The sequence below is a fragment of the Coturnix japonica genome, chromosome 13 (assembly GCF_054131305.1).
Source record: "Coturnix japonica strain WE chromosome 13, WE-NBRP24, whole genome shotgun sequence".
Lineage (NCBI taxonomy): Eukaryota > Metazoa > Chordata > Aves > Galliformes > Phasianidae > Coturnix > Coturnix japonica.
The window spans coordinates 5,842,718-6,131,075 of NC_140675.1; the positions used below are offsets into that span (position 1 = coordinate 5,842,718).

At 46.8% G+C, this 288,358-nt stretch overlaps 1 protein-coding gene across 1 annotated transcript; it reads right to left on the reverse strand.

Annotated features, from left to right (window-relative positions):
* Positions 1-145,795: 145,795 nt before the first annotated feature.
* On the reverse strand, positions 145,796-149,320 carry LOC146758658 (uncharacterized). Its single transcript, XM_085514606.1, has 2 exons — positions 146,520-149,320; positions 145,796-146,287 (listed from the first exon to the last, which is right to left on the reverse strand). The coding sequence occupies exon 1, from the start codon at positions 149,015-149,017 to the stop codon at positions 148,097-148,099; it is 921 nt and encodes a 306-aa protein (XP_085370732.1). The 5' UTR covers positions 149,018-149,320; the 3' UTR covers positions 145,796-146,287; positions 146,520-148,096.
* Positions 149,321-288,358: the final 139,038 nt, after the last annotated feature.

Genomic DNA, 288,358 nt, shown 5'->3' on the forward strand with positions numbered 1-288,358 from the left:
AGTACTGCTTGTTCTGCAGATGAGCAGCTGCCTCCTCATCTCTTCAGCTACAGTAGTTTTTCTCAGGGCAGTTAGATGCAGTCATGCTCCTCTGGATTTGGTGTGTTAAATCCATGCTGCATGGCAGCACTCAGTGCAATACAAAGGTGTTCTGTGTGCCATAGCATTTCTCCAGGGGCTGCCAAAGGTAGAAGCACAACACAGCACCATCCTTCTGACAGTAATGTCTGTGAGTGTTAGACATGTGAGCACTGCATCATCCCCAGCGTGTCAGTGCTTTTCCACACCAACCTGACTCTCACACTCTGCACTGAATGTAACTCTGCTCTTGTGGAGACAAATGCTTTCTGTCACATCCTCCATCCCTGCAACCATTTGCCGGTAGGCAGCTCTTGCAGAAGAATCAAGCAGCAGAACCTTGTGCTCACCCTACAGCATGCAAATGCTATGAAAGCAGAAATAACCTGGCATGCTCTGGGTCTGCAAGGCTGCACAGATGGGAGAGGTAGATTGTGTTTTTGCAGTGGAAGTTTCCAGTATTTTCAGTACATAGTGTAGGCCCTAACTGAATGTATAACCCTCTTGTAAAACAGCTGTATAAGTAGTTTTTCCACCAAGAAAGTTGCTGAACAGAATTAAGTTCAGACTGGGGGCATTCTGACATGGGGAGAATTGAGACAAGCACAAGATAAATACAGGGTGGGTAGAGCCCAGCACAGGACAGAATGAATGTACTGACTTTTGGAAACATTGCCCTTCTCTGTCCGCAGAAAAGTACAAGGCAGACCTAAAAACAAGAGGTTGGTAATTGACCTTCTATGGAAATGAATCCTAGCCACAGTCTCGAGGAGTCTGTGAGCCTGAGATGCTCAACCAATGAGAGCCATGAGAGCATCACCTGCAGTGGGTTTAGGGCACAGAACAGAATTGATTTCACTGACTGGTGTGCAGTTTCTCCCTTGCCAATAGGGGATGTGCGCGCAGTATTGCAATAATGAATAAGCACTGCTGCTATCGCTGCCATCTTTGCCTAACTAGAAATCTTTGACTTTGAGAGTTTCTCACACAAGGGGAGAGGGTAAGAAAGTAAAGAGGCACAGAAAACTAAGGGAAACTGCTCTTCTTTATCTTATCTATAAAAATTGATACGATGCTGTTGTGCATTTTTTTTAATTTTATTTTTAATTTTTTGCTAATGTCAGTTAGATTGTTTTAAAATATCCACACACCAAAATCTGACTACCAAGCAAATGTAATGAAAATGAAATGAAGGTGAGTTAGTGGAAAGCACAAGGCCATATTATATTAGGCTCCAGCAAATTTACAGGCAGTCACTGCACGAAGAGGTAGATCTGAGTTGCACATTATATGATTCCCACAAAGATTAAGGAAATCTGAAGCTTTCAATATATTTTTTTAATTCTTTTTTCATTTCATTTTTAAACACCTGACCCAGACCCCAACCCTCACAGGAGCTGTAAAGATAACAGCATTAACCAGCAATGTGACTCTAATCCTAACCCTTACCCTGATTCTAAAATCGTCCCTAACTCCAAATGTAACAACAAAAATGATGCTAGAAGTTTGTAGCAAAAGGAACCTTAACCCTGATCATAATCCAAAAAAAAAATAATTATGGTAACAATAATCTTTACCTTAAGAGTAATATTAATCAGAGCCCAGATGATGCCTGCATCCAATCAGAAGCATGCTTTGCATTATTTAAGAGTTGTATTTTTTCCAATGAACTCTCTCTATTATCACGTTTATAAAGTAACAGAGTCTGTTCTTTTTCTCCTGACACTGTGCCTTACTCCTGACATCCCCTGGAAATGACCCAGATAGGGCACCATCAAAGTAATGCTAATAGTAATGTCAATCCTAAGGGTATCTCTAGCCTCAGTGTTAATGGGACGCTAACAACAATCCCAACAGCCTTAAACATTCTGGTGGTGTGAAAGAGGTGCTGCCTTGCACATGCTGGGCAGTCCCATTGCCTGTTAAATGCAGGCGGCAGCGTAGAAACATGATGCCCGTGGTCAGAATGCCCTGTGGCAGATCCTGGCACCGGAGAACTGACCGGAGAACCATGAGAGAACTGACAACAAATCACGCGACATCAGAACCGACCCAGTGGTTATTTACAAGCCTTGGGAGACCCAAACAGGATCTCAGAGTGGTGAATGTAGGTACAGAAGTTGTTACTACTCTGTTTTCTTCTAAAAGAAGTGTTTTTTTTTCATCTCAGAAGTTGGGGGGGGGGGGGGGGGGGGGGGGGGGGCGGGAAAGGGATATCAATTTAATTACTCATTAATTTATTGACAAACATTCACGTTTGCTACGTTTGGAGAAGTTTTTATTTGTTTGCTGTGGTTTGATTTTTTTTTTTCTTTTTTTTTTCCCCCTTCCCTCCTCTTCCATCTTTGTGTTCTTCCCCTATAATCAAAAGAACGGATCCCCAGGGTCTGTCCCACAGACGTTCTTTCCGTGGTCTCTGCTGCCACCTGCTGGCCAATAAGCGGAACTGCCACTGTTGGGCGTTTGGTGCCGCAGGAAGCACAATGCAGATCTGAGTTCTGACCGGTCTACGCAGCAAATCCGCCAATCTTTATTGCGATAAGCCCTCCAGACAAGAGCATAAAGTCTTTGCCTGAGGGCAGGGTTAGTAGTAATGGATGTCAGTTTTGAAATTTCCAGTCCATTCACCATAGCACTTTCTGCCTCCATGTCCCATAACCAGAGCAGCTATGCTGGCATGCTCTCTTGGTTTCTGTCTAAACCACTGTACTATATCCATCACTTCAGCTGCTGTATTATGGGCAGCAGGGTTTGGGGGGTGGACACTGGTCAGGGCACTCCCACCAGCCTATCCTGCATTTTTTTTTTTTTTTTTTTTCATTTTTGGGTTACAATCAGTCAGATCTCAAATAGATCTAGTCCAAATGGAACCTCAAAATCTGACCTTTTAGTGCCTTCATTTACAGAGTCCATTTTATACAGATTCCCTTGTACAGGGTCCCCATGGTCTTCCAGAGAGATGTTCCTGATCTTCCATAGGAGAATGATTGAATTAGGTTTTTTCCCCATCAAAACTGCCACCTGTCTTTCCAGTTTTTCAACACTATCATTCAATAGCTGATTTGCATCAGCCTGAGCCTCTTCAGTTATGTTCAGACAGTTCAAGGCCATTAAAAGTGGCCATGCCACCATGAACACAGCTAACTGTCATTCTCAAGTTGTAAGTATGTCTTTGCTAAGACCATGGAAATACTCAGTCAGGTGGGCCAGGGACTCATGGACCCTCCCTCCGTCCCACACAGGGCCCCATTTTTCAGTGACAGAAGCAGTGCTGCATTTTGAGGATCCTAGGAATCCCAGGACATGCCCTGACAAAAGGTCATTCAAAGGGGTAGTCTTTCCCCATCCAAACAACTCCATGATATTCACAGAATCACAGAATTGTAGGGGTTGGAAGGGACCTCCAGAGACCACTGAGTCCAGTCCCCCTGCCAAAGCAGGTTCCCTACACCACAAAAGAGGTACGAAGAGGTAGATCTGAGTTGCACATTATATGATTCCCACAAAGATTAAGGAAATCTGAAGCTTTCAATATATTTTTTTAATTCTTTTTTCATTTCATTTTTTAAACACCTGACCCAGACCCCAACCCTCACAGGAGCTGTAAAGATAACAGCATTAACCTGCAATGTAACTCTAATCCTAACCCTTACCCTGATTCTACAGGGGACTGTCTGAAACGGACATCAATTCAATTACTCATTTATTTATTGACAGACATTCAAGTTTGCTACGTTTGGAGAAGTTTTTATTTGTTTGCTGTGGTTTGGTTTTTTTTTTTTTTCTTTTTTTTTTCCCCCTTCCCTCCTCTTCCATCTTTGTGTTCTTCCCCTATAATCAAAAGAGAACGGATCCCCAGGGTCTGTCCCGCAGACGTTCTTTCCGTGGTCTCTGCTGCCACCTGCTGGCCAATACACGGAACTGCCACTGTTGGGCGTTTGGTGCCACAGGAAGCACAACGCAGATCTGAGTTCTGACCGGTCTACACAGCAAATCCGCCAATCTTTATTGTGATAAGCCCTCCACATGGCATTGCGCATGCACTCGAACACGCAACAGGCATAGATTTCTCTTAACTCCTTGAGGAGCAGGCAAGCAGAACAACTGAGCGCACCACTGCTTGTGATTGGGCCACCCCCATCATAGAGATGTGTGTTAGATCTTTTACCCACCCCTGGACTGACCTTGTTGTTTAACGATAACCTCTGAAATCTGAGCTACTGGTTCTACCACCTGTAGTGTAGAATAGGTAGCCAATAAATGCTTTTCAACTGTGATGTATCTTTATTCTGCTCCATGCCAAACCTGTGGCCAAAACCTCATAGGGGTTCACAAAGAACTCTGGCTCTGCCAGAGCCCCCATCCAGACCCTTCTTGAGTTACATTCACATCTAGTTTGGCTGAAAAGGTTGGACTATAAATACTCAGTGCTTGGGCCTGTTTAACAGATATTTTTTCCTGATTATGCTGTCCATCGATCTTTTTAAACTGAACTCCTGCTCTAATCTGGTCTTTAAACATTTGTTGTCTCAAGACCCTAATGGGTCCAGACTGGATTACCTTAGGGGCTGGACGCCTAAGTCATGGCAGCAGATGGTTCTCTGCCTTTCTCAGACCTTTCCACCACCATTCAGAGCCTGCATCTGGCCGTAGGCACTCTTGTCTCCCCATCAATTGGGCAGCCTGTTGTATTACAGCACCTGAGGGCCACTGGGGGGTTCAGTATGGATAACATAGACCCATACTGATGTAAAGGTGATGGCTGTAGGATGAGATCCCTCGTTCCTGATGAAAAATTTATTGACTGGGCTCTCAAAATCATCTTCATAGATTGCCTCTTTCATGCCTAATTCTCTAATATAATTTTGTTAGTCCTCCATAGAGGACCACAGGCTGATATTTAATGGTATGTCATTCTTATTTGGCCATGTTATATGACACACAGCCATAAATCATTCACTGATCAAATGGCTATCCTCATTATGTTGGACAGAGCATACAGTCTTTGCCTGAGGGCAGGGTGAGTAGTAATGGATGTCAGTTTTGAAATTTCCAGTCCATTCATCACAGCGCTTTCTGCCTCCATGTCCCATAACCAGAGCAGCTATGCTGGCATGCTCTCTTGGTTTCTGTCTAAACCACTGTACTATATCCATCACTTCAGCTGCTGTATTATGGGCAGCAGGGTTTGGGGGGTTGGATACTGGTCAGGGCACTCCCACCAGCCTATCCTGCATTTTTTTTTTTTTTTTTTTTCATTTTTGGGTTACAATCAGTCAGATCTCAAATAGATCTAGTCCAAATGGAACCTCAAAATCTGACCTTTTAGTGCCTTCATTTACAGAGTCCATTTTATACAGATTCCCTTGTACAGGGTCCCCATGGTCTTCCAGAGAGATGTTCCTGATCTTCCATAGGAGAATGATTGAATTAGGTTTTTTCCCCATCAAAACTGCCACCTGTCTTTCCAGTTTTTCAACACTATCATTCAATAGCTGATTTGCATCAGCCTGAGCCTCTTCAGTTATGTTCAGACAGTTCAAGGCCATTAAAAGTGGCCATGCCACCATGAACACAGCTAACTGTCATTCTCAAGTTGTAAGTATGTCTTTGCTAAGACCATGGAAATACTCAGTCAGGTGGGCCAGGGACTCATGGACCCTCCCTCCGTCCCACACAGGGCCCCATTTTTCAGTGACAGAAGCAGTGCTGCATTTTGAGGATCCTAGGAATCCCAGGACATGCCCTGACAAAAGGTCATTCAAAGGGGTAGTCTTTCCCCATCCAAACAACTCCATGATATTCACAGAATCACAGAATTGTAGGGGTTGGAAGGGACCTCCAGAGACCACTGAGTCCAGCCCCCTGCCAAAGCAGGTTCCCTACACCACGTTGCACAGCTCAGCATCCAGGCAGGTCTTGAATATCTCCAGAGAAGGAGATTCCACAACCACCCTAGGCAGCCTGTTCCAGTGCTCTGTCACTCTCACCGTAAAGAAGTTATTGCACACATTAGTGCAGAACTTCCTATGGTGCAGTTTCTGTCTGTTTCCCCTTGTCCCGTCTCCACACACTGCTGAAAAGAGTCTGGCCTCAACACTTTGCCCCCCACACCTCAAATATTTATAGAACCTGGATCCTGTCCCCTCTCAGCCTTCTTTTCTCAAGGCTAAACAGACCCAGTTCCCTCAGTCTCTCCTCATTGGGGAGATGCTCCAGGCCCTTCACCATCTTAGTGGCCCTCTGCTGGACTCTTTCTAAGAGATCCCTGTCTTTTTTTTACTGGGGAGCCCAGAACTGGACACAATATTCCAGATGAGGCCTCACCAGGGCACAGTAGAGGGGGAGGATCACCTCCTTCGACCTGCTGGACACGCTCTTTTTAATGCACCCCAGGATGCCATTGGCTTTTTTGGCTACAAGGGCACACTGCTGGCTCATGGTTAATCTGTCGTCCACCAGGACGCCCAGGTCCCTCTCAGCAGAGCTCCTCCCCAGCAGCTCTTCCCCCAGCCTGTACCGGTGCATGCAATTATTTCTCCCTAGGTGCAAGACTCTACACTTGCTTTTGTTAAACCTCATCCGGTTTCTTACTGCCCGGCTCTCCAGCCTGTCCAGGTCTCGCTGAATGGCAGCACAGCCTTCAGGTGTGTCAGCCAATCCTCCCAACTTCGTGTCATCAGCAAACTTGCTGAGGGTGGTCATTGATGAAGATGTTGAACAAGACCGGACTGAGCACAGACCCCTGGGGGATGCCGCTCGTTACAGGCCCTCAGCCAGACACTGCACCGCCAACGACAACACTCTGCACTCTGCCAGTCAGCCAATTCTCGACCCACTTCACTGTCCAATCACCTATCCCATACTTCCTCAGCTTTGTTATAAGGATGTCATGGGAGACTGTATCAGTTATAGAGGTTATAGAGTTCAATTCCTGTAGTCAATTTGGCGGCCCAGGTGGGACCAGCTCTGTTCGCTGCAGGACCAGCTGAGAGGGAGACACTTTTGGCGCACCCTGAGATTTCTCTGAAGGACTCCCTTCCTCACCTGATCACTGCAGGGACAGACAAGGACCACCCATAGGTGGACCAGGTATGTGTATGGTAAGTGGAGCCCATATGTCTTGAGGAGACATCCTACACAGTTTACAGCCATACGTGCTGCTCCCAGGGAGGTGAGCTCATGGCTTTGGTTGCCAGCTGAGGTAGGAAGACTCCTTGGGTGAGTTCCTATGAAAGGGAACTGTATGTCATATGAATGGAAACAAGAACAAGTACTCTCTCCCAGGTGGGTGACAATAGGAGGGACCTAGGTTGGTCTCTCCTACGGGTATGGGATATAGTGGATAGCCTGTCAAATGGTAGCCTGGGTTCTCCAAGTTGTAATCCCGGGGGTTATAGGTTGTATGTTCAATATTATCATCTGCTTTAAGTGTTTGGTACCGTGTGTCAAGCCGACTCTGGGAAAAACATTAACGTTTGCAACTGGTCGAACAGAGTATGAGTGTTATTAAGATTCCAGCTAGAAAACGTTGTCAGCATTGTGTAGTATGAATAAACCATGGTTTTTGATCTAAATGTCAGAGTGAGTGTGGTGTGAGTGAGACACAGAACAGCTGCAGGGTGAGTGCCGAGTCCCGATCCATGTTTCCTTCCTCCTGTGAGGGAAATGGCCAGACACGGACAAAGTGAAAGACTGTGTTGTGTGTCCACTCATAAGTACTTTCTGCTTGTATGTAAGAAGACAGGAGTTTGTACTCTGTAGATTAGTAAGATTGTCCTGAGGAGAGGTGTACATTCCACCCGACCAATGAGTGTCAACCCATTTATGTAATACTATGTACTGCTTGCGAGGAAGTGTGTGAGGGAGGTGGTTCAATCAGTGCTGGTTCTGTGGCACAGTGTTTATAACTGAAGAATACAGACTGTATTAAGGGAGTTTATGTGAACTGAAGAACTGTACGTTTTGACAAACTGTTTTGATGGTATAAGAAAGTGTAATTGTTAATGATATATGAAAGTGTAGTTGAGGGAATGTGGAAGTGTATCTGAGCATAGAAATAGAGGAAGCATTTACAGAGGAAAAAGGATTAAAGTGAGTTTACCTGCATTGACATGAGAGCAACACCCTGCCAGACCGCTGCCCTGTGAGCTGAGCAGAGCAGAGCAGAGACACAGTCCCCATGTATCAGGTAGTGTTATTCTGCTTACCAAAAGAATGAGTTCACTACAGAAGAGGCAAATCTTCCCCTCTGCTCCATCTGTGGCATACTCTGGAGTTCAAGGCATTGCAAAGCTATGGCACATCTACTTTCTTTCAATGATGACGCCTTAGTGTGCTCTGGGCTCTCATTTCAATTGCATCTAAAGAAGTCTAGGGTCATGCCAGCTGACAGGAAGCTGGCAAATGTTGTCTCATTGTAAGGAAGAGCAAGAAAGATGACATGGGCAATTATGGACCTGTCAGTCCAGAGCCTGGTAAAATTATGGAGAAAATGATGGTGGGAGTTATGGAAAAACAGCTGAAGGACAATTCTGTCATTGGTCCCAGCCAACACAAGTTTGTGAGGCAAAGGTCCTGTTTAATTTAAGCTCATTTTGTGACACAGTTATCCGTTTAGTTGACCAAGGGAAGCCAGTTGATGTAATCCTTGAGGATTTCAGTGGAGATTTTGATACTGTTTCTCACAACAACCTTCTGGACAGAATGTTCTGCATATGGCTAGACAGAAACACAATGTGGTGGGTGAGCAGTTGGCCAGTAGGTCAGTCCCAAAGGATTATAGTCAGTTTTTTCCATCAGGCTGGTAGATGGTCACTGTCGGGGTCCCCAGGGTTCCATTTTGGGGCCACTTTCCTTTCATGTTTATGCAGATGACTTGAATGCAGGACTAGAAGACGTTCTGAGCAAGTTTGCTGATGATACCAGATGAGGAGGTGCTGTTGCCTCGACTGAGGGTGGAGAGGACTTGCAGAGAGATGTGGACAAGTCAGAGAAGTGGGTACCAGTTGGTACTAAGCACCAAGTGCATAAAGTATAACAAGAACAAGTGCCTGATTGTGCACCTGGGTAGGGGCAATTCTGGACATACACACTGACTGGATATGGGACACTGGAGAGGATTCTGACTGGAAAGGGTTGGGGTGCTGGTCAGCATCACACTGAATGTGAGTCAGCAGTGTGCCAAGGCAGCCAGGAAAGACAACAGTCCCCTGGAGTGCATGAAGCAACTTATTGCCAGCTGGGTGAGGGAAAGGGTTGTCCCTCTGCTCTGCATTGCTACTGCCTCACTATGTTCTGGGCACCACAGAACATAAAGGATTTCAAACTCTGGGAGAATGTGCAAAGGAGGGCACTGAAACCGAGAGATCTGAAGTTCAGAGTTTCACAGGGATTGGCTGCTTGTTCAGACTGGGCCCTTCTCACATCCCTGCTCACATCCTGCAATGAAACATAGGTCTCATATGGGACATGAACATCAACTGCATGCCATGTTCAAGCTGCATCTATTGAAGTTTGTCTTTCATATGGAATACTTTTAAAAGAAATGATTTATTCTGAGGTAGGATAGGATAGATTGAATCACAGTGAAGTAGTTGACAACAGAGGCCATCAGACTCTGGTAGATAGAGCAAATTCCAGTAATCTCCCTGGGATAGATCAGCCAGGTAGTTGAGAGGTATCAACTTAAAATTGATCAGGACTTGTGAGTATTTCACACATTGAGACGGGTTAACACATTCTCACTGATTCTCAGACTTTGGGGAGATGGAACAAATTCCAGTAATCCCCCTGAAAGTCAGAAATCAGACAGATAATTGGGAGGTATCTGACTGAACAAAGAGCAAGGGATGGAGAAATCTGGAGGGCAGTGGGAGTAGTTTGTGCCCAAATGGCCTGCTGAAAACATGCCCTTAACCATGGCCATTTCTTTAGGAGAGCTGAAAAAACTTGGAGGATGAGACACATCATATAGGCAGCAGGGAAGAGTAGTGCTGGGCACCGGGCTATAGTCACAGGGCATTGGCACTGGCACCACTGTCTGTGTCTCTGAATCTGAAGGCATTTGTGTCCAGCGAACACAGTTCTGGAAAACATTGTAGTTTCAGTAAAAGAAAAAAAAAGACATCAAATCACCTCAAAGATTCATATTTACAACTTAAAATGGAACAAGACTCATGAGAATTTTTCATGTTGAGAAGGGTTAACACAATTTCAATGATTTCCATCTTTGTCTTCAATTATTTGTTTCAGTTTTATTGACATTTATGATCAACTATTAAGCTTACAGCCTCAAAATAAATAAAAAGAGATACATTTGCATCTTGCACGTGGCCTGATGCCCCTTTCACCTTTGCAGTTCCCACAAGTCCTTCCATGCCGGAGAGTATGAGATCCAGCAGAGCACCTCTCCTCTTTGGTTCCTCCACTGCTTGGTCAAGAAGCTGCCATCTGTGCTCTCCATGGATCTGCTGGATGCCACATGCCCTGCTGTGCTGTCCCTGCTGCAGATAATGGAGTGACAAAGGCCACCAAATGGGACAAGGGACAGACAACATCAGATTCCCATCTGTCTGCAGAGGGCACCTTCCATTTACTCTCCCTGATCAGGAAGACAGGAAAAGACACTGATGGTCTCCTCTGTTTGCCATTTCCATTAGCTCTGACCTGTCTGCTCTTCCATCCCCAGGCAGAGCTCAGTGCACTCTCACAGAGGGCATTCACCCTTCTTTATCTCCTCGCCCATCCATCCTAAAGACTCGGTATCCCCCTTGTGCTACAGTGCAGTTGTGGAAGCCATTAAACTGTGTCCCCATGGTCCAAACAGGAGCTCAGGCCTGCAGCTCTATCAAGATTTCTAGCTTCTTGTGTGTTGGTGTTTGCATTAGTGCAAAACCACAGAAGTAAACATCCTAATTGGAAAGCATCCCTGGACATAGCCTGACTGGATAGCTAATCTATGGTATCAGTGTGCAGAAGGTGGCACACAAACATTAGACTGATCGTGGGCCTTGGAGTTGACACAGCAACATGGTCACACCATGGGCATGGCTTTCCTGAAGGCCCTGTGCTGCTCTTGCAGCTGTGAGTGAATTCACCAGACAGCCAGTGCTATCCCCTCTCTGGCCCTCGGCTGATGCCCAGGAAGGAGCTGTCTATCTCAGGGATTTCCCACATGGTTTACAAGCACTGGCACACATCAGGAGCAGCCCAGGCACCTTGGGCATCACCCAGTGTCTGTGTGTGAGCAGCTGCCTCCCAGCTGAAGGTCCGAGGACTCAGAGCAGGAGCTCACATGCAGGCAACTCCTTGTGCTCTTCTGAACTGAACCAGAGGAATCCCAGCTCCTGTGGGTGTGTAGGGAGCTGAATCCCATTTCAGCTCCAGGATTTCTGTCAAGGGATGAGACTCCTGCACTGCCTCAGCTGGATCACTGCCCTGCACAGGGAAAGTCCAAACCTTGCCTTCCTTGTCTGGTTGCCCTTATTGTTTCATCAAACGATCTCTGGGAGCACTCCCCATATGTCTCCAATCAGTCACTGACCACTGGACATGTGGTGGTTAATTGAGCGAATTTCAAAGCACAGTCATGATGCTGTTGTCTTTCAGGAGCTGTTGGCCATGAGGACCCAGGGACATGTCAGGGGAGACAAGTCGGAAAGATAAAAATGACATAATCTGCTGCTTGCCTGTCCAGGCTCCTGGGACACAGGGAGCTCATAAAAGTGTGCAGGGCTGCAGAGAGACAGCTGTGCCCAGGAGCAGCTCTTGTGCACAGCACAGCCTGCAGGTGACAGAAGGAGAGGAGAGAAACTGAAGAGAGCTTGCAGGATGTGTGTGGTGTGAGCGGGCTGTGAGCTCACTGCAGGAGCATTGCTCACAGACCATGACAGGGTAAGTCTCACTGCAGACCATGAGCTGCTTTTCATGGAGGGTCAACTTAATTTGGGACATCCCATAGGAGATCTGGATGCAGGCACTGCATGTTTCTTTACTGTGGAAAAAGCCTTCTGCTCCAGCTGAGGGCTTCCATACTGCAGTATGAAATCACAGCCCTGAGGGCTGCATGTCCCAGCACGGCTGCAGGCTGTGCAGCTGGGGCTGCAGGCGGGTGCCCAGGGCTGTCCTGCAGAGCAGGGTCCCTGCTGTGCCCCAGGGGCTGTGTGCCGGGTATGGGACTCTGCCGCCTGCCAGGCTCAGCACTCAGCCTGCCCGGGGAGCTGCCCAGGGTGCTGCAGGGAGACGGGTGGGGGGAAGGAGCCCCCCGGCAGGGCTTGTGCTGCCACAGCTGCTGCCTGGGGCAGGGGATCACAACTCCACTGCACAACGGAATGTTTCTGAGGGCACTTTGCAAGAGGAGAGCCAAGGCAGGGGGTTTCCATTTCCTGTTCTGAGGCAAAGAGGTTTGGAGTCAGAAATCTAAAAGGGGCAATAAGAGTTCTGAGAATTTTTCATCAATCAATTGCTTGTTTTGTGAACACTCACACATGATGTGCTTTCAGTCTCCCCTTTCTCGAAGGATGGAATTATCTTCATTTTCTGTAGGCATGAATAATTCACTTATCCTACAAACAGGCAGCATTTTCTAACTGAAACTGAATGCCACAGAAGCTCGGGTAGGGGGCTCTAAGAGCACTTGGGGTAAAGATATGAGACATGAAACAGATGAAAATATCCAGGGAGAAGGCATAAGAAAATAAGAGGAAGGTTAGAGCTCCATATGCTGCTTCTGCTTAAGGAATGCTGATCTACATGAAATTAAATTCAAGTAATGGTGCTAAATGTACACTGTTGTAAGAGAATAAAAACATTTCATATTATAGCAGGAGGAGTGTGTCTGAGAATGGTCTGGACTTGTCATTATCTTCTGCACTCTGAGCAGGACTCCAAGCCCAACAACAGCAGATGTCCAACAGCAGCTCCATCAGCGAGTTCCTCCTGCTGCCGTTGGCAGACACGCGGCAGCTGCAGCTCCTGCACTTCTGGCTCTTCCTGGGCATCTACCTGGCTGCCCTCCTGGGCAACGGCCTCATCAGCACAGCCGTAGCCTGCGACCGCCGCCTGCACACCCCCATGTACTTCTTCCTCCTCAACCTGGCCCTCCTCGACCTGGGCTGCATCTCCACCACTCTCCCCAAAGCCATGCCCAACGCCCTCTGGGACAACAGGGCCATCTCCTACACAGGATGTGCTGCACAGCTCTTTTTCTTTACCTTCTTCATGTCAGCAGAGTATTCCCTTCTCACCATCATGTCCTATGACCGCTATGTTGCCATCTGCAAGCCCCTGCACTACGGGACCTTGATGGACAGCAGAGCTTGTGCCACCATGGCAGCAGCTGCCTGGGGCACTGGGGTTCTCAATTCCCTGCTGCACACTGCCAGTACGTTTTCACTGCCTCTCTGCCAAGGCAATGTTGTCAACCAGTTTTTCTGTGAAATTCCCCAGATCCTCAAGCTCTCCTGCTCAGAATCAAATCTCAGGGAAGTTGTGTTTCTCATTTTTACTATCAGTTTAGACGTAGGCTGCTATGTTTTCATAGTTGTGTCCTATGTGCAGATCTTCGTGGCTGTGCTGAGGATGCCCTCTGAGCAGGGACGGCGCAAAGCCTTCTCCACGTGCCTCCCTCACCTGGCCGTGGTCTCCCTGTTTCTCAGCACTGGTGCTTTTGCCTACCTGAAGCCCCCCTCCATTCCCTCCCCACTCCTGGATCTGACAGTGGCACTTCTGTACTCAGTGGTTCCTCCAACACTGAACCCTATTATCTACAGCATGAGGAACAGGGAGATCAAGCACGCTCTCAGGAAGGTGTTGCAATACTCACTATTCCCGCTTCAATAAAGTGCACATCTTCATCGCATGATTCCCAGTGATGGTTCTTCATCTTTTATGCATCTTTGATTGATTGATTGATTATGTGAGATATAGCAACGTGCAAAAAAATGTTATTGAACTTATAAATAAAAATTTGTTTCACTTCTTTCACACCTACTATCCATTTTCTCACTCCAAGAGCTCATGTAAACATGGAACCAGATTCCCCGAATAGGTTAAGAGATAAATAAATAGCATTCAAAATACGCTTTTCCTTAGCTCTTCTCTTATCCAACTTTGTCTGGATTTGGGGAAGGTACAGCCACAGATAGAAGCACAACTAGTTCTTTTCATTCCTCCTCTCTTTACACTGATACAGTGCACAGAGGATTCGAGTCCTCTCATTTCTACAGGCCTGAAGGTCTTGTGTGTCTCACAGCAGTCCCGTCATCTCTACAGCAGCACTCAGTGGTTTGCTTAATTTTCTTATCTCAATACTTGGAACAGCTACAGGACCTGTAGCATAAGTGACCGCAGAGCTCCTTATGAGGGGTGGAGTGACAGTGGGATCTGTCCAGAGCTTGGAGCAACTGCAGGATGTGTAGCAAAAACTTGGAGCTATTGCAGGGACTGTGCCAGGAGTTGCAGAGGCTGCAGCAATGTCAGCAGATCCAGCTCTCTTCCCCTTGAAGATGCTGAATAGTGTTGAACACAGCTCAGTAGGTGTGGGCCAGGCCCTGGCACACTGCAGTCATTTGGGCCTTTTTAGGATTACCAGTGCCACAGCAGACCTGTCTCCCATATTCTACCAGTTTCTCAGGATCCTGCAGTTGCTCGGAGATGAAGTTCCAAAGCCCTGGGGGTGCCCACCACTCCAGGCAGCTGCCCAGACTGTCCCACACCCCCTGCCATGCAGAGCCTTCTCACCTTGGGGCAGATCTCTCACTGATATTCCTGAATAATTGTTTAACCTCAATCCTAGAATCATAGAATCACCAAGGCTGGAAAAGGCCTGAATGAAAGATCATCCAATCCAACCGTTCACCTATTACCAATAGCTCCCACTTAACCATGTCCCTCAACACAATATCCAGTCTCTCCTTGAATACCCCTGGTCTCCCAGAGACGACAGTGTAAAATGTGTAATTCCTAATCATACCAACAATATTACTTCCAAAACCCAAAGATGTCCAAAGAGCTGAATGTGCACAAAACTTCACTTTGCCAATTTTATCGTGGTACAAACCAAGGTCAAACAGCATAGCAAAATAAATACCCTAATCCAGCATCCAGAGTTGACAAATGATGCAGCAGGGAAAACAAGCAGCAAGCAAGGAGCTGTGAAATGCAGCTTCATGAGAAGACTCAGCAAGCTTCACAAATAGGGAAACTATCAGCACCATGGCCTGCACATCTCCAACTCCCACAAAGCCCTGTCCACTCTGGACAGATGTGCTGTTACCACAACCCTTGGAGCCTCACATCAGGCACCAAAATGACTGTGGTTGTTGAACCCAACATGTGGCTCAGCAGCACACAGTGCTTTGTGCACTGCCCCATTCCCAGTGGGATGGGGATGAGAACTGGGAAAAAGAGTACAACTTCTGGGTTGTAACAAAGCAGTTTACTAAGAGAGATAAAAGGAGAGGAGTAATAGTAATCACTATATATCCGTTGATATAGAATCGTATGTAACAACTGATGCACAAGCACTTGCTCAGCACCACCAGACTGATGCTCAGCTGGGCCCTGAGCAGTGAAGAGACTGAGATGAACTCCCACCCCTTTCAATACAATTTCTGCTTGCTGTCAGCTGATAGAGAACGTCCCTTTGGCCACTATCAGTCAGCTGTCCTCACTCTGTTCCCTCCCAGCTCCATGTGCCCTCCACTGACCATGGCCTTGGCTCTGTACAACACTGCTTAGCAGCAGCTGTAAACATCAGAGTGTTATCAATGGTTTTCTCCTAGAACCAAAACACTGCACCACAGCAGACAGTCTGAAGAAAACAATTCCATCCCAGCTGTAACTCAGATTCCTGCCTGTCCCCTCTTCTTGTTCTTCCTGATCAGGAAGCAAGGAACAGAATCTGCCGCTCTCCTCTCTGAGCCCTTTCCATCAGTTCTCAGCTGGCTCCTCTGCCATCCCCAGGCAGAGCTCAGTGCCCTCTCATGGATGGCAGCAGCCTTTTCTCTTCTTCCTTGCCCATCCGTCATGCAGAATCTGTACCCCATTTGCTACAGTACAGAGCTGAGAATCAACCCACCGTGTCTCTGTGAACCAAACAAGACCCTAGGCCTGCAAAGGCACAGAGATTTGGAGTTCGCTGAGTGAATGTTTGTGGTCCTCTCATTAGTGTAAGGATTCTTCAGAAAGCATCCCCTTCCAGAAGCATGCTTTGATTTAGCCTGTCTGGGTCTTGCATCTACACTGTGGTACTGATGTTCAGGGCCTTGCTCAGAATCAGCAGCCTGCATGAAAGGAAAAGCTCTGTGGTTTTCTCTTGATTTGTCCCGTTTATTTCCCATGCTACCCGCACTGGTCTACAGGCACTTTAGGGCAGCAGTAGGTTGGGGTTACCCCCAGAGGGTACACAGTAAGATTTAGGACGGGGTATTGGCAACAAGACTTTCTCTGAGGAATCCTCACACAATCCTATAGAACAACTCAGAGGCTTTCCATTCAATCTCCAACAGCAACAATATCCCTCAGCCCTTCTCTGTCACATCCAATTCCCCACCCTTCCCCATTTGGACCTGGTTTAAAGCCCTATAATCAATCAGTGCAGGAGCATTTCAGATGGGGTCATGGAGGAGGCAGACTGCCATTCTTGGGGTGGCCATTTTCCCAGGAGGGCATGGTGGGAGGGCTTTGTCCCATCTGGTTCCACCAACACTTGCATCCACCCAGCAGAAGGCTGTGCCCTCTGTGTCCCACTTGAACTCTGCATGGAGCTTACAGTTGGCAGTGACATGGCTGAGAAGCTCTGGGCATGGATTAAGGGACAGGGAATTAATGTGCCTTCCTAACTTCCTCCCTGCATGCCTTAGCAACTTCCTTGTAATCTCCCCAAGTACCCAGCCCCTTCTTCCAGAGGACGGAGATTCTCTTTTTCTTCCTGAGTCTCAATAGTTTTCCCCAGTTCATCTGCACTGGTCTTCTTCCCCTATGGCTCACCTTATGGCATTCAGGGACAGCCTGATCTCGTGCCTTTAAGATTTCCATCTTGAGGAGTGTCCAGGCTTCCTGGACCCCTTTACCCATAAGGAGCGACTCCCAAGGGACCTGTGCTACAAGTGTCCTGAACAGGTCAAAGTCCGCCCTCTAGAAGTTCAGGATAGTAGTTTTGCTAGTCACCCTTCTGACATCTCCAAGAATAGAGAATTCTACCATTTCATGGCCACTCTGCCCAAGACAGTCCCCAACCTTCTCAACTCCTACCAGTCCTTCACTGTTAGTGAAGAGCAGGTCTAGCAAGGAACCACCCCTGGTAGGACTTCATACCAGCTGTGTAAGGAAGCTGTCTTGCATGCAATCTATAAACCTCTTGGACTGATTCCTCTGCTATTTATTATATTCCCAGCATATATCAGAGAAGTTGTAGTCTCCCAAGAAAATGAGTGCTGGCAATCTTGCGACTTCAGTAAGCTGCTCATAGAATGCCTCACCCATCAATTAGGCGGTCTATAAGAAACCTTTAGCAAGATGTCACACTTACAGGCCTTTCCCCCGATCCTTACAAACATGCACTTCATTCTGAAGCCCAAGCTCTTCAACATCAAAACTCTCTTTAATATAAAGGGCCACACCACCACCCTTCCTTCCTCCTCTATCCCTTCTGAAGAGCTTGTAACCATCCATCACAGCACTCCAGTCATGGCAGTGGTCCCACCATGGGTCGGTAATAGCAACTAGGTCATGGTTTGTCAGATGCACAGTTGCTTCCAGCTCCTCTTGCTTGTTGACCAAGCTGCGTGCGTTGGTGTAGACGCACTTCAGCTGAGGCATCTGCCTCTCTCCCAGCTCAAACAGCATTTCCCTAGGCTTATCTCTGGTAAGCCCTGTTTTGTCCACTCCCCCCATCGTAGCTAGTTTAAAGCTCTTTCGATAAGCCCCGCTACCGTCTATGCTAGGATTCACTTCCCCCTTTGAGACAGTTGGGTTCCATTCATGGATAACAGACCATGGGCCAAGTAAACTGTCCTGTGATCAAAGAACTCAAAGTTTCTGGCTCAGTACCAACCTCTGAGACAATTGTTCATTGCTTTGCTTTCCAAGCCTGCTCTGTGTCCCTCACTGCCACTGAAGGTATAGAACAAAAAATCACTTGATCTCCCACTTTGTGAACTAAATGGCCTAAATTCCTGAAATCTCTTTTTATAGTTTGTAGTCTTATCTAAGAAATTTCATCACTGCCCACCTAAACTATGAGTAGTGGAAAATAATCAGTGGACCTAACCAGCATTGGGAGTTTCCTCATTATGTCCCTGACCTGAAACCAAGAAGGCAGCAGACTTACTGACAACTGGGGTCCAGTCTGCAAATGGGGCCCTCTATTCCTCTGAGAAGGGAGTCACCCACCACGGCCACCCTTCTTTCTTTCATGGCAGAGGAAGTCACAAGGCTTGGTAGTGACTGCCTTGCATTAGGTTTCCTCCTAGGCAGATCCTCCATTGCCTCCCCATTCTTATCTCCTTCAGATTTCAGAGTGTCAAACCTGTTGCTTAGATGGATCAGGGGTCGAGGGCTAGGCAGGCATGGGGGAGCTCCTGTGATGTTGAGTTGGGACTCTCTTCCAACCCTTCTCATCAGTCAGGTCTGTCTGACTGTGACAGGGCAGGGAGTCAACCACTTTTCTGGGGGTATCTGCCTGGCAGCCTTCCCTCGGGGATGCCAGCAAGTCACTCCACCAGCCCATCTCCCGATCACACTCCCTGATGGTAAACTGTGAGTAAAACCTTGAGTAAAGTGAGAGTTCACCTAGACAAAAGTATGAGTAGAAACATGGACTGACGTGAGGGTAAACCCAGAGTAAACCCAGGATCCCATCCATTGGGCATGCACAGCCTCTGAGGGCAACTTTTTCCAGTGTTGCTGTGTAAAAATATAGGTTCCTCACATCTAACCTATGTCTCCCCTTTTTAATTTAAATCCGTTTCCATTTGTCCTGTTATCAACAGACCATCCCATCCTTATTCTAGCGTTAGGCATCTCATCCTCAGATGGAAACCCTGGGGCTGAATTGGGATCAGTTTTTCAAAGAACCACAGGAGTTACAAGTTCACCTAGCTGAGTTCAGATGTGCACAGTGAGGTGTCTGTGTGTGAGTCCCTCATCTGAATCCTTGGTTTTTATTCCACAGGGACTGCACTACTCATACACAGTCTCTCAGTGATGCCCAAGATGCCTTGGGTGATCCTAGTTTTGTGCTAGTGCTTGTAAACTGTGACGGAAAATCTATGAGATAGACACCTCCTTCTGGAGCATCAGCTGAGGGCCAGAAGGGAGGTATTCTTGGCCATCCTAAATACCACCTCAGCCACGTGCTTAGGGCACCCATTGTGTCTTTTGCACCTGACCCCATGGAGTATGTAGTGATATTCAGCTTATCAAAAGGATGAGCTCAGAACAGAAGAGGCAGATCTTCCTCTCTGCTCCATCTGTGGCATAGTCTGGATTTCAAGGCATTGCAAAGCTATGGCACATCTACGTTCTTGCACTGATGACACTTTAGCATGCTCTGGGCTCGCATTTCAATGGCATCTAATAAATCTAGGGTCATACCTGTTGACAGGAAGCTGGCAAATGTTGTCTCATTGTAAGGAAGAGCAAGAAAGATGACACGGGCAACTATGGACCTGTCAGTCTCACTACAGTGCTTGGTAAAATTATGGAGAAAATGATGGTGGGAGTTATGGAAAAACAACTGAAGGACAGGTCACAGACAACACAAGATACAGAGGGGAAGGTCCTATTTAATTTCAGGTCTTTTTATGACACCTTTATCCATTGAGCTGAACAAGGGAAGGCAGTTGATGTAATCCTTGAGGATTTCAGTAGAGCTTTTGATACTATTTCTCCAGCACCCTTCTGGACAGAAATTCCTGCATACAGCTAGACAGAAACAGAACGTGGTGTGTTGTAATACAAGAAGAATTTTACAGAGCAGCAGCCATGGATTGAGATAAGGAGTTCACAGAGCAGCAGCTGCGGAGCAGGATAAACAGCATGAGAACAAAGGACATCTCTAGGAAAAGAATGAATGGCTCGTGGCTTTGAAGGGGGGTTATAGGGTTGTTATTGCAGTAGCTTTCCTCCAACTAGCGTGTGTGATTTTTGGACACCCTTGTCTGTCTCCTATAAAAGTCTGGCTTTCGGGCAATAAATTGATGCAGCTATATGTAACTATATTGGTGTTTCTCTGTTTGACCCAGCACGCTGACATTTTGCCTTTCAGGTTCACCAGCAGTGGTGGGTGAGCAGTTGGCCAGTAGTTCTGTCCCAAAGGATTATAGTCCGTGGGTTCCATCGGGCTGGTAGATGGTCACTGTCAGAGCTCCCCAGGGTTCCATTTTAGGGCCACTTTCCTTTCATGTTTATGCAGATGACTTGCATGCAGGACTAGAAGATGTTCTGAGCAAGTTTGCTGATGAGACCAGATGAGGAGGTGTTGTTGCCTCCACTGAGGGTTGAGAGGACTTGCAGAGAGATGTGGACAAGTCAGAGAAGTGGGTACCAGTTGGTACTAAGCACCAAGTGCATAAAGTATAACAAGAACAAGTGCCTGATTGTGCACCTGGGTATGGGCAACCCTGGACATAAACACTGTCTGTATATTGGACACATGAGAGACGTCTGACTGAAAAGGATTGGGGGTCCTGCTCAACATAAAATTTTAAGTGAGTCAGCAGTGTGCCCAGCCAGCCAAGAAGGCCAACAGTCCCCTAAAGTGCATCAAGCAATTTATTGCCAGCTGGGTGGGAGAAAGGTTTGTCCCTCTTTGCTCTGCATTGCTACTGCCTCACCTGGAGCACTGGGTGCACTTCTGGGCAATGCAGAACATAAAGAACATCAAACTATGGGAGAGTGTGCACAGGAGGGCACTGGAACTGAGAGATCTGAAGTTCAGAGTTTCACTGGGATTGACTGCTTGTTCAGACTGGGCCCTTCTCACACCCCACATCCTGTGATGAGACACAGGGCACATGTGGGATATGAACTTTAACAGCATCCTTGCACCACATGCAAATGCTTTTCCCAGTGCTTCAGTGTTCCACCACCCATTGCTTTCAACATAGTTTTCAACACCCCATTGTATCTTTTAATTTTACCAGAAGCTGGTGCATGGTAGGGGATATGATAAATCCACTCAATGCCATGAACTTTGGCCCAAGTATTTATTAAGGGAATTTTTGAAATGTGTCCCATTATGAGACTCAGTTCTTTCTGAGGTGTCATGTCTCTATAGGACTTGTTTCTAACAACCCAATATTGTGTTTCTGGCAGTAGCATGGGGTACTGCGTATGTTTCAAGCCACCCAGTGGTTGCTTCCACCATGGTAAGCACAAAACGCTTATCATTATGAGATCCTGGCAAGGTGACATCATTCACCTGTCACTCCTCCCCATATTTATACTTTTGCCTTGGCCTTCCCCCCAGAGAGGCTTCATATTCTTGGCTTGTTTAATTATGGCACATGATTCACAGTCATGAATAACCAGTGCAATAGCATCCATAGTTAAGTCCACCCCTCAGTCTCTAGCCCAATTATATGTTATGTCCATTCCTTGATGGCCTGAGGTCTCATGGAACCATCAAGCTTGAAATAATTCACTCTTGTTCTGCCAGTCCAAGTCTATTTGAGCCACCTCAATTCTGGCAGCTCGACCTACCTGATGGTTGTTTTGTTGTTCTGCAATAGCCCGACTCTTGGGCAAGTGTGCATCCACGTGACACACCTTTACAATCATATCTTTTTTTTGAGCAGTTATGTTTTTCTACAGTTCAGCAGCCCAAATAGGTTTACACCTCCATTGCCAGTTATGTTGTTCCCACTGCTGTAACAACCCCCATAAGGCATTTGCCACCATCCATGAGTCAGTATAAAGATAAAGCATTGGCCACCTCTCCCGTTCAGCCACATCTAAGGTCAGCTGGACAGCTTTTACCTCTGCAAACTGACTTGATTCTCCTTTACCTTCAGTGGCCTCTGCGACCTGTCGTGTGGGGCTCCAAACAGCAGCTTTCCATCTCCGATGCTTCCCTACAATATGAAATGATCCATCAGTGAAAAGAGCATATTTCTTTTCATTTTCTGGTAGTTCGATGTATGGTGGGGCCGCTTTAGCACATGACACCTCTTCTCCTGGTGATGTTCCAAACTTTTTATCTTCAGTCCAGTTCATGATCACTTCTAAAATTCCTGGACGATTGAGGTTCCCCATCCGCGCTTGTTGTCTAATCAGTGCAATCCACTTGCTCCAGGTGGCATCGGTAGCATGATGGGTGGAGAGAACCTCCCCTTTCAACATCCGGTTCATCATTGACAGTCGAGGTGCCAGAAAGAGCTGCATTTCAGTACCAGCTACTTCGGAAGCAGCCCGAGCCCCCTCATACGCGGCTAAGATCTCCTTCTCAGTTGGAGTGTAGCACTCTTCAGACCCCTTGTACGCTCAGCTCCAGAATCCCAGGGGTCGGCCTTGGGTCCCTCCTGAGGCTCTTTGCCACAAACTCCAAGTGGGACCTTTCTCTCCAGCAGCAGTATAGAGGATGTTCTTTACATCCTGTCCAGTCCGTACTGGCCCCAGGTCCATGGCACAGGCTATCTCCTGTTTAATCTGTTCAAAAGCCTGCTGCTGCTCTGGGCCCTATGCAAAATCATTCTTCTTCTGCATCACCTGATAAAGGGGGCTTACAATGAGGCTGTAGTTTGGAATGTGCATCCTCCAAAAGCCCACTGCACCCAGGAAAGATTGTGTCTCTTTCTTGCTAGTTGGTGGAGACATGGCAGTGATTTTGTCAATCACTGTTGGGATGTGATGACATCCATCCTGCCACTTTATACCTAAGAACTGAATTTCCTGGGCAGGCCCTTTTACTTTGCTTCACTTAATAGCAAAACTGGCTCATAGAAGAATTTGAATTATTTGCTCTCCAGCACAGCAGCACTCAGTGGGGGTGTGACCTCATTCAGGCCACGGTAGTCTACTGTCAGCCTCCATTCTCCACTGGCTTTACGCACTGGCCATATGGAGCTGTTAAAAGGTGAGTGAGTTTTACTGATCACTCCCTGATTCTCCAACTGGCGAATCAAATCATGAATGGGGAGCAAGGAATCCCTGTTGGTGCGATACTGCCGTCTGTGCACTGTCTTTGTAGCAATCGGTACCTGCTGCTCTTTTATTTTTACTCGTAGCAGCCTCACAACAGACGGGTCCTCTGACAGGCCAGGCAAAACAGACAGCTGCTTAATGTTGTCCATATCTACAGCAGCGATTCCAAAGGCCCAGTGATACCCCTTAGTATCCTTGAAATGCCCTCTTCTGAGGTATCCTCAATACCAAGTATGAACGGAAACCCTGGACCACTCACATAGGATGTTTTTTCCAGTCTTTACCAGTGAGGCTTATTTCAGCCTCCAACACAGTCAATTCTTGAGAGATATCCAGAAATATGGATTGATTCTGTCCCTTCATGACTGGAGGGCATTAGGGTGCACTGTGCACCAGTATCCACCAGTGCCTTATATTTCTGTGGTTCTGATGTGCTAGGCCATCAAATCCACACAGTCCAATAAACTCTATTATCCCTTCCACTCCCTTGAATGAGGGCAGGGCCCCTCTATTGGTTACCTGTGATAACTGGAGCAGCCGTACTGGTGGTTGGACTGTTTTGTAGTTCCCTCACCCGTGCTCATAGTACAGGAGTAGGCTGGTCATGCCACTTCCTCGTGTCTTCTCTGTGGTCACGTAGGTAACACCACAAGGAAACACACAGTGCAATTTACTGTTGTTCCTTGCTCAATCTGGAAAGCGCTTGTGTCTAATAGCTGAGAATTTTAATGATACACATGAAGGCTTTATGGTCGTTAATTTCTTTACGATCTCTCGCCTTCAACTGAAGCAGCAGCTAGGCCAATTACCAAGTGACACCAAGGAGATGAAGTGGCAAAATGGCGATTTATTGAAACAGACACATCCTTATATAACCTACGCCTTTTTGTCTACACCCACTGTATTACACTAAGATTCTTCCAGAATATGGGGAAGGGCCTGTCACATCACAACAAGCTACCGTCCCAGCTGTCCCAACAGCGAAGCAACCAGGTAACAAGAGATTCATTCTGGTGCCGTGTGAACTCCTTTCTTACGCCTTCGATTTCAGTCATCTTCAGGGATCGACAAACAGTAACAGAGATTTCCTCCTCATCACTCTCTTCTTCATGACACTTTTCCTTTTTCCTTTCTCGGTACTTATCCAGACCTGTCACCTGGATCTTCTGTTGCCTCCTCCTCCACTTCTTTTTTCCGTTCTAGACGTGAGGACACCCATTTCCATTTCTTGCCTTCCACAAGGGCAACTGATATTGTTACTGGTGCCTCCTGTGACTGATCAAAATTGACTTGGGGATTTCCCTTTTTGGCTAGAACCTCAGCTCGGAAATTCTCTCTTTTCGGAACAGTGTTATATAGAGCACGGTAAGCACAAGCCAAGCCCCAAATAAGTCATACCCCCTTAGATCTATCTAGGCTGCGCCATCCCTGACTCAAATACTGGCTTAGTTTCTCGGGATCCCACAGGTGTTCAAGAGTTAAATCCCATGACATTGCGGGCCCCCATGTGTTGGCGAACCTGAAGGCAAAAGTCAGCGTTCTAGGACAAACAACCACACACCAATATAGTTAAATATAGCTGTGTCCATCTATTGCCTGAAGAGCCGTACTTTTATAGCAAACAAACAAGGGTGTTCAAAAATCACACGTACTAATTGGAAGAAAGCTTCTGCAATAAGAACCCTAAAACCCCGCTTCAAAGCCACGAGCCTTTCACTCTTTTGCTAGAGGTGTCCTTGGTTCTCATGCTGTTTATCCTGCTCTGCAGCTGCTGCTCTGTAAAGTGCTTATCTTGATCCATGGCTGCTGCTCTGTAAAATTCTTCTTGTATTACAACAGAATGGCAGTTCCCTGGGGTCTCCAGCACACCCCCAGCCAGCTGGCAAATGCCACTGAGGACCTTTAGGAAAGACATGCCCTGGGTAGTGACAATGTTCACTGGACAACTGTGAGCCCCACAATGGGTCTCGTACCTGTGTGCCATCTTCTGAACACCAGTAGCACGGTGTAGATGCAAGGCCCAGCCAGGCAAAATCAAAACATGCTTCTGGAAGGGGATCCTTTCTGAAGAGTCGTTACACTAATGAGAGGACCACAAACATTCACTCAGCGAACTCCAAATCTCTGTGCCTTTGCAGGCCTAGGGTCTTGTTTGGTTCACAGAGACATGGTGGGTTGATTCTCAGCTCTGTACTGTAGCAAATGGGGTACAGATTCTGCATGACGGATGGGCAAGGAAGAAGAGAAAAGGCTGCTGCCATCCATGAGAGGGCACTGAGCTCTGCCTGGGGATGGCAGAGGAGCCAGCTGAGAACTGATGGAAAGGGCTCAGAGAGGAGAGCGGCAGATTCTGTTCCTTGCTTCCTGATCAGGAAGAACAAGAAGAGGGGACAGGCAGGAATCTGAGTTACAGCTGGGATGGAATTGTTTTCTTCAGACTGTCTGCTGTGGTGCAGTGTTTTGGTTCTAGGAGAAAACCATTGATAACACTCTGATGTTTACAGCTGCTGCTAAGCAGTGTTGTACAGAGCCAAGGCCATGGTCAGTGGAGGGCACATGGAGCTGGGAGGGAACAGAGTGAGGACAGCTGACTGATAGTGGCCAAAGGGACGTTCTCTATCAGCTGACAGCAAGCAGAAATTGTATTGAAAGGGGTGGGAGTTCATCTCAGTCTCTTCACTGCCCAGGGTCCAGCTGAGCATCAGTCTGGTGGTGCTGAGCAAGTGCTTGTGCATCAGTTGTTACATACAATTCCATATCAACGGATATATAGTGATAACTATTACTCCACTTCTTTTATCTCTCTTAGTAAACTGCTTTGTTACATCCCAGAAGTTGTACTCTTTTTCCCAGTTCTCATCCCCATCCCACTGGGAATTGGGCAGTGCACAAAGCACTGTGTGCTGCTGAGCCACATGTTGGGTTCAACAACCACTGTCATTTTGGTGCCTGATGTGAGGCTCCAAGGGTTGAGATAGCAGCACATCTGTCCAGAGCGGACAGGGCTTTGTGGGAGCTGGAGAAGTGCAGGCCATGGTGCTGATATGTGTGGATGTGCTCCCTATGTGTGGAGCTTGTTGAGTCTTCTCATGAAGCTTCACTGCACAGCTCCTTACTTGGTGCTTGGATGCTGCATTAGGGTATTTATTTTGCTATGCTGTTTGACCTCAGTTTGTACCACGATAAAATTGGCAGCTGACAAAGTGAAGTTTTGTGCACATTCAGCTCTGCGGTCATCTTTGGGTTTTGGAAGTAATATTGTCCATATGATTAGGAATTACACAATTTACATTGTCGCCTCTGTGAGTCCGGGGGTGTACTGGATATTGTGTTGAGGGACATGGTTTAGTGGGAGCTATAGGTAATAGGTGAACGGTTGGACTGGATGATCTTTTAGGCCTTTTCCAACCTTGGTGATTCTATGAATCTATGATTGAGGTTAAACAATTATTCAGGAATATCAGTGAGAGATCTGCCCCAAGGTGAGAAGGCTCTGCATGGCAGAGGGTGTGGGACGGTCTGGGCAGCTGCCTGGAGTGGTGGGCACCCCCAGGGCTTTGGAACTTCATCTCCGAGCAACTGCAGGATCCTGATAAACTGGTAGAATATTGGGGGCAGGTCTGCTGTGGCACTGGTAACCCCCAAGAGGCACAAATGACTGCAGTGTGCCAGATCCAGAGAGCTGGATCTGCTGACAGTGCTGCAGCCTCTGCAACTCCTGGCACAGACCATGCAGCAGCTCCAAGGTTTTGCTACACGTCCTGCAGTTGCTCCAAGCTCTGGGCAGATCCCTCTGTCACTCCACCCCTCATAATGAGCTCTGCAGTTACTCCTGCTACGGGTCCTGTAGCTGTTCCAAGTATGGTAATAAGAAAATGGTACAAATTCCTCCCAAGGGAGGAAGTACAGCCCTGCGGTGGCTCCAACCCCTCCAATGAGCCCAGTGGCTGCTCCAACATAGTCACAGGTCCTGTGGTGGTTCCAGCTCTGGCAATGAACTCTGAGGTCACTTCAACTCCTGCAACAGCCCAACAGCCACTTCAGCTCCTACAGTGAACCCTGTGGCTGTTAAAACCCCTGCAACTAATCCTGGACTTGCAGACAGATGCGCATAGGGATTAGTTCATATATGTTTGCAACTGCATATGTTGTATATGTGTGAAAATACACTAAATATATTATATATGTATAAATACATTTGTCATAATTATTATCCTTTTCTTTTTCTCTTTGTCTCAACCCATAAACCTTAAACCACAGCACTGCCTTGAGATGCTTACGGATCTCCTTGGGACTATTCAATCTGATCTGGTCACACAGTGAAGAGCACCTGAAGATCTCAAGGTTTTCTCAGGGAGCAGCTCCTGAGGTATATTCCTTACACCAGCTTTGGAAGAGGCCTCCCTCCAGTTCTCTGGTCCTGCTCTAAAGGGGCCCTCTTGTTATGGCAGTGCCAGCAAGGAGACCAGCTCTGACAGACCTGTTCATATTGCCGGCTACTGACTGCAGCCCTGGATTGCTGCTGTAGAGGCAACATGACTGTTGTGAGACACACAAGACCTTCAGGACTGCACAAATGAGAGGACTCAAGAGCACTGCAGCACTGGTAAGAGCACATGAATGAAAAGAGCACGTTGAGCTGCTGTCTGTGGCTGTACCTCCCCAAATCCAGGCAAAGTAGGAAGAAAGAAAATCTAAGTAAGTCTATTTTGAAAGCTTTTTAGGTATCTTATAACATATTCAGGGAATCTGGTTCCATGTTTACATGAGTTCTTGGAGTGAGAAAATGGAAATTAGGTAGGAAAGAATTTAAATACATTTTTATTTATAAGTTCAATAACATTTTTTTTTTTGCACATTCCTATATCTCACATAATCAAACAGACAAAGATGCATAAAACATAAAGAACCACCACTGGGAATCCTATTGAGGAAGTTGTGCATTTTATTGTAGCTGGAATAGTGCTTATTGCAACACCTTCCTGAAAGCGTGCTTGATCTCCCTGTTCCTCATGCTGTAGATAATAGGGTTTAGTGTTGGAGGAACCACTGCATACAGAAGTGCCACTGTCAGATCCAGGAGTGGGGAGGAAATGGACGGGGGCTTCAGGTAGGCAAAAGCACCAGTGCTGAGAAACAGGGAGACCACAGCCAGGTGAGGGAGGCACATGGAGAAGGCTTTGTGCCATCCCTGCTCAGAGGGCATCCTCAGCACAGCCATGAAGATGTGCACATAGGACACAACTATGAAAACAAAGCAACCAAAGCCTAAACTGACACCAAAAAAGAGAAATACAAATTCCATGAGGTAGGAGCCAGAGCAGGAGAGCTTGAGGATCTGTGGGATTTCACAGAAAAACTGGTTGACAACATTGCCTTGGCAGAGAGGCAGTGAAAACATACTGGCAGTGTGCAGCAGGGAATAGAGAACCCCAGTGCCCCAGGCAGCTGCTGCCATGGTGGCACAAGCTCTGCTGTCCATCAAGGTCCCGTAGTGCAGGGGCTTGCAGATGGCAACGTAGCGGTCATAGGACATGATGGTGAGAAGGGAATACTCTGCTGAGAGGAAGAAGGAAAAGAAAAAGAGCTGTGCAGCACATCCTGTGTAGGAGATGGCCCTGGTGTCCCAGAGGGCGTTGGGCATGGCTTTGGGGAGAGTGGTGGAGATGCAGCCCAGGTCGAGGAGGGCCAGGTTGAGGAGGAAGAAGTACATGGGGGTGTGCAGGCGGCGGTCGCAGGCTATGGCTGTGCTGATGAGGCCGTTGCCCAGGAGGGCAGCCAGGTAGATGCCCAGCAAGAGCCAGAAGTGCAGGAGCTGCAGCTGCCGCGTGTCTGCCAACGGCAGCAGGAGGAACTCGCTGATGGAGCTGCTGTTGGACATCTGCTGTTGTTGGGCTTGGAGTCCTGCTCAGAGTGCAGAAGATAATGACAAGTCCAGACCATTCTCAGACACACTCCTCCTGCTATAATATGAAATGTTTTTATTCTCTTACAACAGTGTACATTTAGCACCATTACTTCCATTTAATTTCATGTATTTCAGCATTCCTTAAGCAGAAGCAGCATATGGAGCTCTAACCTTCCTTTTATTTTCTTATGCCTTCTCCCTGGATATTTTCATCTGTTTCATGTCTCATATCTTTACCCCAAGTGCTCTTAGAGCCCCCTACCCGAGCTTCTGTGGCATTCAGTTTCAGTTAGAAAATGCTGCCTGTTTGTAGGATAAGTGAATTATTCATGCCTACAGAAAATGAAGATAATTCCATCCTTCGAGAAAGGGGAGACTGAAAGCACATCATGTGTGAGTGTTCACAAAACAAGCAATTGATTGATGAAAAATTCTCAGAACTCTTATTGCCCCTTTTAGATTTCTGACTCCAAACCTCTTTGCCTCAGAACAGGAAATGGAAACCCCCTGCCTTGGCTCTCCTCTTGCAAAGTGCCCTCAGAAACATTCCGTTGTGCAGTGGAGTTGTGATCCCCTGCCCCAAGCAGCAGCTGTGGCAGCACAAGCCCTGCCGGGGGGCTCCTTCCCCCCACCCGTCTCCCTGCAGCACCCTGGGCAGCTCCCCGGGCAGGCTGAGTGCTGAGCCTGGCAGGCGGCAGAGTCCCATACCCGGCACACAGCCCCTGGGGCACAGCAGGGACCCTGCTCTGCAGGACAGCCCTGGGCACCCGCCTGCAGCCCCGGCTGCACAGCCTGCAGCAGTGCTGGGACATGCAGCCCTCAGGGCTGTGATTTCATACTGCAGTATGGAAGCCCTCAGCTGGAGCAGAAGGCTTTTTCCACAGTAAAGAAACATGCAGTGCCTGCATCCAGATCTCCTATGGGATGTCCCAAATTAAGTTGACCCTCTATGAAAAGCAGCTCATGGTCTGCAGTGAGACTTACCCTGTCATGGTCTGTGAGCAATGCTCCTGCAGTGAGCTCACAGCCCGCTCACACCACACACATCCTGCAAGCTCTCTTCAGTTTCTCTCCTCTCCTTCTGTCACCTGCAGGCTGTGCTGTGCACAAGAGCTGCTCCTGGGCACAGCTGTCTATCTGCAGCCCTGCACACTTTTATGAGCTCCCTGTGTCCCAGGAGCCTGGACAGGCAAGCAGCAGATTATGTCATTTTTATCTTTCCGACTTGTCTCCCCTGACATGTCCCTGGGTCCTCATGGCCAACAGCTCCTGAAAGACAACAGCATCATGACTGTGCTTTGAAATTCGCTCAATTAACCACCACATGTCCAGTGGTCAGTGACTGATTGGAGACATATGGGGAGTGCTCCCAGAGATCGTTTGATGAAACAATAAGGGCAACCAGACAAGGAAGGCGAGGTTTGGACTTTCCCTGTGCAGGGCAGTGATCCAGCTGAGGCAGTGCAGGAGTCTCATCCCTTGACAGAAATCCTGGAGCTGAAATGGGATTCAGCTCCCTACACACCCACAGGAGCTGGGATTCCTCTGGTTCAGTTCAGAAGAGCACAAGGAGTTGCCTGCATGTGAGCTCCTGCTCTGAGTCCTCGGACCTTCAGCTGGGAGGCAGCTGCTCACACACAGACACTGGGTGATGCCCAAGGTGCCTGGGCTGCTCCTGATGTGTGCCAGTGCTTGTAAACCATGTGGGAAATCCCTGAGATAGACAGCTCCTTCCTGGGCATCAGCCGAGGGCCAGAGAGGGGATAGCACTGGCTGTCTGGTGAATTCACTCACAGCTGCAAGAGCAGCACAGGGCCTTCAGGAAAGCCATGCCCATGGTGTGACCATGTTGCTGTGTCAACTCCAAGGCCCACGATCAGTCTAATGTTTGTGTGCCACCTTCTGCACACTGATACCATAGATTAGCTATCCAGTCAGGCTATGCCCAGTGATGCTTTCCAATTAGGATGTTTACTTCTGTGGTTTTGCACTAATGCAAACACCAACACACAAGAAGCTAGAAATCTTGATAGAGCTGCAGGCCTGAGCTCCTGTTTGGACCATGGGGACACAGTTTAATGGCTTCCACAACTGCACTGTAGCACAAGGGGGATACCGAGTCTTTAGGATGGATGGGCGAGGAGATAAAGAAGGGTGAATGCCCTCTGTGAGAGTGCACTGAGCTCTGCCTGGGGATGGAAGAGCAGACAGGTCAGAGCTAATGGAAATGGCAAACAGAGGAGACCATCAGTGTCTTTTCCTGTCTTCCTGATCAGGGAGAGTAAATGGAAGGTGCCCTCTGCAGACAGATGGGAATCTGATGTTGTCTGTCCCTTGTCCCATTTGGTGGCCTTTGTCACTCCATTATCTGCAGCAGGGACAGCACAGCAGGGCATGTGGCATCCAGCAGATCCATGGAGAGCACAGATGGCAGCTTCTTGACCAAGCAGTGGAGGAACCAAAGAGGAGAGGTGCTCTGCTGGATCTCATACTCTCCGGCATGGAAGGACTTGTGGGAACTGCAAAGGTGAAAGGGGCATCAGGCCACGTGCAAGATGCAAATGTATCTCTTTTTATTTATTTTGAGGCTGTAAGCTTAATAGTTGATCATAAATGTCAATAAAACTGAAACAAATAATTGAAGACAAAGATGGAAATCATTGAAATTGTGTTAACCCTTCTCAACATGAAAAATTCTCATGAGTCTTGTTCCATTTTAAGTTGTAAATATGAATCTTTGAGGTGATTTGATGTCTTTTTTTTTCTTTTACTGAAACTACAATGTTTTCCAGAACTGTGTTCGCTGGACACAAATGTCTTCAGATTCAGAGACACAGACAGTGGTGCCAGTGCCAATGCCCTGTGACTATAGCCCGGTGCCCAGCACTACTCTTCCCTGCTGCCTATTTGATGTGTCTCATCCTCCAAGTTTTTTCAGCTCTCCTAAAGAAATGGCCATGGTTAAGGGCATGTTTTCAGCAGGCCATTTGGGCACAAACTACTCCCACTGCCCTCCAGATTTCTCCATCCCTTGCTCTTTGTTCAGTCAGATACCTCCCAATTATCTGTCTGATTTCTGACTTTCAGGGGGATTACTGGAATTTGTTCCATCTCCCCAAAGTCTGAGAATCAGTGAGAATGTGTTAACCCGTCTCAATGTGTGAAATACTCACAAGTCCTGATCAATTTTAAGTTGATACCTCTCAACTACCTGGCTGATCTATCCCAGGGAGATTACTGGAATTTGCTCTATCTACCAGAGTCTGATGGCCTCTGTTGTCAACTACTTCACTGTGATTCAATCTATCCTATCCTACCTCAGAATAAATCATTTCTTTTAAAAGTATTCCATATGAAAGACAAACTTCAATAGATGCAGCTTGAACATGGCATGCAGTTGATGTTCATGTCCCATATGAGACCTATGTTTCATTGCAGGATGTGAGCAGGGATGTGAGAAGGGCCCAGTCTGAACAAGCAGCCAATCCCTGTGAAACTCTGAACTTCAGATCTCTCGGTTTCAGTGCCCTCCTTTGCACATTCTCCCAGAGTTTGAAATCCTTTATGTTCTGTGGTGCCCAGAACATAGTGAGGCAGTAGCAATGCAGAGCAGAGGGACAACCCTTTCCCTCACCCAGCTGGCAATAAGTTGCTTCATGCACTCCAGGGGACTGTTGTCTTTCCTGGCTGCCTTGGCACACTGCTGACTCACATTCAGTGTGATGCTGACCAGCACCCCAACCCTTTCCAGTCAGAATCCTCTCCAGTGTCCCATATCCAGTCAGTGTGTATGTCCAGAATTGCCCCTACCCAGGTGCACAATCAGGCACTTGTTCTTGTTATACTTTATGCACTTGGTGCTTAGTACCAACTGGTACCCACTTCTCTGACTTGTCCACATCTCTCTGCAAGTCCTCTCCACCCTCAGTCGAGGCAACAGCACCTCCTCATCTGGTATCATCAGCAAACTTGCTCAGAACGTCTTCTAGTCCTGCATTCAAGTCATCTGCATAAACATGAAAGGAAAGTGGCCCCAAAATGGAACCCTGGGGACCCCGACAGTGACCATCTACCAGCCTGATGGAAAAAACTGACTATAATCCTTTGGGACTGACCTACTGGCCAACTGCTCACCCACCACATTGTGTTTCTGTCTAGCCATATGCAGAACATTCTGTCCAGAAGGTTGTTGTGAGAAACAGTATCAAAATCTCCACTGAAATCCTCAAGGATTACATCAACTGGCTTCCCTTGGTCAACTAAACGGATAACTGTGTCACAAAATGAGCTTAAATTAAACAGGACCTTTGCCTCACAAACTTGTGTTGGCTGGGACCAATGACAGAATTGTCCTTCAGCTGTTTTTCCATAACTCCCACCATCATTTTCTCCATAATTTTACCAGGCTCTGGACTGACAGGTCCATAATTGCCCATGTCATCTTTCTTGCTCTTCCTTACAATGAGACAACATTTGCCAGCTTCCTGTCAGCTGGCATGACCCTAGACTTCTTTAGATGCAATTGAAATGAGAGCCCAGAGCACACTAAGGCGTCATCATTGAAAGAAAGTAGATGTGCCATAGCTTTGCAATGCCTTGAACTCCAGAGTATGCCACAGATGGAGCAGAGGGGAAGATTTGCCTCTTCTGTAGTGAACTCATTCTTTTGGTAAGCAGAATAACACTACCTGATACATGGGGACTGTGTCTCTGCTCTGCTCTGCTCAGCTCACAGGGCAGCGGTCTGGCAGGGTGTTGCTCTCATGTCAATGCAGGTAAACTCACTTTAATCCTTTTTCCTCTGTAAATGCTTCCTCTATTTCTATGCTCAGATACACTTCCACATTCCCTCAACTACACTTTCATATATCATTAACAATTACACTTTCTTATACCATCAAAACAGTTTGTCAAAACGTACAGTTCTTCAGTTCACATAAACTCCCTTAATACAGTCTGTATTCTTCAGTTATAAACACTGTGCCACAGAACCAGCACTGATTGAACCACCTCCCTCACACACTTCCTCGCAAGCAGTACATAGTATTACATAAATGGGTTGACACTCATTGGTCGGGTGGAATGTACACCTCTCCTCAGGACAATCTTACTAATCTACAGAGTACAAACTCCTGTCTTCTTACATACAAGCAGAAAGTACTTATGAGTGGACACACAACACAGTCTTTCACTTTGTCCGTGTCTGGCCATTTCCCTCACAGGAGGAAGGAAACATGGATCGGGACTCGGCACTCACCCTGCAGCTGTTCTGTGTCTCACTCACACCACACTCACTCTGACATTTAGATCAAAAACCATGGTTTATTCATACTACACAATGCTGACAACGTTTTCTAGCTGGAATCTTAATAACACTCATACTCTGGTCGACCAGTTGCAAACGTTAATGTTTTTCCCAGAGTCGGCTTGACACACGGTACCAAACACTTAAAGCAGATGATAATATTGAACATACAACCTATAACCCCCGTGATTACAACTTGGAGAACCCAGGCTACCATTTGACAGGCTATCCACTATATCCCATACCCGTAGGAGAGACCAACCTAGGTCCCTCCTATTGTCACCCACCTGGGAGAGAGTACTTGTTCTTGTTTCCATTCATATGACATACAGTTCCCTTTCATAGGAACTCACCCAAGGAGTCTTCCTACCTCAGCTGGCAACCAAAGCCATGAGCTCACCTCCCTGGGAGCAGCACGTATGGCTGTAAACTGTGTAGGATGTCTCCTCAAGACATATGGGCTCCACTTACCATACACATACCTGGTCCACCTATGGGTGGTCCTTGTCTGTCCCTGCAGTGATCAGGTGAGGAAGGGAGTCCTTCAGAGAAATCTCAGGGTGCGCCAAAAGTGTCTCCCTCTCAGCTGGTCCTGCAGCGAACAGAGCTGGTCCCACCTGGGCCGCCAAATTGACTACAGGAATTGAACTCTATAACCTCTATAACTGATACAGTCTCCCATGACATCCTTATAACAAAGCTGAGGAAGTATGGGATAGGTGATTGGACAGTGAAGTGGGTCGAGAATTGGCTGACTGGCAGAGTGCAGAGTGTTGTCGTTGGCGGTGCAGTGTCTGGCTGAGGGCCTGTAACGAGCGGCATCCCCCAGGGGTCTGTGCTCAGTCCGGTCTTGTTCAACATCTTCATCAATGACCACCCTCAGCAAGTTTGCTGATGACACGAAGTTGGGAGGATTGGCTGACACACCTGAAGGCTGTGCTGCCATTCAGCGAGACCTGGACAGGCTGGAGAGCCGGGCAGTAAGAAACCGGATGAGGTTTAACAAAAGCAAGTGTAGAGTCTTGCACCTAGGGAGAAATAATTGCATGCACCGGTACAGGCTGGGGGAAGAGCTGCTGGGGAGGAGCTCTGCTGAGAGGGACCTGGGCGTCCTGGTGGACGACAGATTAACCATGAGCCAGCAGTGTGCCCTTGTAGCCAAAAAAGCCAATGGCATCCTGGGGTGCATTAAAAAGAGCGTGTCCAGCAGGTCGAAGGAGGTGATCCTCCCCCTCTACTGTGCCCTGGTGAGGCCTCATCTGGAATATTGTGTCCAGTTCTGGGCTCCCCAGTAAAAAAAAGACAGGGATCTCTTAGAAAGAGTCCAGCAGAGGGCCACTAAGATGGTGAAGGGCCTGGAGCATCTCCCCAATGAGGAGAGACTGAGGGAACTGGGTCTGTTTAGCCTTGAGAAAAGAAGGCTGAGAGGGGACAGGATCCAGGTTCTATAAATATTTGAGGTGTGGGGGGCAAAGTGTTGAGGCCAGACTCTTTTCAGCAGTGTGTGGAGACGGGACAAGGGGAAACAGACAGAAACTGCACCATAGGAAGTTCTGCACTAATGTGTGCAATAACTTCTTTACGGTGAGAGTGACAGAGCACTGGAACAGGCTGCCTAGGGTGGTTGTGGAATCTCCTTCTCTGGAGATATTCAAGACCTGCCTGGATGCTGAGCTGTGCAACGTGGTGTAGGGAACCTGCTTTGGCAGGGGGCTGGACTCAGTGGTCTCTGGAGGTCCCTTCCAACCCCTACAATTCTGTGATTCTGTGAATATCATGGAGTTGTTTGGATGGGGAAAGACTACCCCTTTGAATGACCTTTTGTCAGGGCATGTCCTGGGATTCCTAGGATCCTCAAAATGCAGCACTGCTTCTGTCACTGAAAAATGGGGCCCTGTGTGGGACGGAGGGAGGGTCCATGAGTCCCTGGCCCACCTGACTGAGTATTTCCATGGTCTTAGCAAAGACATACTTACAAATTGAGAATGACAGTTAGCTGTGTTCATGGTGGCATGGCCACTTTTAATGGCCTTGAACTGTCTGAACATAACTGAAGAGGCTCAGGCTGATGCAAATCAGCTATTGAATGATAGTGTTGAAAAATTGGAAAGACAGGTGGCAGTTTTGATGGGGAAAAAACCTAATTCAATCATTCTCCTATGGAAGATCAGGAACAACTGTCTGGAGGATGATGGGGGCCCTGTACAAGGGAATCTGTATAAAATGGACTCTGTAAATGAAGGCACTAAAAGGTCAGATTTTGAGGTTCCATTTGGACTAGATCTATTTGAGATCTGACTGATTGTAACCCAAAAATGAAAAAAAAAAAAAAAAAAAAATGCAGGATAGGCTGGTGGGAGTGCTCTGACCAGTGTCCACCCCCCAAACCCTGCTGCCCATAATACAGCAGCTGAAGTGATGGATATAGTACAGTGGTTTAGACAGAAACCAAGAGAGCATGCCAGCATAGCTGCTCTGGTTATGGGACATGGAGGCAGAAAGTGCTATGGTGAATGGACTGGAAATTTCAAAACTGACATCCATTACTACTAACCCTGCCCTCAGGCAAAGACTTTATGCTCTTGTCTGGAGGGCTTATCGCAATAAAGATTGGCGGATTTGCTGCGTAGATCGGTCAGAACTCAGATCTGCATTGTGCTTCCTGCGGCACCAAACGCCCAACAGTGGCAGTTCCGCTTATTGGCCAGCAGGTGGCAGCAGAGACCACGGAAAGAACGTCTGCGGGACAGACCCTGGGGATCCGTTCTTTTGATTATAGGGGAAGAACACAAAGATGGAAGAGGAGGGAAGGGGGAAAAAAAAAAGAAAAAAAAAAATCAAACCACAGCAAACAAATAAAAACTTCTCCAAACGTAGCAAACGTGAATGTCTGTCAATAAATTAATGAGTAATTAAATTGATATCCCTTTCCCGCCCCCCCCCCCCCCCCCCCCCCCCCCCCCAACTTCTGAGATGAAAAAAAAACACTTCTTTTAGAAGAAAACAGAGTAGTAACAACTTCTGTACCTACATTCACCACTCTGAGATCCTGTTTGGGTCTCCCAAGGCTTGTAAATAACCACTGGGTCGGTTCTGATGTCGCGTGATTTGTTGTCAGTTCTCTCATGGTTCTCCGGTCAGTTCTCCGGTGCCAGGATCTGCCACAGGGCATTCTGACCACAGGCATCATGTTTCTACGCTGCCGCCTGCATTTAACAGGCAATGGGACTGCCCAGCATGTGCAAGGCAGCACCTCTTTCACACCACCAGAATGTTTAAGGCTGTTGGGATTGTTGTTAGCGTCCCATTAACACTGAGGCTAGAGATACCCTTAGGATTGACATTACTATTAGCATTACTTTGATGGTGCCCTATCTGGGTCATTTCCAGGGGATGTCAGGAGTAAGGCACAGTGTCAGGAGAAAAAGAACAGACTCTGTTACTTTATAAACGTGATAATAGAGAGAGTTCATTGGAAAAAATACAACTCTTAAATAATGCAAAGCATGCTTCTGATTGGATGCAGGCATCATCTGGGCTCTGATTAATATTACTCTTAAGGTAAAGATTATTGTTACCATAATGATTTTTTTTTTGGATTATGATCAGGGTTAAGGTTCCTTTTGCTACAAACTTGTAGCATCATTTTTGTTGTTACATTTGGAGTTAGGGACGATTTTAGAATCAGGGTAAGGGTTAGGATTAGAGTTACATTGCTGGTTAATGCTGTTATCTTTACAGCTCCTGTGAGGGTTGGGGTCTGGGTCAGGTGTTTAAAAATGAAATGAAAAAAGAATTAAAAAAATATATTGAAAGCTTCAGATTTCCTTAATCTTTGTGGGAATCATATAATGTGCAACTCAGATCTACCTCTTCGTGCAGTGACTGCCTGTAAATTTGCTGGAGCCTAATATAATATGGCCTTGTGCTTTCCACTAACTCACCTTCATTTCATTTTCATTACATTTGCTTGGTAGTCAGATTTTGGTGTGTGGATATTTTAAAACAATCTAACTGACATTAGCAAAAAATTAAAAATAAAATTAAAAAAAATGCACAACAGCATCGTATCAATTTTTATAGATAAGATAAAGAAGAGCAGTTTCCCTTAGTTTTCTGTGCCTCTTTACTTTCTTACCCTCTCCCCTTGTGTGAGAAACTCTCAAAGTCAAAGATTTCTAGTTAGGCAAAGATGGCAGCGATAGCAGCAGTGCTTATTCATTATTGCAATACTGCGCGCACATCCCCTATTGGCAAGGGAGAAACTGCACACCAGTCAGTGAAATCAATTCTGTTCTGTGCCCTAAACCCACTGCAGGTGATGCTCTCATGGCTCTCATTGGTTGAGCATCTCAGGCTCACAGACTCCTCGAGACTGTGGCTAGGATTCATTTCCATAGAAGGTCAATTACCAACCTCTTGTTTTTAGGTCTGCCTTGTACTTTTCTGCGGACAGAGAAGGGCAATGTTTCCAAAAGTCAGTACATTCATTCTGTCCTGTGCTGGGCTCTACCCACCCTGTATTTATCTTGTGCTTGTCTCAATTCTCCCCATGTCAGAATGCCCCCAGTCTGAACTTAATTCTGTTCAGCAACTTTCTTGGTGGAAAAACTACTTATACAGCTGTTTTACAAGAGGGTTATACATTCAGTTAGGGCCTACACTATGTACTGAAAATACTGGAAACTTCCACTGCAAAAACACAATCTACCTCTCCCATCTGTGCAGCCTTGCAGACCCAGAGCATGCCAGGTTATTTCTGCTTTCATAGCATTTGCATGCTGTAGGGTGAGCACAAGGTTCTGCTGCTTGATTCTTCTGCAAGAGCTGCCTACCGGCAAATGGTTGCAGGGATGGAGGATGTGACAGAAAGCATTTGTCTCCACAAGAGCAGAGTTACATTCAGTGCAGAGTGTGAGAGTCAGGTTGGTGTGGAAAAGCACTGACACGCTGGGGATGATGCAGTGCTCACATGTCTAACACTCACAGACATTACTGTCAGAAGGATGGTGCTGTGTTGTGCTTCTACCTTTGGCAGCCCCTGGAGAAATGCTATGGCACACAGAACACCTTTGTATTGCACTGACTGCTGCCATGCAGCATGGATTTAACACACCAAATCCAGAGGAGCATGACTGCATCTAACTGCCCTGAGAAAAACTACTGTAGCTGAAGAGATGAGGAGGCAGCTGCTCATCTGCAGAACAAGCAGTACTGCCAGACATTGGGCCAGGTGAGCACCTCCTGCTGCAGCGTGATGATGACAGGGCTGGAGATGATCTGCAAAGCCAGCTTAAAAGTGGGAGACGTGAGTCAACATGGCAGGAGGACAGAGGTGTTAGGGAGCAGCCAAGGCATCAAAGAGTATCAGAAGGCTTTGAAAAGTATCACAAAGTGACAGCCAGGAAGACTGGGATATATCATGAGCAGCAACCTGGATGCTAGAGATTATTTGCTCCCATACAAAATGGTAGAGATCTTGCTGCAGACATCCCAAAGCCAGGCAAAATGGGAACCCAGAGCTCTGCCTGCACGAACCCCACAGCCATAGCATTGCAAGCTGAGCTGCCTTGCTGTTTGTTGCATTCATCCCAATCCCTGTGATTGAAGACTCAGAATGCAGTCGAGGCGATGACTGAGCATGAGAGTGACTTTATTCAATAAAAGACAGGAGGGCTTGAGAGGTCAAGGGTGAAGATGGGACTCCTCTTGTCAAGATGAGAGTGGCTCAGAGCTGGTGCTGCTGCCTGGTGCCTGGGACTGGCAGCCTGACTCTAAGTCCCCATCTAAGATGCTCAGCTTCACCTCACTGATGCTGCCCTGCTCCTGCATGGTGGTGCTGCTGCTGGGACACTCGGGCTGTGCTTGGGATGGGCAGCACTGCAAAGGCGCTGGGTCACAATCCAGGCAGGTGACTGCTGTGTCTGGCAGGCTCAGGTCACGAGCTTCAGCAGAGCCAGGAGATATGAGAGCATGAACGTGGATGAGCCCCTTGTGTCCATCACTGTTACCATGTGGAAGGCTGTCATCCGAATTGCAGCAATTCATGCTTAATAAGAACTCTCCATTGATGGAAAGACACTGCTTGGTTTGGATCTTTGGGGTTGACAAGGGCTCGAATCACCTAGGAAGGCATAGAAACACAAGGGTTAGTTTCAAACATTTGCAAGTTGAATCATGAAAGGTTGTTGATACTTGGTAATAGAGTGGCGGCAGGAAGAAGCAAGTAGGCTTGAAGCAGCATAGCCACTGTCTTGAAAGTGATCCTCATTCAGGTCCAGCTCGTGTGTTGTTTCACTGTAATCTGCTTCTTTGGGTCTACCTAGTGGGCAGCAACACTCGAGCTGTTACTGATATCATTGAAAAGAACTGGAGACAATTGTTCTATTCCTAAGAGCTTCAAGGTGCCTAGAAGCACAAATAGAAACCAGCAGTATTTCATCACTTCACCAAAAGGAAGGTCAAACACCTGAGCTGTGAAGAGCAGTTACAGAACCTATGCATAAGATCACACCAGACATACTTTGTTCTAACAACAGTTATGGCACATAGTCCATTTCCTTCAATATTCCCAAAATGAAATGATGTGGAGCATTACAGGGAAAGAAACACTGCACACAGACACTATGACCCTGATTAGACTCAAGCAGCAGACTTAAAACAAGTCAGAGTTTTTGATTCCAGGATATTTCAGGACCTATCGTGTGAAATTCAGTTACACAACAGTGCCTAGGTGCCTGCGTTTCAAGCAACTTTCAGATCACAGCCATGTAAAATAAAAACAAATTCAGTGCAGAAATAGCAAGCCTGTACCTTAATACTCATGAGATTATCCATTTTTTACTGCATTCTGACTAAGTTCTAAAACTTGCTCATCCCAGTTCACTTCAACAAGTTCCACCAGTTCAAGCAATGCAGTTCTGAGATCCGGTGTATGTTAGGCAGATAGAATTGAACAGTGCAGAAATAATCTCTGACAGCTTTAAGAGCTCTGTTCTGCTTACAAACTCTCAGTCCAAAACTATTCACAGTTTTAAGGAAATGAACACCTGAAGCAGTTGGATCATCTGCCATTTGCCGCATTCTGCTTCTTGGCATCATGATTAGCACAAAGGGTTTTCTGCTGTCCTGCAGAGATGGACAAAGTCCTGCTTACAAATGGACCAGGTTTCAGTGTACAGCAGAGTTTGTACCAGACTAACAAGCCACGTCATTCAATTCATGTGCTCAGGTTGTTATGCACTCCGAAAGGAAACAGAACTAACTGTTGGATTCTGAAGGCAATCTGTGGGGTCCTACATTACCTCCTGATTCTGGAAGAGGAAATTCTAATAGCAAATGCAGAACTTTGATCTTTGTAGACATGAGAAGAGCTGGCATTTAGGAACATTCATTTCAGGGAAATCAAATGATGTGTCTATATTTTTACTACAGATAGTATAGGGAGCAGCCAGTTGAAGAACCAGATACAAAAAAATCCAGCCCATTGGCAGGAAAATACTTCTCCTTAAATTCTGTATGCTATCATGGTACAGAATTAGGCTACAGTGCCACATAGGCCAACCAAGCGTAGAACCAAATCCACAAAATACTGGTAGACAAAGCAGCAAAAACAGGGACAATATTCAGCAGACTGTGCTGTGGCCTTTCTACCCACAGCTCAGCATGTTCTGCCATCCGAAAAGCAAGGCCTCTTGTCAAGCTCAGCTATTTCCCTTCTCAGTGTATTCTAGCACCACTGATACCCACTGGTATCCTCCTGTAGAGTGCCATCATATTGTCATCATCCAAAGGGAAAACCCACACAGCAGAGCATACAGCACTACACCCATGCTCCAAATATCCGCCTGAAAAACAAAAAGACAAGCTTACAAACCTGAAGCACCTCAAATGGCTTCCTGACAGACTGGATTGTCTGCCCTTGCCAAAGCCCACATATAGCCCATGAAAAGCTGGCTCTTTCCCTCAGGAAATAAAACCTTATCGTCCCAGAGAAAGCATATAACCCTCATTCAATTGCCCTTTCACTCAGCTTAGAGCACTACTAAAACCAGCATCTTCACCTTAGCTCATCACACTGCTGCAGTTCCTTTTACAAGGATTTCACTGGCAAAAATGAAATCAAAGCCGTCACAAGGGATTTAGCACAGTTACGTGTTACTGGCTACGAGAGCTGTCAGCACAGTCACCTGTCTGGCTTTGCTGCTGTTCGGTTCTCTTTATGTAGAGGCACAACAAGGTTCAGACACAGTGCAGTTCTCACTTTGACTGTAAAGAAAAAGGAGGCTTGAAAAGCAGCGTGTGGAAAACAAAGAAACAAGAATTAGAACAACAGTGGGGCCATGGCACTTGTAGGAATTGCTCCGCCTTTAACAGCGATTCAAGAAGGATGAGGGCATCCCAAACCAGACCAGTTTGGACAGATTAACAACTGCAAGTAGTGGGTTCCAAAATTCCAGACATGAAATCAAAGCTGGAAAAACTCTTCACATTTTCATCTCTCAATTTTTAGTTCATTGTGCATTACAACGGAAACAATTCTTCACATACAACTTGGAAGCTAAAGACAAGTCTGACAAAACAGACTGCACAGAAATGATGGATAATTAACAGAGCAAATTGCTCTTTCAAACACTTAGTAATAGAAAGAGATCTCTGAAGTTGCTGTTCTGTAGAGCCCCAAAGCAGTCGCTTGAGGCAGTTCAGGATTAGCCTGAGACAAACCAGCCGGCTGTGTGAACTGAGACCAATTGCACTTTTCTAGTCTGTGGCCACTGACAGCTTCTGAGAGCTACCAAGCGATGCAACCTAGCAGAATTCAGAAGGGAAACCAAGAGAGCCTACCTGAGCTCCACTGCCTTTAAATGCTCTGTGGAGAGGGAAGGGAAAGAGGGGAAAACAAACACCGCTCTACATCCCTCTGAGCCAATAGACACTTTGCCCTGGATTAGCTCTGGTGCTGCATAAGCTGGGCTTCCACAGCATGTGTTCAGGCGGTAATCAAGGCCTGCCTGGAATAACACAAAAAATAGAGAGAAACGTTTGCTTTAACAGAGTTTATCTCTTCTGGTCATAACACTTGAGAAGCCTCAGAGGCTTCTTCTCCTGTGCATATTTTCATTCATCTTAGAGTTTGCTTTCATTCAATGTGACCTCTCTAGGCAAATATTGTCTAAGACCATGAGCATCACATAAATGTGCAGATCTCAAGCTGCTCACTTATCTAGTACCCTTCGCATGATGCTTTATTTTCCTCAGCTGATCATCTAGATTGTGTCTGTTGATTGTGCAACAACAGCCTGTTGATCTCGATTACCTGTGAGAGGCTCTAACTTTGGCCAGGAAAAATCATTTGAGGATAAGTAATTATCTGGGACTCAGTAAGTCTTCCCATGCTTTCATAACAGCAGAGATACACACACACACAAACTCGTGGAACCCCACTGCTTTGCACAATCCTGTGCACACTCACGTGTGTCATGCACTGATTTCCCAGCCAGTCCTCATAGGGTCTCTTACTTAGGACGGGAGTGTAGGGGAGCAGCCAGAAGCTGTTTGCATTCCCTGCTGTCTGCTGGGCAGCTTTGCTGGAGATGCTTGGGTTGCTTTGTTTTTCCTTGGGAGGTGGGAAGGAGCTTTGGGTTGGAGGCACATCCCGTGCCAGAGCATCTCGATGGCACGTGTGGGGCACTGATCTGCAGCAGATGAAGGGGAGGAGGTCCCAGCACAGCTCTGCACCATGCTCTGCCACACTGGGCAGCTTGTTCCTGGCTCAGCAGCGTCATCAGACAAGAAGCAGGGAAGGAAATCAAGGATGGGGGGTACCATCAAACGCAGTTAGTGCATGCCTGTGCAAGACAAACAGACCCAGAGCTTGCAGGTTGTTCCTGCTTTTGTAGCATTTGTGTGCTGTAGCTGAGCAAAAGGTTCTGCTGCTTGAATCTTCTTCTGCAAGAGCCACCTACCGGTAAATGTCTGCGGGGATGTAGTCGGTGTGCACGTCTGAAGCCATTTGAGAACCTAGTCGTTCTTGCTGCAGGACCCCTGTCTTCTGTTAAAAGCTGAACGGTCCCCAGAGCACCTGTTTCCATCAGCTACCACCATCCAAAGCAGCCAGCCTTCTTACAGTCACCTGGCCCAAACATCCCTTTTGCTCTACACTTGATTCCTGCAAGAGATGGGAGCTCGGCACGCACACCATCCTTCCAACACCCCATCCCTGCAGCAAGGGATCACAGCGCTGGCACAGCTGAAACAAAAAGGGTGTGCGAGTTTCCTGTTAGCACTCAGTGTGAACCAATCTACCACTGAGCAACACCGTGAGTCCCCACTCACCTCAGCACAGGTCAACCTGTAACCCCAACCTTCCCCTATCCATGTGCACACGCACACCCATTCACCACCCTGCCTGCTTTGCACACCCCCATGCACACTCTGCATCGTGTGCCCTCCTTTGCATTCACAGACGTGTGCAAACCATCCCTGGGAACACCTACGTGCCTACACCTTCCACAAACACCCCTTTGTGTGCACCTGTGTGCAACCCAACTCCTCAGCACACGCACGCGTTTGTGCCACCCTGTCCATGCACTCACCACGTGCCCTCCAGCAACCAAGGATTGCAGAGATGCTCCAGACTGTGCCAGAGATGGAATCTCAGAGTGCTGGGACATTATTGATCACTAAGGAAAACACTTGGAAGCATATTCAATCTGCAGAAGCTGTAATTACTGGGCACAGTTAGCTTTCCTATGGCTCAGCTGGAGGAGGCGGGTGCTCTCATACATCTGAGACACTCGCACAATGTTGGGATCATTCTGATGGAAACTATGTCTTCAGATATCATGGTTAAAACCATCCAAGATGATCATGCAGAGCCTTAGCTCTTGAGCAGCACTTCCTCCCCACCCTTCACTACTCCAAGCAGCTCCAACAAACTTCTCAGAAGAAATCCAGGCCAGCACAGACCTGGCAGACCAGAACCAAGTGCAGCTTGTGGGACGGCAGTGCCCACTCCTTGCTTCCACCCTGCTCCAGCAGGTTAAGGAGTCTGAGCCTCACTGGCCTTTGACAACTCAAGACTTTCAGCACCTCATGCCAACATTTCTCACTAAGATACACCTAAGGCATTGAATTCTCTTCTCACTACCTCCTCCCAGTCCTCCCCTAGGAACAGAAACAATTCAGATTCTACAGCAAACTACAGCATCTGCACTGCAAAAGCACACTGAACCACCTGCAACAATGAAACATGGTTTTGGAGAGTGGGTATGAAAAGACACCTTTAGACAGCTGTCTCCCTGTAGCCAAAAGGAAACCAAGAAGGAAAAGTCCAGCCTGAAACATGCCCATGCTACTAGCCCAGGTTTTTCACAGTCAATGCAGAATCCATCCTGTTGTTGAGGTAACAAACGACCAGTGAGTCTCCCGTTGCTCCACCCCTTCTCCTTCAAAGCCTGAAAAAGAAAGAATAAACAAGCAGAAGAAACCCAGACGTACCTTTCCACACACAGAGCAGAAAGTGGAACAGCAGTTGTCTCCTTCCTGAGACATGGTGGGGAGCATCCCAGAGGAAGCCCAAGTTCTTTGCTTCTCTCCACAGGGACTTCAAGCACTCTTGGCAAGAGCTGCTTTGGATCTTTCTTCAATTGCTTCCATCACCAGAATCTCCTTTGGAAAAGGAACCCGAATGAAAGAATCAGCAAATGAAAAAGAATGAGCAATAGCCACTTTACCAGCTTTCTTCTGACACTCAATTTAGACTCTTGACTCGGGCAAGGTCTTAAAATCAACTGGTTACAAGAACTGTCCCAAAATATATCCAGCTTCTGTACAGCTGCCATTCTTTCTGACAGCGAGTGTAATCACAGAATCATAGAATGGCCCGGGTTGGAAGGGACCTCAAGGATCATGAAGATCAATCACCTCCCTGTCCCTGCTGGCCATCCCCTCTTCTGATGGAGCCCAGGGGACCATTTGCTCTCTGAGCTGCAAGAGCACGCTGATGGCTCACGTTCTGTTTTTCATCCACCAGGACCCCCAGGTCCTTCTCTGCAGGGCTTCTCTTAAGGACTGCTCCTCCCAGTCTGTAGAAATGCCTGGGATTCCTCCAGCCCAAGTGCAAAACCTTGCACTTTGCTGTGTTCAACCTCATTAGATTCACTTAGGCCAACCTCTCGGTTGAGCTCCCTCTGAATGGCATCCCTTCCTTCCACTGTGTCAGCCGCACCACTCAGCAAACAGCAGAAGGTGCACTCCATTGCATCATCGGTGTCTCTGATAACCATGTAAAAAAGCACTGGTCCCAAGACAGACTCCTGGATGACACCACTTGTTATCGGCCTCCACCTGGACATAGAACCATGAATCACCACCCTCTGTCTGTGGCCTTTCAACCAATCCCTTATCCACCAGGTGGTCCACCTGTCAAATCCACATCCCTCCAGTTTAGAGATAAGGATGTGGTGGAGGGCAATGTCAAAGATCTTGCTCAAGTCCAGGTCAATGACATCTGTTACCTTCCTTTTGTCCACAAATGCCGTCACTCCATCATAGAAGGCCACCAGACTGGTTAGGCATGGCCTTCCCCTGCTAAAGCCACGCTGCCTGTCTTGGATCACATGCTCATTTCTTATGTGATCAAGCATGTCTTTGAGGCAGATCTGTTCTTCACCATCTACATCAGTTACATATTTGAATCAAATAATTGGTGTTCCTGTCACCAAGAAAACCTCTTTGTCTTCTACTCCTGCTGCACTTCTGTGCTTTCATCAGAAGCAAAGGAAGAGACCACCTCCTAGATCCAAATTTTAAGAAACCAACACCCAATAGGTGTCATCTGAAGTAAAATAGCAGAGAAATTAAGATGACTCTTCTGCATCCAGCTTGGATCACTCCCTCACTCAGGCACACCACCATCAGATCAAGGAGATGCTGCCTTCAGCTTAGAGACTGTATGGGAAATCACAGCTTGAACCTCTGATTAATCAGCTGAGGCAAGTATTGGGTCAGCTGCGGGAGCACAGGTGAGAGTAATCTAGCTGTGCTCCCAGAAGGGGTGGACCTCGACTCAACCTCCTCTGAGACCTCATTTAAAGGCTGACCACCACTGAGACAGCATGTCTTAGAGATTGCTCCCTAGTTGAGGCTGCCTCAGCTTTCTAGTCAAGGTATCGATATTGGTGAGTTTCCCTTTGCTAATAACCTTAGGCTATTTACCACCATCTTGGTTAATATCTTTTTATTAACCACCCTTACAGAGACCATAAGGGTTTGGGCTTCCAAACTCTCAGCAAGCATTTGGATCAGCCAGCTTCCTGCCGAGGAGCCCCCTGCATCACTGCTGCCTATTCTGGTACCTGACCCGCAGATGCTTCAGAGCTCATTAGCATGGACTTCCTTCCTCCCCTCAGCAGCTGCTCCTGCACTCACCTTCATTCCTACTCAGATACCGGCCGCTTCCAGCACCAGCTGACCTGCAAGACACAGAAAGGAAAGGTGGGAGTCATGCAAACGCACAAGCCCAAGGCTGTGTCACCACCACACATGGCAGCCTCGGGAAGTCAGCTGAAACTACAGCCTTTGTCAGAATGGAAACAGGCACCGTCAATTAAGTGTGACCTCTGAACTCATTGCCACCATCAGAAATAGGCACTGAAATCGCTCACTTCACTGCAGCTGGTTAACTCCAAATTCTTTTGCTTTTGGGAAAATGCGGACACGGAATTGAAGGACACCAGAAAAACGACATCTACTTCATTGTAGGTGGTTAAGCTTGGAAGCAGGACTTGAGCAAGAAATGCTTCTCAGCTCCTTGAAAGGCACTAATCCTGACCTCTGCCACAGGTGGCTGAGTGACACAAAAGTTGAGCTGCCCATTCAGAAGCACATGGAGCAGGCCATGGAGCGGTTACATACCAACACATGAACAGGCACTTTCCCATTGGAAGGGAAATCCCTTCTCCCTGCCATGCCATGCCCACACCGCTCCTCAGGGCTGCACTGACAGCACAGACAGAATTGAAACATCTTTTGTCATCATTGTGGTTTTTCACAGACCCAGACAATGAGATACTGGGTTGCTGTGTGGGTTCCCAGGCGGCACTGCCATTTCCAAGCCATTGCTTCCTAGGGGCACAGAAAGGAAAACGCCTGAACAAAATTTCACCCAGAGATTGCTATTTTACCATTCTTCCATGCAAAACAGGAGGACAGTACAGCGGATTTGTGCAGCTGCATCAACACCCTGGGTGCTAAAGGAATGCAAAGACAGAAATATCAAAACTACAAGGAGGGAAGCTATGTTTAGTAATATCTTTTCTCATTTACAACAGGCAGTTGGCACTACTAAAGGAAAATCCCAGGCCTCAGGTTCTGACAGTGCGACAATCTGGCACGGACTCAGATGTGAGTGATCCAAATGGTTTATTCCAGGTTCTAATACCACTTCTGTGAATTCACACGTTTTCTCTCTTAACTTTCCCACAGCCTTCACATGTCCACAGAACATCCCACAAACTCTCCTTTACGGCGCACGTAGGCACTCATCCCACCAGAGCCATCAATCATTCCTAGCCATGTGCTTCTCCTCCAGTCACGGACAGTATCACACGGCCATCATGCATCTTAAATGACTTAGTTTTTCTGTTCTTTCTGGAGGTGTCCTTGGTTCCTAGCCTTACCTTCTCATGCCGTTCATCTTCCTCTGCAGCTCCTGCTCTGAAGAGTCTTCTTATGTTCCCACATGACAGGAAGAAAATGAAGACACAACCCCTGCCACCAAGGTCAGCTCTGCAGCACACGTTACCTGAGGAGCACTTGGCTACTCATGCAAACTGCACAGTGCCAGGAAGATTGTTACATGTTGCACTTCTTCTTCTCCTGGCTCAGAAATTAAATTTTCTACCTAGAAAATGGAAAACAAACAAACAAGCAAACAAAAAACAACAACAACAAAAAACACCTCACCTGACATAAAGGAGACATGATTGTTACTATGGAATTCCGGAGGGCAAGGTATTTGCCCTCTCTATGAAGAAGCTGACTGCAAAGGACTAAGAACAGCCACGATCATGTTGAGAACTTGCGGGTAAAATTCGGGACTGAACCAATAATGGGCTTCTGGAGGTGAGGGTCTGCTCCAGGCCGCCTGGTCAAGGGAGCCTGTTGATGGGCCCTGCTTACTGCAGCTACCAGAAGCACCGCGCTCACTGACTCTCAACTTGATGGGGGATTCCAGTCAGGCTGGGAAATCAGCATGGCTGGCTGCAAGCTGTCTGAGAGACTGCTGGACTGCACTGGGAATAACTTTGTGGGCCAAGCATTAAGCACACCAAGCAGAAGGGAAGGTATTGGACAGACCGACCAGAGGTCAAGCGTTGCTGGACCTGCTGCTCACCAACGCTGAGGAGATCATCAAAGGCGTCAAGGTTGGAGGCTGCCTGGGCTCCAGCGATCATGCCCTGGTTGAGTTTGTGATCTCAAGCGATGTGGGCCTGGCAAAGAGCAGGACCAGGATGCTCAACTTTAGAAGAGCAGACTTCAAGCTACTCAATGGAATGCTGGCCAAGATCCCCTGGCGCGCTGCCCTCAAAGATAAGGACGTTGAGGAGAGCTGGCTACTGTTCAAGGATGCCCTCCTGGCAGCACAAGAGGTCTCCATTCCCCTGATTAAGAAAGTGGGCAGGAGAGGTAGAAAACCGGCATGGCTCAGCAAGGACCTGCTAAGAGAACTGAGGGTGAAGAAAGGGGTGTACAAGCTCTGGAAACAAGGCTGTGTCACCCGGGAAGAATACAGGGATGCCGTCCGAACTTGCAGATGTGGGATCAGGAAAGCCAAGGCTCAGGCAGAACTGAACTTGGCGAGGGATGTGAAAAACAACAAGAAAACCTTCTACAGGTACATTGGCCAGAAGAGACAGGCCAAAATGGGCGTGCCTACTCTGGTAAATTTAAAAGGAGAAATGGCTTCAACAGATGAAGAGAAAGCTGAGGTGCTGAATGAGTTCTTCACCTCGGTCTTCACTGGTGGCCAGGATTCTAGTCTTTTTCACGTCCCTAAGTCTTGCACCCCCATACCTCCATGTGGGGACCAAGGAGGTAAATCCCTCCCCACTGTAAGGGTAGAGCAAGTCCGAGAGTGCCTCTTTAGACTGAATGAGTATAAGTCTATGGGGCCAGATGGCGTGCATCCCAGGGTCCTGAAGGAGCTGGCTGAGGTGGTTGCTGAGCCGCTCTCCATCATATTTGAGAAGTCGTGGCTGTCAGGTGAGGTCCCGGATGATTGGAGGAAGGGTCACGTCACTCCCATTTACAAGAAGGGGAGCAGGGACGACCCGGGTAACTACAGGCCGGTGAGTCTCACCTCTGTGCCTGGGAAGATTATGGAACAGATCCTCCTGGACAACATGCTTGATCGCATAAAGAACAAGCATGTGATCCGAGACAGCCAGCATGGCTTCACCAGGGGAAGGTCATGCTTAACTAATCTTGTGGCCTTCTATGATGGAGTGACGGCGTTGGTGGATGAAGGGAAGGCGACCGATGTCATTTACCTGGACCTGAGCAAGGCCTTTGACATGGTCCCCCATCACATCCTCATCTCCGAATTGGAGGGAGGTGGATTTGATGGGTGGACAACTAGATGGATAAGCAATTGGTTGAAAGGCCGCAGACAGAGGGTGGTGGTCAATGGCTCTATGTCCAGGTGGAGGCCGGTAACGAGCGACGTCCCTCAAGGGTCTGTCTTGGGACCGGTGCTCTTTAACATCTTTATTAATGACATCGATGAGGGAATGGAGTGCACCCTCAGCAAGTTTGCTGATGACACCAAGCTGAGTGGTGCAGTCGATACGGTGGAGGGAACAGATGCCATTCAGAGGGACCTTGACAGGCTGGAAAGCTGGGCTCGGGTGAACCTAATGAGGTTCAACACGGCAAAGTGCAAGGTTTTGCACTTGGGCCGGAAGAACCCCAGGCACCTGTACAGGCTGGGAGGAGTTGTCCTTGAGAGCAGCTCGGCTGAAAAAGACCTAGGGGTCCTGATAGATGAGAAACTTAACATGAGCCAGCAGTGCGCTCTGGCAGCCCGGAAAGCAAATGGGATCCTGGGCTCCATCAGGAGAGGGGTGGTCAGCAGGGATAGGGAGGTGATCGTCCCTCTCTACTCTGCTCTTGTGAGGCCCCATCTGGAGTACTGTGTCCAGGTGTGGAGCCCTCAGTACAAAAAAGATATGGAAATTTTGGAAAGGGTCCAGAGGAGGGCCACAAAGATGATCAGGGGGCTGGAGCACCTCCCCTATGAGGACAGGCTGAGGGAGTTGGGTTTGTTCAGCCTGGAGAAGAGAAGGTTGCGAGGTGACCTCATTGCAGCCTTTCAATACCTGAAGGGAACTTACTCGCAGGAGGGGAGTAAACTCTTCGAAAGGGCTGATAATAGCAGGACTAGGGGAAATGGTTTTAAGTTGAAGGAGGGAAGATTTAGGTTGGATGTTAGGGGAAAGTTCTTTACTAGAAGGGTGGTTAGGTCCTGGAACAGGCTGCCCAGTGAGGTTGTGGATGCCCCGTCCTTGGAGGTGTTCAAGACCAGGTTGGACAGGGCCCTGGGCAACCTGATCTAGTAAATGTGTATGTTTGGTGGCCCTGCTAGGCAGGGGGGTTGGAACTACATGATCCTTGAGGTCCCTTCCAACCCGGGTAATTCTGTGATTCTGTGATTCTGTGAAGGGAAGCATTACTGGACATGCTGCACAGCAGGGGTTAAGACTGGAGGTGGTCAGGGCTGTAGTGACCATGCCTTCCTAGAGTTCCTCATCTCAAGGAATGCGGGCCTGGCAAAAAGCAAAGTCGGGACCCTGAGCTTCAGGAGAGTCAGCTGCAGGCTGTTCAAAGAATTCTTGGACGAGAGACACTGGAAAACTGTTCTTAGGGGCAAAGGGTTCAAACATCCCTTTGTGTGCACCTGTGTGCAGCCCAACTCCTCAGCACAGCCCTGTGCAAGCACACATTTGTGCCACCGCATCCACGCACTATCTATGTGCTCACACACACTCACACAACCACATCCCTTAGTGCAGCCCTGTGCGCACACACACTCACACATGTGTAACCCCTTCCTTTCACTCCCAAAGTGCACGCACACACCGGTACCACAATGTCCTTGTGCAGCTCCAACACTCTGCACACCCCTGTGCACGTACATATATGTGCATGCTCGTCCTTGCACACATACCCACAGACCTACACACACCTGAGCAACACCACTGGTTTGTACACTCATGGACACAAATGTGTGTACAACACCATCCATGCACAAATACACACACACACACACATGGATCCCCACTGCTTTGCACAATGCTGTGCACACTCACGTGTGTCATGCACTGATTTCCCATCCAGTCCTCGAGGGGTCACTTACTTAGGACAGGAGTGCAGGGGAGCAGCCAGAAGCTGTTTGCATTCCCTGCTGTCTGCTGGGCAGCTTTGCTGGAGATGCTTGAGTTGCTTTGCTTTTCCTTGGGAGGTGGGAAGGAGCTTTGAATTTGAGGCACATCCCGTGCCAGAGCATCCCGATGGCACAAGGGGGATCAGGGCCCCTCTATTGGTTACCTCGGTGGCTTGCAGCAACTGGAACTTTTTGCCTATTGAGAAAGCTAAAAAGTGTGAGTTCCTCCTGACCCATATCTGTTGGAAGTAACCGCGGGAGACAAGTCTCATGCTATCATGGTCAACAAGCCTCCTTTATTAGGTGTTACAGCATCTCATTTATACAATCAGTAATAAGTTCATGCATATTGCAAAAGTTAAGCTCAGGATTGGTGAATTAGACATTACTTCATCTGACCTTTGTGGTTAGTCTTATGGATACTTTTTCTTTGCAGCTCTGTCTACACCTTGCTACACATCTTGCTTTTCCCTTAGGCCGTCCTTGCCTCTAGATACATATTTCTTCTTTAGCTACATACCCTGTCTTTTCACATACTGATTTCTCCACAGCTGCTTAGCCCGTGACCGTCCCTAGAATAGACCGTCTTTGTCTTTAATCACGTTCATTCTTTTACAATTTAACTAGTGGAATCTCTTCATGTCCTTTCTCATGAAGCCATTCTGCATAAACACTCTCCACATTTCCCCCGTTTTCTTTTAAAATGAAAAGGCTCAGTTTAACGACCGATTAATCATTTTTAACAAGCAATTCAGTTCAATTGTTCAATTAGTTCTCATGTAGTTTTATCCTGCTCCATTGCTGCTGCTTTGTGAACTTCTCATCTCGATCCATGGCTGCTGCTCCGTAGAATTCTTCTTGTATTACAACAATTCCAAGATTCTGCCTATAGAGTAACAACACTACTTAAATTAATAACGTAACTATTATAACTCAATCAAGACCTCGATTGACAATACTGTAAAAGTGAAAAAAGAGACAAGTCAAATACAACACAACAACATTACTGTTAAACCTACTAAAAAGAGCAAACATGTTTGTACTGCAACCTAAGTTTCTGCAACCTAAAAATAAATCCGTGAGGGTCCCATTGTGTTAATCTGTAACTGATCAGGAAAAGTCTTCAATTTTTATATACTCTGATATATTGATTTTAATGACCACTAAAATTTGTGCAATAAATGCTTTTAAGATGTTCATAACCATGCTCTACCAACTGAGTTATCCGGGCTAATAATTGATTAATGATTGTGGAATTTTATGAAGTAGCATGTCAAATAGAACCAATTTTAGAGGACAAATGTACTGGAGTATCACTAGGGGCATTAATACTTATTGACCCTTGAGAAACAGCAAACCATGTTGGTGGTGGATGCGACAGGTAGTGCCAGCAGGGCGTCCCCTGCTTCAAGGTGCACATTTCCTCTCTCACCCATCACAGATTCTCTCCTGCATTCAGGGTCTGAAGGATTTCTTCCAGTTGTACACCATATCCGCATGGCCAGTGCGTGATATAGAGCCCAAGTGGAACACCTGCTTGGAAAACAGAATAAACTATCAAATTTAGTTCTATTAGCGTGCACTATTGTCTAAAATGATGCATGGTTATATTTTCAGATCCCAATTAATTGGATGTAAAATAGGTATCTGTTATATGATACAGGGTCATCTCTTTGCCTGGGTTTCCTTTCCAGGTTTTGTCTTTGCAAATTAAGAAAAGCTAATTAATAGGCTAATAATATCATAACCAAACAGTACTAAAACATTAAAAGATCTATTCCTGTAGATTCTAGCATTGATTACATCAAATCCTGTTTAATACACATCTGATCTATTACTAAAATAGAAGAAGCACACAACATCCTAGCTAATGCCTTAAACTCTAAATCTTGAGACTGCATTGGTAAAACAGAAAATCACACACTACGTCAAACTATTAGTAATATTATCTATAACACAGCAAGTTACAAAGCAATACCACAAAGTAAGAAACACACAATTACAATTACTATAAAGGCTGGATGCTATTTTCTGCCTTCAGATGAGACCGAACATATCATGCTGGAACCCACACAGGGCCAGTCCCTGTGGAAATATGAGCATATTCACGACCCCAAGTTGTCAGTGGTAGGGGACAGTCCCAAAGTCCTGTGGCCATATTCCAAACATTAACCATAGGCTGTTCCTTTAGCACCAGGGAAGCCTCAAAATGACGATCCACATAAGCTGTATCTCTATGAACACGATTCAAAAAATTCAGCACAAACAAAACGAGCAAAACCTTACATAATATTTCTTGCAGTGTGTCTCCCATATTCCCCCTTTTTTGTTTAATAATAAGAATGGATTTCAATGTTTGATAAATGTGATCAGTAATAGCTTGTCCAGTGGGAGAATGAGCAATAGCTGTAGTATGTTTAACACACCCTTCTTGGAGGAAAGTTTGAGTGGCCTTAGAGGTATACGCAGGCCCATTATCTGTTTTTGTAGTATGTGGGATTCCCATAGCGGCATAAGCAGATAACCAGTGTTTATGGGTGTCATGACTGAGTTCACCTGTATGTGCTGTGGCAAATATGTAAGAAGAATGAGTATCTATTATTACATGTGCATTTTTTACACGGCCAAATTCAGGAATGTGAGTGACATTTGTCTGACACAGTTGAAGAGGTGCTGTGCCACATGGATTTGTCTGAGTCTGAGGCAAAGAGGTATCAGTCAAATTATGTAGCTGATATTCAGTCACAAACACGGTGTATTGCATAGGAGAGAGGATCATTCTTAACGCAGTTTTCCAATCGTGAGGGGTCATAGCGTAAGAGTCACTGTTTGTAACCAAAAGATTGTATGTAAAGGCTGACTGAACTCTGTATGTTCTCACTGACTCCCTTAGCTCCTTCACTGCCTCATAAGGCAGGGATTCCAAATGGGGGACCTGATTAGGAAAGGTTTGCATCGTGTGAGCATCACCCCTTAATATTGTTTCTTCTCTGCATTGCTCTAAGACATCACCGTACGCTGTAGGGAAAATTGTCATTCCTGCTTCCTTCAAAGTATCATCAGGAGGAAATGCGTCCGATTCTCTTTCTGGATCTACTGGACCTGGGTCATAACGATCCCCTGGTTTCGGTCCATCCATGTCTTTAACCACGTTACACACGGGCTGCAGAGACACAGCCGCGCAGGACGAGGGACGGGTGGCATGGCGAGGTGCAGAGAACGACGTGGGCGAAGCAGAGGGCGGGGGTGCTGTAGAGACCGACAACGCGACGAGCGACGTGTGCGGGGGGGCAGGAGGCCGCTGGCTGGGAACGGCAGCTTGTATCGGAGCGCGGCCGCTGTTCTTTCGTGCGCTGCTTCTCACGTTTCCCGACTTCCTATAGCATACAGCAGCGTTGTGGGTGTTGGATTGACACTTGCTGCGCCACATCCCAGTGGCTTGGCACTCGTGACAGATGTGGCCAGTTTTTCCACAACGGAAACATTTCATGAGGGAGCTGTTCTGCGAGCGTGGGCTTGTAGCGACTGCAGCTTGGAGGGGTGCAAGGGCTGCTAACACTTGATTCTGAGAAGCCTCAGCCTGTGCCTTTAATCCTGCCCCTAGCTCTTTAATAGCCTCAACTATGAAAGCCTGAGCCCCCGTGGGCACGCTCGATAGTCTGTCTAACGCCTCCTCTATTGTCCAGTTACTCCTCAAAGTACTTAGAATGCCACGAGCTGTAGCATTACAATTCTGAAGTGCACAATGTTTTAGCATTATTTCCCTCATGTACTCTGGTACTCCAGCCTTCTCTATGGCTCCAGCTACCTTATCTAGAAACGCTCCAAAATCCTCATTTCTTCCTTGCTGGATTCCCATATAAGATGACAACCCACCTGGTGCCTTGATCTTATCCATAGCCTGCCTGGCCAGATACATTGACTCCCTACATTTAACTGGTCCTAATAAAGCCTGAGCCTCCGTCCGGATGAAAGGACCCACCCCTAAAAGTTCTTCAACGGTGACATTATACAAGGGATCTCCGGGCTGCCTAACTATCACAACTCTCTGTTGGCACATCTCTTCCCAATAAGCATTAAATAGCAGTTGTTCGTGCTGCGAAAAAATCAACCTAGCTATAGCCTGACAATCAGATGGCAACAAAACCTGAGTACTCCAGATATAATCCAGTATCTGTCTCACTGGCTCACTTTTTACTCCAAACTGACTGACCGTAGACTGCAATAGTGACAACAACTTCCAGTCTAAAGCACTGATAGTAGACTGTGTCCCGCCTGCAGCATTAGGCGAATACCCCACCGACAGCACCATCTGTGGCACCGCTTCCAACGCCTCACCGTCTCCCGCCTCTAAACAAGCCTGCGCCAGCGCAGCCCAAGCCCCCCCCCGCTCCTGCGCGACGGCCTCCGCCAGGTCACTCTGTGCCCCAGGGAGCGGCTCATTGCAAAGGGGGGTCGAGGGGGCCGGCTGTAGCGCCATGGTCGATGCAGGCGGCTCGTCTGATACAGACGTACCGGGAGACGGGGCACTCGGCTCCACAGCCACTGGCAACGCAGGCTCGGCGGCCGGCGGCAACTTTACGGTGGACACTGCAGGGGGCCCCGGGCAATCTGACCATTCATTATAATTCTTATTCCTCCCCTGCGCAGCACTAGCTTTCTCTACCGCTTCCTTTTCTGCCTGATGTAGCAACAAATCATTATAAACAACACGCCACCACTTCCCGCATTTTTTAGCCATTTTCTCCCCATCTATCATTCCCTGAAAAATTGCATCTCCAAATTTACACCACTCAGCAAGATCATGCACTAAATGCAGATTCTGAAATAACCCTTTAGCATAACCATACACTAATAACTTAGGGAGTTCCTTTTCCAAGTCTACCCCCTTAAACTGTCTCCGCTTAAGAAAAGCGGTGAATAAATTATATGCTGCTTGCCTGTCCATTTTTACTCACGTCGGTACCGTTGCAGCCCTCCAGGCTTCGGCAGCACGTGTCGGTCGAGCCCACCTGTCGTGGTCACTCGAGACGCGGAGCTCCAATTTTAGCTCTTTTCGTCGTCCGTCGAGCTGCGAAATCCGGACCCGAACCCAACGCAGTTCTTCACCCGTGGCACCCTTTTTTTCCTTATCACGTTGAGGGTCACCATTTGTTGGAAGTAACCGCGGGAGACAAGTCTCATGCTATCATGGTCAACAAGCCTCCTTTATTAGGTGTTACAGCATCTCATTTATACAATCAGTAATAAGTTCATGCATATTGCAAAAGTTAAGCTCAGGATTGGTGAATTAGACATTACTTCATCTGACCTTTGTGGTTAGTCTTATGGATACTTTTTCTTTGCAGCTCTGTCTACACCTTGCTACACATCTTGCTTTTCCCTTAGGCCGTCCTTGCCTCTAGATACATATTTCTTCTACATACCCTGTCTTTTCACATACTGATTTCTCCACAGCTGCTTAGCCCGTGACCGTCCCTAGAATAGACCGTCTTTGTCTTTAATCACGTTCATTCTTTTACAATTTAACTAGTGGAATCTCTTCATGTCCTTTCTCATGAAGCCATTCTGCATAAACACTCTCCACACATATCAACAAAAATCTCAACCATAAAAAAGAGACGTCTTCGTATTCAAGCAAATGACAACAGTAAGACCATGCATGTTGTTTTGTTGTATTTCCTCTGTAATCATGGGGAGGATATGAAGAAGTGGTATAATTCATCCACTTCTGCACTTCAGGCACAAGTTCCTTAGAATTGGAAGAGACCCTTAAAGGCCATCTAGCCCAGCTCCCCTGCAATAAAAAGGGACATTCACAGCTAGATCAGGTTGCTCACAGCCTGGTCATTAGTCATCCCAGAGGCAAAACACACACTGAATGATCTCTCCTTCAGTCATAAATCCTTGGAGACAACAGCATTGACACTGCATGTTACTGAAGCAGTAAAAGAAATTGCTCCTGTAACTCTCCTTGTGTTAAGTAAAATGATGATAAAAAGCAATGGAATGCTTTGGCAGGACACCAAAACCATCCTCCTTCCTTGATATCTGCTGCAATGGAACCTTCCACTGGAAGAAAGCCTCTGATGACTTGTCACCCCAGAGAGGTCAGCTTTAGAAGCAGGACTGCTGCACAATAGAATGAACTGGAGCTCCTTAGCATCTCTTACATCCAGGAGGGGTGTGATCAGACCCACCTATCACCTTCAGGTGCGCTTTCTGACACCTTGTCTGACTTCACTGTCACTGTGCCAGCATCCTCAGGCTTAACCTGCTTCATTGTCAGTGTGCAGCAATTGCCAACGTTCTTGATGTCATTGTAATTGTTGGTGTAAAGGAGGTTGCCATTCAGGAACCATTCCACGTCCTCGTCATTATGGGACAGCTCGCAGGAGAAGACAGCAGAGCTCTCTTCTTCAATTTCTACATCCTGCAGGTGCTTCGTTACTTCTACATTGCGGGCTGTGGGGAAACAAGGTGAACTGTTACCACTGTTACTATAAATCATACTGGGATGTGGTAGAATGGTTGGACTAGATGATCTTTGTGTAATCATCTATGTGAAGATAATACATGTATAAAGTTAGCAGGAGAGAACGGCAGAAGTCAACCTCAAGAAGAGAAATCTGAGGTGAAATAGGACATGGAAGAGGCCACCCTCCCTGCTCATACCTTCAGCTGTCAGCGTGGCCTCAGTCTCTGCAATTCCTGCCTTGCACTTGTACACACCAGCATCATCGGGCTTCAGCTTCAGAATTCTGAGCTCTACTGAATGCTTATCCCTCTTGATCTTGTACTTCTCAGAGGGCTCGATGGGTGTGCGGCCCTTGAACCATTTCACAACCTTTGGAGAAGGCCTGAAGTCACAGGACAGGATGACAGAATGACGTTCCAAAGCTGTCTTGTCCTCCAACTTCCTGGTGATTTCTATATGGTAATCTGCAAAGCAGGGGTGGAAGAGAAGAAAGGATGAGGACAATTGGAAGAAGAGGAAAGTCTCTTGCGTGTATTCCATTCCAATTAATGTCAAGTTCACAATGGTTCTTTGAACGACTCTAAAGATAAAACAAACGATTGTCTATAGGGAATGCCATTGACTACATTTCTATGAAGTAATACTGTACAGTATCTACCAAATGCAAGGTCCAGCTCTTGTTCTGTGCTTATTAAATTGCTCCCAATTGTTGAGGCTTTTATTCAAATAAGAGTGAGTTGAAAATATAACAAGTACTTTAGGATGTGAATGGATAATCTTACGCTGGGGACAACAGCAGATAAAAAGCCTGCAAGTTTCTTTCAGATGAAATCAATGACAAACCGCACCAAATTTAGGTGCTACCAAACTTAAACTTGTCTAGTTCAGAAATACAATTAATTTCACCTGATTTGACTTCTTTGCTATAGCCAAGGACAAAACCTCAGCTCTGTAAATCTGAATAGTAAGCACATCACAGCTATTCAAACACATCTTTTACTGAGATGCAGCTGTCTCATTTAGTGTCCAACGACTTTGAACTGGAAATGGAGCAGACCAAAGCAGAATCTAAACATGGCTTCTACAAGGACTGATCAAATGCGGCCACCGTCAAATTCAAAGTATCTGATACAGAAGGATCACACTCACTGTCAGACAAAACCTCTTTGGAGAGGTGAACTGACTGCCCTGTTCACCCCCACTTTGGAAATAACTGCACTCATTTCCTACCTGCTCCCAGCAGTGTGGGATGGTGGGATAGCATCACACGTCCCACACTAAGCATCCCACCATGTCACTTGTTCCACCTAAACCTCAGTCCCAAAACAAAAGAGGAACTCGCTTCTGAACCCTCTTCACTTCATTTCAGATGTCTTATATGCTTGATCTCCAACCCACCCCCCACTCAGGAGAAAGACCCCCCGCTTACACCCTACCATCTTGTTGCATTCTGATGTTGTCATCAGCCTTCAGCTTGTTGTCCTCTTTGTACCACTGGGTCTGAACCTCATCGTGTGAAATCTCACAGACAAAAGATGCACTCCCATATTCATTCACTTCCACATCTTCCAGTGCTTTAACAATCTTGATATCTCCAGCTGTGAAACAGTAGAGATATATTTGTCAGGGTATTTCCAGAACTGAGTGCAGCATCTTTTCCTTACACATATTTGCATAGAAAATAAGTAGGATTATGTTTTATTCTAAACCATCATCCATTCCTGAGTCATTTCTCTCTTCAACACAGTCAATGCATTATTGCCCTTGAACTTAAAGACAGACCTACTAGCTACAATGGAGCTCCCTGCAAACAGTTTTCATGGAAACCAGAATCTCATTTATTCTAAAACCTTTCAAGCAAAATTAAGGGTAGAAAAACAATAGAACTGACTGAATCTTTAAGGTCATTTAGTTCCAGTCCCCCTGCTATAGGCAGGGACACCTCCCTCCACACCAACTCTTCTCCTCAGGGTCAAGGCTTCTCTCAAATCATTCTCCTCTAAGCCTGTGCCTGTGCTTGGGATTGCCCTGACCCAGGTGCAGGGCCTTGTACTTGGCCACACTCAAGTTCATGAGGCTGCCAAGGGCCCACCTCTCCAGCCTGTCCAGGTCCCTCTGAGTAGCATCCCTTCCCTCTAGCACATCAACAGCACCGCTCAGCTTGGTGTCATCTGCAAACTTGCTGAGGCTGCATTTGATTCCACTCTCCATGTTGCCTACAAAAATGTTAAATAACACTGGTCCCAACACCACCCTCCACCTGGACACTGAGCTATTGACTGCAGCTCTCTGAGTGTGACCATCCAGACAGTTCCCTATCCTGCAACTGGTCCATCCATCAAAACCATTTTTCTCCAGTTTGGTGACTAGGATGTCATGCAGGACGGGATCAAATGCTCTGCACAAGTCCAAGTAGATGATGTCAGTTGCTCTCCCATTATCCACTGATGCTGTTACTCCATCATGAAAGGCCACCAAGTTTGTCAGACATGGCTTGACCTTGATGAAGCCATATTGGTTACCACCAATTACCTCATCTTTATTTTCCAAACTATGCCAAGGAGAACTAGACAGAACTCTACAGTGTTGTGTCACTACAAACCTGTCTGAACCATTGGCTTCTCTGCATGCTCATCACTAGTCTCTCCTTAGCTTGTGTGCCTACAAACAATGTATGGGGAATGTCAGCCACAAATCTTACCTAGGGGACATCTTTGCTTCAAAATCCTTTGAACATCACACAATCCCTTTTAACTCTCCAGGTCTGCATTTAGTTATGTCAGAATCAGGCCATATTTCTGTGCTGCTATATCCCTTTCCTTCTGAAGGGCCTGGATACAACTTGGATTAACCTCAGGAGAAGAGTTCCTGCATAGAATCATAGATTTACCCAGGTTGGAAAAGACATTGAAGATCATCAAGTCCAACCGCAGCCTAACCAGTACCCTAACTCTAAAAACCCTACACTAAATCATATCCCTGAGTACCACATCCAAAAGGCTCTTAAACACAACCAGGGATGGTGATTCAACCACCTTTCTGGGGAGCCTATTCCAGTACCTAAAATCTCTAGTATCTAAATCTCTCTAAAAGAGCACAGGTATTAATCTGACCAGAAAGGTTCCTGTTTGTTCATAAAATGAGCCTTTTCCGCTCCATCTTGCATAGGCCACTGGGCACAGGGTAGCTGGGAGACCACAGAAAAAGTGGTTCTGTGAGCAATAGGGAAACTACTGCCTAATCCAACTCCTCCAATCTCTGCGCTCTGCCAGCATGTCTAAATAGGGTGGCAGATACACACAGGAGATAAATATTTCCACTTCCCTCAGCCAACACTGCTCTGAATTTCTATGGGACACACAGTTAGATGAAAAGGCATTTGACAAAGAAGGAAATGAAAGAGTTTAATCTGCTGTGTCATTCTCTCGGTAGCCAGAATAACTAACCCTCGCCAGTGTTAGTTCAAAGAATAGGCAGATTTTATCTCCTGACATGAGCAGTAATTCAAAGAAGCTGGTATATGATCCAGTATCCTGCATATTCACTGCAGGCAGGCAAAGACATTATGAGATAAGGGAGATCTACACATCACTTGTTATGAACACCTCATAAAGATAAAACCACACACAAGAGGAGAGTTTAGGAAGAGGACCACTCTTGGACTACTTTCCAAGAGGCATCAATTAGTAACTCTCTTCGCTCATTTTTCACACTACTCCACAGTGTCCTCCTGAGCCCCCTTACTCCTGTTGCCAACTGCTGATGCAGGGAATCCTGAGGAACCAAGGATTCATAGTTGTTCCATCAGTAGTCCTTGGTCAGCTCTCCCTCCCTGCCCCTTCTGTTTTGATCCCACTAACCAAATTTTAGTTAGTCTGAAAAGAGGATGGAAACCTCCGCAGCAATTAGTTTCTAAATATCTTGCAATGGGCAGCTTGTAGGAGCCCCATCTCAATGCCCACAGCACAGGAGGCAGGACTGCTTAGCCCATGCACTAGTGCATTTACCAGCACAGATGTAAGCCCAGATCTATGCACACCAAATACAGGCTCTCAGTTTGCACAAGGAGGCATCCATGGAGCTGAAGTATTAGGCAGATATTGTGGTGGGGCAGCAGTTATTGAGACGCCAGACAGAAAGGACACAGATAACGTGGCAACTCAGCTTTACCATTATGACTGATGATGGAACATCTAATTTCACTGCTCAAAAGAGAACTTCCATATAACTGGAAAGAATGAAATTCACAGGGGAAACCACACACAGACACACACAAAAGCAATACAAAGGAGATGAAGGATGGTTCACATACTGGTGATTCACTCTGAGACGCAAGCAAATGAAAGAGTATCCCCAACCATTTGCCTCCTGAAATGCTAAGTATATAAACTCATTGCTGTGATAACTCTGCCAGACGTGAGTCATACACTGTAAAACCTTATGGGGTCAATCAGTTTAACTTCATAAATTCATTACACCAACAAAAACAGACCATCGTGTCCAGGCTGGTTCATTTCAGCTCTTCAAAGCTGTTGGTAAAACTGCCTGAGAGCTGAAATGCTTACCAGCAAAAGCTAAAAACTGTAAATCAAATGTAATAGGCTGGCTTTGTCTACTGTATAGAAATGATGCCTGAAAAAAAGAAAATAAAAAAGAACGTAAACCAGAACAAATGGAATGGCTACATAAAACAGCCAGTACTGAAACAGCAACCCAACCTGGTTGCAGAATGAGAGAGAAAATGAGAGTTCACCAAAGTCATGGGACAGGACACATGTTCATGTTCATGCTAACACTGAACCCAAGTGGCCACATGAGGACAGCATCTAGTAGGAAATCAGAAAAAAGCATCCTTTCATACGTCCCTTGGGAAGGTGGCATCTACCAGGGCACAGCAGACCCATGTGTTCAGTAACAAGTCTGATGCTTCAGAGCCCAATGATGAGCTACAAACTGGGGTTTAACCAATGCAACACATGGAGGGAAAATCTGTCTTGAGCATAAAGAAGAAAGAGAAAGGTATCCAAAAGGACTAACCAAGAAATGCCCAAACTGCCCATGAAGCATTTCTTCCCGTGGTGCAAAATACCACAAGAGGATTTATTTGCTCTTTCAGTTAAACATAAAATGAACCTTTAGGGTAGCTGATGTCTTGTCTTAGGCTGCTCAGCATGTGGATGTTCCCTGATCTTCATATTCACACTTGTGAATAATGAGACTTCTCTTATTTCCCTGGGAAGTAATGCCCACTTTTTTACTTTGACAGAGCTCCTTCCCATCCTAGAAGGGAAAATATCAAGTCAGATCTCCATTAGTCCTTCCATCTCTGCACTGAGCAAAGGGAGCCTTCAGATCTATGCTTAATTCACCCACTCCCCTAGAATTAATGGAACTGTGCTTACTGGAACATATGCTGAAGCTTAAGCACAGTGCAGTGTTTTCAACATGAAGGAATGGCTATAGAACATGCATAAATTCTGGCTGACCTATGACAGCTTAAAGCACTGCGGAGGACTGTTAACAAGCCTGTTTGGACATCACCTTGAATAAATGACGTTATCCCCAAGTAAGGGAAGGAACAGCTGAGCACCAGGGAGGTACACAAAGTGCCAGAGCAAATTCTCACACTGTCAGGTGCAAAGAAAACTGAGATTTCACCCCAAAAACCCAGTTCACAACAAGGCTACAAAATCCCGGCTGAGAATTTCTGTGTTAGACTTGAAGCTCAAGACTGTACTGTAGTTCAACCAACAATATTTTGTGCAGCATGACCTAAAAAGTTCACAATAAAACCAAAACAAACTTCAATTTCAACTTGATAAATGAACTCAGGACATAATAACAAAGAGTGCTGATCTGGGCAAATAAAAGAGCATAAAGAAAAGAGAGCAGTGAAAAAGCTATCAAGGAAAAGCTCAGACTCGCATCCCTTAGAAGTGAAATTAAAGGCTCTCATTCATTTCCAGAGAAGTCAGAAAGGAAAATACCATTACATGCCATACCTTGAACCACTTGACGTCCATGTTGGGCCTGGACAGCTCACACTCAAATGTGACCTTGTCCTTCTCAATGACGCTACTGTCTGCCAATGGTTTGCTGATTTTCACAGGCAATTCTGAGAAGGAGAAAGAAGAATGTGGATTTAGTTGGGAACTTAGTTTTGTTCATAACCAGGTCCATGGGTGCTGTTAAATGGATCCTTCCAGATGGAAAAAACATTTCAGGTGGCCTCCTAGATTTTACCCCTTTTTGTGTTGCACGCAAGACTGAAAAAAAAAATTACTTCTGCAAAGTTCTTCTTGTCATAAGGAAACAAATATTTGGGGAATGGCAGAACCAGGTAAAATTTTCCTTCACGTCAAGAAAGTATAAATTTCACTCTCATGCTCTTGGTGTGGTTTCTGCTATGATTATTTGGACTAATTAAGCTTCTCCCTGATGAAAGCCTAGAAGTATATCACAAGAAGGACCAACTTACCCGTGACCTTTTATTTGTCTTACTCAAGCATCTCCTCCTGACCAAAACTGACAATAAAAGATTCAGCCAGACTACAGGTTTGAGCAGCTGAGTTGTTTCTAGGATCTCCTGCAATCTCAAGCTTGGAACACACACTTGTCTTTTGACTAAGTGTCTCTTATAGTGCAGTAAAACAACAGGTTTTCACACAGCGATTCCTCATTTACCTTGATCTGAAATCATTCTCAAACCATGTGGGATCAGTCCAGGGAGAAGGGGAGGAGAGGGGAAGGGAAAGGGGAAGTCCACAGTCCTCTAAAATCAGGCTTCTTAGCCTAAAGCTCAACAGCAAATAGCAGTCCACTTCCCCACATTGCTAGACTCCGAGCATTTAAAGAACATCAGCTGACCTCATTATGAGCTCTAACATAGCCAAAGGAATTCATATATTCAAATATTCTCTTGAGTGATGAGAAATATGGAGCATAACTTCAGACTTCTGCTGTTAAACTCTCACTTCTATCATAAACCAGAGTAAGAGTTCAATGCTGTTTTAGATGGAGGACTCATATTTTAAATAACTCATCTCATTAAGGCTTGGATTCCCTACTACAATTAGTTAAATTCCAGTTTGGATCATGCTTCACCTTGGATCACTTAGGGCTTCAGCCACTTATTGGAACTAACTCAATTTGTCTACAGAGAAGCTGTTTTCTATAGCAACAATAAGCTGTGATTGCAACTGGATGTCGGGAGAGCACAAATCCCGCAGTTATCCTGTACCAACATCCTCTCCTTCCATCAGAACAGCAAGTTTTTAAACCAGACTCATGCAAGCTTGCATGACACACCTTGTGTAAAACTGTTGGCAGCCATCAGGACAGCCAGTTGCTTCCTGTATAGACACTGTTCCATCAGTTTTGGTTTTTTGTCTCGCTAGAACAACAGCCAGTGTCTGAAAACTCCCACAACTGAAGCAACCACGCTGATATACCGCAGTCACTGGAGGTGCTCAAGAGCCACGGGTATGTGGCACTGGGGACGTGGTTAGTAAGTCCAGTGAGGGTGGGCTGGGTTGGACTCAGCTATCTCAGTGGTCTTTTCCAGCCTTGGGTGCAACTTGTAAGAGGGAATGAAGCAGCAAACTGCCCAGCACTGAGCTGCATTCTTCTGACACATGGTATCAGTGAACTGCTGTATTTCCCTATCTTCTCTGGAGCTATTGATCTAACCTAACTGAAAAAGTAAGCCTGAACCTAGATATAAATCAGGATCATAGTCACCCATGGTTGCTTATATATTCAGAAAGACACTCCAGAGGGTAATTCAGCGCATCTAGAAATTAAAGTAGAAGTTCCTTAGTCAAAAATATTCCACAGCCAGATTTTCACCTCGCTACCACTACATTAAAAAGGAGAATCCAACTTGTGGTGTGGGTCATTGATGTTGTTCCGGGGGGAATTGTGGCTGTTCCATGCCCACAGGGTAGAAGACAGCCAGTCTTCCTCTAAGCCACATAAAAAGCTGCTTAGTGCTCCCAAAGCGAATGCTCACCAGTTGTTTCCAACTTGAAGGTCATCTTCTGGCCAGCAGCCTCGCAGATGTATTCTCCAGCATCTTTCTTCTCCAGCTGCTCCACAACCAGACGCCGTGTTTTGCCCACAGATTCCATTCTGAACTTTCTGGAGGAGGCAAGCAGTCTTCCATCCTTGTACCATTTTACTTCTGTTGGATCCTGTGCTACTTCACAGCTGAGGGAGGCACTTGCTGCCAGGGTAGCACTCACCTCTTTCTGCACCTGCTCCTGGTTTATAAACACAGGTTTTGGCTCTGAGGGAAGAAAAGAAAAAGTATTGACTGAGGGACCGAAATGAGACCAACTTGCAGGTTTGTATGTACAGGTTGGAACAGGTTTAGGTTATCACTTGTGCCCAAACTAATAGCCTTCACTAGAGAATATCAGCTCTTCTGTTGAAACAAAGTGTCAAATCTAGGCAAGAAAGAACCTAGGAACTGAAGGAACCAAGAGGGTCCTTGAACACCAGTCCCATGGTTGCAAGTCACTATGCAAACATATTGAACCCAAAAGAACATCTGTCCTGCAGGCAACCAAAACCTGAGTTCCTTTTACTTAAGACCCACTGTGAAACATCAAAACACATAAACATGTGATAGTCAAACCACTGGCTGCCTTTTCATGACCCAGAACAGTACTCCTGGCTTCCTGAACAGACTCCTCATGGCCTCTACCATTGCCACAACTGTGACTGTCAAAGGCACAAAGGAAATATGCTCACCAACGCAGTCCTTTGTTCTTTGTGTGTGATTTGCAGATATCTATCTTACTTTGAGCTCTGGCAATAGTCAGCTCTACCAGGTCTCTTACTGTGAGTAGCAGACTCACCTATCCAGATGCAGCCTCCAACATAAAGGCATAGTAAAAAGGCAGTGTACTACTAGGAGAAGTTCCTGCTTCTCCTGCCATGAAAGGCTGCACGTACAATATGCACTCCAGCCTCACTGCACATACTTATCTTAGTCAAATGTTTCGGTGAACAAGAATTACAGTTTGGGATCTCAGGCACAGGAGAGATTTGAATAATATCTTGAATATTGCTTCCACTGTACATATATTACTAATTATTGCTCTACAGACAGACTGAAACAGGTCTTTGTGTCATACTGAAACCAAATACTTTCTACAAACCCAGGCAATCAAGTCTAGGGAAAAAACCTCAGCACAGACTACAGTGATCCAGGTGCAGTATAATAGAAACTAGATTTTACTTTACTGTTCTCTGCTGTATTTCATACAACACCTGTCTTACCTGTGACATGAATCTTGAAGGTGAGTTTCTGGCCAGCAGCCTCGCAGCTGTACTCCCCTGCATCTTTCTTCTCCACCTGGCTCACCACCAGCCGACGCTGTTTGCCCTCTGACTCTACCTTGAACTTCTTGCTCGAGGTGATCAGTTTCCCCTCCTTTTATCACTTGACCTCTGTGATAAAATGTTTGCTCATTAAGACCGGGATGTGGTAGCATTGTGGTGGAGTGCTTGTTCATTAGGACCGGGATATAATGGTGGAATATGGAGGCCACAAAGGTTGCAGAACACTCTAATTTTATGGGTAGATTGTGTACTCTGCGTAGTTACAGGCAAAGCGCGCCCCGATGGATACAAAGTTCCACGGAAGGACCAACCAAGGAACGACACACCAAGTCGCACGATCACAACCGACCAATTAAGGGACAATACGCTCGGGATGGACAATACAAAAGAAGTTGCAAGGGACGGGACGGCGCGGCAGTTGGAGGAACAATAATCCCCCTGTCGCCCAGCACTGAATTGCCTTTTAGTTTTACCCGCTACAATTAATAAAAGTTTATAATTGGAACATTATTGGCTCATTGCTTATAAATTGATGACAACCTCCATCTTCTCCTGGGCCACCTCGCAGCTCAGCGTGGCATTTTCTGTTGTTGCAGCCTTCACCACCTTCTGTACCTTCTCCTTGTTTGTAAATACAAATTCTGGCTCTGAAAAGAGAGAGATACATTAGTTTGGCCTCTTGAAAGAAGAGCAGGTTTTGGGGAAGGAGTCAGAAAAATGAATCAGTTCTCCCAGTCTGATGCCCCAAGAGAATGATGTGGAGAGAAGTTGTGCAATTTATGGATGCCCCATCCCTGAAAACATTCAAGTCTAGGCTGGATGGGTGTTAGAGCAACCTAGTCTCAAAGAATGTGTTCCTTTCCAGGACAGAGATTGGAACTGGATGATCCTCCAGGTCCCTTCCAACAAAAGGCATTCTGTGATGCTTCTTGTATGACTCTCATGACTCTTTCGTCCCCTAGCTGCCATTTACTTATGTCTTCAAAACATCAACTTATACAAAACATTCCTGTAGTATTCTCTCCCATGCTAAATGAGCCCTTCCAAGACAAAAACTTGTTACATAGAGCACACCCCCTAGTGCTTGACACAAAGCCCCTGTTCTGAAACTTCCTGAGACGCAGCTGCATTGCAGAGTTGTTCTAGTGGTACAGGCACGTGGGAATGGAGAAGTGCAATCAGAACTTTCTTGTCTATGGCCTCATTCCCACAGCAAAAGGAAATTCCTGAAGATTTTAAAAGATGGAGCTGCCTCACAACTGTATTTAGAATAATTTGTTCAATTTCCTCATCAGAAATTAACCACCCCAAATAATCAGCTCCAAAAATTTTAAGCATAGCAGGGAAAACTTACAAACTAATGACCGTTTTCTAAAACATTCTAGAATGAAAGGCCAAAATGTGTTCTCTCTCACCTGTGACATGAATCTTGAAGGTGAGTTTCTGGCCAGCAGCCTCGCAGCTGTACTCCCCTGCATCTTTCTTCTCTACCTGGATCACCACCAGCCGACACTGTTTGCCCTCTGACTCCACCTTGAACTTCTTGCTCGAGGTGATCAGTTTCCCCTCCTTGTACCACTTCACCTCCATCTTCTCCTGGGCCACCTCGCAGCTCAGCGTGGCATTTTGAGTCAGTGCAGCCTTCACCTCCTTTTGTACCTTGTCCTTGTTTGTAAACACGTCTTCTTTCTCTGCAGGGACATCACAACAGTCACACCATTTTGCTGTAGTCTGCTGCAGAGCTTACTCCAGTTCCCCATTTTCATTATACTTGCCCTTCACAGGGACCATCATGATGCCTCATTAAGACAGGAAAATACTTTCCCCTCTATTTTGCCTTGGGAAATGAATAGGCATATCATTTCATATCATATCATAAATCTAAACATTTCGCAGTCTGATAGCAGATTTGGACATGAGATTTAGAACACCTGCATGCACTGCTGAACCTCCTCCCTTCTCTTTGTTTCTTCTGATGTCTCTCTACATTTCCAGTAAATCAGAAGGGAATGGCCCTCTAGAACAGGTTGCCCAAGGAGACTGTGGATGCTCCATCCCTGCAGGCATTCAAGGCCAGGCTGGATGTGGTTCTGGGCAGCCTGGGCTGCTGGTTGGCAACCCTGCACATAGGAAGAAGGGGGTTGGAACTGGATGAGCACTGTGGGCCTTTGCAACCCAGGCCATTTATGAGTCTGATTAGTGGCATTTTCCACCTCATTGTGTCATTCAAATTTTGTAACCAGATCTCATCAAACACCTCCCCTTTTCTCACTCCTTGCATGCCTGGTGTGCTCTTGCACTGTAACCCTGCAGACACCAGCTGACTACAAGAGCTGCACAAGTTACCCTCCTTGCCTATTGTTTGTTGCAGTAATTCATTCCTGGATGGAAAAGCACATGTAGAAAAGTGTTGCTATGACACTAGATGACAAAGAAAGTCCTATAGCCAAAATGTTTTGCACCAGAGAGGCTGTAAGTTGATCCTCCAAATGCAAGACACACAAAATGAAGTGTTCCTTTATCTCTGGGATTCCAAGCATTTTCTCACCTCTGACTTTCACTTGGAATGTTGCTTTGTCATCTTTTGTTTCACAGCTGTAGCTCCCTTGGACTTTCAGGGTCACATTTTTGACCATGAGCTTGCGGTGCGTCCCCTGGGAGATGATGGTTGTCCTCTGGTCCTGCTTCACCTCTATTTGATCTTTCTTCTATACGACAGCTCCGCTTGCAGCTGACACCTCACACACCAGCTCCAGGTCTTCAGAAGGACTGACTGATATTTCTGGAGTCGTTTTGGACTTGCTGACAAAATTAATGGCTTCATCTGAAGAAAAAAAGAGAAAGTGGTTTACATCCTGACTCAGGCTTATTCAGCACAGCATTAAGATACAGTTAGAACTGATTGTAATGTCTCTGCTCATTACATCTGGGGGATCAAGTTTCACCTCTGGAGGTACTCACATACAAACGTGTGCTTGATTCTCCTGTGTAAGGAAAGAGTAAGTTCTATGCAGACAGTTCTTATTTCTTCTAATCAATTCTGTATTCTGCACATGTTCTTCTGAAGCTAAAATGAAGGCAGCTAAGTAACCTGTTTGCAATACATGAACAAACCAATTCAACACCTTGTCTCTAAGCTAACAAGCAGCGTTTGATGAGCACATCAGTATTTCATGCCCTTCATTCCATCCAGACTGTATTGGCAATAACTATGCTGGTATTAACAAGGATAGCAATTACAAGCAAAATGGTAGAAATACAGAAGATATAAGGAAAAGGGAACTCACCAGAGCTGAGGCGATCCTCCCTGGTGAGCGATCTCCAAGAGATGCTGCCTCAGTGAGGGTCAGCCCTTAAATGAGGTCTCAGAGGAGGTGGAGTCGAACTCCACCCCTCCAGGGAGCACAGCTACATAACTTTCACCTGTGCTCCCACAGCTGACCCCACACTTGCCTCAGCTGATCAATCAGTGGTTCACATTGTGATCTCCCATACACTCCACCCCTTCACAACGTGAACCAATGATTAGGTGAGCTCCCCTTATTACAGAGACCCAATCACGACGCTGATACAATCTCCCGTCGCATTAGATGTTGATATTATTCAAATGATGATGATTGGATGGGTGTTTATGATCTTCCATGGGCCAGTGCTTGATAGATGTTACCGGAGACAAATCATCTTGAAGTGCAGGTCCGTCTGCGTTTCATCAGTCCAGAGTAATGGTCCTAGAGGCTTAGAATCAATCTTAAGGGGAGTAATATAGATGTTTCAAGGGTACTAGGAGGGGAAGATCCGCCCTCCAGGGCAAGATACAGGCCGTATTCTTATCTTGGGTCAATACTTCTGCTTGTACTGGATTATGTCCCGGCCTCCGATACCATACCCTCTGGCCAGATATCTGTGGCTGTATAACTATATCTGGCACCAGAGGAGGAGTCTTGATCTGCCATAGGGACATAATAGGTGTTCCTTTAGCAATAAAGGCCGGAGTATTGACCACGATGTCAGTAGGCCATGTACCTATCACCGAGGGGGTGACTGAACCTCCCACCTCCAATAATCTCCCCCAAGGTGCAAGTAGGCCACACCATTTGGGTCCTACCTGCACCTTCCAAGGCCAATTTATCTTATGGATTCCCGGTTCTAAATTCTCAGGGGCAGGGAGCAGAAGATTATTTTCAGTACCAACCTGCGGTTTTACCTTATTATCGGTGCCTGTAATTTGGATCCTAAGAGGGGAGGCCCATATAGTTTGTAACATTTTCAGGGCACTGGGTCTGCCATCCCGAGGTCTTTCATTCAGGTCCCGCACGGTTTCATATAATCTTTTTGTCCACCCCTGCAGGGACTGAGAGTCTGTTTTCAGGGCAGCCTTAAGGATACCATTATAACGTTCAATAAGGCCTGCCCCTGTTGGGTTATATGGCAGGTGGAATCGCCATTCAATGTTGTTTTCTTCTGCCCAGCGCTGTATCATCGCTCCAGTGAAGTGAGTCCCTTGGTCACTCTCGATAACTTGAGGTGTCCCGTATGCAGACATCAGTTTAGTAAGTGCCTTAATTGTGTATGCTTGATTTGCCTTTGGTACAGGATAGGCTTGCAGCAGTCCACTTACAGTGTCAACGCAGGTCAGGGCATATCTCGCCCCCTCAGACCGAGGGAGGGGCCCAATGTAGTCGACCTGCCATCTCTGAAGAGGACTATATCCTCTAGCAATGTGGGATGTTGTTTCAGGCAACGGTCTCGGTCTCATCTTTGAGCAAGCATCGCAATCCTGACATGCTTGAACGATATCAGATAGTTGTACAGGCAGCCCCCATGCTTTAGCAGCTGCCCACATTATCTTCTGTCCAGCATGCCGTAGCTTCTGATGTAACCAACGGGCAATATTTTCAGATTGTGAATTCTCAATCCATCGGATTCGGGCCAGTGTGTCAGCTTCATCATTTCCTGGTGACTGCAAGGGTTGATGACCAGAGACATGGTAGACACATACTGTCCTGTGTTTGACCGTATTCCAAATGTCTACCCACATGTCTTTACCCCAAATCGGTCGGGCGTGGATAGTCCATTCCTGGGTAGCCCATTGCGTAATCCACAGAGTGAGCCCCCGGTACACAGCCCAACTATCTGTACAGATGTTCAGGACGCCGTCACCAGGTTCTTTAGTTATAACCATCCACACGGCTTGCAATTCTGCCCATTGGCTGCTTTGACCATCCCCCTCATCAAACCAGATGGTCTCAGTAGAGGGATGGTATGCTATTGCTCGCCACTTGCTCGGGTTGCCTCTGCTGGACCCATCCGTATACCAGGCATCTTCAGGAATAGGATATCTTCCTTCCTGAACGGGACTCTTCTCTGGTGGAGCAACCATCGGTTCTTTTGATGTATCACTGTGATACGTCACTGCGCCTAGGATCTTCTGTAGTTCTTCTTTAAGTGGAGATGAAGACAGACTGCTTCTCTGGCTTAGATAGGCGACCCATCGTGCCACCGTTTGTGCTTGGGCCACCCCCGTCTTAGGAAGGTGAGTCAAATCTCTCACCCACCCCTGGATTGGTAATGAAGTCTTAACTATGACCTCTGCTGTTTGCGTTATCGGCTCTACTGCTTGTAATGCCGAATAGGCAGCCAATAACTGTTTCTCAATCATGCTATATCGTTCTTCTGCTCCGTGCCAAACCTGAGACCAGAATCCAATGGGGGTTCAAACAGAACTCTGGCGTTGCCACAGGCCCCAGCCAAAACCATCTTGAGTAACATGAACATCTAGTTCAGCTGGGAGGGTCGGATCAAATATACCCAACGCCTGAGCTTGTTTAACTGCCAGTTTTGCCTGTTGGAAAGCATCCTGTTCTATCTTTCCCCAATTCCATGATTGACCCTTCTTTGTAAGCTTGTATAATGGCCTTAATAGCTGAGCTAAATGAGGTATAAAGGAGCGCCAATACCCCAATATACCCAAACATTCTTGCAATTGTTTTGATGTTGTAGGGACTGGAAACGCTTGGACTTTATCTACTACCGCACTGGGTAGTACTTTGGTTTTCCCGGACCAAATTACTCCCAGGAATTTTACAGATAGCCCCGGACCTTGCACCTTCTGTGGGTTTATAGCCCACCCTCTTTTCTGCAGGTAAGCTATCAACAAATCTGCTGCTTGTCTCACCGCCTCTAACGAATCGGATGTTAACAGGAGGTCATCAATATAATGATATAAATTGACATTATTTGGCTTTTCCCACTTAGCCAGATCACGTGCCACTAAATTATGACAAAAAGTGGGCGAATGTACGTACCCTTGGGGTAGGACCTGGAAAGTCCATTGCCTCCCTTCCCATGTAAATGCAAACTGATCTTGCGATTCTTCACTGATTGGAATACTGAAGAATGCATTCGCCAAATCCAAGACACAGTGATATGTTTTGATTTCCCTGCTTAGTGTGTCCATTAGGGAGGCAATATTGGGTACAGCCGCATGAACAGGTGGCGTGACCTTATTTAATTCCCTATAGTCTACTGTCATCCTCCATGTTCCATCCGGTTTTCGCACTGGCCATATTGGGGAGTTATATGGGCTATGTGCAGGCCTTATAATACCCACTCTTTCTAATTCCTGCACCGTCTTTGTTATTTCATCCTGCCCACCCGGGAGTCTGTACTGTTTCACATTAGTAATCCGGCGTGGCTTCGGCAAACAAATAGGCTCATGTTTTGCATGGCCTCTCAATATTGTCTGGATTGCCCGGATACTAATGCATCTCTGCCGCAATCGGAACTCTCCCACTGTTGTATGGAGAGCCAGACCCCACAGGATATCAATTCCTAATATATACTCTGGAATTGGGGCAATGGATACCTTGTACTCCCGTGGTGGAAGACGCCCGACCCCCAGTTTTACCCAGGTTTGGGTGACCGGAATGGTTTGTCCCCCAAAACCTCCAATCATCACTCTATTACCTTTAAATTTAGTTGGGTCTCCATATATTATAGATGTCTCTGCCCCGGTATCAACTAGGGCCATAACCTTCTGTATATTCTTTCGGGACCAGTATATCGTCAGTTCCACATAGGGCCTCCGGTCCCGTCTAGAGGCCCTAGGAGGACTGACATCCCTCGTCAAGCCATGAACTGAGCCAGATTCAAGTCTTTTACCTCCAATACCTCCGGTGTCATAACCCGAGGCACCTGAGGTGGCTTCTTTTTCCTATTTGGAACTACAAAATTTTCTAAATTCCATGTTGTTGTTGGTCGCCGCTCTATAAATCTTATCCCTGGCCTTTTGGGTTTATTCTGAAATTTTTGTTCATCCTTCAGTTGCTTCCACAACTGAAGGAGAACCTGATTGGGCTGCCCATCAATTTTTGAAAACTGAACGCCTGCCCGGAGCAGATCATTAAACATTTGTTTCCGGGATACCCTAACAGGTCCTGCCCGAGAAGTTCGCGGGGCCGATCTTCTGGCTCGCACTATTGGAAAAGCCTCGGCATCCTCAATCACCCTGATATTGCGCTTAGCTCGTAAACGCTCAGTTTCTCCGAGGTCTGCTACCAATTGGGCGGCTTGTTGGACTACTGCCTCTGCGGATACTACTGGATTAAGTATGGAAACCAAGGTTCCATACATATGAGAGGGTGCTTACTGTAAAATTAGGTCCCTCATTCCCGCAGAAAATTTAACCATATCAGGGCTATCGAATGTGTCTTCGTAGATAGCCTCTCTCATACCTAATTCGCGTATATAATTTTGAAGGTCTTCCATAGAAGACCACATCCCTGTGTTTACTGGCATGTCAGTTTTATTTGTCCACACCATGCGGCAAGCAGCCATTATCCATTCTACAATTGAATGGTTTTCTTCAGGGAACTGAGTCCCAGCATACAGTCTCTGCCGAAGGGCAGGATGTACTGTTATTGTGGCCAACTTAGATACTTCGGGGCCACTAACCAGTACACTATCTGCCCCTGAATCCCATAACCGTAATAACCAAGCCGGAACACTTTCCCTTGGCCTTTGCCTAAATCGTTGCACTAGGTCCATGAGTTCAGTAGGTGTATATGGACGGGCTGTTACATGTAAAACAGATTCGGCAGGGGGCCATTGATCAGGAGGCACTCCTGCTGGTCGATCTTGAATTTTCTTTGTTTTTTGAGTTATTACTGGACGGACTTCTAGTGAGTCCGTCTCAGATGGTTTTTCTAGATCAGATTTAGTGATCTTATTTTGATTCATTTCTTCAGGATCTTGATCGTCATTAAATGAAATGTATCTAATTTGAGGGTTGGAGGAAGAAAATGACGGTTTTTTTCCTGTCAATAGATTGATCTCACCCTCCAATTTTTCAATACGGGCCTTTAACAATTCATTTTCATGTGCAATGTTGTTTGATTTTATCTCTGCCCGATTTAAAGCATTTAATAATGGCCAGGCTGCCATAGATGCAGCCATTCGCTTTTCTTTTGTAATTAAGATATCTTTTTGTAGTCCTAGAAAGTAATCAGTTAGACAATAGGCGTCCATGTTATTTGGTACTCTTAAAGGGCCCCATTGTTCAATAATTGTTGCTAATTGGTAATATGGGGACGCCTCAAAACCTGGAATTTGTCCAGGAAGGCATGTCCCTAAGGGGGTGGTCTTCTCCCCCTTGTACCAATTAAAGATTTTCCACACAAAGGACATTTTTTTTTTTCCTTATATTTCTAGATGCCAAGTCTGTGGCTCCTGCCTGGCTTGCCAAATGTATTGGCAATAACTACGCTGGTATTAACAAGGATAGCAATTACAAGTAAAATGGTAGAAATACAGAAGATATAAGGAAAAGGGAACTCACCAGAGCTGAGGTGATCCTCCCTGGTGAGCAATCTCCAAGAGATGCTGCCTCAGTGAGGGTCAGCCCTTAAATGAGGTCTCAGAGGAGGTGGAGTCGAACTCCACCCCTCCAGGGAGCACAGCTACATAACTTTCACCTGTGCTCCCACAGCTGACCCCACACTTGCCTCAGCTGATCAATCAGTGGTTCACATTGTGATCTCCCATACACAGACAGAACCTGCCTGAGGAGCAAGCTGATGGCTGTCAGCTACAGGCAGACCTAGCTTTGTACTGCATTTCTTAGAGCAACAACTGTTGCTTTCAGTCACTGAATATACCAAGGCCAATTACTATGCCAGGAACATTTATGGCATCAGTGAACAAATAATGCGTTAAAAATTGTAATAGACCGGAGCCATTTATTCTTTTATAACTAGGTGACCAAAGAACAACAGTCCTTCTAGAGTCAAGCTGTTAAGAACTAATAGCATCAATCAATATCACATAGATAGATTACTTCCCTGCCCTAAGACCATCTTGCGACCATTTGGTGCTCCTAATTAAGCCCTCTTGATGGCATTTTGTCTGAGCCATGCGACATTTTGTGATAGGAGTTACTGCTAGTGTTCCCTTAACCCTACACCAAAGTAGGATTAAGGTATCCATTCTCAGGGAATCATGCAGGCTTCCTCTGTATTTGATGCTCAGAGACAGCCCCAGAACTTTTTAAATCTTAGCTTAGCTCTCATCCAATAATGTTCATCAAACAGTGCAACTTGTCCTTTGGGGATGCCTTTGTTCTGCATCAACCAGTTCCAACGGAGTCTTCTTGGCTTGTTTTAGATCAGTTTTTCAACAGATAAAGCCAGGGTCTTTGAATTACAAAGTGAAATTGCAGAATGCATGATTCTCAACCAAACAGAACAGCAGGTGGGATGCAGGGTGAATACCTGAGCCAACACCACCTGCAAGCAATCCTTCAATATCTTAGGAATCTCTAGCCATCCCAAATCCAGTGTTGTGCTTGATCTATCATCTCTGCTGAGTTTTTAGCTAAGCTGATGGTGAGCATCACGGTGGTGATGGGTGAGCAGTCAGACTAGAGGGTCTTAATCAACCGTAAGGATCCTGTGATCAGAGGAACGTGAATGTGCTGTTAAAGGTCACAAGCGCTGCACTGCAGCATGAGCATACACAGCGAAAGGCTTTCAGTAGAGCTTCAGTTCATAAATGAGGACTGGGTTATGGAAAATAGGCTCAAGATATAAAACAGAAAACAGATCTTAACGCCAGGTTCTGTGAATGCAACCAGCTGAATTTCACAGATATTGAATTTCAATGACAATTTCTTGTGTTATTTTACCCTCCAGCTCCACCCTGAACAGGAACATGTCAGTGACAAGCATTACTCCTCCAGGCTTGACCTAACAGTGCTTTACTTGCACTATGAGCTAATGGCTGTGCTTACAGCACCTCAGGGAGACACCTCAGAGATCACAATGTCCTTCGGGTACAGCAGGAGACACTCAACTCTCCAAATGTGGAGTTTAATTTGTCCAAAGAGGAGACAGGATTCCCATGCTAATAACTTAGGACCATTTCAGTCATAGGTTTAAAGATGATGTAAGTGCTGAGGCAATACATGAACTAGATGAATGAAGCCCAGATGTCAGGGCTCAAGTCGTGACTCCAGCCCCAGCTGGAGCTAAGGCTGTCTTGAATTCATCACAACACAGTTACATTATTTGCTCATACTGTGGATTTGCATAGGGACAACAGGAAGGTCAGAATTGCTTCAATAGAGCTATGCAATCTTTGTCCTAAATACTGGAAACCCACAGCGTTGGACAAATAAAATGAATTAAGTCTGAAGTGCTTTACATGGATTGTGATCCTATGTTTGCCTCACAAACTTACCTGAGACTTTCCAATCAAAAATCAGAGTGTCATCTCCAATTGTGTAGATGTATGTTCCCTCGTCTTCTTTCGTTACAGCTGAAGCCACAAGCTTATGCAGTTTCCCTTTATCTTCCATTGTGAATTTCTTACTGGTCTTGATTTCTTTGCCATTTTTGTACCACTTCACCATGACATTGGCTTCAGAGGTCTCAGAAACAAATTCAGCTTGTTTTCCAGCAACGGCCCTGATTACTCCTCCACTTGTCTCTTTGATTACGAAGTTTGCCAGTGCTGAAACAAAATATGAAGACACAAAATACATATGATGGTAAAGAACTGCAGGGACATTGGTGACCATGAGGCATTCATTTATCATAAGATCAAACGTGCACGTTTAATCCTAGTTCTAATTGCTAGATTCTAATTCAGAAGCTGGCAAATTGGCAGCTTTTATAAACCACGTACCAGATTACCTTATCTCCACAAGTTGAAGGACGTACACTGTACAGGGGACAGAGCCAAAGGAAGAAGCCCAAGGCTTCAAGAAAATGTCTAAAATAGGAAAACTGAGGAAAGAATTGGAACAAGCAAACTAGAAGGAAATCAATGGAGGGGGTATCTATTACTGCACTGTAACCCCCTGGCAAACAAATCAAGCCTAAAAGATAGAGATATCACTTAGGACTGAAAAGAAAAAAGAAAAAAAAGAATTCCTTTATGGAAATTAATTGGAGTGCAAAAGTTAGATGATAAAACTGGCCCTTATTAACACACAGTGGAATAATTGACTTCAAAGATTCAAAATCTCACCACTGTCTTAGCCAAAAGTTCAAGCCTAAGTCCACGGTCCTATTTTACTGAGGGTAATTGAGCTTGTTTTCCAACTTCTTGTTAACATATCATTTCAAAACAGCGCACACAACTGAGTTGGGTCTGTTGAGACAGCGCAGTCAGAGCTGCTAAAATCAAAGTCTGCATTATGCATGCATTTGTTCTGCAGTTCCAAGAACACGCATGTATAATACAAATTCAACAACGTTCTACAGAATGCCTGTATTTAGGAGCTCGAGAGCCAGCTGATGGACACTGGGATGACTGAGATCCTGTCAATACATTTAACTCCATCCTATCATACAGTCAAATTTCATTCATTTTTTCAGGAACTGTCTCTTATCATTGTAGTCCTGTCACCACTGCTGGATGTGAGCCCAACCACACAAAAGCAGCTGCTGGTTTTCACTGCAGATACTGCAGTAAGGAGAAACAGCCTCCAGACTGGACCAGCTGAGCGTGGCCCTACCAGGATTTGCTCCAAAGGTCTTATTACCAGTAGTGCTTCCCGATGAAATACATGGGGGTCCTCCTTTGATTCCAACCCCAACCCACCCCACCATGCCCCCTGATAACATCCATCAGGGCCACATCTCGACAGCTCCTGAACACCTCCAGGGATCCCACCACCTACCTGGGCAGCCTGTGCCAGTTAATTCTATGGGCAGACCTGCCAGTATGAAATATTATGCTAACATGACAAAGAGAGAGAAGAAAAGCAAAATTAAGACTAGCTGACAAGCCTTGGCAGGAAGTTCTGCTCTCCATCAATTTAGTCCCTGTGACTCTTCACAGGTGTTTTCTACATTTGGGATCACTGCTACAAAAAGAGATGTTGACATCATCTCTTGTGGCCACCCTGACAGAAGAGCAGGAAGGCTGGGATGCTCTTTTTCCTGTCTTTCCCTTGATTTCCTCTATATCTTAGGGACGAATCACAGGACAGAACACAGAAATCAAATGGCTCTACAAAGCAGATTGGCCCGTTCAAGTCAAAACAGCCACTGAAAACACCCCAGATGCTGTCTGACAACAGCTGGACTGTCGGGGAGTCAGGTGAATGCAGTCTGCTGGCCCTGGGCAGGAAAAGGACAGCCCAGACTGTCACATACCTTTCACTGAAAGCTGATAGAGCATTTTATCCCCCTCACAGATGCACTGATAACTTGCAGCATCATCCATTGAGTCGTTGTGAATTTTCAGGGTGTGTTTCTTCCCCACAATTTGCAGTTCATAATTTTCACTGGCCTTGAGCTCCTTCCCATCCTTCATCCACTCCACAGTAGCGCCTGTGTCTGAAAGCTCAGCCTGCAGTTTGGCTTCCTCACGCAGCCAAGTGCAGATCTTTTCTACATCTTTGCTCTTCTTGGTAAATCTCACTGCAGCACCTGTCAGGAGCAAAGGCCTCGTTATTTCAATTTATATCAGGCTAACGTGGTCAATGTTTGCTGCAACATCTCTGAAAAAGTATCACCTTCTGTTCCTGCACTCATCATTGTGTCAGTGCTGAGCAATTCACGATATTTCATTTGGTCTTCTTGCTGGATTTACTAAGTAAAAATCAACCAAACATCTCCTTCTACTGATTAATAATGCTCTAAACATGCTTCTGCAGAGGTTTCCACCCAATGACAAACAGCTCCTCCCATCATGAATGTTTATTTGTTCTACTTTGTCATGCAAAGCTGATTGATAGAGATATTATTGGAATGATTGCTCCCCTACTTCTAAACTATTCCAGTGCAATCAGAAAGGCTGTCTGAACCTGCAGCTGAAAGTACTGCTCTATGGTCATGCAGTGGTAAACCTGGTGACTGAATGCACTGGCCAATAGCTGTGAACTGCAGACATTCATCAGCTGGCATGCTTGCACGTTGTTGTAAGGTCAATAGTAAACATGGCATCCCCTCCAGGTACAGCTTCACCAGTTGTTAGGGGGGATTTCACAGCCAGGACTGGGTCTGAGGAAGAACATGTATGTCTTAATGCTCTTTAGATGCAAGTCTGGTATCTCATTTAGAGATGGAAGATTAAATCATAGGTACATTTCTACTTCTCCCTTTGCATGAGTGCTAGAAGAAGCACTTCTGTGCTTAAGATCTGTTACAGAAAGTTCTGCCTCTTGCACATGTGAGATATCAAAAGATAAGGATATTCATGTCTCTGTCACAGAAACAACTCGTATCACTTTAGTGGTAGCTGGAGGTTGATAGGAGATAGGAGAACTAGGAATAAAGGAAAGCCTTTGGTGTGTTAATGCACTGCTAACCTTAAAGTCAAAGGAAGCATCTTTAGGGAACCAACACAGCTGCTCAGCACACACTGACCCATTTCCATTGGGGTTTTTGTGCTTACCAAGGTGCACGCTCCCTGGGAATTCCAGAGACGGGCTCTGTCCATGCGCATTGACTGCAGACACTCGGAACTGATCATCAGCCTCTTCAGACAGATTGCTCACCGTGAACTCTGGGACGGGGACATGAGACTCGTGGCACCTCACCCAGGTGAAGCCAGTTAGTTTCTTGCATTCCACAATGTAGCCATCGACTGGAATGGGGCGGTGCATCTTCGGAGGGGACCATGCCAGCGTCACTGAGGTTTCTGTTTTATTTTTCACCACGGGGTCAGTTGGGGGCTGGGTGGGAGGTTTTCTGGGAGCTGAACAGAAATAAATTTCAGAAATATTAGCATAAGGTCATGTAGGCTGGAAAAGACCTTCAAAAGACCTTCAAAATCAGCAGACTCAACTTTCAGCATGACCTACTGAGTCCCACCATTAACTACTGTGGTACCTGAGGACATACATGACAAGCTTATTCCTGCAGGTATTTACATAGTGAATATATTCACCCTCTGGTTGCTTTGGAACATTTTAGAGGTTAAAATCCCATCAGACTTTTTCACTGTGTGCAGCCACTGATACAGGCAGGAGGCTGGGAATTACCTGATGGGCTCTAGTTACAGACTACTGACACAGTAAAGGATTGATTTCATTTAATTTTGGCCATCAGAAAGTTTGGTGTCTGGTTTCAGTCACCCATCTGGACTCCAATTATAATCATATGGAGAACAGCACATTCAGGAGAACTCATCTCAATAAACCTGAATGAAATCACAGAATCATAGGATCATGGGAGGGCTTGGGTTGGAAGAAACCTTCAAGATCATTAAGTGCTAGATGCCAAAGGTCCCACTAACACAGTATTAAGCCAAAAGCTAGATGCTGGAATCAGATCTCCTGACCTTACCATCAGAAACTGAGATGTCATATTTTGCTCAGAGGTGCCTGCTTGTAGGAGGGACAGCTTCCGAGCTTTTTCTGCTCCAGGAACCAGCTCGAGCTTCAGAATTTAAACAGCAGTCAGAAATTAAACTGAGCTTTGTCACCTCCATCAAATAGAAGGAGTGGTTGGGTGGTACAGCTTTCCAAATCGCTTAGAAACTGTCACAACAATCAGATGCCTACCTTTTCTTTTTTAACTTGTTAATACATAGAGCTTAATAGCATCAGAATGCCCCAAGCACTTCAGACAACAGGACAGCTGTAAACCCTTCTTTAAGGATTCCTTTGTTTAACCACTGAGTAACTGTAATTCAGTGGTGCTGGTAGGAGAAGGGAAGTCCTAATCTTCCCAGATGGTGAACAGAGTTGATGTTCACATGCAGACTGGTGCTGCAGCAGAGCCAGAAACCACTCATTTGGGAAACACAGCACCAAGAAAATAATGGGAATAGCTTCATAAAATCAGGAGCTTCACTCAAATTTCATGTCAGATCTATAATTCTTCCTATTTTCAGGAAGAAATGATTTCCCTTTTTCTTGTAGTTTTATTTTCTTTTCCTTTCCAGCAAGCAGCTTTGTAGCTTACAAATTGTTTTCTAATCACCTCCTGGTGTGGACAAATCACACAGGTCTGACTCCATGTTTTACATAGTTAGCATATTATATTTGTTCCACTATGGAACTGTACAGTCATAGAATGGCCTGGGTTGAAAAGGATCCCAAAAATCATCCAGTTCCAACCCCCTGCTATGTGCAGGGACGCCATCCACCAGACCAGGCTGCCCAGAGCCACATCCAGCCTGGCCTTGAATGCCTGCAGGGATGGGGCATCCACAGCCTCCTTGGGCAACCTGGGGGGAGCAAAACGGGGGGGGGGGCACATACACACACAGCGCCGGGGGGGGCCCGTAACCGACCCCCACCCATCCTTTAAAGGGGTGGGGGGTCCGTTTTAATGGGGGGGGGGGCGAGATCACCTTCACCCCCCACCCCCCCATCCCCACCCCATCCTTTAAAAGGGGGGTGTCCATTTTGGTGTTGGGGGGCAGTGACAATCCGCCCCCCCACCCCATCGTTTAAAGGAGGGGGGGTCCGAGACCACCCCCCCCACTCCATCTTTTAAGGGGGGGGGTCAGGGGCTCATGGGGGGCAGCACATCGTGCACAACATTGTGGGGGGGGGGGGGGCTCTAAAAGGGGGGGGTTACAAAAAGCATAGCTCTCAACTATAGATGGGATTGGGGGGGGCTCAATCGATGGGGGGGGGCCCTTCATGCAGGGGGGGCACAGCGTAAGTCAGCGGCTTTGAGGGGATGTGTTGGGGCTGTTTGGCCTTTGGGGGGGTTATTGTGTGCCCCACCCCCACCACCCCCACACACAATGGGGTGTTAATGTGGGGGGGGGGGGCTTAGATTAGTTGCGTTCCCTATAGCACTGCCCCCCCCCGTCATTAACCCCCCCGCTTTATCCTTACGGCTGAGCCCCCCCCCGACAGCGCCCCATTCATCTTGATAGGGGTGGGGGTTTGTCACACGACCCCAGCGTGGCTTACGGCACATCGTCGACCCCACCCCACCCCCCATAACCCCACCCGGGGGGGGAGGGGGCGATGTGGTGAGTGGGGGGGGGGTTCCGGAGGTGGGGGTGAGCAAAGCGCAATATGGGGGGGGGGGGTCCTATAACTGAAGGGCAGCGGCTGCACAAAGAGCCCGCGGGGGTCGGAGAGCAGCACTTTGGCTGGGGGGGGTCCACGGGGTCCGGGGGTAATGCTGCCCCACCCCCTCCCCCACCCCCCACTGCCGACCCCCCCCCCCGCGTTGCCCCCCCGCCCCAACGTCAGCTCCTGCGGCAGCTCCTCGTCGCTCTCCTCCTCCTCTTCCTCGTCTGGGGGGTCAATATGTGGGGGGGGGGGTCCAATCGGGCAGCGGCAGCTCCGCCGGCTCCGATTGGCTGAGCCGCAGTGCGCAGGAGCGGCTGTTGTGTGCCGGTTGGTGGAGGGGAGGCTCTTCATGGAGCTGCCCCGCAGCCAACAACAGCCTGAATGAGATCCTGGAGTCCCAGACGCTGGAGGATGAGCTGGGAAAGAGCAGAGGCTCCCCACAGAAGGGCAAATCACGTCTGATAACGTGAGTGTGGAGCACAGCCAGCCCCTTCCTCACATGTGTGGGGCTTCCATGTTCCTCTGTGCCCATTGCAATGTGCCACCCCAATCCTGCTGCCCAGCCAGGAGTGGATGGGATGAGCAGGTTGGGATGCACAGAGCAGTGCTCAGACATTGCTGGGACATTTGTGCACTGCTGTTGAGCTTCCCTTTGTGCAGCAGGGGAGAGGATGGAGGTTTACAGGTGGATGGTTGTTATTTCTATGGCATTGCACAGGTGGTAGAACCATGTCCATTCCCAAACTTATTCCAGGGCATGCGGGAATTTGTGCAGTTGTAGTTCCTGAATTGTGCTATTTAAAACCCTCCTGTAAATGGGGATGTTTTGTAATGCCTGCTGGGGCTGCAGGCAGCATTGCCTTCCTCCTTAGGGGGCAGGTTTAATCACAAGCCTCCCTATTTCCTATCACAAACGTCCTACAAACCATGTCTGGGCATTGCTGTCTTGGCCTGGATCTCAGCTCCTGAGACTGTCAGATGTGAAGCAGCAGCAGCTGGGACAGGGCTGGCTCTGTGTGCCCTCTCTGGGTCTGTGGGCACAGAGTGGGGCAGAGGGATGACTGTGAGAGGGAGGAATTGCCCAGCCACAAGAAAGAGGAAATCAGCTGAAAAGGGGAGATTTGAGAAGCACTGAGGCTGTGGCTGCTTTGACAGTAAGAAGAAACCAAGCTGTCACTGTGCAGATGGGAACTCCAGTAGGAGAGCTGTGGTGGCTTTACAGATGGCAGACAGCAGCTGGAGTGTAGAGCCAAGGGTAGGGGGGGGATCTTCCTCTTAGCAATGCCATGCAAAGAATGATGCAGACTCCTGCAGGGTCGGCTTTGCTGTGTGACCCTGGGTGGAAGCAGCTGGAAGGTCTCAGCCCTTCTGCATTATCCCAGGAGCTGGGGCAGTGCTCGGTCTCATCCCACCTCTGCTAATAGCAAATGCAGAATCCCTTATCTGAGTGCCCTTTTCTCTCATGTAGAGTCACCAACCCTGGGAAGTTCACAAAAAGTTTGGGTGTTGTGTTGAGGGATGTGATTTAACTGGGAAGTATTGGTGATGGTTGGACTGGATGATCATAAGATCATCCAGATCATAAGATCTGAGATCATAAGATCATAAGATCATCCAGGTCTTTTCCAACCTTGAAAATTCTATGGAGTTGTAGCAGATTGTGGGGGTGTAGGTGTGGTATATATATGTACACAGATGGGAATATCCGTATGGAAAAGATAGATCCATGTGTGTTCTGGGCTGCACTGAAAAAGGGGTGGCCAGCAGGAGAGGGAGGTGATTGTCCACTCCTGCTCAGCTCTTGTGAGGCCATATTTGCAGCACTGTGTCCAGGCCTGGGAAGGATGTGGAGCTGTTGGGGGGGGTCCAGAGGAGGGCCACTGTGATGATCAGAGGGCTGGAGCAGCTCTCCTATGAGGAAAGGTGGAGGGATCTGGGCTTGTTTAGCCTGGAGAATGGAAGGCTGTGGGGAGACCTCATTGTGGCCTTTGAGTACTTGAAGGGAGCGTATAAACAGGAGGGGGAATGGCTGTTTATGAGGGTGGATAATGATAGGACAAGGGGGAATGGTTTAAAACTGAGACTGGGGAGGTATAGGTTGGATCTTAGGTAGATGTTTTTTGCTCAGAGGGTGGTGACACACTGGAACAGGTTGCCCAAGGAGGCTGTGGATGCCCCATTCAAGGCCTGCAGGCATTCAAGGCCAGGTTGGATGGGCTCTGTCCATGAGCATTGACTGCAGACACTTGGAACTGATCATCACCCTCTGCAGACAGATTTACAGCCCCTGCACAGCTCTATATAACAGTCTTATAGAACTACCTCTAGTAGAAGCAATCTCCACACAGAGATCTTTTCCCAGCGCCCCTTTGTGACATCATAATGCCCCTTTGTGACATCATAACACCCTTTGTGACATCATAATGCACCTTTCTGATGTCATAATGCCCCTTTCTGACGTCATAATGACCCATTGTGATGTCTTAATGCCCCTTTGTGACGTCATAATGCCCTTTGTGATGTCATAATGCCATTTGAGACGTCATAAGGCTCCTTTGTTTTCATAATGCCTCTTTGTGACGTGATAATGCCTCTTTGTGACGTCATAATGCCCCTTGTGACGTCTTAATTCCCCTTTGTGATGTCTTAATGCTCTTTTGTGATGTCACAATACCCCTTTGTGATGTCATAACACCCCTTTGTGACATCACAATGCCCCTTTCAGACGTCATAATGACCCTTTTTGACGTCATAATTCCCCTTTGTGATGTCATAATGCTTCTTTGTGATGTCATAATGCTACTTTGTGACGTCATAACGCCCTTTGTGACGTCATAATGCCCTTTGAGACGTCATAATGCTCCTTTGTGATGTCATAATGCTCCTTTGTGATTCATAATGCCCTTTGTGATGTCATAATGCCCTTTCTGACGTCATAATGCCCCTTTGTGGTGTCATAATGCTTCTTTGTGAGGTATCTGTGGTGCCATTGATAATGAAGTGTGATGAACTGGAAGGCTTTCAGTAGAATTGCAGCCCTAACATAAACAATGACTTGAACTCTGGAATTCTGTGTAAAATCATTAGCTAGCTTGTGGTCCGGGTCTTCAAACCAAAGGCTGTGAGGTGCTGCTCTTGTTGACGCAGGCTGTGAAAGATGACTTGAGCTCTAAGAGTAATTTCCCTTCTGCTCTTTATATGAACGTCAAATCCACAATTAGAATATTAAGAAGATAATATAAAATTTTGTGCTGCTGGACTGAGGACTTCCATTAGCTGTTAGCCATAGTTTGGAACTTGCAAAGCAATCATATTGGAGCCTTGCTGGGCAACCTGCTCCAGTGTCTCACCACACCCACAGTAAAGCATTTCTTCCTAATATCCAATCCTAATCTACCTTCTTCCCATGTAAAGCCATTTCCCCTCATTCTGTTGCTACCTGCCCTTATGAAAAGTCCCTCCCCAGCCTTCCCTGTAGGCCCTCTTCAGATACTGGAAGGCCACTCTAAGGTCTCCTTGGAGTCTTCTCCAGGCTGAAGAGCCCCATCTCTCTCAGCCTGTGCACATAGTAGAGGTGCTTTCAGCCCTCTCTGATCACCTTCATGGCCCTCCTCTGGACCTGCCTGAACATCTCCAAGTCCTTCTTGTGTTGAGGGCTCCAGAACTGCGTGCAGTGCTCCAGATGGGGTTTCAATGAGAGGAGTGTGGAGGGGCAGCACCACCTCCCTCGACCTGCTGGTCATGCTTCTGTGCTTTAAGCTTATGCTTTAAGGTCCTATATGCTTTAAGGTTTAGATAGTGCAGTCGCCTCACCTCTTCAGGTTTATCTGTGAAGGTCCCTTCCAAGTGAACCGTGCTGATCCAGACAGTTCGGATTGCTCATTAAAGTGTTTTAGTAAGTTGGGCTGGTCCTACGAAGCAGTATGACTGCAGTAAGCAGTGTACATGGTGCGCTGTGAGTACTGCACACATTCCTCTTGGCAGCTTGTGGAACAGAAACTGTGCATTGTTTGGATTGTGTAAGTATTCCTGTTGGTCTCTTGTGATGCTTACCTTCTTAGAGCACCTTTCCTCGTTTGGCTCTACATATTTTGGTACCTTACTTGTTCTGTTTGGCTTAGCAGGGAAGGTCTTCTTCTGAAGCATCCTCAGTCTTGGTCTGGGCAGCATACTTAGAAATGACATGGACGTTACATGAGTGGGTGGTCAAAGGGGGGAAGAACTCACCTTTCTGATCTGTTTCCTTTTAGAACACAGTCCTGGAGAGGATTTGCTTTCCTTGTTTCCTGGAGACTTGGATTCTTAGATGGTTTTGACTGCAGCTATTTCTGATGTTAATTCCTTTTTCTGTACTTTAGTAGCCAAGTGCAAGTGGAGTGCTTTGGGAATTGTCTGAAGTTGCCAGGTTGCGTGTGATCACATATGTAACGTGGAGTTATGTGTGGTGCCAGTGATAATTAAGTGTGATGAACTTGAAGGCTTTCAGTACAATTTCAGCCCTAATGTAAACAGTGACTTGAACTCTGGAATTCTGTGTAAAATCATTAGCTAGCTTGTGGTCCAGGTCTTGAAACCAAAGGCTATGAGGTGCTGCTCTTGTTGACGCAGGCTGTGAAAGATGACTTGAGCTCTAAGAGTAATTTCCCTTCTGCTCTTTATATGAACGTCATATCAACAATTAGAATATTAAGAACATAATATAAAAGTTGTTGCTGCTGGCCTGTGGACTTCCATTAGCTGTTAGCCATAGTTTGGAACTTGCAAAACAATCTTATTTAGACTTTAGTGGTGAAATCTTCTGATGAAATCTTCCTTCTAATTCTGCAAAAGAATCTCGGTGGAACATTTCTGTCTGAAAAGGCTCTGGCATATGAAGATGTGCCAGACTGCAGCCATGTGCCAGATGCGTTTGGATCCATGGAATTTTCTGATGTAGCTTCAGTGTTTGAAGAATCTCCACTCGATCTAAATACTCAGAAAACAAAGCAGGTGTGTGAAGATGTACAGCTAGTTTCTTACAGAAAAAATACAGCTCTTAATCTAGAAATCTGCTTCTCATTGTATCTAGTGCTTACTCCATATTTAAGTATCTAGTGGACCTTGACCAAAGGAAGATAAAGATAGAGCAAAGAAGTATGTTAAGCATAAATTTTGTTGCCTTCTACCTGTAGGCCATGGTTGGTTTGACGTGATCCCTAACTCCAGTGTTTGGTTTGCACAGAAACAGCAAGCAAGGGAACAAGTAAAGGAGTCAGTGAGGATTTTAAAACACAATGGGAAGCGATAAGGCACAGTTAATAAGATTCTGGAGTTAGGCTGGAGGTAGGCAGAGGTTGAAAGGTACCGAAAGAAATTCAATCTTACTGTGTTGGACAACAAAATCCACTGTGATATTATTCAAATTTTTAACTAAACCAAGTGATAATTCATATTTATGTTTAGATAAGCTGGTGAAGGTTAATCCTCAATGGAGAATTGAGATGAACAAATAAAAAAATGGTGTTTGACAGTCTATAAGAAACGAACTTATTCTAGGAGAGAATCAGAGTTTTCAACTGTTTTGTTCAATAGCCAAATAATGTATGATATTTTTATAAGCATTGTGTCTGACCTTCTCAGCTGTTAGAATTTCTTTGACAGTAACTTCTCCGGCTGTGATCAGAAAACCTTTTGTTCCGTCTCTGGCACCATTCGAGGCATGATACTCAACTGGGTGATATGGAATTCACACTGTCAACTCCAGTGACAAGAAAAGTGGCATCTAAGAAGCGTGCAAACACAGAGAATGTTGATGCAGAGTCAGTGTTAAGAAATGAGCTGCCCTTTGCATTTCCTGCTCCAAAGGCCTTCTTTTCGAAGAGCCAGACAGAGAAGCAAGTAGAAGGCATATCTTTTTAGGCGCCTACTTCCAAAGGTATGTTGTATCTAACAAATGGAAACCTAGAACATGTGTAGCTTAGGAATTTTTTACTTTTAATATGAATGCAGTACTTGTAGGTCCTAAAATTCTGAAAGGTTTCAGTGTGGGGTTTATTTGGTCACAGCACATACAGCTGCCATCCTGTACATCTGACAGTGCACTGCAAGCGGTTTAACCATATATCAGGGCATGGTACACGTCTGTTAATGATAGAAGTTCTCACAGTTTCACAAGGAGCATGCCTTGAGATGCATTCAGATAATGAGATAAGTGCTGTGTTCCTAAAACTAGCATGTGTCTCCACTCTCCATCGAGATTTAGTAGATAATTTCTTTAACAATTATGATGAGAGTTTTGTTTTGTTTTTATTTTTTTCTGGGCTATTATTTTGAGTGAAAGAAAAGGGTATGCTTTTATTTAAGCGAGCTTTTGATTGCATCATGCTTCTAAATTAAATGTAACCTACTGAATTCCTCATGATAGCATACGAGTACTTGCGTGTATCTGTTCTCCCTAATAGAGGGAGAAGAGACTCAGTGAACCTGGACAGTGTTACCCAGGGTTGTGAGAACAGCTAAATGATTGTTGAGAACTGGTCAACTCGTGAGCCTGAGACCTGGGATCCTCCATCCTAGGGTGGAACTTTACTGGAGCACGTGGGTGCCACAGCAAAAAAATGGACTGTGTACAATAGACTGAGAGTTTGCTGAGTTTCTTGGTTTACAGAAAGCACAAATAACTCAGCAGCAAGTGACGTATTTGGGATAGGAGATGACAGCTGGACTTTGAACCTTAAGGACTGCCAAGAAAGAAGCCATCTGCTCAACCCCTGAGCTGCAAACTGCCAAGGAACTCCATACGTTGCCAGGAATGACAGGAGGGTGCCGACCATGGATACACAGCTACGGACTGATGGTAAACTTGAAACAGCTTGAAGTGAGTAAGGGATATCCAGGGTGCACTGGTGCTCAATATTCAAGAAGCCCATCAATCTACACTGGGCCAAAGGATACCAGTTTTAATATCTCATGCAGTGTTTACTGTATTGGAGGCAAAAGGGGGACATTGGCTTTCACCCCACAGAATCACAGAATCACAGAATTACCCGGGTTGGAAGGGACCTCAAGGATCATGTAGTTCCAACCCCCCTGCCTAGCAGGGCCACCAAACATACGCCTTTACTAGATCAGGTTGCCCAGGGCCCCGTCCAACCTGGTCTTGAACACCTCCAAGGACGGGGCATCCACAACCTCACTGGGCAGCCTGTTCCAGGACCTAACCACCCTTCTAGTAAAGAACTTTCCCCTAACATCCAACCTAAATCTTCCCTCCTTCAACTTAAAACCATTTCCCCTAGTCCTGCTATTATCAGCCCTTTCGAAGAGTTTACTCCCCTCCTGGGAGTAAGTTCCCTTCAGGTACTGAAAGGCTGCAATGAGGTCACCCCGCAACCTTCTCTTCTCCAGGCTGAACAAACCCAACTCCCTCAGCCTGTCCTCATAGGGGAGGTGCTCCAGCCCCCTGATCATCTTCCTGTCCCTCCTCTGGACCCTTTCCAAAATCTCCATATCTTTTTTGTACTGAGGGCTCCGCACCTGGACACAGTACTCCAGATGGGGCCTCACAAGAGCAGAGTAGAGAGGGACGATCACCTCCCTATCCCTGCTGACCACCCCTCTCCTGATGGAGCCCAGGATCCCATTTGCTTTCCGGGCTGCCAGAGCGCACTGCTGGCTCATGTTAAGTTTCTCATCTATCAGGACCCCTAGGTCTTTTTCAGCCGAGCTGCTCTCAAGGACAACTCCTCCCAGCCTGTACAGGTGCCTGGGGTTCTTCCGGCCCAAGTGCAAAACCTTGCACTTTGCTGTGTTGAACCTCATTAGGTTCACCCGAGCCCAGCTTTCCAGCCTGTCAAGGTCCCTCTGAATGGCATCTGTTCACCCCAAAGATTCCCGAAATACCAGGCCATCCTGGTAGAGCAGGGTGATATAGAAATAATTGTAACTACTATTGCCAACCCAGTATCTTTCCTTAGCGGAACTCCCCTGGTGGAGAACCAGGATGACATCACTGCTTTGAAACAACTGATGCTTCACATTACATCCAGTCGGTCGGAGCTGAAGGACGAACCCTTAGAAGATGCAGAAGAAGCCTGGTTTACCAGCAGCTGCAGTTTTGTGAGACAAGGAGGCTTTAAGGCAGGACATGCAGTAACTGCTACTGAGCAGGGAATGGAAGCACAACCATCAGCCGTGGGGACTACCCCTCAGAAGGCTGAAATAACTGCCTTGACGAGAGCCTTAATGATATGGACAGATGCTAACTATGTGTTTGGGGTGTCACACGCTCATAGTACCATCTGAAAAGAGCAAGGATTGCTCACACACAAGGAAAAGAGCATGATGTAAATGTACCTATGTTGTAGGGCACAGTTCTCTATCCAGGCCCAAGTCTGTGTGGGTGTCTCCTCTATCCACAAAGCTGCTCACACTGCAGGAGGCACAGGCTGAGAGGAGAGGCCAGAGCAGCTCTCCCACTGTGACACGGAGCAGCAGGATACAAGTAAAGGAAGGCCCCGCAGCGGTACTGGGAAGGTTCCACACAGTCATCAATTTTTCATCTGAAAGGTAAAGAGGAATTCCCTTTTCTGCCCCTATCATCATTGGTCGGGTGAGTAGCAATGATGCCCGGTGTGCTTCCATCAATGGAGCAGAATAGGCGGAAGGCTGGGGTGCAGGCTTTCCTCTGCTGAGGTGAGTGGGGGCTCAGGGTGTTGCTCAGTGGTAGATTTGTTCACACTGAGTTCTAACAGGAAACTTGCTCAACATCGAAGGCCTTGCAAAAGCCTGGCTGAGTGATGTCAGTTGCTTTTCCTTTCCCTACTGATGCTGTCACTCCACTGTAGAAGGCCACCAAAGCGACCAGGCTGCATGTCTCCGTTTCCGCTGTTTCTCCATTTCCTTCTTGTTGCTCCCTGTAACCAGCAGGTTCAGCCATGCTGCTTTCCTGCCTCCTCTGCTGTGTTTCGTGTGGTCGGGATGGAGCTCAGAGCTCCAGCTCTGAGAAAGGTTTTCTGAGAAAGTTACCATCTCTTTTCCATTCCTTTACCCCTAAAAACAGTTTTCCAGTGTCTCTCATGCAAGAATTCTTTGAACAGCCTGCAGCTGACTCTCCTGAAGCTCAGGGTCCTGACTTTGCTTTTTGCCAGGCACACATTCCTTGAGATGAGGAACTCTAGGAGGGCATGGTCACTACAGCCCTGACCACCTCCAGTCTTAACCCCTGCTGTTCAGCATGTCCAGTAATGCTTCCCTTCTGCTTGGTGTGCTTAATGCTTGGCCCACAAAGTTATTGTCAGTGCACTCCAGCAGGCTCTCAGACAGTTTGCAGCAACTGGGATTGGTGCTGGGTGGTTGCTGGGAGGTGTCTCAGCAGAAAAGCTGGGCTGGGGTGGGCGTGCTGTGTCAGTCCTCATCGCAGCTGGCAGAGAGAGTTAGAGGAGGGTGATGGGTGCTGCCTGCTCTCAATGCTGCTGCACTGAATTTGGGGCACAGCAGCACACTGGTGAGTGAGCTGGGAGGGAGACGGACTGCTGCTGTGCATGGCTAGGCCAGAGCTGGAGGATTGTCAAACACGTGAGTCATGCTGGTGCAGCCATTGCAGCTGCAGCAGGAGTAGAAGACAAAGAGGTTTTGTAGAGGACAGAGGGTGGTGACTCATGGTTTGATGTCCAGGTGGAGGCCGATAACAAGTGGTGTCATCCAGGAGTCTGTCTTGGGACCAGTGCTTTTTTACATGGTTATCAGAGACACCAATGATGCAATGGAGTGCACCCTCTGCTGTTTGCTGAGTGGTGCGGCTGACGCAGTGGAAGGAAGGGATGCCATTCAGAGGGAGCTCAACCGAGAGGTTGGCCTAGGTGAATTTAATGAGGTTCAACACAGCAAAGTGCAAGGTTTTGCACTTGGGCTGGAGGAATCCCAGGCATTTCTACAGACTGGGAGGAGCAGTCCTTAAGAGAAGCCCCGCAGAGAAGGACCTGGGGGTCCTGGTGGATGAAAAACAGAACGTGAGCCATCAGCGTGCTCTTGCAGCTCAGAGAGCAAATGGTCCCCTGGGCTCCATCAGAAGAGGGGATGGCCAGCAGGGACAGGGAGGTGATTGATCTTCATGATCCTTGAGGTCCCTTCCAACCCGGGCCATTCTATGATTCTGTGATTACACTCGCTGTCAGAAATAACGGCAGCTGTACAGATGTTGGATATATTTTGGGACAGTTCTTGTAACCAGCTGATTTTAAGACCTTGCCCGAGTCAAGAGTCTAAATTGAGTGTCAGAAGAAAGCTGGTAAAGTGGCTATTGCTCATTCTTTTTCATTTGCTGATTCTTTCATTCGGGTTCCTTTTCCAAAGGAGATTCTGGTGATGGAAGCAATTGAAGAGAGAACCAAAGCAGCTCTTGCCAAGAGTGCTTGAAGTCCCTGTGGAGAGAAGCAAAGAACTTGGGCTTCCTCTGGGATGCGCCCCACCATGTCTCAGGAAGGAGACAACTGCTGTTCCACTTTCTGCTTTGTGTGTGGAAAGGTACGTCTGGGTTTTCTTCTACTTGTTTTTCTTTCTTTTTCTGGCTTTGAAGGAGAAGGGGTGGAGCAAGGGGAGACCCACTGGTCATTTGTTAACTCAAGAGCAGGATGGATTCTGCATTGACTGTGAAAAACCTGGGCTAGTAGCATGGGCATATTTCAGGCTGGACTCTTCTTTTGCTGCTTGGTTTCCTTTTGGCTACAGGGAGACAGCTGTCTAAAGGTGTGTTTTCATACCCACTCTCCAAAACCATGTTTCATTGTTGCAGGTGGTTCAGTGTGCTCTTGCAGGGTAGATGTGTTTGCTGTAGAATCTGAATGGTTTCTGTTCCTAGGGGAGGACTGGGAGGAGGTAGTGAGAAGAGAATTCAATGCCTGAGGTGTATCTTAGTGAGAAATGTTGGCATGAGGTGCTGAAAGTCTTGAGTTGTCAAAGGTCAGTGAGGCTCAGACTCCTTAACCTGCTGGAGCAGGGTGGAAGCAAGGAGTGGGCACTGCCGTCACACAAGCTGCACTTGGTTCTGGTCTGCCAGGTCTGTGCTGGCCTGGATTTCTTCTGAGAAGTTTGTTGGAGCTGCTTGGAGTAGTGAAGGGTGGGGAAGAAGTGCTGCTCCAGAGCTATGAGACGTGCAGCTCCTTCTGAAGTGCTCCTGAGAAGGACGGAGCGCATTTGCTGCAGCTTTCTCTGCAGATGTGCTCCTCACCTTGAAATCCTCGTGGTTTGTCCTCAGCTCCTGACCACGGCCTGTTCTCTGTTTTGCAGGCTGATAACATGCAGAAGCCGCAGCTGGTGCGTGCTATGTCATCTTTAAACGTACCAGCATTTGCGGCAGCCCATGTTATTAAGAGCCACGTCGCCCAGAGGCCAGATGAGCTCTCTCTGGAGGTAAGCAGTTCCAGGCGTTCCCTGTTGTCGTGCATAGAAGAGGGCAGTCCTTTCTGCTTTGTTTTCCTACCAGATTTGCTGAATCTGGGATTGATGTTTCAATCTCTTTCAGGTCGGAGATCTGGTGAGCATTGTTGATATGAGGACATATCAACAGGCTGAGCCCCTGGTGGAGAGGCAAGCGTGGCTTTGAGGTAGGCACACGTTTTTGACTAGAGAGCACAACTTCAGTAGAGTTGGGAATCTCAGCTTGGAGCTGCTCTGCCTGCACAGGATGGCTGCTGGATGCAAACAGTTGCCCTGTGTCACTGTCAGTGGACCTTCCCTTTGGCTCTGGGCTCGGGCTAATGCTCACCTGTCTTTTTGTTCTAATTACAGGTTGGGCTTTTCCCTGGTGAGTGCATGGAACTCATCAGCGGAAAAGTTCCCGATTCCCTCCTCAATTCATTGCCAAAGCCAGGTGCGTAATTTACATTTGACAATGCGAGTTAGTCAAATAGGGTCAGAACGTTACTTTCAGGAGGTTTGTTTATGCCCAAGTTCAGCAAGCTTAGAAAGAGAACTACAGTAATCTCCTTGGGCACCTCCAGGGATGGGGAAAATCCATTCTTGCGTGTCCTTGTTGGGAATGTTCTTCCCGTTGTTACATGCTCTGTCGAATGCATTGCGCTCAGCTTCGTCCAACCGAGCCAGGCCTGAAATGAACTGGTTTCTTTGTTTTGTTGCGCAGAGCCAAAGAAATGGGGCAAGCTCATCAACGGCCTTTGTTCCCTGGTGAAGGTCAGCCCTGGGAGAGCAAAGCAGCCTGAGCCTCCGACATTCTCCGGATCCATGTCCTTGCTTGACATCGTTGAGAGGTATTTAGCCTTCAGGACTTGAGGGCTGAGCTGTAGGAATGGAAGCATCCTCTGCTGTTTGAAACAGAGGGCGTTTCTAAGCTGTGTTTCAGCAGAAAGCAGGCAGTGCCCAGAACAGGCAACTTTTGGCCAGGGCTCGGTGCAGCTCTTCCATCACCCTGCACCACGTCTGACAGCATGCTCTGTTTTCTCTGCAGAATGAGTTCTCCCAGGAAGAGGGCAGAGTCAGCAGCTGGCAGTTGGTGTTCCTGCTTCTGCCTGGGCAAACCATCCCCTGTGGCCAAACACCAACTGCAGAGCAGTGCCAGGGAGCCCTCTGAAGCAGAAGTCTTGGTCCTGGCAGGTAAGGGTGCAAGTCCAGCTTACAAAACACTGCTTGTCAGCAACACAGGTAGAATTCATGCTTTCAGTGGGCTTGTACCTCCTTCTGGCGTTTAAGCCCGTGCCTGACATCTTCAGTTAATCCCTGTCTTTCCCAAATGAGTCTCTTGTCAACACAAGAGCTGGACCTGCACGTGGATCACTTTCAAGACAGTGACACTGTTGCTAGAAGCCTATTTGCTTCTGCCCACCACCACTACATAGCCAAATGTCAAGAATCTCCATGGTTCATCTTGCGAACGTTCGACACTAACTGCTGTACATCTGCTCCTTCCTAGGTGACCCGAGCCCTTGTATATCCCCAAGACGCAGGGCATGTTACGATGACGCATCTTCCATCAATGAAGAGTTGTTACTAAGCACAGAATGCTGCAGTTCAGATGAAAGCCTTCCGTATAACATCAGCTATCAAGAGAAGAAGGTCATCATCGTTGAAGCCTTCATTCATCCCATCCCTACTGAAGCTGCTGACCTGAGCCCACCAGACACCTCAGGCACCAGCCTGGACTCAATGTCTCTGCAGTGCAGCCCAGCCCAAGCACAGCCTGAGTGCCCCGACAGCAGCACCACCATGCAGGCTCAGGTCAGCATCACCGAGGAGAAGCTGAGCATCTCGCAGGGGGGCACAGAATCAGGACACGAGTCCCAGGCTCCGGGCAACAGCACGGTCTCTGAGCAGCTCTCATGATTACAAGAGAGGATGAGTCCCATCTTTCCTCCAGACCTCACACCCCCTCCTTTCTCCTATTGAATAAAGGCACGCTCGTGCTCAATCAATGCCTTGACTGAATTCCGAGTTTTCATTCGCAGAGATTGGGATGAGTGCAAGAAACTGCAAGGCAGCTCAGCTTACAACACTCTGGCTGTGGGGTTTGTGCAGCCGAGCTCTGGGTGTGTTCCCATTTTGCCTGACTTTGGGATGCCTGCAGCGAGAGCTCTGCTGCCGTTGTGTATGGCAGCAAATAGTCTCTAGCATCCTGGATGCTGCTCATGAAAACCCCAAGCTTCCTGGCTGTGGCTGTGATGCTTTTCAGGGCCTTTTGATGCTCTTTGATGCCGTGGCTGCTCCCTAACACCTCTGTCCTCCCGCCGTGTCCATTCCTGGCTCCCACCTGTGAGCTGCCCCTGCAGATCATCTCTAGCCCTGCCATCATCGCGCTGCAGCAGGAGGAGCTCGCCCTGACCAACATCAGGCAGTGCTGCCTGCCTCTCTCACTCTCTAGACCAAGTGTAACTACGCTGTCATGGAGACAAATGCTTTCTGTCACATCCTCCATCCCTGCAGACATTTACCGGTAGGTGGCTCTTGCAGAAGAAGATTCAAGCAGCAGAACCTTTTGCTCAGCTACAGCACACAAATGCTACAAAAGCAGGAATAACCCGCAAGCTCTGGGTCTGTTTGTCTTGCACAGGCATGCACTAACTGCGTTTGATGGTACCCCCCATCCTTGATTTCCTTCCCTGCTCCTTGTCTGATGGCGCTGCTGAGCCAGGAACAAGCTGCCCAGTGTGGCAGAGCATGGTGCAGGGCTGTGCTGGGACCTCCTCCCCTTCATCTGCTGCAGATCAGTGCCACACACGTGCCATCGAGATGCTCTGGCACGGGATGTGCCTCCAACCCAAAGCTCCTTCCCACCTCCCAAGGAAAAGCAAAGCAACCCAAGCATCTCCAGCAAAGCTGCCCAGCAGACAGCAGGGAATGCAAACAGCTTCTGGCTGCTCCCCTGCACTCCTGTCCTAAGTAATAGACCCCATGAGGACTGGCTGGGAAATCAGTGAATGACACATGTGAGTGTGCACAGGATTGTGCAAAGCAGTGGGGTTCCATGAGTTTGTGTGTGTGTGTATCTCGGCTGTTATGAAAGCATGGGAAGACTGCCTTACTGAGTCCCAGATAATTACTTATCCTCAAATGATTTTTCCTGGCCAAATTTAAAGCCTCTTACAGGTAATCGAGACCAACAGGCTGTTGTTGCACAATCAACAGGCACAAACTAGATGAATAGCTGAGGAAAATAAAGCATCATCCCAAGGGTACTAGATAAGTGAGCAGCTTGAGATCTGCACATTTATGTGATACTCATGGTCTTAGACAATATTTGCTTAGTGAGGTCACATAGAATGAAAGTAAAATAGAAGAAGTGCAATTGGTCTCAGTTCACACAGCTGGCTGGTTTGTCTCAGGCTAATCCTGAACTGCCTCAAGCGACTGCTTTGGTGCTCTACAGAACAGCAACTTCAGAGATCTCTTTCTATTACTAAGTTTTTGAAAGAGCAATTTGCTCTGTTAATTATCCATCATTTTTGTGCAGTCTGTTTTGTCAGACTTGTCTTTAGCTTCCAAGTTGTATGTGAAGAATTGTTTCCGTTGTAATGCACAATGTACTAAAAATTGAGAGATGAAAATGTGAAGAGTTTTTCCAGCTTTGATTTCATGTCTGGAATTTTGGAACCCACTACTTGCAGTTGTTTATCTGTCCAAACTGGTCTGGTTTGGAATGCCCTCATCCTTCTTGAATCGCTGTTAAAGGCGGAGCAATTCCTACAAGTGCCATGGCCCCACTGTTGTTCTAATTCTTGTTTCTTTGTTTTCCACACGCTGCTTTTCAAGCCTCCTTTTTCTTTACAGTCAAAGTGAGAACTGCACTGTGAGGTGTCTGAACCTTGTTGTGCCTGTACATAAATAGAACAGCAGCAAAGCCAGACAGGTGACTGTGCTGACAGCTCTCGTAGCCAGTAACACGTAACTGTGCTAAATCCCTTGTGACGGCTTTGATTTCATTTTTGCCAGTGAAATCCTTGTAAAAGGAACTGCAGCAGTGTGATGAGCTAAGGTGAAGATGCTGCTTTTAGTAGTGCTCTGAGCTGAGTGAAAGGGCAATTGAATGAGGGTTATATGCTTTCTCTGGGACGATAAGGTTTTATTTCCTGAGGGAAAGAGCCAGCTTTTCATGGGCTATATGTGGGCTTTGGCAAGGGCAGACAATCCAGTCTGTCAGGAAGCCATTTGAGGTGCTTCAGGTTTGTAAGCTTGTCTTTTTGTTTTTCAGGCGGATATTTGGAGCATGGGTGTACTGCTGTATGCTCTGCTGTGTGGGTTTTTCCTTTGGATGATGACAATATGATGGCACTCTACAGGAGGATACCAGAGGGTATCAGTGGTGCTAGAATACACTGAGAAGGGAAATAGCTGAGCTTGACAAGAGGCCTTGCTTTTCAGATGGCAGAACATGCTGAGATGTGGGTAGAAAGGCCTGTCTGCTGAATATTGTCCCTGTTTTTGCTGCTTTGTCTACCAGTATTTAGTGGAATTGGTTCTACGCTTGGTTGGCCTATGTGGCACTGTAGCCTAATTCTGTACCATGATAGCATACAGAATTTAAGGAGAAGTATTTTCTTGCCAATGGTCTGGATTTTTGATTTCCCTGAAATGAATGTTCCTAAATGCCAGCTCTTCTCATGTCTACAAAGATCAAAGTTCTGCATTTGCTATTAGAATTTCCTCTTCCAGAATCAGGAGGTAATGTAGGACCCCACAGATTGCCTTCAGAATCCAACAGTTAGTTCTGTTTCCTTTCGGAGTGCATAACAACCTGAGCACATGAATTGAATGGCGTGGCTTTTTAGTCTGGTACAAACTCTGCTGTACACTGAAACTTGGTCCATTTGTAAGCAGGACTTTTTCCATCTCTGCAGGACAGCAGAAAACCCTTTGTGCTAATCATGATGCCAAGAAGCAGAATGCAGCAGATGATCCAACTGCTTCAGGTGTTCATTTCCTTAAAACTGAATAGTTTTGGACTGAGAGTTTGTAAGCAGAACGGAGCTCTTAAAGCTGTCAGAGACTATTTCTGCACTGTTCAATTCTATCTGCACAACATACACAGGATCTCAGAACTGCGTTGGTTGAATTGGTGGAACTTGTTGAAGTGAACTGGGATGAGCAAGTTTTAGAACTTAGTCAGAATGCAGTAAAAAATGGATAATCTCATGAGTATTAAGGTACAGGCTTGCTATTTCTGCACTGAATTTGTTTTTATTTTACATGGCTGTGATCTGAAAGTTGCTTGAAACGCAGGCACCTAGGCACTGTTGTGTAACTGAATTTCACACGATAGGTCCTGAAATATCCTGGAATCAAAAACTCTGACTTGTTTTAAGTCTGCTGCTTGAGTCTAATCAGGGTCATAGTGTCTGTGTGCAGTGTTTCTTTCCCTGTAATGCTCCACATCATTTCATTTTGGGAATATTGAAGGAAATGGACTATGTGCCATAACTGTTGTTAGAACAAAGTATGTCTGGTGTGATCTTATGCATAGGTTCTGTAACTGCTCTTCACAGCTCAGGTGTTTGACCTTCCTTTTGGTGAAGTGATGAAATACTGCTGGTTTCTATTTGTGCTTCTAGGCACCTTGAAGCTCTTAGGAATAGAACAATTGTCTCCAGTTCTTTTCAATGATATCAGTAACAGCTTGAGTGTTGCTGCCCACTAGGTAGACCCAAAGAAGCAGATTACAGTGAAACAACACACGAGCTGGACCTGAATGAGGATCACTTTCAAGACAGTGGCTATGCTGCTTCAAGCCTACTTGCTTCTTCCTGCCGCCACTCTATTACCAAGTATCAACAACCTTTCATGATTCAACTTGCAAATGTTTGAAACTAACCCTTGTGTTTCTATGCCTTCCTAGGTGATTCGAGCCCTTGTCAACCCCAAAGATCCAAACCAAGCAGTGTCTTTCCATCAATGGAGAGTTCTTATTAAGCATGAATCGCTGCAATTCGGATGACAGCCTTCCACATGGTAACAGTGATGGACACAAGGGGCTCATCCACGTTCATGTTCTCATTACTCCTGGCTCTGCTGAAGCTCGTGACCTGAGCCTGCCAGACACAGCAGTCACCTGCCTGGATTGTGACCCAGCGCCTTTGCAGTGCTGCCCATCCCAAGCACAGCCCGAGTGTCCCAGCAGCAGCACCACCATGCAGGAGCAGGGCAGCATCAGTGAGGTGAAGCTGAGCATCTTAGATGGGGACTTAGAGTCAGGCTGCCAGTCCCAGGCACCAGGCAGCAGCACCAGCTCTGAGCCACTCTCATCTTGACAAGAGGAGTCCCATCTTCACCCTTGACCTCTCAAGCCCTCCTGTCTTTTATTGAATAAAGTCACTCTCATGCTCAGTCATCGCCTCGACTGCATTCTGAGTCTTCAATCACAGGGATTGGGATGAATGCAACAAACAGCAAGGCAGCTCAGCTTGCAATGCTATGGCTGTGGGGTTCGTGCAGGCAGAGCTCTGGGTTCCCATTTTGCCTGGCTTTGGGATGTCTGCAGCAAGATCTCTACCATTTTGTATGGGAGCAAATAATCTCTAGCATCCAGGTTGCTGCTCATGATATATCCCAGTCTTCCTGGCTGTCACTTTGTGATACTTTTCAAAGCCTTTTGATACTCTTTGATGCCTTGGCTGCTCCCTAACACCTCTGTCCTCCTGCCATGTTGACTCACGTCTCCCACTTTTAAGCTGGCTTTGCAGATCATCTCCAGCCCTGTCATCATCACGCTGCAGCAGGAGGTGCTCACCTGGCCCAATGTCTGGCAGTACTGCTTGTTCTGCAGATGAGCAGCTGCCTCCTCATCTCTTCAGCTACAGTAGTTTTTCTCAGGGCAGTTAGATGCAGTCATGCTCCTCTGGATTTGGTGTGTTAAATCCATGCTGCATGGCAGCAGTCAGTGCAATACAAAGGTGTTCTGTGTGCCACAGCATTTCTCCAGGGGCTGCCAAAGGTAGAAGCACAACACAGCACCATCCTTCTGACAGTAATGTCTGTGAGTGTTAGACATGTGAGCACTGCATCATCCCCAGCGTGTCAGTGCTTTTCCACACCAACCTGACTCTCACACTCTGCACTGAATGTAACTCTGCTCTTGTGGAGACAAATGCTTTCTGTCACATCCTCCATCCCTGCAACCATTTGCCGGTAGGCAGCTCTTGCAGAAGAATCAAGCAGCAGAACCTTGTGCTCACCCTACAGCATGCAAATGCTATGAAAGCAGAAATAACCTGGCATGCTCTGGGTCTGCAAGGCTGCACAGATGGGAGAGGTAGATTGTGTTTTTGCAGTGGAAGTTTCCAGTATTTTCAGTACATAGTGTAGGCCCTAACTGAATGTATAACCCTCTTGTAAAACAGCTGTATAAGTAGTTTTTCCACCAAGAAAGTTGCTGAACAGAATTAAGTTCAGACTGGGGGCATTCTGACATGGGGAGAATTGAGACAAGCACAAGATAAATACAGGGTGGGTAGAGCCCAGCACAGGACAGAATGAATGTACTGACTTTTGGAAACATTGCCCTTCTCTGTCCGCAGAAAAGTACAAGGCAGACCTAAAAACAAGAGGTTGGTAATTGACCTTCTATGGAAATGAATCCTAGCCACAGTCTCGAGGAGTCTGTGAGCCTGAGATGCTCAACCAATGAGAGCCATGAGAGCATCACCTGCAGTGGGTTTAGGGCACAGAACAGAATTGATTTCACTGACTGGTGTGCAGTTTCTCCCTTGCCAATAGGGGATGTGCGCGCAGTATTGCAATAATGAATAAGCACTGCTGCTATCGCTGCCATCTTTGCCTAACTAGAAATCTTTGACTTTGAGAGTTTCTCACACAAGGGGAGAGGGTAAGAAAGTAAAGAGGCACAGAAAACTAAGGGAAACTGCTCTTCTTTATCTTATCTATAAAAATTGATACGATGCTGTTGTGCATTTTTTTTAATTTTATTTTTAATTTTTTGCTAATGTCAGTTAGATTGTTTTAAAATATCCACACACCAAAATCTGACTACCAAGCAAATGTAATGAAAATGAAATGAAGGTGAGTTAGTGGAAAGCACAAGGCCATATTATATCATGCTCCAGCAAATTTACAGGCAGTCACTGCACGAAGAGGTAGATCTGAGTTGCACATTATATGATTCCCACAAAGATTAAGGAAATCTGAAGCTTTCAATATATTTTTTAATTCTTTTTTCATTTCATTTTTAAACACCTGACCCAGACCCCAACCCTCACAGGAGCTGTAAAGATAACAGCATTAACCAGCAATGTAACTCTAATCCTAACCCTTACCCTGATTCTAAAATCGTCCCTAACTCCAAATGCAACAACAAAAATGATGCTAGAAGTTTGTAGCAAAAGGAACCTTAACCCTGATCATAATCCAAAAAAAAAGTCATTATGGTAACAATAATCTTTACCTTAAGAGTAATATTAATCAGAGCCCAGATGATGCCTGCATCCAATCAGAAGCATGCTTTGCATTATTTAAGAGTTGTATTTTTTCCAATGAACTCTCTCTATTATCACGTTTATAAAGTAACAGAGTCTGTTCTTTTTCTCCTGACACTGTGCCTTACTCCTGACATCCCCTGGAAATGACCCAGATAGGGCACCATCAAAGTAATGCTAATAGTAATGTCAATCCTAAGGGTATCTCTAGCCTCAGTGTTAATGGGACGCTAACAACAATCCCAACAGCCTTAAACATTCTGGTGGTGTGAAAGAGGTGCTGCCTTGCACATGCTGGGCAGTCCCATTGCCTGTTAAATGCAGGCGGCAGCGTAGAAACATGATGCCCGTGGTCAGAATGCCCTGTGGCAGATCCTGGCACCGGAGAACTGACCGGAGAACCATGAGAGAACTGACAACAAATCACGCGACATCAGAACCGACCCACTGGTTATTTACAAGCCTTGGGAGACCCAGACAGGATCTCAGAGTGGTGAATGTAGGTACAGAAGTTGTTACTACTCTGTTTTCTTCTAAAAGAAGTGTTTTTTTTTCATCTCAGAAGTTGGGGGGGGGGGGGGGGGGGGGGAAGGGATATCAATTTAATTACTCATTAATTTATTGACAGACATTCACGTTTGCTACGTTTGGAGAAGTTTTTATTTGTTTGCTGTGGTTTGATTTTTTTTTTTCTTTTTTCTTTTCCCCCTTCCCTCCTCTTCCATCTTTGTGTTCTTCCCCTATAATCAAAAGAACGGATCCCCAGGGTCTGTCCCACAGACGTTCTTTCCGTGGTCTCTGCTGCCACCTGCTGGCCAATAAGCGGAACTGCCACTGTTGGGCGTTTGGTGCCGCAGGAAGCACAACGCAGATCTGAGTTCTGACCGGTCTACGCAGCAAATCTGCCAATCTTTATTGCGATAAGCCCTCCAGACAAGAGCATAAAGTCTTTGCCTGAGGGCAGGGTTAGTAGTAATGGATGTCAGTTTTGAAATTTCCAGTCCATTCACCATAGCACTTTCTGCCTCCATGTCCCATAACCAGAGCAGCTATGCTGGCATGCTCTCTTGGTTTCTGTCTAAACCACTGTACTATATCCTTCAGTTCAGCTGCTGTATTATGGGCAGCAGGGTTTGGGGGGTGGACACTGGTCAGGGCACTCCCACCAGCCTATCCTGCATTTTTTTTTTTTTTTTTTTTTCATTTTTGGGTTACAATCAGTCAGATCTCAAATAGATCTAGTCCAAATGGAACCTCAAAATCTGACCTTTTAGTGCCTTCATTTACAGAGTCCATTTTATACAGATTCCCTTGTACAGGGCCCCCATGGTCCTCCAGACAGTTGTTACTGATCTTCCATAGGAGAATGATTGAATTAGGTTTTTTCCCATCAAAACTGCCACCTGTCTTTCCAATTTTTCAACACTATCATTCAATAGCTGATTTGCATCAGCCTGAGCCTCTTCAGTTATGTTCAGACAGTTCAAGGCCATTAAAAGTGGCCATGCCACCATGAACACAGCTAACTGTCATTCTCAAGTTGTAAGTATGTCTTTGCTAAGACCATGGAAATACTCAGTCAGGTGGGCCAGGGACTCATGGACCCTCCCTCCGTCCCACACAGGGCCCCATTTTTCAGTGACAGAAGCAGTGCTGCATTTTGAGGATCCTAGGAATCCCAGGACATGCCCTGACAAAAGGTCATTCAAAGGGGTAGTCTTTCCCCATCCAAACAACTCCATGATATTCACAGAATCACAGAATTGTAGGGGTTGGAAGGGACCTCCAGAGACCACTGAGTCCAGTCCCCCTGCCAAAGCAGGTTCCCTACACCACAAAAGAGGTACGAAGAGGTAGATCTGAGTTGCACATTATATGATTCCCACAAAGATTAAGGAAATCTGAAGCTTTCAATATATTTTTTTAATTCTTTTTTCATTTCATTTTTTAAACACCTGACCCAGACCCCAACCCTCACAGGAGCTGTAAAGATAACAGCATTAACCTGCAATGTAACTCTAATCCTAACCCTTACCCTGATTCTACAGGGGACTGTCTGAAACGGACATCAATTCAATTACTCATTTATTTATTGACAGACATTCAAGTTTGCTACGTTTGGAGAAGTTTTTATTTGTTTGCTGTGGTTTGGTTTTTTCTTTTTTTCTTTTTTTTTCCCCCCTTCCCTCCTCTTCCATCTTTGTGTTCTTCCCCTATAATCAAAAGAGAACGGATCCCCAGGGTCTGTCCCGCAGACGTTCTTTCCGTGGTCTCTGCTGCCACCTGCTGGCCAATACACGGAACTGCCACTGTTGGGCGTTTGGTGCCACAGGAAGCACAACGCAGATCTGAGTTCTGACCGGTCTACGCAGCAAATCCGCCAATCTTTATTGTGATAAGCCCTCCACATGGCATTGCGCATGCACTCGAACACGCAACAGGCATAGATTTCTCTTAACTCCTTGAGGAGCAGGCAAGCAGAACAACTGAGCGCACCACTGCTTGTGATTGGGCCACCCCCATCATAGAGATGTGTGTTAGATCTTTTACCCACCCCTGGACTGGCCTTGTTGTTTAACGATAACCTCTGAAATCTGAGCTACTGGTTCTACCACCTGTAGTGTAGAATAGGTAGCCAATAAATGCTTTTCAACTGTGATGTATCTTTATTCTGCTCCATGCCAAACCTGTGGCCAAAACCTCATAGGGGTTCACAAAGAACTCTGGCTCTGCCAGAGCCCCCATCCAGACCCTTCTTGAGTTACATTCACATCTAGTTTGGCTGAAAAGGTTGGACTATAAATACTCAGTGCTTGGGCCTGTTTAACAGATATTTTTTCCTGATTATGCTGTCCATCGATCTTTTTAAACTGAACTCCTGCTCTAATCTGGTCTTTAAACATTTGTTGTCTCAAGACCCTAATGGGTCCAGACTGGATTACCTTAGGGGCTGGACGCCTAAGTCATGGCAGCAGATGGTTCTCTGCCTTTCTCAGACCTTTCCACCACCATTCAGAGCCTGCATCTGGCCGTAGGCACTCTTGTCTCCCCATCAATTGGGCAGCCTGTTGTATTACAGCACCTGAGGACCACTGGGGGGTTCAGTATGGATAACATAGACCCATACTGATGTAAAGGTGATGGCTGTAGGATGAGATCCCTCGTTCCTGATGAAAAATTTATTGACTGGGCTCTCAAAATCATCTTCATAGATTGCCTCTTTCATGCCTAATTCTCTAATATAATTTTGTTAGTCCTCCATAGAGGACCACAGGCTGATATTTAATGGTATGTCATTCTTATTTGGCCATGTTATATGACACACAGCCATATATCATTCACTGATCAAATGGCTATCCTCATTATGTTGGACAGAGCATACAGTCTTTGCCTGAGGGCAGGGTGAGTAGTAATGGATGTCAGTTTTGAAATTTCCAGTCCATTCACCACAGCGCTTTCTGCCTCCATGTCCCATAACCAGAGCAGCTATGCTGGCATGCTCTCTTGGTTTCTGTCTAAACCACTGTACTATATCCATCAGTTCAGCTGCTGTATTATGGGCAGCAGGGTTTGGGGGGTTGGATACTGGTCAGGGCACTCCCACCAGCCTATCCTGCATTTTTTTTTTTTTTTTTTTTTCATTTTTGGGTTACAATCAGTCAGATCTCAAATAGATCTAGTCCAAATGGAACCTCAAAATCTGACCTTTTAGTGCCTTCATTTACAGAGTCCATTTTATACAGATTCCCTTGTACAGGGTCCCCATGTTCTTCCAGAGAGATGTTCCTGATCTTCCATAGGAGAATGATTGAATTAGGTTTTTTCCCCATCAAAACTGCCACCTGTCTTTCCAGTTTTTCAACACTATCATTCAATAGCTGATTTGCATCAGCCTGAGCCTCTTCAGTTATGTTCAGACAGTTCAAGGCCATTAAAAGTGGCCATGCCACCATGAACACAGCTAACTGTCATTCTCAAGTTGTAAGTATGTCTTTGCTAAGACCATGGAAATACTCAGTCAGGTGGGCCAGGGACTCATGGACCCTCCCTCCGTCCCACACAGGGCCCCATTTTTCAGTGACAGAAGCAGTGCTGCATTTTGAGGATCCTAGGAATCCCAGGACATGCCCTGACAAAAGGTCATTCAAAGGGGTAGTCTTTCCCCATCCAAACAACTCCATGATATTCACAGAATCACAGAATTGTAGGGGTTGGAAGGGACCTCCAGAGACCACTGAGTCCAGCCCCCTGCCAAAGCAGGTTCCCTACACCACGTTGCACAGCTCAGCATCCAGGCAGGTCTTGAATATCTCCAGAGAAGGAGATTCCACAACCACCCTAGGCAGCCTGTTCCAGTGCTCTGTCACTCTCACCGTAAAGAAGTTATTGCACACATTAGTGCAGAACTTCCTATGGTGCAGTTTCTGTCTGTTTCCCCTTGTCCCGTCTCCACACACTGCTGAAAAGAGTCTGGCCTCAACACTTTGCCCCCCACACCTCAAATATTTATAGAACCTGGATCCTGTCCCCTCTCAGCCTTCTTTTCTCAAGGCTAAACAGACCCAGTTCCCTCAGTCTCTCCTCATTGGGGAGATGCTCCAGGCCCTTCACCATCTTAGTGGCCCTCTGCTGGACTCTTTCTAAGAGATCCCTGTCTTTTTTTTACTGGGGAGCCCAGAACTGGACACAATATTCCAGATGAGGTGTCACGGTTTGAACGAAAAAAATCCACTTGCACCCGTGACAGGGGGCCGTGGGCCCCGCGGGGGCCCTAGGCCAAAAGGAAAAAAAAGTTAATTAGGAAAAGAAAACAGCGGCAACGATCTAAGGAGGCACACTTATTTACTAAATACTATATCGAAATACAGGATAATAAAATATAATATAATATAATTGAAAATTGAGCTAACGAATCAGACAAAATAGGAGAGAGAATGAGTCCCGTAACCGAGAGGCCTACTGTGAAATTTAGGCGAGACGGTGAAGGCTCCCACACACTCCCCTGAACGCCAGAACTCGAAAGACGTCAGTCTGTTCTGCGACAGAGTTAATATAGAGTCCAGGTCCCGTGACCCATCGTGTTGTTCCCTGGGAGATGTAGTCTTCTTCTGTAAGTTGCAGATTCAGTAAAATTATTCATGCTTTAAATGATGTTATGATGTGGAATACTGATAGCAAAAATTACAAAATTATTAAACCATGACATTCCACCCCTTATTCTACATCATTACATTATGTTTATACATACATACACACTCATATGTATAATTGTGAATAATCAGCAACCTTATTTTCCTCAACATTAATCCACTCTATCTTAAGTCCTATACCTAATTGAACTATTCTGTACCTACTAATTGAAATATTTTCTGAGACTCTACCTATATATCTACAGGAAAAATCATTGGCTGCACTCCCCCAACATCAAATTCCCTTGTGGTACACATTGGACATTCCCATTTTTGTCCATCACCCACCACGTGCACCCAGGTCCCTGGGCAAAGACAGTACCCCGGAGAGGTTTGCCCTTTCCAGACGCTGGAAGGACCCAAACTGTTTTTCCCAACACACTTTTTATGTGTACTACAGGAACCTTATCTCCCTCCACGGTACGTAGGGAGCTGGATTGGTTAGGACCATTACGATTACTAGATCCTCGAGTGTTGACCAACCAGGTGGCTTCTGCTAAATGGTTCTCCCAGTTTTTGTACGTTCCACCACCCATTGCTTTCAACATAGTTTTCAACAACCCATTGAATCGTTCAATCTTACCAGAAGCTGGTGCATGATAGGGAATATGGTAAATCCACTCAATGCCATGATTTTTGGCCCAAGTGGTTACAAGAGAATTTTTGAAATGAGTCCCATTATCTGATTCAATTCTTTCTGGAGTGCCATGCCGCCACAGGATTTGCTTTTCCAACCCTAATATGGTGCTTCGGGCGGTAGCATGGGGTACTGCGTATGTTTCAAGCCACCCAGTGGTTGCTTCCACCATGGTGAGTACATAACGCTTACCATTGCGAGATCGTGGCAAGGTGATATAATCAACCTGCCATGCCTCTCCATATTTATACTTTTGCCATCGCCCTTCCCCCCAAAAAGGTTTCATCCTCTTGGCTTGTTTAATTATGGCGCATGTTTCACAATCATGAATAACTTGAGCAATAGCGTCCATAGTTAAGTCCACCCCTCGGTCTCTGGCCCACTTGTATGTCGCATCCCTTCCTTGATGACCTGAAGTCTCATGGGCCCACCGAGCTAGGAATAATTCACCCTTGTTCTGCCAGTCCAAGTCTATTTGAGCCACCTCAATTTTGGCAGCTCGATCAACCTGATGGTTATTTTTATGTTCTTCAGTAGCCTTACTTTTAGGTACATGAGCATCTACATGGCGCACCTTTACAACAATGTTCCTTATTCGGGCAGCAATGTCTTTCCACAGTTCAGCAGCCCAAACAGGTTTACCCTTTCGTTGCCAATTATCATCTTCCCACTGTTGCAACCACCCCCATAAGGCATTTGCCACCATCCATGAATCAGTATAAAGATGAAGCATTGGCCACCTCTCCCGTTCAGCTACATCTAAAGCCAGCTGAACAGCCTTTACCTCTGCGAATTGACTTGATTCTCCTTTACCTTCAGTGGCCTCTGCAACTTGTCGTGTGGGGCTCCATACAGCAGCTTTCCATCTGCGATGCTTCCCTACAATACGACATGATCCATCTGTGAATAGGGCAAATTTCTTTTCGTTTTCTGGTAGCTCATTGTATGGTGGTGCCTCTTTAGCACGTGATACCTCTTCTGTAGGTGGTTTTTCAATTTTTTTACTCTCAGGCCAGTCCATGATCACTTCTAGAATTCCAGGACGGCTGAGTTTTCCCATTCCAGCTCGTTGAGTAATTAATGAAATCCACTTACTCCAAGTGGCATCAGTAGCATGATGGGTGGAGGGAACCTGTCCTTTAAACATCCAGTTTATTACTGGCAAGCGAGGTGCTAGAAGAAGCTGAACCTCTGTCCCAACTACTTCAGAAGCAGCCCGAACCCCCTCATACACGGCTAAGATCTCCTTCTCAGTCGGAGTGTAGCGCTCCTCAGACCCTTTATATGCTCGACTCCAGAATCCCAGGGGTCGGCCTCGGGTCTCTCCTGAGGCTCTTTGCCACAAACTCCAAGTGGGACCTTTCTCTCCAGCAGCAGTGTAGAGGATGTTCTTCACATCCTGTCCCGTCCGTACTGGCCCCAAGGCCACAGCACGGGCTATCTCTTGTTTTACCTGCTCGAAAGCCTGCTGCTGCTCAGGACCCCATGAGAAATTATTCTTCTTCCGTGTTACCTGATAGAGGGGGCTCACTATGTGGCTGTAGTTTGGGACATGCATTCTCCAAAAGCCCACTACTCCCAGAAAAGATTGGGTCTCTGTTTTGTTGGTGGGCGGAGACATAGCAGTGATTTTGTCAATCACATCCGCTGGGATGTGACGACGTCCATCTTGCCATTTTATACCTAAGAACTGGATTTCCTGGGCAGGCCCCTTCACCTTGCTGCTCTTAATGGCAAAACCAGCTTGCAAAAGAATTTGGATTATCTGTTTTCCTTTCTGGAAAACCTCTGCTGCTGTATGGCCCCACACTACAATATCATCAATATACTGCAAGTGCTCAGGAGCATTACCCTGTTCCAAAACAGCTTGGATCAATCCATGGCAAATTGTTGGGCTGTGCTTCCACCCCTGAGGTAAACGGTTCCAGGTATACTGAATACCTCTCCAGGTAAAAGCAAACTGTGGCCTACATTTTGCAGCCAATGGGATGGAAAAGAAGGCATTAGCAATGTCAATGGTGGCATACCACCTAGCTTCTTTTGACTCCAATTCATACTGGAGTTCTAGCATGTCTGGTACAGCAGCACTTAATGGAGGTGTGACTTCATTCAGGCCACGGTAATCTACCGTCAGCCTCCATTCCCCACTGGTTTTACGCACTGGCCATATGGGGCTGTTAAAAGGTGAGTGAGTTTTGCTAATCACTCCCTGATTTTCTAATTGGCGAATTAGCTTGTGAATGGGGAGCAATGAGTCCCTATTGGTGCGGTACTGCCGTCTGTGAACCACTCTGGTGGCAATCGGTACCTCTTGGTCTTTTACCTGGAGCAACCCCACAGCAGAAGGATCATCTGACAGACCAGGTAAAGCTGACAACTGCTTAACGCCGTTTGTGTTAACAGCAGCTATCCCAAAGGCCCATCGATACCCCTTGGGATCCTTAAAATGTCCCATCCTAAGGTAATCGATTCCCAGTATACATGGAGCCTCTGGACCAGTCACAATAGGGTGTTTTTGCCAGTTTTTACCAGTGAGGCTTATTTCGGCCTCCAACATAGTCAATTCTTGAGAACCCCCAGTCACTCCATGGATATATATTGGTTGTGTCCCTTGGTGACTTGAGGGCATTAGGGTGCATTGTGCACCAGTGTCCACCAAGGCTTTATATTTCTGTGGTTGAGATGTGCCAGGCCACTTAATCCACACAGTCCAGTATACTCTGTTGTCCCTTTCCCCCCCCTGGCTGGGGGCAGGGCCCCTCTATTGTTTACCTCGGTGGCTTGCAGCAACTGGAACTTTCCCCCTTTTGGAAGAGTTCGCCTTGGTGGTTGTTTTGTACTGTAATTCTTTCACTCGTGCCTGAAGTGCAGAAGTGGATGAATTATACCACCTCTTTATATCCTCCCCATGATTACTCAAGAAATACAACAAAGCAAAACGTATGGTCTTATCGTTGTCATTTGCTTGAATATGAGGACCTCTCTTTTTTATGGTTGAGATTTTCGATGATACGGGTCGAGAGGAACTCATGTTGTTTAGCTTTTTCAATAGGCAATCGTGGGAATCCTGGTCCCCATCATCTGGTACCACCATGGATCCATCTACATCAGGCATGTTAGTCAACATGTCAATAATTTCATTTTGTGTTCCCTCCATTCTGTTTAACCTTTCAGCTATTTTGACAATGGCTGAAGTATAACGATTAACTTCTGTAGTGCTTATAAATAATTCAAGCTCCTGAAGTTTAGCAATTAGTTCATTAACAAGGGGTTTCCTTTCCCCTTGGCCATATACTAATGCAAGTGCACTGGCATGCTTTTCTGGAGCAGCCCTTGTAAAGTCACGCCACATTTGTCGTGGTACACGGACTATCTCAGGATCATGTAATTGGTTCGGGTCATTGCGGTTGAAGTGGGAGCTGTATAGCATTTCCACCAGAGCATTTTCTCTCAAAGTTTGGATGCCTTTCTCTATATCAGTCCATTTCCTTTTCTCAGGCTCCAAGTCCCGTTTAAAGGGGAATCTATCTCTTACCGCTATCAACATCCGCTTCCAGAGGGTGTAGGACTGATCTTGGCATGTGCCAATACCTCTGTCCACACGTGCATCTCTGGAAATGCTACCCAGTTGGCGAGCTTCATTGCCATCAAGCCACACACTGCTGGCACCATTGTCCCAGCATCGAAGTAACCAAGTGACCATATGTTCTTTTGGCTGACGTGTGTAATCCTTTCTTAGATCCCGAATTTCACTCAGTTTTAAAGATCTATCAATAATGGTCGTAATACTTTGCTCACCTTTTGCTCTATCAAGAGTCCCAGGTGTTGATGGTGGCAACTGTGTTGATGAGGCTGCCCCATCTATAAGTTTGGACTCGAGAAATTCTCGTAAAGAAAATCTAACTTTTGGCTCCTCTTCATCTGACTCTGACTCTTGTATTATTTCCTCTAGGTAACCCTCCTTCTTTTTCCTCTCTCCTAACTTCCTCTGCTCCTCATACTTCTTCTGCTCCTCTATCATCTTCTTATACCCCTCTAACATCCTCTGCTCCTCCAACTTCTTCTGGTCTTCTGACTCCCCCTGCTCTCCTGAGTCCCCCTGCTCTCCTGAGTCCCCCTGCTCTCCTGAGTCCTGCTCTCCTAACTCCCTCCGCTCTTCTAACTCCTTCTGCATTTTCTCTAACTGAGTTGAAAATTGTTTTACTTTTCGCCCTCTTACAGGGGCAACCAACATTGTATCTGGTGCCCCTGGTAGTTGGTCAAGGTGTGGTACATACGGTTCAGACTTGGGGATGTTCCCCTTGGACTGGAGGGTGCATAGCTTGGATCGGAGGAGATCGCGCTCGAACTCCAGGGTGTCGAACTCAGCCCTGAGGGCGTTGTACTTGGACTGAATTGTGTCGAACCCGGACTCGAGCGCGTCGTGTTTGAACTGGAGAGTGTTGCGCTCAGATTGGACGGCATCGTACATGGTCTGGAGGTTGTTACGATCGATCTTGATAGCATCGAACTGAACCTTGAGGTCGCTGTACATGGACCGGAGGACATCTCGCTCAGATCGGAGGGTGTTACATTCGGACTGAAGGATGTTGTGCTCAGACTGGAGGGTGTTGTAATCAGTCTGGAGGGTGTCACGCTCCGACGGGAGAATGTCGCGCTCAGACTGGGGGCAGCTATTCTCAGTCTGGAGGGCATTGTGCTCGGACTGGAGAGTGCCGTGCTCGGACTGGAGAGCATTGTGCTCGGACCGGAGAGCGTTGTGCTCGGACTGGAGAGCGTTGTGCTTGGACCGGAGAGCGTTGTGCTCGGACTGGAGAGCGTTGTGCTCGGACTGGAGAGTGTCGTGCTCGGACCGGAGAGCGTTGTGCTCGGACTGGAGGGTGCCGTGCCCGGACTGGAGAGCGTTGTGCTCGGACTGAAGAGTGTTGAGTTTGGATTGCAGGGATTCTTTCTCATACCAATATGTGTCTCGTTGATGTAGGAGGTCTTCTCTCTCAGCTCTGAGACTCTCCTTCTCATACCAGAATGAGTCTCGTTGTTGTAGGAGGTTATTTCTCTCATCAAGGAGACTCTCATTCTCAGCCCTGAGACTCCCTCTCTCAGCATCAAAAACTTCCCTCTCAGAAATGGTATTAAATAAGGCCCGATAAGCATTAGCTAGGCCCCAAGTCATTTGTGCCTCCTGAGATCTGCCTGAGCCACAACATTCCTGTCTCAAATATGCGGTCAAACTCTTGGGATTCTTTAAGTGTTCAGGAGTAAAGCTCCATGACACTAAAGATGTCTGTCTTCTAAAAGTCTCTCCAAAGTCTCTCCACACTCCCTGCCACTCAGTATTCTCTAATTCTAGGGAAGACTTCCTCCTGAGGTTATAAATCCAGATACTGAGTGAGATCACTACAATAACCAACAGTAAATTCAGGGAGATTAATAAGATTGACAGTGTGGTCCACTGGGACAACTGGTCAGTCGAAGACTGCTTAAAGGATGCAAAGAAAAAAGGAAGAGCACGCTCAAAAACCACCATTTCCGTACTATTAGTTGCATTAGTTGCATTAGTTGCTCCCTCTGGAGCTGCATGCAGATACCAAGTAAGCGTTGATAACCATGCTTTCAAATCATTATACATGTTTACAATTCCATAGGAAAAAGTGGCTAGCTTAAACATGCTCCAATATGTTTGGAGCATCACAAAAGAGGAACTAATGAAATGCAGTCCCTGGTAGAACAAACTTACTAGAGGGAACATTTTTTTCTTTTTTTTTTTTTTTTTTTCTTCAATAGAGAGAAAAAAACTAAAAGAAAACAAAGCTCAGCAGTGTTTATAAAATATACCGGAGTACTGGCAGTCCGCCTGGACTTTCAAGGTCAAGCTCGCAGGCGCAGAATCGCAAACCTAAGATAGCTCCTTAACAAAGAAAAACAACTTGTAGCTCTGTTAAAAGCTAAAAGAGCAACAGAAGAAAACACAGAAAAACAGCAACTCAATATGCCCGCATTCTCCACCAAAATCTGTCACGGTTTGAACGAAAAAAATCCACTTGCACCCGTGACAGGGGGCCGTGGGCCCCGCGGGGGCCCTAGGCCAAAAGGAAAAAAAAGTTAATTAGGAAAAGAAAACAGCGGCAACGATCTAAGGAGGCACACTTATTTACTAAATACTATATCGAAATACAGGATAATAAAATATAATATAATATAATTGAAAATTGAGCTAACGAATCAGACAAAATAGGAGAGAGAATGAGTCCCGTAACCGAGAGGCCTACTGTGAAATTTAGGCGAGACGGTGAAGGCTCCCACACACTCCCCTGAACGCCAGAACTCGAAAGACGTCAGTCTGTTCTGCGACAGAGTTAATATAGAGTCCAGGTCCCGTGACCCATCGTGTTGTTCCCTGGGAGATGTAGTCTTCTTCTGTAAGTTGCAGATTCAGTAAAATTATACATGCTTTAAATGATGTTATGATGTGGAATACTGATAGCAAAAATTACAAAATTATTAAACCATGACATGAGGCCTCACCAGGGCAGAGTAGAGGGGGAGGATCACCTCCTTCGACCTGCTGGACACGCTCTTTTTAATGCACCCCAGGATGCCATTGGCTTTTTTGGCTACAAGGGCACACTGCTGGCTCATGGTTAATCTGTCGTCCACCAGGACGCCCAGGTCCCTCTCAGCAGAGCTCCTCTCCAGCAGCTCTTCCCCCAGCCTGTACCGGTGCATGCAATTATTTCTCCCTAGGTGCAAGACTCTACACTTGCTTTTGTTAAACCTCATCCGGTTTCTTACTGCCCGGCTCTCCAGCCTGTCCAGGTCTCGCTGAATGGCAGCACAGCCTTCAGGTGTGTCAGCCAATCCTCCCAACTTCGTGTCATCAGCAAACTTGCTGAGGGTGGTCATTGATGAAGATGTTGAGCAAGACCGGACTGAGCACAGACCCCTGGGGGATGCCGCTCGTTACAGGCCCTCAGCCAGACACTGCACCGCCAACGACAACACTCTGCACTCTGCCAGTCAGCCAATTCTCGACCCACTTCACTGTCCAATCACCTATCCCATACTTCCTCAGCTTTGTTATAAGGATGTCATGGGAGACTGTATCAGTTATAGAGGTTATAGAGTTCAATTCCTGTAGTCAATTTGGCGGCCCAGGTGGGACCAGCTCTGTTCGCTGCAGGACCAGCTGAGAGGGAGACACTTTTGGCGCACCCTGAGATTTCTCTGAAGGACTCCCTTCCTCACCTGATCACTGCAGGGACAGACAAGGACCACCCATAGGTGGACCAGGTATGTGTATGGTAAGTGGAGCCCATATGTCTTGAGGAGACATCCTACACAGTTTACAGCCATACGTGCTGCTCCCAGGGAGGTGAGCTCATGGCTTTGGTTGCCAGCTGGGGTAGGAAGACTCCTTGGGTGAGTTCCTATGAAAGGGAACTGTATGTCATATGAATGGAAACAAGAACAAGTACTCTCTCCCAGGTGGGTGACAATAGGAGGGACCTAGGTTGGTCTCTCCTACGGGTATGGGATATAGTGGATAGCCTGTCAAATGGTAGCCTGGGTTCTCCAAGTTGTAATCACGGGGGTTATAGATTGTATGTTCAATATTATCATCTGCTTTAAGTGTTTGGTACCGTGTGTCAAGCCGACTCTGGGAAAAACATTAACGTTTGCAACTGGTCGACCAGAGTATGAGTGTTATTAAGATTCCAGCTAGAAAACGTTGTCAGCATTGTGTAGTATGAATAAACCATGGTTTTTGATCTAAATGTCAGAGTGAGTGTGGTGTGAGTGAGACACAGAACAGCTGCAGGGTGAGTGCCGAGTCCCGATCCATGTTTCCTTCCTCCTGTGAGGGAAATGGCCAGACACGGACAAAGTGAAAGACTGTGTTGTGTGTCCACTCATAAGTACTTTCTGCTTGTATGTAAGAAGACAGGAGTTTGTACTCTGTAGATTAGTAAGATTGTCCTGAGGAGAGGTGTACATTCCACCCGACCAATGAGTGTCAACCCATTTATGTAATACTATGTACTGCTTGCGAGGAAGTGTGTGAGGGAGGTGGTTCAATCAGTGCTGGTTCTGTGGCACAGTGTTTATAACTGAAGAATACAGACTGTATTAAGGGAGTTTATGTGAACTGAAGAACTGTACGTTTTGACAAACTGTTTTGATGGTATAAGAAAGTGTAATTGTTAATGATATATGAAAGTGTAGTTGAGGGAATGTGGAAGTGTATCTGAGCATAGAAATAGAGGAAGCATTTACAGAGGAAAAAGGATTAAAGTGAGTTTACCTGCATTGACATGAGAGCAACACCCTGCCAGACCGCTGCCCTGTGAGCTGAGCAGAGCAGAGCAGAGACACAGTCCCCATGTATCAGGTAGTGTTATTCTGCTTACCAAAAGAATGAGTTCACTACAGAAGAGGCAAATCTTCCCCTCTGCTCCATCTGTGGCATACTCTGGAGTTCAAGGCATTGCAAAGCTATGGCACATCTACTTTCTTTCAATGATGAAAACTTAGTGTGCTCTGGGCTCTCATTTCAATTGCATCTAAAGAAGTCTAGGGTCATGCCAGCTGACAGGAAGCTGGCAAATGTTGTCTCATTGTAAGGAAGAGCAAGAAAGATGACATGGGCAATTATGGACCTGTCAGTCCAGAGCCTGGTAAAATTATGGAGAAAATGATGGTGGGAGTTATGGAAAAACAGCTGAAGGACAATTCTGTCATTGGTCGCAGCCAACACAAGTTTGTGAGGCAAAGGTCCTGTTTAATTTAAGCTCATTTTGTGACACAGTTATCCGTTTAGTTGACCAAGGGAAGCCAGTTGATGTAATCCTTGAGGATTTCAGTGGAGATTTTGATACTGTTTCTCACAACAACCTTCTGGACAGAATGTTCTGCATATGGCTAGACAGAAACACAATGTGGTGGGTGAGCAGTTGGCCAGTAGGTCAGTCCCAAAGGATTATAGTCAGTTTTTTCCATCAGGCTGGTAGATTGTCACTGTCGGGGTCCCCAGGGTTCCATTTTGGGGCCACTTTCCTTTCATATTTATGCAGATGACTTGAATGCAGGACTAGAAGACGTTCTGAGCAAGTTTGCTGATGAGACCAGATGAGGAGGTGCTGTTGCCTCCACTGAGGGTGGAGAGGACTTGCAGAGAGATGTGGACAAGTCAGAGAAGTGGGTACCAGTTGGTACTAAGCACCAAGTGCATAAAGTATAACAAGAACAAGTGCCTGATTGTGCACCTGGGTAGGGGCAATGCTGGACATACACACTGACTGGATATGGGACACTGGAGAGGATTCTGACTGGAAAGGGTTGGGGTGCTGGTCAGCATCACACTGAATGTGAGTCAGCAGTGTGCCAAGGCAGCCAGGAAAGACAACAGTCCCCTGGAGTGCATGAAGCAACTTATTGCCAGCTGGGTGAGGGAAAGGGTTGTCCCTCTGCTCTGCATTGCTACTGCCTCACTATGTTCTGGGCACCACAGAACATAAAGGACTTCAAACTCTGGGAGAATGTGCAAAGGAGGGCACTGAAACCGAGAGATCTGAAGTTCAGAGTTTCACAGGGATTGGCTGCTTGTTCAGACTGGGCCCTTCTCACATCCCTGCTCACATCCTGCAATGAAACATAGGTCTCATATGGGACATGAACCTCACAGCGTCCTTGCACCACATGTAGAGCCTGGGATCTTCTGTCCCCATGTCTTTCATTTAACATCATACAAAATTCCAACACATTGCCCCAGGAAATGCCCAGAGCCAACATGACATACAGGACCTCTCTACCACTGGTCTTGCAATCAGGGCTTGACCTGTCTGCTTTGTAAGGCAAAGGAGAGGTTTCTTAGCATGCCAGTGCCTTTGCCTGCCTGTAGTCATGGCTTCCAGTTATCTTCTCTAACAAGTCCCTTGGGAAGCTTACTTGGTAATGTTCCTCAGCGGGCCCATTAATACTCCAAGAAACTTCACTGTTACTTCTGACTTTGTCTTGTTGAGCACTTTGTGCAAACTTCTCTCTGCACTAGAGGCTGATGAACTCAGCATCAAATGCACCCTGGGACCATTATAACCTAAAGAATCTCCTGTGCCTTATGCCATCTTGTTATCTTCTTCAGGTTATCAGAACTTGTTCAGCAAAAAGGAGGGATATCTGGAGAGAGCTTAAAGAATCCAGTATAAATTTATTGTCTATTTATTTATAGTTGGGTTTAAAGAAGACATTAAAGCAGCACTGTGCAACTGATACCAATCCAGGATGTCCCAATGAGTTCTGTACTGTTACTGTGTTGACAAAGGTCCTTCTCAACCTCCCCACCCAATTTCTGCTCACAATGGACCTATGGGACTTGCATCACTTTTCTTCACATCACTCTTCTCCTCTGCATTCATCCGCTCAGTGTTAAAACTGCTTTGCACCAACTCCCACTGGCTTTCCTCAGAGAACCAGCTACACATGGAAAAGGAAAGATTTCTCTTTTTTATCTGGCCAGCAAATGGAAAGAAAGGTGATGCAATTGAATGAACAGTAAAACACAGTGATCAACTGCATGCCATGTTCAAGCTGCATCTATTGAAGTTTGTCTTTCATATGGAATACTTTTAAAAGAAATGATTTATTCTGAGGTAGGATAGGATAGATTGAATCACAGTGAAGTAGTTGACAACAGAGGCCATCAGACTCTGGTAGATAGAGCAAATTCCAGTAATCTCCCTGGGATAGATCAGCCAGGTAGTTGAGAGGTATCAACTTAAAATTGATCAGGACTTGTGAGTATTTCACACATTGAGACGGGTTAACACATTCTCACTGATTCTCAGACTTTGGGGAGATGGAACAAATTCCAGTAATCCCCCTGAAAGTCAGAAATCAGACAGATAATTGGGAGGTATCTGACTGAACAAAGAGCAAGGGATGGAGAAATCTGGAGGGCAGTGGGAGTAGTTTGTGCCCAAATGGCCTGCTGAAAACATGCCCTTAATCATGGCCATTTCTTTAGGAGAGCTGAAAAAGCCTGGAGGATGAGACACATCAAATAGGCAGCAGGGAAGAGTAGTGCTGGGCACCGGGCTATAGTCACAGGGCATTGGCACTGGCACCACTGTCTGTGTCTCTGAATCTGAAGACATTTGTGTCCAGCGAACACAGTTCTGGAAAACATTGTAGTTTCAGTAAAAGAAAAAAAAAGACATCAAATCACCTCAAAGATTCATATTTACAACTTAAAATGGAACAAGACTCATGAGAATTTTTCATGTTGAGAAGGGTTAACACAATTTCAATGATTTCCATCTTTGTCTTCAATTATTTGTTTCAGTTTTATTGACATTTATGATCAACTATTAAGCTTACAGCCTCAAAATAAATAAAAAGAGATACATTTGCATCTTGCACGTGGCCTGATGCCCCTTTCACCTTCGCAGTTCCCACAAGTCCTTCCATGCCGGAGAGTATGAGATCCAGCAGAGCACCTCTCCTCTTTGGTTCCTCCACTGCTTGGTCAAGAAGCTGCCATCTGTGCTCTCCAGGGATCTGCTGGATGCCACATGCCCTGCTGTGCTGTCCCTGCTGCAGATAATGGAGTGACAAAGGCCACCAAATGGGACAAGGGACAGACAACATCAGATTCCCATCTGTCTGCAGAGGGCACCTTCCATTTACTCTCCCTGATCAGGAAGACAGGAAAAGACACTGATGGTCTCCTCTGTTGGCCATTTCCATTAGCTCTGACCTGTCTGCTCTTCCATCCCCAGGCAGAGCTCAGTGCACTCTCACAGAGGGCATTCAACCTTCTTTATCTCCTCGCCCATACATCCTAAAGACTCGGTATCCCCCTTGTGCTACAGTGCAGTTGTGGAAGCCATTAAACTGTGTCCCCATGGTCCAAACAGGAGCTCAGGCCTGCAGCTCTATCAAGATTTCTAGCTTCTTGTGTGTTGGTGTTTGCATTAGTGCAAAACCACAGAAGTAAACATCCTAATTGGAAAGCATCCCTGGACATAGCCTGACTGGATAGCTAATCTATGGTATCAGTGTGCAGAAGGTGGCACACAAACATTAGACTGATCGTGGGCCTTGGAGTTGACACAGCAACATGGTCACACCATGGGCATGGCTTTCCTGAAGGCCCTGTGCTGCTCTTGCAGCTGTGAGTGAATTCACCAGACAGCCAGTGCTATCCCCTCTCTGGCCCTCGGCTGATGCCCAGGAAGGAGCTGTCTATCTCAGGGATTTCCCACATGGTTTACAAGCACTGGCACACATCAGGAGCAGCCCAGGCACCTTGGGCATCACCCAGTGTCTGTGTGTGAGCAGCTGCCTCCCAGCTGAAGGTCCGAGGACTCAGAGCAGGAGCTCACATGCAGGCAACTCCTTGTGCTCTTCTGAACTGAACCAGAGGAATCCCAGCTCCTGTGGGTGTGTAGGGAGCTGAATCCCATTTCAGCTCCAGGATTTCTGTCAAGGGATGAGACTCCTGCACTGCCTCAGCTGGATCACTGCCCTGCACAGGGAAAGTCCAAACCTTGCCTTCCTTGTCTGGTTGCCCTTATTGTTTCATCAAACGATCTCTGGGAGCACTCCCCATATGTCTCCAATCAGTCACTGACCACTGGACATGTGGTGGTTAATTGAGCGAATTTCAAAGCACAGTAATGATGCTGTTGTCTTTCAGGAGCTGTTGGCCATGAGGACCCAGGGACATGTCAGGGGAGACAAGTCGGAAAGATAAAAATGACATAATCTGCTGCTTGCCTGTCCAGGCTCCTGGGACACAGGGAGCTCATAAAAGTGTGCAGGGCTGCAGAGAGACAGCTGTGCCCAGGAGCAGCTCTTGTGCACAGCACAGCCTGCAGGTGACAGAAGGAGAGGAGAGAAACTGAAGAGAGCTTGCAGGATGTGTGTGGTGTGAGCGGGCTGTGAGCTCACTGCAGGAGCATTGCTCACAGACCATGACAGGGTAAGTCTCACTGCAGACCATGAGCTGCTTTTCATAGAGGGTCAACTTAATTTGGGACATCCCATAGGAGATCTGGATGCAGGCACTGCATGTTTCTTTACTGTGGAAAAAGCCTTCTGCTCCAGCTGAGGGCTTCCATACTGCAGTATGAAATCACAGCCCTGAGGGCTGCATGTCCCAGCACGGCTGCAGGCTGTGCAGCCGGGGCTGCAGGTGGGTGCCCAGGGCTGTCCTGCAGAGCAGGGTCCCTGCTGTGCCCCAGGGGCTGTGTGCCGGGTATGGGACTCTGCCGCCTGCCAGGCTCAGCACTCAGCCTGCCCGGGGAGCTGCCCAGGGTGCTGCAGGGAGACGGGTGGGGGGAAGGAGCCCCCCGGCAGGGTTTGTGCTGCCACAGCTGCTGCCTGGGGCAGGGGATCACAACTCCACTGCACAACGGAATGTTTCTGAGGGCACTTTGCAAGAGGAGAGCCAAGGCAGGGGGTTTCCATTTCCTGTTCTGAGGCAAAGAGGTTTGGAGTCAGAAATCTAAAAGGGGCAATAAGAGTTCTGAGAATTTTTCATCAATCAATTGCTTGTTTTGTGAACACTCACACATGATGTGCTTTCAGTCTCCCCTTTCTCGAAGGATGGAATTATCATCATTTGCTGTAGGCATGAATAATTCACTTATCCTACAAACAGGCAGCATTTTCTAACTGAAACTGAATGCCACAGAAGCTCGGGTAGGGGGCTCTAGAGCACTTGGGGTAAAGATATGAGACATGAAACAGATGAAAATATCCAGGGAGAAGGCATAAGAAAATAAAAGGAAGGTTAGAGCTCCATATGCTGCTTCTGCTTAAGGAATGCTGAAATACATGAAATTAAATGCAAGTAATGGTGCTAAATGTACACTGTTGTAAGAGAATAAAAACATTTCATATTATAGCAGGAGGAGTGTGTCTGAGAATGGTCTGGACTTGTCATTATCTTCTGCACTCTGAGCAGGACTCCAAGCCCAACAACAGCAAATGTCCAACAGCAGCTCCATCAGCGAGTTCCTCCTGCTGCCGTTGGCAGACACGCGGCAGCTGCAGCTCCTGCACTTCTGGCTCTTCCTGGGCATCTACCTGGCTGCCCTCCTGGGCAACGGCCTCATCAGCACAGCCGTAGCCTGCGACCGCCGCCTGCACACCCCCATGTACTTCTTCCTCCTCAACCTGGCCCTCCTCGACCTGGGCAGCATCTCCACCACTCTCCCCAAAGCCATGGCCAACGCCCTCTGGGACACCAGGGCCATCTCCTACACAGGATGTGCTGCACAGCTCTTTTTCTTTACCTTCTTCATGTCAGCAGAGTATTCCCTTCTCACCATCATGTCCTATGAACGCTACGTTGCGATCTGCAAGCCCCTGCACTACGGGACCTTGATGGACAGCAGAGCTTGTGCCACCATGGCAGCAGCTGCCTGGGGCACTGGGGTTCTCTATTCCCTGCTGCACACTGCCAGTACGTTTTCACTGCCTCTCTGCCAAGGCAATGTTGTCAACCAGTTTTTCTGTGAAATCCCACAGATCCTCAAGCTCTCCTGCTCTGGCTCCTACCTCATGGAATTTGTATTTCTCTTTTTTGGTGTCAGTTTAGGCTTTGGTTGCTTTGTTTTCATAGTTGTGTCCTATGTGCACATCTTCATGGCTGTGCTGAGGATGCCCTCTGAGCAGGGACGGCACAAAGCCTTCTCCATGTGCCTCCCTCACCTGGCTGTGGTCTCCCTGTTTCTCAGCACTGGTGCTTTTGCCTACCTGAAGCCCCCGTCCATTTCCTCCCCACTCCTGGATCTGACAGTGGCACTTCTGTATGCAGTGGTTCCTCCAACACTAAACCCTATTATCTACAGCATGAGGAACAGGGAGATCAAGCACGCTTTCAGGAAGGTGTTGCAATAAGCACTATTCCAGCTACAATAAAATGCACAACTTCCTCAATAGGATTCCCAGTGGTGGTTCTTTATGTTTTATGCATCTTTGTCTGTTTGATTATGTGAGATATAGGAATGTGCAAAAAAAAAATGTTATTGAACTTATAAATAAAAATGTATTTAAATTCTTTCCTACCTAATTTCCATTTTCTCACTCCAAGAACTCATGTAAACATGGAACCAGATTCCCTGAATATGTTATAAGATACCTAAAAAGCTTTCAAAATAGACTTACTTAGATTTTCTTTCTTCCTACTTTGCCTGGATTTGGGGAGGTACAGCCACAGACAGCAGCTCAACGTGCTCTTTTCATTCATGTGCTCTTACCAGTGCTGCAGTGCTCTTGAGTCCTCTCATTTGTGCAGTCCTGAAGGTCTTGTGTGTCTCACAACAGTCCTGTTGCCTCTACAGCAGCAATCCAGGGCTGCAGTCAGTAGCCGGCAATATGAACAGGTCTGTCAGAGCTGGTCTCCTTGCTGGCACTGCCATAACAAGAGGGCCCCTTTAGAGCAGGACCAGAGAACTGGAGGGAGGCCTCTTCCAAAGCTGGTGTAAGGAATATACCTCAGGAGCTGCTCCCTGAGAAAACCTTGAGATCTTCAGGTGCTCTTCACTGTGTGACCAGATCAGATTGAATAGTCCCAAGGAGATCCGTAAGCATCTCAAGGCAGTGCTGTGGTTTAAGGTTTATGGGTTGAGACAAAGAGAAAAAGAAAAGGATAATAATTATGACAAATGTATTTATACATATATAATATATTTAGTGTATTTTCACACATATACAACATATGCAGTTGCAAACATATATGAACTAATCCCTATGCGCATCTGTCTGCAAGTCCAGGATTAGTTGCCGGGGTTTTAACAGCCACAGGGTTCACTGTAGGAGCTGAAGTGGCTGTTGGGCTGTTGCAGGAGTTGAAGTGACCTCAGAGTTCATTGCCAGAGCTGGAACCACCACAGGACCTGTGACTATGTTGGAGCAGCCACTGGGCTCATTGGAGGGGTTGGAGCCACCGCAGGGCTATACTTTCTCCCTTGGGAGGAATTTGTACCATTTTCTTATTACCATACTTGGAACAGCTACAGGACCCGTAGCAGGAGTAACTGCAGAGCTCATTATGAGGGGTGGAGTGACAGAGGGATCTGCCCAGAGCTTGGAGCAACTGCAGGACGTGTAGCAAAACCTTGGAGCTGCTGCATGGTCTGTGCCAGGAGTTGCAGAGGCTGCAGCACTGTCAGCAGATCCAGCTCTCTGGATCTGGCACACTGCAGTCATTTGTGCCTCTTGGGGGTTACCAGTGCCACAGCAGACCTGCCCCCAATATTCTACCAGTTTATCAGGATCCTGCAGTTGCTCGGAGATGAAGTTCCAAAGCCCTGGGGGTGCCCACCACTCCAGGCAGCTGCCCAGACCGTCCCACACCCTCTGCCATGCAGAGCCTTCTCACCTTGGGGCAGATCTCTCACTGATATTCCTGAATAATTGTTTAACCTCAATCATAGATTCATAGAATCACCAAGGTTGGAAAAGGCCTAAAAGATCATCCAGTCCAACCGTTCACCTATTACCTATAGCTCCCACTAAACCATGTCCCTCAACACAATATCCAGTACACCCCCGGACTCACAGAGGCGACAATGTAAATTGTGTAATTCCTAATCATATGGACAATATTACTTCCAAAACCCAAAGATGACCGCAGAGCTGAATGTGCACAAAACTTCACTTTGTCAGCTGCCAATTTTATCGTGGTACAAACTGAGGTCAAACAGCATAGCAAAATAAATACCCTAATGCAGCATCCAAGCACCAAGTAAGGAGCTGTGCAGTGAAGCTTCATGAGAAGACTCAACAAGCTCCACACATAGGGAGCACATCCACACATATCAGCACCATGGCCTGCACTTCTCCAGCTCCCACAAAGCCCTGTCCGCTCTGGACAGATGTGCTGCTATCTCAACCCTTGGAGCCTCACATCAGGCACCAAAATGACAGTGGTTGTTGAACCCAACATGTGGCTCAGCAGCACACAGTGCTTTGTGCACTGCCCAATTCCCAGTGGGATGGGGATGAGAACTGGGAAAAAGAGTACAACTTCTGGGATGTAACAAAGCAGTTTACTAAGAGAGATAAAAGAAGTGGAGTAATAGTTATCACTATATATCCGTTGATATGGAATTGTATGTAACAACTGATGCACAAGCACTTGCTCAGCACCACCAGACTGATGCTCAGCTGGACCCTGGGCAGTGAAGAGACTGAGATGAACTCCCACCCCTTTCAATACAATTTCTGCTTGCTGTCAGCTGATAGAGAACGTCCCTTTGGCTACTATCAGTCAGCTGTCCTCACTCTGTTCCCTCCCAGCTCCATGTGCCCTCCACTGACCATGGCCTTGGCTCTGTACAACACTGCTTAGCAGCAGCTGTAAACATCAGAGTGTTATCAATGGTTTTCTCCTAGAACCAAAACACTGCACCACAGCAGACAGTCTGAAGAAAACAATTCCATTCCAGCTGTAACTCAGATTCCTGCCTGTCCCCTCTTCTTGTTCTTCCTGATCAGGAAGCAAGGAACAGAATCTGCCGCTCTCCTCTCTGAGCCCTTTCCATCAGTTCTCAGCTGGCTCCTCTGCCATCCCCAGGCAGAGCTCAGTGCCCTCTCATGGATGGCAGCAGCCTTTTCTCTTCTTCCTTGCCCATCCGTCATGCAGAATCTGTACCCCATTTGCTACAGTACAGAGCTGAGAATCAACCCACCATGTCTCTGTGAACCAAACAAGACCCTAGGCCTGCAAAGGCACAGAGATTTGGAGTTCGCTGAGTGAATGTTTGTGGTCCTCTCATTAGTGTAACGACTCTTCAGAAAGGATCCCCTTCCAGAAGCATGTTTTGATTTTGCCTGGCTGGGCCTTGCATCTACACCGTGCTACTGGTGTTCAGAAGATGGCACACAGGTACGAGACCCATTGTGGGGCTCACAGTTGTCCAGTGAACATTGTCACTACCCAGGGCATGTCTTTCCTAAAGGTCCTCAGTGGCATTTGCCAGCTGGCTGGGGGTGTGCTGGAGACCCCAGGGAACTGCCATTCTGTTGTAATACAAGAAGAATTTTACAGAGCAGCAGCCATGGATCAAGATAAGCACTTTACAGAGCAGCAGCTGCAGAGCAGGATAAACAGCATGAGAACCAAGGACACCTCTAGCAAAAGAGTGAAAGGCTCGTGGCTTTGAAGCGGGGTTTTAGGGTTCTTATTGCAGAAGCTTTCTTCCAATTAGTACGTGTGATTTTTGAACACCCTTGTTTGTTTGCTATAAAAGTACGGCTCTTCAGGCAATAGATGGACACAGCTATATTTAACTATATTGGTGTGTGGTTGTTTGTCCTAGAACGCTGACTTTTGCCTTCAGGTTCGCCAACACATGGGGGCCCGCAATGTCATGGGATTTAACTCTTGAACACCTGTGGGATCCCGAGAAACTAAGCCAGTATTTGAGTCAGGGATGGCGCAGCCTAGATAGATCTAAGGGGGTATGACTTATTTGGGGCTTGGCTTGTGCTTACCGTGCTCTATATAACACTGTTCCGAAAAGAGAGAATTTCCGAGCTGAGGTTCTAGCCAAAAAGGGAAATCCCCAAGTCAATTTTGATCAGTCACAGGAGGCACCAGTAACAATATCAGTTGCCCTTGTGGAAGGCAAGAAATGGAAATGGGTGTCCTCACGTCTAGAACGGAAAAAAGAAGTGGAGGAGGAGGCAACAGAAGATCCAGGTGACAGGTCTGGATAAGTACCGAGAAAGGAAAAAGGAAAAGTGTCATGAAGAAGAGAGTGATGAGGAGGAAATCTCTGTTACTGTTTGTCGATCCCTGAAGATGACTGAAATCGAAGGCGTAAGAAAGGAGTTCACACGGCACCAGAATGAATCTCTTGTTACCTGGTTGCTTCGCTGTTGGGACAGCTGGGACGGTAGCTTGTTGTGATGTGACAGGCCCTTCCCCATATTCTGGAAGAATCTTAGTGTAATACAGTGGGTGTAGACAAAAAGGCGTAGGTTATATAAGGATGTGTCTGTTTCAATAAATCGCCATTTTGCCACTTCATCTCCTTGGTGTCACTTGGTAATTGGCCTAGCTGCTGCTTCAGTTGAAGGCGAGAGATCGTAAAGAAATTAACGACCATAAAGCCTTCATGTGTATCATTAAAATTCTCAGCTATTAGACACAAGCGCTTTCCAGATTGAGCAAGGAACAACAGTAAATTGCACTGTGTGTTTCCTTGTGGTGTTACCTACGTGACCACAGAGAAGACACGAGGAAGTGGCATGACCAGCCTACTCCTGTACTATGAGCACGGGTGAGGGAACTACAAAGCAGTCCAACCACCAGTACGGCTGCTCCAGTTATCACAGGTAACCAATAGAGGGGCCCTGCCCTCATTCAAGGGAGTGGAAGGGATAATAGAGTTTATTGGACTGTGTGGATTTGATGGCCTAGCACATCAGAACCACAGAAATATAAGGCACTGGTGGATACTGGTGCACAGTGCACCCTAATGCCCTCCAGTCATGAAGGGACAGAATCAATCCATATTTCTGGATATCTCTCAAGAATTGACTGTGTTGGAGGCTGAAATAAGCCTCACTGGTAAAGACTGGAAAAAACATCCTATGTGAGTGGTCCAGGGTTTCCGTTCATACTTGGTATTGAGGATACCTCAGAAGAGGGCATTTCAAGGATACTAAGGGGTATCACTGGGCCTTTGGAATCGCTGCTGTAGATATGGACAACATTAAGCAGCTGTCTGTTTTGCCTGGCCTGTCAGAGGACCCGTCTGTTGTGAGGCTGCTACGAGTAAAAATAAAAGAGCAGCAGGTACCGATTGCTACAAAGACAGTGCACAGACGGCAGTATCGCACCAACAGGGATTCCTTGCTCCCCATTCATGATTTGATTCGCCAGTTGGAGAATCAGGGAGTGATCAGTAAAACTCACTCACCTTTTAACAGCTCCATATGGCCAGTGCGTAAAGCCAGTGGAGAATGGAGGCTGACAGTAGACTACCGTGGCCTGAATGAGGTCACACCCCCACTGAGTGCTGCTGTGCTGGAGAGCAAATAATTCAAATTCTTCTATGAGCCAGTTTTGCTATTAAGTGAAGCAAAGTAAAAGGGCCTGCCCAGGAAATTCAGTTCTTAGGTATAAAGTGGCAGGATGGATGTCATCACATCCCAACAGTGATTGACAAAATCACTGCCATGTCTCCACCAACTAGCAAGAAAGAGACACAATCTTTCCTGGGTGCAGTGGGCTTTTGGAGGATGCACATTCCAAACTACAGCCTCATTGTAAGCCCCCTTTATCAGGTGATGCAGAAGAAGAATGATTTTGCATAGGGCCCAGAGCAGCAGCAGGCTTTTGAACAGATTAAACAGGAGATAGCCTGTGCCATGGACCTGGGGCCAGTACGGACTGGACAGGATGTAAAGAACATCCTCTATACTGCTGCTGGAGAGAAAGGTCCCCCTTGGAGTTTGTGGCAAAGAGCCTCAGGAGGGACCCAAGGCCGACCCCTGGGATTCTGGAGCTGAGCGTACAAGGGGTCTGAAGAGTGCTACACTCCAACTGAGAAGGAGATCTTAGCCGCGTATGAGGGGGCTCGGGCTGCTTCCGAAGTAGCTGGTACTGAAATGCAGCTCTTTCTGGCACCTCGACTGTCAATGATGAACCGGATGTTGAAAGGGGAGGTTCTCTCCACCCATCATGCTACCGATGCCACCTGGAGCAAGTGGATTGCACTGATTAGACAACAAGCGCGGATGGGGAACCTCAATCGTCCAGGAATTTTAGAAGTGATCATGAACTGGACTGAAGATAAAAAGTTTGGAACATCACCAGGAGAAGAGGTGTCATGTGCTAAAGCGGCCCCACCATACATCGAACTACCAGAAAATGAAAAGAAATATGCTCTTTTCACTGATGGATCATTTCATATTGTAGGGAAGCATCGGAGATGGAAAGCTGCTGTTTGGAGCCCCACACGACAGGTCGCAGAGGCCACTGAAGGTAAAGGAGAATCAAGTCAGTTTGCAGAGGTAAAAGCTGTCCAGCTGACCTTAGATGTGGCTGAACGGGAGAGGTGGCCAATGCTTTATCTTTATACTGACTCATGGATGGTGGCAAATGCCTTATGGGGGTTGTTACAGCAGTGGGAACAAAATAACTGGCAACGGAGGTGTAAACCTATTTGGGCTGCTGAACTGTAGAAAAACATAACTGCTCAAAAAAAAGATATGATTGTAAAGGTGTGTCACGTGGATGCACACTTGCCCAAGAGTCGGGCTATTGCAGAACAACAAAACAACCATCAGGTAGGTCGAGCTGCCAGAATTGAGGTGGCTCAAATAGACTTGGACTGGCAGAACAAGAGTGAATTATTTCAAGCTTGATGGTTCCATGAGACCTCAGGCCATCAAGGAATGGACATAACATATAATTGGGCTAGAGACTGAGGGGTGGACTTAACTATGGATGCTATTGCACTGGTTATTCATGACTGTGAATCATGTGCCATAATTAAACAAGCCAAGAATATGAAGCCTCTCTGGGGGGAAGGCCAAGGCAAAAGTATAAATATGGGGAGGAGTGACAGGTGAATGATGTCACCTTGCCAGGATCTCATAATGATAAGCGTTTTGTGCTTACCATGGTGGAAGCAACCACTGGGTGGCTTGAAACATACGCAGTACCCCATGCTACTGCCAGAAACACAATATTGGGTTGTTAGAAACAAGTCCTATAGAGACATGACACCTCAGAAAGAACTGAGTCTCATAATGGGACACATTTCAAAAATTCCCTTAATAAATACTTGGGCCAAAGTTCATGGCATTGAGTGGATTTATCATATCCCCTACCATGCACCAGCTTCTGGTAAAATTAAAAGATACAATGGGGTGTTGAAAACTATGTTGAAATAGTGGTGGAATGGGTGGTGGAACACTGAAGCACTGGGAAAAGCATTTGCATGTGGTGCAAGGATGCTGTTAAAGTTCATATCCCACATGTGCCCTGTGTCTCATCACAGGATGTGGGGTGTGAGAAGGGCCCAGTCTGAACAAGCAGTCAATCCCAGTGAAACTCTGAACTTCAGATCTCTCAGTTCCAGTGCCCTCCTGTGCACACTCTCCCATAGTTTGATGTTCTTTATGTTCTGCATTGCCCAGAAGTGCACCCAGTGCTCCAGGTGAGGCAGTAGCAATGCAGAGCAAAGAGGGACAAACCTTTCTCCCACCCAGCTGGCAATAAATTGCTTGATGCACTTTAGGGGACTGTTGGCCTTCTTGGCTGGCTGGGCACACTGCTGACTCACTTAAAATTTTATGTTGAGCAGGACCCCCAATCCTTTTCAGTCAGACGTCTCTCATGTGTCCAATATACAGACAGTGTTTATGTCCAGGGTTGCCCATACCCAGGTGCACAATCAGGCACTTGTTCTTGTTATACTTTATGCACTTGGTGCTTAGTACCAACTGGTACCCACTTCTCTGACTTGTCCACATCTCTCTGCAAGTCCTCTCCACCCTCAGTGGAGGCAACAACACCTCCTCATCTGGTCTCATCAGCAAACTTGCTCAGAACATCTTCTAGTCCTGCATGCAAGTCATCTGCATAAACATGAAAGGAAAGTGGCCCTAAAATGGAACCCTGGGGAGCTCTGACAGTGACCATCTACCAGCCCGATGGAACCCACGGACTATAATCCTTTGGGACAGAACTACTGGCCAACTGCTCACCCACCACTGCTGGTGAACCTGAAAGGCAAAATGTCAGCGTGCTGGGTCAAACAGAGAAACACCAATATAGTTACATATAGCTGCATCAATTTATTGCCCGAAAGCCAGACTTTTATAGGAGACAGACAAGGGTGTCCAAAAATCACACACGCTAGTTGGAGGAAAGCTACTGCAATAACAACCCTATAACCCCCCTTCAAAGCCACGAGCCATTCATTCTTTTCCTAGAGATGTCCTTTGTTCTCATGCTGTTTATCCTGCTCCGCAGCTGCTGCTCTGTGAACTCCTTATCTCAATCCATGGCTGCTGCTCTGTAAAATTCTTCTTGTATTACAACACACCACGTTCTGTTTCTGTCTAGCTGTATGCAGGAATTTCTGTCCAGAAGGGTGCTGGAGAAATAGTATCAAAAGCTCTACTGAAATCCTCAAGGATTACATCAACTGCCTTCCCTTGTTCAGCTCAATGGATAAAGGTGTCATAAAAAGACCTGAAATTAAATAGGACCTTCCCCTCTGTATCTTGTGTTGTCTGTGACCTGTCCTTCAGTTGTTTTTCCATAACTCCCACCATCATTTTCTCCATAATTTTACCAAGCACTGTAGTGAGACTGACAGGTCCATAGTTGCCCGTGTCATCTTTCTTGCTCTTCCTTACAATGAGACAACATTTGCCAGCTTCCTGTCAACAGGTATGACCCTAGATTTATTAGATGCCATTGAAATGCGAGCCCAGAGCATGCTAAAGTGTCATCAGTGCAAGAACGTAGATGTGCCATAGCTTTGCAATGCCTTGAAATCCAGACTATGCCACAGATGGAGCAGAGAGGAAGATCTGCCTCTTCTGTTCTGAGCTCATCCTTTTGATAAGCTGAATATCACTACATACTCCATGGGGTCAGGTGCAAAAGACACAATGGGTGCCCTAAGCACGTGGCTGAGGTGGTATTTAGGATGGCCAAGAATACCTCCCTTCTGGCCCTCAGCTGATGCTCCAGAAGGAGGTGTCTATCTCATAGATTTTCCGTCACAGTTTACAAGCACTAGCACAAAACTAGGATCACCCAAGGCATCTTGGGCATCACTGAGAGACTGTGTATGAGTAGTGCAGTCCCTGTGGAATAAAAACCAAGGATTCAGATGAGGGACTCACACACAGACACCTCACTGTGCACATCTGAACTCAGCTAGGTGAACTTGTAGCTCCTGTGGTTCTTTGAAAAACTGATCCCAATTCAGCCCCAGGGTTTCCATCTGAGGATGAGATGCCTAACGCTAGAATAAGGATGGGATGGTCTGTTGATAACAGGACAAATGGAAACGGATTTAAATTAAAAAGGGGAGACATAGGTTAGATGTGAGGAACCTATATTTTTACACAGCAACACTGGAAAAAGTTGCCCTCAGAGGCTGTGCATGCCCAATGGATGGGATCCTGGGTTTACTCTGGGTTTACCCTCACGTCAGTCCATGTTTCTACTCATACTTTTGTCTAGGTGAACTCTCACTTTACTCAAGGTTTTACTCACAGTTTACCATCAGGGAGTGTGATCGGGAGATGGGCTGGTGGAGTGACTTGCTGGCATCCCCGAGGGAAGGCTGCCAGGCAGATACCCCCAGAAAAGTGGTTGACTCCCTGCCCTGTCACAGTCAGACAGACCTGACTGATGAGAAGGGTTGGAAGAGAGTCCCAACTCAACATCACAGGAGCCCCCCCATGCCTGCCTAGCCCTCGACCCCTGATCCATCTAAGCAACAGGTTTGATACTCTGAAATCTGAAGGAGATAAGAATGGGGAGGCAATGGAGGATCTGCCTAGGAGGAAACCTAATGCAAGGCAGTCACTACCAAGCCTTGTGACTTCCTCTGCCATGAAAGAAAGAAGGGTGGCCGTGGTGGGTGACTCCCTTCTCAGAGGAATAGAGGGCCCCATTTGCAGACTGGACCCCAGTTGTCAGTAAGTCTGCTGCCTTCTTGGTTTCAGGTCAGGGACATAATGAGGAAACTCCCAATGCTGGTTAGGTCCACTGATTATTTTCCACTACTCATAGTTTAGGTGGGCAGTGATGAAATTTCTTAGATAAGACTACAAACTATAAAAAGAGATTTCAGGAATTTAGGCCATTTAGTTCACAAAGTGGGAGATCAAGTGATTTTTTGTTCTATACCTTCAGTGGCAGTGAGGGACACAGAGCAGGCTTGGAAAGCAAAGCAATGAACAATTGTCTCAGAGGTTGGTACTGAGCCAGAAACTTTGAGTTCTTTGATCACAGGACAGTTTACTTGGCCCATGGTCTGTTATCCATGAATGGAACCCAACTGTCTCAAAGGGGGAAGTGAATCCTAGCATAGACGGTAGCGGGGCTTATCGAAAGAGCTTTAAACTAGCTACGATGGGGAAGTGGACAAAACAGGGCTTACCAGAGATAAGCCTAGGGAAATGCTGTTTGAGCTGGGAGAGAGGCAGATGCCTCAGCTGAAGTGCATCTACACCAACGCACGCAGCTTGGTCAACAAGCAAGAGGAGCTGGAAGCAACTGTGCATCTGACAAACCATGACCTAGTTGCTATTACCGACCCATGGTGGGACCACTGCCATGACTGGAGTGCTGTGATGGATGGTTACAAGCTCTTCAGAAGGGATAGAGGAGGAAGGAAGGGTGGTGGTGTGGCCCTTTATATTAAAGAGAGTTTTGATGTTGAAGAGCTTGGGCTTCAGAATGAAGTGCATGTTTGTAAGGATCGGGGGAAAGGCCTGTAAGTGTGACATCTTGCTAAAGGTTTCTTACAGACCGCCTAATTGATGGGTGAGGCATTCTATGAGCAGCTTACTGAAGTCGCAAGATTGCCAGCACTCATTTTCTTGGGAGACTACAACTTCTCTGATATATGCTGGGAATATAATAAATAGCAGAGGAATCAGTCCAAGAGGTTTATAGATTGCATGCAAGACAGCTTCCTTACACAGCTGGTATGAAGTCCTACCAGGGGTGGTTCCTTGCTAGACCTGCTCTTCACTAACAGTGAAGGACTGGTAGGAGTTGAGAAGGTTGGGGACTGTCTTGGGCAGAGTGGCCATGAAATGGTAGAATTCTCTATTCTTGGAGATGTCAGAAGGGTGACTAGCAAAACTACTATCCTGAACTTCTACAGGGCGGACTTTGACCTGTTCAGGACACTTGTAGCACAGGTCCCTTGGGAGTCGCTCCTTATGGGTAAAGGGGTCCAGGAAGCCTGGACACTCCTCAAGATGGAAATCTTAAAGGCACGAGATCAGGCTGTCCCTGAATGCCATAAGGTGAGCCATAGGGGAAGAAGACCAGTGCAGATGAACTGGGAAAAACTATTGAGACTCAGGAAGAAAAAGAGAATCTCCGTCCTCTGGAAGAAGGGGCTGGGTACTTGGGGAGATTACAAGGAAGTTGCTAAGGCATGCAGGGAGGAAGTTAGGAAGGCACATTAATTCCCTGTCCCTTAATCCATGCCCAGAGCTTCTCAGCCATGTCACTGCCAACTGTAAGCTCCATGCAGAGTTCAAGTGGGACACAGAGGGCACAGCCTTCTGCTGGGTGGATGCAAGTGTTGGTGGAACCAGATGGGACAAAGCCCTCCCACCATGCCCTCCTGGGAAAATGGCCACCCCAAGAATGGCAGTCTGCCTCCTCCATGACCCCATCTGAAATGCTCCTGCACTGATTGATTATAGGGCTTTAAACCAGGTCCAAATGGGGAAGGGTGGGGAATTGGATGTGACAGAGAAGGGCTGAGGGATATTGTTGCTGTTGGAGATTGAATGGAAAGCCTCTGAGTTGTTCTATAGGATTGTGTGAGGATTCCTCAGAGAAAGTCTTGTTGCCAATACCCCGTCCTAAATCTTACTGTGTACCCTCTGGGGGTAACCCCAACCTACTGCTGCCCTAAAGTGCCTGTAGACCAGTGCGGGTAGCATGGGAAATAAACGGGACAAATCAAGAGAAAACCACAGAGCTTTTCCTTTCATGCAGGCTGCTGATTCTGAGCAAGGCCCTGAACATCAGTACCACAGTGTAGATGCAAGACCCAGACAGGCTAAATCAAAGCATGCTTCTGGAAGGGGATGCTTTCTGAAGAATCCTTACACTAATGAGAGGACCACAAACATTCACTCAGCGAACTCCAAATCTCTGTGCCTTTGCAGGCCTAGGGTCTTGTTTGGTTCACAGAGACACGGTGGGTTGATTCTCAGCTCTGTACTGTAGCAAATGGGGTACAGATTCTGCATGACGGATGGGCAAGGAAGAAGAGAAAAGGCTGCTGCCATCCATGAGAGGGCACTGAGCTCTGCCTGGGGATGGCAGAGGAGCCAGCTGAGAACTGATGGAAAGGGCTCAGAGAGGAGAGCGGCAGATTCTGTTCCTTGCTTCCTGATCAGGAAGAACAAGAAGAGGGGACAGGCAGGAATCTGAGTTACAGCTGGGATGGAATTGTTTTCTTCAGACTGTCTGCTGTGGTGCAGTGTTTTGGTTCTAGGAGAAAACCATTGATAACACTCTGATGTTTACAGCTGCTGCTAAGCAGTGTTGTACAGAGCCAAGGCCATGGTCAGTGGAGGGCACATGGAGCTGGGAGGGAACAGAGTGAGGACAGCTGACTGATAGTGGCCAAAGGGACGTTCTCTATCAGCTGACAGCAAGCAGAAATTGTATTGAAAGGGGTGGGAGTTCATCTCAGTCTCTTCACTGCTCAGGGCCCAGCTGAGCATCAGTCTGGTGGTGCTGAGCAAGTGCTTGTGCATCAGTTGTTACATACGATTCTATATCAACGGATATATAGTGATTACTATTACTCCTCTCCTTTTATCTCTCTTAGTAAACTGCTTTGTTACAACCCAGAAGTTGTACTCTTTTTCCCAGTTCTCATCCCCATCCCACTGGGAATGGGCCAGTGCACAAAGCACTGTGAGCTGCTGAGCCACATGTTGGGTTCAACAACCACAGTCATTTTGGTGCCTGATGTGAGGCTCCAAGGGTTGTGGTAACAGCACATCTGTCCAGAGTGGACAGGGCTTTGTGGGAGTTGGAGATGTGCAGGCCATGGTGCTGATAGTTTCCCTATTTGTGAAGCTTGCTGAGTCTTCTCATGAAGCTGCATTTCACAGCTCCTTGCTTGCTGCTTGTTTTCCCTGCTGCATCATTTGTCAACTCTGGATGCTGGATTAGGGTATTTATTTTGCTATGCTGTTTGACCTTGGTTTGTACCACGATAAAATTGGCAAAGTGAAGTTTTGTGCACATTCAGCTCTTTGGACATCTTTGGGTTTTGGAAGTAATATTGTTGGTATGATTAGGAATTACACATTTTACACTGTCGTCTCTGGGAGACCAGGGGTATTCAAGGAGAGACTGGATATTGTGTTGAGGGACATGGTTAAGTGGGAGCTATTGGTAATAGGTGAACGGTTGGATTGGATGATCTTTCAGGCCTTTTCCAGCCTTGGTGATTCTATGATTCTAGGATTGAGGTTAAACAATTATTCAGGAATATCAGTGAGAGATCTGCCCCAAGGTGAGAAGGCTCTGCATGGCAGGGGGTGTGGGACAGTCTGGGCAGCTGCCTGGAGTGGTGGGCACCCCCAGGGCTTTGGAACTTCATCTCCGAGCAACTGCAGGATCCTGAGAAACTGGTAGAATATTGGAGACAGGTCTGCTGTGGCACTGGTAATCCTAAAAAGGCCCAAATGACTGCAGTGTGCCAGGGCCTGGCCCACACCTACTGAGCTGTGTTCAACACTATTCAGCATCTTCAAGGGGAAGAGAGCTGGATCTGCTGACATTGCTGCAGCCTCTGCAACTCCTGGCACAGTCCCTGCAATAGCTCCAAGTTTTTGCTACACATCCTGCAGTTGCTCCAAGCTCTGGACAGATCCCACTGTCACTCCACCCCTCATAAGGAGCTCTGCGGTCACTTATGCTACAGGTCCTGTAGCTGTTCCAAGTATTGAGATAAGAAAATTAAGCAAACCACTGAGTGCTGCTGTAGAGACGACGGGACTGCTGTGAGACACACAAGACCTTCAGGCCTGTAGAAATGAGAGGACTCGAATCCTCTGTGCACTGTATCAGTGTAAAGAGAGGAGGAATGAAAAGAACTAGTTGTGCTTCTATCTGTGGCTGTACCTTCCCCAAATCCAGACAAAGTTGGATAAGAGAAGAGCTAAGGAAAAGCGTATTTTGAATGCTATTTATTTATCTCTTAACCTATTCGGGGAATCTGGTTCCATGTTTACATGAGCTCTTGGAGTGAGAAAATGGATAGTAGGTGTGAAAGAAGTGAAACAAATTTTTATTTATAAGTTCAATAACATTTTTTTGCACGTTGCTATATCTCACATAATCAATCAATCAATCAAAGATGCATAAAAGATGAAGAACCATCACTGGGAATCATGCGATGAAGATGTGCACTTTATTGAAGCGGGAATAGTGAGTATTGCAACACCTTCCTGAGAGCGTGCTTGATCTCCCTGTTCCTCATGCTGTAGATAATAGGGTTCAGTGTTGGAGGAACCACTGAGTACAGAAGTGCCACTGTCAGATCCAGGAGTGGGGAGGGAATGGAGGGGGGCTTCAGGTAGGCAAAAGCACCAGTGCTGAGAAACAGGGAGACCACGGCCAGGTGAGGGAGGCACGTGGAGAAGGCTTTGCGCCGTCCCTGCTCAGAGGGCATCCTCAGCACAGCCACGAAGATCTGCACATAGGACACAACTATGAAAACATAGCAGCCTACGTCTAAACTGATAGTAAAAATGAGAAACACAACTTCCCTGAGATTTGATTCTGAGCAGGAGAGCTTGAGGATCTGGGGAATTTCACAGAAAAACTGGTTGACAACATTGCCTTGGCAGAGAGGCAGTGAAAACGTACTGGCAGTGTGCAGCAGGGAATTGAGAACCCCAGTGCCCCAGGCAGCTGCTGCCATGGTGGCACAAGCTCTGCTGTCCATCAAGGTCCCGTAGTGCAGGGGCTTGCAGATGGCAACATAGCGGTCATAGGACATGATGGTGAGAAGGGAATACTCTGCTGACATGAAGAAGGTAAAGAAAAAGAGCTGTGCAGCACATCCTGTGTAGGAGATGGCCCTGTTGTCCCAGAGGGCGTTGGGCATGGCTTTGGGGAGAGTGGTGGAGATGCTGCCCAGGTTGAGGAGGGCCAGGTTGAGGAGGAAGAAGTACATGGGGGTGTGCAGGCGGCGGTCGCAGGCTACGGCTGTGCTGATGAGGCCGTTGCCCAGGAGGGCAGCCAGGTAGATGCCCAGGAAGAGCCAGAAGTGCAGGAGCTGCAGCTGCCGCGTGTCTGCCAACGGCAGCAGGAGGAACTCACTGATGGAGCTGCTGTTGAGCATCTGCTGTTGTTGGGCTTGGAGTCCTGCTCAGAGTGCAGAAGATAATGACAAGTCCAGACCATTCTCAGAGGCACTACTCCTGCTATACTATGAAATGTTTTAATTCTCCTACAACAGTGTACATTTAGCACCATTACTTGCATTTAATTTCATGTAGATCAGCATTCCTTAAGCAGAAGCAGCATATGGAGCTCTAACCTTCCTCTTATTTTCTTATCCCTTCTCCCTGGATATTTTCATCTGTTTCATGTCTCATATCTTTACCCCAAGTGCTCTTAGAGCCCCCTACCCGAGCTTCTGTGGCATTCAGTTTCAGTTAGAAAATGCTGCCTGTTTGTAGGATAAGTGAATTATTCATGCCTACAGAAAATGAAGATAATTCCATCCTTCGAGAAAGGGGAGACTGAAAGCACATCATGTGTGAGTGTTCACAAAACAAGCAATTGATTGATGAAAAATTCTCAGAACTCTTATTGCCCCTTTTAGATTTCTGACTCCAAACCTCTTTGCCTCAGAACAGGAAATGGAAACCCCCTGCCTTGGCTCTCCTCTTGCAAAGTGCCCTCAGAAACATTCAGTTGTGCAGTGGAGCTGTGATCCCCTGCCCCAGGCAGCAGCTGTGGCAGCACAAACCCTGCCGGGGGCTCCTTACCCCACACGTCTCCCCGCAGCGCCCTGGGCAGCTCCCCGGGCAGGCTGAGTGCTGAGCCTGGCAGGCGGCAGAGTCCCATACCCGGCACACAGCCCCTGGGGCACAGCAGGGACCCTGCTCTGCAGGACAGCCCTGGGCACCCGTCTCAGCTGGAGCAGAAAGCTTTTTCCACAGTAAAGAAACATGCAGTGCCTGCAGTCAGATCTCCTATGGGATGTCCCAGTTATAGTTACCCCTTAATTAAAAGCAGCTCATGGTCAGCTGTGAGACTTACCTTGTCATGGTCTGTGAGCAATGCTCCTGCAGTGAGTTCACAGCCCGCTCACACCACACACATCCTGCAAGCTCTCTCCAATTTCTCTCCTCTCCTTCTGTCACCTGCAGGCTGTGCTGTGCACGAGATCTGCTCCTGGGCACAGCTGTCTCTCTGCAGCTCTGCCCACTTTTATGAGCTCCCTGTGTCCCAGGAACCTGGACAAGCAAGCAGCAGATTATGTCATTTTTATCCTTCCCACTCATTTCCCCTGACATGTCCCTGGGTCCTCATGGCCAACAGCTCCTGAAAGACAACAGCATCATGACTGTGCTTTGAAATCCACTCAATTAACCACCACATGTCCAGTGGTCAGTGACTGATTGGAGACATATGGGGAGTGCTCCCAGAGATCGTTTGATGAAACAATAAGGGCAACCAGACAAGGAAGGCGAGGTTTGGACTTTCCCTGTGCAGGGCAGTGATCCAGCTGAGGCAGCGCAGGAGTCTCATCCCTTGACAGAAATCCTGGAGCTGAAATGGGATTCGGCTCCCCACAGAACCACAGGAGCTGGGATTTCTCTGGTTCAGTTCAGAAGTGCACAAGGAGTTGCCTGCATGTGAGCTCCTGCTCTGAGTCCTCGGTCCTTCAGCTGGGAGGCAGCAGCTCACACACAGACACTGGGTGATGCCCAAGGTGCCTGGGCTGCTCCTGATGTTTGCAAGTGCTTGTAAACCGTGTGGGAAATCCCTGAGATAGACACCTCCTTCCTGGGCATCAGCTGAGGGCCAGAGAGGGGATAGCACCGGCTGTCCGGTGAATTCACTCACAGCTACAAGAGCAGCACAGGGCCTTCAGGAAAGCCATGCCCATGGTGTGTCCGTGCTGCTACGTCACCTCCAAGACCCACGATCGGTCTAATGTTTGTGTGCCACCTTCTGCACACTGATTCTATAGATGAGCTATCCAGTCAGGCAATGTCCAGTGATGCTTTTCAATTAGGATATTTACTTCTGTGCTTTTGCACTAATGCAAACACCAACACACAAGAAGCTAGAAATCTTGGTAGAGCTGCAGGCCTGAGCTCCTGTTTGGACCATGGGGACACAGTTTAATGGTTTCCACAACTGCACTGTAGCACAAGGGGGATACCGAGTCTTTAGGATGGATGGGCGAGGAGACAAAGAAGGGCGACTGCCCTCTGTGAGAGTGCACTGAGCTCTGCCTGGGGATGGAAGAGCAGACAGGTCAGAGCTAATGGAAATGGCAAACAGAGGAGACCATCAGTGTCTTTTCCTGTCTTCCTGATCAGGGAGAGTAAATGGAAGGTGCCCTCTGCAGACAGATGGGAATCTGATGTTGTCTGTCCCTTGTCCCATTTGGTGGCCTTTGTCACTCCATTATCTGTGGCAGGGACAGCACAGCAGGGCATGTGGCATCCAGCAGATCCCTGGAGAGCACAGATGGCAGCTTCTTGACCAAGCAGTGGAGGAACCAAAGAGGAGAGGTGCTCTGCTGGATCTCATACTCTCCGGCATGGAAGGACTTGTGGGAACTGTGAAGGTGAAAGGGGCATCAGGCCATGTGCAAGATGCAAATGTATCTCTTTTAATTTATTTATTTATTTTGAGGCTGTAAGCTTAATAGTTGATCATAAATGTCAATAAAACTGAAACAAATAATTGAAGACAAAGATGGAAATCAATGAAAATGTGTTAACCCTTCTCAACATGAAAAATTCTCATGAGTCTTGTTCCATTTTAAGTTGTAAATATGAATCTTTGAGGTGATTTGATGTCTTTTTTTTTCTTTTACTGAAACTACAATGTTTTCCAGAACTGTGTTCGCTGGACACAAATGCCTTCAGGTTCAGAGACACAGACAGCGGTGCCAGTGCCAATGCCCTGTGACTGTAGCCTGGTGCCCAGCACTACTCTTCCCTGCTGCCTATTTGATGTGCCTCATCCTCCAAGTTTTTTCAGCTCTCCTAAAGAAATGGCCATGGTTAAGGGCATGTTTTCAGCAGGCCATTTGGGCACACACTACTCCCACTGCCCTCCAGATTTCTCCATCCCTTGCTCTTTGTTCAGTCAGATACCTCCCAATTATCTGTCTGATTTCTGACTTTCAGGGGGATTACTGGAATTTGTTCCATCTCCCCAAAGTCTGATGGAATGTGTTGTCAACTCCTTCACTGTGATTTGATCTATCCCTTCCTATCTATTCTTTTTCTTTTTCTTCTTATACTTTTTCTTTTTCTCAATCACTGTCTCTTTTTTATTAAGGCACGAAGTCTGAAAGATGTTCATTAATGTCAGTAAAAGTGAAAAACAGAGTTGGAGACAAAGATATAAATCAATGAGAATGTGTTAACCCATCTCAATGTGTGAAATACTCACAAGTCCTGATCAATTTTAAGTTGATACCTCTCAACTACCTGGCTGATCTATCCCAGGAAGATTACTGGAATTTGCTCCATCTCTCAGAGTCTGATGGCCTCTGTTGTCAACTACTTCACTGTGTTTCAATCTATCCTATCCTACCTCAGAATAAATCATTTCTTTTAAAAGTATTCCATATGAAAGACAAACTTCAATAGATGCGGCTTGAACATGGCATGCAGTTGATCACTGTGTTTTACTGTTCATTCAATTGCATCACCTTTCTTTCCATTTGCTGGCCAGATAAAAAAGAGAAATCTTTCCTTTTCCATGTGTAGCTGGTTCTCTGAGGAAAGCCAGTGGGAGTTGGTGCAAAGCAGTTTTAACACTGAGCGGATGAATGCAGAGGAGAAGAGTGATGTGAAGAAAAGTGATGCAAGTCCCATAGGTCCATTGTGAGCAGAAATTGGGTGGGGAGGTTGAGAAGGACCTTTGTCAACACAGTAACAGTACAGAACTCATTGGGACATCCTGGATTGGTATCAGTTGCACAGTGCTGCTTTAATGTCTTCTTTAAACCCAACTATAAATAAATAGACAATAAATTTATACTGGATTCTTTAAGCTCTCTCCAGATATCCCTCCTTTTTGCTGAACAAGTTCTGATAACCTGAAGAAGATAACAAGATGGCATAAGGCACAGGAGATTCTTTAGGTTATAATGGGCCCCAGGGTGCATTTGATGCTGAGTTCATCAGCCTCTAGTGCAGAGAGAAGTTTGCACAAAGTGCTCAACAAGACAAAGTCGGAAGTAACAGTGAAGTTTCTTGGAGTATTAATGGGCCCACTGAGGGCCATTACCAAGTAAGCTTCCCAAGGGACTTGTTAGAGAAGATAACTGGAAGCCATGACTACAGGCAGGCAAAGGCACTGGCATGCTAAGAAACCTCTCCTTTGCCTTACGAAGCAGACAGGTCAAGCCCTGATTGCAAGACCAGTGGTAGAGAGATCCTGTCTCTCATGTTGGCTCCTGGCATTTCCTGGGGCAATGGGTTGGAGGTCCGTATGATGTTAAATGAAAGACATGGGGACAGAAGATCCCAGGCTCTACATGTGGTGCAAGGACGCTGTGAGGTTCATGTCCCATATGAGACCTATGTTTCATTGCAGGATGTGAGAAGGGATGTGAGAAGGGCCCAGTCTGAACAAGCAGTCAATCCCTGTGAAACTCTGAACTTCAGATCTCTCAGTTCCAGTGCCCTCGTTTGCACATTCTCCCAGAGTTTGAAGTCCTTTATGTTCTGCGGTGCACAATCAGGCACTTGTTCTTGTTATACGTTATGCACTTGGTGCTTAGTACCAACTGGTACCCACTTCTCTGATGTTACCTCGTTCTGGTAACCTGGAAAGTCAAGTCCCTTTGTGAATGTGTATCGACGGCCCCGACCAAGTCACAGCTGTTTGTTACACCATTATGGTGAGCGGTAAAATGGCATTTATTGGAATGTGAGGGTCCCTTATATAGGTATCCAGTTTCATCCTTATCTTTTTTACATATGCATGACCCAGCAGGGGAGGGCCTATCACGTTACATCCCGAGGGTCCGATTTCGCCTAATACAACATCTCCCTCTCCCCATGCTTAACAAAACCATGCCCCGTTACAATGCAAGTGCCGATCCTAATCCTAGTATATAAAAGTGTTAGTACTTATATAAATTTTTGTGGTGAGTTATTTAAAAAGTGACGTAAACATGCAGAGGTATGTGGTGCAGTGTGTAATAATGTTAGTGCTTCTTTAGTTAGTATTTTCAAGGCATCTTGGGCTATATTATACAGTTCATCCTTCTGCTCAAAGCTTCTCATATATCTGCTGGAACTCCATTTTCTCATTCAAAGTCCTTGCACCTGTGCCTCTTGAGCCAGCAGCAGGAAATCTATTGCAGCTCTTTTCTGTAAAACAGCATGCCTGAAAGAAAAGTACTCAGCATTCGATTAGTTTTCCGTTTCTCCCAGACCGCCCTTTTGGGTGATGACTGCATCAGGTTTTATTCTTCTTGACGGGACCCATAAAATTTTTTCTGATTCTCTGTCCTTTACTGCGGCATAACCTCTTCGTTCAAAATGATTGATTGCATAATGTGCTGTGCCAATACTTCTGCCTGCTGGGCTACCAGGATCCTACCTCTGTGACCTTCCCGCTCCCCAAGGACATGTATCTTGTCCTTCAGGAGACGGTTGGTCCTTTCCACAATGCTTGTCCCTGGGAATTCCCAGGGATGCCTGTCGAGTGAGATATTCCCCAATGCTCTTTGAGTAGATCTCGAGATGAAGTACGAGCCATTGTCTGTCTTGATGTGTCGCAGCACACCAAGGACCACGATGGCAGTGGCCCAGTGTCGCTGAGCTGCAGGGGACTTAAATGTTAACATAATCATCACTCAATCAAAACCTTGACTGATAATACACTAAACAGAAGATTACATGTAACGTCATAATTTTTGAGTTGACATATACACACTCATTCAAGCATTCATTTTAGACAATTCTATAAATGGAAATTTCTAAGCTCATGTATTATTACTTATCGATAACTATGAGGTGGCAAACCACCAAAAGGAGAGAGAAAAAGAACAGAATAGTGATGGATGCAATAGGCAGTGCCAGCAGGGCGTCCCCTGCTTCAAAGTGCACTTTGCCTTTCTCACCCATCACAGACTCTCTCCTGTGCAGGGTTTTTTTCACATGTACTCCATATATGCATGGCCAGTGCATGATACAGAGCCCAGGTGGAACACCTGCTCATAAAACATAACAAACCACTATATTAGATCTCTCTACAATACAAACTACTCAGAAAAGTTATTAACAGCTATAGTCACTAATTTCTATTGTTACAAAAATCATCTATGGGTAATATAGTAAGTCTTGATGCAGTATAGAGTGAGATGCACCTGAAACTGTCAGAAAACAAATATCTTTGCACTGCTGTGTGCACATTGCATTCAGCCCACTACGGGCAAAACTCATCCTGGGATCTTCAGATCCTGCTCTAGTAAAGTTGCCACCGTTCCATCCAACTCCACCACCACAATTCCCCCTCCATACAATTTCAAGCTCCATCAACAAATTTGTCCAAGTCCCTACCCTAGTCCCCTAAGTGTGTATATTATTGGGAGAAAATGAAGGCATTCTTGCTCCGACTAGCAAGAGATCTTCAGAGGTTAAACAGCACTGCAGACAAAGAGGGAGAAAACTTTGTCTGTAATACGGATCCCAGAAGGGGAAGTGATTAACACTGAACCAGGGGCACGAGCACTCAGAATGCTTTGCTTTTGTCCCCATTCAGAAGTAACGATTTGTTTACTTTCACAAGCGGCGGAGCCGAGGGGCGGGGGGGGGTAAGCAGTGAGGAGGGGCAGCGCGGGGGTTTGCGTTCTCTTGCTGGCACTTAAACTTCTCTGGCTAGAGCAGATCACATTCAATATTTTAACTCACTGTTCTTCTATAATCTTTTTCCCGTTTTTTTGTTTTTCACAATTCCACTACTCGAACCCTCAATTACACTTCCATGTAACATTAATAATTCCACTTCCATATAGCATTCATGTTTACACATCCCTATAACATTAACAGTTCCATATACCATTTGCATTTATACTTTCATATACCATAAACCTTTAACAATCACAAAGACAGTGACAATAATCAATACAGTTTATCCTAAGCATTCTTCCTCTCCTCCAAGTTGTCAGCAGGAGTTTAACCGACTCCAACTCGGGCTGCCGTGGCTCGCTCGTCAGCTGGTCTTGTTTCAGCTTCAAAGACTCCACTCGAGCCCGGGGCCCCCTGACCGGGCCCCCAATTAACGATAAAAAGGAATGCCTCCCTTATCTTTGACCAATCCGAGACTTGGTCGCTCTTGTTCTCCCCTCTCCCTCCCCCCAGGTAGAGCTGGACCAGTAGCCCACCCTCTTGGGGAAGGGTTATTATGATTAGGAACGCCTCTGCCTCCGCCCCCGCTGATGAGGATTGGCTTCCATCTTGGTTAGTCCTATCCACCCCGCCCCCCGGGGCGGAACCACACCCACAACCCATCCCATCTCGAGGAAAGGACCCATCCTCCCGCCCCTGCTCACTCCCCTTCCCCACCCCCAAGGATGGGCGAAGGAGTGCAGAAGATACCGGTTGCTTTGGATACCGATATGGGGCCTCAGAGGAAGGCTTCTGCGGGTCAAGAGATAAGGATGTGGAATGTGTGGAATGCTGCTGGACGGGGCCATCTGCTCGTTGTTCAGCCGGAGTGATGGGTGCGGTCTGGATGGCTCCCGCCACCTTGTCTTTGTCTTTCAAATCCTCACATCTGCAAGAGAAAAAGCCTCCCGACCCAATTCCCAAAGCAGCCCCAAGCCGAGTCTTCCCTTTCCGAGCCGCTTTCAGCGCCCCAAGCACCAACCCCCACGTTTTGAACTCAGCATCTTTCTGCTCATTCATTGCGCGCTCACAGAGCGAAAAAGTTAAAGAGTCCCGCTTATTGTGATCCAAAATCACCCGAGGAGAGGAAAGCTCCCTCTCCTTTTCAAGACAACTAATGACGACTGCAATGTCCTTCTTAGAAGGCGTAGCTTTCCTATCATAGTAGGTTTTACAAAGTTGCAATACTACTCTAATGACGGAATACATTTACCCAGAGACCTGAAGTCTTCCTGGTCTTCTACGAACTATCGGTCGTAGGATAGGCGCAGCGCTGCATTCCCCTTTGCACCCCACCGAGAGTGCTTCCACGGGCTCGAACCGTGGATACCGCGTCCGTCAGCGCGGTTTTAGCCGTCGCACACTCACCTCCAGGACTTTGCCTCACACGGGGCACCATTTGTTACCTCGATCTGGTAACCTGGAAAGTCAAGTCCCTTTGTGAATGTGTATCGACGGCCCCGACCAAGTCACAGCTGTTTGTTACACCATTATGGTGAGCGGTAAAATGGCGTTTATTGGAATGTGAGGGTCCCTTATATAGGTATCCAGTTTCATCCTTATCTTTTTTACATATGCATGACCCAGCAGGGGAGGGCCTATCACGTTACATCCCGAGGGTCCGATTTCGCCTAATACAACACTCTGACTTGTCCACATCTCTCTGCAAGTCCTCTCCACCCTCAGTGGAGGCAACAGCACCTCCTCATCTGGTCTCATCAGCAAACTTGCTCAGAACGTCTTCTAGTCCTGCATTCAAGTCATCTGCATAAACATGAAAGGAAAGTGGCCCCAAAATGGAACCCTGGGGACCCCGACAGTGACCATCTACCAGCCTGATGGAAAAAACTGACTATAATCCTTTGGGACTGACCTACTGGCCAACTGCTCACCCACCACATTGTGTTTCTGTCTAGCCATATGCAGAACATTCTGTCCAGAAGGTTGTTGTGAGAAACAGTATCAAAATCTCCACTGAAATCCTCAAGGATTACATCAACTGGCTTCCCTTGGTCAACTAAACGGATAACTGTGTCACAGAATGAGCTTAAATTAAACAGGACCTTCGCCTCACAAACTTGTGTTGGCTGCAACCAATGACAGAATTGTCCTTCAGCTGTTTTTCCATAACTCCCACCATCATTTTCTCCATAATTTTACCAGGCTCTGGACTGACAGGTCCATAATTGCCCATGTCATCTTTCTTGCTCTTCCTTACAATGAGACAACATTTGCCAGCTTCCTGTCAGCTGGCATGACCCTAGACTTCTTTAGATGCAATTGAAATGACAGCCCAGAGCATACTAAGGCGTCATCATTGAAAGAAAGTAGATGTGCCATAGCTTTGCAATGTCTTGAACTCCAGAGTATGCCACAAATGGAGCAGAGGGGAAGATTTGCCTCTTCTGTAGTGAACTCATTCATTTGGTAAGCAGAATAACACTACCTGATACATGAGGACTGTGTCTCTGCTCTGCTCTGCTCAGCTCACAGGGCAGAGGTTCAGGGTGTTGCTCTCATGTCAGTGCAGGTAAACTCACTTTAACCTTTTTTCTTCTGTAAATGCTTCCTCTGTTTGTATGCTCAGATACACTTCCACATTCCCTCAAGTACACTTCCATATATCATTAACAATTACACTTTCTTATACCATCAAAACAGTTTGTCAAAACGTACAGTTCTTCAGTTCACATAAACTCCCTTAATACAGTCTGTATTCTTCAGTTATAAACACTGTGCCACAGAACCAGCACTGATTGAACCACCTCCCTCACACACTTCCTCGCAAGCAGTACATAGTATTACATAAATGGGTTGACATTCATTGGTCGGGTGGAATGTACACCTCTCCTCAGGACAATCTTACTAATCTACAGAGTACAAACTCCCGTCTTCTTACATACAAGCAGAAAGTACATATGAGTGGACAGACAACACAGTCTTTCACTTTGTCCGTGTCTGGCCATTTCCCTCACAGGAGGAAGGAAACATGGATCGGGACTCGGCACTCACCCTGCAGCTGTTCTGTGTCTCACTCACACCACACTCACTCTGACATTTAGATCAAAAACCATGGTTTATTCATACTACACAATGCTGACAACGTTTTCTAGCTGTGTGACCACCCTCAGCAAGTTTGCTGATGACACGAAGTTGGGAGGATTGGCTGACATGCCTGAAGGCTGTGCTGCCATTCAGCGAGACCTGGACAGGCTGGAGAGCTGGGCAGTAAGACACCGGATGAGGTTTAACAAAAGCAAGTGTAGAGTCTTGCACCTGGGTAGAAATAATTGCATGCACCAGTACAGGCTGGGGGAAGAGCTGCTGGAGAGGAGCTCTGCTGAGAGGGATCTGGGCGTCCTGGTGGATGACAGATTGACCATGAGCCAGCAGTGTGCCCTTGTAGCCAAAAAAGCCAATGGCATCCTGGGGTGCATTAAAAAGAGCGTGTCCAGCAGGTCGAAGGAGGTGATCCTCCCCCTCTACTCTGCCCTGGTGAGGCCTCATCTGGAATATTGTGTCCAGTTCTGGGCTCCCCAGTACAAAAAAGACAGGGATCTCTTGGAAAGAGTCCAGTGGAGGACCACAAAGATGGTGAAGGGCCTGGAGCATCTCCCCTATGAGGAGAGACTTAGGGAACTGGGTCTGTTTAGCCTTGAGAAAAGAAGGCTGAGAGGGGACCTGATCCAGGTCTATAAATATTTGAGGTGTGGGGGGCAAAGAGGTGAGGCCAGACTCTTTTCAGCAGTGTGTGGAGGAGGGACAATGGGAAACAGACAGAAACTGCACCATAGGAAATTCTGCACTAATGTGTGCAATAACTTCTTTATGGTGAGAGTGACAGAGCACTGGAACAGGCTGCCTAGGGTGGTTGTGGAATCTCCTTCTCTGGAGATATTCAAGACCTGCCTGGATGCTGAGCTGTGCAACGTGGTGTAGGGAACCTGCTTTGGCAGGGGGACTGGACTCAGTGGTCTCTGGAGGTCCCTTCCAACCCCTACAGTTCTGTGATTCTGTGAATATCATGGAGTTGTTTGGATGGGGAAAGACTACCCCTTTGAATGACCTTTTGTCAGGGCATGTCCTGGGATTCCTAGGATCCTCAAAATGCAGCACTGCTTCTGTCACTGAAAAATGGGGCCCTGTGTGGGACGGAGGGAGGGTCCATGAGTCCCTGGCCCACCTGACTGAGTATTTCCATGGTCTTAGCAAAGACATACTTACAACTTGAGAATGACAGTTAGCTGTGTTCATGGTGGCATGGCCACTTTTAATGGCCTTGAACTGTCTGAACATAACTGAAGAGGCTCAGGCTGATGCAAATCAGCTATTGAATGATAGTGTTGAAAAATTGGAAAGACAGGTGGCAGTTTTGATGGGAAAAAACCTAATTCAATCATTCTCCTATGGAAGATCAGTAACAACTGTCTGGAGGACCATGGGGGCCCTGTACAAGGGAATCTGTATAAAATGGACTCTGTAAATGAAGGCACTAAAAGGTCAGATTTTGAGGTTCCATTTGGACTAGATCTATTTGAGATCTGACTGATTGTAACCCAAAAATGAAAAAAAAAAAAAAAAAAATGCAGGATAGGCTGGTGGGAGTGCCCTGACCAGTGTCCACCCCCCAAACCCTGCTGCCCATAATACAGCAGCTGAACTGATGGATATAGTACAGTGGTTTAGACAGAAACCAAGAGAGCATGCCAGCATAGCTGCTCTGGTTATGGGACATGGAGGCAGAAAGTGCTATGGTGAATGGACTGGAAATTTCAAAGCTGACATCCATTACTACTAACCCTGCCCTCAGGCAAAGACTTTATGCTCTTGTCTGGAGGGCTTATCGCAATAAAGATTGGCGGATTTGCTGCGTAGACCGGTCAGAACTCAGATCTGCGTTGTGCTTCCTGCGGCACCAAACGCCCAACAGTGGCAGTTCTGCTTATTGGCCAGCAGGTGGCAGCAGAGACCACGGAAAGAACGTCTGCGGGACAGACCCTGGGGATCCGTTCTTTTGATTATAGGGGAAGAACACAAAGATGGAAGAGGAGGGAAGGGGGAAAAAAAAAAGAAAAAAAAAAAATCAAACCACAGCAAACAAATAAAAACTTCTCCAAACGTAGCAAACGTGAATGTCTGTCAATAAATTAATGAGTAATTAAATTGATATCCCTTTCCCGCCCCCCCCCCCCCAAACTTCTGAGATGAAAAAAAAACACTTCTTTTAGAAGAAAACAGAGTAGTAACAACTTCTGTACCTACATTCACCACTCTGAGATCCTGTCTGGGTCTCCCAAGGCTTGTAAATAACCAGTGGGTCGGTTCTGATGTCGCGTGATTTGTTGTCAGTTCTCTCATGGTTCTCCGGTCAGTTCTCCGGTGCCAGGATCTGCCACAGGGCATTCTGACCACGGGCATCATGTTTCTATGCTGCCGCCTGCATTTAACAGGCAATGGGACTGCCCAGCATGTGCAAGGCAGCACCTCTTTCACACCACCAGAATGTTTAAGGCTGTTGGGATTGTTGTTAGCGTCCCATTAACACTGAGGCTAGAGATACCCTTAGGATTGACATTACTATTAGCATTACTTTGATGGTGCCCTATCTGGGTCATTTCCAGGGGATGTCAGGAGTAAGGCACAGTGTCAGGAGAAAAAGAACAGACTCTGTTACTTTATAAACGTGATAATAGAGAGAGTTCATTGGAAAAAATACAACTCTTAAATAATGCAAAGCATGCTTCTGATTGGATGCAGGCATCATCTGGGCTCTGATTAATATTACTCTTAAGGTAAAGATTATTGTTACCATAATGATTTTTTTTTTGGATTATGATCAGGGTTAAGGTTCCTTTTGCTACAAACTTCTAGCATCATTTTTGTTGTTGCATTTGGAGTTAGGGACGATTTTAGAATCAGGGTAAGGGTTAGGATTAGAGTTACATTGCTGGTTAATGCTGTTATCTTTACAGCTCCTGTGAGGGTTGGGGTCTGGGTCAGGTGTTTAAAAATGAAATGAAAAAAGAATTAAAAAAATATATTGAAAGCTTCAGATTTCCTTAATCTTTGTGGGAATCATATAATGTGCAACTCAGATCTACCTCTTCGTGCAGTGACTGCCTGTAAATTTGCTGGAGCCTAATATAATATGGCCTTGTGCTTTCCACTAACTCACCTTCATTTCATTTTCATTACATTTGCTTGGTAGTCAGATTTTGGTGTGTGGATATTTTAAAACAATCTAACTGACATTAGCAAAAAAATAAAAATAAAATTAAAAAAAATGCACAACAGCATCGTATCAATTTTTATAGATAAGATAAAGAAGAGCAGTTTCCCTTAGTTTTCTGTGCCTCTTTACTTTCTTACCCTCTCCCCTTGTGTGAGAAACTCTCAAAGTCAAAGATTTCTAGTTAGGCAAAGATGGCAGCGATAGCAGCAGTGCTTATTCATTATTGCAATACTGCGCGCACATCCCCTATTGGCAAGGGAGAAACTGCACACCAGTCAGTGAAATCAATTCTGTTCTGTGCCCTAAACCCACTGCAGGTGATGCTCTCATGGCTCTCATTGGTTGAGCATCTCAGGCTCACAGACTCCTCGAGACTGTGGCTAGGATTCATTTCCATAGAAGGTCAATTACCAACCTCTTGTTTTTAGGTCTGCCTTGTACTTTTCTGCGGACAGAGAAGGGCAATGTTTCCAAAAGTCAGTACATTCATTCTGTCCTGTGCTGGGCTCTACCCACCCTGTATTTATCTTGTGCTTGTCTCAATTCTCCCCATGTCAGAATGCCCCCAGTCTGAACTTAATTCTGTTCAGCAACTTTCTTGGTGGAAAAACTACTTATACAGCTGTTTTACAAGAGGGTTATACATTCAGTTAGGGCCTACACTATGTACTGAAAATACTGGAAACTTCCACTGCAAAAACACAATCTACCTCTCCCATCTGTGCAGCCTTGCAGACCCAGAGCATGCCAGGTTATTTCTGCTTTCATAGCATTTGCATGCTGTAGGGTGAGCACAAGGTTCTGCTGCTTGATTCTTCTGCAAGAGCTGCCTACCGGCAAATGGTTGCAGGGATGGAGGATGTGACAGAAAGCATTTGTCTCCACAAGAGCAGAGTTACATTCAGTGCAGAGTGTGAGAGTCAGGTTGGTGTGGAAAAGCACTGACACGCTGGGGATGATGCAGTGCTCACATGTCTAACACTCACAGACATTACTGTCAGAAGGATGGTGCTGTGTTGTGCTTCTACCTTTGGCAGCCCCTGGAGAAATGCTATGGCACACAGAACACCTTTGTATTGCACTGACTGCTGCCATGCAGCATGGATTTAACACACCAAATCCAGAGGAGCATGACTGCATCTAACTGCCCTGAGAAAAACTACTGTAGCTGAAGAGATGAGGAGGCAGCTGCTCATCTGCAGAACAAGCAGTACTGCCAGACATTGGGCCAGGTGAGCACCTCCTGCTGCAGCGTGATGATGACAGGGCTGGAGATGATCTGCAAAGCCAGCTTCAAAGTGGGAGACGTGAGTCAACATGGCAGGAGGACAGAGGTGTTAGGGAGCAGCCAAGGCATCAAAGAGTATCAGAAGGCTTTGAAAAGTATCACAAAGTGACAGCCAGGAAGACTGGGATATATCATGAGCAGCAACCTGGATGCTAGAGATTATTTGCTCCCATACAAAATGGTAGAGATCTTGCTGCAGACATCCCAAAGCCAGGCAAAATGGGAACCCAGAGCTCTGCCTGCACGAACCCCACAGCCATAGCATTGCAAGCTGAGCTGCCTTGCTGTTTGTTGCATTCATCCCAATCCCTGTGATTGAAGACTCAGAATGCAGTCGAGGCGATGACTGAGCATGAGAGTGACTTTATTCAATAAAAGACAGGAGGGCTTGAGAGGTCAAGGGTGAAGATGGGACTCCTCTTGTCAAGATGAGAGTGGCTCAGAGCTGGTGCTGCTGCCTGGTGCCTGGGACTGGCAGCCTGACTCTAAGTCCCCATCTAAGATGCTCAGCTTCACCTCACTGATGCTGCCCTGCTCCTGCATGGTGGTGCTGCTGCTGGGACACTCGGGCTGTGCTTGGGATGGGCAGCACTGCAAAGGCGCTGGGTCACAATCCAGGCAGGTGACTGCTGTGTCTGGCAGGCTCAGGTCAGGAGCTTCAGCAGAGCCAGGAGATATGAGAGCATGAACGTGGATGAGCCCCTTGTGTCCATCACTGTTACCATGTGGAAGGCTGTCATCCGAATTGCAGCGATTCATGCTTAATAAGAACTCTCCATTGATGGAAAGACACTGCTTGGTTTGGATCTTTGGGGTTGACAAGGGCTCGAATCACCTAGGAAGGCATAGAAACACAAGGGTTAGTTTCAAACATTTGCAAGTTGAATCATGAAAGGTTGTTGATACTTGGTAATAGAGTGGCGGCAGGAAGAAGCAAGTAGGCTTGAAGCAGCATAGCCACTGTCTTGAAAGTGATCCTCATTCAGGTCCAGCTCGTGTGTTGTTTCACTGTAATCTGCTTCTTTGGGTCTACCTAGTGGGCAGCAACACTCGAGCTGTTACTGATATCATTGAAAAGAACTGGAGACAATTGTTCTATTCCTAAGAGCTTCAAGGTGCCTAGAAGCACAAATAGAAACCAGCAGTATTTCATCACTTCACCAAAAGGAAGGTCAAACACCTGAGCTGTGAAGAGCAGTTACAGAACCTATGCATAAGATCACACCAGACATACTTTGTTCTAACAACAGTTATGGCACATAGTCCATTTCCTTCAATATTCCCAAAATGAAATGATGTGGAGCATTACAGGGAAAGAAACACTGCACACAGACACTATGACCCTGATTAGACTCAAGCAGCAGACTTAAAACAAGTCAGAGTTTTTGATTCCAGGATATTTCAGGACCTATCGTGTGAAATTCAGTTACACAACAGTGCCTAGGTGCCTGCGTTTCAAGCAACTTTCAGATCACAGCCATGTAAAATAAAAACAAATTCAGTGCAGAAATAGCAAGCCTGTACCTTAATACTCATGAGATTATCCATTTTTTACAGCACTCTGACTAAGTTCTAAAACTTGCTCATCCCAGTTCACTTCAGCAAGTTCCACCAATTCAAGCAACGCAGTTCTGAGATCCTGTGTATGTTGTGCAGATAGAATTGAACAGTGCAGAAATAATCTCTGACAGCTTTAAGAGCTCTGTTCTGCTTACAAACTCTCAGTCCAAAACTATTCTCAGTTTTAAGGAAATGAACACCTGAAGCAGTTGGATCATCTGCCGCATTCTGCTTCTTGGTATCATGATTAGCACAAAGGGTTTTCTGCTGTCCTGCAGAGATGGAAAAAGTCCTGCTTACAAATGGACCAAGTTTCAGTGTACAGCAGAGTTTGTACCAGACTAAAAAGCCATGCCATTCAATTCATGTGCTCAGGTTGTTATGCACTCCGAAAGGAAACAGAACTAACTGTTGGATTCTGAAGGCAATCTGTGGGGTCCTACATTACCTCCTGATTCTGGAAGAGGAAATTCTAATAGCAAATGCAGAACTTTGATCTTTGTAGACATGAGAAGAGCTGGCATTTAGGAACATTCATTTCAGGGAAATCAAATGATGTGTCTGTATTTTTTACTACAGATAGTATAGGGAGCAGCCAGTTGAAGAACCAGATACAAAAAATCCAGCCCATTGGCAAGAAAATACTTCTCCTTAAATTCTGTATGCTATCATGGTACAGAATTAGGCTACAGTGCCACATAGGCCAACCAAGTGTAGAACCAAATCCACAAAATACTGGTAGACAAAGCAGCAAAAACAGGGACAATATTCAGCAGACAGGCCTTTCTACCCACAGCTCAGCATGTTCTGCCATCCGAAAAGCAAGGCCTCTTGTCAAGCTCAGCTATTTCCCTTCTCAGTGTATTCTAGCACCACTGATACCCACTGGTATCCTCCTGTAGAGTGCCATCATATTGTCATCATCCAAAGGGAAAACCCACACAGCAGAGCATACAGCACTACACCCATGCTCCAAATATCCGCCTGAAAAACAAAAAGACAAGCTTACAAACCTGAAGCACCTCAAATGGCTTCCTGACAGACTGGATTGTCTGCCCTTGCCAAAGCCCACATATAGCCCATGAAAAGCTGGCTCTTTCCCTCAGGAAATAAAACCTTATCGTCCCAGAGAAAGCATATAACCCTCATTCAATTGCCCTTCCACTCAGCTTAGAGCACTACTAAAACCAGCATCTTCACCTTAGCTCATCACACTGCTGCACTTCCTTTTACAAGGATTTCACTGGCAAAAATGAAATCAAAGCCGTCACAAGGGATTTAGCACAGTTACATGTTACTGGCTACGAGAGCTGTCAGCACAGTCACCTGTCAGGCTTTGCTGCTGTTCTATTTATGTAGAGGCACAACAAGGTTCAGACACCTCACAGTGCAGTTCTCACTTTGACTGTAAAGAAAAAGGAGGCTTGAAAAGCAGCGTGTGGAAAACAAAGAAACAAGAATTAGAACAACAGTGGGGCCATGGCACTTGTAGGAATTGCTCCGCCTTTAACAGCGATTCAAGAAGGATGAGGGCATTCCAAACCAGACCAGTTTGGACAGATTAACAACTGCAAGTAGTGGGTTCCAAAATTCCAGACATGAAATCAAAGCTGGAAAAACTCTTCACATTTTTATCTCTCAATTTTTAGTACATTGTGCATTACAACGGAAACAATTCTTCACATACAACTTGGAAGCTAAAGACAAGTCTGACAAAACAGACTGCACAGAAATGATGGATAATTAACAGAGCAAATTGCTCTTTCAAACACTTAGTAATAGAAAGAGATCTCTGAAGTTGCTGTTCTGTAGAGCACCAAAGCAGTCGCTTGAGGCAGTTCAGGATTAGCCTGAGACGAACCAGCCAGCTGTGAACTGAGACCAATTGCACTTCTTCTATTTTACTTTCATTCTATGTGACCTCACTAAGCAAATATTGTCTAAGACCATGAGTATCACATAAATGTGCAGATCTCAAGCTGCTCACTTATCTAGTACCCTTGGCATGATGCTTTATTTTCCTCAGCTATTCATCTAGATTGTGTCTGTTGATTGTGCAACAACAGCCTGTTGGTCTCGATTACCTGTGAGAGGCTCTAACTTTGGCCAGGAAAAATCATTTGAGGATAAGTAATTATCTGGGACTCAGTAAGGCAGTCTTCCCATGCTTTCATAACAGCAGAGATACACACACACACAAACTCATGGAACCCCACTGCTTTGCACAATCCTGTGCACACTCACATGTGTCATGCACTGATTTCCCAGCCAGTCCTCATGGGGTCTATTACTTAGGACAGGAGTGTAGGGGAGCAGCCAGAAGCTGTTTGCATTCCCTGCTGTCTGCTGGGCAGCTTTGCTGGAGATGCTTGGGTTGCTTTGCTTTTCCTTGGGAGGTGGGAAGGAGCTTTGGGTTGGAGGCACATCCCGTGCCAGAGCATCTCGATGGCACGTGTGTGGCACTGATCTGCAGCAGATGAAGGGGAGGAGGTCCCAGCACAGCCCTGCACCATGCTCTGCCACACTGGGCAGCTTGTTCCTGGCTCAGCAGCGCCATCAGACAAGGAGCAGGGAAGGAAATCAAGGATGGGGGGTACCATCAAACGCAGTTAGTGCATGCCTGTGCAAGACAAACAGACCCAGAGCTTGCGGGTTATTCCTGCTTTTGTAGCATTTGTGTGCTGTAGCTGAGCAAAAGGTTCTGCTGCTTGAATCTTCTTCTGCAAGAGCCACCTACCGGTAAATGTCTGCAGGGATGGAGGATGTGACAGAAGCATTTGTCTCCATGACAGCGTAGTTACACTTGGTCTAGAGAGTGAGAGAGGCAGGCAGCACTGCCTGATGTTGGTCAGGGCGAGTTCCTCCTGCCGCAGCACGATGATGGCAGGGCTGGAGATGATCTGCAGGGACAGCTCACAGGTGAGAGCCAGGAATGGACACGGAGGGAGGACAGAGGTGTTAGGGAGCAGCCACGGCATCAAAGAGCATCAAAAGGCCCTGAAAAGCATCACAGCCACAGCCAGGAAGCTTGGGGTTTTCATGAGCAGCATCCAGGATGCTAGAGACTATTTGCTGCCATACACAACGGCAGCAGAGCTCTTGCTGCAGGCATCCCAAAGTCAGGCAAAATGGGAACACACCCAGAGCTCGGCCGCACAAACCCCACAGCCAGAGTGTTGTAAGCTGAGCTGCCTTGCAGTTTCTTGCACTCATCCCAATCTCTGCGAATGAAAACTCGGAATTCAGTCAAGGCGTTGATTGAGCACGAGCGTGCCTTTATTCAATAGGAGAAAGGAGGGGGTGTGAGGTCTGGAGGAAAGATGGGACTCATCCTCTCTTGTAATCATGAGAGCTGCTCAGAGACCGTGCTGTTGCCCGGAGCCTGGGACTCGAGTCCTGATTCTGTGCCCCCCTGCGAGATGCTCAGCTTCTCCTCGGTGATGCTGACCTGAGCCTGCATGGTGGTGCTGCTGTCGAGGTACTCGGGCTGTGCTTGGGCTGGGCTGCACTGCAGAGACATTGAGTCCAGGCTGGTGCCTGAGGTGTCTGGTGGGCTCAGGTCAGCAGCTTCAGTAGGGATGGGATGAATGAAGGCTTCAACGATGATGACCTTCTTCTCTTGATAGCTGATGTTATACGGAAGGCTTTCATCTGAACTGCAGCATTCTGTGCTTAGTAACAACTCTTCATTGATGGAAGATGCGTCATCGTAACATGCCCTGCGTCTTGGGGATATACAAGGGCTCGGGTCACCTAGGAAGGAGCAGATGTACAGCAGTTAGTGTCGAACGTTCACAAGATGAACCATGGAGATTCTTGACATTTGGCTATGTAGTGGTGGTGGGCAGAAGCAAGTAGGCTTCTAGCAACAGTGTCACTGTCTTGAAAGTGATCCACGTGCAGGTCCAGCTCTTGTGTTGACAAGAGACTCATTTGGGAAAGACAGGGATCAAGACGGGCTTGAACGCCAGAAGGAGGTACAAGCCCACTGAAAGCATGAATTCTACCTGTGTTGCTGACAAGCAGTGTTTTGTAAGCTGGACTTGCACCCTTACCTGCCAGGACCAAGACTTCTGCTTCAGAGGGCTCCCTGGCACTGCTCTGCAGTTGGTGTTTGGCCACAGGGGATGGTTTGCCCAGGCAGAAGCAGGAACACCAACTGCCAGCTGCTGACTCTGCCCTCTTACTGGGAGAACTCATTCTGCAGAGAAAACAGAGCATGCTGTCAGACGTGGTGCAGGGTGATGGAAGAGCTGCACCGAGCCCTGGCCAAAAGTTGCCTGTTCTGGGCACTGCCTGCTTTCTGCTGAAACACAGCTTAGAAACGCCCTCTGTTTCAAACAGCAGAGGATGCTTCCATTCCTACAGCTCAGCCCTCAAGTCCTGAAGGCTAAATACCTCTCAACGATGTCAAGCAAGGACATGGATCCGGAGAATGTCGGAGGCTCAGGCTGCTTTGCTCTCCCGGGGCTGGCCTTCACCAGGGAACAAAGGCCGTTGATGAGCTTGCCCCATTTCTTTGGCTCTGCGCAACAAAACAAAGAAACCAGTTCATTTCAGGCCTGGCTCGGTTGGACGAAGCTGAGCGCAATGCATTCGACAGAGCATGTAACAACGGGAAGAACATTCCCAACAAGGACACGCAAGAATGGATTTTCCCCATCCCTGGAGGTGCCCAAGGAGATTACTGTAGTTCTCTTTCTAAGCTTGCTGAACTTGGGCATAAACAAACCCCCTGAAAGTAACGTTCTGACTCTATTTGACTAACTCGCGTTGTCAAATGTAAATTACGCACCTGGCTTTGGCAATGAATTGAGGAGGGAATCGGGAACTTTTCCGCTGATGAGTTCCATGCACTCACCAGGGAAAAGCCCAACCTGTAATTAGAACGAAAAGACGGGTGAGCATTAGCCCGAGCCCAGAGCCAAAGGGAAGGTCCACTGACAGTGACACAGGGCAACTGTTTGCATCCAGCAGCCATCCGTTGCAGGCAGAGCAGCTCCAAGCTGAGATTCCCAACTCTACTGAAGTTGTGCTCTCTAGTCAAAAACGTGTGCCTACCTCAAAGCCACGCTTGCCTCTCCACCAGGGGCTCAGCCTGTTGATATGTCCTCATATCAACAATGCTCACCAGATCTCTGACCTGAAAGAGATTGAAACATCAATCCCAGATTCAGCAAATCTGGTAGGAAAACAAAGCAGAAAGGACTGCCCTCTTCTATGCACGACAACACGGAATGCCTGGAACTGCTTACCTCCAGAGAGAGCTCATCTGGCCCCTGGGTGACGTGGCTCTTAATAACATGGGCTGCCGCAAATGCTGGTACGTTTAAAGATGACATAGCACGCACCAGCTGCGGCTTCTGCATGTTATCAGCCTGCAAAACAGAGAACAGGCCGTGGTCAGGAGCTGAGGACAAACCAGGAGGATTTCAAGGTGAGGAGCACATCTGCAGAGAAAGCTGCAGCAAATGCGCTCCGTCCTTATCAGGAGCACTTCAGAAGGAGCTGCACGTCTCATAGCTCTGGAGCAGCACTTCTTCCCCACCCTTCACTACTCCAAGCAGCTCCAACAAACTTCTCAGAAGAAATCCAGGCCAGCACAGACCTGGCAGACCAGAACCAAGTGCAGCTTGTGTGACGGCAGTGCCCACTCCTTGCTTCCACCCTGCTCCAGCAGGTTAAGGAGTCTGAGCATCACTGGCCTTTGACAACTCAAGACTTTCAGCACCTCATGCCAACATTTCTCACTAAGATACACCTAAGGCATTGAATTCTCTTCTCACTACCTCCTCTCAGTCCTCCCCTAGGAACAGAAACCATTTAGATTCTACAGCAAACTACAGCATCTACCCTGCAAGAGCACACTGAACCACCTGCAACAATGAAACATGGTTTTGGAGAGTGGGTCTGAAAACACACCTTTAGACAGCTGTCTCCCTGTAGCCAAAAGGAAACCAAGTAGCAAAAGAAGAGTCCAGCCTGAAACATGCCCATGCTACTAGCCCAAGTTTCTCACAGTGAATGCAGAATCCATCCTGTTCTTGAGGTAACAAATGACCAGTGGGCCTCCTCTTGCTCCACCCCTTCTCCTTCAAAGCCAGAAAAAGAAAAACAGGTAGAAGAAAACCCAGACGTACCTTTCCACACAAAGAGCAGAAAGTGGAACAGCAGTTGTCTCCTTCCTGAGACATGGTGGGGAGCATCCCAGAGGAAGCCCAAGTTCTTTGCTTCTCTCCACAGGGACTTCAAGCATTCTTGGCAAGAGCTGCTTTTGTTCTTTCTTCAATTGCTTCCATCACCAGAATCTCCTTTGGAAAAGGAACCCGAATGAAAGAATCAGCAAATGAAAAAGAATGAGCAATAGCCACTTTACCAGCTTTCTCCTAACATGCAATTTAGACCCCCAATTCGGGCAAGGTCTTAAAATCAGCTGGTTACAAGAACTGTCCCAAAATATATCCAGCTTCTGTACAGCTGCTGTTATTTCTGACAGCGAGTGTAATCACAGAATCATAGAATGGCCCGGGTTGGAAGGGACCTCAAGGATCATGAAGATCAATCACCTCCCTGTCCCTGCTGGCCATCCCCTCTTCTGATGGAGCCCAGGGGACCATTTGCTCTCTGAGCTGCAAGAGCACGCTGATGGCTCACGTTCTGTTTTTCATCCACCAGGACCCCCAGGTCCTTCTCTGCAGGGCTTCTCTTAAGGACTGCTCCTCCCAGTCTGTAGAAATGCCTGGGATTCCTCCAGCCCAAGTGCAAAACCTTGCACTTTGCTGTGTTGAACCTCATTAAATTCACCTAGGCCAACCTCTCGGTTGAGCTCCCTCTGAATGGCATCCCTTCCTTCCACTGCGTCAGCCGCACCACTCAGCAAACAGCAGAGGGTGCACTCCATTGCATCATTGGTGTCTCTGATAACCATGTAAAAAAGCACTGGTCCCAAGACAGACTCCTGGATGACACCACTTGTTATCGGCCTCCACCTGGACATCAAACCATGAATCACCACCCTCTGTCCTCTACAAAACCTCTTTGTCTTCTACTCCTGCTGCAGCTGCAATGGCTGCACCAGCATGACTCACGTTTGACAATCCTCCAGCTCTGGCCTAGCCATGCACAGCAGCAGTCCGTCTCCCTCCCAGCTCACTCACCAGTGTGCTGCTGTGCCCCAAATTCAGTGCAGTAGCACTGAGAGCAGGCAGCACCCATCACCCTCCTCTAACTCTCTCTGCCAGCTGCGATGAGGACTGACATAGCACGCCCACCCCAGCCCAGCTTTTCTGCTGAGACACCTCCCAGCAACCACCCAGCACCAATCCCAGTTGCTGCAAGCTGTCTGAGAGCCTGCTGGAGTGCACTGACAATAACTTTGTGGGTCAAGTATTAAGCACACCAAGCAGAAGGGAAGCATTACTGGACATGGTGCACAGCAGGGGTTAAGACTGGAGGTGGTCAGGGCTGTAGTGACCATGCCCTCCTAGAGTTCCTCATCTCAAGGAATGCAGGCCTGGCAAAAAGCAAAGTCAGGATCCTGAGCTTCAGGAGAGTCAGCTGCAGGCTGTTCAAAGAATTCTTGCATGAGAGACACTGGAAAACTGTTTTTAGGGGTAAAGGAATGGAAAAGAGATGGTAACTTTCTCAGAAAACCTTACTCAGAGCTGGAGCTCTGAGCTCCATCCCGACCACACGAAACACAGTAGAGGAGGCAGGAAAGCAGCATGGCTGAACCTGCTGGTTACAGGGAGCAACAAGAAGGAAATGGAGAAACAGCGGAAACGGAGACATGCAGCCTGGTCGCTTTGGTGGCCTTCTACAGTGGAGTGACAGCATCAGTAGGGAAAGGAAAAGCAACTGACATCACTCAGCCAGACTTTTGCAAGGCCTTCGATGTTGAGCAAGTTTCCTGTTAGAACTCAGTGTGAACAAATCTACCACTGAGCAACACCCTGAGCCCCCACTCACCTCAGCAGAGGTCAGCCTGCACCCCAGCCTTCCGCCTATTCTGCTCCATTGATGGAAGCACACCGGGCATCATTGCTACTCACCCGACCAATGATGATAGGGGCAGAAAAGGGAATTCCTCTTTACCTTTCAGATGAAAAATTGATGACTGTGTGGAATCTTCCCAGTACAGCTGTGGGGCCTTCCTTTACTTGTATCCTGCTGCTCCGTGTCACAGTGGGAGAGCTGCTCTGGCCTCTCCTCTCAGCCTGTGCCTCCTGCAGTGTGAACAGCTTTGTGGATAGAGGAGACACCCACACAGACTTGGGCCTGGATAGAGAACTGTGCCCTACAACATAGGTACATTTACATCACGCTCTTTTCCTTGTGTGTGAGCAATCCTTGCTCTTTTCAGATGGTACTATGAGCGTGTGACACCCCAAACACATATTTAGCATCTGTCCATATCATTAAGGCTCTCGTCAAGGCAGTTATTTCAGCCTTCTGAGGGGTAGTCCCCATGGCTGATGGTTGTGCTTCCATTCCCTGCTCAGTAGCAGTTACTGCATGTCCTGCCTTAAAGCCTCCTTGTCTCACAAAACTGCAGCTGCTGGTAAATCAGGCGTCTTCTGCATCTTCTAAGGGTTCGTCCTTCAGCTCCAACCGACTGGATGTAATGTGCAGCATCAGTTGTTTCAAAGCAGTGATGTCATCCTGGTTCTCCACCAGGGGAGTTCCGCTAAGGAAAGATACTGGGTTGGCAATAGTAGTTACAATTATTTCTATATCACCCTGCTCTACCAGGATGGCCTGGTATTTCGGGAATCTTTGGGGTGAACAGATGCCATTCAGAGGGACCTTGACAGGCTGGAAAGCTGGGCTCGGGTGAACCTAATGAGGTTCAACACAGCAAAGTGCAAGGTTTTGCACTTGGGCCGGAAGAACCCCAGGCACCTGTACAGGCTGGGAGGAGTTGTCCTTGAGAGCAGCTCGGCTGAAAAAGACCTAGGGGTCCTGATAGATGAGAAACTTAACATGAGCCAGCAGTGCGCTCTGGCAGCCCGGAAAGCAAATGGGATCCTGGGCTCCATCAGGAGAGGGGTGGTCAGCAGGGATAGGGAGGTGATCGTCCCTCTCTACTCTGCTCTTGTGAGGCCCCATCTGGAGTACTGTGTCCAGGTGCGGAGCCCTCAGTACAAAAAAGATATGGAGATTTTGGAAAGGGTCCAGAGGAGGGACAGGAAGATGATCAGGGGGCTGGAGCACCTCCCCTATGAGGACAGGCTGAGGGAGTTGGGTTTGTTCAGCCTGGAGAAGAGAAGGTTGCGGGGTGACCTCATTGCAGCCTTTCAGTACCTGAAGGGAACTTACTCCCAGGAGGGGAGTAAACTCTTCGAAAGGGCTGATAATAGCAGGACTAGGGGAAATGGTTTTAAGTTGAAGGAGGGAAGATTTAGGTTGGATGTTAGGGGAAAGTTCTTTACTAGAAGGGTGGTTAGGTCCTGGAACAGGCTGCCCAGTGAGGTTGTGGATGCCCCGTCCTTGGAGGTGTTCAAGACCAGGTTGGACGGGGCCCTGGGCAACCTGATCTAGTAAAGGCGTATGTTTGGTGGCCCTGCTAGGCAGGGGGGTTGGAACTACATGATCCTTGAGGTCCCTTCCAACCCGGGTAATTCTGTGATTCTGTGATTCTGTGGGGTGAAAGCCAATGTCCCCCTTTTGCCTCCAATACAGTAAACACTGCATGAGATATTAAAACTGGTATCCTTTGGCCCAGTGTAGATTGATGGGCTTCTTGAATATTGAGCACCAGTGCACCCTGGATATCCCTTACTCACTTCAAGCTGTTTCAAGTTTACCATCAGTCCGTAGCTGTGTATCCATGGTCGGCACCCTCCTGTCATTCCTGGCAACGTATGGAGTTCCTTGGCAGTTTGCAGCTCAGGGGTTGAGCAGATGGCTTCTTTCTTGGCAGTCCTTAAGGTTCAAAGTCCAGCTGTCATCTCCTATCCCAAATACGTCACTTGCTGCTGAGTTAGTTGTGCTTTCTGTAAACCAAGAAACTCAGCAAACTCTCAGTCTATTGTACACAGTCCTTTTGTTGCTGTGGCACCCACGTGCTCCAGTAAAGTTCCACCCTAGGATGGAGGATCCCAGGTCTCAGGCTCACGAGTTGACCAGTTCTCAACAATCATTTAGCTGTTCTCACAACCCTGGGTAACACTGTCCAGGTTCACTGAGTCTCTTCTCCCTCTATTAGGGAGAACAGATACACGCAAGTACTCGTATGCTATCATGAGGAATTCAGTAGGTTACATTTAATTTAGAAGCATGATGCAATCAAAAGCTCGCTTAAATAAAAGCATACCCTTTTCTTTCACTCAAAATAATAGCCCAGAAAAAAATAAAAACAAAACAAAACTCTCATCATAATTGTTAAAGAAATTATCTACTAAATCTCGATGGAGAGTGGAGACACATGCTAGTTTTAGGAACACAGCACTTATCTCATTATCTGAATGCATCTCAAGGCATGCTCCTTGTGAAACTGTGAGAACTTCTATCATTAACAGACGTGTACCATGCCCTGATATATGGTTAAACCGCTTGCAGTGCACTGTCAGATGTACAGGATGGCAGCTGTATGTGCTGTGACCAAATAAACCCCACACTGAAACCTTTCAGAATTTTAGGACCTACAAGTACTGCATTCATATTAAAAGTAAAAAATTCCTAAGCTACACATGTTCTAGGTTTCCATTTGTTAGATACAACATACCTTTGGAAGTAGGCGCCTAAAAAGATATGCCTTCTACTTGCTTCTCTGTCTGGCTCTTCGAAAAGAAGGCCTTTGGAGCAGGAAATGCAAAGGGCAGCTCATTTCTTAACACTGACTCTGCATCAACATTCTCTGTGTTTGCACGCTTCTTAGATGCCACTTTTCTTGTCACTGGAGTTGACAGTGTGAATTCCATATCACCCAGTTGAGTATCATGCCTCGAATGGTGCCAGAGACGGAACAAAAGGTTTTCTGATCACAGCCGGAGAAGTTACTGTCAAAGAAATTCCAACAGCTGAGAAGGTCAGACACAATGCTTATAAAAATATCATACATTATTTGGCTATTGAACAAAACAGTTGAAAACTCTGATTCTCTCCTAGAATAAGTTCGTTTCTTATAGACTGTCAAACACCATTTTTTTATTTGTTCATCTCAATTCTCCATTGAGGATTAACCCTCACCAGCTTATCTAAACATAAATATGAATTATCACTTGGTTTAGTTAAAAATTTGAATAATATCACAGTGGATTTTGTTGTCCAACACAGTAAGATTGAATTTCTTTCGGTACCTTTCAACCTCTGCCTACCTCCAGCCTAACTCCAGAATCTTATTAACTGTGCCTTATCGCTTCCCATTGTGTTTTAAAATCCTCACTGACTCCTTTACTTGTTCCCTTGCTTGCTGTTTCTGTGCAAACCAAACACTGGAGTTAGGGATCACGTCAAACCAACCATGGCCTACAGGTAGAAGGCAACAAAATTTATGCTTAACATACTTCTTTGCTCTATCTTTATCTTCCTTTGGTCAAGGTCCACTAGATACTTAAATATGGAGTAAGCACTAGATACAATGAGAAGCAGATTTCTAGATTAAGAGCTGTATTTTTTCTGTAAGAAACTAGCTGTACATCTTCACACACCTGCTTTGTTTTCTGAGTATTTAGATCGAGTGGAGATTCTTCAAACACTGAAGCTACATCAGAAAATTCCATGGATCCAAACGCATCTGGCACATGGCTGCAGTCTGGCACATCTTCATATGCCAGAGCCTTTTCAGACAGAAATGTTCCACCGAGATTCTTTTGCAGAATTAGAAGGAAGATTTCATCAGAAGATTTCACCACTAAAGTCTAAATAAGATTGGTTTGCAAGTTCCAAACTATGGCTAACAGCTAATGGAAGTCCACAGGCCAGCAGCAACAACTTTTATATTATGTTCTTAATATTCTAATTGTTGATATGACGTTCATATAAAGAGCAGAAGGGAAATTACTCTTAGAGCTCAAGTCATCTTTCACAGCCTGCGTCAACAAGAGCAGCACCTCATAGCCTTTGGTTTCAAGACCTGGACCACAAGCTAGCTAATGATTTTACACAGAATTCCAGAGTTCAAGTCACTGTTTACATTAGGGCTGAAATTGTACTGAAAGCCTTCAAGTTCATCACACTTAATTATCACTGGCACCACACATAACTCCACGTTACATATGTGATCACACGCAACCTGGCAACTTCAGACAATTCCCAAAGCACTCCACTTGCACTTGGCTACTAAAGTACAGAAAAAGGAATTAACATCAGAAATAGCTGCAGTCAAAACCATCTAAGAATCCAAGTCTCCAGGAAACAAGGAAAGCAAATCCTCTCCAGGACTGTGTTCTAAAAGGAAACAGATCAGAAAGGTGAGTTCTTCCCCCCTTTGACCACCCACTCATGTAACGTCCATGTCATTTCTAAGTATGCTGCCCAGACCAAGACTGAGGATGCTTCAGAAGAAGACCTTCCCTGCTAAGCCAAACAGAACAAGTAAGGTACCAAAATATGTAGAGCCAAACGAGGAAAGGTGCTCTAAGAAGGTAAGCATCACAAGAGACCAACAGGAATACTTACACAATCCAAACAATGCACAGTTTCTGTTCCACAAGCTGCCAAGAGGAATGTGTGCAGTACTCACAGCGCACCATGTACACTGCTTACTGCAGTCATACTGCTTCGTAGGACCAGCCCAACTTACTAAAACACTTTAATGAGCAATCCGAACTGTCTGGATCAGCACGGTTCACTTGGAAGGGACCTTCACAGATAAACCTGAAGAGGTGAGGCGACTGCACTATCTAAACCTTAAAGCATATAGGACCTTAAAGCATAAGCTTAAAGCACAGAAGCATGACCAGCAGGTCGAGGGAGGTGGTGCTGCCCCTCCACACTCCTCTCATTGAAACCCCATCTGGAGCACTGCATGCAGTTCTGGAGCCCTCAACACAAGAAGGACTTGGAGATGTTCAGGCAGGTCCAGAGGAGGGCCATGAAGGTGATCAGAGAGGGCTGAAAGCACCTCTACTATGTGCACAGGCTGAGAGAGATGGGGCTCTTCAGCCTGGAGAAGACTCCAAGGAGACCTTAGAGTGGCCTTCCAGTATCTGAAGAGGGCCTACAGGGAAGGCTGGGGAGGGACTTTTCATAAGGGCAGGTAGCAACAGAATGAGGGGAAATGGCTTTACATGGGAAGAAGGTAGATTAGGATTGGATATTAGGAAGAAATGCTTTACTGTGGGTGTGGTGAGACACTGGAGCAGGTTGCCCAGCAAGGCTCCAATATGATTGCTTTGCAAGTTCCAAACTATGGCTAACAGCTAATGGAAGTCCTCAGTCCAGCAGCACAAAATTTTATATTATCTTCTTAATATTCTAATTGTGGATTTGACGTTCATATAAAGAGCAGAAGGGAAATTACTCTTAGAGCTCAAGTCATCTTTCTCAGCCTGCGTCAACAAGAGCAGCACCTCACAGCCTTTGGTTTGAAGACCCGGACCACAAGCTAGCTAATGATTTTACACAGAATTCCAGAGTTCAAGTCATTGTTTATGTTAGGGCTGCAATTCTACTGAAAGCCTTCCAGTTCATCACACTTCATTATCAATGGCACCACAGATACCTCACAAAGAAGCATTATGACACCACAAAGGGGCATTATGACGTCAGAAAGGGCATTATGACATCACAAAGGGCATTATGAATCACAAAGGAGCATTATGACATCACAAAGGAGCATTATGACGTCTCAAAGGGCATTATGACGTCACAAAGGGCGTTATGACACCACAAAGAAGCATTATGACATCACAAAGGGGAATTATGACATCAAAAAGGGTCATTATGACGTCTGAAAGGGGCATTATGATGTCACAAAGGGGTGTTATGACATCACAAAGGGGTATTGTGACATCACAAAAGAGCATTAAGACATCACAAAGGGGAATTAAGACGTCACAAGGGGCATTATGACGTCACAAAGAGGCATTATCACGTCACAAAGAGGCATTATGAAAACAAAGGAGCCTTATGACGTCTCAAATGGCATTATGACATCACAAAGGGCATTATGACGTCACAAAGGGGCATTAAGACATCACAATGGGTCATTATGACGTCAGAAAGGGGCATTATGACATCAGAAAGGTGCATTATGATGTCACAAAGGGTGTTATGATGTCACAAAGGGGCATTATGATGTCACAAAGGGGCGCTGGGAAAAGATCTCTGTGTGGAGATTGCTTCTACTAGAGGTAGTTCTATAAGACTGTTATATAGAGCTGTGCAGGGGCTGTAAATCTGTCTGCAGAGGGTGATGATCAGTTCCAAGTGTCTGCAGTCAATGCTCATGGACAGAGCCCATCCAACCTGGCCTTGAATGCCTGCAGGCCTTGAATGGGGCATCCACAGCCTCCTTGGGCAACCTGTTCCAGTGTGTCACCACCCTCTGAGCAAAAAACATCTACCTAAGATCCAACCTATACCTCCCCAGTCTCAGTTTTAAACCATCCCCCCTTGTCCTATCATTATCCACCCTCATAAACAGCCATTCCCCCTCCTGTTTATACGCTCCCTTCAAGTACTCAAAGGCCACAATGAGGTCTCCCCACAGCCTTCCATTCTCCAGGCTAAACAAGCCCAGATCCCTCCACCTTTCCTCATAGGAGAGCTGCTCCAGCCCTCTGATCATCACAGTGGCCCTCCTCTGGACCCCCCCCAACAGCTCCACATCCTTCCCAGGCCTGGACACAGTGCTGCAAATATGGCCTCACAAGAGCTGAGCAGGAGTGGACAATCACCTCCCTCTCCTGCTGGCCACCCCTTTTTCAGTGCAGCCCAGAACACACATGGATCTATCTTTTCCATACGGATATTCCCATCTGTGTACATATATATACCACACCTACACCCCCACAATCTGCTACAACTCCATAGAATTTTCAAGGTTGGAAAAGACCTGGATGATCTTATGATCTTATGATCTCAGATCTTATGATCTGGATGATCTTATGATCATCCAGTCCAACCATCACCAATACTTCCCAGTTAAATCACATCCCTCAACACAACACCCAAACTTTTTGTGAACTTCCCAGGGTTGGTGACTCTACATGAGAGAAAAGGGCACTCAGATAAGGGATTCTGCATTTGCTATTAGCAGAGGTGGGATGAGACCGAGCACTGCCCCAGTTCCTGGGATAATGCAGAAGGGCTGAGACCTTCCAGCTGCTTCCACCCAGGGTCACACAGCAAAGCCGACCCTGCAGGAGTCTGCATCATTCTTTGCATGGCATTGCTAAGAGGAAGATCCCCCCCCTACCCTTGGCTCTACACTCCAGCTGCTGTCTGCCATCTGTAAAGCCACCACAGCTCTCCTACTGGAGTTCCCATCTGCACAGTGACAGCTTGGTTTCTTCTTACTGTCAAAGCAGCCACAGCCTCAGTGCTTCTCAAATCTCCCCTTTTCAGCTGATTTCCTCTTTCTTGTGGCTGGGCAATTCCTCCCTCTCACAGTCATCCCTCTGCCCCACTCTGTGCCCACAGACCCAGAGAGGGCACACAGAGCCAGCCCTGTCCCAGCTGCTGCTGCTTCACATCTGACAGTCTCAGGAGCTGAGATCCAGGCCGAGACAGCAATGCCCAGACATGGTTTGTAGGACGTTTGTGATAGGAAATAGGGAGGCTTGTGATTAAACCTGCCCCCTAAGGAGGAAGGCAATGCTGCCTGCAGCCCCAGCAGGCATTACAAAACATCCCCATTTACAGGAGGGTTTTAAATAGCACAATTCAGGAACTACAACTGCACAAATTCCCGCATGCCCTGGAATAAGTTTGGGAATGGACATGGTTCTACCACCTGTGCAATGCCATAGAAATAACAACCATCCACCTGTAAACCTCCATCCTCTCCCATGCTGCACAAAGGGAAGCTCAACAGCAGTGCACAAATGTCCCAGCAATGTCTGAGCACTGCTCTGTGCATCCCAACCTGCTCATCCCATCCACTCCTGGCTGGGCAGCAGGATTGGGGTGGCACATTGCAATGGGCACAGAGGAACATGGAAGCCCCACACATGTGAGGAAGGGGCTGGCTGTGCTCCACACTCACGTTATCAGACGTGATTTGCCCTTCTGTGGGGAGCCTCTGCTCTTTCCCAGCTCATCCTCCAGCGTCTGGGACTCCAGGATCTCATTCAGGCTGTTGTTGGCTGCGGGGCAGCTCCATGAAGAGCCTCCCCTCCACCGACCGGCACACAACAGCCGCTCCCGCGCACTGCGGCTCAGCCAATCGGAGCCGGCGGAGCTGCCGCTGCCCGATGGGACCCCCCCCTCCACATATTGACCCCCCAGACGAGGAAGAGGAGGAGGAGAGCGACGAGGAGCTGCCGCAGGAGCTGACGTTGGGGCGGGGGGGCAACGCGGGGGGGGGGTCGGCAGTGGGGGGTGGGGGAGGGGGTGGGGCAGCATTACCCCCGGACCCCGTGGACCCCCCCCAGCCAAAGTGCTGCTCTCCGACCCCCGCGGGCTCTTTGTGCAGCCGCTGCCCTCCAGTTATAGGACCCCCCCCCCCATATTGCGCTTTGCTCACCCCCACCTCCGGAACCCCCCCCCCACTCACCACATCGCCCCCTCCCCCCCCGGGAGGGGTTATGGGGGGTGGGGTGGGGTCGATGATGTGCCGTAAGCCGCGCCGGGGTTGTGTGACAAACCCCCTACCACATCAAGATGAATGGGGCGCTGTCGGGGGGGGGCTCAGCCGTAAGGATAAAGCGGGGGGGTTAATGACGGGGGGGGGGCAGTGCTATAGGGAACGCAACTAATCTAAGCCCCCCCCCCCACATTAACACCCCATTGTGTGTGGGGGTGGTGGGGGTGGGGCACACAATAACCCCCCCAAAGGCCAAACAGCCCCAACACCCCCCCTCAAAGCCGCTGACTTACGCTGTGCCCCCCCTGCATGAAGGGCCCCCCCCCATCGATTGAGCCCCCCCCAATCCCATCTATAGTTGAGAGCTATGCTTTTTGTAACCCCCCCTTTTTAAAGCCCCCCCCCCCACAATGTTGTGCACGATGTGCTGCCCCCCATGAGCCCCTGACCCCCCCCCTTAAAAGATGGGGTGGGGGGGGTGGTCTCGGACCCCCCCTCCTTTAAACGATGGGGTGGGGGGGCGGATTGTCACTGCCCCCCAACACCAAAATGGACACCCCCCTTTTAAAGGATGGGGTGGGGATGGGGGGGTGGGGGGTGAAGGTGATCTCGCCCCCCCCCCCATTAAAACGGACCCCCCACCCCTTTAAAGGATGGGTGGGGGTCGGTTACGGGCCCCCCCGGCGCTGTGTGTGTATGTGCCCCCCCCCGTTTTGCTCCCCCCGTGGCGCAGTGTGCTGGGAAAGGATCTCTGTGTGGAGATTGCTTCTACTAGAGGTAGTTCTATAAGACTGTTATATAGAGCTGTGCAGGGCCTGTAAAGAGAGTTGAGGGGGACTCTAGTGGGCATATGGGGCTGTGGTGGGCAATAGGAGGACTAGGGGCTCTAGGGGGCTCTGAGGGTGTGTAGGGGTTGTGGATCAGGTTGGATCTTAGGAAGATGTTTTTCACTCAGAGGGTGGTGACGCACTGGAACAGGTTGCCCAAGGAGGCTGTGGATGCCCCATCCCTGCAGGCATTCAAGGCCAGGCTGGATGTGGCTCTGGGCAGCCTGGTCTGGTGGATGGCGTCCCTGCACATAGCAGGGGGTTGGAACTGGATGATCTTTGGGATCCTTTTCAACCCAGGCCATTCTATGACTGTACAGTTCCATAGTGGAACAAATATAATATGCTAACTATGTAAAACATGGAGTCAGACCTGTGTGATTTGTCCACACCAGGAGGTGATTAGAAAACAATTTGTAAGCTACAAAGCTGCTTGCTGGAAAGGAAAAGAAAATAAAACTACAAGAAAAAGGGAAATCATTTCTTCCTGAAAATAGGAAGAATTATAGATCTGACATGAAATTTGAGTGAAGCTCCTGATTTTATGAAGCTATTCCCATTATTTTCTTGGTGCTGTGTTTCCCAAATGAGTGGTTTCTGGCTCTGCTGCAGCACCAGTCTGCATGTGAACATCAACTCTGTTCACCATCTGGGAAGATTAGGACTTCCCTTCTCCTACCAGCACCACTGAATTACAGTTACTCAGTGGTTAAACAAAGGAATCCTTAAAGAAGGGTTTACAGCTGTCCTGTTGTCTGAAGTGCTTGGGGCATTCTGATGCTATTAAGCTCTATGTATTAACAAGTTAAAAAAGAAAAGGTAGGCATCTGATTGTTGTGACAGTTTCTAAGCGATTTGGAAAGCTGTACCACCCAACCACTCCTTCTATTTGATGGAGGTGACAAAGCTCAGTTTAATTTCTGACTGCTGTTTAAATTCTGAAGCTCGAGCTGGTTCCTGGAGCAGAAAAAGCTCGGAAGCTGTCCCTCCTACAAGCAGGCACCTCTGAGCAAAATATGACATCTCAGTTTCTGATGGTAAGGTCAGGAGATCTGATTCCAGCATCTAGCTTTTGGCTTAATACTGTGTTAGTGGGACCTTTGGCATCTAGCACTTAATGATCTTGAAGGTTTCTTCCAACCCAAGCCCTCCCATGATCCTATGATTCTGTGATTTCATTCAGGTTTATTGAGATGAGTTCTCCTGAATGTGCTGTTCTCCATATGATTATAATTGGAGTCCAGATGGGTGACTGAAACCAGACACCAAACTTTCTGATGGCCAAAATTAAATGAAATCAATCCTTTACTGTGTCAGTAGTCTGTAACTAGAGCCCATCAGGTAATTCCCAGCCTCCTGCCTGTATCAGTGGCTGCACACAGTGAAAAAGTCTGATGGGATTTTAACCTCTAAAATGTTCCAAAGCAACCAGAGGGTGAATATATTCACTATGTAAATACCTGCAGGAATAAGCTTGTCATGTATGTCCTCAGGTACCACAGTAGTTAATGGTGGGACTCAGTAGGTCATGCTGAAAGTTGAGTCTGCTGATTTTGAAGGTCTTTTGAAGGTCTTTTCCAGCCTACATGACCTTATGCTAATATTTCTGAAATTTATTTCTGTTCAGCTCCCAGAAAACCTCCCACCCAGCCCCCAACTGACCCCGTGGTGAAAAATAAAACAGAAACCTCAGTGACGCTGGCATGGTCCCCTCCGAAGATGCACCGCCCCATTCCAGTCGATGGCTACATTGTGGAATGCAAGAAACTAACTGGCTTCACCTGGGTGAGGTGTCACGAGTCTCATGTCCCCGTCCCAGAGTTCACGGTGAGCAATCTGTCTGAAGAGGCTGATGATCAGTTCCGAGTGTCTGCAGTCAATGCGCATGGACAGAGCCCGTCTCTGGAATTCCCAGGGAGCGTGCACCTTGGTAAGCACAAAAACCCCAATGGAAATGGGTCAGTGTGTGCTGAGCAGCTGTGTTGGTTCCCTAAAGATGCTTCCTTTGACTTTAAGGTTAGCAGTGCATTAACACACCAAAGGCTTTCCTTTATTCCTAGTTCTCCTATCTCCTATCAACCTCCAGCTACCACTAAAGTGATACGAGTTGTTTCTGTGACAGAGACATGAATATCCTTATCTTTTGATATCTCACATGTGCAAGAGGCAGAACTTTCTGTAACAGATCTTAAGCACAGAAGTGCTTCTTCTAGCACTCATGCAAAGGGAGAAGTAGAAATGTACCTATGATTTAATCTTCCATCTCTAAATGAGATACCAGACTTGCATCTAAAGAGCATTAAGACATACATGTTCTTCCTCAGACCCAGTCCTGGCTGTGAAATCCCCCCTAACAACTGGTGAAGCTGTACCTGGAGGGGATGCCATGTTTACTATTGACCTTACAACAACGTGCAAGCATGCCAGCTGATGAATGTCTGCAGTTCACAGCTATTGGCCAGTGCATTCAGTCACCAGGTTTACCACTGCATGACCATAGAGCAGTACTTTCAGCTGCAGGTTCAGACAGCCTTTCTGATTGCACTGGAATAGTTTAGAAGTAGGGGAGCAATCATTCCAATAATATCTCTATCAATCAGCTTTGCATGACAAAGTAGAACAAATAAACATTCATGATGGGAGGACCTGTTTGTCATTGGGTGGAAACCCATGCAGAAGCATGTTTAGAGCATTATTAATCAGTAGAAGGAGATGTTTGGTTGATTTTTACTTAGTAAATCCAGCAAGAAGACCAAATGAAATATCGTGAATTGCTCAGCACTGACACAATGATGAGTGCAGGAACAGAAGGTGATACTTTTTCAGAGATGTTGCAGCAAACATTGACCACGTTAGCCTGATATAAATTGAAATAACGAGGCCTTTGCTCCTGACAGGTGCTGCAGTGAGATTTACCAAGAAGAGCAAAGATGTAGAAAAGATCTGCGCTTGGCTGCGTGAGGAAGCCAAACTGCAGGCTGAGCTTTCAGACACAGGCGCTACTGTGGAGTGGATGAAGGATGGGAAGGAGCTCAAGGCCAGTGAAAATTATGAACTGCAAATTGTGGGGAAGAAACACACCCTGAAAATTCACAACGACTCAATGGATGATGCTGCAAGTTATCAGTGCATCTGTGAGGGGGATAAAATGCTCTATCAGCTTTCAGTGAAAGGTATGTGACAGTCTGGGCTGTCCTCTTCCTGCCCAGGGCCAGCAGACTGCATTCACCTGACTCCCCGACAGTCCAGCTGTTGTCAGACAGCATCTGGGGTGTTTTCAGTGGCTGTTTTGACTTGAACTGGCCAATCTGCTTTGTAGAGCCATTTGATTTCTGTGTTCTGTCCTGTGATTCGTCCCTAAGATATAGAGGAAATCAAGGGAAAGACAGGAAAAAGAGCATCCCAGCCTTCCTGCTCTTCTGTCAGGGTGGCCACAAGAGATGATGTCAACATCTCTTTTTGTAGCAGTGATCCCAAATGTAGAAAACACCTGTGAAGAGTCACAGGGACTAAATTGATGGAGAGCAGAACTTCCTGCCAAGGCTTGTCAGCTAGTCTTAATTTTGCTTTTCTTCTCTCTCTTTGTCATGTTAGCATAATATTTCATACTGGCAGGTCTGCCCATAGAATTAACTGGCACAGGCTGCCCAGGTAGGTGGTGGGATCCCTGGAGGTGTTCAGGAGCTGTCGAGATGTGGCCCTGATGGATGTTATCAGGGGGCATGGTGGGGTGGGTTGGGGTTGGAATCAAAGGAGGACCCCCATGTATTTCATCGGGAAGCACTACTGGTAATAAGACCTTTGGAGCAAATCCTGGTAGGGCCACGCTCAGCTGGTCCAGTCTGGAGGCTGTTTCTCCTTACTGCAGTATCTGCAGTGAAAACCAGCAGCTGCTTTTGTGTGGTTGGGCTCACATCCAGCAGTGGTGACGGGACTACAATGATAAGAGACAGTTCCTGAAAAAATGAATGAAATTTGACTGTATGATAGGATGGAGTTAAATGTATTGACAGGATCTCAGTCATCCCAGTGTCCATCAGCTGGCTCTCGAGCTCCTAAATACAGGCATTCTGTAGAACGTTGTTGAATTTGTATTATACATGCGTGTTCTTGGAACTGCAGAACAAATGCATGCATAATCCAGACTTTGATTTTAGCAGCTCTGACTGCGCTGTCTCAACAGACCCAACTCAGTTGTGTGCGCTGTTTTGAAATGATATGTTAACAAGAAGTTGGAAAACAAGCTCAATTACCCTCAGTAAAATAGGACCGTGGACTTAGGCTTGAACTTTTGGCTAAGACAGTGGTGAGATTTTGAATCTTTGAAGTCAATTATTCCACTGTGTGTTAATAAGGGCCAGTTTTATCATCTAACTTTTGCACTCCAATTAATTTCCATAAAGGAATTCTTTTTTTTCTTTTTTCTTTTCAGTCCTAAGTGATATCTCTATCTTTTAGGCTTGATTTGTTTGCCAGGGGGTTACAGTGCAGTAATAGATACCCCCTCCATTGATTTCCTTCTAGTTTGCTTGTTCCAATTCTTTCCTCAGTTTTCCTATTTTAGACATTTTCTTGAAGCCTTGGGCTTCTTCCTTTGGCTCTGTCCCCTGTACAGTGTACGTCCTTCAACTTGTGGAGATAAGGTAATCTGGTACGTGGTTTATAAAAGCTGCCAATTTGCCAGCTTCTGAATTAGAATCTAGCAATTAGAACTAGGATTAAACGTGCACGTTTGATCTTATGATAAATGAATGCCTCATGGTCACCAATGTCCCTGCAGTTCTTTACCATCATATGTATTTTGTGTCTTCATATTTTGTTTCAGCACTGGCAAACTTCGTAATCAAAGAGACAAGTGGAGGAGTAATCAGGGCCGTTGCTGGAAAACAAGCTGAATTTGTTTCTGAGACCTCTGAAGCCAATGTCATGGTGAAGTGGTACAAAAATGGCAAAGAAATCAAGACCAGTAAGAAATTCACAATGGAAGATAAAGGGAAACTGCATAAGCTTGTGGCTTCAGCTGTAACGAAAGAAGACGAGGGAACATACATCTACACAATTGGAGATGACACTCTGATTTTTGATTGGAAAGTCTCAGGTAAGTTTGTGAGGCAAACATAGGATCACAATCCATGTAAAGCACTTCAGACTTAATTCATTTTATTTGTCCAACGCTGTGGGTTTCCAGTATTTAGGACAAAGATTGCATAGCTCTATTGAAGCAATTCTGACCTTCCTGTTGTCCCTATGCAAATCCACAGTATGAGCAAATAATGTAACTGTGTTGTGATGAATTCAAGACAGCCTTAGCTCCAGCTGGGGCTGGAGTCACGACTTGAGCCCTGACATCTGGGCTTCATTCATCTAGTTCATGTATTGCCTCAGCACTTCCATCATCTTTAAACCTATGACTGAAATGGTCCTAAGTTATTAGCATGGGAATCCTGTCTCCTCTTTGGACAAATTAAACTCCACATTTGGAGAGTTGAGTGTCTCCTGCTGTACCCGAAGGACATTGTGATCTCTGAGGTGTCTCCCTGAGGTGCTGTAAGCACAGCCATTAGCTCATAGTGCAAGTAAAGCACTGTTAGGTCAAGCCTGGAGGAGTAATGCTTGTCACTGACATGTTCCTGTTCAGGGTGGAGCTGGAGGGTAAAATAACACAAGAAATTGTCATTGAAATTCAATATCTGTGAAATTCAGCTGGTTGCATTCACAGAACCTGGCGTTAAGATCTGTTTTCTGTTTTATATCTTGAGCCTATTTTCCATAACCCAGTCCTCATTTATGAACTGAAGCTCTACTGAAAGCCTTTCGCTGTGTATGCTCATGCTGCAGTGCAGCGCTTGTGACCTTTAACAGCACATTCACGTTCCTCTGATCACAGGATCCTTACGGTTGATTAAGACCCTCTAGTCTGACTGCTCACCCATCACCACCGTGATGCTCACCATCAGCTTAGCTAAAAACTCAGCAGAGATGATAGATCAAGCACAACACTGGATTTGGGGTGGCTAGAGATTCCTAAGATATTGAAGGATTGCTTGCAGGTGGTGTTGGTTCAGGTATTCACCCTGCATCCCACCTGCTGTTCTGTTTGGTTGAGAATCATGCATTCTGCAATTTCACTTTGTAATTCAAAGACCCTGGCTTTATCTGTTGAAAAACTGATCTAAAACAAGCCAAGAAGACTCCGTTGGAACTGGTTGATGCAGAACAAAGGCATCCCCAAAGGACAAGTTGCACTGTTTGATGAACATTATTGGATGAGAGCTAAGCTAAGATTTAAAAAGTTCTGGGGCTGTCTCTGAGCATCAAATACAGAGGAAGCCTGCATGATTCCCTGAGAATGGATACCTCCTACTTTGGTGTAGGGTTAAGGAAGGGAACACTAGCAGTAACTCCTATCACAAAATGTCGCATGGCTCAGACAAAATGCCACCAAGAGGGCTTAATTAGGAGCACCAAATGGTCGCAAGATGGTCTTAGGGCAGGGAAGTAATCTATCTATGTGATATTGATTGATGCTATTAGTTCTTAACAGCTTGACTCTAGAAGGACTGTTGTTCTTTGGTCACCTAGTTATAAAAGAATAAATGGCTCCTGTCTATTACAATTTTTAACGCATTTTTTGTTCACTGATGCCATAAATGTTCCTGGCATAGTAATTGGCCTTGGTATATTCAGTGACTGAAAGCAACAGTTGTTGCTCTAAGAAATGCAGTACAAAGCTAGGTCTGCCTGTAGCTGACAGCCATCAGCTTGCTCCTCAGGCAGGTTCTGTCTGTGTATGGGAGATCACAATGTGAACCACTGATTGATCAGCTGAGGCAAGTGTGGGGTCAGCTGTGGGAGCACAGGTGAAAGTTATGTAGCTGTGCTCCCTGGAGGGGTGGAGTTCGACTCCACCTCCTCTGAGACCTCATTTAAGGGCTGACCCTCACTGAGGCAGCATCTCTTGGAGATTGCTCACCAGGGAGGATCACCTCAGCTCTGGTGAGTTCCCTTTTCCTTATATCTTCTGTATTTCTACCATTTTACTTGTAATTGCTATCCTTGTTAATACCAGCATAGTTATTGCCAATACATTTGGCAAGCCAGGCAGGAGCCACTGACTTGGCATCTAGAAATATAAGGAAAAAAACAAAATGTCCTTTGTGTGGAAAATCTTTAATTGGTACAAGGGGGAGAAGACCACCCCCTTAGGGACATGCCTTCCTGGACAAATTCCAGGTTTTGAGGCGTCCCCATATTACCAATTAGCAACAATTATTGAACAATGGGGCCCTTTAAGAGTACCAAATAACATGGACGCCTATTGTCTAACTGATTACTTTCTAGGACTACAAAAAGATATCTTAATTACAAAAGAAAAGCGAATGGCTGCATCTATGGCAGCCTGGCCATTATTAAATGCTTTAAATCGGGCAGAGATAAAATCAAACAACATTGCACATGAAAATGAATTGTTAAAGGCCCGTATTGAAAAATTGGAGGGTGAGATCAATCTATTGACAGGAAAAAAACCGTCATTTTCTTCCTCCAACCCTCAAATTAGATACATTTCATTTAATGACGATCAAGATCCTGAAGAAATGAATCAAAATAAGATCACTAAATCTGATCTAGAAAAACCATCTGAGACGGACTCACTAGAAGTCCGTCCAGTAATAACTCAAAAAACAAAGAAAATTCAAGATCGACCAGCAGGAGTGCCTCCTGATCAATGGCCCCCTGCCGAATCTGTTTTACATGTAACAGCCCGTCCATATACGCCTACTGAACTCATGGACCTAGTGCAACGATTTAGGCAAAGGCCAAGGGAAAGTGTTCCGGCTTGGTTATTACGGTTATGGGATTCAGGGGCAGATAGTGTACTGGTTAGTGGCCCCGAAGTATCTAAGTTGGCCACAATAACAGTACATCCTGCCCTTCGGCAGAGACTGTATGCTGGGACTCAGTTCCCTGAAGAAAACCATTCAATTGTAGAATGGATAATGGCTGCTTGCCGCATGGTGTGGACAAATAAAACTGACATGCCAGTAAACACAGGGATGTGGTCTTCTATGGAAGACCTTCAAAATTATATACGCGAATTAGGTATGAGAGAGGCTATCTACGAAGACACATTCGATAGCCCTGATATGGTTAAATTTTCTGCGGGAATGAGGGACCTAATTTTACAGTAAGCACCCTCTCATATGTATGGAACCTTGGTTTCCATACTTAATCCAGTAGTATCCGCAGAGGCAGTAGTCCAACAAGCCGCCCAATTGGTAGCAGACCTCGGAGAAACTGAGCGTTTACGAGCTAAGCGCAATATCAGGGTGATTGAGGATGCCGAGGCTTTTCCAATAGTGCGAGCCAGAAGATCGGCCCCGCGAACTTCTCGGGCAGGACCTGTTAGGGTATCCCGGAAACAAATGTTTAATGATCTGCTCCGGGCAGGCGTTCAGTTTTCAAAAATTGATGGGCAGCCCAATCAGGTTCTCCTTCAGTTGTGGAAGCAACTGAAGGATGAACAAAAATTTCAGAATAAACCCAAAAGGCCAGGGATAAAATTTATAGAGCGGCGACCAACAACAACATGGAATTTAGAAGATTTTATAGTTCCAAATAGGAAAAAGAAGCCACCTCAGGTGCCTCGGGTTATGACACCGGAGGTATCGGAGGTAAAAGACTTGAATCTGGCTCAGTTCATGGCTTGACGAGGGATGTCAGTCCTCCTAGGGCCTCTAGACGGGACCGGAGGCCCTATGTGGAACTGACGATATACTGGTCCCGAAAGAATATACAGAAGGTTATGGCCCTAGTTGATACCGGGGCAGAGACATCTATAATATATGGAGACCCAACTAAATTTAAAGGTAATAGAGTGATGATTGGAGGTTTTGGGGGACAAACCATTCCGGTCACCCAAACCTGGGTAAAACTGGGGGTCGGGCATCTTCCACCACGGGAGTACAAGGTATCCATTGCCCCAATTCCAGAGTATATATTAGGAATTGATATCCTGTGGGGTCTGGCTCTCCATACAACAGTGGGAGAGTTCCGATTGCGGCAGAGATGCATTAGTATCCGGGCAATCCAGACAATATTGAGAGGCCATGCAAAACATGAGCCTATTTGTTTGCCGAAGCCACGCCGGATTACTAATGTGAAACAGTACAGACTCCCGGGTGGGCAGGATGAAATAAGAAAGACGGTGCAGGAATTAGAAAGAGTGGGTATTATAAGGCCTGCACATAGCCCATATAACTCCCCAATATGGCCAGTGCGAAAACCGGATGGAACATGGAGGATGACAGTAGACTATAGGGAATTAAATAAGGTCACGCCACCTGTTCATGCGGCTGTACCCAATATTGCCTCCCTAATGGACACACTAAGCAGGGAAATCAAAACATATCACTGTGTCTTGGATTTGGCGAATGCATTCTTCAGTATTCCAATCAGTGAAGAATCGCAAGATCAGTTTGCATTTACATGGGAAGGGAGGCAATGGACTTTCCAGGTCCTACCCCAAGGGTACGTACATTCGCCCACTTTTTGTCATAATTTAGTGGCACGTGATCTGGCTAAGTGGGAAAAGCCAAATAATGTCAATTTATATCATTATATTGATGACCTCCTGTTAACATCCGATTCGTTAGAGGCGGTGAGACAAGCAGCAGATTTGTTGATAGCTTACCTGCAGAAAAGAGGGTGGGCTATAAACCCACAGAAGGTGCAAGGTCCGGGGCTATCTGTAAAATTCCTGGGAGTAATTTGGTCCGGGAAAACCAAAGTACTACCCAGTGCGGTAGTAGATAAAGTCCAAGCGTTTCCAGTCCCTACAACATCAAAACAATTGCAAGAATGTTTGGGTATATTGGGGTATTGGCGCTCCTTTATACCTCATTTAGCTCAGCTATTAAGGCCATTATACAAGCTTACAAAGAAGGGTCAATCATGGAATTGGGGAAAGATAGAACAGGATGCTTTCCAACAGGCAAAACTGGAAGTTAAACAAGCTCAGGCGTTGGGTATATTTGATCCGACCCTCCCAGCTGAACTAGATGTTCATGTTACTCAAGATGGTTTTGGCTGGGGCCTGTGGCAACGCCAGAGTTCTGTTCGAACCCCCATTGGATTCTGGTCTCAGGTTTGGCACGGAGCAGAAGAACGATATAGCATGATTGAGAAACAGTTATTGGCTGCCTATTCGGCATTACAAGCAGTAGAGCCGATAACGCAAACAGCAGAGGTCATAGTTAAGACTTCATTACCAATCCAGGGGTGGGTGAGAGATTTGACTCACCTTCCTAAGACGGGGGTGGCCCAAGCACAAACGGTGGCACGATGGGTCGCCTATCTAAGCCAGAGAAGCAGTCTGTCTTCATCTCCACTTAAAGAAGAACTACAGAAGATCCTAGGCCCAGTGACGTATCACAGTGATACATCAAAAGAACCGATGGTTGCTCCACCAGAGAAGAGTCCCGTTCAGGAAGGAAGATATCCTATTCCTGAAGATGCCTGGTATACGGATGGGTCCAGCAGAGGCAACCCGAGCAAGTGGCGAGCAATAGCATACCATCCCTCTACTGAGACCATCTGGTTTGATGAGGGGGATGGTCAAAGCAGCCAATGGGCAGAATTGCGAGCCGTGTGGATGGTTATAACTAAAGAACCTGGTGACGGCGTCCTGAACATCTGTACAGATAGTTGGGCTGTGTACCGGGGGCTCACTCTGTGGATTACGCAATGGGCTACCCAGGAATGGACTATCCACGCCCGACCGATTTGGGGTAAAGACATGTGGGTAGACATTTGGAATACGGTCAAACACAGGACAGTATGTGTCTACCATGTCTCTGGTCATCAACCCTTGCAGTCACCAGGAAATGATGAGGAATTGTGTGCCCCGGTGGCGCAGTGGTTAAAGACGCCGCCTTGCAACACTGGGGCCCGGAGTTCGAATCCCCCCTGTGGCGCAAGTGGTAGAAGTGCCGCTCTGCTACACAGAGGCTCGAATTTCCGGGGGCTGGACTCGATGATCTCTAAGGTCCCTTCCAACCCGCACGAAACTATGAAACTATGAAATGATGAAGCTGACACACTGGCCCGAATCCGATGGATTGAGAATTCACAATCTGAAAATATTGCCCGTTGGTTACATCAGAAGCTACGGCATGCTGGACAGAAGATAATGTGGGCAGCTGCTAAAGCATGGGGGCTGCCTGTACAACTATCTGATATCGTTCAAGCATGTCAGGATTGCGATGCTTGCTCAAAGATGAGACCAAGACCGTTGCCTGAAACAACATCCCACATTGCTAGAGGATATAGTCCTCTTCAGAGATGGCAGGTCGACTACATTGGGCCCCTCCCTCGGTCTGAGGGGGCGAGATATGCCCTGACCTGCGTTGACACTGTAAGTGGACTGCTGCAAGCCTATCCTGTACCAAAGGCAAATCAAGCATACACAATTAAGGCACTTACTAAACTGATGTCTGCATACGGGACACCTCAAGTTATCGAGAGTGACCAAGGGACTCACTTCACTGGAGCGATGATACAGCGCTGGGCAGAAGAAAACAACATTGAATGGCGATTCCACCTGCCATATAACCCAACAGGGGCAGGCCTTATTGAACGTTATAATGGTATCCTTAAGGCTGCCCTGAAAACAGACTCTCAGTCCCTGCAGGGGTGGACAAAAAGATTATATGAAACCGTGCGGGACCTGAATGAAAGACCTCGGGATGGCAGACCCAGTGCCCTGAAAATGTTACAAACTATATGGGCCTCCCCTCTTAGGATCCAAATTACAGGCACCGATAATAAGGTAAAACCGCAGGTTGGTACTGAAAATAATCTTCTGCTCCCTGCCCCTGAGAATTTAGAACCGGGAATCCATAAGATAAATTGGCCTTGGAAGGTGCAGGTAGGACCCAAATGGTGTGGCCTACTTGCACCTTGGGGGAGATTATTGGAGGTGGGAGGTTCAGTCACCCCCTCGGTGATAGGTACATGGCCTACTGACATCGTGGTCAATACTCCGGCCTTTATTGCTAAAGGAACACCTATTATGTCCCTATGGCAGATCAAGACTCCTCCTCTGGTGCCAGATATAGTTATACAGCCACAGATATCTGGCCAGAGGGTATGGTATCGGAGGCCGGGACATAATCCAGTACAAGCAGAAGTATTGACCCAAGATAAGAATACGGCCTGTATCTTGCCCTGGAGGGCGGATCTTCCCCTCCTAGTACCCTTGAAACATCTATATTACTCCCCTTAAGATTGATTCTAAGCCTCTAGGACCATTACTCTGGACTGATGAAACGCAGACGGACCTGCACTTCAAGATGATTTGTCTCCGGTAACATCTATCAAGCACTGGCCCATGGAAGATCATAAACACCCATCCAATCATCATCATTTGAATAATATCAACATCTAATGCGACGGGAGATTGTATCAGCGTCGTGATTGGGTCTCTGTAATAAGGGGAACTCACCTAATCATTGGTTCACGTTGTGAAGGGGTGGAGTGTATGGGAGATCACAATGTGAACCACTGATTGATCAGCTGAGGCAAGTGTGGGGTCAGCTGTGGGAGCACAGGTGAAAGTTATGTAGCTGTGCTCCCTGGAGGGGTGGAGTTCGACTCCACCTCCTCTGAGACCTCATTTAAGGGCTGACCCTCACTGAGGCAGCATCTCTTGGAGATCGCTCACCAGGGAGGATCGCCTCAGCTCTGGTGAGTTCCCTTTTCCTTATATCTTCTGTATTTCTACCATTTTGCTTGTAATTGCTATCCTTGTTAATACCAGCATAGTTATTGCCAATACAGTCTGGATGGAATGAAGGGCATGAAATACTGATGTGCTCATCAAACGCTGCTTGTTAGCTTAGAGACAAGGTGTTGAATTGGTTTGTTCATGTATTGCAAACAGGTTACTTAGCTGCCTTCATTTTAGCTTCAGAAGAACATGTGCAGAATACAGAATTGATTAGAAGAAATAAGAACTGTCTGCATAGAACTTACTCTTTCCTTACACAGGAGAATCAAGCACACGTTTGTATGTGAGTACCTCCAGAGGTGAAACTTGATCCCCCAGATGTAATGAGCAGAGACATTACAATCAGTTCTAACTGTATCTTAATGCTGTGCTGAATAAGCCTGAGTCAGGATGTAAACCACTTTCTCTTTTTTTCTTCAGATGAAGCCATTAATTTTGTCAGCAAGTCCAAAACAACTCCAGAAATATCAGTCAGTCCTTCTGAAGACCTGGAGCTGGTGTGTGAGGTGTCAGCTGCAAGCGGAGCTGTCGTATAGAAGAAAGATCAAATAGAGGTGAAGCAGGACCAGAGGACAACCATCATCTCCCAGGGGACGCACCGCAAGCTCATGGTCAAAAATGTGACCCTGAAAGACCAAGGGAGCTACAGCTGTGAAACAAAAGATGACAAAGCAACATTCCAAGTGAAAGTCAGAGGTGAGAAAATGCTTGGAATCCCAGAGATAAAGGAACACTTCATTTTGTGTGTCTTGCATTTGGAGGATCAACTTACAGCCTCTCTGGTGCAAAACATTTTGGCTATAGGACTTTCTTTGTCATCTAGTGTCATAGCAACACTTTTCTACATGTGCTTTTCCATCCAGGAATGAATTACTGCAACAAACAATAGGCAAGGAGGGTAACTTGTGCAGCTCTTGTAGTCAGCTGGTGTCTGCAGGGTTACAGTGCAAGAGCACACCAGGCATGCAAGGAGTGAGAAAAGGGGAGGTGTTTGATGAGATCTGGTTACAAAATTTGAATGACACAATGAGGTGGAAAATGCCACTAATCAGACTCATAAATGGCCTGGGTTGCAAAGGCCCACAGTGCTCATCCAGTTCCAACCCCCTTCTTCCTATGTGCAGGGTTGCCAACCAGCAGCCCAGGCTGCCCAGAACCACATCCAGCCTGGCCTTGAATGCCTGCAGGGATGGAGCATCCACAGTCTCCTTGGGCAACCTGTTCTAGAGGGCCATTCCCTTCTGATTTACTGGAAATGTAGAGAGACATCAGAAGAAACAAAGAGAAGGGAGGAGGTTCAGCAGTGCATGCAGGTGTTCTAAATCTCATGTCCAAATCTGCTATCAGACTGCGAAATGTTTAGATTTATGATATGATATGAAATGATATGCCTATTCATTTCCCAAGGCAAAATAGAGGGGAAAGTATTTTCCTGTCTTAATGAAGCATCATGATGGTCCCTGTGAAGGGCAAGTATAATGAAAATGGGGAACTGGAGTAAGCTCTGCAGCAGACTACAGCAAAATGGTGTGACTGTTGTGATGTCCCTGCAGAGAAAGAAGACGTGTTTACAAACAAGGACAAGGTACAAAAGGAGGTGAAGGCTGCACTGACTCAAAATGCCACGCTGAGCTGCGAGGTGGCCCAGGAGAAGATGGAGGTGAAGTGGTACAAGGAGGGGAAACTGATCACCTCGAGCAAGAAGTTCAAGGTGGAGTCAGAGGGCAAACAGTGTCGGCTGGTGGTGATCCAGGTAGAGAAGAAAGATGCAGGGGAGTACAGCTGCGAGGCTGCTGGCCAGAAACTCACCTTCAAGATTCATGTCACAGGTGAGAGAGAACACATTTTGGCCTTTCATTCTAGAATGTTTTAGAAAACGGTCATTAGTTTGTAAGTTTTCCCTGCTATGCTTAAAATTTTTGGAGCTGAACCTTGGGGTGGTTAATTTCTGATGAATAATTTGTTCAATTTCCTCTAAATACAGTTGTGAGGCAGCTCCATCTTTTAAAATCTTCAGGAATTTCCTTTTGCTGTGGGAATGAGGCCATAGACAAGAAAGTTCTGATTGCACTTCTCCATTCCCACGTGCCTGTACCACTAGAACAACTCTGCAATGCAGCTGCGTCTCAGGAAGTTTCAGAACAGGGGCTTTGTGTCAAGCACTAGGGGGTGTGCTCTATGTAACATGTTTTTGTCTTGGAAGGGCTCATTTAGCATGGGAGAGAATACTACAGGAATGTTTTGTATAAGTTGATGTTTTGAAGACATAAGTAAATGGCAGCTAGGGGACGAAAGAGTCATGAGAGTCATACAAGAAGCATCACAGAATGCCTTTTGTTGGAAGGGACCTGGAGGATCATCCAGTTCCAATCTCTGTCCTGGAAAGGAACACATTCTTTGAGACTAGGTTGCTCTAACACCCATCCAGCCTAGACTTGAATGTTTTCAGGGATGGGGCATCCATAAATTGCACAACTTCTCTCCACATCATTCTCTTGGGGCATCAGACTGGGAGAACTGATTCATTTTTCTGACTCCTTCCCCAAAACCTGCTCTTCTTTCAAGAGGCCAAACTAATGTATCTCTCTCTTTTCAGAGCCAGAATTTGTATTTACAAACAAGGAGAAGGTACAGAAGGTGGTGAAGGCTGCAACAACAGAAAATGCCACGCTGAGCTGCGAGGTGGCCCAGGAGAAGATGGAGGTTGTCATCAATTTATAAGCAATGAGCCAATAATGTTCCAATTATAAACTTTTATTAATTGTAGCGGGTAAAACTAAAAGGCAATTCAGCGCTGGGCGACAGGGGGATTATTGTTCCTCCAACTGCCGCGCCGTCCCGTCCCTTGCAACTTCTTTTGTATTGTCCATCCCGAGCGTATTGTCCTTTAATTGGTCGGTTGTGATCATGCGACTTGGTGTGTCGTTCCTTGGTTGGTCCTTCCGTGGAACTTTGTATCCATCGGGGCGCGCTTTGCCTGTAACTACGCAGAGTACACAATCTACCCATAAAATTAGAGTGTTCTGCAACCTTTGTGGCCTCCATATTCCACCATTATATCCCGGTCCTAATGAACAAGCACTCCACCACAATGCTACCACATCCCGGTCTTAATGAGCAAACATTTTATCACAGAGGTCAAGTGATAAAAGGAGGGGAAACTGATCACCTCGAGCAAGAAGTTCAAGGTAGAGTCAGAGGGCAAACAGCGTCGGCTGGTGGTGAGCCAGGTGGAGAAGAAAGATGCAGGGGAGTACAGCTGCGAGGCTGCTGGCCAGAAACTCACCTTCAAGATTCATGTCACAGGTAAGACAGGTGTTGTATGAAATACAGCAGAGAACAGTAAAGTAAAATCTAGTTTCTATTATACTGCACCTGGATCACTGTAGTCTGTGCTGAGGTTTTTTCCCTAGACTTGATTGCCTGGGTTTGTAGAAAGTATTTGGTTTCAGTATGACACAAAGACCTGTTTCAGTCTGTCTGTAGAGCAATAATTAGTAATATATGTACAGTGGAAGCAATATTCAAGATATTATTCAAATCTCTCCTGTGCCTGAGATCCCAAACTGTAATTCTTGTTCACCTAAACATTTGACTAAGATAAGTATGTGCAGTGAGGCTGGAGTGCATGTTCTACGTGCAGCCTTTCATGGCAGGAGAAGCAGGAACTTCTCCTAGTAGTACACTGCCTTTTTACTATGCCTTTATGTTGGAGGCTGCATCTGGATAGGTGAGTCTGCTACTCACAGTAAGAGACCTGGTAGAGCTGACTATTGCCAGAGCTCAAAGTAAGATAGATATCTGCAAATCACACACAAAGAACAAAGGACTGCGTTGGTGAGCATATTTCCTTTGTGCCTTTGACAGTCACAGTTGTGGCAATGGTAGAGGCCATGAGGAGTCTGTTCAGGAAGCCAGGAGTACTGTTCTGGGTCATGAAAAGGCAGCCAGTGGTTTGACTATCACATGTTTATGTGTTTTGATGTTTCACAGTGGGTCTTAAGTAAAAGGAACTCAGGTTTTGGTTGCCTGCAGGACAGATGTTCTTTTGGGTTCAATATGTTTGCATAGTGACTTGCAACCATGGGACTGGTGTTCAAGGACCCTCTTGGTTCCTTCAGTTCCTAGGTTCTTTCTTGCCTAGATTTGACACTTTGTTTCAACAGAGGAGCTGATATTCTCTAGTGAAGGCTATTAGTTTGGGCACAAGTGGTAACCTAAACCTGTTCCAACCTGTACATACAAACCTGCAAGTTGGTCTCATTTCGGTCCCTCAGTCAATACTTTTTCTTTTCTTCCCTCAGAGCCAAAACCTGTGTTTATAAACCAGGAGCAGGTGCAGAAAGAGGTGAGTGCTGCCCTGGCAGCAAGTGCCTCCCTCAGCTGTGAAGTAGCACAGGATCCAACAGAAGTAAAATGGTACAAGGATGGAAGACTGCTTGCCTCCTCCAGAAAGTTCAGAATGGAATCTGTGGGCAAAACACGGCGTCTGGTTGTGGAGCAGCTGGAGAAGAAAGATGCTGGAGAATACATCTGCGAGGCTGCTGGCCAGAAGATGACCTTCATGTTGGAAACAACTGGTAAGCATTCGCTTTGGGAGCACTAAGCAGCTTTTTATGTGGCTTAGAGGAAGACTGGCTGTCTTCTACCCTGTGGGCATGGAACAGCCACAATTCCCCCCGGAACAACATCAATGACCCACACCACAAGTTGGATTCTCCTTTTTAATGTAGTGGTAGCGAGGTGAAAATCTGGCTGTGGAATATTTTTGACTAAGGAACTTCTACTTTAATTTCTAGATGCGCTGAATTACCCTCTGGAGTGTCTTTCTGAATATATAAGCAACCATGGGTGACTATGATCCTGATTTATATCTAGGTTCAGGCTTACTTTTCCAGTTAGGTTAGATCAATAGCTCCAGAGAAGATAGGGAAATACAGCAGTTCACTGATACCATGTGTCAGAAGAATGCAGCTCAGTGCTGGGCAGTTTGCTGCTTCATTCCCTCTTACAAGTTGCACCCAAGGCTGGAAAAGACCACTGAGATAGCTGAGTCCAACCCAGCCCACCCTCACTGGACTTACTAACCACGTCCCCAGTGCCACATACCCGTGGCTCTTGAGCACCTCCAGTGACTGCGGTATATCAGCGTGGTTGCTTCAGTTGTGGGAGTTTTCAGACACTGGCTGTTGTTCTAGCGAGACAAAAAACCAAAACTGATGGAACAGTGTCTATACAGGAAGCAACTGGCTGTCCTGATGGCTGCCAACAGTTTTACACAAGGTGTGTCATGCAAGCTTGCATGAGTCTGGTTTAAAAACTTGCTGTTCTGATGGAAGGAGAGGATGTTGGTACAGGATAACTGCGGGATTTGTGCTCTCCCGACATCCAGTTGCAATCACAGCTTATTGTTGCTATAGAAAACAGCTTCTCTGTAGACAAATTGAGTTAGTTCCAATAAGTGGCTGAAGCCCTAAGTGATCCAAGGTGAAGCATGATCCAAACTGGAATTTAACTAATTGTAGTAGGGAATCCAAGCCTTAATTGTCATCAATTTATAAGCAATGAGCCGATAATGTTCCAATTAGAAACTTTTATTAATTGTAGCGGGTAAAACAAAAAGGCAATTCAGCGCTGGGCGACAGGGGAATCCTCGTTCCTCCAACTGCCGCGCCTTCCCGTCCCTTGCAACTTCTTTTGTAAGGTCCATCCCGAGTGTATTGTCCTTTAATTGGTCGGTCGTGATCGTGCCACTTGGTGTGTCGTTCCTTGGTTGGTCCTTCCGTGAAACTTTGTATCCATCGGGGCGCGCTTTGCCTGTAACTATGCAGAGTACACAATCTACCCATAAAATTAGAGTGTTCTGCAACCCTTGTGGCCTCCATATTCCACCATCACATCCCGGTCCTAATGAACAAGCACTCCACCACAATGCTACCACATCCCGGTCTTAATGAGCAAACATTTTATCACAGTCCCCCCTTTTCTTTTATTGTACTATTTTGTTTTGCTCATTAAACCGTTTTAGTTCTTGTCGACTCCATTCTAGAGCATCCTCTTCTCGTTCCCCATCAAGGGGTTCATATCTTTCTCTAATTACCATTAGGTGGGCTGCCTCTAGCCTGTTCTTAACGATAACGATTAGTCTATTTAAAATACAGGGTCCAAAGGTCAAACCTAATATTATCATAATAACTGGTCCCATTATTGTGGATAATAATGTAGTGAACCAGGAGGAACCATTAAACCAACTCTCATACCAACTTCTTTGAGACTCCTGGGCTCTTTTTCTTTGTTCTAACTGTTTTCTTAGTTCAGCCATTGTATCTATTGCTACCCCCGTTTGATCAACGTAGGTGCAACATTGTTCTTTAAGAGCCACACATAGTCCCCCTTGCTGCAATAGGAGAAGATCCAACCCCCTTCGATTTTGTAACACTACTTCTGATAAAGACCGTACCGATTTTGTAAGCGCATTGATGGCTTCATCTATTTTCTGTAGAACTTCATCCACAGATTGTCTAAGGGTTTTCAGTCCCTGTGGCTGGTTTATTAAAGATGCTACTCCAGTCCCCAGCCCGGCCCCTCCTATAGTTAATAGCATTGCAACGGTTAGGGCTGTGAATGGCTCCCTTTTAATCAGGTGATGTTCAGAGGTTTCTTGTTGACTGATCACATAATCTTTAGGGTGATATATGATTCGTGGAACTATAATTACTTGTACACAGTAATTGGTGGTTTGATTAAATATCTTAGTCGATAAGCATGTAGTGACCCCTAATTTGGCACATATCCATTTAGCATTGTCTGCGGGTAGGAGCCAGTCTGAGGGTTTGTCCTGACTTTGTACTTCTATAGTTTTATTACATAGATGTCGTTTTTCTAGAGGTACAGTTCCCACACACACACCATTTCCAGTAACATGTGCTAGAGTTATCCCTGGAACATTAGGCCTTCCCTTTTTCCATAGGCACTCTGCTGGGTTAGTCCCATTTCTTCTCCTAATCTTCGCTACGGACCCTATTGCTTCATAAAAAGGGGGTCTTATAACATAGCATAGCCAACACTCCTTAGTTAATTCTGGGTAGGTGTTGTTTAACACCTTGAAACTAGACTGAATTATTTTCCAAAGGGTGCCATATTCGGTAATGTAAGGGCTTGCTTCGGTCGGGCCTACAGTAACAGCTTCTGTCTTATTCTGATTGTTATTTATTACTACGTTAGGTCCTATACCTATTGGGGGGTCTGGCGGAACTCTTTCTTTTTTAATAAGGAAATGGCCCCCTCGGTCTCTTCCAGGCTCCCACATTTGTACCCCCCAAGTCTTTCCTATCCACCACACTGTGTTTTCTGTTTTAAGGATTTTTATCTCTAAATGTTGGCATGTTCCTTCACCAGAGTGAGTCCCATAAGTCGGAGGTGTACAACCTGAGGGACCCCAACTAATTGTTATATATTCATCTTGTCCCCCCCCTGGCAGAAATCCCAGTGAAACCGTTTCACAACCCCAGTATGCACAATAATATTCCCCTGGGTAATTACAATAACTTTTCCCTGGATTTGATGCTGGGCAAGCATAGATTGCCTTGCGATTCAGGCATGGTTGTGTTGGTACTAAGTCACATACTTGACTTTTAAGGATGGGAGCGCCTGGGGTCACGTCTGTGCTTATCACCTTCTGATCTTCCCCTCTGATTAGGGACCACTTAAATGGCTCATGTGTCTGTACCTCTGTACCCCAACCCTCATTAATGAGACTTAATATTATTATCAATTGAGCTAGTTTTAGATAGGCAGTTTTCCCACTGCAGTAGTGAGTCTTTAATTGCTCGGGGGAGTTATTTCCAATCTTGGGGTATCTTCTGGATCCTAAATCTTTGGATTCATTCATAATGGAGCAGACCCCTCCACATGTTTTATCTCCTCTGCCTCGCCCATCGACTCGGTTGCCTCGAGCCATGGGGTGTATAATCTTCTCGGCAGCAAGAGTATTCTTCAGGAGGGGCTGGTTTTGCTTCCCTTTTAAGTGGGTCTTTGGGGTACTGCACCCTATTCTTTTTCCCACTGGTTATACACTTAAGTGATGCTGGTAAGGATCCAAATTCACCCCCAGGTTTACCCCCTTCTATTAAAATTTCCACGGCCACTCTGAAGGCTAATAACCAATTTGTGTATCCCTGTTTTCGCAGTGGGTCCACTACCTTTCTAAAACATATCCCAACAGTTGCATTCACAATAGTCAAAATATTCCCTTCTACATTAAATTCTATACTGATACGTTTATACAATCATTGTTAATTCATGTTCTCATTTTCCTTGACGGAGGGTTTCGTGACAGTTTTACTTTCAAATCACCCGCTGGACTAGTGACTCTCCATTCGTGATTTTGTACTGGACCCTTAACACGACTAGCATGTGTCCATCCTTTTTCAGCAGTTCTGATGGCAGTATTGGTAGTCAATAATACCAGATAGGGACCTTCCCAGCGAGGCTGCAGTGTGGTTTCTCTCCAGGTCTTTATCAGAACCCAATCTCCAGGCTTTATCTGATGGAGGGTAATGTCAAGAGGGGGTCTTTGAGTCAATTGTCCCTTTTTCCACAATTCCTGTTTATACTTCATTAATTCCGTGATATAAGCTTGAATGTTCTGATCTACCACCCCCGGGTGATCTTTAGGGGTTCCTGCATCATATGGCATTCCGTATAACATTTCGAAGGGAGATATTCCTATGTCAGCCCGGGGCTGGGCCCTAAGGTTTAAGAGGGCAAGGGGAATGCATTTTATCCATGAGAGCTTAGTTTCTAGTGTTAATTTGGCCAATTGCTTTTTTAGTTCCCCATTCATTCTCTCTACTCGCCCTGAACTCTGTGGGTGCCAGGGAGTATGTTCTTCCCATTTTATTCCCAAGGCTTCAGCTATATTTCTAGTGATTCTTGATGTAAAGTGTGGTCCTTGATCTGAATCTATTACTTCTGTTACCCCATACCTAGGGATGATTTGTTCGAGTAATATTTTTGTTACTACCTGAGCTGTTGCTTTAGTTGTGGGGAATGCCTCTACATAATGTGTGAGGTGGTCTATTATGACTAATACATATTTATATCTTCCTACTTTAGGAAATTCGGTAAAGTCAATTTGGACTCTAGAAAATGGCCTAGTGGCCAAGGGTCTTCCCCCCATAGGCAGTTTTCTTTGTACGGCTCTGTTTATCTTTAAGCACGTAATACATCCTTGAGTAATATGTCTAGCTAGATTATGTAGGCCTATACACATGTACTTAGTGGCAAAATGATCTATTAAAGCTTGGCTTCCCCAGTGGGTCCGTTCGTGCAACTGGGTCAGCACCTGAGATGCTATTGACTTAGGCAGTACCTCTCTCCCGTCAGCTAGATACCACCTCCCTTCTGTGTTTTTAGTTATTCCCATTTGATTCAGTTTTTGTTCTTCCTTCGGTGTAAACGAAGGGGCCTCATCATGTGTCAATTCTTCCTGCCTCTCCTGCCTCAGGACCAATTCCCTGAGGGCAGCTTGCTTAGCTTCTAGGTCTGCTGCATTATTTCCTCTAGTCTTGTAATCGGTCCCCTGTTGGTGTCCTCTAAGGTGTACCACCGCTATCTTCTTTGGTTTTCGTAGGGCCACTAAGAGTTGCTTTATTAATTCTTGATGTATTAAGTCCTTTCCTTGGGAATTTATCAATCCCCTTTCTTCCCAAATCTTCCCAAAGGTATGTATTACCCCATAACTATATTTGGAATCGGTATAGATAGTGCCCTCTTTTCCCTGTAATCTTTTTAGTGCCTGTAAAACAGCATACAGCTCGCAAGCTTGAGCTGACCAAGTGTTACTCAAGGGTCCTGATTCCAATACCCGGAGGGTCTTTCCATCTACTATTGCATAACCTGATCTTTTCTTTCCCTCCACTACTCTAGAGGATCCATCCACAAATAATTTTTCCCCTTCTCTTAATTCTTCTTCTTCTAAATCTGGTCTGATTTTTGTTTGTTCTTCTATCGTATGTAAACAGTTATGAATGAGTCCCACATTTTCGGGTTTTCCATATAAGAATTCTGCAGGATTCTGGAGACTTGTGGTCTCCAGGGTTAAGTTAGGGGCTTCCAGTAAGATACCCTCATACTTTAGAAGACGAGAATCAGATATCCATTTTTCAGCTTTTTGTTGGAGCACATTTCTAATATTGTGGGGAGATAGTACCTTTATATTGCTGTTAAAAGTAATTTTCCTGGCTTCTTCTACCAATAACGCACACCCAACAATTGCTTGTAAGCAAGTGGGCCATCCTCGGCTCACAGGGTCTAATAATTTTGACAAATATCCAACGGGTTTCTTCTTCCCTGCCCAATCCTGTGTTAAAACCCCATACGCTGTACCACTGTCTATGTTAACGAATAAATAAAAGGGTCTTTTTAAGTCAGGCAGGCTCAAGACAGGGGCATTGATGAGATCCTCCTTCAGCTTTTGTAGATTCTCTTCATCTTGTCTATCCCACTTTATTAATCCATCGGTACTGAGCTTTTGATATAGAAACTTTACTTTACTGCTATAATTTTCAATCCATTGTCTACAATATCCCACTAATCCCAGCAATTGTCTTATTTGTCTCTTATTGTTTGGCGACTTCAGGGACAATATTCCTTGTATCCTTTCAGGATCTATCTTCTTTTCTCCTTTACTCAGGTAATGCCCTAGATATCTAACCTCCTCTTCCACAAATTGCAATTTCCTTTTTGATACTTTAAGTCCTTTCAGTCCCAAAAAGTTCAGCAATTTAATACTTTCTTTCCGAACCTTTCCCTCATCCTCTCCAGCAATTAATAGATCATCTACATACTGTATTAATTTGGTATCAGGATCTAGCTGATACTCTTGCAGGATCTGTTCTAGGGCTTGCCCAAACAAATTAGGGGATTCTGTGAAGCCTTGGGGGAGTACAGTCCACCTTAATTGCTGTTTTCTGTTAGTATCTGGGTCTTCCCACTCAAATGCAAAAAAATCGCGGCATGTCTCATCTAAAGGGCAAGCCCAAAAAGCATCTTTTAAGTCTATGACACTATACCACAAGTTGTCGGGCCCTAATTTACTTAGCAATGTATAGGGATTAGCTACAACTGGGAACCTAGATACAGTGCGCTTGTTAATTTCCCTCAGATCATGAACCAACCGATATGTTCCATCAGGTTTCTTTACCGGTAATATAGGGGTATTAAATGGGGACATACAGGGTTCCAGTAATCCTTTGCTCACTAATCTATCTATTTCTGGTTTGAGACCCCTCCTTCCTTCCAGGGAAATAGGATATTGTTTTATTTTTACTGGGATTTCAGGATTCTTGATTTTTACCGTGAAAGGGGGTATTTTTAGTTGTCCCACACTCTCGGGGGTATACCAGACATCAGAATTGATCTCTTGTTCATCCTCTACCCTAAGAGGGCAGAGTTTGATTCTCAATTCTTTATTCTCTACTTCTAGTCCTATGCCTAATGCAATAATCAGATCCCGTCCTAACAAATTGAACTCCGCTTCAGGCAGTATCAAGAAATCACCCAACCCCACTTTGGACTCTGCTTCTATCATTACATTTTTAACTATTCCTACTGTAAAAGGTTCTCCCTTTGCTCCTATTACTTTGGTAGTTTCCCGGGAAGGTTTGCATCCGAGGGGGATCTGTTGTATAGTAGACCTTTCTGCTCCTGAATCTACTAGAAACTCTACCTCCTCAGCTTGGGGACCAATTTTCAATTTTATCAAGGGCTCCTGTTGTTTCTGGGTCCCCAATATATAGAGCCCCTGACACCCCTAGTCTTCTTGGAAGGACTTTTCGCCTCTCATTCTAACCCTGCAGTCCCTCTTCATGTGTCCCTTTTTCCTGCAATAATAGCATATTCTCTCCTCCTCCCTGTTTTCAGGCTTCCTAAATTTTTGCTGTCCTGGAATTCGATTTTGCGTCCATCCCCCCATTTTCCTTTCCAATTCCCTACTTTCTCTGACCGCTGCTACCATCATCCTAACCTGCCTATTATGTCTTTCTTCCTCCCTTCTTACATATACCTTCTGAGCTTCCCTCAAAAGTTCATCAAGCCCCCGATCCTGCCAATTTTCTATCTTTTCTAGTTTCTTGCGGATATCTTCCCAAGCCTTAGCTACGAACTGTGTTTTGAGCAGAGCCTGGCCTATCGGTGTATCGGGATCCAATCCTGAATATAGTTGTAAATTCTTGCGTAACCTTTCTAGCCATTCAGTGGGTGTTTCCTCCTTCTTTTGTCTTTCATTAAAAGCTTTATTTATATTCTGACCTCTTGGGACTGCCTCCCTAATGCCCTGGATAATGATAGTTCGCAGGTCCTGCATGTGAGTCCTATGATGTTGATTTTGATGGTCCCATTGCGGATTCTGTAAGGGCCATTTAATATCCGCAGCGGGCCCGTGGGCATGTTGAGCATCCCAAATGCACATCCCTGCACGCCTAATCATACCTCTCTCTTCTGCTGTGAACAGTATACTTAGAATAGATTGTAGTTCCTCCCAGGTATAAACATTTGGCCCTAAGAACTGATCTACTCTGTCTGCCACCCCCAGGGGATCTTCTAGTATATTACCCATTTCCTTCTTAAAATCTCTAACATCCCCTGAATTTAAGGGCACTGATATAAACCCCATCTGAGGTTGTGGACATCCCATGGGCATTTCTCTTAAAGGGTAGAGGTTATTTTGTCGTGCCTTTGCCCGTGTCACAGGCCCTCCCCCTTCTATCTTTTGTACTTCTCCCTCTCTCGAATCCATCTGCCCATGATCCAACTGAGGAGGAGAAGGTAGGGGAATTGCTGGTGGTACAGCATATGGTGGGGGTCCCACTAAGGCCTCCTCTTCCCTTCGAGGTTTACGTTTTTCGACATCTTTTTCTTTTCGTGTCAAATTAAAAATGGGGACTCCTAAACCCTCTGGGCGAGTGACCCATACTGCTGCATAGTCACTTTCTTCTTGATTGAAAGGGGTTTTGGAGTTTACCCAAAAATTTAATTGCTGTTGTACCCAATCTTCATTAGAACCATACTTAGGCCACCATACTGCCGGGCCAATTTGTTGTCCGCTCCAAATTTCTATACAATAATAAATCATCTTTGCTTTATCTTTATTTCTTGTTCCTGGATAGTGCGTCCAGGCAATTAGCATGAACCCTAGAGGTGAGTCCTTAGGAATGGATGGTCGTTTAGAAGGGGTGGGTGGTTTAGTTTTACACTGCCCCATCTCGTTCTTTACTTCTTGCTCTCTTGTTTTATTCAACGTCTGTAGCTCCCCCTAGTGCCCGTAGCTCTAGGGGAACACCTAAATAATAATCATCCCTAGTGCCCGTAGCTCTAGGGGAACACCTGAATAATAATCATCCCTAGTGCTCGTAGCTCTAGGGGAACACCTAAATAATAATAATCATCCCTAGTGCCCGTAGCTCTAGGGGAACACCTAAATAATAATCATCCCTAGTGCCCGTAGCTCTAGGGGAATACCAAAGAATAACCCTCCATAGAGCCCATAGCCCTAGGGGTTGTGGTGGTGAAAGGGTCCCGCTTATACCCTGTACCCACCCTTCGGCGTGCCCTCACTCAGTGTTGCATTCACTCGCTTCCCCCAGGTCGTGGCCCACGCCCTCGCGGGCAATGGGAACCGCACTACTGTGGGGTCCACACTCGCTCGGGTTAGTGCCGGCTGCCGGCCCCCCTTCACAAGCACACAACACTCGCCACACGCCGGATTCCCAACCCAGACCGGACTATACTCACCTGTCCTGCGTCTTCGTCCGGACTTTCGTGCACGAAATTTAAAGGGTTAACCGGTTTTTCCTTGCCTTTGTGTTTTAAATTTCGGATCGTCGGCAGGAGTAGGGCGGGAGGATAGGAGCCGAGGCCACCTATTTAGGCGGGGCGCCCCCTCAGGCTCGTACCCACGCCAGTATTCCCGTCCGAGTCACGGCGCCAAATTGTCATCAATTTATAAGCAATGAGCCGATAATGTTCCAATTAGAAACTTTTATTAATTGTAGCGGGTAAAACAAAAAGGCAATTCAGCGCTGGGCGACAGGGGAATCCTCGTTCCTCCAACTGCCGCGCCTTCCCGTCCCTTGCAACTTCTTTTGTAAGGTCCATCCCGAGTGTATTGTCCTTTAATTGGTCGGTCGTGATCGTGCCACTTGGTGTGTCGTTCCTTGGTTGGTCCTTCCGTGAAACTTTGTATCCATCGGGGCGCGCTTTGCCTGTAACTATGCAGAGTACACAATCTACCCATAAAATTAGAGTGTTCTGCAACCCTTGTGGCCTCCATATTCCACCATCACATCCCGGTCCTAATGAACAAGCACTCCACCACAATGCTACCACATCCCGGTCTTAATGAGCAAACATTTTATCACATTAATGAGATGAGTTATTTAAAATATGAGTCCTCCATCTAAAACAGCATTGAACTCTTACTCTGGTTTATGATAGAAGTGAGAGTTTCTTTCCCTGGACTGATCCCACATGGTTTGAGAATGATTTCAGATCAAGGTAAATGAGGAATCGCCGTGTGAAAACCTGTTGTTTTACTGCACTATAAGAGACACTTAGTCAAAAGACAAGTGTGTGTTCCAAGCTTGAGATTGCAGGAGATCCTAGAAACAACTCAGCTGCTCAAACCTGTAGTCTGGCTGAATCTTTTATTGTCAGTTTTGGTCAGGAGGAGATGCTTGAGTAAGACAAATAAAAGGTCACGGGTAAGTTGGTCCTTCTTGTGATATACTTCTAGGCTTTCATCAGGGAGAAGCTTAATTAGTCCAAATAATCATAGCAGAAACCACACCAAGAGCATGAGAGTGAAATTTATACTTTCTTGACGTGAAGGAAAATTGTACCTGGTTCTGCCATTCCCCAAATATTTGTTTCCTTATGACAAGAAGAACTTTGCAGAAGTAATTTTTTTTTTCAGTCTTGCGTGCAACACAAAAAGGGGTAAAATCTAGGAGGCCACCTGAAATGTTTTTTCCATCTGGAAGGATCCATTTAACAGCACCCATGGACCTGGTTATGAACAAAACTAAGTTCCCAACTAAATCCACATTCTTCTTTCTCCTTCTCAGAATTGCCTGTGAAAATCAGCAAACCATTGGCAGACAGTAGCGTCATTGAGAAGGACAAGGTCACATTTGAGTGTGAGCTGTCCAGGCCCAACATGGACGTCAAGTGGTTCAAGGTATGGCATGTAATGGTATTTTCCTTTCTGACTTCTCTGGAAATGAATGAGAGCCTTTAATTTCACTTCCAAGGGATGCGAGTCTGAGCTTTTCCTTGATAGCTTTTTCACTGCTCTCTTTTCTTTATGCTCTTTTATTTGCCCAGATCAGCACTCTTTGTTATTATGTCCTGAGTTCATTTATCAAGTTGAAATTGAAGTTTGTTTTGGTTTTATTGTGAACTTTTTAGGTCATGCTGCACAAAATATTGTTGGTTGAACTACAGTACAGTCTTGAGCTTCAAGTCTAACACAGAAATTCTCAGCCGGGATTTTGTAGCCTTGTTGTGAACTGGGTTTTTGGGGTGAAATCTCAGTTTTCTTTGCACCTGACAGTGTGAGAATTTGCTCTGGCACTTTGTGTACCTCCCCGGTGCTCAGCTGTTCCTTCCCTTACTTGGGGATAACGTCATTTATTCAAGGTGATGTCCAAACAGGCTTGTTAACAGTCCTCCGCAGTGCTGTAAGCTGTCATAGGTCAGCCAGAATTTATGCATGTTCTATAGCCATTCCTTCATGTTGAAAACACTGCACTGTGCTTAAGCTTCAGCATATGTTCCAGTAAGCACAGTTCCATTAATTCTAGGGGAGTGGGTGAATTAAGCATAGATCTGAAGGCTCCCTTTGCTGAGTGCAGAGATGGAAGGACTAATGGAGATCTGACTTGATATTTTCCCTTCTAGGATGGGAAGGAGCTCTGTCAAAGTAAAAAAGTGGGCATTACTTCCCAGGGAAATAAGAGAAGTCTCATTATTCACAAGTGTGAATATGAAGATCAGGGAACACCCACATGCTGAGCAGCCTAAGACAAGACATCAGCTACCCTAAAGGTTCATTTTATGTTTAACTGAAAGAGCAAATAAATCCTCTTGTGGTATTTTGCACCACGGGAAGAAATGCTTCATGGGCAGTTTGGGCATTTCTTGGTTAGTCCTTTTGGATACCTTTCTCTTTCTTCTTTATGCTCAAGACAGATTTTCCCTCCATGTGTTGCATTGGTTAAACCCCAGTTTGTAGCTCATCATTGGGCTCTGAAGCATCAGACTTGTTACTGAACACACGGGTCTGCTGTGCCCTGGTAGATGCCACCTTCCCAAGGGACGTATGAAATGATGCTTTTTTCTGATTTCCTACTAGATGCTGTCCTCATGTGGCCACTTGGGTTCAGTGTTAGCATGAACATGAACATGTGTCCTGTCCCATGACTTTGGTGAACTCTCATTTTCTCTCTCATTCTGCAACCAGGTTGGGTTGCTGTTTCAGTACTGGCTGTTTTATGTAGCCATTCCATTTGTTCTGGTTTACGTTCTTTTTTATTTTCTTTTTTTCAGGCATCATTTCTATACAGTAGACAAAGCCAGCCTATTACATTTGATTTACAGTTTTTAGCTTTTGCTGGTAAGCATTTCAGCTCTCAGGCAGTTTTACCAACAGCTTTGAAGAGCTGAAATGAACCAGCCTGGACACGATGGTCTGTTTTTGTTGGTGTAATGAATTTATGAAGTTAAACTGATTGACCCCATAAGGTTTTACAGTGTATGACTCACGTCTGGCAGAGTTATCACAGCAATGAGTTTATATACTTAGCATTTCAGGAGGCAAATGGTTGGGGATACTCTTTCATTTGCTTGCGTCTCAGAGTGAATCACTAGTATGTGAACCATCCTTCATCTCCTTTGTATTGCTTTTGTGTGTGTCTGTGTGTGGTTTCCCCTGTGAATTTCATTCTTTCCAGTTATATGGAAGTTCTCTTTTGAGCAGTGAAATTAGATGTTCCATCATCAGTCATAATGGTAAAGCTGAGTTGCCACGTTATCTGTGTCCTTTCTGTCTGGCGTCTCAATAACTGCTGCCCCACCACAATATCTGCCTAATACTTCAGCTCCATGGATGCCTCCTTGTGCAAACTGAGAGCCTGTATTTGGTGTGCATAGATCTGGGCTTACATCTGTGCTGGTAAATGCACTAGTGCATGGGCTAAGCAGTCCTGCCTCCTGTGCTGTGGGCATTGAGATGGGGCTCCTACAAGCTGCCCATTGCAAGATATTTAGAAACTAATTGCTGCGGAGGTTTCCATCCTCTTTTCAGACTAACTAAAATTTGGTTAGTGGGATCAAAACAGAAGGGGCAGGGAGGGAGAGCTGACCAAGGACTACTGATGGAACAACTATGAATCCTTGGTTCCTCAGGATTCCCTGCATCAGCAGTTGGCAACAGGAGTAAGGGGGCTCAGGAGGACACTGTGGAATAGTGTGAAAAATGAGCGAAGAGAGTTACTAATTGATGCCTCTTGGAAAGTAGTCCAAGAGTGGTCCTCTTCCTAAACTCTCCTCTTGTGTGTGGTTTTATCTTTATGAGGTGTTCATAACAAGTGATGTGTAGATCTCCCTTAACTCATAATGTCTTTGCCTGCCTGCAGTGAATATGCAGGATACTGGATCATATACCAGCTTCTTTGAATTACTGCTCATGTCAGGAGATAAAATCTGCCTATTCTTTGAACTAACACTGGCGAGGGTTAGTTATTCTGGCTACCGAGAGAATGACACAGCAGATTAAACTCTTTCATTTCCTTCTTTGTCAAATGCCTTTTCATCTAACTGTGTGTCCCATAGAAATTCAGAGCAGTGTTGGCTGAGGGAAGTGGAAATATTTATCTCCTGTGTGTATCTGCCACCCTATTTAGACATGCTGGCAGAGCGCAGAGATTGGAGGAGTTGGATTAGGCAGTAGTTTCCCTATTGCTCACAGAACCACTTTTTCTGTGGTCTCCCAGCTACCCTGTGCCCAGTGGCCTATGCAAGATGGAGTGGAAAAGGCTCATTTTATGAACAAACAGGAACCTTTCTGGTCAGATTAATACCTGTGCTCTTTTAGAGAGATTTAGATACTAGAGATTTTAGGTACTGGAATAGGCTCCCCAGAAAGGTGGTTGAATCACCATCCCTGGTTGTATTTAAGAGCCTTTTGGATGTGGTACTCAGGGATATGATTTAGTGTAGGGTTTTTAGAGTTAGGGTACTGGTTAGGCTGCGGTTGGACTTGATGATCTTCAATGTCTTTTCCAACCTGGGTAAATCTATGATTCTATGCAGGAACTCTTATCCTGAGGTTAATCCAAGTTGTATCCAGGCCCTTCAGAAGGAAAGGGATATAGCAGCACAGAAATATGGCCTGATTCTGACATAACTAAATGCAGACCTGGAGAGTTAAAAGGGATTGTGTGATGTTCAAAGGATTTTGAAGCAAAGATGTCCCCTAGGTAAGATTTGTGGCTGACATTCCCCATACATTGTTTGTAGGCACACAAGCTAAGGAGAGACTAGTGATGAGCATGCAGAGAAGCCAATGGTTCAGACAGGTTTGTAGTGACACAACACTGTAGAGTTCTGTCTAGTTCTCCTTGGCATAGTTTGGAAAATAAAGATGAGGTAATTGGTGGTAACCAATATGGCTTCATCAAGGTCAAGCCATGTCTGACAAACTTGGTGGCCTTTCATGATGGAGTAACAGCATCAGTGGATAATGGGAGAGCAACTGACATCATCTACTTGGACTTGTGCAGAGCATTTGATCCCGTCCTGCATGACATCCTGGTCACCAAACTGGAGAAAAATGGTTTTGATGGATGGACCAGTTGCAGGATAGGGAACTGTCTGGATGGTCACACTCAGAGAGCTGCAGTCAATAGCTCAGTGTCCAGGTGGAGGGTGGTGTTGGGACCAGTGTTATTTAACATTTTTGTAGGCAACATGGAGAGTGGAATCAAATGCAGCCTCAGCAAGTTTGCAGATGACACCAAGCTGAGCGGTGCTGTTGATGTGCTAGAGGGAAGGGATGCTACTCAGAGGGACCTGGACAGGCTGGAGAGGTGGGCCCTTGGCAGCCTCATGAACTTGAGTGTGGCCAAGTACAAGGCCCTGCACCTGGGTCAGGGCAATCCCAAGCACAGGCACAGGCTTAGAGGAGAATGATTTGAGAGAAGCCTTGACCCTGAGGAGAAGAGTTGGTGTGGAGGGAGGTGTCCCTGCCTATAGCAGGGGGACTGGAACTAAATGACCTTAAAGATTCAGTCAGTTCTATTGTTTTTCTACCCTTAATTTTGCTTGAAAGGTTTTAGAATAAATGAGATTCTGGTTTCCATGAAAACTGTTTGCAGGGAGCTCCATTGTAGCTAGTAGGTCTGTCTTTAAGTTCAAGGGCAATAATGCATTGACTGTGTTGAAGAGAGAAATGACTCAGGAATGGATGATGGTTTAGAATAAAACATAATCCTACTTATTTTCTATGCAAATATGTGTAAGGAAAAGATGCTGCACTCAGTTCTGGAAATACCCTGACAAATATATCTCTACTGTTTCACAGCTAGAGATATCAAGATTGTTAAAGCACTGGAAGATGTGGAAGTGAATGAATATGGGAGTGCATCTTTTGTCTGTGAGATTTCACACGATGAGGTTCAGACCCAGTGGTACAAAGAGGACAACAAGCTGAAGGCTGATGACAACATCAGAATGCAACAAGATGGTAGGGTGTAAGCGGGGGGTCTTTCTCCTGAGTGGGGGGTGGGTTGGAGATCAAGCATATAAGACATCTGAAATGAAGTGAAGAGGGTTCAGAAGCGAGTTCCCCTTTTGTTTTGGGACTGAGGTTTAGGTGGAACAAGTGACATGGTGGGATGCTTAGTGTGGGAAGTGTGATGCTATCCCACCATCCCACACTGCTGGGAGCAGGTAGGAAATGAGTGCAGTTATTTCCAAAGTGGGGGTGAACAGGGCAGTCAGTTCACCTCTCCAAAGAGGTTTTGTCTGACAGTGAGTGTGATCCTTCTGTATCAGATACTTTGAATTTGACGGTGGCCGCATTTGATCAGTCCTTGTAGAAGCCATGTTTAGATTCTGCTTTGGTCTGCTCCATTTCCAGTTCAAAGTCGTTGGACACTAAATGAGACAGCTGCATCTCAGTAAAAGATGTGTTTGAATAGCTGTGATGTGCTTACTATTCAGATTTACAGAGCTGAGGTTTTGTCCTTGGCTATAGCAAAGAAGTCAAATCAGGTGAAATTAATTGTATTTCTGAACTAGACAAGTTTAAGTTTGGTAGCACCTAAATTTGGTGCGGTTTGTCATTGATTTCATCTGAAAGAAATTTGCAGGCTTTTTATCTGCTGTTGTCCCCAGCGTAAGATTATCCATTCACATCCTAAAGTACTTGTTATATTTTCAACTCACTCTTATTTGAATAAAAGCCTCAACAATTGGGAGCAATTTAATAAGCACAGAACAAGAGCTGGACCTTGCATTTGGTAGATACTGTACAGTATTACTTCATAGAAATGTAGTCAATGGCATTCCCTATAGACAATCGTTTGTTTTATCTTTAGAGTCGTTCAAAGAACCATTGTGAACTTGACATTAATTGGAATGGAATACACGCAAGAGACTTTCCTCTTCTTCCAATTGTCCTCATCCTTTCTTCTCTTCCACCCCTGCTTTGCAGATTACCATATAGAAATCACCAGGAAGTTGGAGGACAAGACAGCTTTGGAACGTCATTCTGTCATCCTGTCCTGTGACTTCAGGCCTTCTCCAAAGGTTGTGAAATGGTTCAAGGGCCGCACACCCATCGAGCCCTCTGAGAAGTACAAGATCAAGAGGGATAAGCATTCAGTAGAGCTCAGAATTCTGAAGCTGAAGCCCGATGATGCTGGTGTGTACAAGTGCAAGGCAGGAATTGCAGAGACTGAGGCCACGCTGACAGCTGAAGGTATGAGCAGGGAGGGTGGCCTCTTCCATGTCCTATTTCACCTCAGATTTCTCTTCTTGAGGTTGACTTCTGCCGTTCTCTCCTGCTAACTTTATACATGTATTATCTTCACATAGATGATTACACAAAGATCATCTAGTCCAACCATTCTACCACATCCCAGTATGATTTATAGTAACAGTGGTAACAGTTCACCTTGTTTCCCCACAGCCCGCAATGTAGAAGTAACGAAGCACCTGCAGGATGTAGAAATTGAAGAAGAGAGCTCTGCTGTCTTCTCCTGCGAGCTGTCCCATAATGACGAGGACGTGGAATGGTTCCTGAATGGCAACCTCCTTTACACCAACAATTACAATGACATCAAGAACGTTGGCAATTGCTGCACACTGACAATGAAGCAGGTTAAGCCTGAGGATGCTGGCACAGTGACAGTGAAGTCAGACAAGGTGTCAGAAAGCGCACCTGAAGGTGATAGGTGGGTCTGATCACACCCCTCCTGGATGTAAGAGATGCTAAGGAGCTCCAGTTCATTCTATTGTGCAGCAGTCCTGCTTCTAAAGCTGACCTCTCTGGGGTGACAAGTCATCAGAGGCTTTCTTCCAGTGGAAGGTTCCATTGCAGCAGATATCAAGGAAGGAGGATGGTTTTGGTGTCCTGCCAAAGCATTCCATTGCTTTTTATCATCATTTTACTTAACACAAGGAGAGTTACAGGAGCAATTTCTTTTACTGCTTCAGTAACATGCAGTGTCAATGCTGTTGTCTCCAAGGATTTATGACTGAAGGAGAGATCATTCAGTGTGTGTTTTGCCTCTGGGATGACTAATGACCAGGCTGTGAGCAACCTGATCTAGCTGTGAATGTCCCTTTTTATTGCAGGGGAGCTGGGCTAGATGGCCTTTAAGGGTCTCTTCCAATTCTAAGGAACTTGTGCCTGAAGTGCAGAAGTGGATGAATTATACCACTTCTTCATATCCTCCCCATGATTACAGAGGAAATACAACAAAACAACATGCATGGTCTTACTGTTGTCATTTGCTTGAATACGAAGACGTCTCTTTTTTATGGTTGAGATTTTTGTTGATATGGGTCAGGAGGAACTCACACTTTTTAGCTTTCTCAATAGGCAAAAAGTTCCAGTTGCTGCAAGCCACCGAGGTAACCAATAGAGGGGCCCTGATCCCCCTTGTTCCATCGGGATGCTCTGGCACGGGATGTGCCTCAAATTCAAAGCTCCTTCCCACCTCCCAAGGAAAAGCAAAGCAACTCAAGCATCTCCAGCAAAGCTGCCCAGCAGACAGCAGGGAATGCAAACAGCTTCTGGCTGCTCCCCTGCACTCCTGTCCTAAGTAAGTGACCCCTCGAGGACTGGATGGGAAATCAGTGCATGACACACGTGAGTGTGCACAGCATTGTGCAAAGCAGTGGGGATCCATGTGTGTGTGTGTGTGTGTATTTGTGCATGGGTGGTGTTGTACACACATTTGTGTCCATGAGTGTACAAACCAGTGGTGTTGCTCAGGTGTGTGTAGGTCTGCGGGTATGTGTGCAAGGACGAGCATGCACATATATGTACGTGCACAGGGGTGTGCAGAGTGTTGGAGCTGCACAAGGACATTGTGGTACCGGTGTGTGCGTGCACTTTGGGAGTGAAAGGAAGGGGTTACACATGTGTGAGTGTGTGTGCGCACAGGGCTGCACTAAGGGATGTGGTTGTGTGAGTGTGTGTGAGCACATAGATAGTGCGTGGATGCGGTGGCACAAATGTGTGCTTGCACAGGGCTGTGCTGAAGAGTTGGGCTGCACACAGGTGCACACAAAGGGATGTTTGAACCCTTTGCCCCTAAGAACAGTTTTCCAGTGTCTCTCGTCCAAGAATTCTTTGAACAGCCTGCAGCTGACTCTCCTGAAGCTCAGGGTCCTGACTTTGCTTTTTGCCAGGCCCGCATTCCTTGAGATGAGGAACTCTAGGAGGGCATGGTCACTACAGCCCTGACCACCTCCAGTCTTAACCCCTGCTGTGCAGCATTTCCAGTAATGCTTCCCTTCACAGAATCACAGAATTACCCGGGTTGGAAGGGACCTCAAGGATCATGTAGTTCCAACCCCCCTGCCTAGCAGGGCCACCAAACATACACATTTACTAGATCAGGTTGCCCAGGGCCCTGTCCAACCTGGTCTTGAACACCTCCAAGGACGGGGCATCCACAACCTCACTGGGCAGCCTGTTCCAGGACCTAACCACCCTTCTAGTAAAGAACTTTCCCCTAACATCCAACCTAAATCTTCCCTCCTTCAACTTAAAACCATTTCCCCTAGTCCTGCTATTATCAGCCCTTTCGAAGAGTTTACTCCCCTCCTGGGAGTAAGTTCCCTTCAGGTATTGAAAGGCTGCAATGAGGTCACCTCGCAACCTTCTCTTCTCCAGGCTGAACAAACCCAACTCCCTCAGCCTGTCCTCATAGGGGAGGTGCTCCAGCCCCCTGATCATCTTTGTGGCCCACCTCTGGACCCTTTCCAAAATTTCCATATCTTTTTTGTACTGAGGGCTCCACACCTGGACACAGTACTCCAGATGGGGCCTCACAAGAGCAGAGTAGAGAGGGACGATCACCTCCCTATCCCTGCTGACCACCCCTCTCCTGATGGAGCCCAGGATCCCATTTGCTTTCCGGGCTGCCAGAGCGCACTACTGGCTCATGTTAAGTTTCTCATCTATCAGGACCCCTAGGTCTTTTTCAGCCGAGCTGCTCTCAAGGACAACTCCTCCCAGCCTGTACAGGTGCCTGGGGTTCTTCCGGCCCAAGTGCAAAACCTTGCACTTTGCCGTGTTGAACCTCATTAGGTTCACCCGAGCCCAGCTTTCCAGCCTGTCAAGGTCCCTCTGAATGGCATCTGTTCTCTCCACCGTATCGACTGCACCACTCAGCTTGGTGTCATCAGCAAACTTGCTGAGGGTGCACTCCATTCCCTCATCGATGTCATTAATAAAGATGTTAAAGAGCACCGGTCCCAAGACAGACCCTTGAGGGACGCCGCTCGTTACCGGCCTCCACCTGGACATAGAGCCATTGACCACCACCCTCTGTCTGCGGCCTTTCAACCAATTGCTTATCCATCTAGTTGTCCACCCATCAAATCCACCTCCCTCCAATTTGGAGATGAGGATGTGATGGGGGACCATGTCAAAGGCCTTGCTCAGGTCCAGGTAAATGACATCGGTCGCCTTCCCTTCATCCACCAACGCCGTCACTCCATCATAGAAGGCCACAAGATTAGTTAAGCATGACCTTCCCCTGGTGAAGCCATGCTGGCTGTCTCGGATCACATGCTTGTTCTTTATGCGATCAAGCATGTTGTCCAGGAGGATCTGTTCCATAATCTTCCCAGGCACAGAGGTGAGACTCACCGGCCTGTAGTTACCCGGGTCGTCCCTGCTCCCCTTCTTGTAAATGGGAGTGACGTGACCCTTCCTCCAATCATCCGGGACCTCACCTGACAGCCACGACTTCTCAAATATGATGGAGAGCGGCTCAGCAACCACCTCAGCCAGCTCCTTCAGGACCCTGGGATGCACGCCATCTGGCCCCATAGACTTATACTCATTCAGTCTAAGGAGGCACTCTCGGACTTGCTCTACCCTTACAGTGGGGAGGGATTTACCTCCTTGGTCCCCACATGGAGGTATGGGGGTGCAAGACTTAGGGACGTGAAAAAGACTAGAATCCTGGCCACCAGTGAAGACCGAGGTGAAGAACTCATTCAGCACCTCAGCTTTCTCTTCATCTGTTGAAGCCATTTCTCCTTTTAAATTTACCAGAGTAGGCACGCCCATTTTGGCCTGTCTCTTCTGGCCAATGTACCTGTAGAAGGTTTTCTTGTTGTTTTTCACATCCCTCGCCAAGTTCAGTTCTGCCTGCGCCTTGGCTTTCCTGATCCCACATCTGCAAGTTCGGACGGCATCCCTGTATTCTTCCCGGGTGACACAGCCTTGTTTCCAGAGCTTGTACACCCCTTTCTTCACCCTCAGTTCTCTTAGCAGGTCCTTGCTGAGCCATGCCGGTTTTCTACCTCTCCTGCCCACTTTCTTAATCAGGGGAATGGAGACCTCTTGTGCTGCCAGGAGGGCATCCTTGAACAGTAGCCAGCTCTCCTCAACGTCCTTATCTTTGAGGGCAGCGCGCCAGGGGATCTTGGCCAGCATTCCATTGAGTAGCTTGAAGTCTGCTCTTCTAAAGTTGAGCATCCTGGTCCTGCTCTTTGCCAGGCCCACATCGCTTGAGATCACAAACTCAACCAGGACATGATCGCTGGAGCCCAGGCAGCCTCCAACCTTGACGCCTTTGATGATCTCCTCAGCGTTGGTGAGCAGCAGGTCCAGCAACGCTTGACCTCTGGTCGGTCTGTCCAATACCTTCCCTTCTGCTTGGTGTGCTTAATGCTTGGCCCACAAAGTTATTCCCAGTGCAGTCCAGCAGTCTCTCAGACAGCTTGCAGCCAGCCATGCTGATTTCCCAGCCTGACTGGAATCCCCCATCAAGTTGAGAGTCAGTGAGCGCGGTGCTTCTGGTAGCTGCAGTAAGCAGGGCCCATCAACAGGCTCCCTTGACCAGGCGGCCTGGAGCAGACCCTCACCTCCAGAAGCCCATTATTGGTTCAGTCCCGAATTTTACCCGCAAGTTCTCAACGTGATCGTGGCTGTTCTTAGTCCTTTGCAGTCAGCTTCTTCATAGAGAGGGCAAATACCTTGCCCTCCGGAATTCCATAGTAACAATCATGTCTCCTTTATGTCAGGTGAGGTGTTTTTTGTTGTTGTTGTTTTTTGTTTGCTTGTTTGTTTGTTTTCCATTTTCTAGGTAGAAAATTTAATTTCTGAGCCAGGAGAAGAAGAAGTGCAACATGTAACAATCTTCCTGGCACTGTGCAGTTTGCATGAGTAGCCAAGTGCTCCTCAGGTAACGTGTGCTGCAGAGCTGACCTTGGTGGCAGGGGTTGTGTCTTCATTTTCTTCCTGTCATGTGGGAACATAAGAAGACTCTTCAGAGCAGGAGCTGCAGAGGAAGATGAATGGCATGAGAAGGTAAGGCTAGGAACCAAGGACACCTCCAGAAAGAACAGAAAAACTAAGTCATTTAAGATGCATTATGGCCGTGTGATACTGTCCGTGACTGGAGGAGAAGCACATGGCTAGGAATGACTGATGGCTCTGGTGGGATGAGTGCCTACGTGCGCCGTAAAGGAGAGTTTGTGGGATGTTCTGTGGACATGTGAAGGCTGTGGGAAAGTTAAGAGAGAAAACGTGTGAATTCACAGAAGTGGTATTAGAACCTGGAATAAACCATTTGGATCACTCACATCTGAGTCCGTGCCAGATTGTCGCACTGTCAGAACCTGAGGCCTGGGATTTTCCTTTAGTAGTGCCAACTGCCTGTTGTAAATGAGAAAAGATATTACTAAACATAGCTTCCCTCCTTGTAGTTTTGATATTTCTGTCTTTGCATTCCTTTAGCACCCAGGGTGTTGATGCAGCTGCACAAATCCGCTGTACTGTCCTCCTGTTTTGCATGGAAGAATGGTAAAATAGCAATCTCTGGGTGAAATTTTGTTCAGGCGTTTTCCTTTCTGTGCCCCTAGGAAGCAATGGCTTGGAAATGGCAGTGCCGCCTGGGAACCCACACAGCAACCCAGTATCTCATTGTCTGGGTCTGTGAAAAACCACAATGATGACAAAAGATGTTTCAATTCTGTCTGTGCTGTCAGTGCAGCCCTGAGGAGCGGTGTGGGCATGGCATGGCAGGGAGAAGGGATTTCCCTTCCAATGGGAAAGTGCCTGTTCATGTGTTGGTATGTAACCGCTCCATGGCCTGCTCCATGTGCTTCTGAATGGGCAGCTCAACTTTTGTGTCACTCAGCCACCTGTGGCAGAGGTCAGGATTAGTGCCTTTCAAGGAGCTGAGAAGCATTTCTTGCTCAAGTCCTGCTTCCAAGCTTAACCACCTACAATGAAGTAGATGTCGTTTTTCTGGTGTCCTTCAATTCCGTGTCCGCATTTTCCCAAAAGCAAAAGAATTTGGAGTTAACCAGCTGCAGTGAAGTGAGCGATTTCAGTGCCTATTTCTGATGGTGGCAATGAGTTCAGAGGTCACACTTAATTGACGGTGCCTGTTTCCATTCTGACAAAGGCTGTAGTTTCAGCTGACTTCCCGAGGCTGCCATGTGTGGTGGTGACACAGCCTTGGGCTTGTGCGTTTGCATGACTCCCACCTTTCCTTTCTGTGTCTTGCAGGTCAGCTGGTGCTGGAAGCGGCCGGTATCTGAGTAGGAATGAAGGTGAGTGCAGGAGCAGCTGCTGAGGGGAGGAAGGAAGTCCATGCTAATGAGCTCTGAAGCATCTGCGGGTCCGGTACCAGAATAGGCAGCAGTGATGCAGGGGGCTTCTCGGCAGGAAGCTGGCTGATCCAAATGCTTGCTGAGAGTTTGGAAGCCCAAACCCTTATGGTCTCTGTAAGGGTGGTTAATAAAAAGATATTAACCAAGATGGTGGTAAATAGCCTAAGGTTATTAGCAAAGGGAAACTCACCAATATCGATACCTTGACTAGAAAGCTGAGGCAGCCTCAACTAGGGAGCAATCTCTAAGACATGCTGTCTCAGTGGTGGTCAGCCTTTAAATGAGGTCTCAGAGGAGGTTGAGTCGAGGTCCACCCCTTCTGGGAGCACAGCTAGATTACTCTCACCTGTGCTCCCGCAGCTGACCCAATACTTGCCTCAGCTGATTAATCAGAGGTTCAAGCTGTGATTTCCCATACAGTCTCTAAGCTGAAGGCAGCATCTCCTTGATCTGATGGTGGTGTGCCTGAGTGAGGGAGTGATCCAAGCTGGATGCAGAAGAGTCATCTTAATTTCTCTGCTATTTTACTTCAGATGACACCTATTGGGTGTTGGTTTCTTAAAATTTGGATCTAGGAGGTGGTCTCTTCCTTTGCTTCTGATGAAAGCACAGAAGTGCAGCAGGAGTAGAAGACAAAGAGGTTTTCTTGGTGACAGGAACACCAATTATTTGATTCAAATGTGTAACTGATGTAGATGGTGAAGAACAGATCTGCCTCAAAGACATGCTTGATCACATAAGAAATGAGCATGTGATCCAAGACAGGCAGCGTGGCTTTAGCAGGGGAAGGCCATGCCTAACCAGTCTGGTGGCCTTCTATGATGGAGTGACGGCATTTGTGGACAAAAGGAAGGTAACAGATGTCATTGACCTGGACTTGAGCAAGATCTTTGACATTGCCCTCCACCACATCCTTATCTCTAAACTGGAGGGATGTGGATTTGACAGGTGGACCACCTGGTGGATAAGGGATTGGTTGAAAGGCCACAGACAGAGGGTGGTGATTCATGGTTCTATGTCCAGGTGGAGGCCGATAACAAGTGGTGTCATCCAGGAGTCTGTCTTGGGACCAGTGCTTTTTTACATGGTTATCAGAGACACCAATGATGCAATGGAGTGCACCTTCTGCTGTTTGCTGAGTGGTGCGGCTGACGCAGTGGAAGGAAGGGATGCCATTCAGAGGGAGCTCAACCGAGAGGTTGGCCTACGTGAATCTAATGAGGTTGAACACAGCAAAGTGCAAGGTTTTGCACTTGGGCTGGAGGAATCCCAGGCATTTCTACAGACTGGGAGGAGCAGTCCTTAAGAGAAGCCCCGCAGAGAAGGACCTGGGGGTCCTGGTGGATGAAAAACAGAACGTGAGCCATCAGCGTGCTCTTGCAGCTCAGAGAGCAAATGGTCCCCTGGGCTCCATCAGAAGAGGGGATGGCCAGCAGGGACAGGGAGGTGATTGATCTTCATGATCCTTGAGGTCCCTTCCAACCCGGGCCATTCTATGATTCTGTGATTACACTCGCTGTCAGAAAGAATGGCAGCTGTACAGAAGCTGGATATATTTTGGGACAGTTCTTGTAACCAGTTGATTTTAAGACCTTGCCCGAGTCAAGAGTCTAAATTGAGTGTCAGAAGAAAGCTGGTAAAGTGGCTATTGCTCATTCTTTTTCATTTGCTGATTCTTTCATTCGGGTTCCTTTTCCAAAGGAGATTCTGGTGATGGAAGCAATTGAAGAAAGAACCAAAGCAGCTCTTGCCAAGAGTGCTTGAAGTCCCTGTGGAGAGAAGCAAAGAACTTGGGCTTCCTCTGGGATGCTCCCCACCATGTCTCAGGAAGGAGACAACTGCTGTTCCACTTTCTGCTCTGTGTGTGGAAAGGTACGTCTGGGTTTCTTCTGCTTGTTTATTCTTTCTTTTTCAGGCTTTGAAGGAGAAGGGGTGGAGCAACGGGAGACTCACTGGTCGTTTGTTACCTCAAGAACAGGATGGATTCTGCATTGACTGTGAAAAACCTGGGCTAGTAGCATGGGCATGTTTCAGGCTGGACTTTTCCTTCTTGGTTTCCTTTTGGCTACAGGGAGACAGCTGTCTAAAGGTGTGTTTTCATACCCACTCTCCAAAACCATGTTTCATTGTTGCAGGTGGTTCAGTGTGCTCTTGCAGTGCAGATGCTGTAGTTTGCTGTAGAATCTGAATTGTTTCTGTTCCTAGGGGAGGACTGGGAGGAGGTAGTGAGAAGAGAATTCAATGCCTTAGGTGTATCTTAGTGAGAAATGTTGGCATGAGGTGCTGAAAGTCTTGAGTTGTCAAAGGCCAGTGAGGCTCAGACTCCTTAACCTGCTGGAGCAGGGTGGAAGCAAGGAGTGGGCACTGCCGTCCCACAAGCTGCGCTTGGTTCTGGTCTGCCAGGTCTGTGCTGGCCTGGATTTCTTCTGAGAAGTTTGTTGGAGCTGCTTGGAGTAGTGAAGGGTGGGGAGGAAGTGCTGCTCAAGAGCTAAGGCTCTGCATGATCATCTTGGATGGTTTTAACCATGATATCTGAAGACATAGTTTCCATCAGAATGATCCCAACATTGTGCGAGTGTCTCAGATGTATGAGAGCACCCACCTCCTCCAGCTGAGCCATAGGAAAGCTAACTGTGCCCAGTAATTACAGCTTCTGCAGATTGAATATGCTTCCAAGTGTTTTCCTTAGTGATCAATAATGTCCCAGCACTCTGAGATTCCATCTCTGGCACAGTCTGGAGCATCTCTGCAATCCTTGGTTGCTGGAGGGCACGTGGTGAGTGCATGGACAGGGTGGCACAAACGCGTGCGTGTGCTGAGGAGTTGGGTTGCACACAGGTGCACACAAAGGGGTGTTTGTGGAAGGTGTAGGCACGTAGGTGTTCCCAGGGATGGTTTGCACACGTCTGTGAATGCAAAGGAGGGCACACGATGCAGAGTGTGCATGGGGGTGTGCAAAGCAGGCAGGGTGGTGAATGGGTGTGCGTGTGCACATGGATAGGGGAAGGTTGGGGTTACAGGTTGACCTGTGCTGAGGTGAGTGGGGACTCACGGTGTTGCTCAGTGGTAGATTGGTTCACACTGAGTGCTAACAGGAAACTCGCACACCCTTTTTGTTTCAGCTGTGCCAGCGCTGTGATCCCTTGCTGCAGGGATGGGGTGTTGGAAGGATGGTGTGCGTGCCGAGCTCCCATCTCTTGCAGGAATCAAGTGTAGAGCAAAAGGGATGTTTGGGCCAGGTGACTGTAAGAAGGCTGGCTGCTTTGGATGGTGGTAGCTGATGGAAACAGGTGCTCTGGGGACCGTTCAGCTTTTAACAGAAGACAGGGGTCCTGCAGCAAGAACGACTAGGTTCTCAAATGGCTTCAGACGTGCACACCGACTACATCCCCGCAGACATTTACCGGTAGGTGGCTCTTGCAGAAGAAGATTCAAGCAGCAGAACCTTTTGCTCAGCTACAGCACACAAATGCTACAAAAGCAGGAACAACCTGCAAGCTCTGGGTCTGTTTGTCTTGCACAGGCATGCACTAACTGCGTTTGATGGTACCCCCCATCCTTGATTTCCTTCCCTGCTTCTTGTCTGATGACGCTGCTGAGCCAGGAACAAGCTGCCCAGTGTGGCAGAGCATGGTGCAGAGCTGTGCTGGGACCTCCTCCCCTTCATCTGCTGCAGATCAGTGCCCCACACGTGCCATCGAGATGCTCTGGCACGGGATGTGCCTCCAACCCAAAGCTCCTTCCCACCTCCCAAGGAAAAACAAAGCAACCCAAGCATCTCCAGCAAAGCTGCCCAGCAGACAGCAGGGAATGCAAACAGCTTCTGGCTGCTCCCCTACACTCCCGTCCTAAGTAAGAGACCCTATGAGGACTGGCTGGGAAATCAGTGCATGACACACGTGAGTGTGCACAGGATTGTGCAAAGCAGTGGGGTTCCACGAGTTTGTGTGTGTGTGTATCTCTGCTGTTATGAAAGCATGGGAAGACTTACTGAGTCCCAGATAATTACTTATCCTCAAATGATTTTTCCTGGCCAAAGTTAGAGCCTCTCACAGGTAATCGAGATCAACAGGCTGTTGTTGCACAATCAACAGACACAATCTAGATGATCAGCTGAGGAAAATAAAGCATCATGCGAAGGGTACTAGATAAGTGAGCAGCTTGAGATCTGCACATTTATGTGATGCTCATGGTCTTAGACAATATTTGCCTAGAGAGGTCACATTGAATGAAAGCAAACTCTAAGATGAATGAAAATATGCACAGGAGAAGAAGCCTCTGAGGCTTCTCAAGTGTTATGACCAGAAGACATAAACTCTGTTAAAGCAAACGTTTCTCTCTATTTTTTGTGTTATTCCAGGCAGGCCTTGATTACCGCCTGAACACATGCTGTGGAAGCCCAGCTTATGCAGCACCAGAGCTAATCCAGGGCAAAGTGTCTATTGGCTCAGAGGGATGTAGAGCGGTGTTTGTTTTCCCCTCTTTCCCTTCCCTCTCCACAGAGCATTTAAAGGTAGTGGAGCTCAGGTAGGCTCTCTTGGTTTCCCTTCTGAATTCTGCTAGGTTGCATCGCTTGGTAGCTCTCAGAAGCTGTCAGTGGCCACAGACTAGAAAAGTGCAATTGGTCTCAGTTCACACAGCTGGCTGGTTTGTCTCTGGCTAATCCTGAACTGCCTCAAGCGACTGCTTTGGTGCTCTACAGAACAGCAACTTCAGAGATCTCTTTCTATTACTAAGTGTTTGAAAGAGCAATTTGCTCTGTTAATTATCCATCATTTCTGTGCAGTCTGTTTTGTCAGACTTGTCTTTAGCTTCCAAGTTGTATGTGAGGAATTGTTTCCGTTGTAATGCACAATGAACTAAAAATTGAGAGATGAAAATGTGAAGAGTTTTTCCAGCTTTGATTTCATGTCTGGAATTTTGGAACCCACTACTTGCAGTTGTTAATCTGTCCAAACTGGTCTGGTTTGGGATGCCCTCATCCTTCTTGAATCGCTTTTAAAGGCGGAGCAATTCCTACAAGTGCCATGGCCCCACTGTTGTTCTAATTCTTGTTTCTTTGTTTTCCACACGCTGCTTTTCAAGCCTCCTTTTTCTTTACAGTCAAAGTGAGAACTGCACTGTGTCTGAACCTTGTTGTGCCTCTACATAAAGAGAACCGAACAGCAGCAAAGCCAGACAGGTGACTGTGCTGACAGCTCTCGTAGCCAGTAACACGTAACTGTGCTAAATCCCTTGTGACGGCTTTGATTTCATTTTTGCCAGTGAAATCCTTGTAAAAGGAACTGCAGCAGTGTGATGAGCTAAGGTGAAGATGCTGGTTTTAGTAGTGCTCTGAGCTGAGTGAAAGGGCAATTGAATGAGGGTTATATGCTTTCTCTGGGACGATAAGGTTTTATTTCCTGAGGGAAAGAGCCAGCTTTTCATGGGCTATATGTGGGCTTTGGCAAGGGCAGACAATCCAGTCTGTCAGGAAGCCATTTGAGGTGCTTCAGGTTTGTAAGCTTGTCTTTTTGTTTTTCAGGCGGATATTTGGAGCATGGGTGTACTGCTGTATGCTCTGCTGTGTGGGTTTTTCCTTTGGATGATGACAATATGATGGCACTCTACAGGAGGATACCAGTGGGTATCAGTGGTGCTAGAATACACTGAGAAGGGAAATAGCTGAGCTTGACAAGAGGCCTTGCTTTTCGGATGGCAGAACATGCTGAGCTGTGGGTAGAAAGGCCACAGCACAGTCTGCTGAATATTGTCCCTGTTTTTGCTGCTTTGTCTACCAGTATTTTGTGGATTTGGTTCTACGCTTGGTTGGCCTATGTGGCACTGTAGCCTAATTCTGTACCATGATAGCATACAGAATTTAAGGAGAAGTATTTTCCTGCCAATGGGCTGGATTTTTTTGTATCTGGTTCTTCAACTGGCTGCTCCCTATACTATCTGTAGTAAAAATATAGACACATCATTTGATTTCCCTGAAATGAATGTTCCTAAATGCCAGCTCTTCTCATGTCTACAAAGATCAAAGTTCTGCATTTGCTATTAGAATTTCCTCTTCCAGAATCAGGAGGTAATGTAGGACCCCACAGATTGCCTTCAGAATCCAACAGTTAGTTCTGTTTCCTTTCGGAGTGCATAACAACCTGAGCACATGAATTGAATGACGTGGCTTGTTAGTCTGGTACAAACTCTGCTGTACACTGAAACCTGGTCCATTTGTAAGCAGGACTTTGTCCATCTCTGCAGGACAGCAGAAAACCCTTTGTGCTAATCATGATGCCAAGAAGCAGAATGCGGCAAATGGCAGATGATCCAACTGCTTCAGGTGTTCATTTCCTTAAAACTGTGAATAGTTTTGGACTGAGAGTTTGTAAGCAGAACAGAGCTCTTAAAGCTGTCAGAGATTATTTCTGCACTGTTCAATTCTATCTGCCTAACATACACCGGATCTCAGAACTGCATTGCTTGAACTGGTGGAACTTGTTGAAGTGAACTGGGATGAGCAAGTTTTAGAACTTAGTCAGAATGCAGTAAAAAATGGATAATCTCATGAGTATTAAGGTACAGGCTTGCTATTTCTGCACTGAATTTGTTTTTATTTTACATGGCTGTGATCTGAAAGTTGCTTGAAACGCAGGCACCTAGGCACTGTTGTGTAACTGAATTTCACACGATAGGTCCTGAAATATCCTGGAATCAAAAACTCTGACTTGTTTTAAGTCTGCTGCTTGAGTCTAATCAGGGTCATAGTGTCTGTGTGCAGTGTTTCTTTCCCTGTAATGCTCCACATCATTTCATTTTGGGAATATTGAAGGAAATGGACTATGTGCCATAACTGTTGTTAGAACAAAGTATGTCTGGTGTGATCTTATGCATAGGTTCTGTAACTGCTCTTCACAGCTCAGGTGTTTGACCTTCCTTTTGGTGAAGTGATGAAATACTGCTGGTTTCTATTTGTGCTTCTAGGCACCTTGAAGCTCTTAGGAATAGAACAATTGTCTCCAGTTCTTTTCAATGATATCAGTAACAGCTCGAGTGTTGCTGCCCACTAGGTAGACCCAAAGAAGCAGATTACAGTGAAACAACACACGAGCTGGACCTGAATGAAGATGACTTTCAAGACAGTGGCTATGCTGCTTCAAGCCTACTTGCTTCTTCCTGCCGCCACTCTATTACCAAGTATCAACAACCTTTCATGATTCAACTTGCAAATGTTTGAAACTAACCCTTGTGTTTCTATGCCTTCCTAGGTGATTCGAGCCCTTGTCAACCCCAAAGATCCAAACCAAGCAGTGTCTTTCCATCAATGGAGAGTTCTTATTAAGCATGAATCGCTGCAATTCGGATGACAGCCTTCCACATGGTAACAGTGATGGACACAAGGGGCTCATCCACGTTCATGCTCTCATATCTCCTGGCTCTGCTGAAGCTCGTGACCTGAGCCTGCCAGACACAGCAGTCACCTGCCTGGATTGTGACCCAGCGCCTTTGCAGTGCTGCCCATCCCAAGCACAGCCCGAGTGTCCCAGCAGCAGCACCACCATGCAGGAGCAGGGCAGCATCAGTGAGGTGAAGCTGAGCATCTTAGATGGGGACTTAGAGTCAGGCTGCCAGTCCCAGGCACCAGGCAGCAGCACCAGCTCTGAGCCACTCTCATCTTGACAAGAGGAGTCCCATCTTCACCCTTGACCTCTCAAGCCCTCCTGTCTTTTATTGAATAAAGTCACTCTCATGCTCAGTCATCGCCTCGACTGCATTCTGAGTCTTCAATCACAGGGATTGGGATGAATGCAACAAACAGCAAGGCAGCTCAGCTTGCAATGCTATGGCTGTGGGGTTCGTGCAGGCAGAGCTCTGGGTTCCCATTTTGCCTGGCTTTGGGATGTCTGCAGCAAGATCTCTACCATTTTGTATGGGAGCAAATAATCTCTAGCATCCAGGTTGCTGCTCATGATATATCCCAGTCTTCCTGGCTGTCACTTTGTGATACTTTTCAAAGCCTTTTGATACTCTTTGATGCCTTGGCTGCTCCCTAACACCTCTGTCCTCCTGCCATGTTGACTCACGTCTCCCACTTTGAAGCTGGCTTTGCAGATCATCTCCAGCCCTGTCATCATCACGCTGCAGCAGGAGGTGCTCACCTGGCCCAATGTCTGGCAGTACTGCTTGTTCTGCAGATGAGCAGCTGCCTCCTCATCTCTTCAGCTACAGTAGTTTTTCTCAGGGCAGTTAGATGCAGTCATGCTCCTCTGGATTTGGTGTGTTAAATCCATGCTGCATGGCAGCAGTCAGTGCAATACAAAGGTGTTCTGTGTGCCATAGCATTTCTCCAGGGGCTGCCAAAGGTAGAAGCACAACACAGCACCATCCTTCTGACAGTAATGTCTGTGAGTGTTAGACATGTGAGCACTGCATCATCCCCAGCGTGTCAGTGCTTTTCCACACCAACCTGACTCTCACACTCTGCACTGAATGTAACTCTGCTCTTGTGGAGACAAATGCTTTCTGTCACATCCTCCATCCCTGCAACCATTTGCCGGTTGGCAGCTCTTGCAGAAGAATCAAGCAGCAGAACCTTGTGCTCACCCTACAGCATGCAAATGCTATGAAAGCAGAAATAACCTGGCATGCTCTGGGTCTGCAAGGCTGCACAGATGGGAGAGGTAGATTGTGTTTTTGCAGTGGAAGTTTCCAGTATTTTCAGTACATAGTGTAGGCCCTAACTGAATGTATAACCCTCTTGTAAAACAGCTGTATAAGTAGTTTTTCCACCAAGAAAGTTGCTGAACAGAATTAAGTTTAGACTGGGGGCATTCTGACATGGGGAGAATTGAGACAAGCACAAGATAAATACAGGGTGGGTAGAGCCCAGCACAGGACAGAATGAATGTACTGACTTTTGGAAACATTGCCCTTCTCTGTCCGCAGAAAAGTACAAGGCAGACCTAAAAACAAGAGGTTGGTAATTGACCTTCTATGGAAATGAATCCTAGCCACAGTCTCGAGGAATCTGTAGCCTGAGATGCTCAACCAATGAGAGCCATGAGAGCATCACCTGCAGTGGGTTTAGGGCACAGAACAGAATTGATTTCACTGACTGGTGTGCAGTTTCTCCCTTGCCAATAGGGGATGTGCGCGCAGTATTGCAATAATGAATAAGCACTGCTGCTATCGCTGCCATCTTTGCCTAACTAGAAATCTTTGACTTTGAGAGTTTCTCACACAAGGGGAGAGGGTAAGAAAGTAAAGAGGCACAGAAAACTAAGGGAAACTGCTCTTCTTTATCTTATCTATAAAAATTGATACGATGCTGTTGTGCATTTTTTTTAATTTTATTTTTAATTTTTTGCTAATGTCAGTCAGATTGTTTTAAAATATCCACACACCAAAATCTGACTACCAAGCAAATGTAATGAAAATGAAATGAAGGTGAGTTAGTGGAAAGCACAAGGCCATATTATATTAGGCTCCAGCAAATTTACAGGCAGTCACTGCACGAAGAGGTAGATCTGAGTTGCACATTATATGATTCCCACAAAGATTAAGGAAATCTGAAGCTTTCAATATATTTTTTTAATTCTTTTTTCATTTCATTTTTAAACACCTGACCCAGACCCCAACCCTCACAGGAGCTGTAAAGATAACAGCATTAACCAGCAATGTAACTCTAATCCTAACCCTTACCCTGATTCTAAAATCGTCCCTAACTCCAAATGCAACAACAAAAATGATGCTAGAAGTTTGTAGCAAAAGGAACCTTAACCCTGATCATAATCCAAAAAAAAAATCATTATGGTAACAATAATCTTTACCTTAAGAGTAATATTAATCAGAGCCCAGATGATGCCTGCATCCAATCAGAAGCATGCTTTGCATTATTTAAGAGTTGTATTTTTTCCAATGAACTCTCTCTATTATCACGTTTATAAAGTAACAGAGTCTGTTCTTTTTCTCCTGACACTGTGCCTTACTCCTGACATCCCCTGGAAATGACCCAGATAGGGCACCATCAAAGTAATGCTAATAGTAATGTCAATCCTAAGGGTATCTCTAGCCTCAGTGTTAATGGGACGCTAACAACAATCCCAACAGCCTTAAACATTCTGGTGGTGTGAAAGAGGTGCTGCCTTGCACATGCTGGGCAGTCCCATTGCCTGTTAAATGCAGGCGGCAGCGTAGAAACATGATGCCCGTGGTCAGAATGCCCTGTGGCAGATCCTGGCACCGGAGAACTGACCGGAGAACCATGAGAGAACTGACAACAAATCACGCGACATCAGAACCGACCCACTGGTTATTTACAAGCCTTGGGAGACCCAGACAGGATCTCAGAGTGGTGAATGTAGGTACAGAAGTTGTTACTACTCTGTTTTCTTCTAAAAGAAGTGTTTTTTTTTCATCTCAGAAGTTTGGAGGGGGGGGGCGGGAAAGGGATATCAATTTAATTACTCATTAATTTATTGACAGACATTCACGTTTGCTACGTTTGGAGAAGTTTTTATTTGTTTGCTGTGGTTTGATTTTTTTTTTTTCTTTTTTTTTTCCTCCTTCCCTCCTCTTCCATCTTTGTGTTCTTCCCCTATAATCAAAAAAACGGATCCCCAGGGTCTGTCCCGCAGACGTTCTTTCCGTGGTCTCTGCTGCCACCTGCTGGCCAATACACGGAACTGCCACTGTTGGGCGTTTGGTGCCGCAGGAAGCACAACGCAGATCTGAGTTCTGACCGGTCTACGCAGCAAATCCGCCAATCTTTATTGCGATAAGCCCTCCAGACAAGAGCATAAAGTCTTTGCCTGAGGGCAGGGTTAGTAGTAATGGATGTCAGTTTTGAAATTTTCAGTCCATTCACCATAGCACTTTCTGCCTCCATGTCCCATAACCAGAGCAGCTATGCTGGCATGCTCTCTTGGTTTCTGTCTAAACCACTGTACTATATCCATCAGTTCAGCTGCTGTATTATGGGCAGCAGGGTTTGGGGGGTGGACACTGGTCAGGGCACTCCCACCAGCCTATCCTGCATTTTTTTTTTTTTTTTTTTTTCATTTTTGGGTTACAATCAGTCAGATCTCAAATAGATCTAGTCCAAATGGAACCTCAAAATCTGACCTTTTAGTGCCTTCATTTACAGAGTCCATTTTATACAGATTCCCTTGTACAGGGCCCCCATGGTCTTCCAGAGAGATGTTCCTGATCTTCCATAGGAGAATGATTGAATTAGGTTTTTTCCCATCAAAACTGCCACCTGTCTTTCCAATTTTTCAACACTATCATTCAATAGCTGATTTGCATCAGCCTGAGCCTCTTCAGTTATGTTCAGACAGTTCAAGGCCATTAAAAGTGGCCATGCCACCATGAACACAGCTAACTGTCATTCTCAAGTTGTAAGTATGTCTTTGCTAAGACCATGGAAATACTCAGTCAGGTGGGCCAGGGACTCATGGACCCTCCCTCCGTCCCACACAGGGCCCCATTTTTCAGTGACAGAAGCAGTGCTGCATTTTGAGGATCCTAGGAATCCCAGGACATGCCCTGACAAAAGGTCATTCAAAGGGGTAGTCTTTCCCCATCCAAACAACTCCATGATATTCACAGAATCACAGAATTGTAGGGGTTGGAAGGGACCTCCAGAGACCACTGAGTCCAGTCCCCCTGCCAAAGCAGGTTCCCTACACCACGTTGCACAGCTCAGCATCCAGGCAGGTCTTGAATATCTCCAGAGAAGGAGATTCCACAACCACCCTGGGCAGCCTGTTCCAGTGCTCTGTCACTCTCACCATAAAGAAGTTATTGCACACATTAGTGCAGAATTTCCTATGGTGCAGTTTCTGTCTGTTTCCCATTGTCCCTCCTCCACACACTGCTGAAAAGAGTCTGGCCTCACCTCTTTGCCCCCTACACCTCAAATATTTATAGACCTGGATCAGGTCCCCTCTCAGCCTTCTTTTCTCAAGGCTAAACAGACCCAGTTCCCTAAGTCTCTCCTCATAGGGGAGATGCTCCAGGCCCTTCACCATCTTTGTGGTCCTCCACTGGACTCTTTCCAAGAGATCCCTGTCTTTTTTGTACTGGGGAGCCCAGAACTGGACACAATATTCCAGATGAGGCCTCACCAGGGCAGAGTAGAGGGGGAGGATCACCTCCTTCGACCTGCTGGACACGCTCTTTTTAATGCACCCCAGGATGCCATTGGCTTTTTTGGCTACAAGGGCACACTGCTGGCTCATGGTCAATCTGTCATCCACCAGGACGCCCAGATCCCTCTCAGCAGAGCTCCTCTCCAGCAGCTCTTCCCCCAGCCTGTACTGGTGCATGCAATTATTTCTACCCAGGTGCAAGACTCTACACTTGCTTTTGTTAAACCTCATCCGGTGTCTTACTGCCCAGCTCTCCAGCCTGTCCAGGTCTCGCTGAATGGCAGCACAGCCTTCAGGCGTGTCAGCCAATCCTCCCAACTTCGTGTCATCAGCAAACTTGCTGAGGATGGTCACACAGCTAGAAAACGTTGTCAGCATTGTGTAGTATGAATAAACCATGGTTTTTGATCTAAATGTCAGAGTGAGTGTGGTGTGAGTGAGACACAGAACAGCTGCAGGGTGAGTGCCGAGTCCCGATCCATGTTTCCTTCCTCCTGTGAGGGAAATGGCCAGACACGGACAAAGTGAAAGACTGTGTTGTCTGTCCACTCATAAGTACTTTCTGCTTGTATGTAAGAAGACGGGAGTTTGTACTCTGTAGATTAGTAAGATTGTCCTGAGGAGAGGTGTACATTCCACCCGACCAATGAATGTCAACCCATTTATGTAATACTATGTACTGCTTGCGAGGAAGTGTGTGAGGGAGGTGGTTCAATCAGTGCTGGTTCTGTGGCACAGTGTTTATAACTGAAGAATACAGACTGTATTAAGGGAGTTTATGTGAACTGAAGAACTGTACGTTTTGACAAACTGTTTTGATGGTATAAGAAAGTGTAATTGTTAATGATATATGGAAGTGTACTTGAGGGAATGTGGAAGTGTATCTGAGCATACAAACAGAGGAAGCATTTACAGAAGAAAAAAGGTTAAAGTGAGTTTACCTGCATTGACATGAGAGCAACACCCTGAACCTCTGCCCTGTGAGCTGAGCAGAGCAGAGCAGAGACACAGTCCTCATGTATCAGGTAGTGTTATTCTGCTTACCAAATGAATGAGTTCACTACAGAAGAGGCAAATCTTCCCCTCTGCTCCATTTGTGGCATACTCTGGAGTTCAAGACATTGCAAAGCTATGGCACATCTACTTTCTTTCAATGATGACGCCTTAGTATGCTCTGGGCTGTCATTTCAATTGCATCTAAAGAAGTCTAGGGTCATGCCAGCTGACAGGAAGCTGGCAAATGTTGTCTCATTGTAAGGAAGAGCAAGAAAGATGACATGGGCAATTATGGACCTGTCAGTCCAGAGCCTGGTAAAATTATGGAGAAAATGATGGTGGGAGTTATGGAAAAACAGCTGAAGGACAATTCTGTCATTGGTTGCAGCCAACACAAGTTTGTGAGGCGAAGGTCCTGTTTAATTTAAGCTCATTTTGTGACACAGTTATCCGTTTAGTTGACCAAGGGAAGCCAGTTGATGTAATCCTTGAGGATTTCAGTGGAGATTTTGATACTGTTTCTCACAACAACCTTCTGGACAGAATGTTCTGCATATGGCTAGACAGAAACACAATGTGGTGGGTGAGCAGTTGGCCAGTAGGTCAGTCCCAAAGGATTATAGTCAGTTTTTTCCATCAGGCTGGTAGATGGTCACTGTCGGGGTCCCCAGGGTTCCATTTTGGGGCCACTTTCCTTTCATGTTTATGCAGATGACTTGAATGCAGGACTAGAAGACGTTCTGAGCAAGTTTGCTGATGAGACCAGATGAGGAGGTGCTGTTGCCTCCACTGAGGGTGGAGAGGACTTGCAGAGAGATGTGGACAAGTCAGAGAAGTGGGTACCAGTTGGTACTAAGCACCAAGTGCATAACATATAACAAGAACAAGTGCCTGATTGTGCACCGCAGAACATAAAGGACTTCAAACTCTGGGAGAATGTGCAAACGAGGGCACTGGAACTGAGAGATCTGAAGTTCAGAGTTTCACAGGGATTGACTGCTTGTTCAGACTGGGCCCTTCTCACATCCCTTCTCACATCCTGCAATGAAACATAGGTCTCATATGGGACATGAACCTCACAGCGTCCTTGCACCACATGTAGAGCCTGGGATCTTCTGTCCCCATGTCTTTCATTTAACATCATACGGACCTCCAACCCATTGCCCCAGGAAATGCCAGGAGCCAACATGAGAGACAGGATCTCTCTACCACTGGTCTTGCAATCAGGGCTTGACCTGTCTGCTTCGTAAGGCAAAGGAGAGGTTTCTTAGCATGCCAGTGCCTTTGCCTGCCTGTAGTCATGGCTTCCAGTTATCTTCTCTAACAAGTCCCTTGGGAAGCTTACTTGGTAATGTTCCTCAGCGGGCCCATTAATACTCCAAGAAACTTCACTGTTACTTCCGACTTTGTCTTGTTGAGCACTTTGTGCAAACTTCTCTCTGCACTAGAGGCTGATGAACTCAGCATCAAATGCACCCTGGGGCCCATTATAACCTAAAGAATCTCCTGTGCCTTATGCCATCTTGTTATCTTCTTCAGGTTATCAGAACTTGTTCAGCAAAAAGGAGGGATATCTGGAGAGAGCTTAAAGAATCCAGTATAAATTTATTGTCTATTTATTTATAGTTGGGTTTAAAGAAGACATTAAAGCAGCACTGTGCAACTGATACCAATCCAGGATGTCCCAATGAGTTCTGTACTGTTACTGTGTTGACAAAGGTCCTTCTCAACCTCCCCACCCAATTTCTGCTCACAATGGACCTATGGGACTTGCATCACTTTTCTTCACATCACTCTTCTCCTCTGCATTCATCCGCTCAGTGTTAAAACTGCTTTGCACCAACTCCCACTGGCTTTCCTCAGAGAACCAGCTACACATGGAAAAGGAAAGATTTCTCTTTTTTATCTGGCCAGCAAATGGAAAGAAAGGTGATGCAATTGAATGAACAGTAAAACACAGTGATCAACTGCATGCCATGTTCAAGCGGCATCTATTGAAGTTTGTCTTTCATATGGAATATTTTTAAAAGAAATGATTTATTCTGAGGTAGGATAGGATAGATTGAATCACAGTGAAGTAGTTGACAACAGAGGCCATCAGACTCTGAGAGATGGAGCAAATTCCAGTAATCTTCCTGGGATAGATCAGCCAGGTAGTTGAGAGGTATCAACTTAAAACTGATCAGGACTTGTGAGTATTTCACACATTGAGATGGGTTAACACATTCTCATTGATTTATATCTTTGTCTCCAACTCTGTTTTTCACTTTTACTGACATTAATGAACATCTTTCAGACTTCGTGCCTTAATAAAAAAGAGACAGTGATTGAGAAAAAGAAAAAGTATAAGAAGAAAAAGAAAAAGAATAGATAGGAAGGGATAGATCAAATCACAGTGAAGGAGTTGACAACACATTCCATCAGACTTTGGGGAGATGGAACAAATTCCAGTAATCCCCCTGAAAGTCAGAAATCAGACAGATAATTGGGAGGTATCTGACTGAACAAAGAGCAAGGGATGGAGAAATCTGGAGGGCAGTGGGAGTAGTGTGTGCCCAAATGGCCTGCTGAAAACATGCCCTTAACCATGGCCATTTATTTAGGAGAGCTGAAAAAACTTGGAGGATGAGGCACATCAAATAGGCAGCAGGGAAGAGTAGTGCTGGGCACCAGGCTACAGTCACAGGGCATTGGCACTGGCACCGCTGTCTGTGTCTCTGAACCTGAAGGCATTTGTGTCCAGCGAACACAGTTCTGGAAAACATTGTAGTTTCAGTAAAAGAAAAAAAAAGACATCAAATCACCTCAAAGATTCATATTTACAACTTAAAATGGAACAAGACTCATGAGAATTTTTCATGTTGAGAAGGGTTAACACATTTTCATTGATTTCCATCTTTGTCTTCAATTATTTGTTTCAGTTTTATTGACATTTATGATCAACTATTAAGCTTACAGCCTCAAAATAAATAAATAAATTAAAAGAGATACATTTGCATCTTGCACATGGCCTGATGCCCCTTTCACCTTCACAGTTCCCACAAGTCCTTCCATGCCGGAGAGTATGAGATCCAGCAGAGCACCTCTCCTCTTTGGTTCCTCCACTGCTTGGTCAAGAAGCTGCCATCTGTGCTCTCCATGGATCTGCTGGATGCCACATGCCCTGCTGTGCTGTCCCTGCCACAGATAATGGAGTGACAAAGGCCACCAAATGGGACAAGGGACAGACAACATCAGATTCCCATCTGTCTGCAGAGGGCACCTTCCATTTACTCTCCCTGATCAGGAAGACAGGAAAAGACACTGATGGTCTCCTCTGTTTGCCATTTCCATTAGCTCTGACCTGTCTGCTCTTCCATCCCCAGGCAGAGCTCAGTGCACTCTCACAGAGGGCAGTCGCCCTTCTTTGTCTCCTCGCCCATCCATCCTAAAGACTCGGTATCCCCCTTGTGCTACAGTGCAGTTGTGGAAGCCATTCAACTGTGTCCCCATGGTCCAAACAGGAGCTCAGGCCTGCAGCTCTACCAAGATTTCTAGCTTCTTGTGTGTTGGTGTTTGCATTAGTGCAAAAGCACAGAAGTAAATATCCTAATTGAAAAGCATCACTGGACATTGCCTGACTGGATAGCTCATCTATGGAATCAGTGTGCAGAAGGTGGCACACAAACATTAGACCGATCGTGGGTCTTGGAGGTGACGTAGCAGCACGGACACACCATGGGCATGGCTTTCCTGAAGGCCCTGTGCTGCTCTTGTAGCTGTGAGTGAATTCACCGGACAGCCGGTGCTATCCCCTCTCTGGCCCTCAGCTGATGCCCAGGAAGGAGGTGTCTATCTCAGGGATTTCCCACACGGTTTACAAGCACTTGCAAACATCAGGAGCAGCCCAGGCACCTTGGGCATCACCCAGTGTCTGTGTGTGAGCTGCTGCCTCCCAGCTGAAGGACCGAGGACTCAGAGCAGGAGCTCACATGCAGGCAACTCCTTGTGCACTTCTGAACTGAACCAGAGAAATCCCAGCTCCTGTGGTTCTGTGGGGAGCCGAATCCCATTTCAGCTCCAGGATTTCTGTCAAGGGATGAGACTCCTGCGCTGCCTCAGCTGGATCACTGCCCTGCACAGGGAAAGTCCAAACCTCGCCTTCCTTGTCTGGTTGCCCTTATTGTTTCATCAAACGATCTCTGGGAGCACTCCCCATATGTCTCCAATCAGTCACTGACCACTGGACATGTGGTGGTTAATTGAGTGGATTTCAAAGCACAGTCATGATGCTGTTGTCTTTCAGGAGCTGTTGGCCATGAGGACCCAGGGACATGTCAGGGGAAATGAGTGGGAAGGATAAAAATGACATAATCTGCTGCTTGCTTGTCCAGGTTCCTGGGACACAGGGAGCTCATAAAAGTGGGCAGAGCTGCAGAGAGACAGCTGTGCCCAGGAGCAGATCTCGTGCACAGCACAGCCTGCAGGTGACAGAAGGAGAGGAGAGAAATTGGAGAGAGCTTGCAGGATGTGTGTGGTGTGAGCGGGCTGTGAACTCACTGCAGGAGCATTGCTCACAGACCATGACAAGGTAAGTCTCACAGCTGACCATGAGCTGCTTTTAATTAAGGGGTAACTATAACTGGGACATCCCATAGGAGATCTGACTGCAGGCACTGCATGTTTCTTTACTGTGGAAAAAGCTTTCTGCTCCAGCTGAGACGGGTGCCCAGGGCTGTCCTGCAGAGCAGGGTCCCTGCTGTGCCCCAGGGGCTGTGTGCCGGGTATGGGACTCTGCCGCCTGCCAGGCTCAGCACTCAGCCTGCCTGGGGAGCTGCCCAGGGCGCTGCGGGGAGACGTGTGGGGTAAGGAGCCCCCGGCAGGGTTTGTGCTGCCACAGCTGCTGCCTGGGGCAGGGGATCACAGCTCCACTGCACAACTGAATGTTTCTGAGGGCACTTTGCAAGAGGAGAGCCAAGGCAGGGGGTTTCCATTTCCTGTTCTGAGGCAAAGAGGTTTGGAGTCAGAAATCTAAAAGGGGCAATAAGAGTTCTGAGAATTTTTCATCAATCAATTGCTTGTTTTGTGAACACTCACACATGATGTGCTTTCAGTCTCCCCTTTCTCGAAGGATGGAATTATCTTCATTTTCTGTAGGCATGAATAATTCACTTATCCTACAAACAGGCAGCATTTTCTAACTGAAACTGAATGCCACAGAAGCTCGGGTAGGGGGCTCTAAGAGCACTTGGGGTAAAGATATGAGACATGAAACAGATGAAAATATCCAGGGAGAAGGGATAAGAAAATAAGAGGAAGGTTAGAGCTCCATATGCTGCTTCTGCTTAAGGAATGCTGATCTACATGAAATTAAATGCAAGTAATGGTGCTAAATGTACACTGTTGTAAGAGAATAAAAACATTTCATATTATAGCAGGAGGAGTGTGTCTGAGAATGGTCTGGACTTGTCATTATCTTCTGCACTCTGAGCAGGACTCCAAGCCCAACAACAGCAGATGCCCAACAGCAGCTCCATCAGCGAGTTCCTCCTGCTGCCGTTGGCAGACACGCGGCAGCTGCAGCTCCTGCACTTCTGGCTCTTCCTGGGCATCTACCTGGCTGCCCTCCTGGGCAACGGCCTCATCAGCACAGCCGTAGCCTGCGACCGCCGCCTGCACACCCCCATGTACTTCTTCCTCCTCAACCTGGCCCTCCTCAACCTGGGCAGCATCTCCACCACTCTCCCCAAAGCCATGCCCAACGCCCTCTGGGACAACAGGGCCATCTCCTACACAGGATGTGCTGCACAGCTCTTTTTCTTTACGTTCTTCATGTCAGCAGAGTATTCCCTTCTCACCATCATGTCCTATGACCGCTATGTTGCCATCTGCAAGCCCCTGCACTACGGGACCTTGATGGACAGCAGAGCTTGTGCCACCATGGCAGCAGCTGCCTGGGGCACTGGGGTTCTCAATTCCCTGCTGCACACTGCCAGTACGTTTTCACTGCCTCTCTGCCAAGGCAATGTTGTCAACCAGTTTTTCTGTGAAATTCCCCAGATCCTCAAGCTCTCCTGCTCAGAATCAAATCTCAGGGAAGTTGTGTTTCTCATTTTTACTATCAGTTTAGACGTAGGCTGCTATGTTTTCATAGTTGTGTCCTATGTGCAGATCTTCGTGGCTGTGCTGAGGATGCCCTCTGAGCAGGGACGGCGCAAAGCCTTCTCCACGTGCCTCCCTCACCTGGCTGTGGTCTCCCTGTTTCTCAGCACTGGTGCTTTTGCCTACCTGAAGCCCCCCTCCATTCCCTCCCCACTCCTGGATCTGACAGTGGCACTTCTGTACTCAGTGGTTCCTCCAACACTGAACCCTATTATCTACAGCATGAGGAACAGGGAGATCAAGCACGCTCTCAGGAAGGTGTTGCAATACTCACTATTCCCGCTTCAATAAAGTGCACATCTTCATCGCATGATTCCCAGTGATGGTTCTTCATCTTTTATGCATCTTTGATTGATTGATTATGTGAGATATAGCAACGTGCAAAAAAATGTTATTGAACTTATAAATAAAAATTTGTTTCACTTCTTTCACACCTACTATCCATTTTCTCACTCCAAGAGCTCATGTAAACATGGAACCAGATTCCCCGAATAGGTTAAGAGATAAATAAATAGCATTCAAAATACGCTTTTCCTTAGCTCTTCTCTTATCCAACTTTGTCTGGATTTGGGGAAGGTACAGCCACAGATAGAAGCACAACTAGTTCTTTTCATTCCTCCTCTCTTTACACTGATACAGTGCACAGAGGATTCGAGTCCTCTCATTTCTACAGGCCTGAAGGTCTTGTGTGTCTCACAGCAGTCCCGTCGTCTCTACAGCAGCACTCAGTGGTTTGCTTAATTTTCTTATCTCAATACTTGGAACAGCTACAGGACCTGTAGCATAAGTGACCGCAGAGCTCCTTATGAGGGGTGGAGTGACAGTGGGATCTGTCCAGAGCTTGGAGCAACTGCAGGATGTGTAGCAAAAACTTGGAGCTATTGCAGGGACTGTGCCAGGAGTTGCAGAGGCTGCAGCAATGTCAGCAGATCCAGCTCTCTTCCCCTTGAAGATGCTGAATAGTGTTGAACACAGCTCAGTAGGTGTGGGCCAGGCCCTGGCACACTGCAGTCATTTGGGCCTTTTTAGGATTACCAGTGCCACAGCAGACCTGTCTCCAATATTCTACCAGTTTCTCAGGATCCTGCAGTTGCTCGGAGATGAAGTTCCAAAGCCCTGGGGGTGCCCACCACTCCAGGCAGCTGCCCAGACTGTCCCACACCCCCTGCCATGCAGAGCCTTCTCACCTTGGGGCAGATCTCTCACTGATATTCCTGAATAATTGTTTAACCTCAATCCTAGAATCATAGAATCACCAAGGCTGGAAAAGGCCTGAAAGATCATCCAATCCAACCGTTCACCTATTACCAATAGCTCCCACTTAACCATGTCCCTCAACACAATATCCAGTCTCTCCTTGAATACCCCTGGTCTCCCAGAGACGACACTGTAAAATGTGTAATTCCTAATCATACCAACAATATTACTTCCAAAACCCAAAGATGTCCAAAGAGCTGAATGTGCACAAAACTTCACTTTGCCAATTTTATCGTGGTACAAACCAAGGTCAAACAGCATAGCAAAATAAATACCCTAATCCAGCATCCAGAGTTGACAAATGATGCAGCAGGGAAAACAAGCAGCAAGCAAGGAGCTGTGAAATGCAGCTTCATGAGAAGACTCAGCAAGCTTCACAAATAGGGAAACTATCAGCACCATGGCCTGCACATCTCCAACTCCCACAAAGCCCTGTCCACTCTGGACAGATGTGCTGTTACCACAACCCTTGGAGCCTCACATCAGGCACCAAAATGACTGTGGTTGTTGAACCCAACATGTGGCTCAGCAGCTCACAGTGCTTTGTGCACTGCCCCATTCCCAGTGGGATGGGGATGAGAACTGGGAAAAAGAGTACAACTTCTGGGTTGTAACAAAGCAGTTTACTAAGAGAGATAAAAGGAGAGGAGTAATAGTAATCACTATATATCCGTTGATATAGAATCGTATGTAACAACTGATGCACAAGCACTTGCTCAGCACCACCAGACTGATGCTCAGCTGGGCCCTGAGCAGTGAAGAGACTGAGATGAACTCCCACCCCTTTCAATACAATTTCTGCTTGCTGTCAGCTGATAGAGAACGTCCCTTTGGCCACTATCAGTCAGCTGTCCTCACTCTGTTCCCTCCCAGCTCCATGTGCCCTCCACTGACCATGGCCTTGGCTCTGTACAACACTGCTTAGCAGCAGCTGTAAACATCAGAGTGTTATCAATGGTTTTCTCCTAGAACCAAAACACTGCACCACAGCAGACAGTCTGAAGAAAACAATTCCATCCCAGCTGTAACTCAGATTCCTGCCTGTCCCCTCTTCTTGTTCTTCCTGATCAGGAAGCAAGGAACAGAATCTGCCGCTCTCCTCTCTGAGCCCTTTCCATCAGTTCTCAGCTGGCTCCTCTGCCATCCCCAGGCAGAGCTCAGTGCCCTCTCATGGATGGCAGCAGCCTTTTCTCTTCTTCCTTGCCCATCCGTCATGCAGAATCTGTACCCCATTTGCTACAGTACAGAGCTGAGAATCAACCCACCGTGTCTCTGTGAACCAAACAAGACCCTAGGCCTGCAAAGGCACAGAGATTTGGAGTTCGCTGAGTGAATGTTTGTGGTCCTCTCATTAGTGTAAGGATTCTTCAGAAAGCATCCCCTTCCAGAAGCATGCTTTGATTTAGCCTGTCTGGGTCTTGCATCTACACTGTGGTACTGATGTTCAGGGCCTTGCTCAGAATCAGCAGCCTGCATGAAAGGAAAAGCTCTGTGGTTTTCTCTTGATTTGTCCCGTTTATTTCCCATGCTACCCGCACTGGTCTACAGGCACTTTAGGGCAGCAGTAGGTTGGGGTTACCCCCAGAGGGTACACAGTAAGATTTAGGACGGGGTATTGGCAACAAGACTTTCTCTGAGGAATCCTCACACAATCCTATAGAACAACTCAGAGGCTTTCCATTCAATCTCCAACAGCAACAATATCCCTCAGCCCTTCTCTGTCACATCCAATTCCCCACCCTTCCCCATTTGGACCTGGTTTAAAGCCCTATAATCAATCAGTGCAGGAGCATTTCAGATGGGGTCATGGAGGAGGCAGACTGCCATTCTTGGGGTGGCCATTTTCCCAGGAGGGCATGGTGGGAGGGCTTTGTCCCATCTGGTTCCACCAACACTTGCATCCACCCAGCAGAAGGCTGTGCCCTCTGTGTCCCACTTGAACTCTGCATGGAGCTTACAGTTGGCAGTGACATGGCTGAGAAGCTCTGGGCATGGATTAAGGGACAGGGAATTAATGTGCCTTCCTAACTTCCTCCCTGCATGCCTTAGCAACTTCCTTGTAATCTCCCCAAGTACCCAGCCCCTTCTTCCAGAGGACGGAGATTCTCTTTTTCTTCCTGAGTCTCAATAGTTTTTCCCAGTTCATCTGCACTGGTCTTCTTCCCCTATGGCTCACCTTATGGCATTCAGGGACAGCCTGATCTCGTGCCTTTAAGATTTCCATCTTGAGGAGTGTCCAGGCTTCCTGGACCCCTTTACCCATAAGGAGCGACTCCCAAGGGACCTGTGCTACAAGTGTCCTGAACAGGTCAAAGTCCGCCCTGTAGAAGTTCAGGATAGTAGTTTTGCTAGTCACCCTTCTGACATCTCCAAGAATAGAGAATTCTACCATTTCATGGCCACTCTGCCCAAGACAGTCCCCAACCTTCTCAACTCCTACCAGTCCTTCACTGTTAGTGAAGAGCAGGTCTAGCAAGGAACCACCCCTGGTAGGACTTCATACCAGCTGTGTAAGGAAGCTGTCTTGCATGCAATCTATAAACCTCTTGGACTGATTCCTCTGCTATTTATTATATTCCCAGCATATATCAGAGAAGTTGTAGTCTCCCAAGAAAATGAGTGCTGGCAATCTTGCGACTTCAGTAAGCTGCTCATAGAATGCCTCACCCATCAATTAGGCGGTCTATAAGAAACCTTTAGCAAGATGTCACACTTACAGGCCTTTCCCCCGATCCTTACAAACATGCACTTCATTCTGAAGCCCAAGCTCTTCAACATCAAAACTCTCTTTAATATAAACCACCACCCTTCCTTCCTCCTCTATCCCTTCTGAAGAGCTTGTAACCATCCATCACAGCACTCCAGTCATGGCAGTGGTCCCACCATGGGTCGGTAATAGCAACTAGGTCATGGTTTGTCAGATGCACAGTTGCTTCCAGCTCCTCTTGCTTGTTGACCAAGCTGCGTGCGTTGGTGTAGACGCACTTCAGCTGAGGCATCTGCCTCTCTCCCAGCTCAAACAGCATTTCCCTAGGCTTATCTCTGGTAAGCCCTGTTTTGTCCACTCCCCCATCGTAGCTAGTTTAAAGCTCTTTCGATAAGCCCCGCTACCGTCTATGCTAGGATTCACTTCCCCCTTTGAGACAGTTGGGTTCCATTCATGGATAACAGACCATGGGCCAAGTAAACTGTCCTGTGATCAAAGAGTTGGGACTCTCTTCCAACCCTTCTCATCAGTCAGGTCTGTCTGACTGTGACAGGGCAGGGAGTCAACCACTTTTCTGGGGGTATCTGCCTGGCAGCCTTCCCTCGGGGATGCCAGCAAGTCACTCCACCAGCCCATCTCCCGATCACACTCCCTGATGGTAAACTGTGAGTAAAACCTTGAGTAAAGTGAGAGTTCACCTAGACAAAAGTATGAGTAGAAACATGGACTGACGTGAGGGTAAACCCAGAGTAAACCCAGGATCCCATCCATTGGGCATGCACAGCCTCTGAGGGCAACTTTTTCCAGTGTTGCTGTGTAAAAATATAGGTTCCTCACATCTAACCTATGTCTCCCCTTTTTAATTTAAATCCGTTTCCATTTGTCCTGTTATCAACAGACCATCCCATCCTTATTCTAGCGTTAGGCATCTCATCCTCAGATGGAAACCCTGGGGCTGAATTGGGATCAGTTTTTCAAAGAACCACAGGAGCTACAAGTTCACCTAGCTGAGTTCAGATGTGCACAGTGAGGTGTCTGTGTGTGAGTCCCTCATCTGAATCCTTGGTTTTTATTCCACAGGGACTGCACTACTCATACACAGTCTCTCAGTGATGCCCAAGATGCCTTGGGTGATCCTAGTTTTGTGCTAGTGCTTGTAAACTGTGACGGAAAATCTATGAGATAGACACCTCCTTCTGGAGCATCAGCTGAGGGCCAGAAGGGAGGTATTCTTGGCCATCCTAAATACCACCTCAGCCACGTGCTTAGGGCACCCATTGTGTCTTTTGCACCTGACCCCATGGAGTATGTAGTGATATTCAGCTTATCAAAAGGATGAGCTCAGAACAGAAGAGGCAGATCTTCCTCTCTGCTCCATCTGTGGCATAGTCTGGATTTCAAGGCATTGCAAAGCTATGGCACATCTACGTTCTTGCACTGATGACACTTTAGCATGCTCTGGGCTCGCATTTCAATGGCATCTAATAAATCTAGGGTCATACCTGTTGACAGGAAGCTGGCAAATGTTGTCTCATTGTAAGGAAGAGCAAGAAAGATGACACGGGCAACTATGGACCTGTCAGTCTCACTACAGTGCTTGGTAAAATTATGGAGAAAATGATGGTGGGAGTTATGGAAAAACAACTGAAGGACAGGTCACAGACAACACAAGATACAGAGGGGAAGGTCCTATTTAATTTCAGGTCTTTTTATGACACCTTTATCCATTGAGCTGAACAAGGGAAGGCAGTTGATGTAATCCTTGAGGATTTCAGTAGAGCTTTTGATACTATTTCTCCAGCACCCTTCTGGACAGAAATTCCTGCATACAGCTAGACAGAAACAGAACGTGGTGTGTTGTAATACAAGAAGAATTTTACAGAGCAGCAGCCATGGATTGAGATAAGGAGTTCACAGAGCAGCAGCTGCGGAGCAGGATAAACAGCATGAGAACAAAGGACATCTCTAGGAAAAGAATGAATGGCTCGTGGCTTTGAAGGGGGGTTATAGGGTTGTTATTGCAGTAGCTTTCCTCCAACTAGCGTGTGTGATTTTTGGACACCCTTGTCTGTCTCCTATAAAAGTCTGGCTTTCGGGCAATAAATTGATGCAGCTATATGTAACTATATTGGTGTTTCTCTGTTTGACCCAGCACGCTGACATTTTGCCTTTCAGGTTCACCAGCAGTGGTGGGTGAGCAGTTGGCCAGTAGTTCTGTCCCAAAGGATTATAGTCCGTGGGTTCCATTGGGCTGGTAGATGGTCACTGTCAGAGCTCCCCAGGGTTCCATTTTAGGGCCACTTTCCTTTCATGTTTATGCAGATGACTTGCATGCAGGACTAGAAGATGTTCTGAGCAAGTTTGCTGATGAGACCAGATGAGGAGGTGTTGTTGCCTCCACTGAGGGTGGAGAGGACTTGCAGAGAGATGTGGACAAGTCAGAGAAGTGGGTACCAGTTGGTACTAAGCACCAAGTGCATAAAGTATAACAAGAACAAGTGCCTGATTGTGCACCTGGGTATGGGCAACCCTGGACATAAACACTGTCTGTATATTGGACACATGAGAGACGTCTGACTGAAAAGGATTGGGGGTCCTGCTCAACATAAAATTTTAAGTGAGTCAGCAGTGTGCCCAGCCAGCCAAGAAGGCCAACAGTCCCCTAAAGTGCATCAAGCAATTTATTGCCAGCTGGGTGGGAGAAAGGTTTGTCCCTCTTTGCTCTGCATTGCTACTGCCTCACCTGGAGCACTGGGTGCACTTCTGGGCAATGCAGAACATAAAGAACATCAAACTATGGGAGAGTGTGCACAGGAGGGCACTGGAACTGAGAGATCTGAAGTTCAGAGTTTCACTGGGATTGACTGCTTGTTCAGACTGGGCCCTTCTCACACCCCACATCCTGTGATGAGACACAGGGCACATGTGGGATATGAACTTTAACAGCATCCTTGCACCACATGCAAATGCTTTTCCCAGTGCTTCAGTGTTCCACCACCCATTGCTTTCAACATAGTTTTCAACACCCCATTGTATCTTTTAATTTTACCAGAAGCTGGTGCATGGTAGGGGATATGATAAATCCACTCAATGCCATGAACTTTGGCCCAAGTATTTATTAAGGGAATTTTTGAAATGTGTCCCATTATGAGACTCAGTTCTTTCTGAGGTGTCATGTCTCTATAGGACTTGTTTCTAACAACCCAATATTGTGTTTCTGGCAGTAGCATGGGGTACTGCGTATGTTTCAAGCCACCCAGTGGTTGCTTCCACCATGGTAAGCACAAAACGCTTATCATTATGAGATCCTGGCAAGGTGACATCATTCACCTGTCACTCCTCCCCATATTTATACTTTTGCCTTGGCCTTCCCCCCAGAGAGGCTTCATATTCTTGGCTTGTTTAATTATGGCACATGATTCACAGTCATGAATAACCAGTGCAATAGCATCCATAGTTAAGTCCACCCCTCAGTCTCTAGCCCAATTATATGTTATGTCCATTCCTTGATGGCCTGAGGTCTCATGGAACCATCAAGCTTGAAATAATTCACTCTTGTTCTGCCAGTCCAAGTCTATTTGAGCCACCTCAATTCTGGCAGCTCGACCTACCTGATGGTTGTTTTGTTGTTCTGCAATAGCCCGACTCTTGGGCAAGTGTGCATCCACGTGACACACCTTTACAATCATATCTTTTTTTTGAGCAGTTATGTTTTTCTACAGTTCAGCAGCCCAAATAGGTTTACACCTCCGTTGCCAGTTATTTTGTTCCCACTGCTGTAACAACCCCCATAAGGCATTTGCCACCATCCATGAGTCAGTATAAAGATAAAGCATTGGCCACCTCTCCCGTTCAGCCACATCTAAGGTCAGCTGGACAGCTTTTACCTCTGCAAACTGACTTGATTCTCCTTTACCTTCAGTGGCCTCTGCGACCTGTCGTGTGGGGCTCCAAACAGCAGCTTTCCATCTCCGATGCTTCCCTACAATATGAAATGATCCATCAGTGAAAAGAGCATATTTCTTTTCATTTTCTGGTAGTTCGATGTATGGTGGGGCCGCTTTAGCACATGACACCTCTTCTCCTGGTGATGTTCCAAACTTTTTATCTTCAGTCCAGTTCATGATCACTTCTAAAATTCCTGGACGATTGAGGTTCCCCATCCGCGCTTGTTGTCTAATCAGTGCAATCCACTTGCTCCAGGTGGCATCGGTAGCATGATGGGTGGAGAGAACCTCCCCTTTCAACATCCGGTTCATCATTGACAGTCGAGGTGCCAGAAAGAGCTGCATTTCAGTACCAGCTACTTCGGAAGCAGCCCAAGCCCCCTCATACGCGGCTAAGATCTCCTTCTCAGTTGGAGTGTAGCACTCTTCAGACCCCTTGTACGCTCAGCTCCAGAATCCCAGGGGTCGGCCTTGGGACCCTCCTGAGGCTCTTTGCCACAAACTCCAAGTGGGACCTTTCTCTCCAGCAGCAGTATAGAGGATGTTCTTTACATCCTGTCCAGTCCGTACTGGCCCCAGGTCCATGGCACAGGCTATCTCCTGTTTAATCTGTTCAAAAGCCTGCTGCTGCTCTGGGCCCTATGCAAAATCATTCTTCTTCTGCATCACCTGATAAAGGGGGCTTACAATGAGGCTGTAGTTTGGAATGTGCATCCTCCAAAAGCCCACTGCACCCAGGAAAGATTGTGTCTCTTTCTTGCTAGTTGGTGGAGACATGGCAGTGATTTTGTCAATCACTGTTGGGATGTGATGACATCCATCCTGCCACTTTATACCTAAGAACTGAATTTCCTGGGCAGGCCCTTTTACTTTGCTTCACTTAATAGCAAAACTGGCTCATAGAAGAATTTGAATTATTTGCTCTCCAGCACAGCAGCACTCAGTGGGGGTGTGACCTCATTCAGGACACGGTAGTCTACTGTCAGCCTCCATTCTCCACTGGCTTTACGCACTGGCCATATGGAGCTGTTAAAAGGTGAGTGAGTTTTACTGATCACTCCCTGATTCTCCAACTGGCGAATCAAATCATGAATGGGGAGCAAGGAATCCCTGTTGGTGCGATACTGCCGTCTGTGCACTGTCTTTGTAGCAATCGGTACCTGCTGCTCTTTTATTTTTACTCGTAGCAGCCTCACAACAGACGGGTCCTCTGACAGGCCAGGCAAAACAGACAGCTGCTTAATGTTGTCCATATCTACAGCAGCGATTCCAAAGGCCCAGTGATACCCCTTAGTATCCTTGAAATGCCCTCTTCTGAGGTATCCTCAATACCAAGTATGAACGGAAACCCTGGACCACTCACATAGGATGTTTTTTCCAGTCTTTACCAGTGAGGCTTATTTCAGCCTCCAACACAGTCAATTCTTGAGAGATATCCAGAAATATGGATTGATTCTGTCCCTTCATGACTGGAGGGCATTAGGGTGCACTGTGCACCAGTATCCACCAGTGCCTTATATTTCTGTGGTTCTGATGTGCTAGGCCATCAAATCCACACAGTCCAATAAACTCTATTATCCCTTCCACTCCCTTGAATGAGGGCAGGGCCCCTCTATTGGTTACCTGTGATAACTGGAGCAGCCGTACTGGTGGTTGGACTGCTTTGTAGTTCCCTCACCCGTGCTCATAGTACAGGAGTAGGCTGGTCATGCCACTTCCTCGTGTCTTCTCTGTGGTCACGTAGGTAACACCACAAGGAAACACACAGTGCAATTTACTGTTGTTCCTTGCTCAATCTGGAAAGCGCTTGTGTCTAATAGCTGAGAATTTTAATGATACACATGAAGGCTTTATGGTCGTTAATTTCTTTACGATCTCTCGCCTTCAACTGAAGCAGCAGCTAGGCCAATTACCAAGTGACACCAAGGAGATGAAGTGGCAAAATGGCGATTTATTGAAACAGACACATCCTTATATAACCTACGCCTTTTTGTCTACACCCACTGTATTACACTAAGATTCTTCCAGAATATGGGGAAGGGCCTGTCACATCACAACAAGCTACCGTCCCAGCTGTCCCAACAGCGAAGCAACCAGGTAACAAGAGATTCATTCTGGTGCCGTGTGAACTCCTTTCTTACGCCTTCGATTTCAGTCATCTTCAGGGATCGACAAACAGTAACAGAGATTTCCTCCTCATCACTCTCTTCTTCATGACACTTTTCCTTTTTCCTTTCTCGGTACTTATCCAGACCTGTCACCTGGATCTTCTGTTGCCTCCTCCTCCACTTCTTTTTTCCGTTCTAGACGTGAGGACACCCATTTCCATTTCTTGCCTTCCACAAGGGCAACTGATATTGTTACTGGTGCCTCCTGTGACTGATCAAAATTGACTTGGGGATTTCCCTTTTTGGCTAGAACCTCAGCTCGGAAATTCTCTCTTTTCGGAACAGTGTTATATAGAGCACGGTAAGCACAAGCCAAGCCCCAAATAAGTCATACCCCCTTAGATCTATCTAGGCTGCGCCATCCCTGACTCAAATACTGGCTTAGTTTCTCGGGATCCCACAGGTGTTCAAGAGTTAAATCCCATGACATTGCGGGCCCCCATGTGTTGGCGAACCTGAAGGCAAAAGTCAGCGTTCTAGGACAAACAACCACACACCAATATAGTTAAATATAGCTGTGTCCATCTATTGCCTGAAGAGCCGTACTTTTATAGCAAACAAACAAGGGTGTTCAAAAATCACACGTACTAATTGGAAGAAAGCTTCTGCAATAAGAACCCTAAAACCCCGCTTCAAAGCCACGAGCCTTTCACTCTTTTGCTAGAGGTGTCCTTGGTTCTCATGCTGTTTATCCTGCTCTGCAGCTGCTGCTCTGTAAAGTGCTTATCTTGATCCATGGCTGCTGCTCTGTAAAATTCTTCTTGTATTACAACAGAATGGCAGTTCCCTGGGGTCTCCAGCACACCCCCAGCCAGCTGGCAAATGCCACTGAGGACCTTTAGGAAAGACATGCCCTGGGTAGTGACAATGTTCACTGGACAACTGTGAGCCCCACAATGGGTCTCGTACCTGTGTGCCATCTTCTGAACACCAGTAGCACGGTGTAGATGCAAGGCCCAGCCAGGCAAAATCAAAACATGCTTCTGGAAGGGGATCCTTTCTGAAGAGTCGTTACACTAATGAGAGGACCACAAACATTCACTCAGCGAACTCCAAATCTCTGTGCCTTTGCAGGCCTAGGGTCTTGTTTGGTTCACAGAGACATGGTGGGTTGATTCTCAGCTCTGTACTGTAGCAAATGGGGTACAGATTCTGCATGACGGATGGGCAAGGAAGAAGAGAAAAGGCTGCTGCCATCCATGAGAGGGCACTGAGCTCTGCCTGGGGATGGCAGAGGAGCCAGCTGAGAACTGATGGAAAGGGCTCAGAGAGGAGAGCGGCAGATTCTGTTCCTTGCTTCCTGATCAGGAAGAACAAGAAGAGGGGACAGGCAGGAATCTGAGTTACAGCTGGGATGGAATTGTTTTCTTCAGACTGTCTGCTGTGGTGCAGTGTTTTGGTTCTAGGAGAAAACCATTGATAACACTCTGATGTTTACAGCTGCTGCTAAGCAGTGTTGTACAGAGCCAAGGCCATGGTCAGTGGAGGGCACATGGAGCTGGGAGGGAACAGAGTGAGGACAGCTGACTGATAGTGGCCAAAGGGACGTTCTCTATCAGCTGACAGCAAGCAGAAATTGTATTGAAAGGGGTGGGAGTTCATCTCAGTCTCTTCACTGCCCAGGGTCCAGCTGAGCATCAGTCTGGTGGTGCTGAGCAAGTGCTTGTGCATCAGTTGTTACATACAATTCCATATCAACGGATATATAGTGATAACTATTACTCCACTTCTTTTATCTCTCTTAGTAAACTGCTTTGTTACATCCCAGAAGTTGTACTCTTTTTCCCAGTTCTCATCCCCATCCCACTGGGAATTGGGCAGTGCACAAAGCACTGTGTGCTGCTGAGCCACATGTTGGGTTCAACAACCACTGTCATTTTGGTGCCTGATGTGAGGCTCCAAGGGTTGAGATAGCAGCACATCTGTCCAGTGCGGACAGGGCTTTGTGGGAGCTGGAGAAGTGCAGGCCATGGTGCTGATATGTGTGGATGTGCTCCCTATGTGTGGAGCTTGTTGAGTCTTCTCATGAAGCTTCACTGCACAGCTCCTTACTTGGTGCTTGGATGCTGCATTAGGGTATTTATTTTGCTATGCTGTTTGACCTCAGTTTGTACCACGATAAAATTGGCAGCTGACAAAGTGAAGTTTTGTGCACATTCAGCTCTGCGGTCATCTTTGGGTTTTGGAAGTAATATTGTCCATATGATTAGGAATTACACAATTTACATTGTCGCCTCTGTGAGTCCGGGGGTGTACTGGATATTGTGTTGAGGGACATGGTTTAGTGGGAGCTATAGGTAATAGGTGAACGGTTGGACTGGATGATCTTTTAGGCCTTTTCCAACCTTGGTGATTCTATGAATCTATGATTGAGGTTAAACAATTATTCAGGAATATCAGTGAGAGATCTGCCCCAAGGTGAGAAGGCTCTGCATGGCAGAGGGTGTGGGACGGTCTGGGCAGCTGCCTGGAGTGGTGGGCACCCCCAGGGCTTTGGAACTTCATCTCCGAGCAACTGCAGGATCCTGATAGACTGGTAGAATATTGGGGGCAGGTCTGCTGTGGCACTGGTAACCCCCAAGAGGCACAAATGACTGCAGTGTGCCAGATCCAGAGAGCTGGATCTGCTGACAGTGCTGCAGCCTCTGCAACTCCTGGCACAGACCATGCAGCAGCTCCAAGGTTTTGCTACACGTCCTGCAGTTGCTCCAAGCTCTGGGCAGATCCCTCTGTCACTCCACCCCTCATAATGAGCTCTGCAGTTACTCCTGCTACGGGTCCTGTAGCTGTTCCAAGTATGGTAATAAGAAAATGGTACAAATTCCTCCCAAGGGAGGAAGTACAGCCCTGCGGTGGCTCCAACCCCTCCAATGAGCCCAGTGGCTGCTCCAACATAGTCACAGGTCCTGTGGTGGTTCCAGCTCTGGCAATGAACTCTGAGGTCACTTCAACTCCTGCAACAGCCCAACAGCCACTTCAGCTCCTACAGTGAACCCTGTGGCTGTTAAAACCCCTGCAACTAATCCTGGACTTGCAGACAGATGCGCATAGGGATTAGTTCATATATGTTTGCAACTGCATATGTTGTATATGTGTGAAAATACACTAAATATATTATATATGTATAAATACATTTGTCATAATTATTATCCTTTTCTTTTTCTCTTTGTCTCAACCCATAAACCTTAAACCACAGCACTGCCTTGAGATGCTTACGGATCTCCTTGGGACTATTCAATCTGATCTGGTCACACAGTGAAGAGCACCTGAAGATCTCAAGGTTTTCTCAGGGAGCAGCTCCTGAGGTATATTCCTTACACCAGCTTTGGAAGAGGCCTCCCTCCAGTTCTCTGGTCCTGCTCTAAAGGGGCCCTCTTGTTATGGCAGTGCCAGCAAGGAGACCAGCTCTGACAGACCTGTTCATATTGCCGGCTACTGACTGCAGCCCTGGATTGCTGCTGTAGAGGCAACAGGACTGTTGTGAGACACACAAGACCTTCAGGACTGCACAAATGAGAGGACTCAAGAGCACTGCAGCACTGGTAAGAGCACATGAATGAAAAGAGCACGTTGAGCTGCTGTCTGTGGCTGTACCTCCCCAAATCCAGGCAAAGTAGGAAGAAAGAAAATCTAAGTAAGTCTATTTTGAAAGCTTTTTAGGTATCTTATAACATATTCAGGGAATCTGGTTCCATGTTTACATGAGTTCTTGGAGTGAGAAAATGGAAATTAGGTAGGAAAGAATTTAAATACATTTTTATTTATAAGTTCAATAACATTTTTTTTTTGCACATTCCTATATCTCACATAATCAAACAGACAAAGATGCATAAAACATAAAGAACCACCACTGGGAATCCTATTGAGGAAGTTGTGCATTTTATTGTAGCTGGAATAGTGCTTATTGCAACACCTTCCTGAAAGCGTGCTTGATCTCCCTGTTCCTCATGCTGTAGATAATAGGGTTTAGTGTTGGAGGAACCACTGCATACAGAAGTGCCACTGTCAGATCCAGGAGTGGGGAGGAAATGGACGGGGGCTTCAGGTAGGCAAAAGCACCAGTGCTGAGAAACAGGGAGACCACAGCCAGGTGAGGGAGGCACATGGAGAAGGCTTTGTGCCGTCTATGCTCAGAGGGCATCCTCAGCACAGCCATGAAGATGTGCACATAGGACACAACTATGAAAACAAAGCAACCAAAGCCTAAACTGACACCAAAAAAGAGAAATACAAATTCCATGAGGTAGGAGCCAGAGCAGGAGAGCTTGAGGATCTGTGGGATTTCACAGAAAAACTGGTTGACAACATTGCCTTGGCAGAGAGGCAGTGAAAACGTACTGGCAGTGTGCAGCAGGGAATAGAGAACCCCAGTGCCCCAGGCAGCTGCTGCCATGGTGGCACAAGCTCTGCTGTCCATCAAGGTCCCGTAGTGCAGGGGCTTGCAGATGGCAACGTAGCGGTCATAGGACATGATGGTGAGAAGGGAATACTCTGCTGAGAGGAAGAAGGAAAAGAAAAAGAGCTGTGCAGCACATCCTGTGTAGGAGATGGCCCTGGTGTCCCAGAGGGCGTTGGGCATGGCTTTGGGGAGAGTGGTGGAGATGCAGCCCAGGTCGAGGAGGGCCAGGTTGAGGAGGAAGAAGTACATGGGGGTGTGCAGGCGGCGGTCGCAGGCTACGGCTGTGCTGATGAGGCCGTTGCCCAGGAGGGCAGCCAGGTAGATGCCCAGGAAGAGCCAGAAGTGCAGGAGCTGCAGCTGCCGCGTGTCTGCCAACGGCAGCAGGAGGAACTCGCTGATGGAGCTGCTGTTGGACATCTGCTGTTGTTGGGCTTGGAGTCCTGCTCAGAGTGCAGAAGATAATGACAAGTCCAGACCATTCTCAGACACACTCCTCCTGCTATAATATGAAATGTTTTTATTCTCTTACAACAGTGCACATTTAGCACCATTACTTGCATTTAATTTCATGTATTTCAGCATTCCTTAAGCAGAAGCAGCATATGGAGCTCTAACCTTCCTTTTATTTTCTTATGCCTTCTCCCTGGATATTTTCATCTGTTTCGTGTCTCATATCTTTACCCCAAGTGCTCTTAGAGCCCCCTACCCGAGCTTCTGTGGCATTCAGTTTCAGTTAGAAAATGCTGCCTGTTTGTAGGATAAGTGAATTATTCATGCCTACAGAAAATGATGATAATTCCATCCTTCGAGAAAGGGGAGACTGAAAGCACATCATGTGTGAGTGTTCACAAAACAAGCAATTGATTGATGAAAAATTCTCAGAACTCTTATTGCCCCTTTTAGATTTCTGACTCCAAACCTCTTTGCCTCAGAACAGGAAATGGAAACCCCCTGCCTTGGCTCTCCTCTTGCAAAGTGTTCTCAGAAACATTCCGTTGTGCAGTGGAGTTGTGATCCCCTGCCCCAGGCAGCAGCTGTGGCAGCACAAGCCCTGCCGGGGGGCTCCTTCCCCCCACCCGTCTCCCTGCAGCACCCTGGGCAGCTCCCCGGGCAGGCTGAGTGCTGAGCCTGGCAGGCGGCAGAGTCCCATACCCGGCACACAGCCCCTGGGGCACAGCAGGGACCCTGCTCTGCAGGACAGCCCTGGGCACCCGCCTGCAGCCCCGGCTGCACAGCCTGCAGCCGTGCTGGGACATGCAGCCCTCAGGGCTGTGATTTCATACTGCAGTATGGAAGCCCTCAGCTGGAGCAGAAGGCTTTTTCCACAGTAAAGAAACATGCAGTGCCTGCATCCAGATCTCCTATGGGATGTCCCAAATTAAGTTGACCCTCTATGAAAAGCAGCTCATGGTCTGCAGTGAGACTTACCCTGTCATGGTCTGTGAGCAATGCTCCTGCAGTGAGCTCACAGCCCGCTCACACCACACACATCCTGCAAGCTCTCTTCAGTTTCTCTCCTCTCCTTCTGTCACCTGCAGGCTGTGCTGTGCACGAGAGCTGCTCCTGGGCACAGCTGTCTCTCTGCAGCCCTGCACACTTTTATGAGCTCCCTGTGTCCCAGGAGCCTGGACAGGCAAGCAGCAGATTATGTCATTTTTATCTTTCCGACTTGTCTCCCCTGACATGTCCCTGGGTCCTCATGGCCAACAGCTCCTGAAAGACAACAGCATCATGACTGTGCTTTGAAATTCGCTCAATTAACCACCACATGTCCAGTGGTCAGTGACTGATTGGAGACATATGGGGAGTGCTCCCAGAGATCGTTTGATGAAACAATAAGGGCAACCAGACAAGGAAGGCAAGGTTTGGACTTTCCCTGTGCAGGACAGTGATCCAGCTGAGGCAGTGCAGGAGTCTCATCCCTTGACAGAAATCCTGGAGCTGAAATGGGATTCAGCTCCCTACACACCCACAGGAGCTGGGATTCCTCTGGTTCAGTTCAGAAGTGCACAAGGAGTTGCCTGCATGTGAGCTCCTGCTCTGAGTCCTCGGACCTTCAGCTGGGAGGCAGCTGCTCACACACAGACACTGGGTGATGCCCAAGGTGCCTGGGCTGCTCCTGATGTGTGCCAGTGCTTGTAAACCATGTGGGAAATCCCTGAGATAGACAGCTCCTTCCTGGGCATCAGCCGAGGGCCAGAGAGGGGATAGCACTGGCTGTCTGGTGAATTCACTCACAGCTGCAAGAGCAGCACAGGGCCTTCAGGAAAGCCATGCCCATGGTGTGACCATGTTGCTGTGTCAACTCCAAGGCCCACGATCAGTCTAATGTTTGTGTGCCACCTTCTGCACACTGATACCATAGATTAGCTATCCAGTCAGGCTATGTCCAGTGATGCTTTCCAATTAGGATGTTTACTTCTGTGGTTTTGCACTAATGCAAACACCAACACACAAGAAGCTAGAAATCTTGATAGAGCTGCAGGCCTGAGCTCCTGTTTGGACCATGGGGACACAGTTGAATGGCTTCCACAACTGCACTGTAGCACAAGGGGGATACCGAGTCTTTAGGATGGATGGGCAAGGAGATAAAGAAGGGTGAATGCCCTCTGTGAGAGTGCACTGAGCTCTGCCTGGGGATGGAAGAGCAGACAGGTCAGAGCTAATGGAAATGGCAAACAGAGGAGACCATCAGTGTCTTTTCCTGTCTTCCTGATCAGGGAGAGTAAATGGAAGGTGCCCTCTGCAGACAGATGGGAATCTGATGTTGTCTGTCCCTTGTCCCATTTGGTGGCCTTTGTCACTCCATTATCTGCAGCAGGGACAGCACAGCAGGGCATGTGGCATCCAGCAGATCCCTGGAGAGCACAGATGGCAGCTTCTTGACCAAGCAGTGGAGGAACCAAAGAGGAGAGGTGCTCTGCTGGATCTCATACTCTCCGGCATGGAAGGACTTGTGGGAACTGCGAAGGTGAAAGGGGCATCAGGCCACGTGCAAGATGCAAATGTATCTCTTTTTATTTATTTTGAGGCTGTAAGCTTAATAGTTGATCATAAATGTCAATAAAACTGAAACAAATAATTGAAGACAAAGATGGAAATCATTGAAATTGTGTTAACCCTTCTCAACATGAAAAATTCTCATGAGTCTTGTTCCATTTTAAGTTGTAAATATGAATCTTTGAGGTGATTTGATGTCTTTTTTTTTCTTTTACTGAAACTACAATGTTTTCCAGAACTGTGTTCGCTGGACACAAATGTCTTCAGATTCAGAGACACAGACAGTGGTGCCAGTGCCAATGCCCTGTGACTATAGCCTGGTGCCCAGCACTACTCTTCCCTGCTGCCTATTTGATGTGTCTCATCCTCCAAGTTTTTTCAGCTCTCCTAAATAAATGGCCATGGTTAAGGGCATGTTTTCAGCAGGCCATTTGGGCACAAACTACTCCCACTGCCCTCCAGATTTCTCCATCCCTTGCTCTTTGTTCAGTCAGATACCTCCCAATTATCTGTCTGATTTCTGACTTTCAGGGGGATTACTGGAATTTGTTCCATCTCCCCAAAGTCTGAGAATCAGTGAGAATGTGTTAACCCGTCTCAATGTGTGAAATACTCACAAGTCCTGATCAATTTTAAGTTGATACCTCTCAACTACCTGGCTGATCTATCCCAGGGAGATTACTGGAATTTGCTCTATCTACCAGAGTCTGATGGCCTCTGTTGTCAACTACTTCACTGTGATTCAATCTATCCTATCCTACCTCAGAATAAATCATTTCTTTTAAAAGTATTCCATATGAAAGACAAACTTCAATAGATGCAGCTTGAACATGGCATGCAGTTGATCACTGTGTTTTACTGTTCATTCAATTGCATCACCTTTCTTTCCATTTGCTGGCCAGATAAAAAAGAGAAATCTTTCCTTTTCCATGTGTAGCTGGTTCTCTGAGGAAAGCCAGTGGGAGTTGGTGCAAAGCAGTTTTAACACTGAGCGGATGAATGCAGAGGAGAAGAGTGATGTGAAGAAAAGTGATGCAAGTCCCATAGGTCCATTGTGAGCAGAAATTGGGTGGGGAGGTTGAGAAGGACCTTTGTCAACACAGTAACAGTACAGAACTCATTGGGACATCCTGGATTGGTATCAGTTGCACAGTGCTGCTTTAATGTCTTCTTTAAACCCAACTATAAATAAATAGACAATAAATTTATACTGGATTCTTTAAGCTCTCTCCAGATATCCCTCCTTTTTGCTGAACAAGTTCTGATAACCTGAAGAAGATAACAAGATGGCATAAGGCACAGGAGATTCTTTAGGTTATAATGGGCCCCAGGGTGCATTTGATGCTGAGTTCATCAGCCTCTAGTGCAGAGAGAAGTTTGCACAAAGTGCTCAACAAGACAAAGTCGGAAGTAACAGTGAAGTTTCTTGGAGTGTTAATGGGCCCGCTGAGGAACATTACCAAGTAAGCTTCCCAAGGGACTTGTTAGAGAAGATAACTGGAAGCCATGACTACAGGCAGGCAAAGGCACTGGCATGCTAAGAAACCTCTCCTTTGCCTTACGAAGCAGACAGGTCAAGCCCTGATTGCAAGACCAGTGGTAGAGAGATCCTGTCTCTCATGTTGGCTCCTGGCATTTCCTGGGGCAATGGGTTGGAGGTCCGTATGATGTTAAATGAAAGACATGGGGACAGAAGATCCCAGGCTCTACATGTGGTGCAAGGACGCTGTGAGGTTCATGTCCCATATGAGACCTATGTTTCATTGCAGGATGTGAGCAGGGATGTGAGAAGGGCCCAGTCTGAACAAGCAGCCAATCCCTGTGAAACTCTGAACTTCAGATCTCTCGGTTTCAGTGCCCTCCTTTGCACATTCTCCCAGAGTTTGAAGTCCTTTATGTTCTGTGGTGCCCAGAACATAGTGAGGCAGTAGCAATGCAGAGCAGAGGGACAACCCTTTCCCTCACCCAGCTGGCAATAAGTTGCTTCATGCACTCCAGGGGACTGTTGTCTTTCCTGGCTGCCTTGGCACACTGCTGACTCACATTCAGTGTGATGCTGACCAGCACCCCAACCCTTTCCAGTCAGAATCCTCTCCAGTGTCCCATATCCAGTCAGTGTGTATGTCCAGCATTGCCCCTACCCAGGTGCACAATCAGGCACTTGTTCTTGTTATACTTTATGCACTTGGTGCTTAGTACCAACTGGTACCCACTTCTCTGACTTGTCCACATCTCTCTGCAAGTCCTCTCCACCCTCAGTGGAGGCAACAGCACCTCCTCATCTGGTCTCATCAGCAAACTTGCTCAGAACGTCTTCTAGTCCTGCATTCAAGTCATCTGCATAGACATGAAAGGAAAGTGGCCCCAAAATGGAACCCTGGGGACCCCGACAGTGACAATCTACCAGCCTGATGGAAAAAACTGACTATAATCCTTTGGGACTGACCTACTGGCCAACTGCTCACCCACCACATTGTGTTTCTGTCTAGCCATATGCAGAACATTCTGTCCAGAAGGTTGTTGTGAGAAACAGTATCAAAATCTCCACTGAAATCCTCAAGGATTACATCAACTGGCTTCCCTTGGTCAACTAAACGGATAACTGTGTCACAAAATGAGCTTAAATTAAACAGGACCTTTGCCTCACAAACTTGTGTTGGCTGCGACCAATGACAGAATTGTCCTTCAGCTGTTTTTCCATAACTCCCACCATCATTTTCTCCATAATTTTACCAGGCTCTGGACTGACAGGTCCATAATTGCCCATGTCATCTTTCTTGCTCTTCCTTACAATGAGACAACATTTGCCAGCTTCCTGTCAGCTGGCATGACCCTAGACTTCTTTAGATGCAATTGAAATGAGAGCCCAGAGCACACTAAGTTTTCATCATTGAAAGAAAGTAGATGTGCCATAGCTTTGCAATGCCTTGAACTCCAGAGTATGCCACAGATGGAGCAGAGGGGAAGATTTGCCTCTTCTGTAGTGAACTCATTCTTTTGGTAAGCAGAATAACACTACCTGATACATGGGGACTGTGTCTCTGCTCTGCTCTGCTCAGCTCACAGGGCAGCGGTCTGGCAGGGTGTTGCTCTCATGTCAATGCAGGTAAACTCACTTTAATCCTTTTTCCTCTGTAAATGCTTCCTCTATTTCTATGCTCAGATACACTTCCACATTCCCTCAACTACACTTTCATATATCATTAACAATTACACTTTCTTATACCATCAAAACAGTTTGTCAAAACGTACAGTTCTTCAGTTCACATAAACTCCCTTAATACAGTCTGTATTCTTCAGTTATAAACACTGTGCCACAGAACCAGCACTGATTGAACCACCTCCCTCACACACTTCCTCGCAAGCAGTACATAGTATTACATAAATGGGTTGACACTCATTGGTCGGGTGGAATGTACACCTCTCCTCAGGACAATCTTACTAATCTACAGAGTACAAACTCCTGTCTTCTTACATACAAGCAGAAAGTACTTATGAGTGGACACACAACACAGTCTTTCACTTTGTCCGTGTCTGGCCATTTCCCTCACAGGAGGAAGGAAACATGGATCGGGACTCGGCACTCACCCTGCAGCTGTTCTGTGTCTCACTCACACCACACTCACTCTGACATTTAGATCAAAAACCATGGTTTATTCATACTACACAATGCTGACAACGTTTTCTAGCTGGAATCTTAATAACACTCATACTCTGGTCGACCAGTTGCAAACGTTAATGTTTTTCCCAGAGTCGGCTTGACACACGGTACCAAACACTTAAAGCAGATGATAATATTGAACATACAATCTATAACCCCCGTGATTACAACTTGGAGAACCCAGGCTACCATTTGACAGGCTATCCACTATATCCCATACCCGTAGGAGAGACCAACCTAGGTCCCTCCTATTGTCACCCACCTGGGAGAGAGTACTTGTTCTTGTTTCCATTCATATGACATACAGTTCCCTTTCATAGGAACTCACCCAAGGAGTCTTCCTACCCCAGCTGGCAACCAAAGCCATGAGCTCACCTCCCTGGGAGCAGCACGTATGGCTGTAAACTGTGTAGGATGTCTCCTCAAGACATATGGGCTCCACTTACCATACACATACCTGGTCCACCTATGGGTGGTCCTTGTCTGTCCCTGCAGTGATCAGGTGAGGAAGCGAGTCCTTCAGAGAAATCTCAGGGTGAGCCAAAAGTGTCTCCCTCTCAGCTGGTCCTGCAGCGAACAGAGCTGGTCCCACCTGGGCCGCCAAATTGACTACAGGAATTGAACTCTATAACCTCTATAACTGATACAGTCTCCCATGACATCCTTATAACAAAGCTGAGGAAGTATGGGATAGGTGATTGGACAGTGAAGTGGGTCGAGAATTGGCTGACTGGCAGAGTGCAGAGTGTTGTCATTGGCGGTGCAGTGTCTGGCTGAGGGTCTGTAACGAGTGGCATCTCCCAGGGGTCTGTGCTCAGTCCGGTCTTGTTCAACATCTTCATCAATGACCACCCTCAGCAAGTTTGCTGATGACACGAAGTTGGGAGGATTGGCTGACACACCTGAAGGCTGTGCTGCCATTCAGCGAGACCTGGACAGGCTGGAGAGCCGGGCAGTAAGAAACCGGATGAGGTTTAACTAAAGCAAGTGTAGAGTCTTGCACCTAGGGAGAAATAATTGCATGCACCGGTACAGGCTGGGGGAAGAGCTGCTGGGGAGGAGCTCTGCTGAGAGGGACCTGGGCGTCCTGGTGGACGACAGATTAACCATGAGCCAGCAGTGTGCCCTTGTAGCCAAAAAAGCCAATGGCATCCTGGGGTGCATTAAAAAGAGCGTGTCCAGCAGGTCGAAGGAGGTGATCCTCCCCCTCTACTCTGCCCTGGTGAGGCCTCATCTGGAATATTGTGTCCAGTTCTGGGCTCCCCAGTAAAAAAAAGACAGGGATCTCTTAGAAAGAGTCCAGCAGAGGGCCACTAAGATGGTGAAGGGCCTGGAGCATCTCCCCAATGAGGAGAGACTGAGGGAACTGGGTCTGTTTAGCCTTGAGAAAAGAAGGCTGAGAGGGGACAGGATCCAGGTTCTATAAATATTTGAGGTGTGGGGGGCAAAGTGTTGAGGCCAGACTCTTTTCAGCAGTGTGTGGAGACGGGACAAGGGGAAACAGACAGAAACTGCACCATAGGAAGTTCTGCACTAATGTGTGCAATAACTTCTTTACGGTGAGAGTGACAGAGCACTGGAACAGGCTGCCTAGGGTGGTTGTGGAATCTCCTTCTCTGGAGATATTCAAGACCTGCCTGGATGCTGAGCTGTGCAACGTGGTGTAGGGAACCTGCTTTGGCAGGGGGCTGGACTCAGTGGTCTCTGGAGGTCCCTTCCAACCCCTACAATTCTGTGATTCTGTGAATATCATGGAGTTGTTTGGATGGGGAAAGACTACCCCTTTGAATGACCTTTTGTCAGGGCATGTCCTGGGATTCCTAGGATCCTCAAAATGCAGCACTGCTTCTGTCACTGAAAAATGGGGCCCTGTGTGGGACGGAGGGAGGGTCCATGAGTCCCTGGCCCACCTGACTGAGTATTTCCATGGTCTTAGCAAAGACATACTTACAACTTGAGAATGACAGTTAGCTGTGTTCATGGTGGCATGGCCACTTTTAATGGCCTTGAACTGTCTGAACATAACTGAAGAGGCTCAGGCTGATGCAAATCAGCTATTGAATGATAGTGTTGAAAAACTGGAAAGACAGGTGGCAGTTTTGATGGGGAAAAAACCTAATTCAATCATTCTCCTATGGAAGATCAGGAACATCTCTCTGGAAGACCATGGGGACCCTGTACAAGGGAATCTGTATAAAATGGACTCTGTAAATGAAGGCACTAAAAGGTCAGATTTTGAGGTTCCATTTGGACTAGATCTATTTGAGATCTGACTGATTGTAACCCAAAAATGAAAAAAAAAAAAAAAAAAAAATGCAGGATAGGCTGGTGGGAGTGCCCTGACCAGTATCCAACCCCCCAAACCCTGCTGCTCATAATACAGCAGCTGAACTGATGGATATAGTACAGTGGTTTAGACAGAAACCAAGAGAGCATGCCAGCATAGCTGCTCTGGTTATGGGACATGGAGGCAGAAAGCGCTGTGGTGAATGGACTGGAAATTTCAAAACTGACATCCATTACTACTCACCCTGCCCTCAGGCAAAGACTGTATGCTCTGTCCAACATAATGAGGATAGCCATTTGATCAGTGAATGATTTATGGCTGTGTGTCATATAACATGGCCAAATAAGAATGACATACCATTAAATATCAGCCTGTGGTCCTCTATGGAGGACTAACAAAATTATATTAGAGAATTAGGCATGAAAGAGGCAATCTATGAAGATGATTTTGAGAGCCCAGTCAATAAATTTTTCATCAGGAACGAGGGATCTCATCCTACAGCCATCACCTTTACATCAGTATGGGTCTATGTTATCCATACTGAACCCCCCAGTGGTCCTCAGGTGCTGTAATACAACAGGCTGCCCAATTGATGGGGAGACAAGAGTGCCTACGGCCAGATGCAGGCTCTGAATGGTGGTGGAAAGGTCTGAGAAAGGCAGAGAACCATCTGCTGCCATGACTTAGGCGTCCAGCCCCTAAGGTAATCCAGTCTGGACCCATTAGGGTCTTGAGACAACAAATGTTTAAAGACCAGATTAGAGCAGGAGTTCAGTTTAAAAAGATCGATGGACAGCATAATCAGGAAAAAATATCTGTTAAACAGGCCCAAGCACTGAGTATTTATAGTCCAACCTTTTCAGCCAAACTAGATGTGAATGTAACTCAAGAAGGGTCTGGATGGGGGCTCTGGCAGAGCCAGAGTTCTTTGTGAACCCCTATGAGGTTTTGGCCACAGGTTTGGCATGGAGCAGAATAAAGATACATCACAGTTGAAAAGCATTTATTGGCTACCTATTCTACACTACAGGTGGTAGAACCAGTAGCTCAGATTTCAGAGGTTATCGTTAAACAACAAGGCCAGTCCAGGGGTGGGTAAAAGATCTAACACACATCTCTATGATGGGGGTGGCCCAATCACAAGCAGTGGTGCGCTCAGTTGTTCTGCTTGCCTGCTCCTCAAGGAGTTAAGAGAAATCTATGCCTGTTGCGTGTTCGAGTGCATGCACAATGCCATGTGGAGGGCTTATCACAATAAAGATTGGCGGATTTGCTGCGTAGACCGGTCAGAACTCAGATCTGCGTTGTGCTTCCTGTGGCACCAAACGCCCAACAGTGGCAGTTCCGTGTATTGGCCAGCAGGTGGCAGCAGAGACCACGGAAAGAACGTCTGCGGGACAGACCCTGGGGATCCGTTCTCTTTTGATTATAGGGGAAGAACACAAAGATGGAAGAGGAGGGAAGGGGGAAAAAAAAAAGAAAAAAAGAAAAAACCAAACCACAGCAAACAAATAAAAACTTCTCCAAACGTAGCAAACTAGAATGTCTGTCAATAAATAAATGAGTAATTGAATTGATGTCCGTTTCAGACAGTCCCCTGTAGAATCAGGGTAAGGGTTAGGAATAGAGTTACATTGCAGGTTAATGCTGTTATCTTTACAGCTCCTGTGAGGGTTGGGGTCTGGGTCAGGTGTTTAAAAAATGAAATGAAAAAAGAATTAAAAAAATATATTGAAAGCTTCAGATTTCCTTAATCTTTGTGGGAATCATATAATGTGCAACTCAGATCTACCTCTTCGTACCTCTTTTGTGGTGTAGGGAACCTGCTTTGGCAGGGGGACTGGACTCAGTGGTCTCTGGAGGTCCCTTCCAACCCCTACAATTCTGTGATTCTGTGAATATCATGGAGTTGTTTGGATGGGGAAAGACTACCCCTTTGAATGACCTTTTGTCAGGGCATGTCCTGGGATTCCTAGGATCCTCAAAATGCAGCACTGCTTCTGTCACTGAAAAATGGGGCCCTGTGTGGGACGGAGGGAGGGTCCATGAGTCCCTGGCCCACCTGACTGAGTATTTCCATGGTCTTAGCAAAGACATACTTACAACTTGAGAATGACAGTTAGCTGTGTTCATGGTGGCATGGCCACTTTTAATGGCCTTGAACTGTCTGAACATAACTGAAGAGGCTCAGGCTGATGCAAATCAGCTATTGAATGATAGTGTTGAAAAATTGGAAAGACAGGTGGCAGTTTTGATGGGAAAAAACCTAATTCAATCATTCTCCTATGGAAGATCAGTAACAACTGTCTGGAGGACCATGGGGGCCCTGTACAAGGGAATCTGTATAAAATGGACTCTGTAAATGAAGGCACTAAAAGGTCAGATTTTGAGGTTCCATTTGGACTAGATCTATTTGAGATCTGACTGATTGTAACCCAAAAATGAAAAAAAAAAAAAAAAAAAAATGCAGGATAGGCTGGTGGGAGTGCCCTGACCAGTGTCCACCCCCCAAACCCTGCTGCCCATAATACAGCAGCTGAACTGATGGATATAGTACAGTGGTTTAGACATTTGAAGGCTTTACGATCGTTAATGGCTTTACGATCTCTCACCTCCAACTGAAGCAGTAGTTAGACCAATTACCAAGTGACACCAAGGTGGTAGCGTGGTAAAATGGCGATTTATTGAAGCACACATGACCTTATATAACCTTTGTCCACTTCGTCTACGCCTACTGTATTACACGTAGCAAGATTCTTCCAGAATATGGGGAAGGGCCTGTCACGTCACAGCCCGATAACATCCCCGTATTTCGCCTAATACAACATTTCCCCCTCCCCATGCTTAAAAGGCTTAACCCGTTACAATACGCAACAATATCTCTCCATCTTCCTCTTCACCTTCTTTGCCTTCTTCTGATTCTTCCTTAGCACCTTCCTCCTCTTCTTCTCGTGCAACGACTTACTATGATCACTCAAGTTAAAACAACACATCCCATCAAAGTCTTTACAACCATGACCCTGTGCGAGAAGCAAGAAATCAATTGCTGCTCTGTTTTGAAGCATAGCATGTCTAATACTGTCAGTGTCTTCAAGTAGCTCACTCAGCAGTGTGGAAGTCATGTTAGCTTGTTTCACGGACCTTGTTTCACAAGGATTACAGTGTCATTCCCTAAATCTCTGCGTGTGATGTTAATAGCTGTTAGTGCACAGAATTCTCTGCATGGATCTTGTATGGGATTATATGATCTTACGTATCCCTGAAACTCAGAGGAGTTCCCCCATATAGGAATCCCAATTAAACATGTTTGAAATGGCGAGGTGGTTGATTGCAGGCTAAGACAGAAATCCATCCTGCCTGTTTGTTTCGCCCAAGTAACCCACAGATTCCCAGGTTGTTGGATCAAGTGAACACCCCCCACCGGCAACCAACATAAAGACAAAAGACATAGCAGCATCAAAATGGTGTCTCTCGTTGGCAGCAGGGGTTGTTTCTCTGGGTCCTTTGGGTTCTTGAGTCTCAAGAATTTCTTCGGTATCCAGATGAAAGATCTTCTTCTGCGCTCCACCAGTTCAGGATTCCTTGGGCGGCCGATCAAGAGGTCCTGGAAGAGGATACTCAGCTCTTGTTATTTCCCTGACATTTTCTTTTTCACCACCAACCTCTGGCTTAATTTTTCTTGATGGCACCCAACGTATGTCTCCTGTGCCTTTGCATTTTACTGCTGCGTACCCCCTTCCCCAGACTAGTATGGACCATCCCGACTCCCAGGACCCATTATCCACCTTGATCTTTACTGGCGGGCCTTCTTCAATGATTCTTGGCCGCCAATGTTTCTGGGTGGGGGTCCTGGAATTTTCTCCTCGCTCAAAGTGATTTAGTGCATACAGTGCGCGGGCCAAGATTTCCCCTTGTTGTGATACTGGGATCTTTCCCGAATAGCCTTCCCCCTCCCCAAGGACACGAATCTTTTCTTTGAGGAGGCGGTTAGCCCTTTCGACGATAGCTTGGCCCTGCGAATTTCCCGGAATGCCTGTGGTGTGTGTGATATTCCAGCGAGCTAACCAATCTTTGGACGAACGCGAAATAAAGCAAGAACCATTGTCTGTTTTTATGTGGCGCGGCATTCCCAAAACTGCTATAGCCGTGGCCCAATGGTGTTGTGCTGCTGTAGAACTGACACGACCATGTTGTGTGGCTACAATGACGGTAGAGGACGTGTCAATAGTCACAGCCAGCCGCTGTCGTGGGGCCATCCGTGGTTCCATTGTGAAGTCTGTTTGCCAGACGTCTAATGGAGCGAGACCACGAGGATTAACCCCCGCTCCTAAAGCTGGCGCAGAATTACAGTGAGGGCAGGTTTGCACTACCTCCCTAGCGACTGTAATCGGGATAGAACAGGCTCGAGCCAGTGCCTTGGCCCCTATGTGAAGTGCTGAATGAAGATCACGAGCTTCCTGCAAAGTGCACACCTGGTTCCCTGCTATCCGATCAGCCATGTCGTTTCCTGCTGTAAAGAAACCTGGCACCTCAGAGTGGCTACGAACATGAAGGATGGCAACGGGTGCAACCCTGATAGCTAAAGCATCCTCTAACAAGGCTGCAGCTGCTGTACTCGGTTGCCCTTCCTTTCCCATCCGTAGCAGCATTTTTGCCACGAACACAGAATCCGTGACAGCATTGCAAGGCTTCGTGGGCCAAAGATGTAATGCCACTGCCATAGCCCTAGCCTCGAGCATCTGAACACTTGCTGTCTTGTCTGTTATCATCTTGTAACTCCAGCCACCCTCAACTGTTTGCCACACAGCCACCCCCTGGCCCGTTGATGACGAAGCATCAGTGAAGACTGTAGGACCGTTCACAGGGGTGTCCAGGACCCTGTGTCGCAATGATATCTGGAGGGGTTTTGCCAGTTCAAAAATTGGCAGTGAGTCTGAATAGCAAAACTTTCCGCTGAAGTCATAAACAGCCAATGACACCTCATCTGGCAGAGGTTGCACATTTCGAAAAGCTCCTGGTAAATAGATGACTTCCAAGTCCTTCCCGAAAGCTCTGATCGCAGTGAGGCGAGCCTTTCGCAGCAAATATGACAGCTGTTCTAGCCATGTGGTAAATGCTCTCACCGGCTGAGCAGAAAATAACCATGACAGTGGGCGTGGCCGAGAGTTCAAAGCATGCCCAATCACTGCAGCTGAACCATGCTGGCACCTAGTGACCGCAGCCTCCAACGGGCGATCAGGTTCCCACCTGGCAAGGGCATTGGTGGAGCAGGCTGACAGTATCTCCTGCCAGGCTGACTCCATCTCTGGATTCCAATGCCTCTCCTCTTGTGGGACTGATCCCTTCAGTTGATCATAGAAAGGTTTCATGAGGCGCGGAGGGATGCCAATGGCATTCCTCACCCATTGCAGTGCCCCCACCAACTTCTGCACATCCCATAAGTTTGTAATTTGAGGCTTAATCTCCAGCCCCTCCGGGATTACTGTGGAAGATCCAAATTTATAGCCCAGGAATTCAATCCCTGGTTCTCTCTGGATCTTTTCCTGAGAGATCACAAACCCTGCAGAGATGAGGGTGCGGACGATCTGCCCCTCCAACGTTTTCAACTGAGCATCATCAGGTGCAACAAGCAGCAAATCATCCATGTAATGGGCGATTTGGCATCCTGGCAGTGCCTTTCTCACTGGTTCTATGACTCTGCTCACCACAAGTTGACAGATCGTAGGTGAACAGACCATACCTTGCGGAAGAACCTTCCACTGGTACCTCTGAGCTGGCTCTCGATTATTTACAACCGGAACTGTGAATGCAAAGGCTTCCCTATCCTGTTTAGCCAATGGGATAGAGAAGAAACAATCCTTTAGATCAATGACCATCAGAGGCCATCCCTGTGGGACTGCTGACAACAAAGGTCCCCCTTGCTGGACAGGACCAAAGGGGATGATCTGTGAATTGACTGCTCGGAGATCGTGGAGCAGCCGAAACGATCCAGAGGCCTTCTGAATGACAAAGATGGGCGTGTCCCAATTGCTAAGCGATGACTCTATATGGCCTAGTGCAAGTTCTCTGGAAACAAGCTGTATGAGCGCTGCCAATTTTTTAGCAGGAATGGGCCACTGATCCACCCAAACAGGAGATGTATCCTGTTTCCAACGCAGCGGAATCGCATGCTGCAGCGCCAAGTGGTGGACAGTGGCCCTTAGGATAAATTTGTCAGCCGTAACCCAATGAGAAGAAGAAGATCTCTGCCTAGCAGAGATCCCCTGATCGGAACTATATTGGGGGTGATGAAAACCGTTTTTTCTATTGAGCCATCTCGATTGATGATTGAAATTCCCACTTCCGCATCCGACACAGAGGTGGTCATTTCACCCCCCACCCCTATCAGGACCTTTGATGTTGCAACCTTTGGCCACTGGAATGGCCAATCGCGCTCTGCAATAACAGTAACATCTGCACCAGAGTCCAACAAAGCTGTAAGGTACACCGTCCTAGGACCTAGTGTAGGCACTCCAGGGTCCAACGTCATCATGACCCTCACCAATGGCCTATCACCTAGATCCATGGTCAGCGCCACCGTGTGGTCAACACGCTTGGCCCATTTTAATGAAGCGGGAAGGGGCCCTGGGCCGCTGGCACCCTCCCGTTCCAGTTTCCCTGCGGCAAAACCTCAAATTTTCGACAGTGACGCGCAACATGTCCAACCCCATTGCACAACTGACAACGTTTTCCTTGCGGCTTGCTCTGCCCAGCTTTCTTGGGGCATTGTGCTTTAAAATGACCATGCTGCCCACACTTGAAACACGGACCTTTTCCCTTCTCATCCCCGGTGCGAGCTGCCATCATCACTGCAGATTTAATCGCAGAGCTGACTTCGGCAGCCATTCCCTGCACGGCAGTTGCCAAGCCATCATTATTGGAGGGAGTATTTTTCTGATGATCTAGCACATATTTGATAATCTCCCCTGGGGTGTTCAAAGTTCCAGGAGCTGCCCTAATTATCTGCTGAACGTCCGGGAGCGACTTTTGCTTGAGACAGTCTATCACAACCAAAGGCTGGACTCCCTTCGGGAGGTCAGACCCTTCAATGGCACGAATCAAGCGATTTGCAAAATCAGAAAATGACTCAGAAGGCTCCTGTTTGATGTCGGACCACGGGAGCACAGGCTCCGCAACTTTAGCCACTGTCAGCAGAGCCTGAAAGGCTGCCTTTGTAAGCGCAGCTAACTCCCCCGCTCTCAGCCCTCTTGCTTGATCCTCCGGGGACCCCACCATACCATCTGCTAGTCCCTGAAGGCGCAAGAGAGTAGTTCTTTCAACCCTAGCTCCACGGCCCTGACCTGTATGCGCATTAGCCGGATGATTGTTATTACGAGCTGCCTCAGCGACAACAGCCTGAAGCAATCTATTCCATTCATCATACCACAGCGTGTACTGCACGGGCTCAAGAATCACCCTCATGAGACTGACCACATCGTACGGCAGGAGACTCGAGGCCATGAGAGCCTCAATTGCTGACATAGTTACCGGAGAACGCAAGCCCTTGTTCTTAACTAACTCTGCAAGGCGAGTAATCGCCTTGGAATCCAGAGGGGTCCAAGCCGGACCGTCCTGTTTCACTATTATCGGGAGGGCAAAAGCTGTTGTTTCCGGGTCGGCTGTCTGGAGGTCCTCCCTTGTCTGGGCCCAATCAGTGAAAGTGGGTGGGCTCCACGGTACGGGTGCCGTGGGGCCACATCCCCCTTGGGCGGCCCCCTGGGCGGCCCACGCAGGACCACATCCCCCTTGGGTGGCACCTTGGGCGGCTTGGCCAGCCCCTTGGGCGGGCCACATGAAATCATCACACCCACATTCACCTTCACTATCACATGGGTTGGCACGATCCCCCCCTTTCTGGGCATACGCACAGCAACAGGCGGGACCCGACAACGAAGAAGTACCACCCCTCCTTACACTTTTCCTTGGTGACACCACACGTCCCCCTTTCAGCTCTTGTGGGACCACACCTCCTCCTTTCAGCTCTGGTGGCACCACCATGCCTCCCCCCTTTCTCTCTCCCTTGTCCTTGTTCTTATCAGGTACAGTAGCAACATCGCATTCCTCGAGGGGCTTCCCTCCCCCTTCATCCCTGTAGGCATCCAATGAAGGATACGAGGAGTTAGGATAGGGGGGCGGAGGCGGGGTGTCCTCCTGTTCAGGGCTGCCTTCTGGAATGTCCGTCTTAGGCGAAGGAACAGGTGTGTTCGGGGGAGCCGGCGCCATCTTGCCTTGCACTGAATCTGTAAGAGAGTCAAGACTCCCCCCCCGGCCTCCCCCCGTCTCCAAACCCAGAATGTCTCTAGCACGTTGGTTTGCTAGCTTCTCCTCCCGTGCTGCTTTCAGCGCCTCCAAGATAAGTCCCCATACTTTGAATTCTGATACTTTTCGAGTGGCCAGCGACCTTTGAGATAGTGCGGCCGTAATTCCATCCCATCTGCCAGGATTGTATAAATCAGACGGGTTTGTTAAAAGCCCTTCCTTTTCCAGCAGCGAAAGAACTGCTGTTACCTCCTTTTTGGAAGGAGCCTGTTTCCCACAGTGAAGTTTGCAAGCGTGAAGAATTACCTTGATAACGGCTTCCATGTCGCCCCGGCTGAACGTAGTTCTCCTGGCCGCTCCCTGGCGCTTCCCCGAAGGTTCCTGGGGGTCCCCGAGATTCCGAGATTCCGGGATTCCGAGCTCGCTCTCCCACCTGTCGAAGAGTGATGGCCACTCCTCTTCGACCCTGGGCTTCCACTACTCCGCGACGAGAGGATTCGCTACCGCAGTGGGATCCTGCTGCCGTTTAGCAGACAACTACCTTGCTCCAAAAGTCCCTAATCACGCCTAATCGTGACGAATCACGTCGGCGGTCACCATTTGAAGGCTTTATGATCGTTAATGGCTTTACGATCTCTCACCTCCAACTGAAGCAGTAGTTAGACCAATTACCAAGTGACACCAAGGTGGTAGCGTGGTAAAATGGCGATTTATTGAAGCACACACGACCTTATATAACCTTTGTCCACTTCGTCTACGCCTACTGTATTACACGTAGCAAGATTCTTCCAGAATATGGGGAAGGGCCTGTCACGTCACAGCCCGATAACATCCCCGTATTTCGCCTAATACAACAGAAACCAAGAGAGCATGTCAGCATAGCTGCTTTGGTTATGGGACATGGAGGCAGAAAGTGCTATGGTGAATGGACTGGAAATTTCAAAACTGACATCCATTACTACTAACCCTGCCCTCAGGCAAAGACTTTATGCTCTTGTCTGGAGGGCTTATCGCAATAAAGATTGGCGGATTTGCTGCGTAGACCGGTCAGAACTGAGATCTGCGTTGTGCTTCCTGCGGCACCAAACACCCAACAGTGGCAGTTCTGCTTATTGGCCAGCAGGTGGCAGCAGAGACCACGGAAAGAACGTCTGCGGGACAGACCCTGGGGATCCGTTCTTTTGATTATAGGGGAAGAACACAAAGATGGAAGAGGAGGGAAGGGGGAAAAAAAAAAGAAAAAAAAAAATCAAACCACAGCAAACAAATAAAAACTTCTCCAAACGTAGCAAACGTGAATATCTGTCAATAAATTAATGAGTAATTAAATTGATATCCCTTTCCCGCCCCCCCCCCCCCCCCCCCCAAACTTCTGAGATGAAAAAAAACCACTTCTTTTAGAAGAAAACAGAGTAGTAACAACTTCTCTACCTACATTCACCACTCTGAGATCCTGTTTGGTTCTCCCAAGGCTTGTAAATAACCACTGGGTCGGTTCTGATGTCGCGTGATTTGTTGTCAGTTCTCTCATGGTTCTCCGGTCAGTTCTCCGGTGCCAGGATCTGCCACAGGGCATTCTGACCACGGGCATCATGTTTCTACGCTGCCGCCTGCATTTAACAGGCAATGGGACTGCCCAGCATGTGCAAGGCAGCACCTCTTTCACACCACCAGAATGTTTAAGGCTGTTGGGATTGTTGTTAGCGTCCCATTAACACTGAGGCTAGAGATACCCTTAGGATTGACATTACTATTAGCATTACTTTGATGGTGCCCTATCTGGGTCATTTCCAGGGGATGTCAGGAGTAAGGCACAGTGTCAGGAGAAAAAGAACAGACTCTGTTACTTTATAAACGTGATAATAGAGAGAGTTCATTGGAAAAAATACAACTCTTAAATAATGCAAAGCATGCTTCTGATTGGATGCAGGCATCATCTGGGCTCTGATTAATATTACTCTTAAGGTAAAGATTATTGTTACCATAATGATTTTTTTTTTGGATTATGATCAGGGTTAAGGTTCCTTTTGCTACAAACTTCTAGCATCATTTTTGTTGTTGCATTTGGAGTTAGGGACGATTTTAGAATCAGGGTAAGGGTTAGGATTAGAGTTACATTGCTGGTTAATGCTGTTATCTTTACAGCTCCTGTGAGGGTTGGGGTCTGGGTCAGGTGTTTAAAAATGAAATGAAAAAAGAATTAAAAAAATATATTGAAAGCTTCAGATTTCCTTAATCTTTGTGGGAATCATATAATGTGCAACTCAGATCTACCTCTTCGTGCAGTGACTGCCTGTAAATTTGCTGGAGCCTAATATAATATGGCCTTGTGCTTTCCACTAACTCACCTTCATTTCATTTTCATTACATTTGCTTGGTAGTCAGATTTTGGTGTGTGGATATTTTAAAACAATCTGACTGACATTAGCAAAAAATTAAAAATAAAATTAAAAAAAATGCACAACAGCATCGTATCAATTTTTATAGATAAGATAAAGAAGAGCAGTTTCCCTTAGTTTTCTGTGCCTCTTTACTTTCTTACCCTCTCCCCTTGTGTGAGAAACTCTCAAAGTCAAAGATTTCTAGTTAGGCAAAGATGGCAGCGATAGCAGCAGTGCTTATTCATTATTGCAATACTGCGCGCACATCCCCTATTGGCAAGGGAGAAACTGCACACCAGTCAGTGAAATCAATTCTGTTCTGTGCCCTAAACCCACTGCAGGTGATGCTCTCATGGCTCTCATTGGTTGAGCATCTCAGGCTCACAGACTCCTCGAGACTGTGGCTAGGATTCATTTCCATAGAAGGTCAATTACCAACCTCTTGTTTTTAGGTCTGCCTTGTACTTTTCTGCGGACAGAGAAGGGCAATGTTTCCAAAAGTCAGTACATTCATTCTGTCCTGTGCTGGGCTCTACCCACCCTGCGTATTTATCTTGTGCTTGTCTCAATTCTCCCCATGTTAGAATGCCCCCAGTCTGAACTTAATTCTGTTCAGCAACTTTCTTGGTGGAAAAACTACTTATACAGCTGTTTTACAAGAGGGTTATACATTCAGTTAGGGCCTACACTATGTACTGAAAATACTGGAAACTTCCACTGCAAAAACACAATCTACCTCTCCCATCTGTGCAGCCTTGCAGACCCAGAGCATGCCAGGTTATTTCTGCTTTCATAGCATTTGCATGCTGTAGGGTGAGCACAAGGTTCTGCTGCTTGATTCTTCTGCAAGAGCTGCCTACCGGCAAATGGTTGCAGGGATGGAGGATGTGACAGAAAGCATTTGTCTCCACAAGAGCAGAGTTACATTCAGTGCAGAGTGTGAGAGTCAGGTTGGTGTGGAAAAGCACTGACACGCTGGGGATGATGCAGTGCTCACATGTCTAACACTCACAGACATTACTGTCAGAAGGATGGTGCTGTGTTGTGCTTCTACCTTTGGCAGCCCCTGGAGAAATGCTATGGCACACAGAACACCTTTGTATTGCACTGACTGCTGCCATGCAGCATGGATTTAACACACCAAATCCAGAGGAGCATGACTGCATCTAACTGCCCTGAGAAAAACTACTGTAGCTGAAGAGATGAGGAGGCAGCTGCTCATCTGCAGAACAAGCAGTACTGCCAGACATTGGGCCAGGTGAGCACCTCCTGCTGCAGCGTGATGATGACAGGGCTGGAGATGATCTGCAAAGCCAGCTTAAAAGTGGGAGACGTGAGTCAACATGGCAGGAGGACAGAGGTGTTAGGGAGCAGCCAAGGCATCAAAGAGTATCAGAAGGCTTTGAAAAGTATCACAAAGTGACAGCCAGGAAGACTGGGATATATCATGAGCAGCAACCTGGATGCTAGAGATTATTTGCTCCCATACAAAATGGTAGAGATCTTGCTGCAGACATCCCAAAGCCAGGCAAAATGGGAACCCAGAGCTCTGCCTGCACGAACCCCACAGCCATAGCATTGCAAGCTGAGCTGCCTTGCTGTTTGTTGCATTCATCCCAATCCCTGTGATTGAAGACTCAGAATGCAGTCGAGGCGATGACTGAGCATGAGAGTGACTTTATTCAATAAAAGACAGGAGGGCTTGAGAGGTCAAGGGTGAAGATGGGACTCCTCTTGTCAAGATGAGAGTGGCTCAGAGCTGGTGCTGCTGCCTGGTGCCTGGGACTGGCAGCCTGACTCTAAGTCCCCATCTAAGATGCTCAGCTTCACCTCACTGATGCTGCCCTGCTCCTGCATGGTGGTGCTGCTGCTGGGACACTCGGGCTGTGCTTGGGATGGGCAGCACTGCAAAGGCGCTGGGTCACAATCCAGGCAGGTGACTGCTGTGTCTGGCAGGCTCAGGTCAGGAGCTTCAGCAGAGCCAGGAGATATGAGAGCATGAACGTGGATGAGCCCCTTGTGTCCATCACTGTTACCATGTGGAAGGCTGTCATCCGAATTGCAGCGATTCATGCTTAATAAGAACTCTCCATTGATGGAAAGACACTGCTTGGTTTGGATCTTTGGGGTTGACAAGGGCTCGAATCACCTAGGAAGGCATAGAAACACAAGGGTTAGTTTCAAACATTTGCAAGTTGAATCATGAAAGGTTGTTGATACTTGGTAATAGAGTGGCGGCAGGAAGAAGCAAGTAGGCTTGAAGCAGCATAGCCACTGTCTTGAAAGTGATCCTCATTCAGGTCCAGCTCGTGTGTTGTTTCACTGTAATCTGCTTCTTTGGGTCTACCTAGTGGGCAGCAACACTCGAGCTGTTACTGATATCATTGAAAAGAACTGGAGACAATTGTTCTATTCCTAAGAGCTTCAAGGTGCCTAGAAGCACAAATAGAAACCAGCAGTATTTCATCACTTCACCAAAAGGAAGGTCAAACACCTGAGCTGTGAAGAGCAGTTACAGAACCTATGCATAAGATCACACCAGACATACTTTGTTCTAACAACAGTTATGGCACATAGTCCATTTCCTTCAATATTCCCAAAATGAAATGATGTGGAGCATTACAGGGAAAGAAACACTGCACACAGACACTATGACCCTGATTAGACTCAAGCAGCAGACTTAAAACAAGTCAGAGTTTTTGATTCCAGGATATTTCAGGACCTATCGTGTGAAATTCAGTTACACAACAGTGCCTAGGTGCCTGCGTTTCAAGCAACTTTCAGATCACAGCCATGTAAAATAAAAACAAATTCAGTGCAGAAATAGCAAGCCTGTACCTTAATACTCATGAGATTATCCATTTTTTACTGCATTCTGACTAAGTTCTAAAACTTGCTCATCCCAGTTCACTTCAACAAGTTCCACCAGTTCAAGCAATGCAGTTCTGAGATCCGGTGTATGTTAGGCAGATAGAATTGAACAGTGCAGAAATAATCTCTGACAGCTTTAAGAGCTCTGTTCTGCTTACAAACTCTCAGTCCAAAACTATTCACAGTTTTAAGGAAATGAACACCTGAAGCAGTTGGATCATCTGCCATTTGCCGCATTCTGCTTCTTGGCATCATGATTAGCACAAAGGGTTTTCTGCTGTCCTGCAGAGATGGACAAAGTCCTGCTTACAAATGGACCAGGTTTCAGTGTACAGCAGAGTTTGTACCAGACTAACAAGCCACGTCATTCAATTCATGTGCTCAGGTTGTTATGCACTCCGAAAGGAAACAGAACTAACTGTTGGATTCTGAAGGCAATCTGTGGGGTCCTACATTACCTCCTGATTCTGGAAGAGGAAATTCTAATAGCAAATGCAGAACTTTGATCTTTGTAGACATGAGAAGAGCTGGCATTTAGGAACATTCATTTCAGGGAAATCAAATGATGTGTCTATATTTTTACTACAGATAGTATAGGGAGCAGCCAGTTGAAGAACCAGATACAAAAAAATCCAGCCCATTGGCAGGAAAATACTTCTCCTTAAATTCTGTATGCTATCATGGTACAGAATTAGGCTACAGTGCCACATAGGCCAACCAAGCGTAGAACCAAATCCACAAAATACTGGTAGACAAAGCAGCAAAAACAGGGACAATATTCAGCAGACTGTGCTGTGGCCTTTCTACCCACAGCTCAGCATGTTCTGCCATCCGAAAAGCAAGGCCTCTTGTCAAGCTCAGCTATTTCCCTTCTCAGTGTATTCTAGCACCACTGATACCCACTGGTATCCTCCTGTAGAGTGCCATCATATTGTCATCATCCAAAGGAAAAACCCACACAGCAGAGCATACAGCAGTACACCCATGCTCCAAATATCCGCCTGAAAAACAAAAAGACAAGCTTACAAACCTGAAGCACCTCAAATGGCTTCCTGACAGACTGGATTGTCTGCCCTTGCCAAAGCCCACATATAGCCCATGAAAAGCTGGCTCTTTCCCTCAGGAAATAAAACCTTATCGTCCCAGAGAAAGCATATAACCCTCATTCAATTGCCCTTTCACTCAGCTTAGAGCACTACTAAAACCAGCATCTTCACCTTAGCTCATCACACTGCTGCAGTTCCTTTTACAAGGATTTCACTGGCAAAAATGAAATCAAAGCCGTCACAAGGGATTTAGCACAGTTACGTGTTACTGGCTACAAGAGCTGTCAGCACAGTCACCTGTCTGGCTTTGCTGCTGTTCGGTTCTCTTTATGTAGAGGCACAACAAGGTTCAGACACAGTGCAGTTCTCACTTTGACTGTAAAGAAAAAGGAGGCTTGAAAAGCAGCGTGTGGAAAACAAAGAAACAAGAATTAGAACAACAGTGGGGCCATGGCACTTGTAGGAATTGCTCCGCCTTTAAAAGCGATTCAAGAAGGATGAGGGCATCCCAAACCAGACCAGTTTGGACAGATTAACAACTGCAAGTAGTGGGTTCCAAAATTCCAGACATGAAATCAAAGCTGGAAAAACTCTTCACATTTTCATCTCTCAATTTTTAGTTCATTGTGCATTACAACGGAAACAATTCTTCACATACAACTTGGAAGCTAAAGACAAGTCTGACAAAACAGACTGCACAGAAATGATGGATAATTAACAGAGCAAATTGCTCTTTCAAACACTTAGTAATAGAAAGAGATCTCTGAAGTTGCTGTTCTGTAGAGCCCCAAAGCAGTCGCTTGAGGCAGTTCAGGATTAGCCAGAGACAAACCAGCCAGCTGTGTGAACTGAGACCAATTGCACTTTTCTAGTCTGTGGCCACTGACAGCTTCTGAGAGCTACCAAGCGATGCAACCTAGCAGAATTCAGAAGGGAAACCAAGAGAGCCTACCTGAGCTCCACTGCCTTTAAATGCTCTGTGGAGAGGGAAGGGAAAGAGGGGAAAACAAACACCGCTCTACATCCCTCTGAGCCAATAGACACTTTGCCCTGGATTAGCTCTGGTGCTGCATAAGCTGGGCTTCCACAGCATGTGTTCAGGCGGTAATCAAGGCCTGCCTGGAATAACACAAAAAATAGAGAGAAACGTTTGCTTTAACAGAGTTTATGTCTTCTGGTCATAACACTTGAGAAGCCTCAGAGGCTTCTTCTCCTGTGCATATTTTCATTCATCTTAGAGTTTGCTTTCATTCAATGTGACCTCTCTAGGCAAATATTGTCTAAGACCATGAGCATCACATAAATGTGCAGATCTCAAGCTGCTCACTTATCTAGTACCCTTCGCATGATGCTTTATTTTCCTCAGCTGATCATCTAGATTTTGTCTGTTGATTGTGCAACAACAGCCTGTTGATCTCGATTACCTGTGAGAGGCTCTAACTTTGGCCAGGAAAAATCATTTGAGGATCAGTAATTATCTGGGACTCAGTAAGTCTTCCCATGCTTTCATAACAGCAGAGATACACACACACACAAACTCGTGGAACCCCACTGCTTTGCACAATCCTGTGCACACTCACGTGTGTCATGCACTGATTTCCCAGCCAGTCCTCATAGGGTCTCTTACTTAGGACGGGAGTGTAGGGGAGCAGCCAGAAGCTGTTTGCATTCCCTGCTGTCTGCTGGGCAGCTTTGCTGGAGATGCTTGGGTTGCTTTGTTTTTCCTTGGGAGGTGGGAAGGAGCTTTGGGTTGGAGGCACATCCCGTGCCAGAGCATCCCCATGGCACGTGTGGGGCACTGATCTGCAGCAGATGAAGGGGAGGAGGTCCCAGCACAGCTCTGCACCATGCTCTGCCACACTGGGCAGCTTGTTCCTGGCTCAGCAGCGTCATCAGACAAGAAGCAGGGAAGGAAATCAAGGATGGGGGGTACCATCAAACGCAGTTAGTGCATGCCTGTGCAAGACAAACAGACCCAGAGCTTGCAGGTTGTTCCTGCTTTTGTAGCATTTGTGTGCTGTAGCTGAGCAAAAGGTTCTGCTGCTTGAATCTTCTTCTGCAAGAGCCACCTACCGGTAAATGTCTGCGGGGATGTAGTCGGTGTGCACGTCTGAAGCCATTTGAGAACCTAGTCGTTCTTGCTGCAGGACCCCTGTCTTCTGTTAAAAGCTGAACGGTCCCCAGAGCACCTGTTTCCATCAGCTACCACCATCCAAAGCAGCCAGCCTTCTTACAGTCACCTGGCCCAAACATCCCTTTTGCTCTACACTTGATTCCTGCAAGAGATGGGAGCTCGGCACGCACACCATCCTTCCAACACCCCATCCCTGCAGCAAGGGATCACAGCGCTGGCACAGCTGAAACAAAAAGGGTGTGCGAGTTTCCTGTTAGCACTCAGTGTGAACCAATCTACCACTGAGCAACACCGTGAGTCCCCACTCACCTCAGCACAGGTCAACCTGTAACCCCAACCTTCCCCTATCCATGTGCACACGCACACCCATTCACCACCCTGCCTGCTTTGCACACCCCCATGCACACTCTGCATCGTGTGCCCTCCTTTGCATTCACAGACGTGTGCAAACCATCCCTGGGAACACCTACGTGCCTACACCTTCCACAAACACCCCTTTGTGTGCACCTGTGTGCAACCCAACTCCTCAGCACACGCACGCGTTTGTGCCACCCTGTCCATGCACTCACCACGTGCCCTCCAGCAACCAAGGATTGCAGAGATGCTCCAGACTGTGCCAGAGATGGAATCTCAGAGTGCTGGGACATTATTGATCACTAAGGAAAACACTTGGAAGCATATTCAATCTGCAGAAGCTGTAATTACTGGGCACAGTTAGCTTTCCTATGGCTCAGCTGGAGGAGGCGGGTGCTCTCATACATCTGAGACACTCGCACAATGTTGGGATCATTCTGATGGAAACTATGTCTTCAGATATCATGGTTAAAACCATCCAAGATGATCATGCAGAGCCTTAGCTCTTGAGCAGCACTTCCTCCCCACCCTTCACTACTCCAAGCAGCTCCAACAAACTTCTCAGAAGAAATCCAGGCCAGCACAGACCTGGCAGACCAGAACCAAGCGCAGCTTGTGGGACGGCAGTGCCCACTCCTTGCTTCCACCCTGCTCCAGCAGGTTAAGGAGTCTGAGCCTCACTGGCCTTTGACAACTCAAGACTTTCAGCACCTCATGCCAACATTTCTCACTAAGATACACCTAAGGCATTGAATTCTCTTCTCACTACCTCCTCCCAGTCCTCCCCTAGGAACAGAAACAATTCAGATTCTACAGCAAACTACAGCATCTGCACTGCAAGAGCACACTGAACCACCTGCAACAATGAAACATGGTTTTGGAGAGTGGGTATGAAAACACACCTTTAGACAGCTGTCTCCCTGTAGCCAAAAGGAAACCAAGAAGGAAAAGTCCAGCCTGAAACATGCCCATGCTACTAGCCCAGGTTTTTCACAGTCAATGCAGAATCCATCCTGTTCTTGAGGTAACAAACGACCAGTGAGTCTCCCGTTGCTCCACCCCTTCTCCTTCAAAGCCTGAAAAAGAAAGAATAAACAAGCAGAAGAAACCCAGACGTACCTTTCCACACACAGAGCAGAAAGTGGAACAGCAGTTGTCTCCTTCCTGAGACATGGTGGGGAGCATCCCAGAGGAAGCCCAAGTTCTTTGCTTCTCTCCACAGGGACTTCAAGCACTCTTGGCAAGAGCTGCTTTGGTTCTTTCTTCAATTGCTTCCATCACCAGAATCTCCTTTGGAAAAGGAACCCGAATGAAAGAATCAGCAAATGAAAAAGAATGAGCAATAGCCACTTTACCAGCTTTCTTCTGACACTCAATTTAGACTCTTGACTCGGGCAAGGTCTTAAAATCAACTGGTTACAAGAACTGTCCCAAAATATATCCAGCTTCTGTACAGCTGCCATTCTTTCTGACAGCGAGTGTAATCACAGAATCATAGAATGGCCCGGGTTGGAAGGGACCTCAAGGATCATGAAGATCAATCACCTCCCTGTCCCTGCTGGCCATCCCCTCTTCTGATGGAGCCCAGGGGACCATTTGCTCTCTGAGCTGCAAGAGCACGCTGATGGCTCACGTTCTGTTTTTCATCCACCAGGACCCCCAGGTCCTTCTCTGCGGGGCTTCTCTTAAGGACTGCTCCTCCCAGTCTGTAGAAATGCCTGGGATTCCTCCAGCCCAAGTGCAAAACCTTGCACTTTGCTGTGTTCAACCTCATTAGATTCACGTAGGCCAACCTCTCGGTTGAGCTCCCTCTGAATGGCATCCCTTCCTTCCACTGCGTCAGCCGCACCACTCAGCAAACAGCAGAAGGTGCACTCCATTGCATCATTGGTGTCTCTGATAACCATGTAAAAAAGCACTGGTCCCAAGACAGACTCCTGGATGACACCACTTGTTATCGGCCTCCACCTGGACATAGAACCATGAATCACCACCCTCTGTCTGTGGCCTTTCAACCAATCCCTTATCCACCAGGTGGTCCACCTGTCAAATCCACATCCCTCCAGTTTAGAGATAAGGATGTGGTGGAGGGCAATGTCAAAGATCTTGCTCAAGTCCAGGTCAATGACATCTGTTACCTTCCTTTTGTCCACAAATGCCGTCACTCCATCATAGAAGGCCACCAGACTGGTTAGGCATGGCCTTCCCCTGCTAAAGCCACGCTGCCTGTCTTGGATCACATGCTCATTTCTTATGTGATCAAGCATGTCTTTGAGGCAGATCTGTTCTTCACCATCTACATCAGTTACACATTTGAATCAAATAATTGGTGTTCCTGTCACCAAGAAAACCTCTTTGTCTTCTACTCCTGCTGCACTTCTGTGCTTTCATCAGAAGCAAAGGAAGAGACCACCTCCTAGATCCAAATTTTAAGAAACCAACACCCAATAGGTGTCATCTGAAGTAAAATAGCAGAGAAATTAAGATGACTCTTCTGCATCCAGCTTGGATCACTCCCTCACTCAGGCACACCACCATCAGATCAAGGAGATGCTGCCTTCAGCTTAGAGACTGTATGGGAAATCACAGCTTGAACCTCTGATTAATCAGCTGAGGCAAGTATTGGGTCAGCTGCGGGAGCACAGGTGAGAGTAATCTAGCTGTGCTCCCAGAAGGGGTGGACCTCGACTCAACCTCCTCTGAGACCTCATTTAAAGGCTGACCACCACTGAGACAGCATGTCTTAGAGATTGCTCCCTAGTTGAGGCTGCCTCAGCTTTCTAGTCAAGGTATCGATATTGGTGAGTTTCCCTTTGCTAATAACCTTAGGCTATTTACCACCATCTTGGTTAATATCTTTTTATTAACCACCCTTACAGAGACCATAAGGGTTTGGGCTTCCAAACTCTCAGCAAGCATTTGGATCAGCCAGCTTCCTGCCGAGGAGCCCCCTGCATCACTGCTGCCTATTCTGGTACTGGACCCGCAGATGCTTCAGAGCTCATTAGCATGGACTTCCTTCCTTTCCTCAGCAGCTGCTCCTGCACTCACCTTCATTCCTACTCAGATACCGGCCGCTTCCAGCACCAGCTGACCTGCAAGACACAGAAAGGAAAGGTGGGAGTCATGCAAACGCACAAGCCCAAGGCTGTGTCACCACCACACATGGCAGCCTCGGGAAGTCAGCTGAAACTACAGCCTTTGTCAGAATGGAAACAGGCACCGTCAATTAAGTGTGACCTCTGAACTCATTGCCACCATCAGAAATAGGCACTGAAATCGCTCACTTCACTGCAGCTGGTTAACTCCAAATTCTTTTGCTTTTGGGAAAATGCGGACACGGAATTGAAGGACACCAGAAAAACGACATCTACTTCATTGTAGGTGGTTAAGCTTGGAAGCAGGACTTGAGCAAGAAATGCTTCTCAGCTCCTTGAAAGGCACTAATCCTGACCTCTGCCACAGGTGGCTGAGTGACACAAAAGTTGAGCTGCCCATTCAGAAGCACATGGAGCAGGCCATGGAGCGGTTACATACCAACACATGAACAGGCACTTTCCCATTGGAAGGGAAATCCCTTCTCCCTGCCATGCCATGCCCACACCGCTCCTCAGGGCTGCACTGACAGCACAGACAGAATTGAAACATCTTTTGTCATCATTGTGGTTTTTCACAGACCCAGACATTGAGATACTGGGTTGCTGTGTGGGTTCCCAGGCGGCACTGCCATTTCCAAGCCATTGCTTCCTAGGGGCACAGAAAGGAAAACGCCTGAACAAAATTTCACCCAGAGATTGCTATTTTACCATTCTTCCATGCAAAACAGGAGGACAGTACAGCGGATTTGTGCAGCTGCATCAACACCCTGGGTGCTAAAGGAATGCAAAGACAGAAATATCAAAACTACAAGGAGGGAAGCTATGTTTAGTAATATCTTTTCTCATTTACAACAGGCAGTTGGCACTACTAAAGGAAAATCCCAGGCCTCAGGTTCTGACAGTGCGACAATCTGGCACGGACTCAGATGTGAGTGATCCAAATGGTTTATTCCAGGTTCTAATACCACTTCTGTGAATTCACACGTTTTCTCTCTTAACTTTCCCACAGCCTTCACATGTCCACAGAACATCCCACAAACTCTCCTTTACGGCGCACGTAGGCACTCATCCCACCAGAGCCATCAGTCATTCCTAGCCATGTGCTTCTCCTCCAGTCACGGACAGTATCACACGGCCATAATGCATCTTAAATGACTTAGTTTTTCTGTTCTTTCTGGAGGTGTCCTTGGTTCCTAGCCTTACCTTCTCATGCTGTTCATCTTCCTCTGCAGCTCCTGCTCTGAAGAGTCTTCTTATGTTCCCACATGACAGGAAGAAAATGAAGACACAACCCCTGCCACCAAGGTCAGCTCTGCAGCACACGTTACCTGAGGAGCACTTGGCTACTCATGCAAACTGCACAGTGCCAGGAAGATTGTTACAAGTTGCACTTCTTCTTCTCCTGGCTCAGAAATTAAATTTTCTACCTAGAAAATGGAAAACAAACAAACAAGCAAACAAAAAACAACAACAACAAAAAACACCTCACCTGACATAAAGGAGACATGATTGTTACTATGGAATTCCGGAGGGCAAGGTATTTGCCCTCTCTATGAAGAAGCTGACTGCAAAGGACTAAGAACAGCCACGATCACGTTGAGAACTTGCGGGTAAAATTCGGGACTGAACCAATAATGGGCTTCTGGAGGTGAGGGTCTGCTCCAGGCCGCCTGGTCAAGGGAGCCTGTTGATGGGCCCTGCTTACTGCAGCTACCAGAAGCACCGCGCTCACTGACTCTCAACTTGATGGGGGATTCCAGTCAGGCTGGGAAATCAGCATGGCTGGCTGCAGGCTGTCTGAGAGACTGCTGGACTGCACTGGGAATAACTTTGTGGGCCAAGCATTTGTCACGGTTTGAACTAAAAATCCACCTGCGTCCGTGACAGGGGCTGTGGGCCCTGGAGGGGCCCTGGGCCGAAAGGAAAAAGTTAATTAGGAAAAGAAAACAGCGGCAACGATCTAAGGAGGCACACTTATTTACTAAATACTATATCGAAATACCGGATAACACAATATAATACAATATAATTGAAAATTGAAAATTGGGCTAACGAATCAAGCAAAATAGGAGAGAGAATGAGTCCCGTAACCGAGAGGCCTACTGTGAAATTTAGGTGAGACGGTGAAGGCTCCCACACACTCCCCTGAACGCCAGAACTCGAAAGACGTCAGTCTGTTCTGCGACAGAGTTAATATAGAGTCCAGGTCCCGTGACCCATCGTGTTGTTCCCTGGGAGATGTAGTCTTCTTCTGTAAGTTGCAGATTCAGTAAAATTATTCATGCTTTAAATGATGTTATGATGTGGAATACTGATAGCAAAAATTACAAAATTATTAAACCATGACATTCCACCCCTTATTCTACATCATTACATTATGTTTATACATACATACACACTCATATGTATAATTGTGAATAATCAGCAACCTTATTTTCCTCAACAATTTATATTTATTCCATACAAATCCCTAAGTTGAGAACAAAACTCTATAACCTAACCTACTATTTATTAATTTTGAGAAAATGGCAAAACTGCCAGAAAAGGAAAACACGTCAGCGGTAGAGGGGAAAGGCAGTGCTAGTAGGGCGTCCCCCACATCAAGGTGCACTCATCCTTTCCCAGCCACCACAGCAGATTCCCTTTTGACTTATACTTCTTTCCATGTGTGCTCTACACATGCATGGCCAGTGCAGGATATAGAGTCCAGATGGAAAACTTGCTTACAGAATGCCTAATTAAGGTATATAGAGAAAAGTGTTTCCTTAACATTAATCCACTCTATCTTAAGTCCTATACCTAATTGAACTATTCTGTACCTAATTGAAATATTTTCTGAGACTCTACCTATATATCTACAGGAAAAATCATTGGCTGCACTCCCCCAACATCAAATTCCCTTGTGGTACACATTGGACATTCCCATTTTTGTCCATCACCCACCACGTGCACCCAGGTCCCTGGGCAAAGACAGTACCCCGGAGAGGTTTGCCCTTTCCAGACGCTGGAAGGACCCAAACTGTTTTTCCCAACACACTTTTTATGTGTACTACAGGAACCTTATCTCCCTCCACGGTACGTAGGGAGCTGGATTGGTTAGGACCATTACGATTACTAGATCCTCGAGTGTTGACCAACCAGGTGGCTTCTGCTAAATGGTTCTCCCAGTTTTTGTACGTTCCACCACCCATTGCTTTCAACATAGTTTTCAACAACCCATTGAATCGTTCAATCTTACCAGAAGCTGGTGCATGATAGGGAATATGGTAAATCCACTCAATGCCATGATTTTTGGCCCAAGTGGTTACAAGAGAATTTTTGAAATGAGTCCCATTATCTGATTCAATTCTTTCTGGAGTGCCATGCCGCCACAGGATTTGCTTTTCCAACCCTAATATGGTGCTTCGGGCGGTAGCATGGGGTACTGCGTATGTTTCAAGCCACCCAGTGGTTGCTTCCACCATGGTGAGTACATAACGCTTACCATTGCGAGATCGTGGCAAGGTGATATAATCAACCTGCCATGCCTCTCCATATTTATACTTTTGCCATCGCCCTTCCCCCCAAAAAGGTTTCATCCTCTTGGCTTGTTTAATTATGGCGCATGTTTCACAATCATGAATAACTTGAGCAATAGCGTCCATAGTTAAGTCTACCCCTCGGTCTCTGGCCCACTTGTATGTCGCATCCCTTCCTTGATGACCTGAAGTCTCGTGGGCCCACCGAGCTAGGAATAATTCACCCTTGTTCTGCCAGTCCAAGTCTATTTGAGCCACCTCAATTTTGGCAGCTCGATCAACCTGATGGTTATTTTTATGTTCTTCAGTAGCCTTACTTTTAGGCACATGAGCATCTACATGGCGCACCTTTACAACAATGTTCCTTATTCGGGCAGCAATGTCTTTCCACAGTTCAGCAGCCCAAACAGGTTTACCCTTTCGTTGCCAATTATCATCTTCCCACTGTTGCAACCACCCCCATAAGGCATTTGCCACCATCCATGAATCAGTATAAAGATGAAGCATTGGCCACCTCTCCCGTTCAGCCACATCTAAAGCCAGCTGAACAGCCTTTACCTCTGCAAATTGACTTGATTCTCCTTTACCTTCAGTGGCCTCTGCAACTTGTCGTGTGGGGCTCCATACAGCAGCACTTAATGGAGGTGTGACTTCATTCAGGCCACGGTAATCTACCGTCAGCCTCCATTCCCCACTGGTTTTACGCACTGGCCATATGGGGCTGTTAAAAGGCGAGTGAGTTTTGCTAATCACTCCCTGATTTTCTAATTGGCGAATTAGCTTGTGAATGGGGAGCAATGAGTCCCTATTGGTGCGGTACTGCCGTCTGTGAACCACTTTGGTGGCAATTGGTACCACTTGGTCTTTTACCTGGAGCAACCCCACAGCAGAAGGATCATCTGACAGACCAGGTAAAGTTGACAGCTGCTTAACACCGTTTGTGTTAACAGCAGCTATCCCAAAGGCCCATCGATACCCCTTGGGATCCTTAAAATGTCCCATCCTAAGGTAATCGATTCCCAGTATACATGGAGCCTCTGGACCAGTCACAATAGGGTGTTTTTGCCAGCTTTTACCAGTGAGGCTTATTTCGGCCTCCAACATAGTCAATTCTTGAGAACCCCCAGTCACTCCATGGATATATATTGGTTGTGTCCCTTGGTGACTTGAGGGCATTAGGGTGCACTGTGCACCAGTGTCCACCAAGGCTTTATATTTCTGTGGTTGAGATGTGCCAGGCCACTTAATCCACACAGTCCAGTATACTCTGTTGTCCCTTTCCCCCCCCTGGCTGGGGGCAGGGCCCCTCTATTGTTTACCTCGGTGGCTTGCAGCAACTGGAACTTTCCCCCTTTTGGAAGAGTTCGCCTTGGTGGTTGTTTTGTACTGTAATTCTTTCACTCGTGCCTGAAGTGCAGAAGTGGATGAATTATACCACCTCTTTATATCCTCCCCATGATTACTCAAGAAATACAACAAAGCAAAACGTATGGTCTTATCGTTGTCATTTGCTTGAATATGAGGACCTCTCTTTTTTATGGTTGAGATTTTCGATGATACGGGTCGAGAGGAACTCATGTTGTTTAGCTTTTTCAATAGGCAATCGTGGGAATCCTGGTCCCCATCATCTGGTACCACCATGGATCCATCTACATCAGGCATGTTAGTCAACATGTCAATAATTTCATTTTGTGTTCCCTCCATTCTGTTTAACCTTTCAGCTATTTTGACAATGGCTGAAGTATAACGATTAACTTCTGTAGTGCTTATAAATAATTCAAGCTCCTGAAGTTTAGCAATTAGTTCATTAACAAGGGGTTTCCTTTCCCCTTGGCCATATACTAATGCAAGTGCACTGGCATGCTTTTCTGGAGCAGCCCTTGTAAAGTCACGCCACATTTGTCGTGGTACACGGACTATCTCAGGATCATGTAATTGGTTCGGGTCATTGCGGTTGAAGTGGGAGCTGTATAGCATTTCCACCAGAGCACTTTCTCTCAAAGTTTGGATGCCTTTCTCTATATCAGTCCATTTCCTTTTCTCAGGCTCCAAGTCCCGTTTAAAGGGGAATCTATCTCTTACCGCTATCAACATCCGCTTCCAGAGGGTGTAGGACTGATCTTGGCATGTGCCAATACCTCTGTCCACACGTGCATCTCTGGAAATGCTACCCAGTTGGCGAGCTTCATTGCCATCAAGCCACACACTGCTGGCACCATTGTCCCAGCATCGAAGTAACCAAGTGACCATATGTTCTTTTGGTTGACGTGTGTAATCCTTTCTTAGATCCCGAATTTCACTCAGTTTTAAAGATCTATCAATAATGGTCGTAATACTTTGCTCACCTTTTGCTCTATCAAGAGTCCCAGGTGTTGATGGTGGTAACTGTGTTGATGAGGCTGCCCCATCTATAAGTTTGGACTCGAGAAATTCTCGTAAAGAAAATCTAACTTTTGGCTCCTCTTCATCTGACTCTGACTCTTGTATTATTTCCTCTAGGTAACCCTCCTTCTTTTTCCTCTCTCCTAACTTCCTCTGCTCCTCATACTTCTTCTGGTCTTCTGACTCCCCCTGCTCTCCTGAGTCCCCCTGCTCTCCTGAGTCCTGCTCTCCTAACTCCCTCCGCTCTTCTAACTCCTTCTGCATTTTCTCTAACTGAGTTGAAAATTGTTTTATTTTTCGCCCTCTTACAGGGGCAACCAACATTGTATCTGGTGCCCCTGGTAGTTGGTCAAGGTGTGGTACATACGGTTCAGACTTGGGGATGTTCCCCTTGGACTGGAGGGTGCATAGCTTGGATCGGAGGAGATCGCGCTCGAACTCCAGGGTGTCGAACTCAGCCCTGAGGGCGTTGTACTTGGACTGAATTGTGTCGAACCCGGACTCGAGCGCGTCGTGTTTGAACTGGAGAGTGTTGCGCTCAGATTGGACGGCATCGTACATGGTCTGGAGGTTGTTACGATCGATCTTGATAGCATCGAACTGAACCTTGAGGTCGCTGTACATGGACCGGAGGACATCTCGCTCAGATCGGAGGGTGTTACATTCGGACTGAAGGATGTTGTGCTCAGACTGGAGGGTGTTGTAATCAGTCTGGAGGGTGTCACGCTCCGACGGGAGAATGTCGCGCTCAGACTGGGGGCAGCTATTCTCAGTCTGGAGGGCGTTGTGCTCGGACTGGAGAGTGCCGTGCTCGGACTGGAGAGCATTGTGCTCGGACCGGAGAGCGTTGTGCTCGGACTGGAGAGCGTTGTGCTCGGACTGGAGAGTGTCGTGCTCGGACCGGAGAGCATTGTGCTCGGACTGGAGGGTGCCGTGCCCGGACTGGAGAGCATTGTGCTCGGACTGAAGAGTGTTGAGTTTGGATTGCAGGGATTCTTTCTCATACCAATATGTGTCTCGTTGATGTAGGAGGTCTTCTCTCTCAGCTCTGAGACTCTCCTTCTCATACCAGAATGAGTCTCGTTGTTGTAGGAGGTTATTTCTCTCATCAAGGAGACTCTCATTCTCAGCCCTGAGACTCCCTCTCTCAGCATCAAAAACTTCCCTCTCAGAAATGGTATTAAATAAGGCCCGATAAGCATTAGCTAGGCCCCAAGTCATTTGTGCCTCCTGAGATCTGCCTGAGCCACAACATTCCTGTCTCAAATATGCGGTCAAACTCTTGGGATTCTTTAAGTGTTCAGGAGTAAAGCTCCATGACACTAAAGATGTCTGTCTTCTAAAAGTCTCTCCAAAGTCTCTCCACACTCCCTGCCACTCAGTATTCTCTAATTCTAGGGAAGACTTCCTCCTGAGGTTATAAATCCAGATACTGAGTGAGATCACTACAATAACCAACAGTAAATTCAGGGAGATTAATAAGATTGACAGTGTGGTCCACTGGGACAACTGGTCAGTCGAAGACTGCTTAAAGGATGCAAAGAAAAAAGGAAGAGCACGCTCAAAAACCACCATTTCCGTACTATTAGTTGCATTAGTTGCATTAGTTGCATTAGTTGCTCCCTCTGGAGCTGCATGCAGATACCAAGTAAGCGTTGATAACCATGCTTTCAAATCATTATACATGTTTACAATTCCATAGGAAAAAGTGGCTAGCTTAAACATGCTCCAATATGTTTGGAGCATCACAAAAGAGGAACTAATGAAATGCAGTCCCTGGTAGAACAAACTTACTAGAGGGAACATTTTTTTTCTTTTCTTTTTTTCTTTTTTCTTCAATAGAGAGAAAAAAACTAAAAGAAAACAAAGCTCAGCAGTGTTTATAAAATATACCGGAGTATTGGCAGTCCGCCTGGACTTACAAGGTCAAGCTCGCAGGCGCAGAATCGCAAACCTAAGATAGCTCCTTAACAAAGAAAAACAACTTGTAGCTCTGTTAAAAGCTAAAAGAGCAACAGAAGAAAACACAGAAAAACAGCAACTCAATATGCCCGCATTCTCCACCAAAATCTGTCACGGTTTGAACTAAAAATCCACCTGCGTCCGTGACAGGGGCTGTGGGCCCTGGAGGGGCCCTGGGCCGAAAGGAAAAAGTTAATTAGGAAAAGAAAACAGCGGCAACGATCTAAGGAGGCACACTTATTTACTAAATACTATATCGAAATACCGGATAACACAATATAATACAATATAATTGAAAATTGAAAATTGGGCTAACGAATCAAGCAAAATAGGAGAGAGAATGAGTCCCGTAACCGAGAGGCCTACTGTGAAATTTAGGCGAGACGGTGAAGGCTCCCACACACTCCCCTGAACGCCAGAACTCGAAAGACGTCAGTCTGTTCTGCGACAGAGTTAATATAGAGTCCAGGTCCCGTGACCCATCGTGTTGTTCCCTGGGAGATGTAGTCTTCTTCTGTAAGTTGCAGATTCAGTAAAATTATTCATGCTTTAAATGATGTTATGATGTGGAATACTGATAGCAAAAATTACAAAATTATTAAACCATGACAGCATTAAGCACACCAAGCAGAAGGGAAGGTATTGGACAGACCGACCAGAGGTCAAGCGTTGCTGGACCTGCTGCTCACCAACGCTGAGGAGATCATCAAAGGCGTCAAGGTTGGAGGCTGCCTGGGCTCCAGCGATCATGCCCTGGTTGAGTTTGTGATCTCAAGCGATGTGGGCCTGGCAAAGAGCAGGACCAGGATGCTCAACTTTAGAAGAGCAGACTTCAAGCTACTCAATGGAATGCTGGCCAAGATCCCCTGGCGCGCTGCCCTCAAAGATAAGGACGTTGAGGAGAGCTGGCTACTGTTCAAGGATGCCCTCCTGGCAGCACAAGAGGTCTCCATTCCCCTGATTAAGAAAGTGGGCAGGAGAGGTAGAAAACCGGCATGGCTCAGCAAGGACCTGCTAAGAGAACTGAGGGTGAAGAAAGGGGTGTACAAGCTCTGGAAACAAGGCTGTGTCACCCGGGAAGAATACAGGGATGCGGTCCGAACTTGCAGATGTGGGATCAGGAAAGCCAAGGCTCAGGCAGAACTGAACTTGGCGAGGGATGTGAAAAACAACAAGAAAACCTTCTACAGGTACATTGGCCAGAAGAGACAGGCCAAAATGGGCGTGCCTACTCTGGTAAATTTAAAAGGAGAAATGGCTTCAACAGATGAAGAGAAAGCTGAGGTGCTGAATGAGTTCTTCACCTCGGTCTTCACTGGTGGCCAGGATTCTAGTCTTTTTCACGTCCCTAAGTCTTGCACCCCCATACCTCCATGTGGGGACCAAGGAGGTAAATCCCTCCCCACTGTAAGGGTAGAGCAAGTCCGAGAGTGCCTCCTTAGACTGAATGAGTATAAGTCTATGGGGCCAGATGGCGTGCATCCCAGGGTCCTGAAGGAGCTGGCTGAGGTGGTTGCTGAGCCGCTCTCCATCATATTTGAGAAGTCGTGGCTGTCAGGTGAGGTCCCGGATGATTGGAGGAAGGGTCACGTCACTCCCATTTACAAGAAGGGGAGCAGGGACGACCCGGGTAACTACAGGCCGGTGAGTCTCACCTCTGTGCCTGGGAAGATTATGGAACAGATCCTCCTGGACAACATGCTTGATCGCATAAAGAACAAGCATGTGATCCGAGACAGCCAGCATGGCTTCACCAGGGGAAGGTCATGCTTAACTAATCTTGTGGCCTTCTATGATGGAGTGACGGCGTTGGTGGATGAAGGGAAGGCGACCGATGTCATTTACCTGGACCTGAGCAAGGCCTTTGACATGGTCCCCCATCACATCCTCATCTCCAAATTGGAGGGAGGTGGATTTGATGGGTGGACAACTAGATGGATAAGCAATTGGTTGAAAGGCCGCAGACAGAGGGTGGTGGTCAATGGCTCTATGTCCAGGTGGAGGCCGGTAACGAGCGGCGTCCCTCAAGGGTCTGTCTTGGGACCGGTGCTCTTTAACATCTTTATTAATGACATCGATGAGGGAATGGAGTGCACCCTCAGCAAGTTTGCTGATGACACCAAGCTGAGTGGTGCAGTCGATACGGTGGAGGGAACAGATGCCATTCAGAGGGACCTTGACAGGCTGGAAAGCTGGGCTCGGGTGAACCTAATGAGGTTCAACACGGCAAAGTGCAAGGTTTTGCACTTGGGCCGGAAGAACCCCAGGCACCTGTACAGGCTGGGAGGAGTTGTCCTTGAGAGCAGCTCGGCTGAAAAAGACCTAGGGGTCCTGATAGATGAGAAACTTAACATGAGCCAGCAGTGCGCTCTGGCAGCCCGGAAAGCAAATGGGATCCTGGGCTCCATCAGGAGAGGGGTGGTCAGCAGGGATAGGGAGGTGATCGTCCCTCTCTACTCTGCTCTTGTGAGGCCCCATCTGGAGTACTGTGTCCAGGTGTGGAGCCCTCAGTACAAAAAAGATATGGAAATTTTGGAAAGGGTCCAGAGGAGGGCCACAAAGATGATCAGGGGGCTGGAGCACCTCCCCTATGAGGACAGGCTGAGGGAGTTGGGTTTGTTCAGCCTGGAGAAGAGAAGGTTGCGAGGTGACCTCATTGCAGCCTTTCAATACCTGAAGGGAACTTACTCCCAGGAGGGGAGTAAACTCTTCGAAAGGGCTGATAATAGCAGGACTAGGGGAAATGGTTTTAAGTTGAAGGAGGGAAGATTTAGGTTGGATGTTAGGGGAAAGTTCTTTACTAGAAGGGTGGTTAGGTCCTGGAACAGGCTGCCCAGTGAGGTTGTGGATGCCCCGTCCTTGGAGGTGTTCAAGACCAGGTTGGACAGGGCCCTGGGCAACCTGATCTAGTAAATGTGTATGTTTAGTGGCCCTGCTAGGCAGGGGGGTTGGAACTACATGATCCTTGAGGTCCCTTCCAACCCGGGTAATTC

Excerpts from the sequence above, each read along its gene's own strand:
- LOC146758658 (XM_085514606.1), bottom strand. The coding sequence starts at position 149,017 with ATGTATTCCGTCATTAGAGTAGTATTGCAACTTTGTAAAACCTACTAT.